General features: G+C 31.4%; 27 protein-coding genes, 2 long non-coding RNA genes and 2 other non-coding genes across 36 annotated transcripts in view; 18 read left to right on the top strand and 13 right to left on the bottom strand.

The window, feature by feature from the left end:
* The window catches only part of LOC114164763 (cyclic nucleotide-gated ion channel 17), a 6973-nt gene extending 3883 nt beyond the window's left edge, over window positions 1–3090 (top strand). For both annotated transcript variants that reach the window (XM_028049522.1, XM_028049521.1), the window contains exons 5-7: window positions 1080–1191; window positions 1474–1710; window positions 2087–3090. In XM_028049522.1, coding sequence (XP_027905323.1) covers window positions 1080–1191; window positions 1474–1710; window positions 2087–2803 — 1066 coding nt within the window. In that variant the 3' untranslated portion in view covers window positions 2804–3090. The remainder of the gene's footprint in view (window positions 1–1079; window positions 1192–1473; window positions 1711–2086) is intronic.
* A 122-nt stretch (window positions 3091–3212) lies between these two features.
* LOC114164764 (preprotein translocase subunit SECY, chloroplastic) lies at window positions 3213–6852 on the bottom strand. 2 transcript variants are annotated; one of them, XM_028049523.1, is made up of 8 exons: window positions 6629–6852; window positions 5978–6135; window positions 5493–5878; window positions 5022–5321; window positions 4853–4942; window positions 4587–4710; window positions 3947–4110; window positions 3213–3698 (listed from the first exon to the last, which is right to left on the bottom strand). In XM_028049523.1, the coding sequence occupies exons 1-8, from the start codon at window positions 6793–6795 to the stop codon at window positions 3474–3476; spliced, it is 1614 nt and encodes a 537-aa protein (XP_027905324.1). In that variant the 5' UTR covers window positions 6796–6852; the 3' UTR covers window positions 3213–3473. The 2 variants fall into 2 exon arrangements, with proteins under 2 accessions (XP_027905324.1, XP_027905325.1); XM_028049524.1 differs by having other exon boundaries at window positions 5978–6132.
* Window positions 6853–24696: 17844 nt separating this feature from the next.
* On the top strand, window positions 24697–29263 carry LOC114163224 (reticulon-like protein B21). Its single transcript, XM_028047402.1, has 9 exons — window positions 24697–26196; window positions 26274–26333; window positions 26424–26526; window positions 26640–26714; window positions 26813–26957; window positions 27080–27149; window positions 27429–27494; window positions 28354–28476; window positions 28819–29263. The coding sequence occupies exons 1-9, from the start codon at window positions 25026–25028 to the stop codon at window positions 28995–28997; spliced, it is 1992 nt and encodes a 663-aa protein (XP_027903203.1). The 5' UTR covers window positions 24697–25025; the 3' UTR covers window positions 28998–29263.
* A 15661-nt stretch (window positions 29264–44924) lies between these two features.
* On the top strand, window positions 44925–46994 carry LOC114163026 (CBL-interacting serine/threonine-protein kinase 6-like). The gene has a single exon (XM_028047070.1). The coding sequence runs from the start codon at window positions 45282–45284 to the stop codon at window positions 46599–46601; it is 1320 nt and encodes a 439-aa protein (XP_027902871.1). The 5' UTR covers window positions 44925–45281; the 3' UTR covers window positions 46602–46994.
* An 8591-nt stretch (window positions 46995–55585) lies between these two features.
* On the bottom strand, window positions 55586–59273 carry LOC114163890 (transcription factor bHLH66-like). Its single transcript, XM_028048262.1, has 7 exons — window positions 58581–59273; window positions 58402–58503; window positions 58145–58303; window positions 57695–57760; window positions 57084–57149; window positions 56818–56886; window positions 55586–56360 (listed from the first exon to the last, which is right to left on the bottom strand). The coding sequence occupies exons 1-7, from the start codon at window positions 59115–59117 to the stop codon at window positions 55920–55922; spliced, it is 1440 nt and encodes a 479-aa protein (XP_027904063.1). The 5' UTR covers window positions 59118–59273; the 3' UTR covers window positions 55586–55919.
* Window positions 59274–78852: 19579 nt separating this feature from the next.
* Window positions 78853–78926, bottom strand: TRNAT-AGU. Its single transcript has one exon. It is a non-coding gene; the product is annotated as a tRNA-Thr (tRNA).
* Window positions 78927–80743: 1817 nt separating this feature from the next.
* On the bottom strand, window positions 80744–92621 carry LOC114164120 (nuclear pore complex protein NUP1). Its single transcript, XM_028048648.1, has 8 exons — window positions 92298–92621; window positions 89582–89637; window positions 88753–88919; window positions 87785–87983; window positions 86341–86643; window positions 86176–86253; window positions 81658–82269; window positions 80744–81409 (listed from the first exon to the last, which is right to left on the bottom strand). Exons 1-8 carry the CDS (start codon window positions 92557–92559, stop codon window positions 80966–80968), a joined length of 2121 nt encoding a protein of 706 aa, XP_027904449.1. The 5' UTR covers window positions 92560–92621; the 3' UTR covers window positions 80744–80965.
* A 2963-nt stretch (window positions 92622–95584) lies between these two features.
* Window positions 95585–98482, bottom strand: LOC114164602 (EIN3-binding F-box protein 1-like). The gene is made up of 2 exons (XM_028049328.1): window positions 98007–98482; window positions 95585–97876 (listed from the first exon to the last, which is right to left on the bottom strand). Exons 1-2 carry the CDS (start codon window positions 98029–98031, stop codon window positions 95946–95948), a joined length of 1956 nt encoding a protein of 651 aa, XP_027905129.1. The 5' UTR covers window positions 98032–98482; the 3' UTR covers window positions 95585–95945.
* Window positions 98483–106911: 8429 nt separating this feature from the next.
* LOC114162823 lies at window positions 106912–109920 on the top strand. The gene has a single exon (XM_028046801.1). It carries the CDS (start codon window positions 106912–106914, stop codon window positions 109918–109920), a length of 3009 nt encoding a protein of 1002 aa, XP_027902602.1.
* A 25-nt stretch (window positions 109921–109945) lies between these two features.
* Window positions 109946–111739, top strand: LOC114162820. The gene has a single exon (XM_028046799.1). It carries the CDS (start codon window positions 109946–109948, stop codon window positions 111737–111739), a length of 1794 nt encoding a protein of 597 aa, XP_027902600.1.
* A 5310-nt stretch (window positions 111740–117049) lies between these two features.
* On the bottom strand, window positions 117050–118980 carry LOC114195997 (tetraspanin-7-like). Its single transcript, XM_028086467.1, has 2 exons — window positions 118172–118980; window positions 117050–117543 (listed from the first exon to the last, which is right to left on the bottom strand). Exons 1-2 carry the CDS (start codon window positions 118676–118678, stop codon window positions 117250–117252), a joined length of 801 nt encoding a protein of 266 aa, XP_027942268.1. The 5' UTR covers window positions 118679–118980; the 3' UTR covers window positions 117050–117249.
* Window positions 118981–122546: 3566 nt separating this feature from the next.
* LOC114163332 (eukaryotic translation initiation factor-like) lies at window positions 122547–127888 on the top strand. The gene is made up of 9 exons (XM_028047578.1): window positions 122547–122853; window positions 123773–123844; window positions 124011–124109; window positions 124395–124583; window positions 125426–125523; window positions 125636–125723; window positions 125807–126142; window positions 126232–126477; window positions 126565–127888. Exons 1-9 carry the CDS (start codon window positions 122698–122700, stop codon window positions 127597–127599), a joined length of 2319 nt encoding a protein of 772 aa, XP_027903379.1. The 5' UTR covers window positions 122547–122697; the 3' UTR covers window positions 127600–127888.
* On the top strand, window positions 123047–123150 carry LOC114164936. The gene has a single exon (XR_003599670.1). It is a non-coding gene; the product is annotated as a small nucleolar RNA snoR103 (small nucleolar RNA).
* A 5687-nt stretch (window positions 127889–133575) lies between the features above and the next one.
* LOC114164472 (NAD(P)H-dependent 6'-deoxychalcone synthase-like) lies at window positions 133576–135261 on the top strand. The gene is made up of 4 exons (XM_028049160.1): window positions 133576–133938; window positions 134243–134486; window positions 134662–134838; window positions 134918–135261. Exons 1-4 carry the CDS (start codon window positions 133619–133621, stop codon window positions 135107–135109), a joined length of 933 nt encoding a protein of 310 aa, XP_027904961.1. The 5' UTR covers window positions 133576–133618; the 3' UTR covers window positions 135110–135261.
* A 6409-nt stretch (window positions 135262–141670) lies between these two features.
* Window positions 141671–145596, top strand: LOC114162156 (NAD(P)H-dependent 6'-deoxychalcone synthase-like). Its single transcript, XM_028045948.1, has 4 exons — window positions 141671–142018; window positions 142891–143134; window positions 143309–143485; window positions 145245–145596. Exons 1-4 carry the CDS (start codon window positions 141699–141701, stop codon window positions 145467–145469), a joined length of 966 nt encoding a protein of 321 aa, XP_027901749.1. The 5' UTR covers window positions 141671–141698; the 3' UTR covers window positions 145470–145596.
* Window positions 145597–150691: 5095 nt separating this feature from the next.
* Window positions 150692–152170, top strand: LOC114163850 (NAD(P)H-dependent 6'-deoxychalcone synthase-like). Its single transcript, XM_028048209.1, has 4 exons — window positions 150692–151079; window positions 151152–151395; window positions 151473–151652; window positions 151758–152170. Exons 1-4 carry the CDS (start codon window positions 150760–150762, stop codon window positions 151959–151961), a joined length of 948 nt encoding a protein of 315 aa, XP_027904010.1. The 5' UTR covers window positions 150692–150759; the 3' UTR covers window positions 151962–152170.
* Window positions 152171–154550: 2380 nt separating this feature from the next.
* Window positions 154551–155305, top strand: LOC114163851 (60S ribosomal protein L39). The gene is made up of 3 exons (XM_028048210.1): window positions 154551–154703; window positions 154784–154887; window positions 154970–155305. Exons 1-3 carry the CDS (start codon window positions 154701–154703, stop codon window positions 155016–155018), a joined length of 156 nt encoding a protein of 51 aa, XP_027904011.1. The 5' UTR covers window positions 154551–154700; the 3' UTR covers window positions 155019–155305.
* Window positions 155306–158618: 3313 nt separating this feature from the next.
* Window positions 158619–164341, top strand: LOC114163849 (ATPase 8, plasma membrane-type-like). 2 transcript variants are annotated; one of them, XR_003599431.1, is made up of 14 exons: window positions 158619–158869; window positions 158954–159172; window positions 159321–159458; window positions 159525–159839; window positions 159946–160272; window positions 160420–160539; window positions 160633–160755; window positions 160840–160944; window positions 161135–161447; window positions 161617–162131; window positions 162205–162378; window positions 162479–162669; window positions 163695–163866; window positions 164148–164341. XR_003599431.1 is itself a non-coding variant. In XM_028048208.1 (12 exons), the coding sequence occupies exons 1-12, from the start codon at window positions 158822–158824 to the stop codon at window positions 162662–162664; spliced, it is 2583 nt and encodes an 860-aa protein (XP_027904009.1). In that variant the 5' UTR covers window positions 158619–158821; the 3' UTR covers window positions 162665–162807. The 2 variants fall into 2 exon arrangements, 1 of the variants encoding a protein (XP_027904009.1); XM_028048208.1 differs by lacking the exons at window positions 163695–163866; window positions 164148–164341 and having other exon boundaries at window positions 162479–162807.
* Window positions 164342–164553: 212 nt separating this feature from the next.
* LOC114162101 (putative thiamine biosynthesis oxidoreductase ThiO) lies at window positions 164554–168781 on the bottom strand. The gene is made up of 9 exons (XM_028045876.1): window positions 168587–168781; window positions 168421–168478; window positions 167729–167837; window positions 167463–167601; window positions 167227–167278; window positions 166989–167135; window positions 166772–166883; window positions 165166–165292; window positions 164554–165073 (listed from the first exon to the last, which is right to left on the bottom strand). Exons 1-9 carry the CDS (start codon window positions 168730–168732, stop codon window positions 164602–164604), a joined length of 1362 nt encoding a protein of 453 aa, XP_027901677.1. The 5' UTR covers window positions 168733–168781; the 3' UTR covers window positions 164554–164601.
* Window positions 168782–177563: 8782 nt separating this feature from the next.
* Window positions 177564–179199, top strand: LOC114195854. Its single transcript, XR_003606588.1, has 3 exons — window positions 177564–177726; window positions 177843–177915; window positions 178986–179199. It is a non-coding gene; the product is annotated as an uncharacterized LOC114195854 (long non-coding RNA).
* A 4380-nt stretch (window positions 179200–183579) lies between these two features.
* Window positions 183580–187407, top strand: LOC114164782 (auxin efflux carrier component 2-like). Its single transcript, XM_028049544.1, has 6 exons — window positions 183580–184387; window positions 185829–186078; window positions 186164–186249; window positions 186506–186663; window positions 187151–187227; window positions 187338–187407. The coding sequence occupies exons 1-6, from the start codon at window positions 183580–183582 to the stop codon at window positions 187405–187407; spliced, it is 1449 nt and encodes a 482-aa protein (XP_027905345.1).
* A 6235-nt stretch (window positions 187408–193642) lies between these two features.
* On the top strand, window positions 193643–205939 carry LOC114162854 (protein ENHANCED DISEASE RESISTANCE 2-like). Its single transcript, XM_028046835.1, has 22 exons — window positions 193643–193997; window positions 194932–195006; window positions 195182–195235; window positions 196324–196389; window positions 197064–197122; window positions 197581–197657; window positions 198037–198153; window positions 198773–198807; window positions 199037–199137; window positions 199218–199313; window positions 201792–201856; window positions 202028–202099; window positions 202289–202462; window positions 202592–202779; window positions 202865–202931; window positions 203425–203600; window positions 203716–203817; window positions 204016–204063; window positions 204462–204605; window positions 204690–204785; window positions 205235–205336; window positions 205673–205939. The coding sequence occupies exons 1-22, from the start codon at window positions 193806–193808 to the stop codon at window positions 205763–205765; spliced, it is 2199 nt and encodes a 732-aa protein (XP_027902636.1). The 5' UTR covers window positions 193643–193805; the 3' UTR covers window positions 205766–205939.
* A 7091-nt stretch (window positions 205940–213030) lies between these two features.
* Window positions 213031–216451, top strand: LOC114163824 (leucine-rich repeat receptor-like protein kinase TDR). Its single transcript, XM_028048177.1, has 2 exons — window positions 213031–215768; window positions 215893–216451. Exons 1-2 carry the CDS (start codon window positions 213209–213211, stop codon window positions 216216–216218), a joined length of 2886 nt encoding a protein of 961 aa, XP_027903978.1. The 5' UTR covers window positions 213031–213208; the 3' UTR covers window positions 216219–216451.
* A 795-nt stretch (window positions 216452–217246) lies between these two features.
* Window positions 217247–218095, bottom strand: LOC114162815. The gene has a single exon (XM_028046793.1). It carries the CDS (start codon window positions 218093–218095, stop codon window positions 217247–217249), a length of 849 nt encoding a protein of 282 aa, XP_027902594.1.
* A 293-nt stretch (window positions 218096–218388) lies between these two features.
* Window positions 218389–219228, bottom strand: LOC114195839. The gene has a single exon (XM_028086259.1). The coding sequence runs from the start codon at window positions 219211–219213 to the stop codon at window positions 218791–218793; it is 423 nt and encodes a 140-aa protein (XP_027942060.1). The 5' UTR covers window positions 219214–219228; the 3' UTR covers window positions 218389–218790.
* Window positions 219229–221492: 2264 nt separating this feature from the next.
* LOC114196103 (sugar transport protein 7) lies at window positions 221493–225342 on the bottom strand. Its single transcript, XM_028086629.1, has 4 exons — window positions 225068–225342; window positions 223135–223454; window positions 222170–222796; window positions 221493–221968 (listed from the first exon to the last, which is right to left on the bottom strand). The coding sequence occupies exons 1-4, from the start codon at window positions 225210–225212 to the stop codon at window positions 221558–221560; spliced, it is 1503 nt and encodes a 500-aa protein (XP_027942430.1). The 5' UTR covers window positions 225213–225342; the 3' UTR covers window positions 221493–221557.
* A 7653-nt stretch (window positions 225343–232995) lies between these two features.
* LOC114163940 (adenylate kinase 5, chloroplastic) lies at window positions 232996–244702 on the bottom strand. The gene is made up of 19 exons (XM_028048335.1): window positions 244428–244702; window positions 244238–244339; window positions 243758–243886; window positions 243553–243687; window positions 242892–243038; window positions 242049–242123; window positions 241852–241948; window positions 240976–241022; window positions 240729–240857; window positions 238620–238655; window positions 238473–238553; window positions 238206–238344; window positions 237344–237423; window positions 237121–237186; window positions 235818–235847; window positions 235627–235736; window positions 233361–233498; window positions 233228–233257; window positions 232996–233123 (listed from the first exon to the last, which is right to left on the bottom strand). The coding sequence occupies exons 1-19, from the start codon at window positions 244605–244607 to the stop codon at window positions 233099–233101; spliced, it is 1776 nt and encodes a 591-aa protein (XP_027904136.1). The 5' UTR covers window positions 244608–244702; the 3' UTR covers window positions 232996–233098.
* Window positions 244703–245296: 594 nt separating this feature from the next.
* LOC114163093 (transmembrane 9 superfamily member 11) lies at window positions 245297–248121 on the bottom strand. The gene is made up of 2 exons (XM_028047170.1): window positions 247859–248121; window positions 245297–247655 (listed from the first exon to the last, which is right to left on the bottom strand). The coding sequence occupies exon 2, from the start codon at window positions 247620–247622 to the stop codon at window positions 245640–245642; it is 1983 nt and encodes a 660-aa protein (XP_027902971.1). The 5' UTR covers window positions 247623–247655; window positions 247859–248121; the 3' UTR covers window positions 245297–245639.
* A 20094-nt stretch (window positions 248122–268215) lies between these two features.
* LOC114162632 lies at window positions 268216–273655 on the bottom strand. 2 transcript variants are annotated; one of them, XR_003599264.1, is made up of 3 exons: window positions 273534–273655; window positions 271623–271882; window positions 268216–268635 (listed from the first exon to the last, which is right to left on the bottom strand). It is a non-coding gene; the product is annotated as an uncharacterized LOC114162632 (long non-coding RNA). The 2 variants fall into 2 exon arrangements; XR_003599265.1 differs by lacking the exon at window positions 268216–268635 and adding an exon at window positions 268647–268760.
* LOC114162631 (probable LRR receptor-like serine/threonine-protein kinase At3g47570) lies at window positions 270152–273789 on the top strand. 2 transcript variants are annotated; one of them, XM_028046587.1, is made up of 3 exons: window positions 270152–272846; window positions 272957–273317; window positions 273433–273789. In XM_028046587.1, exons 1-3 carry the CDS (start codon window positions 270152–270154, stop codon window positions 273482–273484), a joined length of 3108 nt encoding a protein of 1035 aa, XP_027902388.1. In that variant the 3' UTR covers window positions 273485–273789. The 2 variants fall into 2 exon arrangements, with proteins under 2 accessions (XP_027902388.1, XP_027902387.1); XM_028046586.1 differs by having other exon boundaries at window positions 272957–273525.
* Window positions 273790–282069: 8280 nt separating this feature from the next.
* LOC114162771 lies at window positions 282070–282768 on the top strand. Its single transcript, XM_028046746.1, has one exon. It carries the CDS (start codon window positions 282177–282179, stop codon window positions 282504–282506), a length of 330 nt encoding a protein of 109 aa, XP_027902547.1. The 5' UTR covers window positions 282070–282176; the 3' UTR covers window positions 282507–282768.
* The last annotated feature ends 5590 nt before the right edge of the window (window positions 282769–288358 follow it).

Here is a 288358-nt window from a genome sequence, read left to right as displayed (position 1 = left end):
TTGAGTGCATGTTGACCAAAAAAAAAATCCAAATATGCACTTGAAACTTTTAATCAGCATCATTCTTACTAAACTCATTAGTCTCTCCCACCAACCTGTCTAAACAATCATATATTCCACGCTTCACAGAATAGAGAACTCCAGCAAGAATGGAAAGTACAACAACAGAAGTGAGTGGAATAGCAAGAGAAGTGATCAGAACAGGCAGTGAGTGTGAGTGGAACAGAGAGCAGCCAAAACAGCATTGTGAAGGTGATGCCAGCAATCCTGAAGGAAATACTGATGACGGTGGTTGTGACTCACGAGTGTTGGGATGCTATTGACAATGAAGGTTAGCGTTAGTGCTTCAATGGTTGTCGGTGATGGCAGTGATGTATGCTCAACAGCAGCAATGTCAAGAGGCGCATGCACCGTTGACTCATGGGTCTCCTTCATTTCTGATTTGTGATGGGAACCCTAGCGGAGCATAAAGGTCATGAGTGTTGAGCTTTGTTTTTGGGTCTGGTCAGGTCAATTTTTAGACAACAATGGGCTGTCAAACCCTAGCTTCACAAGATGGGAAGGATTCACGCAGTGCAAATCCCTCAACTTGACAAGTATCATCTCAATGTGGCAGTGATTCGTACCTCACCTGATTCAGCATCCACGTCAGCTCGTGAAGTTTTCCGTACTTGCAGGATTGACACTATTAATAGTTAATATTATGGGACTTAGTTTTTTCTCAATACTAATGATTGAGGCCTGACTCATCCTTACAAATCTGGCATATAAAGTGATAGAAGCCTAAGCTTTATAAGCTCTTATAAGACGCTATCTCTTTACAAGCCTAAACTGTCTTGATAAGATCATGTAAGATCTTATCAGATCCATCTAGGTCTAACAATTAAGTTGGTAATGCGATGAGAAATGCACTTATACGTAATGGATAAGCATAAAATAACTATAAGATGTGCTAAACTTGAGTAGAGTCTGAAATTGTATGTAGCACTGGCAGGGAGTTTGTTATGTCTTAATTTTAATATTGTAGAGATAAATGATAGTTTTTTGGTGCTCATTTTCTTATTCTTTTTTTGTTGCAGTTCTTATGGGCAAAACCTAGAAACTAGCACGTTTATTGGGGAAACATCATTCGCCATTGTCATTGCCATCTTAGGCCTTGTACTATTTTCCCATTTGATTGGGAACATGCAGGTATTTGCATATAATTTGTTTTCAGTGTACAAATAATTAAAATCTAAATTATCAAGAATTTAAACAAACGTCACTTGTTACCTATTTCAGGTATAGAGTGGAGAATTAAATTTTCTAGAATTTTTTGAACATGATTTTTTATCAAAGGGATATATGTGCTACACAAGGCCAAATGAGCTGTTAGACTTGATCAGAATAATCTACTATACTAATATAATACAGTGTTTAGTTTTGTTTTTTTTGTTTAATTTGATTCTGCATTGAGGTTTTTTCTTTGGCTAGACATATTTGCAATCTATCACTATAAGGCTTGAGGAGTGGAGGCTTAAGCGAAGAGACACAGAAGAGTGGATGAAGCATCGCCAACTCCCTGAAGATTTGAGAAGTCGTGTTAGACGATTTGTTCAATATAAATGGCTTGCTACTCGTGGAGTTGATGAGGAAACCATTCTACGTGCATTACCTGCTGATCTTCGCCGTGATATTCAAAGGCACCTTTGCTTAGACCTTGTTAGAAGAGTACGATTTCTGCTGACTGTTTCAGTTCTCTACAAATCTTTCTGTGCTCATGTCCACAATTTGAAACTTAATATAGACCATACTTCCAGTTCTATCACAACATCGTATTTTTGGATTTCCTTTAGTAGGAGCTGTAATGCCTAAATTTTCACAAAATGCTTTACTGTATTGAAGATTTACGCATTGGGTACATCTTTACTGTATCTTCTTGTGTCTGAGTTTGACATTAGCAAGTGGGGCTTCTTTTTGTAGGATAAAATAGAAGTTGGATTGGGAGATTGATTCTCATTGATGCCAATGAACGTAGAATGTTAATAAGCATAAACATTTATACGCTATTATACGTATTTAAACAAATTCCTTTCTTCGTTTTCAGGTTCCCTTCTTCTCACAGATGGATGATCAGCTTCTGGATGCAATATGTGAGCGGCTGGTATCGTCTCTGAGCACTCAAGGCACTTACATTGTTCGTGAGGGTGACCCCGTGACTGAAATGCTTTTTATCATTAGAGGTAGATTGGATAGTTGTACTACCAATGGTGGCCGTACTGGTTTCTTCAACTCAATCATATTGAGACCTGGAGATTTTTGTGGCGAGGAGCTACTTTCTTGGGCTTTACTACCAAAATCAACTATTAATTTACCTTCGTCAACCAGGACAGTTAAAGCCATAAGTGAGGTCGAGGCTTTTGCTCTTCGAGCTGAAGACCTCAAGTTTGTTGCCAATCAATTTAGGCGCCTTCACAGTAAGAAGCTGCAGCACACTTTTCGATTTTATTCCCACCATTGGAGGACTTGGGCAGCCTGCTTTATACAGGCTGCTTGGCGGCGATATAAGAAAAGGATATCTATGAAAGACCTCGGTTTGAGGGAATCCATTCCTTCAGATGAGACAGTAGCTAGTGAGAGAGAACAGGAGGACTATTCTGCCAGTTCAAATTCAACTCAGGCGAAATTGAACCTTGGGGCAACAATTCTTGCTTCGAGATTTGCTGCTAATACACGAAGAGGAGCCTTGAAGATTAAGGATGACATGCCCAAGTTACCAAAGCCCGAAGAACCCGACTTTTCCGCTGAAGCCGATGATGATTAGTTACACTTAGTCAAATGACATTTGTTTTCAGATTCAGTTGCAACCTACATATTTCAGTGTGGATAATGAATCAGTAGGTTACAAATCCGGCATATCCCTCTGCATAAAGACCCTTGCTGCTAGTTGATGATGTATTTTAGTGAGAAAGATACAAAGGGGGGGGCGGTGGGTGTAAGTTTATACTCAGCGAATGGCTGTAATGTAATGTATATTACTCAGTTCTGTGTAATCTGACATGTAATTTTCATCTGAGTAAGCTGATTAATATTGTGCAAGTATGCATCAAACTCTGTTTGATGTTCCTAATAGTTAAAAGGGTGAAAAAAAGGGGCACAGTTAAATCGTTCTCTTGCATTTTGAATGATACTCGTTGCCCTTAATTTGTCGACCTGATTGCGTGGTAATGGAATGCCAATAATAACGTTAATAAAATTGCAACAAATGATGACCGGTTGCTACATGTTACACAGAACCACCAAACCGGATTAATTTTTCGAGCAATCATTCTAACTATAAATAAAGCAAATGGCTGCTCTACAGCGTTATTTACAGGCCGATATAAAATGTAAAGTTACACACTGTTGTACGACGGGTGGCTTTTAGCAGCATTTCCTCTGGGGAGAATCATGTGGCAGAATTTTTTTAGTTTTGTAAATAATCCTTTTAGCTGTCAATATTTATCAAAATCATAGAACTCTATGTTCTTGTACTTTTGAGATATAATCTCAGCTTGAACTTTTCTTGCCGTGTCTGTTGCACAACCAACAAGAATAAGAACAGAAGTTCCTGCAAATCCCCGAAATGCAGTCAAGTGAGTGATCTGTTCTACAACTGCTGGACCAGCAGCCAAGATAGCCAAAAATGTTGAACCCAGAACTGATATTCTACTAAGAACCTGCACCAAGGAGAAAGCCAATGGTCACTTGATTTGAGTTCAATGTAGAATGTTCATTGAATTTTCAAAACCTAAAACCTGTTTCACTCGTTTACAAAAAGATATCACAATCCTGACAGTTTTGAACTTTCATCAAATCAGCCAGCATACTAGCGTTTATTGGTATATAATATATTTTTAAGAGAACAAAGACAGGTTATAATCAAAAGGAAATCGTATAATGCAAAACTAGAAAAGGAAGAAATTACTGTTTTGATAAATGTAGCTGTACTTCTGCCTGGTCTGACAAGTGGAATTGAAGCACCTTGTCGTTTCAGTTGTTCACTCACATCATCAGGGTCCAATTGTAGGAAAGTGTAATAATAGTTGAAGAAGGCTATCAAAAGTATGTTGAACGGAAGATAGAAGGAACCTACAAATATCCAGTTAAGTAAAAAACATCAATTTATAAAGAAACAACTTTTAACGACAATAAAGCATAAATGAAATTCATTTCAACAGTGTATGGCAACAACAATGCCAGTGTTTGCATTATATATTGTCAAATACACAAGATCAACACGGAATGTCAGCGGAAGGCATTTCATGAACCATTACTAATATTATATAGTGTAGTGACAAGAGAACAGTGATTGAGAGAGTCTATAGAGGGGAAACACAGCTGTAAGTGAATATCTTATAAATAGGAGCAAAAGGGGTGGTGGTACTTAGACAATTAAGAACTGACTCAGAAGTTGCTACGAGAGGAGAGGTCTCTCCAATACCTCATTTATTTCATGGTTGCACCGACCAATAGACACTTTACAATAAAGACTCATTGCCTTATTTTTTCTTCAAAATCATTCCATCATATCAGTTGAAACCTATCATGAAGAAACAACCAGTTACCTCCTGGATTTAGTGCCACCGCAGCCTTCTTTAAAGCAGTTAAACCAGTGAAGCGTGCTAAAGTACCAGGAAGAGCTAATGACGACGTAGAGAAGATGATAGGCATTACTCCAGAGCTATTTACCTGACAGTAGAAGATTTACATACTCAAATTTGATGTTGGATGAAACAAATTCCATGAATAGTTAAAATACATGAAATGAATGGATGGAAGAGACAACTTTAACAAAAGATAAAACTAGAAATTGGTGAAATGGAGAGAGAACCTTAAAGGGTAGGTAAGCAGACTTTTCAAGTCCAGTACTTTTGCTGGCGTATCTAGAAGCATAGTTAATAGGGATTTTTCTCTCTGCTTCCTGAAAGCCATTGTTTGAGATCAACTTCTCTTCACTGATTCAAATAGATCTCTATTATATCTATGAGAATGGTATTTACCTGAACATAAACGATACCAACCACCAAAAACACGAAAGACACGATAATGGTAGCAAGTCCAACATAGTTAGCATCATTAAATGCTTGTGCAATTGTCCTACCAAAAGAAGCTGGCAAGTAGGATATAATGTTTGTGAATATCAAAAGAGAAGTACCATTCCCAAGTTTTAGGTCTGTAATTCGTTCCCCAATATATGTTGTAAACACAGAGCCAAGAGTCAATAAGATTACAGAAGAAATAACCCACTCCACAGAAAAGTCATTGACATAGGGACGTAGGTAAAGAACTTGGCCGATTGCCTGTAGTGAAAAAGAGAAACAAACACAAAAATTCAGAGAAAACTCAATTAGCAATAAGCACTTCCAACATACACTTACATTCCTTTTTCATTTTGCAAAAAAGTTAGTGCACAACATAAGTAACTTTTTTGCAAAAGAAATTGCCCAAACAAAACTTCACAAATTGCTGACCTGCACAATGGCAAATCCGACTGAAGCATATCGAGTGTACTGCAGAATTTTCTTTCTTCCAGCCTCACCTTCTCTCTTTTGAAGATCTTGCAATTTAGGATATATTTGTGCAAGAAGCTGGAAAACAATCTGTGCATTGATGAAGGGAACAATACCAAGGGAGCATACCCCAAGTCTACCAATACCACCACCAGAAAACGAGTCCAAAGTGCTTAGCAAACTGTTCTGATCTAAATTTCCAACAAAAGCATCCCTATTAACTCCACCTAGGGGTATGTAAACTCCGAGCCGTGACAAGGCAAGAAGCCCTAAAAGTTTGAGAAACTTCCCTGGAAGTGGACCTTTAAAAAAGTCACCAAAGTCTATTGAACTATCCTCTATTGCAGCTGCAATGCCAAAATAAATAATCAATTGAACAATCCTCTATTGCTCAGAGATAAAAAACACATAATTCAGGTTCAATAAGATACAGAGAAAAATGTCACCTGCCACCCCTTGTGAGTTGTTAGGTTTTCCCTTTTCTGTACTTGAAGTACTCTCAAACGGTTGTGTAAACAAGCACAACAGATTTTCCCAGGTAGAATTCAAAGCAGAAGGTAAATCTGAGTTGATACCCAAGGGATCAAAATGTGCTTCATCACTGCTGCAGAGTTTGAAACAAAATAATTACAACCAACAACAAGGCGGAAGAAAGGCAAATGATTGTAGATTTCTCTAAAACTGAGTAGAACTAGAAGACACAATTGAATTGACCAATGATCACATTCACAATCACTACAGTCTTTGGTCCAAGAAACATCAAATGCCTAATTCATTGAGTGGAGCGGAAAGTTCACACGTGCTAGTAACATCCCCCACCACTGGCTTTCTCTACTCCAAAAGTTACAATAACGAAGAAGCATGTTGATAGAGGTATAAACAACTAGTGTACTTCTGAACCAAAAACAGATAATGACGCAATTCTATCAAAAAGGAAACAAATTAAGGAGCCCTATTGTTAAAGTTTGTGTTTTGAAGAGTTCCCATTGTAGAAGAAATAATTGGAATGAAAATTTGGTGAAGGGATTCAAACCCATTATCAGTGTTTGAGCATAAAAACAAATAAGAATGAAAAGTGGGTAGAAGCAGTTGTGTACCTTGTTGAGAGATGAGGAGTTTTCCATGAATGAGTGGGTGTTCTTTGGACAGAGAAACTGGCTTGGCAAATGGATGTTTTCAATGGTTTAAAAGGTTTTGGTTTGAAACGATTAAGCCAGAAATTGAGGGGAGAAGAACATGAAGCTTCCCTAACAGTTATCAACATTATTATCCACAAACTCTCTTCACTTCGCCAACGCTACAAAACTAACCGAATCTCGTAACAAAAATAAATATCAACACCCCTATTAAAAAATTAAATAAAAATAAATAATCAATTTCCTTCCATCAATTTATTCCTACAAACAATGAAAGATCTTATTTAATCCCTAAATATTTAAAATAAAAAAGTCTTTTAATGTCTTATTCTTAAATTTGGTAGGATTATTTTGCTGTAAAAATAATTCTAAAAATTCATTTGACACTAAATCAATAATTGTTTTATTATTAAGCTATAGTATTTAGGGATGAATTTTGTACTTTTTACAGATTTAGGAATTAAATTAAACATTTTGTTTTTGTTAGGGATTAAATTAACAATTTTCAGACATTCAAGAACTAAATTGATTATTTACCTTAAAAAACCAAAATTATACTTTTGTTTCAGTAAGCAATCGTTTTAATGGATTGTGATGGGAACCCGCCCGTATTTCTCATCATGGGAAATATAAGTTTGTCCATTTGATATACTTTTTCTGTATCTTTTTTAAATTTTATTTCTTGTTACTATAGAAAAATTATAAAATATAATAGTTTATTTAATTTAATAGAATATTTATAATATTTTCTATTTTAACCTTTTTATCTCTATATATATCACAATAAATACCTACAGGTAAACTAAGTGAAGATTAAGAAAATAATAATAATAGTAATATAAATGAAAAAATAAGTAAAGTAAGTGAAGATTAAGCAAATAATAATATAAATGAAAAAAGGTGTCATCTTAAAAATTTAAAAATGATAATAAAAAAGAATCAATTTTTCGTTAAAAATACAAAAGAGAAAATTGAATTATGTTTTAATTTTTTTTTAAAACATTGTTACAGTTTCATGTAATACGTGTTTATAGATACAGTTTATATTTGAGAAATGATAATTTTCGTAAATGAGAAATACCTTTATATTTGACAGATACACTGTCAAAAACTCTGTTCAAAATTTGCTTTTCTCAAAACTTTTTTCTCTTAAGTCAAACGAAGATTAATAATATGTAAGTTTGAGAAGATAAATGATGAGTCAATCCATACTATTAACTATCTTGGTTAGCTAATAAAAGTGTATTATTGTTAGTTTGGAAAATAAGCTCTTGGTATCTAATTTTTTTATTAAGATTTATTTGTATTACATTTTCTTAAAGAGCCTACTTAAAAAATAATCATGTGAATAATACATTATAGATAAATAATGTTAAATACATTTTTTTTTTAAAAATAGTATAAATATTGTTAAAATGCATGAACATTTTATTTTGTATAACCCTTTTCTTATATTGGTGGTAATTTTAATTCTACCTACTAATTATTTTTTGTACATTTTTTTTTTCGGCGCAATGGTTCCTGATACACCAATGAAATAAAAGAGAATCAACCGCGTGTAACAACTATTAATTTGTACCTATATATTTATATTTAATGTTAGGTACAATATTACTTTTACTTTATTTTTAAGGGAAAAATTTGTGTTTGAATTTATAGTATAACGTTTGAACATAGAACCATTAGTTTGGTTTTATATTTTTATTTTTAATGTTGCGTATAAGTGTACTTTTACATCATTATGGATTTGAAGTTATATTTAGGATATTTAATAGATGTTTGAATTGCATCTTTAACTATATTATGTCCTTTTTAGCTACTCATACTAAATTTTATTCATCAATGTTGTGTTTTATAATTCATGCATAAAGGGAAAAATTCACATTCGTATATATTGAATTAAATTGAGAAATTATTTTATCAAAAACAAGTTTTCTCTTTCATTATTATAAATTATGAAATTACATCATAATAAAAAACCTTTAACAGAAGCATAGCAATAATCAATAACAACATATTATAGCCTCATACATCTCTACATTAAATACTTTAAAAACTTGTAGTAAAATACTTTAAAACAACCTTTACCAATAACATAGGTACTACATATCTTCAAAGAATACCGGTACTTGCGGTTTTTGAATTTATTTTTGTAATTATCAGAGGGGTGCAAAAATTTTAAAAATTTTAGCAAGGATAAATCGTGCCAAAATGATACGATTTAACAATAAAATAGTTGTGCCAATTTAAGACAATTTTAATTAAAATGATCTGAAGTAGTGTCAGTAACGAAAAACTTCTTTATTATTAAGAAGTCATGCCAAATCGAAATGACTTTAATTATTTGTCTAAGTAAAGTTGTGCTAATATAGGAAGACTTTAGTATTAAATTTTTAATGAAGAAGTCGTGTCATATTAGAGAGACTTATTATATTGGTAATGAAGAAGTCGTATCATATTCGAACGACTTTAGTTGGGCAGAATAAAAATTAAATATTTTTTAGTGATATTAATTAGTTAAATAATAATGCATATAAGTAGTTAAAAAGTTCATGATGATTTTTTTCATTATAATAGGATGTGAAAGTTATTTATGAGAGTCTGTGCCACAAGGAGGTATTTTTCGTTGTCGTCTAGGTCTTATTTGAGGTCTTATTCCAACTTGTTCAAAATGAAAACTATCGGTCTACTTATACTGATCCAAATTTAACTGACCCTCACATGCGACATAACAAACCAGGGAGACGAACTACAACTCGTATTCACAACGAAATGAACCAATCACTGCAAAATAAACCAAAGAAATGTTCCTTTTGCAGAAGTATTGGTCATAACAGAACCAACTGCCCAAATAGACATTGAAATTTTATTTTATGAAACTCTCGTAACTTCAATTTAACGACTTCGTTATTCACTTTTATTTTAATATATATCATCCAAAAAGTTATTTGATTTCATATATTTGTTATTAAAAACACTTTTTCTTTTCCTTACATTTTTATATCTATTTTATTCTTCTATAATTTATTATATACAATAAAATTTTAACTTCTTTATTCAATTTAATATTATCATAACCAAATAATTTCTTTTACAATAATATGATTTGTTAGTGTATGGCCGGGTACATCCCGACCCAGCAAGGAGAAAATGGCCGGGATCATCCCGGCCCAAGTGTGAACAACCTCACACTCTGGCCCAACTGCGGGGGCTTGGATTCAGCGCAACGCTGGCAGCCCAATAAGCGTAATGGTCGGGTACTTCCCAACCCTCTTGACCGAGTACATCCCGGCCCAAGGGGTGGCAGGCGAAACATGTGGTTATGACGCAGAGGTACAGAGGGGCAGCGCGCAATCAAACTCCAAAAAGGAAGGAGTTGATATTTGAGAAGTACAAACGGGCAAAGCCCAAAAAGGAAGGAGTTGATATTTGAGAAGTACAAACGGCCAAACTCCCAAAAAGGAAGGAGTTGATATTTTAGAAGTATAGACGGTCAAACCCCCAAAAAGGAAGGAGTTGATCTTTAACAAAGACACAGACGAACAATCTCAGCCAATAAGGAAAGAACCGATGCGTGCAACCTCAGTCAGAAAGGGAAAGAATCGATCCTTGAATACAAACGGCCCGCAAATAATAATAACAGGTCCATTAAGAAATTAGTATAAATTAAGGCCTAGTGAACAGGTAAAGGTACGCTTTTCTCACTAAACAATTACACCCCATATCAATCACTCTCTGACTTGAGCGTCGGAGTGCCTGCAGGTACCCCCACCCCGGAGTGCAGACGGTAGGGAGACTCAGGAGGAGTCCAGTGAGGAACAGGAGGAGGTTCGACACAGAGGGTTCTTGAGATCGTCTGGTTCCGCACTGAAATAGTATCGATCAGGTACATGATTGAACTAAAGTCTTGCCATTATGGAAAGACTTTGCTACGAATTCACACTGAAGTCGTACCATTATGGCAAGACTTCTCTTACAGCCCACACTGAAGTTGTGTCATTATGGCAAGACTTCTCTTACATCTCAATACACTGAAGTTGTGCCATTATGGCAAAACTTTCTTTGTAAATGAAGTTGTCTATTTTGGCAAGACTTTGCTCCTCCGAATTCGTATCATTCAAGCACGACTTTGATTATTTTCGTAATTAACTTAAGTGAAGTCGTCTCGATCTATGACGACTTCTACCAAATATATTAAAGTCCCTTTAATTTGGCATGACTTCAGTTTCACTTAACTGAAATCATTCCATCTTCGCACAACTTTTTCAGGATAAAGTCGTCCCATTTTTACACGATTTACCTCTATTTGGAAAGTGCACAAGTTTAGAAAATAAGTTTTCAAATTGCACTATTCGGGAAAAAAACAATAATTGCTTGTGGCGAATCTAATTGCAAAATTTTCGAAACCTCTAACATAGTGAAAGTTAAAAATCACCATTGAATTAAACAAACCCTCCTTTACTTGACTAACTTTATGTAGTTATAGGATTTTATTTTAATAAGAGAACAAATTTAAAAGAAAAATCTTATAATAGAATAAAAATATATAGATTGAAAGAAGAGGATTTTTTTTTAAAAGAATATATAGTCAAATAAGAATTAATGGTGTTTGTAACAAAATAGTAGACTATTTAAAGGATTTGAACTTCACAAATAATAAAAATAAAGATATATGAGAATGAGGTGATAACAAGTTGTGGATGATTAATTTTACTGTCAGTTTTTCATGTGACTTTCTTTTCCAACAAGTTCAATCACTAATTAGTTAATGAAATTTATCTAACATGATATTTCTCATAGAAAAAAAAAACTATATTTCTTAAGAGTGCATCCAATTTCTCCACAAGCAACATTAAACGAACAACATTAAGGATAAGGATTTATAGGTAACTTGATAGTTCTTAGATCCATTTTCCACGTGTATAGGTTGTATCACAATTTTTATGAAGATCTTAATTTATAAAAGAGTTTACGAATCACAATTAAAATTATAAATCATGAATTGGATAGATCGACCAAACAAACATTAAGAATACAGTAAAAAATAATTATTTGAACAACCAAATAATGTTGAAAAGAAAATGATAAATTACATAATTTGTGTGGCTACGTCAACATCTAAAAAGATGTTTAGCCACATGTGGTTTTACATCGACTCAAAAACAAAAGAAAAGAAAACGCAAAGTACAAAAATATTCTCATGTGTGTCTTTCCTATTATCATTAGGATATTATCTTTATGGTATAAAGTTGTGTTTCGGGGGACTGAACACCTATTTAAAACACTTGAAATCTCATTTTCTTTTGTTGTCACGGTTTCTTCTTTGGTCCTCATGTTCAGTGTTCTTTTTCTTTTTCCCGTTCGGTTATCCAGACGATCGGGGTACCTATCAATTAGGCTCCGATACTTAAGTCAGTTCAAGTTTGTTCGGGATGAACAATTAATGCTGTAATAAATGCCAAGTAAAAGTTCTCACCAACTTACCTTGGGCTCCTATTTATAGTTTTTTATATAGGCCCATGATTAAGATTTTCTTAGTCAAGGCTCAATTGCTTTTTAAACTTGATTACCGACCTATTTTACTTTAACTTGATTAAGATCTTATCCTTTAGGATCCGCTCGACTGATGTTGTCGAGCGTTCGTGCTCCGACCGGCTATGTCCTTGCACCCAAATAGTCGGATGAGAATGACAAGTCATGGTCGGTATCGTCGACGTTAACATTAAGAAGAGTCTTAGTGTGATTTTCAATTACTTATTGCTAGAGTCGTCCGACCATTGTGGGCGGCGGCCTTCGACCGCTTATCTTGGGGTTGTTCGGTTGTTGAGTCCTTAAAATTACTCCAGAAAAATTGTCACATCAACGAGTCACGACTTAGGCTGATCGCTTGTAACGGGCGGCCTTGGACCGTTTGTCCTTGGGCCACCCGGTTAGGGACATGGATCGGCCCTACAATACAAGTTGTATGTTGTCTAACCCTATATTTATAATATTTTGAGTTGAGATTTCTCTTTACAAATCACTTTCATAGTATCACCTTAGGTCAAACAAAAATAGTAACAATGATGGCAATGTACAAGTTACACTAACTTTTTAGAATCTTTAAGAGTCTAAGCCACATGTCTTTCACTTAAGCAAGAATATTACTAACATGTTATGGTGATATATATATATATATATATATATATATATATATATATATATATATATATATATATATATATATATATATATATATATATATATATATATATGCATCGAAGTTGACACCTCACACAACGTTTATTAAGTATCATTCTAATAACTTTGGTTTGTATCATAGATTTGAGTTGAAAAAGTAATCAACCTTAATCATATTAGTTAGACAACATGTCACTTCACAACGAAACAACTTGAAGAAGTTTCCTTCATAGCACCGATGTATTTGCATGGAGTGTGACTAACATAGTAGGAATTGATCTCAACTTCATATGTCACAAATTGGTTATCTAGTGTTGTAGTGTACATCAAATGTTTTGTGGTATAGATTAGGTGGATTAATTCTTAATCAAATCATGATATTTGAGTTGTTATGCTTTTAAATAGAAAAAGTTATATTTTAATTATTAGTTATAACTTTTAATTTAACGGAAAACGAATTAAAATTATAAGTTCAGTTTTTAGTGGAATAATTATTAAAGAAAAAAATTGTGTTTCTTTGATTTTTATTTCTCTTTTCAACAAAAGCATCTTAATTGTTTTAATTATCATAAATATTTTGTAATAAATTTTAAAGAGGTACATAGATATTACCGTAAAAATTATCGTACTTAGATAATAAATATAACAACATATAACATACAATCATTATAAACTAGAAATTAAATATCACTATTCAATTTTCAAATAGAAGTATTACATATGTAATTTAAAATTGTAAAAGTAATTATTGGATGAAGTCCACTATCTTAAATTATGGTACATTAAAATGAATTTATTGTTTAATTTATTTTTACAAAATAAGTTAAAGGAAGACTTGTCCCAACTTTTATATATATATATATATATATATATATATATATATATATATATATATATATATATATATATATATATATATATATTTTGAAGTGGTAAAGAGCAAGATAAAGATATTAACTTTTAGTGGTTTTGTAAAGTTTCTAATCATTCCCACTCTCTACAACATAAGAATGGACTTGTATGAATATAAAATCGAATACATATTTTTGGAGAATGGTTGTTTCACTTCAACCATGTATAGAAACAAAAAATATCAAAATATATACAAATATTTTACTACATTTTAATTCTTGGTACATTTCATGTTTTAAAATTTTAAATTTATTTCTTATTGTCATAAACCTAGTTGCAACCTTCAAGGACCGGAAAAGAACAACGAACATGTGTAGATCTCAAGTAATTGTCAACAAATAATTTAAATTGAAAATATACAAAACAACATATGCACAATAATTACATGATGAGAAAACCAACTAAAATAGAAGTACACAAAATCGAGGTGACTTTGTACATAAATATTGTACTATGATTCGTGAAAGATTTGTCCTTTTTTTTCTCTTTCTTTTTTTTTCTTTTCTTCTTTTTCCTTTGAGTCTGAACTTGCAAGCTTTCTATGGTGATGGAAAGAGTCGAGATCTTCCAATAGCTTCTTTTCTATGAGAGGAGAGTGTTGGTGGCTAACATGTTTTTTTGTTTCTATGTTCAAAGCTCTCTCATCAGCTGAAGTAGGGGGCCATTGGAACATTAGAAAGAATGTGATGAGGTAGACATAAACCATGTATCTTGTTGCTGTCATACGTGAGAATCTTATCTTCTAAGAAAAGCATAAACGATATGGTGATTGAGGAAGGCCCCTATGCATGTAATTTGTTAGAGATTTATACCACACATGTTAGATTTCTCGTATGATTCTCCTTTGACTTTGCATTGACAACAACAACCATGATATTTTTGTATTATATCATGTCCTCTAATTGAATAGTATAAGGATTTTTGTTAGTTTCTTCATGTTTATTGTTTTATTATTATTACAGGTTACGAGAAATCAAATATGACAATTTTCCTAAGGTAACAAAATAATTACTAATTATTGGTTGCTCTAATATATACACACCTTCACTTTTATAATATGTTTTCACTGTAATTCTTGATTACCATATATCTTTCTCCTTCAATTAAAGTAATACAAAATAAACATTTCATGTTTCACAATTACATTCACTGATAGGAAAAAAATATGGAGAATTGATGGATCTTTCGAAGAGATTCATAGAGGAGGCACAATACCAATGAGATACTCAGCTAACTCCCATCTTATTTATTCTTCTTTTATTTATAAGTAAACCCCACCCCTATATGCCAAGGGTAGACATATGAATGTAGACTTTGACCGATCTTAGTCTGTGTTTGGGCATTCATATAAGGAATTGACAACATCTTCAACCTAAAATCTTGAGACAATGAGTTTATGGTCTTTTTCTTTATAAGATATTTGACTTTCTCGACTTAGATTTACACTTGAATTTCCATAAAAAATACATTGTATTACATTGTCAATATTTTTGTTGATATAATTAAATATGTTAAAATACCTTTTTGGTCCCAATTTTTATCAAGTTTTGTCAAATAAGTCCTTGGTTTTGTGTTCAAATAGGTCCCAATTTTCATCAATTTTGTTCAACTGGGTCCTTTTTTGCTAACACCGTTTAAATCATTAACAGCCATGAACAGTGACTGTCACGTGTCACTTTGTGGTTTTTTTGGATTATTTTTATTATTTTTTTATTTTTTAAATGTTCATGTGTTAACCCAATAGAGTGTCACGTGTCAAAGTCATTGTTCTATATTCAATCTGGTCCCTGTATTTGTTATTTCTTTTCAATTTAGTCTCAATTTTGTCCCTCTCCAAATTGAAACCAAATTTAATTTTTATATTAACATTCACATTTTTTATTAAATATTTTTATATAATATATTAAATATTTTTTATTACTTCATATGTCACAAATTGGTTATTTAGTGTTTTAGGGTGCACCAAACCTGTTGTGACAGATCACGTGAATTAATTTTTAATTAAATTGTGACATTTGAGTTGTTATACTATTAATTTGAAAGAATTGTGTTTCGATTATGAGTTATAACTTTTAACTTAATAAGAAGCAAATCAAAATCACAAATTTAGTTTTTAGTGAAACAATTACCAAATATTGTTTTTCTTGATTTTTATTTCTCTTTCCAACAAAAATATCTCAATTGTTTTAATTATCATAAATATTTTATAATAAATTTAGAATAGAAGTATATAGAATGTTACCTTAAAAAATATCATTAGTTAGATAATATATATAACAATATATTATATAGAATCACTATAAATTAAAAACTAAATATCAATATTTAATTTCCAAGTAGAAATATTACATATGTAATTTAAAATTGTAAAAATAATTACGGGATGAAGTTCACTATCTTAAAGCATGGTTCGTTAAAATTAGTTTAAAGTTTTTTTTTTTACAAAATAAGTTAAAAAAATTGTCCCAACTTATTAATTAAGTAAAAAATTAAGTACAATGTAAAAATTACTAAATATATGCTTTATATATATATATATATTAATATTAATATTAGATTGAAGTGGTAAAAAAGAAGATAAAGATATTATCTTTTAGTAATTTTGTATGTTTCTAATCATTCTTACTCTCTACGACATAAAAATGGATTCATACAAATAAGAATTTGAATACATTTTGTTGGAGAATGGTTGTTTCACTTTAACCATGTACACAAATAGAAATATCAAAAAAAAAAAATTCATATATGTAATACATTATAAATTTTGGTACATTACATGTTTTGAAATTTAGACTTTATTACTATAAACCTAGTTGCAACCTTTAAGGATTGGAAGAGAACAACGAACATATATGGATCTCATCCCATGTAATTATCAACAAACAATTTAACTTGAGAAATATACAAAACAACATGCATACCGATTACATGAGAAGAAAACCAAGTAAAATGGATGTACAAAAAATTGAGGTGGCTTTGGATACAGATATTGTACTCTGCTTCGCTGAAGATTCGTCATCGTCATCGTCATCGTCATCATCATCATCGTCCTTGCCCTTTTTCTTCTTCTTCTTTTTCTTCTTGTCTTTCTTCTTCTTCTCGTCTTTATCTGAACCTGCAAGCTGTCTATGGTGGTGGGAAAAGTCAAGATCTTCCAACAGCTCCCTTTCTATGACTGGAACATCTTGGTGGCTAACATGTTTTTTTGTTTCTGTATCCAATGCGCACTCCTCAGCAACAGTAAGGTGCCATTGTAACATTACAAAGAATGTGATGAGGCAGACATAAACCATGTATCTTGTGTCTGCCATACCTGATAATCTTATCTTCTTAGAAAAGCATAAACAATATGTTGATTGAGGAAGGTCCATTGTACATGTAAATTGTTAGAAATTTATATCACATATGTTCAATTTCTCGTATGATTCTCCTTTGACTTCGTACTCAACAACAACAACCATGCTATTTTTGCATTATAACATGTCCTCTAATTAAATAGTATAAGGTTTGTTATTATGGTTTCTTTATGTTTATTGTTTTACTATTTTTACAACTATTGAGGAACCAAATATGGCAGTTTTTCATAGGTATCAAAATAATTACTAATTATTGGTTGCTTTAATATATACTTCTCCACTTTTATAATGTGCGTTCAGTGTAATTCTTGAGTATATCTCTCCTTTAGTTAAAGTAATACAAAATAAGAATTTCACAAAAACATTCACCAATTGAAAAAAAAAGTGTAGAAAATATAATGGATCTTTCAAGAAGATTTATAGAAGAGATACAATATCAATGAAACATGATCTCGATTCATATATATAATTGACAACATTTCTAACCAAACTCAAAACAATGAATTTATAAATCTTGTTCACTATCACTTAATATAAAACTTAAACACACACTTTAATTCTCGTTAAATATTTACATGTATTGAAACATTTTATTATAACGATGTATAATAATAAAATATTATTAAACCGTTAAAAATAGTAACAAATAAAATAATAAATTTGAATAGGTTTTGATTGAGTACTCCAAATTTTAAAGATGTCACATTTCATCAATTTAGATTTTACCTTGATAAATTTGGTCACATATTTTTAATATTTTTTTAATGTACTTTTAAACATTTTATCTTAATACAACTTCGTTGGTAGTCATCATCCAGATTACGACAAAATCGAGCATGATTAAAATTTTATTTCCTTAAATAAGCTTCAATACTTATAAGTTTTGTATTCCCTTTTGAATAATATTAAAGTTAATGAATCAATATTTGTATCAAATGAAAAGGGATTGAATAAAAGTAAAAAGCCCTAGACAAATTGTTATTGATCAAGAAATAATTGACAAAGAAGTAGTAATTAATGATGGTTGATTGTTTGAAAGAGAAAAATTGATTACGGTGATAGAAGATAAAGGTTGGTGAATTATGATTTGAAGGAAATGATGAAGAATATTTTATGGAGGTATTGGACAAAATTGACTAAATTCAAAGAAGATTCTATTTGGGAACTTATAGAAAAGAAGAAATTAACTTAAAAGACCTTAATTAATGGTAGAAGAAAAAATTTAGAAAACAATTACAAAACACAATGAAGATTTAGATAGTTATTAAAAATCATAAATCTCCTCTTAAAAACACATATTATCCTCCACTACTAAAAACAGTAACCGTAAATAAGTATAAAAAATATTTTTTTAGGTTAATTTTAAGGGTGAAAAACATTTATTACATTGTTAACTCAGTAACATCTCTATATATGACTAATGGAAGGGTAATTACTGTGTGTGTATTCTCACCTCTTGAATCTCTTTGTTCTTCTTTACTAATATTTTGTTTCTTATTCTTAGGATATTCTTATTTTCTTGTTGCTAGAGTCTAAATTTAAATTTATTTCCTGTTTTTTATGTTTGAATCATTTTATAAGCCAACTATTCTCTGCAAATGTGTACTTTAAATATTCCTTTTGATTATTTTTTCCTTCTCAAAGTTGATTTAATATTGTCAAATGGTAATTTTTCAAAAATATAATTGAAAATCCATAAAGGTGATACAATTTAAATACTGTATTTGTTATTAAAAAAATATATAAAATACTTATAAAAGTTAAGTTTAATACTTTAAATAATGCATTACATGGTAAAATTATTTATTTTAATAAAAACATTATTTCTCATTGTTGTCATTACGTGTAACAACATAAAAATAAATAAAACACTAATAAATTAAATAAAAAATAAAAAATAAAGATAAGATTCATGATAAATCAATAAGAAGAGAAATAATTCTAACATTATTATAACAAAATTCTATAAAAAAAATGCGTACAACTACCATACACAATTCATCAATAATAATAAATATTTATTGATAATTCAATTTACTCATGAGTTATCAATAGTAAATTTTTTTTTATAAAGTAGTTGTCAATAAATTTACCTACGGTTTGCAAAATTTGTCAATAATTATCGATGATTACAAATTCATCTGTAAATATATGTTGATAATATATGTCAATAATTATTGACAAATTATGATCGTCAGTCAAATCCGTCAATGAAAATCATGATTGAATTTTCTTCTTCCTCCTCATTCTCTTGTTTTTTTTTGTCCTTCTTCCTCCTCTCGTCCTCATTTCATCCTTGTAGCGCCTCCACCGCCAGTGTCATCACCACTCTATTAACCACTATGACCTTCGGCTCACCCTTCTTCTCTTCTTTCTCCTTTTTCTCTTCTCCTTCCTCTAACCTTCGTCCTTCACCTCCTTTAATTTTGGCAAGCACCATCGTCGCACCTCTATGTCACCATTACATTTCTACATGGTCACCAATTCACCATGGTTAGTGACTTCATTGTTGCCGCTAGCTCCAACCTTATCTTCCTTGTCGTCCTCTTTTTTCTCTATCTCTTTGTTTTTTTTCTTCTCATTCATCACCCCTTAATATATAAAGATTTTCATCACACTAGGCAAAAAATATGATGCCCAATTTATCGACGAAAAAATGCATCAGAAATCAAAATTAAGATTTACCGACAAAATTTATCGATAGATCTAATCGACAAATTTTATTGACAGATTCATTACCGATAAAAATTTTCGTTGATAATTTAAATTCTAAAATTGGATGATAACATCTGTTTGTAAATTTAGATTTACCAACAAATTTATTTTCATTGAAAATTTCAAAATTTCTTATATTGTGAGAAAAAAAGAAAATAAAAAGCATAATACAAAATATCTAAAGGATTTACAATGTATTTTTAATGAAATGTGTAGTAAATTACTAGGTTACTAGTTTTTGTGTAGTTCTTCAAACTTGAATGTAAGGAACTTTTTTTAGATATAAATTGAGAGTTAGTAATTCTTATTTAAGGTCTATAATAAAAAATTTTAATTATTTTGTATAACAAGCGTTATAAAAAAGTATTTATTTATGAAAAGAATGTATGAGAACCATCAAATTTATCATAAGATGTGACAAATTTTGTAGCAAAATTATATTTGTAATAATTTAATTACAATGGTTATTATAGGTTGAATTTTAAGTATATGTTAGTGATGGAAACTTGCAATCACAATTAACTTTTTGTCACTATATTCTATAACGAATAAATTGCCATGAAAATAAATAATAATATCCAGTGACATATTTTGTGATTGATGAAATTTTTTTCACATAATTACCATCACAGTAAAAATTCCCTTTAATCATTCTAATTTTTGTTTAGTGAGTGAACACACAGTGGGATATAAAGAATTTTATGTTGGTGCTTAATATGAGATTATTATCACTTTAAGTGACTATATGCATAAGTAATAATACTTTACTTCAAGAGATGATGCTTAAGTTACTTTAATGTTGATGTGTGGTCTAGTGAACATAAATTTACTAGTATGATCACTCAAAACTATCATGCACAATTAAGTCAACACATTTAAACATCTATAGATAGTTTTGCAATTGGCTAAATCAAGCATAAAAAAAAAAAAAAACAACTTTATTTTGGTATGAATTAAATTAGTGTATTCAATTGCTACGTTTAGTACAGTTGGTTTTCCTATATAGACTATAGAACTAATTTATTTTATACTAAATATCAAATTATTTTTTTTCTATGAAATTTAAATATAATTATTTTAATTGATAATTTGAACACTATAATTTCGATTTTATTAATTCTATTAGAAATTCAATAATTATGCTTCATCAATACTATTTGGGGATTTAGGGATTGAAAGACCATAAAATGCAAGTTAAAATATGGAATCAGAAATCAAAACCAAAACCATAAAGTTAAAAGAAATCGATTAAAATGCAAGTTAAAATATTGAATCAGAAATCAAAACCAAAAACATAAGTTAAAAAAACCTGTTCCCAAGTTCAAAAAATACAGTTCTCTAATCACATTCTTCTAAGAAATTGAAAAATTAACCGATTCAATTAATTAAATAAATTGATTATACTAATTAAATTAAAGTATCATTTAATAAGACCAATATCTAATCTTATTTGTAATCACAAACAACAAAATCAAAATTAGATTAGAGAATAACTAACTCAAAATGATGAATGTTGAGTAGAAGATTCGCTTCAACTTATTCTATCTTAATTTTGTACATTTATTCTCAAATAAAATTTAACAAATTGACTTTTGTCTCTCAATTTAGAGTATATCTAAACTATGGAAATGGTCTGAAAATTGAAACAAAGTGGACTAAGTGTGGACAATAATTAAGTCCAACTATAAAAGTTTAAGCAAACACAAAATTTAATTTGTATGGCTTCGTTTACAAAGCTTTAAAATATTATAAAAGTAGTAAACAATTCCAAAATAAAAAAACCTTATTTTCATTTAGAAGTCCTGAAAATATAAAATGTAATGAAGTTGAAATCAGTAAAAAAATAGTATATAAAAAAAATATTTATGGCTAAAACAGTAAGCAAATAATAGACCAGTGAAAAATATAAAATTAAAACAAATATACATAGTGAACTCAACTATCCAAAGAAAATTTGTTAAAAACTAAAAGTATGACATAAAAAGTTCATTCATTCTACAATTTTCACTTAAGAAAAATGAATTGTTTTAACAAAACAAAGAATACCGAAAACCAAAACTCTACAAACTATATTTGTTTGCATGATCAAGTAACTCACCGGAAAAACCTAAACAATACAAAAGTTTTGAAGGTGCTTAATTAAAGAAACAATACAAAACATTTACACTTCAAATCAACACTCACACTCATTAAGATTATGTGTAAACTTGTCTTTGATAAAATTAACCAGGAGACATTTTATGAGTGAATCATGAAAAGAAATATTAACTTCAAATGTTATTAATTTAGGACTATATAAAATCAGTAAAACACAACTTTGTACATGTAACCTTGAACAAATAAACATACACTAGGAGGACACACAAGACTACTACACCACCCGTAGTGTTTTATTTTATTTTTTTAGTCTTTGTGCAAGTGTTAAGCCATAAGTTGCTAAGTACCATGTTGTTAATTGTTCGTGTAATTTTCTGACTCATAACTTTTTTTTCTTCTCCAACATAATTTGGTTATTAAGTTAATTATTTTTTGTTCATGCTGTTTTTTCTAGCTAAGCAAATGACAATTTCATAATTTTAATTATAGTAGGTAAATCATTTTATAAATTAATATTCAAGTAAAAACTCTAGTACAATAGGAACTATTAGTTATTTTTTTGACTTTGATATATATTAATGTTTGTTACTTAAGAAATTTTACTGAAAAATTAAGATATTTCTTAAATAATCTAAGTATTTTTTTCAAATAATCATGGGTTGTTGACTAGATAACTGAAATTATAACTGAATTTAGAAAAAGTAAATTTCACAAGAAAATCAATCTCATCTCTTTAATATATCTTTATCTTTAGCTCTATTGTTATTCTAACTCATTTTGATAATTATTTAATCTCTTCTTTCAAAAGCCACGTCTCTATTTTAATCTTTATTCTAATTTGTATTATGAAATGTTTTTATATTTTATTTTCTTTCTAATTAAATAATTACATAATAAACATACCTATCCATTTATTATTTACTACAATTGAGTATGTCTCCAAAAAGTTATCCAATCAATTATATTAAGAAATTTTGTTATTAAATTTTTAATCGTTCACATTTGTTCATATATTATTTTTATACATATTTTTAATTTTTCCACATATTTAAATTTATTTAACTATTTAATTTTTCATTTTAATTTATGAATATTTGAATTTATTTTTGTTGGAATTATCTTTTTGGAAGATTTCTTTTATACAGTTCCACCACCGATTTTAGCACATGGAATGACAAAATATTTGCCATCAACATCTTCATCAACTATGAAAGGATCTTATCAATACTTAAAACTCAGTCTTAAGGTTATTTAATTCAATCAGAACACCCATCATATTAAAAACATTAATTACAAATTAAGTTAATTATATGCATATGATTAATTTAATACGAATGAACACGCACCATTAACATTAATGGACAATAAAGAAAAGCATAAAGATAAACAAATGTTGAGGAAGGAATAATGTGACAAAGTGTTACATGTTGCCAACATCATCCTCAACAGATCAAAGGGGATAAAATGCAATACCACCAAAATACAGTAACTACTGGTGTCGGTGAGTGTTGGTCGTATGCAACTTTAATTTGTCGTCACGTTCCGTGTAAAATGGATTCTTTTGCATGATTTTGCCTCACATGACAGACCCGTCTCAGCAGAAAAAGAAGAAAGGGAAAAAAATTGTTGTGTGGGGTAACTCTAAAACCTTTTGTTCTGTGCTTTGCTCGTTGGATTCTACCACTTACCCTTTCACCAAACATTCCCACATGCAGTAACTAATTTTCTCACACGCAAGAACATAACATTTTCACCTCCTTCCTTTGTATTGTGGTATGTGATTCTTAATGCGACAATTGAATAACGCCAAAACTTTTGAAGCCTTAGTTTCTGAGGGGACCATGATCAGTGTATCACAATAAATTGTCATTCAAAAGTAACTGATCTTTATCTACTGTTGACTTGTTAGCAAAATTAAATCTATTCCACATTTCAAAGTAGCACAATTTAATTTTTCTTTAATCCAAGTTGAAACACATGTTTACGTTATGTTTCTTAGTATTCTATGTTGTAGTAATGATCCATGTCAGTATAAAAATTAGACAGCAGTAATTTTGAAAAACATCATTAGCAGCAATAGATGCTTTTAATTGGGCAAAAGCAATAGCAGAAAACTCAAATGGATGAAACCAGTTAGTTTCTGTCAAATTGTTTTGCCATGGTCTTCTGGGATTCTCATTGTCTAAAGTTTCTGCTATAGCAGTTATATAGAAATCCATCTGCACACAAATGATCAATTGATATAATTAAATAGTATTGGTTAAATGTAACACCCACTTAGCAAAAACAAGACCTATCATACCAGTGGACCCAATTAATTGAACAAAAAAATTAATTTTTCTAATCAGTCTCTTAATTGGTAAAGAAAAGTATAATATGTTCTTAAATATCACAAATGTTGATACATTATTTTAGTGCATCTTGTCTTAAGTTTCAATTTCAAGCAATTGGATACAAGAGCAGCATTTGCTTAGGTATTCATATTTTGTGAAGCACGACAACATTAAAGAGGATAACTGACCGGGTGTGTTTGTCTGGTATTCTGCCAAGGTACTTGTAGCTACCATGACAAATCGCATTTCCTTGTGCCTCCACCATTACACGTAAGCAGGCTATGGACAAAACCGCTAAGAAAATACACTCAATTCCATAAGTACACTGCAGAATTCACACGCACTTTGGACTCTCTGAGAAGAAGGACAAGATACATATTACATGCAGCAAATTTAGGTGTACAGTTTCATGTGATGTGAGAGTGAGACTATTAATGACTTTTAGAGTGCCTCGGTAAGAGTGACGAGAGATCAGAGGGAATCAATCAAATCGATGCTAGAAAAAGAAGGGTTCTTCTCTTCCTCAGCACCCTAATCATTCAACCCCACCAAATTTACCTTTGCTTTTTCTTACCCTGGTATGGCACAGTTATCATACAGAAAGAGATAAAATAAAAAGGAAAAAAGAAAAGTGACCAACTACTCTCTCTACTTTTGATCTCTCCCTCACTCACTCACTCTCAATTGTTTTGCAAAAGGATCCCAATGTTGCACCCCACCAACCGCCATTGCTTGAGCTAGAAGCCTCTTATCCACTAACCACCTATGACCCATTGGAGTACTGATAGCCAGGTAGAAAAAGGAGATAAATTGATGGAAGTTGGCAAAAGGAGGGTAGGGGCTAGAGGGAGTGTGGTTGCAGGGTCAGTGTGGGAGAGCAGAATGAAGAGTGATGAAGTGAGAGGTGGGATCAAGGTGTTTAACGCAGAGGAAAATCCTGAAGAAAATGGTGGCGGTGCCAGATTGAAAAGAAGCCCAATTGGGTGTGGAAAGAGGAAAACTTGGAAATCTGAGAGCTCTGAGGGGTCAGATAATAAGATCCCAATTCAGGTGGCAAGAGGGAAGACAGAGACCCTGAAGAGTTCCGAGGAGCTGAACATTTCTTCCTCTGATGGAATAAAGAAGAGTCCAACACAGACCAGAAAGATTGCTTCTTTTGCGAATAAACTTGAGAGAAGTCCAGTTTATCCCAAAAAGAAGAGATCTGAGACACAGAAGAGTAGTGAATCAGACGAGGGGCATGAGAGGAGTCCGGCACAATTGAGGAAGAGCAAGTCAGATCCAATAAAGAAGAGTGCTTCTCCTGGTGTCAGCTCAATTCAATTGAGGAACACGAAATCCGAATTGGATTTAGTTGCTGATGAACCAACCGATGAAAAGATTGAGGTTGAGAATGAGAAGAATGACGCTGACGATAATAGTTGCATGGATTTGGATGATGTGTGCCAAGAGAAGGTCATATCTAACAGCTCAGCGAATGCGGTTCAATGTTCAACAGAATTGTCGGTTCAGGTTGGTGATGATTCAGATGAAGTTGCAGTTGATGAAGCAGATGAAGGAGATGAAGAAGGGGAAGAAATTGAGATTGAGATGGAGGAGAGAATTGATGTGAAGGAAATTAGTATTGCAGAAACTATGGTTGTCAGAGAGCCAGAAAGTGATGAGGTTGCTGGGAAAGAACAGGACAAAAAGGTTATTGTGAATGAACCGGAAAAGAAGGTGGTTCTGAATGAATCAGAACCAAAGAAGATTATGAAGGAACCAGAACCTAAGAAGATTCTAAATGAACCAGAACCTAAGAGGATTGTGAGTGCCCACATGCGATTTCATCACAAAAATGAAAGAAAGCCAGTTTCTGTTCCTCATAGTCTGAAGCAATCTCCTACAATCAGAAGGAATTCCACAATTCACCGGAATTTCGCCCAAGCTAATTCAAGTAAGGAATTTTCAGTTTGTTCTTTCAATTTGTTCCAGTTGGCTTTGTGTTTATTATAATTTATTGTGATGGTCCAGTTCCAAAGGCGGAAGAACACCGCAGCTTTCCACAAACCCAAAGCAAATTGCAGAGTATAGGTGAGGATTCATCGAAACTGTGAAATTTACTGTCAAAATTTTATTCACATAATGGTATTGATTCTTTGTCCATATAATTCTCCTCTTCAGTGGATTTAATCATGTGGAGAGACGTTTCAAGATCAGCATTTGTTTTTGGATTTGGGACATTCATCATAGTCTCATCTTCTTATGCAAAGGATATCAATCTGAGGTTAGAAATCAGTTATACAGAGTTTTTTTTTCTTTTTTGTATACTATCAGTATATAATTTGCTGTTTCAGAACAGAACCATGATATGAAGCTTTTCTTTCTTTGTTTCTGCAGTCTTATTTCAGTGACTTCCTATATAAGTCTTGTTTATCTGGCTGTCATCTTCCTATATAGATCCCTAATATTCAGGTGATAACCCAAGCACCATGGTGAAAAATATATTACAATGACAATTTTCAAGAACATTCATAATCTTTTCTGATTCTCTTTTGGATCAAACTTAACAGGGGTTTCATAGAAGTTGAGGACACAAATTATGTATTGGGAGAAGAAGATGCAATTTGGATGCTGAAATTGATCCTTCCTTACTTAAACGAGTTTCTGTCAAAAATCAAAGGCCTGTTTTCTGGAGATCCAGGCACCACCATAAAGGTAAATTAATAGATTCCTTTGCTCACTGGTATTATGATTATCTTCTTATCAACATTACAAATTACAGTAACCCAGAAGATTAAACACCAAATTTTAATTTGCCATTTGTGAATGAATTGCAGTTGGCTGTTTTGCTCTTTGTTTTAGCGAGATGTGGCAGCTACATAACCATTTGGAAGATGATCAAATTGGGTTAGTTTTCAAGGGTTCATGCAAAAGCCTATTCCTTAACAGAACTCTCTCAACACTAAAAAAGGCTAAATTTTTCACATGCTGGTTCCGTTATTATTCTGAAATCAACCATTACGAGCAATTTACATTTCTCACTCTTTGCATAACTATGGAAGTGAAAAATGCATCTTTCTTCTCCACCCCCTTCATCCTCATTATTATTATTATTACTATTAGTTATTGAAAGTGCCCTTTCACCAAATCGATTACTGACATTTGTTTTGCCGTCATTTGCCTCAGGCTTCTTCGGAGTTTTTACTGTACCAAAGATCTGCACTTCTTATTCTGCACAGTTAACTGCATATGGTAATTTCCTGAAATTGATGTTGCTTTTTCTAACATTATTTAATGCCTGAATTATGACCCTACAACTTTTAGCTGCTGTAAACAACATAGTACAGTTAGTGTAATTAGGAACTGCTAGTGCTAGATGCTAAACTGAGTTAACGATGTTTGAATTGTCTCTCTACTCTTTAGTGTAATCTAACCCGATCATGGACATATATGAAGTAAATGACAAAAGAGGTTGGAATTTTCAGTGGGTTCTTGGCTAACTATGATTTTATTTTGTTTCATTATACAATGGGTGGGGTTTTAACTGCATCATAATGTGGATCTGATGGGGGCAGAAACAAACAAACACAAATAATAGTTTAATGCAGTGCAATTATACCATCTAAACGATATAAATAAAGTTAGAAACTTTAAATCTAATTCTGCTTCAAGATAATAAATTTTATGACTTTAAAGATTTGGTACTTGATGTGATGATGGAGGCATAATTTTATGCATCACATGGATGAAGCATCTCTGACTTTATTTTATTTTATTTTGTGTCTGACAATTTGATTTGAAAAGAAGAGAACGCAGTCACAGTGTGGGATATTAACATAATGGTGTTAGTGAGTGGTCCCAATCCCAAAGATGAAACCTAAAACTATAGTCTCTCTTCACGTGTTACTGTGTCCAAGAACCTTATTCTTTTGTTATTTTAATAAATGGTCCTGTTTTTCTTTTAAGGAAAATAATCTTTTTACCTCCAAATGAGAACAGTAATGTGGTAATTAAAAGAAATGAATTTTGTAATTGTAAGGGGAAAAAAAAAGGATGAAAGACGAAATAGTGAGTATGAATATATGGTCACAGTTTTTTTAATGACATGAAGGAAATTTTTGGATTCGGCGATTCCGAGATGCTTGGGATTCATGCACACACAAAAAAGCAGTGGCTCTTGGCATCTTTGGGCTTGTCTGGAATTTATCGTCAGTTGTTGCTCGCATTTGGGCAGGTACTTATGTTTCCTCACACTGCATCTTTTACTTTTTAAAATATGAATTTAGAGTTTAGGTTTGAATTTCAATTCTTTTGTTTGATTTGCAATGTCCTTATTTTTTTTCCTAAAATAAACCTATTTAAAAAAATCCAAATAATGTTGAAAGTACCACATCAATTAGTGATGACACAATCTCAGAATATATAAATAAAGTGTAAATCTTATCTCAAAATTTAAAATTGATTTTGTAAGATTGAATTAGACTTAAAATTCATTTCTTACGATAATATAAATGATTAGTATTTTTTACCGGAGAGTCGAACCGATAACCAACGGATGAAATTGTGTTATTTGCAGTGTTCGTGTTATTTGTGGCCTTTAGATATTATCAACAGCATTATTTGGTGAGAGATGAGTTTGGGGAAGATGAAACAGGATGTGATGAAACATGGGAAGAACCTGTTGGAGCGAGACACAAACAAGGACATGCAACCAACAACCTTAGTGACACCAATAAACTAAAGAAAGTGTTCTGAAAGGTTAAACAGGCTTGTTCAGTTGTTAACACAGTCCCATCTTCCCTTTAAAACTTTTTTATTTTCTTTTATATATGTTTTCGTTTAAAAGTTTCACGTAGAAGTTTCCTTATATATAAAAATATGATGTAAATTTTTGTTATGTTAATATAAAGCTTAATTTAGTAAACAAACCCATCAGGGTTCAATAGGGAAAGGGAACAATAGCTTGGACGTTAATGTTCTGTAATTAGCATTCACTTATAATAATTTATCTTCCTTATGGTTCAAATTCTTAAATTCACTTTTCATATGTAAAAAAGCCTGAGAGCATTTTAGAAAGTCTTGTGAGAGTGATTGAAATTCTTAGAGTCTTATATTAATTCTTAGGAATCGAATGGTAATTAAATATCGTGAAGGTGTTAATGGAGTCTTCACAAGTGACTAAAATAAGTGTTACACGAAGGAAAATAAGTTGTTATGGGCGCTCTGGGCCATGTTCTGCCATGGGCTTTTATTTTCGTTTTGTTAAGCTAGCACGTATATATAGGCTTTCACTTCCTTCACCTCCACAAATTTTTAAAATAACCATTTTACAATGTCACTTTCAGAAATATATATATATATATATATATATATATATATATATATATATATATATATATATATATATATATATATATATATATATATATATATATTTGAACGCAAAAATAAAATAAGTAAAAACCATTATATCTTTTACGTTTTTTTCTCTCCCTCTTTCCTTTCTTTTTTTCTCTGCGATGAAACTTAATAAGTAAAAACATTTTTTTCATTGTAAATGTAATTATATTAAGTTAATAAGATGTATAATTTAGATAAAGGGGATAATATGTATTAATCTTTTCACAGTTTCAATAAATGCACTCATTGACATATTTGACGAAGACCTTATAAGTTGTGATGTACACATCACTAACCTAAGCCTTTTCATGGTTTTGTTTATTTTTGAAAATAGTTTTATTGATGCTAAATAAGCAATTAATTGTCGATTGCTGAAAATACCTACATGTCTGGTGCGTGTGACAAAAGAATTATGAAGTAAGCATCCATCGGTTTCGACCTCGTGGTAGGTCACGTGGCATGAAAATGATGTAATTAATAGTGTGATGTTTTGATTCCTTAAAAAACGAAAACACTTAGTGCTTTGAATACAGAACAAAAATATGTCATTGTTGTAGTTTCAGAATCTTCTCGACTCCCTTATTGTAGCAATTGTAAAGGGCGAATAAAATTCACAGAATTATGACAATTCTACGAGGACCCTCATACTATTCCTTTTTCTTTTTTTTTAATATTTAATAAATATATAATTTGGTGTCGATCGTAACTAACCTGTGTTTTTAGTGAAAATAAATATAAAGATATAAATTTATTCCAATCTTAACATAAATAGTAATTGTAAGTTATATTTTATCAATCATCTTCAAATTTTCCGTTTACATAAATGAATATGCGCTAATTATAAAAAAAAAGTTATGAAAAGTAATATTTTTGTATAACAATCATAATTTGAAAAAAAAAAACATTTTTATGTTGATTTTCCTGATATTTTTAATATGTAAAAATAAAAATTATACATTTTTTAAGTGATTTTAGCAATTGATTTTCAAATAATTGCTCAAATGCTCGTAAAAGATTCAAAGGATTAACTTTCAAAATTTAAAGAGTTTGAAAAATAATTAGTTCTATTTGGAACTTCAAATTGGATCAAATAAGAAAAATGAAGATATTATGAACAAAAGTAAACTATGAAAAACATGAATTTGATTTTAAGTCCAAGATAAGGGTAAACGAAATCCTAATAAAAACAAATTTGTAAATAAATCATACAAAACTTGAATAAATTGAAAGTATTGTAAATCACAAACATTTCATTAGTCGTCCTTATTGAGGTTACAAAAATCTCAGTGTGCTAATTAAGTTATAACACAGAGAGAATAAGAATTTCAAATCTATTGAGGTTGTTCTATGTTATTTCTATAACACTAATTATATACTAATTTATATGTAATGTCTACACTATGTTGACAACTGTACACATATTCTTCTCTTCGAGCAAATAAACACGTTCAAAAAATGGTTATTTTTTAATGCATTTAGCCATGTTATTTATAATTTTTATCTGGATGTATTTCAGACTATATATGTTTGTCTTGTTATAATGGATTTTTTTATGGTATTTATGGTCTTGTTTAACTGTTGTGTTTTTTCTTCGTGAACAATTGATGAGCCAAATTATAAATCATCAACAAAATTGATGATAATATGTTTTATTACTTAAGTTTCCATAAAAATTTATATTATTTATAACAAGTATTAGTCTTAAATTTTTTGATTTTGTACCAAATATATTTCTAACAACAAACGATCATGTTAAGCTTTTTTATCATGTTAAGCTTTTTGTATTCTTTCTAACAACAAACGATCATTTAAACATAAGTAGCTTTGACAATTATTTTTTTTCATTTGTATATGATGTCAAGTTCTTTGTATTCTTTTTAACAACAAACAATTGTTTAAACATAAGTAGTTTTGGCAAATACCACAATACCTTGGTGGGGACTCTCTGTTTCATCCTTCTAATACTTCCACTAGGTCTGTTTCTAAACCGTGATAATTCACATATTTGATACATCGTCAATGAAACAAACTTATATTTGTATGTATCTTTTTATACTCCAAATCAGACTTTAAAAAATCATATATATGGGTTTTTCTCAAAAAAAAAAATCAGAAACCCTTCAAATCTTGGAAACCTACTTTGACATTATCTTCCCTTCCTTCTTCCAATACTCAGAAACCCTTCGAATTCGTCGCACTATATCCAACAAGTACTTGCATAGAAGTTGTACAATGGTTTGTTGGCGTGGTGGAGATCTATGTGGGTGTGTGTTAAATTCAGATAAGTCGTCATCCATCCATAGTTAACCACATTTGAAATTACTCGAATCTGACTAACCTAAACCACTAAATGGTCAGATATGAATTTGAAATGATAAATTTAGACTGTGTTGGATTAGTCGTGTTGGCCCAAATTCGGCATAACACAATTGTTGTTCAACCTTATCACTAGTGCAGAATTGCATTTTTACATCGCCTTATAGGCCTCGGTTATTGTGGAACTGAAACCTATAAGGACGCGGTGACATTTTTGAAAATTTTTGAACTTTTTTGCCTCGAGTCCCAATCCAACTGAATCCTATAAGGGCTTTTATGCTTCGGTTATCACTCAACCGAGGCCTATAACGCTTCAGAGTTCCCAAAATTTTCAAAATTGCCATTGACAACAGAAGCTTTGGCCTCAGGTGGAATAGGACTGAGGCCTATTCCACTTTATCCCTCGGTTATTAATTGAACCGAGACCATATCCTTTATTTAGGGTTCCAAATTCGCGAACCCAACACTGTTCATCTTCGTCCCAAACTCGAAATTGTTGTTCCTCTCTGCGCGAACTCCACCACACTCGGTTGCACCATTGCCCCACCCTCCACCACAGCCACCACTATGCTCCGACGAAGGTTGTCACTACTCCATGCCACTTTGGTGCGTCGTTGTGGCTATATGTCAACGGTGCAGGAAGGTGGGTTCGTTCCAGCGAGTTCGTGTTCGTGGAGGAGAAGAATGAGGTCCTACGCAATTCAGGGGTTGTTGTCACAATGGTCTGATGCGATTGCCCCGATGAAGGTTTGAAGGTGTTGTTGTGGAGGAACTCTGGTTCGTTTCAGCGCCTCACTCGTGCTTTGGGTTTCATGTTGGTGGTAAATGACTCGCGTTCTTCTGTTCGTGGTGCAGAGGTAGTTCAGGCGCGATCTCAATCGCTTATGCGTTGAAGATGAAGGCAATGTAGTGATCTCTCGCGATTAGGGTTTTGAACGGTGGTGAGGTTCGTTGCGGTGAGTCTCTAAAAATTTAGAGACTCTATGGTCTCGGTTTCCAGGATAACGGAAACATAAACGTGGATCTATGGCTTCGGGTCACACCCGAGGCCAAAAGCCTTCACCTTTTGGCCTCGTCCTAATATGCTACGATTCGGGAACCGGTACAGAACATAAAAAATAATCGTTGCCAAACGTCCTTCCTGCACTAGTGTATATACCTTTATGATACACTCACTAGTATAAAAAGGGGATATTAAATCGGTTCTGGAGCGTGTATTAAATCGGTCCCAGAACTGATCTAATATAAGACGATGTAATATGTCTCTCATATATTAGATCGATTATGGTCCCAACCGATCTAATAAGTTTAGTTATATATATAAAAAAAAGTATCCATGAGGCTCTAACCTGCCATTTGACCCTTCAGATTCAGAATCAGAAACGCATCCACCATTAGATGGAAGCAGAACAACATCATATTCTCTATCCACCTCTATTTCTTCCCTATTGTCCCATTTTTGCTTCACCTTTCTTGATGAGGACCCCGTATTCATCTGAACCATAGGAAACCTGCAAACATTTTATACACTCCAAAATGAGAGATTCACAACAGCAACCAAACTATTCAAATCAAGAACAAAAAATAGCAAACCTCAAAATAGCCACACAAACAAAATCCCAACGTGGCCACCATCAAGGTAACTGAACCCATTTTTTACCCCCAAAACAATAAATTCACAGGTTGAAACAATGAAAGCATGAACTTTTGCCAAAGAGAGTGGACCATTGAACGACGGCTACAACGTCAACAGTGTTGCGTGGACGACAACAAAAACCCCTCGATGGCGAACGACACGACAGCTTCGACAGCGTGACAGCTTCCACAGCGCGACAACGTCGTTCTTGCTTCAACTGGGTGGTTCGTGGTGCAACAATGGTGGTTCGCGGCGTCGAGGTTGTGGTTCGTGGCGTCGAGATCTACATAGCAAAACAGAGATGATGAACAGTGGTGGATACACAATGAGATGCGAAAAGAAAAAAAATGTAGAGTAAAACAGAGAAGATGAACAGTGATAGATGCAAAGTGAAACGCGAAAAGAAAGAAAATAAAAAGTTTTGTAGATTTGAGGAACAAAAATATTAGATCGGTTGTCAACATAACCGATTTAATATGGAAAGCTGATAACTTTTTTTAGGGTCATATTAGATCGGTTCCTCACAACCGATCTAATATAATTCACATTATTTTCAAAATTGCCACCGCGTCTTTTGTTACGTTGGTTCCTCTATAACCGATCTAATATCTCCTTTTTGTACTAGTGACTTGAACCGATAAAAATTTCAATCCAGTCGGAGAAAAGTACTCACCTTAACAAAAAAAAAACAAACACAACAATTAATTCAAACGGGCAAAACAACACTAACACCTCCATATATACAAATTAAGAGGACTGTTGTAAAAAGAAAAAGAAAATGGCACCAAAATCGCAAGAAAGAATAAGACTAAAAGTAATAATTTAAATAAGTTTTAAGTTGAATCATTAGTCCAATATAAACAAATTCCACTTATTTGAAAAATATACTCCTTATTCATGTAAAATAGTTATTCCTTAGGCTTAAATACCTTTTTGGTCCTCATTTTCGTAGTGTTTGTTGCGGATGGTCCTCATTTTCACAAAATGTTTAAAATGGTTCTCATTTTTACCGAATGTTTAGAATGGTCCTCATTTTTACAATTCGTATTTTATTTGGTCCTTTTCTGTAACGATGTTTAAATCATTAACGAAACATTGTACAGGTGGCACAGTTTGTATTAGGGTGTGTTACGTGTACTGTACAGGTGGCTAATTAACGTTAATTTTTCAATTTAGGGGAAATTTTGCAATTAGGAAAAATTCTTTATCTTCGTCTTTCTTGAGTTCAGATTTGCAGAGGAAGCAGCTAATACTTGCCATTTCATCATTGGATTGCAGTTGCACTCTTCATTTCAATTTTCTAGTTAATCATCATCAACGAGGTAAGTGGGTTCAGGGTTTTCTGGGTTATGTTTGCTCGTGGGTTAGGGTTTTCGTAATTCTATTTTTGGGTTTGTTTGTCTTTCGATTGTTGTGATGTTCTGCATGGTTTCTAAATTACTTCCATGATTTTGTGTAGTTTGTGTCTGTAGGTGGGGTTCAGTGGAGTATTATTTTAGTTGGTTTGTTTGTCGGTTGTCGATGTTGGTGTAATGGTTCCCATTATTTTATTTGTAATTGATTGTAGCAGTGGTCCCTCATTGCGTTAAAGTAGGCTTAATAATATCAACATAATCAAACTAATTCATTTCTTCATTTAACAATAGTACAAAACATATTGGACTTTAAAAGATTACACACAATAACAGTACGAATAATACAATAACAACTCAAGTGAACCCTATTACTAATTGCAGCCTCTTCTCAGCAACCTTCAATGACTTCTCCAAATCATTAATCTGCCTCATTTATGTCATGATGATGACATCCTTTTCATCAACACCACCATTTGAAAAAGTTGTAGCCCACATTATTGGAACCACCACTCTGTAAATCAATAAACCAAAAATTAAAACCAATTTATTATTATCACAAAAATAAAAATAGATTGTACCCAAAATTTTCTACCAATATTCTTTGGAGTTCTTGTCATCCTCAAAGCAGTCATCTCTCTGCAACTACAAATCGGGGTTAATTCTTTGGAGTGCACGAAGTGATACAACACGGTTGCCTCCAACGATTACAACCAGAGGTAAAGGAAGAAGATTGGGACTGTAACATACCTATATAATGGGATTGCAGGAAGAAGAAGATTGCATCAATACCAATTGGGAATGGAGGAACAAGATTGTCAAAACTCACTAACTGCCCAAACATTCCCTACCAAAACCCTAGCTCACTTATTTATCCCCAAATATCTAATTAAGCCACTTGTACAGTACAAGTAATACACCCTAATACAAATTGTGCCACATGTACAATGCTTCGTTAATGATTTAAACGGCGTTACAAGAAAAGGATCAAATAAAACACGAATTGCGAAAATGAGGACCATTTTAAACATTCTGTAAAAATGAGGACCATTCGCAACAAACACTACGAAAATGAGGACCAAAAAGGTATTTAAGCCTTATTCCTTACTTGCATTCTCAAGTAAACATATCCATAAAATACAACTATTTGATAAAATTACAAGTAATAAAGAAGGATTTATGCATTATTGATTTGAAAATTATGGAAAGAGTGTTGTAACCTGTAAACATCTTTAATTAAAAGTTACAAGATAGTTGTAAGAATTAAATTAAAATATTTACTTAACTTCGAAGCTTAAAAGAAAGACACTAAAATTAGTATCTCCATACTAATTTTAACAGGATAAATGCTGAAGATGTGAACAACGTATTTTAAAATTACTTGAATGTAAGTGTGGCGTGTTTTTGAGCGTTGGATTTGAAAGAAAACGGGTTTATAACAAAATAAGTAGACGCGGGTTTATACGTTGTAGAGGTTATTATGACTTACGAGTGATATTAGCATTTATAAATGGTGAACAGAAAGAGTTGAATTTGAGTGGCTGAAATTCGATAACTTATCTAAAAGACTGAGATAAGGTATAGTTTGTGGTGTGGACATGTATTTTTCATTTCGATAATGTTTCTCTACGTAACGTGCAATCAAACGCAATGATGAGAATGTTTGGAAGTGTAACGGCTATAATACAGACACGTGGCACACGTGACCACCTAGCCGTTGTGTTCAAGACAACTCATCGTTTTTAATGAATCAATGAATTTGGAAAATTTTGTTCTGCACCCTTCAGGAAGCTACACATTTATGAAGTTAGGTCATGCCTCAAGTTTCTCTCATCCTTAATAATTAATGCTTTTTCTTCTTATGTTTTTAAAAAGTTATTTTAATATTTGTATTTATTAAAAATGTCGGTTAATTTTAAAAACTATTCGAGATTAGTTTTCTTGTACTTGAAATTATGATTTAGTAACGGCAAAAAATTATGAGGGATAAAATTCATATTTTATATGATTTGAGGACTGAAATCAAGTTTCACAACAGAATATAAAGACTTCAAAAATATTTTTTCTTCTATTTTAAAAATATAGATTTACTGTACGAGAACAAATTTTCCCAATAAAATTTGATAAGAAGAAGACGAAGAAAATGGAAACATGGCCTCCCTAAAACATTCTGAGAGTGAGACATTATTATGCGTAATTAATTCGTCTTATTTTGTTTATTCGTATTTTTATTTTGTTTAACTCATTGTAACTATTTACTTTAACAGATTGCTACACCAGAAATTGTCTCAAGCAGAATAGAGAAGTTTGAGCTATAAAAATTGAGATACATTCGGTAGTTTTATATATTTCAAAATGGACATGTGAAGAATTCAAATATAAAATTAAAAGTTTAATATTTAAGGAAACTCCTCGTCTTGTTTTTTAATAAGAAGTAGTGTAAGATTTTTTATACATTGATCATGACATGGACTCATGACATGATTCTCAATCTTTAATTTAATATTGATCTTTTATATATATATATATATATATATATATATATATATATATATATATATATATATATATATATATATATATTAAGAAAACTAAGGAGATTTATATCATTTATAGTTATGCCGCATTAAAAGTAATCAAAGGATATTAAAATAGTTTGGCAATTATGTATTCAAAAGGTTACGTGATCTTTGATGTGTGGTAATTAAAGAGTAATTTTATCTTTTATCTTGTAATGTAAATAGAAATACACAATTTTATTTCACCCCAAGAGACAAAGAAAAAGTTAAAGGATTTTCTGAAGAGAGAGTGCATATTCAATTGAAAGGCTAAACTACTATGTTTTCATATTATTATGAATTTAGGTATGCATCTACTATTAATTATGATGATTAACATGGTAAATTCAAGGTTATATTGATAGGTTTTCCTTAGAGGATTAAGTTTAAGTTTTGTTCAAATAATTGGTGTCATAGTCATTGTCATGCTTGCTCATTTGTATACTTTTTTTTTTTTACTTATCGTATGTTATAATAATGAATATAGGCTTAAATATATTTTTTATTTTTATCTTTAAATTAAAATTAGAATTAGTTTTCATTCGAAACTTTGATGCAATTTAATCTTTCAATTTTAAAAATGCGTGAATTTATTTTTTTTAATTAAATTTTGTTAAGTTTATTTAATATTTCAAACATGTTTTATGATAATTTCTTAGTTAATATTAAAGTGAAAATATGTCAAACGATATATATAAACAACTCAAATCTTATCATGAAAATATTATCATAAAATGCATTTAAAACATAAAATAGAATTAACAAAATTTATTGTTATATAAATCCTTATCGTTAGTATTTTAACACCATGACGAGATATCATTGAATAATTAAAATTTTATTTGTGTTTTATTTGGAAGTTATGCTGGTGTATTTTGCATTTGTCGTTCTCAATTTAGTTATGAATGACCCTGATTACTCTCAATATCCAAGAAATTGAATGAACTTTTTATCTTTTCACCATTATAAAGTTATGGACCAACATAAAAAATCTTAGTATTACACTCCCTTGTCTATTACACTTGTACTAGGTTTTTGTTGTCTTTTACAATCTTCTTGTGAAAACTCTTTTTAAATGTTTTTAAACTATCAAACAATTATTCTTATGTCATTTCATCACCACTATCTTACAAAATATTTATGAAAATATTTTAAATTTAATTCAACTCCCCCTTTAATCTGAAATGTTTCTTTTCCTAAGTCAGTCTTATATTTATTATTAAGACAATGATATTTAACCCACTTTTTCTGATCCACTTTTAATCTATCACTTCAATCACCATTAGATTATCAGATCACATCATTAAAAAAAAAATGATCTAATGGTGATTGAAGTAATGAATTAAAAGTGAATAAAAAAGTGGATTAAAATATCATTTTCTTTATTATTAACAAATTACTTAGTAAATACTTAAATAGATTTTGTCTTTACATATATATGGTTGGGGTGAGGTGAGGAAAGAAAGACCTACACTAGAAGGAACCGGTTTTCATGTCTCAATCATCATACATTAATATATGTTTTTTCTTGTCAAAAGTATCCATGTCTTAATCACTTAAAATTCAATAAATTAAATCAATGATTAAGTATGCGCGCATGCTAATTAACCAAAATATATTCAAGAAATCAAGAGAAAACATACAATCATTTTTTATATTTTCCAATATTGTTTAACTTTTAATAAATTCATGTTTCACTTTCACCGTGAGATTAAAATAAAGAATCATACACAGTCATCATAAGTAAGTTTAAAATATGTGATGATGTTAGAATAATAAAAGTTTGAATAGAATTCAAGTGGGTAAATATCAGGTTAACTAAACTACTTATATTGATATATTAATTAATTAATTAATTAATTAAATTTGCTTTTTATAATAGTGAGGAGATGATATATGTACATACAAGTCACTAATATTGAAGTATTCTCATGAAAAAATGTTTGACTATGCATGTGGTTTTGATGCTCGAATTGTAGGTTAGTTGAGAGAAAGGAAGAAGAAAAAACAAAAATGGAAACATTTGGTAGAAGAAATTTCTAACAATTATACATGGTCAATTTTGAATATTTAAAAGCTAATAATGTCACTTGATAGACTATCCCTTGTGACAAAATAAAAATGAAATGAAATGTGTATAAAAACTATAATTTTAATTTTAATTTTTTATTAAAATTGTATATTTTTTTTCATAATTTATAATTTTAGTAATATAAAAATATTAAGTCGAGATAAGGGAAAATTTGGGAAATTTTGTTTCAGAAAAATTCAAATTATCATGTATAATGATTGTTGTTATTGTGATATATAAGAAAAATGAAAAGAAAAATTGAGTACTACCATTGAGTAAATTGTACGTATCTCCATAACTCAGGAATCCCCACACATGCCATGTGAGGGGGTAAGGATTGCAAAATCATTATTATCTTTAAAATTTGTTGATAAAAATTATTATGAATATTTAAAGTACATGGACTCAATTTTGTTTATCACGTAATAAATTGACTGGAATATAGTGTGAGTTCATAAAAGTAAATAATTTTTTTTAACATTTATGATATCAATAATGAGCAGTTTTAATTTAAATGTTTTTTAATGATCAAATAGTCAAAGTTAGGTATTTGAAAGAATGTTATTTACCATTTTTTAATTTTATTTTAATAGATGCAGTATATATTTCTTGGATTTATGTTTTAAAAAACTAATTTTATAGTTAAATTTATCGTATTAGATTTATGTTTCAAATACATTTAAATTTATATTTAGGCTTATATTTTAATTTTTGCTTTTATAAAAAAAAGGAAATGTTTTAAAATGTAAGAAAAATGTCTTTCAAAAAAAATTAAAAGATCTAAGTAAATAAAAAATGTTCTCGAAAGATTAAAGGGTAGAAATATAAATACAGAAAATGGAAAACGACAAATAAAGAAAAAAAGTAACAAATAAATAACATCAAACATACATAATAAGATAAATGTTTTACACAATTATCAAAAGATAAATTAAGAATATGAAAAAAAAATAGCATATCGTCATATTAAAAGTAAAATAGTTGCTTAAAAATAATTATTGTTGAAAAATCATTCCATTAACTTTGTTTAACTAAAAAATACACTAAAAACAATTACCAAAAACATAATGATAATATAAATTATTAAATTATTATTATTTTTCTTAATAAAGAATAAAATTATCTATTTGAAAAAAAACGAAAAAACAGTTACTAAAAGTTATATATTTTCTAGATAATGGTATAACTAAAAGGAACTGATTTATTAATGAGGTGAGGGGGTATTTACTGTTCAGGAGTCATACTAGACAAAAGCCAACTAGCCTTGCACAATTTTCAATGGCTTCTTCTTTATATTCTTTCTGACAAGATCAAGATCACCATGTGTAGTATAAAATAAAAGCAGAGGGAAAATAATATAATAATACGTATGATGATTGTACAGAAAAAATATATATCATGATTCTTATTATTTATGTAATTACATTTTTAACTATGTAATTTTTATTATTAATAAGAAAAGCAATTCAACTTTTAGATTTTTAACTATACTCAATTTAACATTTAGTATTTCTTAAACAATATAAAACTTGTATAAGAAGTTGATAATTTTAAAAAGAAAAAAAAAGGTAATATTGTGTAAAACTGAAAATAAATAAGAAGATATTTATTAAGTGAAAAGAATTTATAGTTGTGTATGATGAAGTAAGCCACTTGGAGGTGAAGGCCAAAGTTGATTTTCCACTTGCACATGTGACATGTTCAGTAATCAATCAGATTCTCAGCTCTCACTTTTGTCCACTCACTGCATTCAAACTAAGGAGGTTAAAGCAAAACCATGGGTCGAGGAAATTTGGTTTTTGTGTTAAATAGAGTTTTTTTCAATGAATTTTAAAATTAATCTATTTTAAAATTTTAAATTAATTTAATTATTTATTTTTTGAAATACATAAATTTAATTTTTTTAATTAAATTTCGTTAAATTTATTTAATATTTCAAACGCGTTTTATAATAGTATTTAACTTAATATTAAAGTAAAAATGTGTCAAACAGTATAAACAACTTAAATAAAATTCTGAAATACATACGAACTATCAAATAAACCTAACAAAATTTAATTAAAATGACTTAATCTATGTATTTTAAAAGATGAAATACTAAATTTATCTAAAATTTTAAAATTGACTAATTCCAAAATTATCTAAAAGTTAAGAAACCGAAAATATATTTAAATTTTTTTTTAGTTCAGTTCTTCATATTTGACAAACTCCTGATAAGTTAAAATATTGCAATAGTAGCAAAAAGATTTAATTTTAACAGTAATGAATAATAAATTTTAGTAAAAAGATTTCTTTTTATGATTATGATATATTATATTAGTATAAAAGGTTATTAAGTTTGAATTATGATTATGTTTAAATTTATGTTTGCATTATTTTATGATTGATTTGAACAACATGATAGGTATATTTGTCCATGAGGATAAGCTTCCACTATGAAAGTACCAATGATTTCGTTGTAATTGGGAAGGAAAGGGATTTAAAAGAGAAAAAAAAAAAACAGTAATTTCCAAGTTCACAAGTTGGGTTTGATAATCATCATAAGACAAAAGGAAAGTTGATAAGGTTTTGCTTTAGTCCCTAACTAATGCGAAATGAGGTACGCGGCTACTGGTACTAATTCTCAATTTCGAATATTAAGTATATAATGTTTCCCTTTCCTTCTCTAGCTGTTTAAGAATAAATTTTTGGTTCAAAAGTATAAGTGGGGATGAGCAATATAAGATTTCCGATTTTCTTTATTTATTTAGAGTGGAAACAAAATGGAATTCTTTAGTTTGACCAGATTATGTTTCTTTTTGTTAATATTTAAGATATTTCATTAGGTTTATTTTATAAAGACGATCTTCATAACTACGTAATAGTTATACAATTTTAAAAATACTAATAAAATTACTTTTTTTTTATCATTTTGATAATTCTTTCTGGGTTTAAGTAGTATTTTTTTTCTATAATATTTATGGGATTTATTTAATGTGATATTTTTTTTTTCAATTCAGCTTTTATTTTATATAAAAAGATTCAATGGGATCTTTTTGTTAAATTGGTGTTAGTATGATTTAAAAGATTATGGATTATCATACGTCATTATTTTGTTATTTTTTCATGTTTTTTTTTCTCAATCTTTGTTTTCAGATTTTTTTTTTCTTTTACATTTATTTTGTTTTTTTTTCAAATGCACCAAAGCTTCATCTCTCGATTTTCTTCATCTTCCATTAACGCAACTCCACCTCTTACAACTGCCACTCTCATAAAGCTACATTGACTTTTGCCCTTCATGCCTTTGTGCTCAATCCCAACTCCTCATCCTCTTCCATTGTGACATATAAGTCTCCAAGCTCTTTCTCCATCGCAATTGTTGTCCTTAAGATAATTTTATGCTAGTTAAAAAGGCTATTTATGCTGGCTCTAAACCTTACATAGATATGGTGGTAAAGAAAGTTTTTCCTTTCTATGTCATTATAGACTCAACCAACATACAAAGTGTATCTTTTTCTTCTTCCTTTTTCATTTGTTAAGATTTCTTGTATTGTAAAAATATGATTTTTACTATTGGGACAATTTTTTCTTTGTAAAACTTGTCTCTCCTCTCGTCATTGCCTTCTCGCCTTCGTCCATGCAAGGATTTCTCCTATTGAACCAAGTGAGGAGGAGTTATCATTGCCACTATCAATGTTTCTCTCATCGACGAACACATGAGTTCTTTCTCTCAAATTTGAGATCTTAGATCCAACTACCGCACCACATCTCCATCGAGCTCCACCATCGGCTCTGCCCACAATTGCTACCACACTTACAACTAGAGACACCACCAATAATAATCACAAGTTTTTTTTTATCAATTAACACTACAAAATTAAGAATAGATTTGTACCATCTCGATCATCCAGGATTTGATATTCGAAGATGGATATTAAACATCTAAAAAGTTGATCTAAGTTTAAAGATCAAAAATTAAATCTAAATTCGTCCTATATTTAGTTTAAATTTTACTAACAAAAAGAAAAATTAAATAAGTAACGATTATCTTTGTATCTTCATTTGCTATTGTTATCTTGGTAATATTTATCTTTTGTGATTATTATTGTAATTGTATATTCTTTTTTTTTGAATAAAAATAATTTGTAAACCGATTTATCTATAAATAAAATAGTATCTCCACCACTCACAAAAATATTGTGACGTATGTATATTTTATTTTGAGTCAAAAGAGTTATTTACATATTTTGTTGTACTATTTTTTACCGGAAGAAGATTATATAAGATTTCTAGTACTTCTTGTCTCAACGAAATCAAACACGAAGATGTTACAAATTTTACAACAAACTTTTTTTTTTTTATAAATACGAAAGTAACTCAAAAGTAAAGAACCCTTGTAATCTTTGACTTAAAGTCTCTATACTTTAAATCATAACATATTATAGTACAAATTGTTATCCTATATCAAAATACCATGATGATTAAGAACTATCATCAAATTATTTTATTTCTTAAATGACATTTATTTATGGATATTCTAGAATCATTGATGAAATATTACTTTAAGTGTTCTGAATAATCATGTTCGTACTAGTGTATAATTCATCTCCTGGAAGTTAATAATTATCACGTAAAGACTTCACTCTTTTAAGAACCGATATAGAAACCCTTTCTTTTGAACACTTATTTTTCTTAATATGTTAATCTTATTTACAATAGAAAATGAAATTTGTATGGGTTTATATCACACTATTATATTTACAGTGGAAAACACTGAAATTCAAATAATTATTTTTCCGAACGCGTACACTTGTCGCATAGTCTTAGCACAATCTTAATCAACCAACCAATGAAATTTTTGAGCAAAATATATAGGTTAAATGAATTGGCAATTCAATCCACAACCGTCAATTTATTTGATTCCAGGAATCTTGAGTAGGAAGTGTTTCATTAACAAGCTCAATGAGTAGTAGTATTAGTATGTTGATTGATTATTCATAATAATAATAATAATAAATAAATAAATAAATAAATAAAGAAATAAAGAAACAATATGGGTACATTCGTAGGTGTTATCGCTGTCATGCGGGGACCAATGTTACTTCTTTGCTTTTGTTGCTACAAACCATAAGATTCTTAATTTCTTACCCTTATTCGCTCTCCCTCTCAACCCTCTCATCTGTCACTCATTCAAGAACTAACAACCAAACCACACACCTACAACAACCCTTTTTACAATTTCAACACTCACACACGCCACGTGCCACCATCCCCACCCAAGATACCTTCCACGATCATGCCACGTGTTCAAACAGGCCCAAATCCGTAATTGCACCGATACAAAAAGGCCCTATAAATAACAGGTTCAAGCGCAGAGAATGAAGGAAATAAGAGAGTAGGAGGTAGGGAGAGAGTGATCGAATAATTGAGAAAAATCAAGCGAGTGGTTGTTTTTGGTCCCGGCAGGACCAGGGAATGAATAGAGATGAGAAGTTTTCGGCTGAAGAGAACTGAACTAAGTGGCCAAGCCAAACGCAGAATCGGCGGCAGAAATTGCCACCGGAAGCACGTGGAAGACGGGTGAACTACCCCACAATTTCTCTTCAATTTCCCTTCCCCAACCCAAATCTGTAAAAAAATATCACTTCTATATTGTAATTCGCAGCACTGCTGGTAGTAGTAAAAGAAGTAGAAGTAAAAGGAATAGTAGTGTTTTTGTATATTTTGATGATCATGGCCGAGAAAACCAACGGCGGCGAGGCTAATAACCCCATGCTGCTCCACGGGAAGTACGAGCTGGGGCGGCTACTGGGGCACGGTACGTTCGCCAAGGTGTACCACGCGCGGAACCTCAAGAGCGGAAAGAGCGTGGCGATGAAGGTGGTGGGGAAGGAGAAATTAATAAAGGTGGGGATGATGGAGCAGATCAAAAGGGAGATCTCGGCCATGAACATGGTCAAGCACCCCAGCATCGTGCAGCTCCACGAGGTCATGGCCAGCAAGTCCAAGATCTACATCGCCATGGAGCTCGTGCGCGGCGGCGAGCTCTTTAACAAGATCGCCCGCGGCCGTCTCAGGGAGGAGACCGCGCGCCTCTACTTCCAGCAGCTCGTCTCCGCCGTCGACTTCTGCCATAGCCGTGGCGTCTACCACCGCGACCTCAAGCCGGAGAACCTCCTCCTCGACGAGGACGGCAACCTCAAAGTCACCGACTTTGGCCTCAGCACCTTCTCCGAGCACCTCCGCCAGGACGGCCTGCTTCACACAACGTGCGGCACCCCGGCCTACGTGGCGCCGGAGGTCATCGGGAAAAAGGGCTACGACGGCGCCAAGGCTGATATCTGGTCTTGCGGTGTAATCCTCTATGTACTCCTCGCAGGGTTTTTACCCTTCCAGGATGACAACCTTGTCGCCTTGTATAAGAAAATCTACCGCGGTGACTTCAAGTGCCCGCCGTGGTTTTCATCCGAGGCACGCCGCCTCATTACGAAGCTCCTCGACCCGAACCCGAATAACCGAATAACGATTTCGAAGATCATGGAGTCGTCCTGGTTTAAAAAACCGGTTCCGAAGAACGTGATGGGAGCGAAGAGAGAAGAGTTGGATTTGGAGGAGAAGATTAAGCAGCAGGAAGAATGCAAGTCCACGACGATGAATGCTTTTCATATAATTTCGCTTTCGGAGGGGTTCGATTTGTCGCCCTTGTTCGAGGAGAAGAAGAGGGAGGAGAAGGAGATTCGGTTTGCGACCACACGCCCCGCGAGTAGCGTGATTTCGCGGCTGGAGGAGGTGGCGAAGGCGGTGAAGTTCGACGTTAAGAAAAGCGAGACCAAAGTGAGGTTGCAGGGTCAAGAGCGGGGTCGGAAAGGGAAGCTTGCAATTGCTGCGGATTTATACGCCGTGACGCCGTCGTTTTTGGTGGTGGAGGTGAAGAAGGACAACGGTGATACCTTAGAGTACAACCAGTTCTGCAGCAACCAACTTCGTCCTGCGCTTAAAGACATCGTGTGGAGGACTTCTCCTTCTGAGAATCCTACACCTGCTTGAACCGACACTTCTCCCATTGTTGTTAGAGACATTGAATTTGGTTCCGTTCTGCTGTGTTTGTTTGTTTGTTCATTATTGTTTGAAGTGACGATTGAGAGTTACTACTGAATTATTTGCTGGCTTCTTGTTCCAAATCTGTGTTTGGGTATGAGTCCAATGCATGTGTGGCATTAACCTGAGTGGGCAATTGCGGAAAAACAAGATAATGAACAGGAATCGACATGAAGGTGTCGAAGTACATGTGCTGTGGATGATGTTGTTCTTATGTTGCCGTCATTGTCAATGTTTGCAAATTGATTGGTGTGTGTTGTGTGGTCATGCTCGTGGCAGCCTTATTACTCTTTTTTTTCTAAAATTTTAACTTTTCAATAAATGAGTCCACTTCTACTTTAATTGGTCTTAATTTTAACATACATATAAATCTATATATCGTATTTAAATTAAAATTTCAATAATATACATCAATATTTTTAATAATAAATTTATTAATATTTTATACTACTACCTAATACCTAATATGATAGGAACTCATTTTCAATTTGATCTAGTTTCAGTTTTCAGGAACAATAATCTAACCAAATAAGAAGAAAATGATTTTTCTAATGAAATTTTCATTTTTTTTCGTAATAAAAAAATATAATAGAAAAGAAGTGTGAAATGAAAACTAAAATAAACTTGAAAATGTAAAAGGCCTGGGTATAATTTTTGAACATCATTTCTATAAATTTTGTAAAAATGTTAAAAATAAAATAGGTTAATTATTGCCTCTATCAACAGTGATATGGGCAGAGTTCTAATAAATTAACACTTTCAATAGTGAATAGAGATGCAAACCATAGTTTGTAAGATCACTAAATATCTCTTTTTAAGGATGTCTACAACTTTAACCCTTTATACCATTAAACTTGATACTTTTACTTGATGATGTAAATGATTTTATTCACAAGAAACAAGTATCTAAGGTTGAGTTTTATGTTTAAACAGGATGATGATTTTTATGTTCCAGGATGTTTTGTTTGAGGGGTGGATATTGAAGAACCAACAAAAAAAGAAGTCTTGAGGAAACTTTATCACCCACACCATTTGAACAAACTTTTTACAAACAATTTTCATAGAGTATACAATAGAAAAGACGAGGACAAGACCATTATGATATTCACCTTGATAAAATGATTTTTTTTTATCAATATGGCATAGCTTTTGAAAATATAAAAATCATGATTTTTTTGCTAGTGTTCTTACCTGACTTGGATTTTTGTATATGCAAGACATGTGACAAGATCTTTGAAGTATCTTTGTAAAGTAGGTTAGTCGGAGAAGATCTACATGCAAAAGACTTTCCAATGCTTAAGTAAGAGATTTAGGAGATCTCTTAAAATATGAGAATGTTTATCGTGAGTTATACTTCCTGGTTGAACTCTTTATAATGACAAATAACCATCTCATGAATGAGAGGCCACAAAGGCTGTATGACTTGAATGTTCATTATGGACAATAAGTGTCAAGTTTTAAGGATGCATTAAAGTCTCTTCTTAAACCGGGTATGCACAACTAGATTTAATATGACAGGACTTTTTTATTTTTTGTAAAATCAAAGTGATGTCATGTTAATATAACTTTAAGTTAAATCTAAAAAAATTATTTCAAACTGACATGACTTCTTTCTTATGAAGTCGTGTCAACATAGCACAACTTGTCCAATTTCTAAATCTTTTAAAAATATGCACTATTTTCATAATTTCAAAATCAAATTACTCCAAATTGATACCAAAACATGATGAAGTTGATGAAAACTTAATAAAAATCATAATAGCTTACAAAAGCACACATTATAGGTAGATTTGATTGAAAATAAAAAGAGTGGATAAATTGGACCACTTGCCTATTTATATAGTTCTCTTGTGATATTTTATATTTTTATATTTAAATGTTGGAGTCTTAAGTTGTTTGTGATGTTTTTAAAAGTATTGGGTCTATGGTCATATGTAATTTATGCAATTGTCAACAATTAATCTAATCTTTTTCTTTCACATTTTATTTTATTATCTACAATTTTATTTTATTTTGTGCTAAGGGGATAAAAAGATGTTTTTCTTTTTTATGTAGATTATTAATATTATCAAAGCTAAAAAAGAATAAAATAGATTATTGATCAAGCTGATTCAAATCTTGAATAATGAAATTGTGAATGCGTTACTGTTTGTACTTGACATACTTGAAATTTTGAGAATCGTGAATACAGTAAGAATTTATTTTACATTAAGAAACATGGTAGTTTTTAGTCTTGATAATTTTTTGAAAATGTTTTGAAAATATTTCAAGAATATATTAATTGATTATTGCTTAATATAATTAATTATTTTAAGTAACATCATCACTTATCTTTAGTAATATTTAATTATGCTAACGTGATTTGGAAAACACAATTGTGTAAATAATTTATTAAACCATATTTTAGCTTGTGCAATTAATTGATTGTCAGAAATAACTAATTAAATATTGTTGTATTTCTAAGAGCAGCATAAAACAAAATAATAGATTAACTCCAAACATAATCAATTAAATTCTTTCTGAAATGTTTTCTACAAATCGTTTTCGATGTTCTTTTGGATAGTTATCAATTGCTTTCAATAATACTAATTTCATATTTAAAAGAAACGTTTCAATATATATTTTTCAAAGAAATCAATTTGAGGGCAAGTGTTATGAAATTTCTTTTATGCTCTTTGATTCACATATTTGGATATTCATCATATATAAGTCACATTTTTTTTCTTTATGTTCAATCATCTCTATTCAATGTAAGATTTAGATTTAAACTTAAAAGATTTCGATATTAGATTCTTTATCAATATAGCTTAGGTAATCTATCATTGTTTGAAGTATACACTAGTTTATGATGAACTATTGAATTAAAAAATAATTACATATTATGATTTAAAGGATTTTTTTTGAGTTTAAAGTTTGATTTTGAGGAAAAAGAGTTAATAAAGTGTCGTAGTACACGAAAGTGATTAAGATAAAATATTTATAAAATACACAAAAAAAAGAAAAAGAGAGAGAGACGTGAACACTTTTAGCACATGTGGCTATTGTTTTTTGGTTTTTGATTATAATATTAATGATGAATAGTTAAATATAATGTTAAAATAAATAAAAAAATTATTAATAATAATTAAAATTGTCTCATTTTTTAGTGATTTATTTCTAGGTAATCATTCCACTAATTTCTTGCTTCTTTCTTTCTCTGTCAAAGGGCATAAATTGTTAAAAAGATACACAAAATATTATTTTGATACTCATTTTTTTCTCGCAATCTTGCCCTCTGTTTTTCCTCTCTCCGAGTCAAATATATTTACATAAAAATCAATAAAGTAGAGTATGAGATGTTCGTGGCAAGTAACGTTCATATTTGTTGCCGTGCTTGTTTGAATTACGAATCAATGTTAATCTGTATCATAACAAAACAACAAAAGGGCTGCATTTTAGTAAATAAAAAAAAGTATTATTATTTAAAGATGATTTTAATAATTATCAAATTAACAGACCAATATATATTTTAATATTTTAATGTTCTTTTTTTACTTAATATTTTTTTTTTACGAAGGTATATTATTTTGAAGTAAATAAAATGAATTGGTGTGATTTATGTGGTTGAGGTAGTGCATTAAATTATTGTTAGTATAGATACATTGTGGGAGCCAAGTTTGATTGGTATTATTATCCATAGCAGCCTAATTTGACTAGGGAGCCCAATAAATTTCTTAATATAAAATTTTTTAAATAAATTTTGGCATGTTTGTTTAAGGGAAAGTAAACAATTTGAAAATATTTTACTTATAAATAATTCACTTAATTTTTTTGTATTTGATTTAAGACTCTTAGCTTTTACCTTAAAGATAGACATAATCCAAAATTTCTTAAGATAAAATTATTTAAATGAACTTTGGCATGTTAACATCACTATGAAGTGATGGTCTTTCAATCATATTCACACCTCAATTTATCCCATGTAGTCATGTAAAAAAAAAAGATATAAAAGAGTGAAGAAAAAGAGTCATAAAGTTTGTCCCATGTGTTCTTTATCTTTCATATGAGAAAAAGCTACCACTATAGAAGAACAACTTGAGACAATATAAGCATATGTTACGAATTCTCCACGGCACAATGGTTTAATCCGTGAAAGCCGTAAATACTAATATTCAATAACATTTTAACCAATAAGGAAACATTATTTACCCATCTCTCTTTATGTATCGTATAAGATTTTCTATATATATGATACACATTTTAGTATTATCTAGTATGTAATAATAATACTAGTAATAATATTAATAGCAATATTATATAATAATAATAATAATATATAATAAAAATAACAAAGTATTAATAATAATAATAATAATAGAAAGATTGCGACCGGGTAAGCTCAATTCTTTTTCTGCAACTCCATATTTGTTATCTGTACCACCTCCATATATTTGGTCTATTAACTTTTTTTTTTTATTTTTTTAATTAATTGAAAAAGGTGCAGGTTAGGTCGACATAAAGATTTTATTTTATAAAAAAAATTAAATAATATGTGACATGTCATTAGTCATGTAAAATATACTATAACATGATTGAGAATATAGGAACCATACTAAATTTTTTTTTTAAGAGTACAAGGATCAAACCAAGTTTTGATTATGGACTATTTTTAATTTTACGTAATATGTAAGGAATTAAAACATATCTTTTTTAATATAAGTAAGATAATAAACTATTTTTTTAAAGAATAATAAAATTTATGATAAATAAAATATTTGATGACATTGTAATTAGAGGTACGATCTTGTGAATTCAAATTAAATATTAACATCCTTGTGTTATTTTGTTTATCATGACAAAATTCATTTATTTCGATTAGTTCTTACGAAACTAATTCAATTATTTCTAATGTAAAATAAAATAGAAAATATTGACCAAAAAGAGTGTTTATATATTGTTTTGATATGATATTATTTTACATAATATTTATTCTCACTTTTCTATTCTATTTGTGCATGAAAAACAAATTTAAAGATATCAATTTACATAAGGACGTTGGTAGTTTGACACTAATACTACCATTTGACACTCATATAAATTAATATTTTATTCAAATAATAATATTTTATTAAGAAAAGTTGGTGTCAAATGGTAGTTATTTGGGAATGATGGTGTCAAAGTAATTTTTTCCTTTACATAAATGTAGACATCAAATTATCCAAACTCATTATGTATTATCCTTCTTAAGAGCATCCATTTCCTCAACATTGTGCTTCTTCAATAATGATAGCTCTCATCGAAGCTTTAGCAGCAAGGTCATCTCATTTGTGTTGTTACTAGATGGTTTTATCACCGATTGCTTGTCATGGTTTGCTATATTTCTAGTGGAAACCATGCGATCTAAGCAAAACTTTGCTCCCACAATTAGCGTCAAAAGTTCTTACATAGCTAAGATGTACAAGTCAAATCCACGTGTCTACTAATCAATTCCAAAATCCCCTTCCTCTTGCAGGGTCGGGATCTTCTAGGTTCGCAGGGCTGAAATCTTCAAGGTCTAAAGGACCGAAATACCCACAAAGACATTTTGACACTCAAGTCAACTATATGTAAGAATTAATAAATATGGAGTAATTACACGTCTATATCTCCTAAACAGTGTCCCTTTTGTTCTACTTTAATGGCCCTTGCTTGAGTGAGCTTAAATTGAATAATAGGTTAGACTTAATTTAGATGCGTTTAGGATATTCTAATATTTTGTACATCTTAAATCATTTATAAACTAACTTTATCTCGTTCTAATGTGCTAATCAAGCTTATGTAGATTTTCCTACATGATGTTATTTTGTGTTGATGACATCATCTATGTCATATGCTTTAGACAAATTTTGATTCATTCCATCACTGTACCTCTCATCTCGAAGGAAAAAAAATTGGCAGTAGTAAGTTACCCCGTTCTGAATGCCAAAAGGGGCCATTTAAAGAAGAGGGAAAACATGCAGAAAAATATGCATGGAAAATAATAAACAAGAATCAAACAATAAGATGTTAATTATGACAGCAACCTTAGTGAATATTTAACTCTTTCGAAGAAGCAGCTACTGATTTGGAAGGTTTTCATACCAATCTTTTTCTCTTTTTAATATGATTAGTTATTAAAACAACTCTAGAGTTGTGTCCAAAGTCAATCCATTTCACTGGACCATTTGAACAACTTTCTGTTTCCTATCAGTTTTTTTCTTCATTGAATGCACTTTACATATATTATATATCTTATATGTGATCTTCAAATCAATTTGATTGGACACTTTTCACTCTAAGTTTTAAAATGTTTTGAATTGAATCCACAATGCCCCCACCACCAATGAAGGTTCATTACAAGGAACAAACCTGCAGAATGTTTTGGTGAGATGTGTAACTCTCACAATGATGTTGTTGTTGCAGGCAAAGTAATTGAAGAAAGGGATCTACCAAGTAGGTTCTGTAGAAAAATTGTTTGCATGTTCTTTTGCATGTTTGGCAAGGAAACCTCAATTAACACAATTCCTTTGAAAGCACAGTAAAATATAGTACTAGATAATCTTAGAAAAAACATTGTTTAAACAATGTGATGTGGCCAAATAGAACATTATTCAGTTGCATTAACTTCTATTCTCATCATACAGATGGACGTTTACATGATTTATTCATTTAAGCATTTCTTGTTCTTGTAAAGCAATTTCATAAATATCTCTGCATGAATAGTTTAGTAGAAGATATGCCATTTTTTTGTTAATATAGACAGTGTTGGGTTTTTTCACCAGAAAATATCGGAAAGATTCAGTACCAATCAACCATAAACATTTCATATAAAAGAGCCAAAAACACCACTTATAACCCAAAATATTAAGCAAATACTTGCATTAAGGCATTACTTTGTATGTTCTTCTTTGTTATATATTGTTTTTCATGCTTATTCCTTCTCAAAGTAAGACCACATTCATACTTAGAATACTAATCGATAAAGAACAATGAATGTGAATTAATAATAACTGTGTATTTGAGATGAGAAATTAGAGGTGAGATTAGAGCAGTGGGGAGAGAGTGAAATGAGCAAGAGGGTCCAAATCATCACAACCTGGCTGAGAGATGAAGTGTGAGAGTTAGCAATGAAAAGGTATAAGTGTGAAACTACTGGTGCATATGGCATAGACACTCACACTTGCTACCTATGCCAGCATGCAGAACTTCATTAAAAATAGGATATCTGTGTCATCTAGGATTCCTATCCCAGCAGAAGAAGCATAGTTTGCCTAAACCAGAAGCCTTTCTCCATATTCCCTTCCCAACAATCATCTCCAAAATTCACATACCTTACATGAATCAACAATCATCTCCGAAACTCATATTAAAAATTGATCTTAAAAGATTATGTTTGACTTACAGTATAATTCTTGAAATATTTCAGATCATTAAAAGTACATCCTAACAAGATTTAATATTTGTTCTACTTATCATGTCATCTTGTTAGGTTTATATAGAAGGTGTTTCACTAAGGAGAACAAACACTAATGAAACTTGAGTCCAACCACATAAAGCATTGACATCACTCTCAATCCAAAACTTATAAGACAATGAATTTATGGGTCTTTATTTTTATACATTGCTCTACTTTCTCATTTCTAATCAATGTAGGACTTAGACTCATACTTGGATTCCTAACACATCTATTATTTGACCATCTATTAATATATATTTTCATGTTCGAGATTCGAGATGGATAGACTTCGACAGTAAAGAAATGTGCTGGAGAGATCTCGCAGCTACTAAAAGTATTACAAATTTACTGTGTATAAGTTTATAAGTGTCCATGGAGGAAATATTAGGACAGTTTTTGCCGGGGACATAAGAGGGAGAATTAGCACTTGCTGTTTTTGGCCGGCTTAATCATGGTATAATTGTCACTGTTATGGCCTTCTTTCAAATGATGGAGTTATTTAGCAATAAAATCCTACGTTAACATTGGTCATATATAACTGGAAAGTTAAGATACTCATAAGTTTTCTAGTTTCAACCAATAACAAACACAGTGATTGAATTTGTTACCTTGGTACTTTATCTTCGTACCGATGTAAAATGCAACTTTTCTAAACACCACTTATCTAATTGTACACATGCAATATCTATTTTCTTTTGTGGAGAATTTCAGATATTCAATTTTAATATGCTACTTATAAATTGTGAGTATACACTTTGTGTAGTAAGAATTAATATGCATCAACTGTTAACTGGTTTGATGTGTTAGTTTGATTATATTTAATCCCTTTGTAAAAGAAGGAAGTGTTTTTAATACTGATGATGAAGACGTAAGAAATCAATATTCGGCTAAAAAATATCAATAAATGAGACACAATGATAATTAGAAAGTTCTTCATTTTAAGGACAATGGTGTGTTCTATATGTACTACACCAAACAATAATTTTTATAGCAATTATTTAATTATTTAGCGGTAAACTATCATCTAATAAACATATGTGATAAAAGTTGCTAGTATAAAATGTTTCAGTAAAATGTTGACGCCTAACTTTTATTTAGTTTTAACTTATTTTAGTTGTTCGTTTTATGCATATGAAAAGTGAAACATTTTTTATACTGTAGCTTATTATGTTCTATTTGTGTGTGTGTGTTTTTTTTTCTTTGTGGATATTTGTAAAAGAAATATTGTATACACATGAAAAATATTTGGTTTTGTTGTGTTTTAATGTTTCTTCCCTACTTCGCATATCCTCCATTTGTGAGATAGAATCTTTTTAAGACTAACTATTACAAATATTTTGAGGTGACGAAATGAGCATTAAGTTCATTCACTTTTATGTTACGTGATTAGACAAATCTCATCTGAAACCTAGAAGCGTGACAAAATATACTCCTAATGAAATGCAATAGCATAATAAAAGTTATAATTAATTGGAACGCATTAAAAGAATGAAAAGGGAGAGCAACTTGTTATTTAAACGGAAATGCAAAAAGGAAAAAGAGAAAGAAGTACACTAAAAATTTGAAAAACAATGAACAAAAGAAAGCCAAAGCGACAGATAATAATAATAAAGAAAAAGAAGACGGAGGTTGAAAGTTAGCCTCAGCCAAACAAAGTCTAGGTAAATACGGCGTCGTCGAGTCGACCCCTCCGTATCCCTGACGCCTTATTTTCGTAGACTTTAACGGCTCTTTGTAGAAAAACACACGTCACTTTCTGTCCTTTGCCACTTTATGTTCTTTTTTTCTCTCTATTTCACACCCAAACGCCGTCATCACGGCTTCGAGACGGAGGCAGCGTCCTTCACGGCGCCCTCGTTGCCCACCACGGCCGACTGCACCGTCAGCACGGACATGCTCGGAGAGGACGGGCCTTCGCCGTTCGACGCCACGGCGGGGTTGGCGTGTGTGCCGGGGGCGCCGTTCGTCGGAATCTGGGTGCTGCCGGAGGCGGCGTTCATCAAGGGGTTCCTGGTGTGACACGTGGCGGTGGAGATCGCAGTGGCAAGAGAAATTGGCATGAGGCAGAGGCCCTTGCCTTGGAGATACTGCATGGCGGAACCCATGTCCTCCTCCATCAGTTTCGCCACCTGGTGCTCCGTCATGGTCAGGCTGTCGTTCGAGGTTGACGCCGCCGTTTGGTTGTTGTTGCCGTTGGAATTCGGCGCGAGAGCACCGCCGCCGTTGCCGTTCGCTTGGATGCAGTCACCGCCACCCTGCAAACACAAACCGTCACGTGACCATGGGGTTTTAACGGAAGTAAAAAAAAAAAAAAAAAAGCGCGTGTGCGTGTGTGTGAAAGAGAGAGACATAGGGGAATCTGAGAAAGTGGATACGCGTGCTGCTTTTGGATTGTCGTTTTGTGGTGATTGAGAATTTGAGTATTGAAATAAGCCAAAGCCAAGTGAAAATGTTGGGTGGGTTGGTGGGGCTGTGGGAAAGACTCTCCTCTCTCCGACATTTTCATTCATGGTGCGCAGTGTGTTCCACATTTTCTTCATCACTTTTTTTTTTGTTAATTTTTTCTTCTTATAGAAACCCTCTCATGTTTTCCTTCAATTTTATCCTCTCAAAGTTTGGTCGATTATGGTAGTACGGACACCTAATAGTTGTTAAATTTTGTAATTAATTTGGAAATTGTGTAAGAAATGATGATATTTGTAGAGTAATAACCTCAGAAGACATATCAGCAACAAGGGGTGCGACAGCAGCTGCACCGCCCAATCTGCTCATGCTCAGAACCTGTAACCCAAACAATGACACGATTTATTTATTTATTCACGACAGAGGAGAGTGGAATTTAATAATCACAACACCATACTTAAAACCTGTAATTAAATAATGAAGTCCATGATTAAAATATGCGGATACTTGATGCTGATGAAGAATAAAATCAAATTAAGAAATATTAGCACAAGAGTAAAACCCGGGAAGAGCACCTTGACTTGGAGCTGCAGGAACTTCACGTAATCGATGATCTCATCTAGCATCGATGCCTTGTCTGTCTGTCATTCCACAAACCAAACAAGGATTGACCCGTTTATTTTTACCATATAATAATCACAATAATAACACTAACAATTCTGCATAATCATAATTAAACCAAACATTGTTTTTTCATATCTTATGTTATGTTATGCCTATACTACCCCTCTGTACGTATGACTCAGAAGTCAGAATCGCAACCCTTCTTGGTTGGTACCTAGCGTGAGCAGTGATGAGTGAGCGATGTGGGGCCTAACCCCTCTGCTATCCAGCTTAGTATGTTAAGTACGCACGGAATCGCATGATGAGCAGGCAAGACAAACGCTCACAGCACCTCCGGAGTGCGACGTTACCATCTATTCTTTTCTTTCCAGTTTCCATGTTACATTAACTTCGATATACACGACACCAACGTCAAAACAACTCGTATATTCATTCTATGGAGATGACCCATTTGTCCCATTTACACACCAAAACTACTGTGCCTTCCGTTTCAATTTCTTTTAATTAACTCAAATTAGATCCATAAATATTATAATAAACAAAACTGAGGATGAGCATTTACCTTGTTTGCATTGGGAACCAGTTCCTGTAGGGCTTTCATTCTCTCTGCGATTCTCTCCCTTCGTAACTGCCACAAACAACATATCCCACCAACTCAGTAACCAAAACGCTGATGTTCTTACTTAACTGCCCGGGAACAAGCAGAAAAAAAAAAAAAGACCTCTCTGTTTCTTTATTTTCCTTACTTAATTCATAATTTATAAACCCTAACCATGGAGCAGTTTATTATTGTTACAAGCATGACATGTTCGATGTCTAAGAATTAAAGAAAGCCTAACTACCGAGTTTATTATTCAATCTGTCACTTATCACTACCAGTTCTACTGAACAATAATGGATTAGGATATTATTCTCTACCTAAAGCGACGACCTCAAACTATTGGGCTCCATTACCTAAACATCATATTTAATGAAGCCAAGAATTAAAGCCAGAGAGAAAAACAGCGGGTACCCTTTCAGCGATGCTGTGTGGGTCCGTGGCTTGACCTCTCCTTGCACGAACCCTCTGCCTCGGCTGAGCCGCCGCGCCACTCGCCGGAGCTTGGTTCGTTGCGCCGCCCCCAGTACCCGGCGCACCGAAATTTTGCCCTTGCATCGGATTAGAACCTCCCTGTAATTCAAACAAAAAAGAAATTACCGTCGACGATTCACAGCAAAACTAAACAACAGTGATTATTTTTGTTTAAAATTAAAATGACAAGCGCAAACCTGAGGATGTTGAAAATGCTGAGGCTGGTTGGAGGCTTGACCAGCGCCATGCAGAGATCCGGCAAAGCCGTTGTAGAGAGCCTGGACCGAAGTCTCACCGCCCTACGGAAAAAAAAATAAAATTAGGGATAAATGTAGTGTAGAAGAAGGAAAGGGGGAGTGAGGGAATAGAGGTGTACGGGATTGGGGGATTTAAAGGAGGAGGCGTCGACGACGACGTCGTTTTGAGGTAAGGAAAGCGGCATGTGAAGGAGCGGGGAGTCTCTGGACATGAGGAGTTGGTGCTGGAGCATGAGAGCTGCGGCGGCGTTTTTGGTGGAGGAGGCGCTGATCTGGTGGTTGCGGAACTTGGAGGCCAAGGCGGAGGGTTCGTCGTAGGGGAAAGCGACATTATTATTGTTAGTGTTATTGTTGTTGTCGTTGTCGGAGGGAGTGGTCTGGTCGGAGAGGGTATTGGGGTCCCAGAAGGGCTTGTTTGGGTTGAGGTCGGGCCAGGAGCAGGAGGAGAACATTTGGTCGAGGAAGTCATCGTGAGAGGTTGGGTCGAAGTGAGGGAGTTGCAGTGGTTGTTGGTGGTGGTTGATGTGTGAATTTTGGATCTGGTTGGTGGCGGTGGTGGTGGTGGTGGCGGTGGTGTGGAGGTCCTGGAGCGAGATTTGGGAAGAAGAGTTGAAGAGGGAGTTTAACCCTTGCATTTCTCTGCTACAGGGCTGCATAGTTAGCAGAGAGTGATGATGAATGAAGGGTTCAGAGAGGGAGTGGGAATGGAGAAGAAAACATTGTGTTTGCGAGGTTTTCGGTTTCGGCCTTCACAATCGGAAGCCAGTTATGGTTCTGCGTAGTGTGTATCCAACTTTCTCTTTACTTTCCACTCCATTTTTTTTTTTAAATAGGAGAAGATGAGCCGTCTCCTAAAAAATTAATTGATTAATTAATTAACTAATTAAAGTAAATTAAGGGTTTTATTTCTTAATGCCGGGGTAATTTGGATTTTATTCTCTATATTCTTTTTGTTTATCCTAATTATTAGTAAGTAACCTCGAGTCTGCCCTGGTTTATTCCAGTATCTCAAAAGTTCTAAATCTCTTCAAAGTTGAGGATAGTAGTTAGTTTTTTTTTTTTTTTTTTTTTTTATCACCAAAAATAATATACGGTACAAACGTCTTAATTCATTTGGAAAAAAAAAATTGACACTATTTGACAATTAGTATAAAGATAAAATATTTTTAATAAAAATTAATTTTTATATTTTCAGAAATAAGAAAAAATAAATAATTATAAAAAATATTATTAAATGATAGTAAAAAATAATGATGTCAAAATATCATTATTAATCCTTTTATAATATGATGGAATAAAAATAATGATTACAATCTATACACTATCAACTTCAGCCAGAAAAATTATAATAAAAGATTCTACTTCAAAGTCAAGATTCCTCTTCGAAGCTACTAAATACAGCTAGCAATTATACAACCGAATAGTTACTAGAGAGTTTATAAACACCTCGCTTTCCATTAATCTATTAATAAAATGTTTTTAAGTACAAAAATGTAAAGCGAACCATCCACAGAGTCTGACCCTAGTGTGTTATGTTAATATACTTCAAGTTTTGACATTGTGATTATATTTGGGAATATCAAAGAAAATTTTTGGTAATTTTTTTTTTCTTAACGGGAGCCTTGCTGTCGTATTGAAAAAGTTTACATCACTTGATAATCAAAATCAATTATATCAACATTTAATAAACATACTAGTTCGGTGAAAATAATTTCCATTACTTTTGTACCAACTATATTAACATATTATTTAAATATCTCTTAAGTTTAAGTTAAATTTGTAAAATTTAATTTATATAGTTTTCATTTTCTAATCAGTATAAGAAACTACTCTATCATACAGGAGGAACGTTTAGAAATTATGATTCTCACAATTATGTTATTAGAAGAGTTTAAGAACTTACCTGGATCCATTGCAAAGTTCTCTTGATCAATGTTTTCCCTTCTCTTACTTCTCTTTAATGGCTTCTTGATGATATAGAATTACTAAGTACGAAGTCTTCTCCTGTCAAAGTCACATTTCCTTACGTTCTCTTGAAACGTAAAACTCTACCACTTTTTTTAGGAGCAACTGTCATTTTATTCTTTTAGTATTTTAAAACTTTAATAAAATACTATAATACCCCTATGAAGTGAGAAGTGAGGGAATTAATTTAATAAGTCTAAAATAATCCCCATAACTTTAATAACTTATATTCTAATAATCATCACATTAGAATCTTTACATTAAAGTTATTCTTTAAATTACATGAACCAAATGTTAAATTAATATATAATTTAACATTCTCCCACTTGGTTCATGTGATGACTTGAAGATCCAATATTAAACTTTAAGTGCGCACCATTCATTGGAATTATCAAGTCAACTTTCTTTAATAATTGAATTCGATGATGGATCATGGCGGTTGCAAGCTATTCAACAACATGGTTCCTTCCATGTATCACAAATCATCTAACTCAATTTCACTTTAATTATACTATAACATGTATCTTTATTTTCCTTTTCAAAGATACATCCTGTCATTCCATAAACTAAACAATAATGTATACTTTTAATTGTGAATGACAAATAAATGAACAGAAACATAACTATAATTGAATTCACAAGTGTTAAACAAAGAGAGCATTATTGTAATAATGTATATATACCAGATTACATTCATAACAAGGACTTGTTCATAACACCCATCCTTTCAACATGACCAATAAATGTTTTGGGTGGTAAGCCTTTAGTTAATGGATCCGCTATCATTAAATCTGTACCAATATGCTCAATTAACACTCTACGTTTCTGCACTTCTTCTTTGACCGATAAGTACTTCAAATCCATATGTTTTGCACCTTTCGAGTACTTATCATTCTTAGAGAAGAAAACAGCTGCAAAATTGTCACAATAAATCCTTAATGGTCTAGCAATACTGTCAACAATGCCAAGCCTTGAGACAAAATTCCGCAACCACAAAGCATGAACAGTAGCCTCAAAGCATGCTACAAATTCAGCCTCCATGGTGGAAGTAGCAATAACTGATTGCTTTGCACTTTTCCAAGAAATTGCTCCTCCAGCCAATAGATAAACATATCCAAATGTGGATTTTCTTGAATCCACACATCCTGCATAGTCTGGATCCGAGTAACCAATCACTTCAAGATTATCTGACTTCTTGTAGGTGAGCATACAGTTCTTGGTGCCTTGTAAGTACCTAAGAACTTTCTTTGCAGCCTTCCAGTGGTCCATACCGGGATTACTTTGATATCGACCCAACATACCAACAGCAAAACTGATATCCGGCCGAGTACAAGTTTGAGCATACATCAAACTCCCAACCACTGATGCGTAAGGAATTGACTCCATGGCCTTTCGTTCCAAATCATTCTTAGGACATTGCATTTGACTAAATTTATCCCCTTTCTGAATTGGAACTATTCCAGCAGAGCATTTATCCATTCTGAATCTCTCTAATACCTTGTTAATATATGATTTTTGAGACAATCCCAACAATCCTTGTGATTTATCACGAAATATTTCTATTCCTATCACATAGGATGCCTCACCCATATCTTTCATTTCAAAGTTATTAGAGAGAAACTTCTTTACATCATGTAACATGGCAACATTATTAGTAGCAAGCAGAATATCATCAACATATAGGACTAAAATTACAAACATGCTCCCACTAACCTTCATGTAGATACACCGATCAACAGTGTTTTCTACAAAACCATATGATGTGATGGTATCATTAAACTTGAGATACCATTGTCTAGAAGCTTGTTTTAGTCCATATATTGACTTCTTTAATTTACACACCATATTTTCCTTTCCTGCGGAGACAAAACCTTCAGGTTGATTCATATATATTTCTTCCTCTAAGTCACCATTTAGAAAGGCGGTCTTTACATCCATCTGGTGAAGCTCTAAATCATAATGAGCCACCAAAGCCAAAATAATTCTCAAAGAGTCCTTTTTAGAAACAGGAGAGAAGGTCTCTTTGTAATCAATGCCATCCTTTTGAGTAAAACCTTTGGCAACAAGTCTGGCCTTATATCTTTCAATATTGCCTTTTGAGTCACGTTTGGTCTTAAAGACCCATTTACAACCCACTTGTTTATAACTTTCAGGCAATTCTACTAGATCCCAAACTTGATTGTCATCCATTGACTTTAACTCTTCTTTCATTGCATTGAACCACTTTTCAGAATTATCATTTTCCATGGCTTGTTTAACTGAGATTGGATCCTCATCAATGCTTAAGTCACATTCATGTTCAATAGAGTAAACCACATAGTCATCTGAAATAGCTGGTCTCTTTTGCCTTACAAACCTTCTTAATATTTCTTCTTGTGGTTCCTCTACCATTTCCTCATTAATGACTTGTACATTGTCACTTGGTTCATTATCTATATGTTCATTTTGTGGTATTGGAACATCAACTTGTTGTCTCTGCATGTTGTGTGACTGTGATACAACAAGAGGGATAACAACTTGAGAAGAGACATGTGTAGAAACATTACTGTTAGTCTCTTGAATGTCCACTATACGTGATTTATCACTCCCACTGAACTGGCCATTCTCAATGAACCTAGCATTACCAGACTCAACTATTCTTGTACTATGGTTAGGACAATAGAACCTATATCCTTTTGACTTTTCAGGATAGCCGATGAAGTAACCACTAATGGTTCTTGCATCAAGCTTCTTTTCATGTGGATTATATATCCTTACTTCTGCCGGACATCCCCAAACATGAAGATGTCTTAAACTAGGTTTCCTTCCAGTCCATAGTTCAAAAGGAGTCTTAGGAACTGCTTTACTAGGAACCCTGTTAAGAAGATAGACAACAGTCTTTAATGAATACATCCACAAAGATTTAGGAACATTGTTATGACTCAACATACTCCTAACCATATCCATGAGAGTACGATTTCGCCTTTCTGCTACACCATTTTGTTGTGGTGTACCGGGCATTGTGTATTGTGCACAAATACCCTGACTTTCAAGAAACTTTGCAAATGGACCTGGGCATTGTCCACTTTCAGTGGATTTTCCATAAAATTCACCACCTCTATCAGATCTCACAACCTTTACTTTTCTATCTAATTGCCTTTCTACCTCATCAATAAACACCTTTAGGATGTCCACTGATTGAGACTTTTCATGCAAAAGATATAAATAACAATAACGTGAAAAATCATCTATAAAGGTGATAAAATACTTTTCACCACTCCAAGATGGAATGTCAAATGGACCACAAATATCTATGTGTATTAATTCAAGAAGTTCATTACTTCTTGTGGCAGAATTCTTTGATATGTGTTTAGTTTGTTTACCTTTAATACAATCAACACATACATCCCAGTCACCAAAATCCAATTGAGGTAAGATTTCATTTTTCACCAACCTCATAATCCTTTCTTTGGATATATGACCCAATCTTTGATGCCATAAGAAAGCAGAATTTTCATTCTGTACATTGCACTGACTACTAGAAACATGTTCAACATTAAACAGGGAATTAGTAAAATTAAAATTAAGATTCAAACGATATAATCCATCACATAAAGTACCAGAACCATAATAGTACGTATGTCTATACAAATGAAAAACACCATTTTCAATCTTAAAATTAAAACCTAAACAATCCAACTTTGCAACAGAAATCAAGTTTCTAGCACAACCAGGAACATAGAGACACTTTTCAAGATCTAGACAATAACCAGTGTCTAGAATCAATCTGTAAGTCCCTATTCCTTCTATTCGTGCCTTCATTCTGTTTCCCATGTATAAATACTTTTCAGTTCCTTTTATGGGCTGGATTGAAAGAAATCCCTGCATAATATTAGAAACATGAGTGGTAGCTCCAGAATCTAACCACCAAGTATTATTAGGCACTTCAACAATATTTGTTTCAAAATTTACAGAAACATAAAATGTACCTTTCTTTTCAAACCAGGATTTCCTTTTCGGACAATCTTTCTTGAAGTGACCCATCTTCTTGCAAAAGAAGCATTTAAGGTCCTTCTTGATTCTACCCTCATTAACTTTCATTGGGGCTTTGTCCTTCTTGTTCTTCTTTCCTAGATTAGCTTTGCTGGAGGTAGAACCATCATGAGTCATGAGATGAATTGAATGATCCTTCAGTTTCTTAAGTCTTCCTTCCTCTTGAACTAACATGGCCTTTATTTCTTGAAAGTTCCATTTATCTTTAATAGTGTTATAATTCACTTGGAACTGGCCAAATTCAGGAGGAAGAGAGTTCATAATAAACTGTACCAGAAAGTATTCATTCACCTCCATTCCCATTGACTTCAACTTTGCAGCTATGTTTGCCATCCCTGTTACATGATCATGAATGGGCTGTGACCAATCAAACTTTTTTGTTGTCAACTCACTCATGAGAGTTCCCACAATGGACTTATCAGTAATGTCTGACTGTGAATACTCCTTGATCATCCTTATAAATTCCTTTGCATTTTCGGTCTTGGGCATAGATGGCTTCACATTCTCTGCCATGGTCATGCACATCAAGTTTAAAGACAGCCGATTAGACCTTTGCCAAGCCTCATAAAGAGTCTTTTCATCTGCTGTACTGGTCTCATTAATGGCTGGGGGCATCTCATCCATAACTATGGCCAAATCTAAATCGAACACACCCAATTGAAACTGGATTTGTTCGTACCAATCAGCATAGTTCAAGCCATTGAACTTGATCACACCACTGCCCAGACCACACATATTCATGGAAGCTGTAGAAAAAGAAATATATATAAACTCACACACATTAATGCTTTGATAAATTTAATGGATTCAGACAAATAACTACACTAGTCATGCATTTAAGTTCACCTTTGGGTGACGCTTAAACTGATAAATACCATACGAGTCATTCATTTAAGTTCACCTTTGGGTGATGCTTAAACTGACATATATCATACAATTAAGATTATAAAAATAAAAAATAAAAATAAAATAGATGTACTTTAATATACAATCAATCATACTCAAGTCTACATGTATGCTATCTTTGGATATGCAAACATATTTACTAAGTATATGAAATGTATGTCTCACTTTAATATCATTATAAGCAATGGTTCACCTTTGGGTAATCCATATATGCCTTATAACAATGACTTTCAATAAATCCATAAACCAATTAATATATCCATAATTTGGTATCCTTCATTTCATGAGTGATTCCATAATTCAACTTTACTTTAGAATTAATTAAAACGTAAAATTTGATCACTTTGGTGATTACAAATTTACCATACAATTAATTCCTAAATTAAATATCATGTCACAATTACATAACAGTCAACACTTTTAATCATAATTCAAAACTTTAATTTGTAATTCAACTTCCAAATAAATTTCTATTAAAATTGCAACTTACCAATTAATATAGCTTTCACTTCATCCAAAGCAATAACTAGTAATATTCCATTCCATAACAGTGACGCATACTTAAAAATTTTGCAATAAGAAACCAATGTGTATGCTAGTAACAGTGAAAGCATTTCAATTTCACATTTGCATTTCAACAACCAAACATAAATTCGCGGCTTCCAATATTTCATGGCATCCTTATATACTATTAAATAATGCATATTGCAATCTAAATGGTGCAATGAAAAACCAATTAAACAAAAAACCCTAAATTCCATAATTTCAAATTAGGGTTTTATGATTTGGGAAATACTTTTACGGAGAATCATAAATTCCTAAACCAGGCTCTGATACCAATGTAAAATTTAATCTATATAGTTTCCATTTTCTAATCAGTATAACAAACTACTCTATCATACAGGAGGAACGTTTAGAAATTATGATTCTCACAATTATGTTATTAGAAGAGTTTAAGAACTTACCTGGATCCATTGCAAAGTTCTCTTGATCAATGTTTTCCCTTCTCTTACTTCTCTTTAATGGCTTCTTGATGATATAGAATTACCAAGTACGAAGTCTTCTCCTGTCAAAGTCACCTTTCCTTACGTTCTCTTGAAACGTAAAACTCTACTGCTTTTTTTAGGAGCAACTGTCATTTTATTCTTTTAGTATTTTAAAACTTTAATAAAATACTATAATACCCCTATGAAGTGAGAAGTGAGGGAATTAATTTAATAAGTCTAAAATAATCCCCATAACTTTAATAACTTATATTCTAATAATCATCACATTAGAATCTTTACATTAAAGTTATTCTTTAAATTACATAAACCAAATATTAAATTAATATATAATTTAACAAAATTTAGAATTAGTCCATCTTCCAAATGTTTGACCAAGTTAGTCTTTCATTCTATAAATACGTGGATTTAGTTCTTATAATCAAATTTTGTTAAGTTTATCTAGAGTTTTAAGCGTATTTCATAATAATATTTAAATTATTTATACCCTTTAACACATTTTCGCTTCATTGTTAACTTAAATATTATTATAAAACGCATTTGAAATGTTAAATAAATTTAATAAAATTTAGTTAGAAAGACTAAATTCACACATTTTTAAAGATGAAAGTATAAATTGGTCAAAAATTTTAAAGAATGACTAATTCCAAATTTCACTGAAACTTGAGTGATAAAAAACATATTTAACCCTTATATATATATATATATATATATATATATATATATATATATATATATATATATATATATATATATATATATATATAATCAATGTTTAAAAATTATTATCCAATTGACATAAAGAAATTCAAGTAATTCATATTATTTCGTCTTTTTATAATTGAAGTTTTAACTTTTAACGATCACAAGTTTGTGTCAAAACTATTTTAAGTGAAAGAGATTATAAAGTCTAACTTAAAGATTTTTATTTTTTATTTTTCAAACAAAATTGATCTCAGAGTATTTGATTGAGTAAAAATATGAAAGATAGGTACCAAAACACATTAGAGGTTGGTTATCGTCTAAAATTTGACATATTATTGCACTCAAAGGAAAAAAATTGTTTAAAATAGCAAAAGTATCTAAACATTATAAATTTTGTGTTTTGAAAAAATTGACAAATATAATTCCCAAATATTGAACTAGTTTTTGAAAAAATATATTCTACTTGATAAAAAAAAATCAAAAATATTCAGGTTACTTTCTTTTGAGATTTTTAAAACAAATATATCAAGGTGAAAGCCTCTAACGTTAACGCTTCATTACATTTTTCATTGATTCTAGAGTAAAAATGAAAATATTTACAAGTTTAATTTTTAAAACAACTATTAAGGTAAATAAGGGTGAAATTATAAAGTGAAATCTAAAATACCTTCAGTCTTGACATTTGACATTTAGATTTTAATTGTAATGAATAAATACAAGTTTAATGTGTTTAATATATACTTTAATGTGCAAAAAAAAATTATAGAGTGATGTCTCATCTTTATTATTTATTTTTAAGAAAGCTTATCGGTTTTTGTACAAAATGCAAGAACAGAGCAAAAAAATTTCAAGCCACTATCAAATATTGAGTGACTCTTTTGAAGAAATAATTATGTTATCTCTGTTGACCCGATGAAAATAACATAACATGTCTTGAAAAGTTTCACATCGCTTAGGACAATCAAGAAAGTGGATGTTAGTGACTATATAATGGATTCTAAGTCGATCGATGACATTGCTTGTCTCAAGTCAAAGACATTTCAAGCTTATATTTGACTCTTCTTATTTGTTAATCGATGTACTCGAGACGAAATGATATGTATGTTATCTATGTGTTTATTTAATTTATATAAAACATATAAAATTGGACGTAGTTTAAGTTATCAAATAAACTAGTATAAAAATATTGAGTAATTTTTTTTCTTATTATATTTCATGTTATAATGAATGCACTAACTTAAGATGGAGAAAATTTCGAACTCATTTTGTGAAAAACTTGTCAGTTCGTGTGACTAACAAAACTTAATGTTTGATTGCACATATTTATATAATAGTTGAAAAAAATTTCAAAAGTTTTTAAAACACAAATCAATATTTCTTTCTTGTTTTTTTCATGTTTCTCATATATAATTTATAGAAAAGTCTTATCTCTAAGAGAAATATGTCTGTATCATTCAAAATGTGATAGTGTGATACAATTGAGGAAAATCAAGCACGTGAAGAAATTGAATTTTGCACACAAGTGACTTCATTAACCTACATGAACATGTCAATCACTTGGTATGAATACTTTACAATTTTATTTATATGCATTTCTAACTTATTAATTATGTACTAACTTTTTAATTTTTATTTTTTTTCTTGTATAGAAAGAGGATTTTTGTCATAGTACATATACAAGTTATCTCTCTCCTCTTATAATATCATATAAGTTATAAAACTATTATTTTTATTATCTATTTATATATATATATATATATATATAATATTAATGTATCTTTTTAGTAGAGATGTTAAAATGTGTTTTAATCTATAAGTCACTTAACTCACGGATTAAAAAATTCAATTTTGTTAAGAGTGGATTGAACTGAGTTCAGCTCACTTAACTCATAGATTAAACGAGGTTGAGTCGGATTGAAGGTGTGTTGACCCACTTAATTCACCAATATTTTTTTCACACTTTTTTTTTAATTTATTATAATTATTTAGTACTTCTAATTGTATAGCTTTACAATTTATCTTTTCAAATGTTAGAATGTTGCTCAATAATATTTGAATATAGTTTGAATGTTTAATTAATTTGTTTGTCATGTTATATACGTTGATATTTTAATATTTAATTCTTATATTTATTATAATATTTTAAAAATTATGTGAACACTTTTAATTTAACTATTATAAAAAGTAAATTAAGTTCATCCACTCTTATTGTAATACAATAAATATATAAAACAAGTTGCAAAAACAAAAAAAAATATTTATAAATAAGCAAACCCACAAACTCATCGGACCGTGTTACAAAATTTCTAACTTACAAAAAAAGTGAGTCGGATTAAGTTGATCATTGTTTAGTTCAACTCATAGTGTACAACATGTATAAACCGGATTAACTCACTTTTAAACCCCTATTTTTTAATATCCATGAATTAATTTTCATCTGCAAAATGTCACTAGGTAATATGTACTAAAAGTGTTCAATCTCCAGCAAAAACATTATCGAACCCCAACAAGTTCATTCAAAACAATATTGCAACTAGATTTATTTCCACATCTCTTAATTCAAATGTTGAGAAAATTGTGTTTCCAACTAAAGTACAGCTTGAATTTAAAAATTAATTCGTATCACCACCGTCATTCATTGGTTAGCCATATAACAGTGTCATTAAAACAAATCACGATGTATATGTATAAAAATAAAAAACCCATAAAAGGAAATGACACAAAAAAAACATGTCGAAGATTTGAGTTGGTTTTCATACCATGATCGATCATGGTATTACAATGTCCCAAATGGTAACATATGATACGATTACATTTTTTAGTGAGTTTTTTTTTTAAATAAATGTGTTTGATATTTTGTTGTGTGAAACTGGGACAAGATTAGAATAGAGATGATACGAAAAGCATTCACCCAATTGATTTACCTATATATCGTATCTGATGCAAATTGGATCTTAGTTGTTCACCATGCCAAGTTCTTTGAATCAAAATATTTAGATCACATTTCACATAACATGGAATCCTACAAAAAAGTCGTGTTAAAATTTTAAAAGAATTTGGTTTATTCTGTATCAGAAACTTGGGTTATAAAATGAATAATATATTATCTTCTCCATCACTGCATCTCATAATTATTCTTGTCCGCCAGAAACTACCAAGAACCCTTAAACTATTCACGTTATCGCTGATTCCGTTCGAGTTTGACGGAGTTACGTCTGCAATGGCTTTCAAAATTTTAATTCATGGAGTCTTAATATTTATATTTAGGTATTTAATTTTATATATATATATATATATATATATATATATATATATATAGCATTGAGTTGAATTGTGAGTATATGAATAACCAAGTAGGTGTATGCATTGAATTCTCTTTTTGTGGGCAGAATTTGCAGGTTCCTTTCTGAATGTGTAATTAATACTTCATAATTCAAACAATCAGCACCCCAAAAGCATTAATATCTTTCGGAAGTTATAATTTTTTTTTTTCCTGTTCTGATGTTAGATTAAAGATAGATAATATTGTTAATTTGTGTATTAAAAAAATAATGATAATAATAATAAAGATGTCATTATTTATCAGGACTCATATCAAATAGGGTCACTATGATTCTTACCTGTCCTATTTTGGTTAACTGTCAAGTCAGCTCGCATAAAATTTAAATACTCTATTTTGCATAATTATGATTTGTGGACCTATATAAATCGACTGATGAAAATTAAGAAAATAAAAGAAATTAATAAAGTGTTTCATAAACTTTTTAATAACATTTATTGTAATTATAATAATCACAAGAAAAAATTTAAAGATTAATCATTTATTATTTATTATAAGTGGTATATTACAAGAAATAATATTAAAGTAAATTACAAAATAAAATCTAGATATATACTTGTAAATATATAATATTCATAAAATAATTATATATAATCAGTATTATATAACAATAAAATGTTAAATAATATGGATTGTAAGATTAAATGGGCCAACTCCACTTTAATCTATGTATATTATGGAACAAATTTATATAAATTCATAAATTTAAGGCTGAATTACTATTTTGATTTCAGTATTTGTAGTGTTTATTTTTTTTAATTTAGTTTTTATTTTATTTAAAAAGATTTAATGTGATCTCTTCTCTTAAGCTAGTGGTGTTGATACCATTTAAAAAGTGATCACATTTAAGTGTATGTTTTTTTTATTGTTTTCTTCTCCTTTCACCAACCATCACCTTTCACCATTCTTTTCCCTTTCTTCCATCACCATTTTTTTTCCTTTCACTCTCTTAAAGTTTATTTATCCTTCCACACTTTAATTCTTCACACATGATCTATTGGAGGTTGCAAATCTCAACAAAATTTCACACAAGAGGCTTAGAGGAAAATTGTAGTGAACTTGACTATTGTTCCTTTAGAAGAAGACAACATCAAATTTTGGTGGACCTTCAAAAGGATATAACATGAAGGAAAGTAAAATTAATGTATCCGATGATGAGACTTAAGAAGAAGTAGGTTGGCTTTCAACTCTTATGCTAAAGGCTAAAGATGTTAAGTGAGAATATCACAACAACCCATTTTATAGTGCTGACCTTCAGAGTGGACAATGGGTGGGGTGTGCAATAAATAAGGGCCAAATTTTCTATTGAGGCCAAGATGTCTCAAGTAAACACTTGGGTCCATTTCTTTAGTCTATCCTCTAAGTCATTAGTCCTTTTCACTGCACCTGTTGAGATGTCCTCTTCCGATGAAACCATAGATACCTCAATGATAAGGGAGCCTACAAAGACACTTTGACACTCAAGTTAGTTATTGCAATAAATAGGGTGGTTGCAATAAATGAGATATGTCACTCACCTCGTGAACATTTTTATTTATGCTTCGTGAATGGGTCCATATTATTGAGCCTAGGTTATGCAAGATTAGGTTGTCTTAGAGTTTTGCTTAGCGTGCCTATTTATCCTTAATTATTCTGTGATTCGTCCTTTTACTTAGGTAGATCCGTATTGCAACAGTGGCATACATGTATGTCCTTTTAGATAAGGTTGGCCATGTAGATAATGCTTGTCATGGGCAAGAAGGGCATGGTGGAGATTTCTTCTATATGTATTCAGTTTTACTTACACATTTGCATGTTGCACCTCCTTTCGACAAGTTTATCATGAGGGATCTATGTACCTTGAACGTGGTTCCAACACAGCTTCATCCTAATGCTTGGGCAACTCTACAAACATTTAGGATTTTATACAAGGTCTAAGGTTTGATTTCCACCTCATCGTATGTAACATCCCTAAGGAATATTACTAATCTTTAATAAATAGATTTCAAAATAAAATAAATATCGCATTTAATATAAAACCATTTCCCACAAACGCGGAAAATTTAAAACTTTAAATATACAAGTCATAAAACCAGGAGTCCATAATTATAAAACTGAAGAAAATATTCAAATGGCTCCAAAAGGGTTACAAAGCTATCTCAAAATCAAAATAACATTTATATAATAAATTCCCATGCTATCCCTCGCTCCGAGACTATGCATCTCCTGGCCCACCTGTCACATCATCTGCTCCTGGATAACGAGTTATCCGATCATCGCCACACACACACAGAAACGGTGAGTTATGCACAATATATAAATCAGATACATGAATTAAATATGTCACCCATCCCAAAATAACATAAATAATATTTCATGCTTTTCAAATAACACATTTGCATGTTGTACCTCCTTTCGACAAGTTTATCATGAGGGATCTATGTACCTTGAACGTGGTTCCAACACAGCTTCATCCTAATGCTTGGGCATCACTATAAGCATTTAGGATTTTATACAAGGTCTAAGGTTTGATTTCCACCTCATCGTATGCAACATCCCTAAGGAATATTACTAATCTTTAATAAATAAATTTCGAAATAAAATAAATATCGCATTTAATATAAAACCATTTCCCACAAACGCGGGAAATTTAAAACTTTAAAATTTAAAACTTTAAATATACAAGTCATAAAACCAGGAGTCCATAATTATAAAACTGAAGAAAATATTCAAATGGCTCCCAAAAGGGTTACAAAGCTATCTCAAAATCAAAATAACATTTATATACAAAATTCCCATGCTATCCCTCGCTCCGAGACTATGCATCTCCTGGCCCACCTGTCACATCATCTGCTCCTGGATAACGAGTTATCCGATCATCGCCACACACACACAGAAACGGTGAGTTATGCACAATATATAAATCAGATACATGAATTAAATATGTCACCCATCCCAAAATAACATAAATAATATTTCATGCTTTTCAAATAACCCAACCATGACCTCATAGTCCTTCATGAGTTACATACATGAACTAGGTCTTGGGACTTCACTATGCTCCCACGAAACTAACTCATTCGTGGTCCAACCCTATGAGCCTATCCTGCTCATAGTCCTGCCCTACAGACTCCTCATTTGTAGTAAACATCCAAGTCTTCTCAACTTGGACCCTGGCACGCACGCAATCACCATACTATGGACTTCTCGCCCAATAGTAGCCGACGGGAACATAACAATTCCTTGCCCATCGTGCGTCTGACACATGTAATCACCATACTAAGGACTCCTCGCCCATTAGTAACCGACGGGAACTCAACCAGTTCCATGCCCATCATGTGTCCAACCACCAAGCACATCCCAGACCCCTATTGGACTTAATCCTTCAAGCCCAAACACCACGCCACATGCATATACATCCTATACTTAGGATAAAATAGCCAAATCACACACACAAGCACACACAAACATGGAATTTTGCATAAACTCGCTTAAGCTAGGGACTCTCACCCAAGCTAAGCCATCAGCCTCGCTTAGGCTAATTTACCTCGCCTGAGCGATCTTAAAACAACAACCTCATCACGTTATCTCACTTAGGCGAGATCCTCTCGTCTAGGCGAGATCATCTCTCGCCCAAACACCCAATTCAGTCTCGTCTGAGCTACAATGCAAGCAACACATCCAACTTGATCGCGACATCTCGCTTAGGCGAGACCGTCTCGCCTGAGCGAGACCCTAGTTCACTCAAACCCACCAAACTCCTCGCCTGGACGAGGTTTCGCGCTCAAAACAATCCAGGTTTCCTCGCGACCTCGCTTAGGCGAGTGTCTCTCGCTTGAGCGAGAGACTAAGTCGCTCAACCCCACCCAAGGTCGCCTGAGCGAGCAGCGCAAACCAAACCAGCCGTGAGGTTCTGCAACTCTTGCTTAGACAAGATAGACTCGCTTGGGCGAGACTTGCAGAGTTCCCTCACTGTCACACCCGCAATTTACCCAAAACAGTGTCAAACCAAACCCAAAAGTATACCAAATAACATTCAATCATTGCCAACATAACACAATGGCTATCAAACATCAAACATACTATTTCATTCATTCATATCCCAACTCAAGAGTGAATCACTTTCTACCCTATTCCCTACCCAAAACCCTTATTCAGTCATATTCCATTACCACAAGAACTTATTTCACATTATCAATTTCCACCTTTCCCAATCACAGGTCTATAATATGCAATTCATACCATATAAAATCAATAGGAGAATAAACAAACCTAGAATCACCGTCATAATTTGTATACAAAATAGACAAATCCCCTAACCTGAATGTTTGATTGAAATTGGGAAGAAAAATGGGATTCCTTGGTTTGCCAATGATTTGCCACAGACTCTCTCTCAATTCAGCCCCTTACACACCCAAAACCTCACCTCACAACCTCAATTTCGTGCTTCTCTCTATAGGTGAACTAACCAAACTGCAGAAACCTTATTCCCCCTTAAATTCTTCCTTTTATAAGTGCCTTAAGGTGGTTTAATGCAAAAAAAAATGAGATTGGCTTTAGTGTGGGCTTAATGGCTATTCAAGTCCCTTAGTTGGATGATTTTTCAGCACCTAATGGTTACCCATCTGCTAGGTTTTCTTTGCCTCTTCACATTCAAACCACAACTAATAGTTAGCAAAAAAAAGCTTACTCTATGCCCATCAAGGTTTGAACCCATGACCTTCCACTCATAAGAACAAAGCATAACCACTATGCCAAATCACATTTTGTGATAATCATTATAATATTATGATTATACTATCACTCACCATTCACAATTACATTACCAAAACAAAATAATAATAAACCATACAACACATAATTGGCATACATAGGACTCAAACCCAAGTCCTCTCACATAATCAAAGTACTTTCAACCACTTGAGCTAGTACTTTTCCACATCACATCAAACAATAATTAATGTCATAAAGGCTCTTTCTCCTCGCATTTATTTATTAATTAATTAATATCACGGGTCTTACATCGTACCTAACCTAAGGATCTAGTTAGTTGGATGTCCTTGTTTGGTAAGCCAAAGACGTGTCTCCTTACTCCCTAAACTTATTCTTTCAAAAGTTTTGAAAACACATTCTCTAGAGTGGTGATAAACCTTTATGGTCGTTCCTACTTCTTTGATGGAGATAGACCCACGTCTCCCCTTTTTTGGAATCATCATCCTTTTCATTATGATGATTGGCCGAGGACAATGATGATTGCAGAAGATTGCAGGATTCTAAGTTTCCTAGACACTCTTCCTCAACACCTTCACATGCGTTAGATGGTGGTCATATTGGACTCCTATCATTTGGATGTTGTTATGTTTGGTATGTGCTGGACCTATTTTCTCTGTAGGTGTTGTGTTAACTTAGCTCCTTTTTTGTGTGTTTTATGCAGGGTTGATGGCCTCTCATTAGGATACTTGTGCTGGTCAGAAGAGTCACTTTTCAATAATTGTGTGATCAATTGAATGCTCGTAAAAAGGGAGTTGGAGTCTCTAACCCTTCGATTGATAACTTGGCCATGGTGACTGTGCAAACTGGGATGGGGAGTCCTCAACCTCCTTCTACTGCTGAGAAGAAAATAAACAAAATAGGTCTTAGGGTATGGGCACATCTTAATGTGTTTGTCCTAAGCATCCTTGATTAGACAAAGATAAAGCTTATAATGAGTTGATGGGAACCAAGACAAAAAAATTTATGGCATTAGATCACTATTTCTCACATTGAAGCTAAGATCTTTGGCTCATCTCCACTTCCCTCATTGATGAAAGCGTTTGCGGAGCTTCAGTCACGAGCCTTAGTAATTGGCAGGCAGATTGGCCATAAGCTTGTAAAGACAAAATATATTGAAACATTGGAGGCCAAGATCAAGTCTTTGAAACATCAAAAGTATAATAAGTGTAGCATATTCAAAATGTATTAAATGTCTGACCTACACATCATATTTATAGGCGCTTGGACGAGCTTTTACCCTAATGTTGGCCAAATGGTGGCCCAATCATTTTTTAATCTTGTTTAGTATGTTAATCCCAGAATTAATTGTAGTCATTGTTTTCTTTACATCCGATTAGTTGGGCCGATCAACGATCTGAATATTAGACTGATTGGTCTAAGTTAACTTTTTCCTTATTTCATGGGTGATATTACAAATATGGATACATATTTTTTTTAATAAATCCATATACAATTTTTTTTTACTATCAAATTTAAAATGAAAAATTATTAGATTCCCAAAGTAAAAATGTTTGAATACCTAAATGTATTTAATTCTCGATATTCATTTAAGAAGTGGACTTTAAACTAATTCAACCTTATCAAAATTAAGTTGTTAAATAAGGTTTGCATCCACTTATATATTGTAAATTAACATTATTTTTAGTTAATGTAGGACTTTCAACACATCCACTCCTCAAAACATATATATATTTCGAGTGTAAGACTAGATATTAAAAGGTAATTTGATAATGATCCAAAAACGAGTGAAATGATAGACTCAATAAATAATATATTAATTTTACTAGTATAAGTTTTAACCATAACTTTAATACTATATTAAGATGTGAATTTTAAATTTAATTCAATATTACACAACCGACTTATAATAAAATCTACACTCATATAGTGTACAAAGTGACGTGATACACCGTCATTCCCTTAATCCATTATGAATTGAGTAGGAAATGGTAACGTGTAGGTATGTCTTTAAGTCCAAAAGTCAGCAACGACAGCATTAGCAGCAAAATGTTACCAACACCCATGTTCCCATGTTTGTTAACGTAGCAAACCCAAAAAACAACATTACGTCACTTCTTGTTCATGAAGTAGTTATAACCTATACTTGCGTCATACCAATTTCTCTACCTAGCTATTCTTCAAAACACGAATATACAAGTTATGCGCGTTTCGACAAAACTTCTAAACAAACATTAAAATTAATATTTTTCTTTTGCATAAGAGTTATTATCATTTTCATCAAAGTCTTATTTTTAATTTGTGTATAAACTTTTTTTCAATTGTAAGAACACTGATTTTACTTTTATCTTAAAATATTCATAGAACAATTTCCTTAAACGTATTTATGGTGTTAAGACTCAGATTCTTTCTTATTTTATGATTGGTGTTTATCTAATTGGTACCCTATTCATGAAATACTAATATATATTTAGTAAAGAAATTTTGATTAAGACCTTTTAAATTACGTTTAATAATATTAAAGGAATATTTCTGATAATAAATGTAGAGTAAATATTAATGAGAATAATATTACATTAACTTAAAAAAGAATGTCAATAGAAAACAAAACAAATGACGTGAAATGCTTTAACTTAGATTCTTCGTACTCCTTTTACTTTTTGTCTGGATATGTGATCCATCCACTTGTTTCAAAATGCAACGGAAAAAATCACATTATTGTTGGATAAAGGTACTTTATACTGTTTTTCTAATATTGATTACTTACGTGAAAGCTAAAGTAGTTGGAGAGATTATCATGTTTGGAAAACATAATTATATTTTAACTAACAAGCAAAGTTTAAGATTAGTTCTCCTTTTGGGTGCTCAAGTTATCTTTCACTTTCTCTACCTCAATGATTTAGATATGAAAAATAGATTATTAAAATTGTTTAAAGTGAGAAATGGATTCTTAATAGTTAGCAGTTTTTCACACTTTCATCCCATAATTGTATTTTTTTTTTCAACATTAAATAAATATTTCTAAAATGGTGTAAATATTTGATTTAAACATATAATTACTGTGTTAAATGAAAGAAGCAAAGAGAAAGAAATACGTTGCAAGACAAATCATTCCATACGTCGGTTTTTTTTTTTTAATTGCAAATTTTATAGAAGTATTATTCCTTTTTGAAGTGCATATAATGTTCTATTTATAAAGTTTTTACACAACATTAACATTTAAAAAATAAAACTTCTATAACTTTTATTCTGTGTTGAAATCTCTTAACTCTATTCAATGTGCCACATTTTTTTTAATTTAATCAATAATTATAATTGCTTCTTCATTTCTTTCATCCAATAACGGCTTTACTAATTTCTTCAAACTTTTATCGACCCAAGGCTTTGTGGAGTAGTAGATCTTTCTCAAGTTCACCTCTCTGAAGTTTGTCTCGAGATCTTTCATATCTGCTTGATTTTCATATTTTGTACTTCACATTTTGTTCAAGTCTTAAGACGAATTTATCTCATAATTTAATAGTATGATTAAGAAATAAAAATATTAACTTTTATAATTCAAGTTAAAAAAAATTAATTTTAGTTTATTAAATTAAAAGTAGAGTATCCAGTCCATGAATGGGCTAAACGAAACGTGAGGGTTATCAAATAGTGGCAATTACGTAATTGACATATCCTGCATAACATAAATGCCAAATGAAAACAAGAAAAGAAACTTAAAAAATGCAAAATTGCTTTCATTGAGAGTCGAACTCAAGACCTCCCGCTTACTAAACGGGTGCTCTAACCAACTGAGCTATGAAAGCTTTTGTTAAATTTATAAATTTTACGATATTATTTTATATTTCTCTGAAGAAGTGTGTATACAACATGGTGAGAAAAGTGGTGGTGACATTGGGTCTTTCGTACATGAATTGTTAATGACATAAGAATTGAAAACTGTGATGGGAGGCAATAGAAGTAAAGCATGAGTCCATATAAAATTTTCACCAACACTCATGGTTTTGGAAGGTTCAAACAAGCATATACGTATAAATTTTAATTTGTGTTTGGACGAAAAATTTCAAACAATTACAAGAAATTAAAATATATAATAATTGAATTACTCGTAATTTATTTATTTATTTTTTTAAATAATTAGTTTGGATAAAATAATTTAATTTCTATTTTATGGCGAACTCAACTCTATCTTTGAATCTAACTTAACTTAATTTGATCTACAATTTAGTAAAACTTATCTTGATTTTGGTTTAAGTCGACCTTTGACCCGGCTTGACCTTTGACTTGGTCTAACTCGACATTCGGCTCGGTATGATCCGACTCAACATTCAGCTTGACCCGGCTCAACTCGACCTTCGTCCTGATCCAACCTAACTTGACATTTGAACCGACCCAACTTGACTCGACCTTCGTACTGGTTCGTCCTTCAGCCCGACTTAGTCTAGTTTGACCTTTGGCCCGAGCCGGACCGACTTGACCTTTAGCTTGGGCCAACCTAGCTCAACCTTCCACCCGAGTCGATCGAGCTCAACCTTCGACCTGAAATAGCTTGGTTCGACCTTCTAGCTGACCTAACTCGATTTTTTGGACCTGTAAACTTTTTCTTGTCCTAACCATTGAGTAATTCCACAACTTGAAAATTTTCAATTTTCCTCTTTTTTTGAGTGAATTGTAAATTGTATTATTTTGGTTATTTGAAATACCTTATTAAAACTCTTCAATTCCAATTTCATTTTAATTTCCTCATCCAAAATATAACTTTCCTTTAAAGAATTTTAAATTCTTCAAATAAATAAATTACTATGTTAAATTGTCTCATCCTTTGAAGAAAAAACATATTTTCATATTAAAAGAATCGTTTGTTTGTTTTCCTTTTAACAAATTTCACATATTCTATGTTTTTTCAAACATAAGTGGTAAACATTTACTAAGCCTTTAGAAATCAATTTACTTAACTGATGCATGGTGTATGCAGTCTTTCTATACCACAACCAAGAATCTTCATCATTTGTTATTAAGCATGTTATGGTAAAGACTTCGTTACTAAAAAAATTGATTATATGTGATTATGAGTTTTGTTAATTGCTCGTCTATTCAATTGTATTGTGGATATGGAATTAGTAGTAAGGATCAGAATCACCTTTACGACTATCTCCTAGAGATGGGCATGACGAGACCACAAAGGCATCTCAATCTAGTTAAATTACATTACATCAAATTTGTAGTATTGGAAGCTAGAATAGTAAAACTATTTTTGTTTCTTTAAGTTTTCATATTTTCGGAAGGTACATCCTACTTAAATAACTATTGAGATACATATAGATTAGCAATTGTGAATCCAAAAATAATTAATCATGTTTATTACTACTACTATTAAATATATCCGTAATAGCAAAAATAATTTATGACATTCCCATCCAAATGATGTGCGTGTGTGTGTAAAATTATATTTTGTATTAAATATTTTTGGGCGTTGCATCACCACTTCTAACCCAAGATTCGGGAACGCCATTTATGGCTTTAGTTTCCTAGTGAAAACTCAAGACTGTTGATAACAATTGCGTGCAGGTCCAGATTTGTATGACCTGTGAAAACAAGCCTCTAAAATTATAGGGATATCAGATAGCCAAAATGTCCTAGCATTCCATTAAGTTGACAGTGAAATAAGGACGGAAAAAAAGTACACAAGACTGAGGAAACGACTGCATAAACCACACAATTTCCGTTTCAAAACGGCTTTCATTTTACTCATTTTCCCATCAAGAACAAAAGAAGCAAAAGTACTCTACAGTCAGAATTAAAGCAAAAAGAATAGAAATATATTTTGGAAGCTTTGCCGTTATATTTAGCAGCGGACAGCGTTGTTTTCAAAGCTGAATGATAAATTTGTCTTCTTTGTTGAGCCAAAGTTAAACTTGAGGTCTCCAGTTTCATTCTGAACAGCAGTATTGCTTGTGGAAGGGAAGCAAAAAACTATGGCCGGACACTTTTTCAAACCAAAACTATAAGACAGTTCAGTGGATCCTTCTTTTAATTGGTGCTGATCCCCAGCAGAAAACAAAGGCATGATGGATGGAGTTGGTGGCTCAGAGAATACAGAAGAGGAAGTTGAAACAGGAAAGGTAAATCCAGAGCCATTATCGGATGCTATTGTCCATCTTGATTCGGGCTTCTCAATAGCAATAGGAGGCAAAACTGGTTTAATGGTGGCAGGGTTAGTGGGAGCCTGCTTTTCTTGATTTACACCATAAGGATGGCCTCCCCTTGGGAGAGTCATTTTTGTAGCATCCTGCAAAGTTAGCACATCAGTACACTTGGTTCTCATTATTAGCAACCAATAACTAATGTACCCTCACATCACTCCACTAACAAATCATATGCATCATTTTCTCGCATTTCGAACCCACCTCAGCATTGGACCCTCCTACCCCCTCTCACATTTTTCAATAAGATTATCAACACAAATTTGGATAGTTAGACAGAAAAATCTCTTACAGCCAATATATAATTAGAGAAAAAAAAAGTTGTAGTGCTTACATCATTTCCAAGTCCGGAGTTGCTGCTATTATAAGCATTCACATCAGGCACCAAAGTTTCTTCTTTTCTAACTTCGATAGATTTATCAGTACTATCCTTCAGTTGCGTACGCGCGTGGTAATTTCCCTGGCCTTCAATCAATAAAGTAGATTTCTTTCCTTCAAGCCCATCAGATTTTTGAGGGCTAAAATCATTTAATTTATGCAAACCATTATCTTCATTTGAAAAGATAGTACGGAACTCAGTAGAAGATTCAGAGTTCCTCCATTTTGGTGCCTGCTTCAGCTCAGCAATTTTCTCTTTAGGTGTGGGAATGTTTCTATCAATATGGTCTAATATTTTCTTAGCCATTAAACTGGAATGCATGTGTACTGTTGGAACACCCACTGGAAAGCCCAGTGGCTTAGGAGTGGAGCCTGTCCCAATAGTTTCTATGCTCTTTGCAACAGGAGTGAAACTATCAACACCAAAACTTTCTCTCTGTGAAGGGCCATTCAGAGATGAATAAACTGGTTTTCTTGAAGAAGATTGTGCACCAACCCTATGCCTAGTCCGACGAATAGGTCCAACAGATCCATATCCACTTTCTGATGCTCCAGCTTTAGATTTATCCTGTGTTTAACATAATTAAATTACGAGCCAAACGAAAGAAAAAAAATCCTAGTTTAAAAAAAAATCTAAAGAAGAAATTTCAGAGATATAATTCAAATGACAGAAAATTAAAAAATAAAATAAGCTCAACCATAGATTAAGAATTTAGTGTCAAACAACTTCTACAAAACAGGGTAAAATAGAATGCAAAAGAATAATGCATTACTTCTATGGCCATTCTAAATTAGAACATAAAAGTTACAAAAGCAAAGATTTGGAAATTTGGCTAGTATAATAAAAAAAATTATTGTTACAAATAGATAGTAAAATGTGAAAAAAGAAATAAATAAATTTTTGTAAAATTGTTAAAGATATCATTTGATTAGTTAGAAATTCAACATCGACTATAAACATGACTTATGTGACTCGTGCTACCATTGCCATTGCAATGAACATAGTAATTCAATTCTAAAACTATTGTCAAGACAACAAGGATGAAATTGTACGGATCCTAAAGTATGTTAAAACTGTTCTTGGCAAAGGCCTTGTATATGAAGATAATGGAGATACTCATATTGTTTCAGTATTATGATGTTCATTGGGCAGGTCAACAAGCGATAAAGGCTCCACTTCAAGGTACTTTGTTCTAGTTGGAGGTAACTTAATAGCATGGAAAAGTAAAAAGCAAAATACAAGGCACCCGCATTAGTCATGTTAGACTATGATCCGTTGTTACAGATTTCAAGGAAATCAACCGTTACATAATCTCGTAAATTAGGATGATTGATTCCTAATTATTAGGTATCTTTATTGTAATTGATTTTATTCAATAGTATAAATACATATTGTGTGGTCTGCATTATACATTCAGAAGATATACAATTTTATATGGTATCATAGCCAAGTCCCTTATAGGCCCTCAGATTGAGTACATTTGTAGCAAGCTTGGTGCATATGACATATATGCTCCAACTTGAGGGGAAGTGCTAGAATAAAATCCCCAATTACAGATTTCTAGAAAATCAACCGTTACATAATCTCGTAAATTAGGATAATTGATTCTAATTATTAGGTGTCTTTATTGTAATTGATTATATTGAATAGTATAAATACATATTGTGTGGTCTGCATTATACACACAATACATTAAGAACATATACAATTCTATAAGTCATTTGGGAGCTCATATGGCTAAAAAGACTCCTCTAAGAGCCTAAATTTAAAAAATAAAATCCCAAATGCAACCCATATGGGACAACCAAAAAGCACTACACATTGCCTCCCATCTTGTCTTTCAAAATAGGATGAAACATATTGAGGTAAATTGCCTCCCCTTTGCTTTGTCACCGAGCTTCTTTTTCCTCCGATTCCCACTATGATTAAGACCGTATTCCTCCAGCAACCATCGCACTTCTCTCGTCGTTCCGATGCGCCACTGCATGCGCCCTCATGCACATTCTCTTCTCAGCACGTCTGTCTCACGTGCCTATCTTTGATTGCATTTTGCTCACTGTTCAGGTACTTTTCACATGGCTTCTGAAGGCTCACACTCAAGTCATGGTGGATATCGTGGTAAAAGCCCTCGTTGCAATTTTGTCAATGGTATGGCCATACTAAGGCAAAATGTCGTACAAAGGCAACTAATATTGCCCAGGTCAATTCTCCAAAACCATCGATGAGGTTTCAATTTCAGTTGATGCCTATAATGAGTTTCTCCAATACAAGGCAGCCATGCAACCTACACAACATGTTGCCATCGTTGCTCAGTTCGGTAATTCTATAGCTATATTTCTAAGTTCTCCTCCCTTGGACCTTGGATTCTTGACTCCAGTGCCTCTGATCATATGTTTGGTAACAAGTCCTTTTTCTCCCAACTGACTTATTTGGATTCTTTACCCTCCGTTACCATGGCAAACGGATCTCAAATAAAAGTTCATGCCATTGGTCAAACACGCCCTTCTTCTAATCTTACCCTCTCTATGCTTTATCATTAATTATGATTGTTTGCCTCCATCCTATTTCTCCTTTGTTTCTTTTTTGGATCTTGTGTCTATTCCTAAGACTATAGGTGAAGCATGATCCTGCCTGGTGTTAGGCAATGGTAGAGGAGATGGCAACCATACATTCCAATGGCACGTGGGACCTTGTTCCTTTACCTCCTGGAAAGCAAATTGTTGGCTATCGTTGGGTGTATATAGTGAAAATTGGACCGATGGTCATATTGATCGATTAAAATCTTGCTTGGTCGCCAAAGGATATGCACAAATTTTTGGTCTAGATTATGGGGTTACCTTTTACCTTGTGGCCAAAATAACTTGTGTTCTAGTATTCATCATTGGCCTTTTCATCGGCCAAATATTAAAAATGCATTCTTAAATGGTGAATTGTAGGAAGAAGTTTATATGGATCAATCCCTTGGTTTTCTTGCTCCCAACGATTCTCAACTTGTTTGTAAGCTTCAATGTCTCTCTATTGTTTAAAGCAATCTCCTCGGGGTTGGTCATTTCAGTTCTGTCTTAATTTAGTTTGGCATAACCAGGTGTGAGGCTGATCATTTTGTCTTCTACTTCCATTCCTCTTTTGGCAAGTGCATTTACTTGGTTTATGTTGATGACATTGTCATAACGGGTGATGATGAGACTAGAATTCGATAACTCAAAGAGCACCTTTCACAACAATTTCATACTAAAGATTTGGGCCCTCTAAAATATTTCTTAGGCATTGATGTTGTTCAATCAGCTTCTGGAATTTTCATTAATCAATGTAAGTATGCCTTGGACATTCTTACTGAAACTACTATGCTTGACTATCGTCCTTGAGATACTCTTATGGATCCCAATATCAAGCTTCTTTCGGGTCAGGGGGAGCCATTGAAAGACCCAGAAAGATATTGTCATCTGGTAGGCAGACTCAACCATCTCACCATGACCAGACCTGACATCACTTTCGCCGTTAGTGTTGTAAGCCAATTTCTAAATGCTCCTTATGATAGCCATTAGGATGTTGTGACACGTATTCTTCGATACATAAAAAGGCTCCAGGACAAGGATTATTGTATGAAGACAAAGACAGTCTAAAGAACACTTGTTACTTTGATGCGGATTGGGCAAGATCACCATCAGATAGGAAATCTACTTTTGGGTACTATGTTCTTATCGGAGGAAACCTTATCTCATGCAGAAGCAAGAAGCAAAATATAGTTGTCAGATCTAGTAAAGAAGCAAAATAGCGTGCTATGGTAGCAACCACTTGTGAGCTTACGTGGCTTAGGTAACTATTACTAGAACTAAAAATAGGGAACATCCATGAAACAAAGCTTATTTGTGACAATCAAGCTGCACTTCACATTGCATCAAACCCGGTCTTCCTTGAAAGAACCAAACACATTGAAATTGATTGTCACTTTATTGGAAAAAAGGTCCTATTTGGAGAAATCACTACTAATTTTGTCAACTCTAACAATCAATTGGTTGACGTATTCACCAAATCCCTTAGAGGTCCTCGGATTGAGTACATTTGTAACAAGCTTAGTGCATATGACATATATGCTCCAGCTTGAGGGGAAGTGTTAGAATATAATCAAATGTTACAGATTTCTAGGGAATCAACCGTTACATAACCTCGAAAATTAGTATGATTGATTCCTAATTATTAGGTGTCTTTATTTTATTGATTATATTCAATAGTATTGTGTGGTCTGCATTAGCCACACAATACATTCTGAACATATACAATTCTACAATATCTTAAAGTACTGAACAAGAACAGGTACATGGATACAGCAGAACATAAAAAAATATCACAGGACACAGAAGCATCAAGAGAGTGATTTACACTTTCAGTGATTTACAGACTGTAAAGAGAGTTGACATACTACAAATTACAAGTGATATGCAATCATGAAAGGATCACTATAGTGAAAGGTACCTGTAGATACATAGCAGTCTTTGATTGAAAGATGGGAGTTGATGAAATGTGGTTGTTTTCTCCTTGCATGTGAATGAACTAGTGAAAAAAACAGAGAAAAAAATATATTACAACTAGGGATTCAACTAGAAGAAATGAAATATAAGAAAACAAAAAACAAAGTACCTTTGATTTGGACTTTGTCAAAAGAGTTCTAGAATAAGGAGTACGGGGGAAATTATGAAGTCCATATCTTCTCTGACTTTGTGGTGTTATGTAAGCATCCTGCACCACAGCACCTGGCCAACATGTTGAGGATTTCTTTGATGATGCTGGATCATACGGTTTTATTGCACCTTCAACACCATGCAACACCTTGTTTTCAACAACATGAATCGTGTTCTTGGAACTGGGACCTGCCTCTGATACACGAGAATTCATATAAGCTCTAGCAATCTCTATTGGCGAAGCACCAATTTCATCCTGAACCTGGAGAATTGTTAATTTGACTATCTTAGAAAAGTAAAATTATGCCTGACCCAAAAAGGCATGCTATAAAATCCAAATACATTCTAAGATGATTCAATATTTAGGTAACAGTAAAACTCCATATTCACTTTTGAAACAGAAATTTAAAGAACTATGCATGCAAATGTTTAGGAAAAAATTTCAATTTGTCTCAAACAAATTCCATAGCGGAACTGGATCAGAATTAGAGAAATGAAATACAAGTTTTGTTATTGATATTTCCTCCATCCCTAGAGCAGTTACAGAAAGATACAACACTGATGGAGATGAAGACTATATGGAAAGAGTAACCCTCATAAATAAGCATTCATACATTAGCTGAATAGGTTGTAAGTGTAATGTTGCAAGGTGTTTGCATAGATTGACTGAGAATTTGAATAATGATGGCAAAAAAGGAACATCATTAATGTCGTCTAGCCTCAAGAATTTCAGAAAATCAAATGACCAAAAAATGAAAATCTTTATTTGGAAGACCAAAAGAAACTGTGTCCTTAATTTGGAAAACTAAAAACATAAGTTTGATTTTTCAAAAAACTATGTCACTCAATTAAATCTACATAGCAAATGCTGAGTAGACCACAATTTGCGACATCATCAACATCACTAACGTCATCTAATCCCAAAGACTAAAATTAGCATTTTGCAATATCCAAGGGCTAAAATTTGAAACTTTTTAACTGCATAACAAAAAAATTGGAGTCTCCAATTTAGAGGACTAAAAACATATTTAAGGCTTTAACATATTAACAGGTAACTTACACGTAGGAATAGATACCATGATACCAGCTAACAAGAGGGTAATAAAATACGCATTACCCATGAAATCTATTTTGTATTCATTCCAAATTTTATTCATGGATATCTGCATGCACAAACCTTTTTTGTCATCCTTAATAGGACCCAATAGGATCATTCATGGGATTCTTTATCTTATTTGATTAGGACTATATCACTTTGTGGTTAATGTTGATTTCAATATATAGAACCTTGTCTGGATTTTCAAGACACAATTCATTGCTAAACAGATTTCAAGTATAAGAAAAAGAGATTGATCATAATCTAGAAGAAAAAGTGAATGATTTAAACAAGTTGCACTACTCACTTTTGACACAACAAGAGGTGTTGAGGTTTGCCATATAGCTCCAGCTGACACTTCATGCCTTTGCTCATTTGAAACATTTGGAGGCCCGAGCTCAGCATCTTTGCTAGAAGTCAAACTTGTATTTTCCTTACCTTGTTCAACATTAGAAAGGTCCATTACCCTTGAATTTATCACTGCCACTAAACGATCAAATTCATCTCTACATGAGGAGATTAACGATTGTTAGGCATGTTACATCCATAGTCCATGGAATACAGAAAAAAAAAAACTTTCTTCACAAAGGGTAAGCTTGGAAGGGAAAGGATGCAAGGGTAAATTTCCCTTTTTTTAATTAAATATTCTTTTGTTTAGAAAAAAACTAGGATAGAATGAAAGATTACCATGTAACCTTCTAATTAATGTTTATTACTATTTATAAGCATTTTACAATATTCTACAGTCTCTGCTCAATTAAAAAGTGCAAATTAAACCTCCACTTCTACTAGTAACCAAGAAGTGAAAAAGAAAAACAAAGAATTTTTTGTCTAATTATATTACCTTTAAGCAAAATAATATATATATATATTTATGAGAGAATTTTAGTAACAATTTTAATCCTAACTCATCGGCCCAAAATGCTTAATAATCCCTAGCTTCACCAAATAGGAGACATGTTTGCTAATAACATACCGATGCATCATAACAGTATCCAAATGTGGCATGTTTTGGTTCTCTCTGACTTTCCCATATCAAATGTAAAGAGAAATATAAATTAATTAATTAACTAAAAAATGGTAACGATGAAAGTTTTTTACTTCAACAGCCAAACAAAAACACTTATTACTGTTGAAGAATGATGAAAATAAAGGTACAGGATATTGGGACAAATAATTTGAAGTGCAACATGAATAACTTTCACAGTAGAAATAAGGAGCGAGTAATTCAAGCAATGAAAAAGAAATTTAATTTTTAAAATTAAACTAATGTACCTAGAGAATTTCTTCCCTTTGACCAACTGCTCAATATCAGAAAACCCATCTTTATCAGATTTCTCTACTTTTTCATGTTGTCTGGAAACAGTCAAATCTAAATTGCTTTTCAGTTTACCACTGTTGTCATCAGAACTGACCATTTCAGATGATTTGGATGCCAAAAGCTTCAAAAGAATAACCATAATCAACAATAAAAATATGGAGGTGATAAAAAGAAATAAAATGCAGTAACACCCTACTCCACTAGATTATACAGAACAAGAAAAGGGTTGGAGAATGCAGCTAAGCAATATGCAGAAAATAAATTTGCGCAAGGCAAATGACTACTACAAGATGGATATTTAAGATACAAAACCAACATTATGAGCAGTGGCACTCAGTTCAGAAATAGTTGAGACGAACAAAATTGTTTAATCATTTTAATTGAAAAGAGATTCATATAAACAAATCTAAGGTCTATGATGTAGAGAAAAAGAAAAATGATTACCTACATACAAGGACATATAAAAAAGAGTATTTAAAATGAACACAGATTATAAATGGTAAAGATGAGTTTTTGAATTACAATTTGGTTTCAGTTCCTTTTGCTTGTTTACAGAAACCAAAGGTTATATAGTATTTTAGAACTTTTCATGTAATAACTTCAACTTCTTTAGCTTTATATAGTATTAGGATTTAAAAAATATCTAAGCAACAAAGTATATAGTTTTGATTGGTAATTTTTTCTGGCTGAACTTCATAAAATTTCTAGACAGACCGGGTAAATCTCCTAAAAATTAGAAGCATATTTTTCCTAGTTTCAGAGAAGCGTGTAAACGTTTCTTACATGTATATCACTTCTGTGTGAACCATCTCCATGACTGTCACCAGTTTTCCATATACCTATTGACAGTGAAAAAAGTTTATCAGAAAGTTAAGTGAATCCCATATTCTAGATTAATCAGAAAATTATATATGAAACAGATAAGAAGAATAGGCAGAAGAATTAATTCCCATTAAAAGGACTCATTGTGTCGACAAGCTGAAAGCACAAGGAGAAGCAAATAAATATTCAACACTTATCAAGTATAAGATGATTTACAGTGACCAAGTATAAGATAGAACCTAAATATAGACATAAACCTAATGAAGGATAATATGCTTGGGAAATTGAAAATTTAGAAGGTTCACGGGAACTAGAGAATAATTTCTTTCAAGATATTATTACTCAATTGTCAAATTTCAAATACGAAGTTATGAAAAGGAGAAAAGAGAAAAGTATAGTATAGAATACATGAGAGGAAAAATTTGTGACCATTAGTCAATCTTCTCTGATTTTACAATCAGAGGAGAAAGCCTTTACAGCTATACAGGGAACTACAAAAAATACTAAAACAAAATTAACTGTAGTACAAAATGGTGGTAATTTTCTGCATATCTAAAACTCTTGTAAAATAACTAACTAAAAAAGGAACACAGAATCCACAATCTTAAGATTAAAAAACGCAAGTCTTATCATGCTCCTAACTACTCACAATCTTGAATCATCCAAAGGCCATCTGGAAAGAAATATGCAACCTATGTCCTCTTTGACACCCTTAATCCATTAAGTTCTTTTCCAAGCATTTTAAATGCTCAAATAAAGCCCTTCCTGTTGCTAAAATACAAACACCAGATTTTACTTTGTCATTAACATGTCCAAAAGATGAATGAGATAATAGATACCCACTCACCAATCTCCAGAACTTTAAACATTTACTAAACATTAAGTAACTGAGATTAGCAAAAACAACAATGTACCTCTAATAATAAATATTGAGCTCCAATAAATGTCACTCCAATAAAAAAAAAATGTTTGGACGAAATGAGAAAGTACACTTTAAGTAGCTTAGTAGCTTCGCAGATATCGACACTTACACAGTAATTGGTTAAAGGGAAATCGAAGGCAGGACAGTTGGATAGTTTAATTTTTAGGAGGAAAGCAGAAATTAGAAAAATTCCTCCTAGTCTAATTTCTGCTCTCCTCCAATATTGAAACAATTCAAGTATAATGACTAAAATATAACCATCAATGCTTTGGAATTTAAAGTTATAAGTATAAAAAAGTATATCAATTGTTAAAACCCCTACCACCTCCCTCCTATGAACAGAACCAAACAGTCCCATGTATAGTAAGAAGAGTGCATTCCGTTTGCTGCATTGAGGCCACTATAGGGCACTTGCCAGTGTTTTAATTCTTTCACCCACCTCTCTACACAATAATAAAATTAAAGCAACAACACTTGCAATATATAAATATATATATATATATATATATATATACACACACACACACACACACACACACACACATACACACACACACACATTTTCTTAAAATGTTGTATTGTGAATAAAGCAACTCGCAACTCACAACTCAACAATCCTTTTGGTGAAAACAATAGAGATAAACATTAAACATTCAATTCTCTTATTAATTCAACCATCTTACACTTTACTTTAAGCATGGTTATTAGATGAGAACTATAGCTTTGCAATGTCAGAGTTCATAGGAGAGACACCAACCACTCCTCCAAGGGCAGTTGACGGCTTTGATGCAGCACACACTGCAGCCAAAATCAGAGTAACTACAGCAAGAAAATGCTTGAAGTTAAGTTTGTACCTAAAACCAGTATGATCAGTCAGGAGGTTTTTAAGGGGCAAACTTGTAGAGCTCCCAGCCTATAAATCTAACGCATTTAGTGTTCATTCTTGCTCGCTTCTCGTCCCTCTCTGTTTTCCTTGCCCTAGCACCTGCAACTCGGTGTGTTCTGTTCTTGTCTTGTTACAGCTGCTCACAGACGACTTTCCAGTGAGGTTTCACATATCCACAAGTTGGTTCTTCATTCTCTGGTGCTAATCCACCAGTTTCCAGTGAGTTTCCCAACCAATCTTCAGTGAGTTAAAAGACCCGTCTCTCTTTCTTCTCTCTGTTTGTTTTTCATAATGAATATGCTTTTAATAATAGGAATTTTTCTTTATTTTTTAGCATTCCCCTACAACTATTTTGGGGCGACTGCTCCTTGAGTTTATTAACTAGTATAGCTTTTTAAGTGATTTAAGTGTGTTTCGTACCCTTTTTGCCACTAAAATTAAAACAAGACCGATATAGTTTTAAGGGTTGAACAATGGAGAGATAGAACTACAATACGACTAACAAATTAACAATTCTAAATTCAAACTCTATCATTCGACATCAAACAACGTCTATCTGTCGAGGTAAAGAATAGCAGAATTTGCAGCTTCTAGTAACCGTAACATATATACGCAACAACTCTGGAGCAAACCAAACCTACCATTTAAATCGACTATAATCACTACGAACGTCCATGCTTACACTTCGTTCTTTGATTAATTTTAAACTATTGGCAAAGAAACATAACCATATTCAAATAGTTACGCCTGTTGCCACATGCTAATACAGAAACAGAAACAAATCAATCAAGAATGTAAAACAAATAACAAAACAGAACAAAAGATCAAAGGAAAGAAATACAGAAAAAAAAAAAAAAAAGGAATGTAACCTTGATCTTCAGCCGCAGAGGTTGGGCAAAGGACAGGAGAAGGACAAGGCGCGGAGGAAAATATGGAAGGGAGAAGACGAGTGGCTCCGCCGGCGAGTAGGCGCAAGGCAGGATCGACGAGCTTCGAAATCCAACGTTGGCGCGTGGCCTCCGGCGGACGTGCGTAAGGGCTAGGAAGCGACTTTCTCGTTGCTGGTTTTCGGAGCTTGCCTCCGACGCCTCTCTCCTCAGGCGCCGACGCCGTTATTTGTTCAGAGGCCATGAGAGTGGCTGAATCGGCAACTGTGTAAAAGTTAAATGCGAAAAGCAAAGGTAAAGGCAAATACTGTAGCCGATACGTATGTATACGAAAGTCTTGCACATGTGTCTTTTGTTTTCCACCTCAATTCCAAATCGACGATCTTTTTAATATATATATATATATATATATATATATATATATATATATATATATATATATATATAACATGATACAAAGAGATTTTTTCTTTTTATTTACATTTCAAATTTTTAATTTTATTTTTTAAAATATAATTTTTTATTAAATTTTTGAAAATTCATTATATTTTAATCAATTTTTTTATAAAATCTTCTATCTTTCTGTTTCTTTTTTTTTTCTATTTATTAATTATTATTTTTTCATCTTTTCTAATATATTTCATTTTATTTTTAATAAATATAATTTTATTTTATATATTAACTTAATAACATTACAATATCATTATTTACTAATATAATATCATGTATATATAAAAAGTGTGCGTACACACAGACATGATAGTGCTTGTATCTACGCTAGTAATACTTAAACCTTTACTAAATGTATTTATCTATAAATAAATAATTTGATTTAAATTTAAATCAATGGAGTTTAAATATATTTATCTATAAATATTCTATTCTCAAATTATTACTTAATATAAATGGATTATATTAAACAAAATTTAAACCTATTATTTATAATATATTATTTTGGTATCAAATGGTCATTTAATATAATATCAATTAATAAAAAAACTTAATTATACTTTAGATTTTGGATAGATTTGTAAACTTTGCACAATAAACTCCAATCCAATGTTAATCTTTGCTTTTCTGAACTACTATTTCATCCACAGACTCTACACTGTTTTTGAGCAGTGGTTTGGAGCACTTGCTATTTTGTTGATGTTTTTCTTTTTATATCTACTTTTACTCTTTAGTTTGATAATGCATTTCATTTTATATGTGTTGCCCTTTACATCCCAATCTTTGCATTTTCACTTTCCCAATTTTAGTGAAAGTAGTACCTATTTTATTCTCTATTACACATTTCTCTTTTTGGTTAAATTATGTTTTTACGTTGCAATTATGATTTCATTAAGTTGATTACATAGTACTTGTTTTTATTTCTTAACGGTTGTATTTTCAATTTCCATTGCACCTTCCTTTCACTGTTACACACTTCATCACCCAATTCTGGTTTAGTTGCATTTTTGTTTTCTAGTTTCACAATTTGTATTTCATGGTGATAAGTATTTTTTTAATTATTCTAGCCGTTGTTAATGCTTTTTATTCTTATTTCTGAAAATTCCGTATATTTCAACAAATCAATGGGCTCATTATACTAAATTTTCTTGGACTTATGTGAGTTGATCTTTATACTATATTATATACTATATTAGTAAAGTTAGTAAAGAGATAATGCACTTTATGAAGATTTTGTAAAGAGTAAAGAATATTTTTCCACTTCCTCGTTATTAGGGTTTTTTAGAAGATATTTTTGAATTTTGTTAGATAGTCCTTACCCTTTTTTAGATAGCCCTCCCCATCTCTGTAATTTTATTATGGTTTATGTATGTTAAATTTATGATTCTCTTGTGATATCTCTTTCAAATTAAGTTTTACTCAAATTAGTATGAACCCTAATTATGATTTTAGGAATTTTTTTATCAAATTGGCATGGACCTTAATCATATTTTTACCCAAATTAGTACAACCTTAAATTATGAAATTTAAAGGTTGTTGTGTTTTCTGCTGAGACAGTAAAATTTATGGATATATCTTGGGTTGCATTACAAATTATGCTACACATAATGAATTAGTTAGATAACCTTAATTTGGAATAGAAATTATATTATAATACCTCTGTTGCGTGAATTCAATGATTTAGAAATATTAGAAATTGAAAAGTGCATACGTGAATCACTATATAAAAATAGTTTAAGTAGAGAAAATGAAGAAGTTTTTATTTAACTAGAAAATTAATTTATATATAAAAAAAAATATTTGGCACCCCTAAAATTTTTATTCATATTTTGTCACTGTTCCTATCTTGAAAATCGATAAAATCGAATTCTGAAAGCCGGTAACACCGGTTTCTGAAAGTCGGTAACACCGGGTTCTAAAAGCTAGTAACACCGGGTCCTGAAAGTCAATAACTACAAACCAAAAGGGTAGCAGTGGAATTATAAAAAAAGTTGGGAGTGTAGGAAGAAAAATTGGGGTGCATGAAGAAAACCCTGTATACTTTCCATAAAATAGGTATTCTCAATTTTGTCTTTAGTGCAATTGCAAAACTAACTATTAGTCTTAATATCAAAGTATAATTTTGTCTAAGCTTTACTCGCATGAACTTAGTTAAATGTTGAGTTAAATATGTTTTTTGTCCCTCAAGTTTTAATGAATTTTGGAATCAGTTCCTCTTTGAAACTTGATACCAATTTAGTCTTTCATCTTTAGAAATAATGTGTGAATTTAGTCCTTATTACCAATTTTTATTAAATTTATCTTACGTTTCAAGCGCATTTCACGATAGTATTTGAATTGTTTACACCGTTTGACATACTTTTGCTTCAATGTTAACTTAAATATTATCATAAAATGCATTTACAATGTCAAATAAACTTAACAAAATTTGGTAAGAAGAATTAAATCCACACATTTTTAAAGATGAAAGACTAAATTTGTATCAAGTTTCGAAGATGGACTAATTCTAAAATTCACTAAAACTTGAGGGACCAAAAATATATTTAACCCTTAAATGTTTAGTAAACTATAATTGACGATTAAGGTGTGATTAAAACTCAAACAAAAATGTACAAAGTCAATTTTTTGTTATTGTATTGATAGTGAAAAATGAATATATATATATATATATATATATATATATATATATATATATGGTTTGAACAATATATTTAACTCTAAAATTATGCAAAGTACGAAAAAGTATATTATGATAACTGGGCACTACTTGACAACTAGTGAAAAGTAATTTTTTCAATAACATAATATATAATCATGGATTATAAGTGGAAAGCAAGTATAATTTTTTTCAATTAAAAAATTGTAATGATAAAGTGGGTTTAAATGTGAATATATCTAATCTAAAACATCTTAGTACAAAACAACCAGAAAGACAAAAATAGAGTTTAACATATACAATGTACACTATCTATTTCCAGTGGCAGCCATCAACCAACTAGGTCATAGTGAACGCATTCTCAGGGAACCATAGCATAAAGGAAGTGGCCTCTAGTAGCAAGACCAAAAGGGTTGTAACAAGCATTTCTGCACGGAAAATGCTTGAAAAAAGGGCTGAAAAGAAAGGGTCTACCAAAGTTCCCTGGAAAACAACTATGACAAATGAATTGGTTCAGATCATGATTAAGCCAGAATGTCACATCTCCACAAGTTCTCCAGTAGCAGCTCAACCGTGTTGCAGCCAATTGAACTGCAATTCTGAAGATTCAACCCAACCAGGGTCTGCCCTAAATTTGTTAGGGAAGGTCCACTCTTGCATGTTACACCAGAACAGTTTGACAAAGAAAGCACTTGCAGAGTAAGGCGATTGGCATTAGAAAGAACAGCTATTCCAGCATCAGTGATTGCACACTTTGACATGTCTAGATCCTTAAGCAGAACGCAGTTATCTGCAATTGCAACCAAGCTTGCATCGGTAATCTTTCTGCATCCATCAAGATTTAGCAATTCAAGTGTTCCACCGTGTAGCCTGGCCAATTCTGCAACTATGTTGTCTGACAAATTGCCGCAGCCAGCAAGGTTCACCTTGACCAACCCAGACTCAGAATTATGCAGAAGAGGAAGAAGGCCAGCATCAGTAACACCATAAAGTCCAGTCAGATCAACGCGCTGAAGTTTGGGACACAATTTCCCAACCATAGTGAGGCTAGCATTTCCAACACCTGGGCAATTACGAATGGATAAATGTTGGAGAGACTCACAGGGAGAAAACATTGATACTTCCACATCTATGTCTTTAATTCCCTTACACTTAACAAGGGTGAGATACTTCAATGTTGTTTTGATGTTTGAAAGAGCACCAATAATCCCAAACTGGGTGATGCTGTTACACTCCTCCAACTGCAGGCTCTCAAGAGACCTTGCAGCTTTGGTAAATGCTACCAAGCCATTATCAGACACTAAACAACACCTGCGCAGAAACATCTGCTTCAGGTTGATGCAACCTCTACCTATGGCTTCGATGCTTGCATCTGTTACCCCTCGACATGAAGAAACTGTAAGTGACATAAGCTTCTGCAGACCTTGAGCAACACCCATGACCCAAAACCCCCTTTCACTGACATTTTGAAGACTCGAGAGCACTAAATTCACAATTGCCTTTCCGTAATGGCCAATGACAGCCAGAGAGAAATCTGTGATGTTTAAATCCTGAAGTTTCACCCTTGAAAGGTTATTGGCTGATGATAATAGACTTGATACTCCATGATCCCCAACAAGAGGACAATCCTTGATAGAGATGCACTTTAACTTGGGGCAAGACCTTGCTATAGCTTGCAACCCCTCGTTTCCAATCTCAGGACACGATTCGATATTTAAGGTTGTCAAATTGGGGCAGCCCTTAGCTATTGCAATTAGACTTTTGTTGCTAATGGAGGAAGCCTGGCAGATGTCAAGCTTCTCCAACATATGGCACCCTTTTGCTATCTCGGAAAGACCCTCATCCCCGACAGAAGAAACATTCCACAGAGACAATGATCTAAGAGAAGGGCAACCATGAGCAACTGCTGAGATACCTACATCTGTGACACCGCGAGCAGAATTGCTTCCTCTGATACACAGTTTTCCCAGTCCTCCACGGGCACTAGTTCCGACTGCAATTGCTGCAAGTCTCACATCAGTTGCCTTTTTCCCTTCCAAACACCGCGACAAGAACCCATCATCTTCGATAACCAGATCCTCATCCACCGAGGCCATTTCAACATCACAGGAAGCAGATCCCTCAGTGAAATTCTCAGACTTGTAAATTTCAGCTCTGCAGATACTGCTCATAAGCATGAGCCACCGCTTAGATACACAGGAACAAGAGCTCCTCTCTTTGCCACTAGAGAGCCGTCTGAAAATCTCAAAAAGACATTCATTTGGAAGAACTTCAATGGTAGGCTTTTGATCTTTCCTGAGGCGTGGAGTTTCAAAAACATCCGGGGCATTGATGCGAGCTCGTTTCTTAGGGCTGCAGTAGTACCCATCCACACTTGAACCCAAAGTACACACGCGACCCAAATCAATGAGATTTTTTTGATAAAAGGAAGCTCCAGAATAGAGTTCATCATCACCTGTAAAACACATTCCATCAAAAACAGTACTTCCAAGAGCCAAATAAACATTACATGTAAGAAAATTAAGCCTTGCAAAACAGTACCAAAACGATCAAAGAGTACACATATTGCAACTTGCAAGACTTACCACTATAATTGACAAGGGTGGGCATGCTGAGTAGGGAAGGCAAATCCACAGGCACAAGAACAGGAATGGGAGCAGTTGAAAATCCGCAGACCCAGAAAGAAGAAGAGCAGCAGCAACAAGAACAGTGGCCAAGAAAAGGATCAAGAGCATTTGAGAGCAGCAGCAACCCCACAGCGCAGGGCAAAAACGATGAAATGTGAAGAAGGAAGAATCTTTGGGAGAATCCAATGCAGGGAATGGTGTTTGTGTTGTGAGGGGGATGTGTGCAATGTAATATATACGTGTTGTGAAGAAATGATTTTGAAAGGGAGAAAGAAGAAAGATAGGTGTGGTGGAGATTGTAGAAAAGAAAAGAAGGTGCAAAGAAGTTTAAAATTGGTACAAATTGGTGTAGTGCAATGAATCATTCCCTGAAACCGGACATTCTCCGTACATCCACATACACCCTCTCATTCTAATACCAGTCCAAACCAACCCAACCAACCACCTAAGCATGTGCCTTACCTATTCAAACACAATACTAGGCACGTGTTTTCCAGCCACTTTCTTCTCTATCTTCTTTCATCGTATCAGCTGTTTTTTTTTTAATTGTTTTTAGATTTTTTTTGTTCTTTTACTTACAAATTAGATGCAAATGTACTATTAAAACTATTGTTCGATTAGCATTAAAATCTTATTTTTCCAGACACATAATTTAAAAGGCTGCTAGCAAAATTTAATATAGATTATTAGAATGAAATTCTGATTCTAATGAAAAATAAATGAATGCCCTTATGAAACTTTGTTTAAGTTTTTAAAAACATCGCATTTTAGAATATATTTCTACGCGTTCTCTATAGAAACAATATCTTTTTTGTTTAGATAAAATTCTTTTCAATATAACTTTTTTCTTCCAGAGTAAATTTTAAATGATAAAAAATATGAACATGATTTTAACGGTTTATAGGAATTTTGTTTATTTAAAATTATATTTTCATTTGTCATATCAACTTATACAATTTTTTTCATTTTTCCTTGATGATTCATATGTATTCTGTACACAAATATTTATACAAATAATGAAATTTTTAAATAATATATTAACATATTTTATCGCACATAAAATAAGAAGAAAAAATAAAATTGTAATTTAATCAAATTACGGACTTGGATTGTTAACATTACTTATTTTTTTTTTTGTAAATTATACAATGCTTTTGCTCAATCGTTAATTTTTTTTTTCTCAAATTTCAACATCACAAATTTTCATACTCTCTAGTTAAGGTTTTCTTTACAGTCCTTGGTATAATATTGCTTTGGATTTTGCAGTTATAATATTCTTAAATAATTTTTTAAGGGATCTTGATGATTTTTAAATATTTGAAAAATAAAAGAAAAAGTATATTAAAATATAGTATTCATTATATTAAAAATAAACTATAGATTTTATACCTTCCAAAAACTATACATATAATAAAATATTTTTTAAAATATTGAAAATGTACTAAAAATATTTATTAGTTCTTTATTCTCGAGTTTAATTATCTATTGTATTTAATAAAAACATTTCAAATTTTGTATACGTTGTGTTAAGGGAGTTAATAAGGCTAATGTGACATTTTTCGTAACATGGATAGATTATATCGTTTCGTAATATAATTTGACAAGAAATGTAGAAAATATTCTTAAGAAGAATCGATGTTTTCCTTTAATAGTATTATATATAGAGAGAGTGAACATAAATATACTTTTTCTTTATCACTTTTTATCTTAAAACCCGTTTTTCTAAAAATGTTTCCACATGATAATAATTTCCATCCAAAATTTATTAGTTTTAATTTTTTTCTGAAAGAGTTTATTTAAAAGATAATAATATTTTAATTTATCCTTTTTACTTACTTTTAATTTATTATTTTAATCTTATTAAATTATTTTTTTTTATTTTTTTAATAATATAATATGATAATCTAATATTAATTGAAATGATAAATTAAAAGTAGATAAAAAAGTTTGGTTAAAATATTATTATCTTTATCTATAACAATATAAAAAGGATTCTCTTTTTTGTGTCCACATTTCAAAATATCCATTTTACCCTTTAAATATAATAATTTATTAAATTTTTAAAAATTGACCGTTATTTTTACAAAATTTTTATAAAATTGGATGTTTTTGTTTCTTCTCTTCGTCTTTATTTATTAATGATTATTCTTTCATCTGTTATCATATATTTCATTTCATCTTTAATAAATATAATTTTAATTTATATATTAATTTAATAATATTATAATATTATCATCTATTAATATAATAATATATATATATTTAAAAAATGCATACGCGAGATGCGAGATAACGTTGTGTTTACACTTGTTCGCTTGTTTAAAATAAAAACAATAAAAAGTTGATTTGATTTTATCTTGTACGTTCTGTTTATTTCCACGCGGACATGCGTTTATATAAAGGGAATAGCTGAAAAATACAATTACTGATTTGCGAGAGGAAGAGAATATTAATCTTCGGTGAAATGAGAAGATTACAGAGAAGACATATGTCGGTCAAAATAAATTTACCATTTTAAGCTCAATTTTTTTCATGTGGACATTATTTTCATGATCAATGATAAATTTGTAATCAATCAAATTTTTTAATCATAATATTTTTCATCCATTAAATCTATCTCATCATTTATTAACTTTCACAGATTTTTATCTTATTTTCTTTCGTTTCTTATCAAAATTTTTGTAATCCAAACAACCATATTTCTACCTCTAAAATCTCCTTAAATGTATTTCGAAAATAAAAAACAATTAACTGTTTATTCAATACTTTGGAGACAAATTTTTATAAATACATAATATGTGTATAATGCATTGTTTAAATAATTTATTATTGGTCAGAATTTATTTGAGATGATTTGTAAAAATGATGTATATTTTATTTGAATGATTTGCGTTGATTTTTCAGAAATGTTTTAAAAGAGAAAGTAAAGTGTGAAATGAAGAGAAACGAATGAATAGGTATGACTTTTGTTTTTGGTAAATTAATAATTTATTACCATATTCAACTTTTTTTTTAAATAGTTCTATTTATTGAGTTTCTCTTTAATTTTTATATAATTATTATTAATAAATAATATTGTTTAAGAAAGAAAAGCAAAACCTGATATACATAGTTTTCTGTCGACTCCATTGATACCATGACAAAAGATATGTAAATTTTCGAAATAACCTTGTTTTGATAATCATACAAGTAGGTCAAAGATAATATCAAATAAAATAAAATACAAAATCATAATGATGTAACCTTGTTAAACAAAAATCCAAGTTTAAGTAAACAAAATTACAAGAAACCATAGAGAAGATGAATATCATAAAACTTTGAGATGCAAAACAAATGTTTTCACAACTGGGATACTTCAAAAAGAGTTACAAATGACAATATAATATTATAAACAATTTTTTTAAAGCATGGGATCTAAAGACTCTTATTTTGATTCTCAACTTGTTTTTGCATGTAATGAAATTATATTATGTTTAAATGTAGAGTAAGTTTATGTTTGAGTTAGATTTCTTTAGAATAAAATATTGCATATAAAGTAAATTATTTATGATCATTTTGATTTAGTAATAGATTTTGGTTTTCAGACAAAGGTTGTGATTGGTTGAGAATTTATTTGGATGTTTGAACTTTGAGTGTTATTGGATTTGATAAATTATCGTTTAAAATTGGTTTGAATAGAGTTTTGAATATAATATTATAATAAACTTGTATAGCATTTCTTACATCAGTGTCATGTTAGATTCTTACGCACTTACTAGTCTCATGCAATATTGAAACTAATTTTTCGCTTAATTCTCTTACCAATCTTATTGCAATATTGAAACTATTTTTGGCTTGTTGCTATATTTCTTACAACTTGTTTTGGACAAATTTTTGTAGAGTTCAACAGTAATCAGAGTTTAGGCAGTTCCCTTCATCTTGCTAAACCAATATCCATGTAGTTAACTCCACTATTGAAGAATTTTGATGAATTTCAGTTGTTTTCTACACTAGTTGTTTCCTACACTATGTTCCAAGAACACTCTCTCTTAATATTTTCTAGAAATGATCAAATACATGTTTTGAGAATTTTAATCGATTCTATTATTATCCTAATATATTAGCTCTCTAATTTATTAAAATATTAATCTAATTGATTAGTTTTTCAGTTTTTCATATTTCTTTCAAATTTTTTTGCTATATTGATTCATAATAGATTATGTACAGGTTAAGATGATTTTGCATGTGTTCTACTTTGGTCTAATTCTAAACACATCTTTCATAGCAGTTGGACATCATCAAAAGCAGCAACTTGATCTTCTTTAACATAGAAACAAAAAATGTTTTTTTGTTCTTGGTTTCAAGAGCAACGAGCATATCATGCTTCCATTGTTGAAAATTGTTGTTCCAAAAGGAATGGAGTAATGAGAATTAGGACGGGACTTTCTCTAAGATAGAAAAAAGGTGGATGGTTAGAAATCAAGAAGGAACAACCATGAGAGAAATATAGAAGGGGATTTCAATCTAATACCATATTTATGTATGACAAAATACCTAAGAGAGAAAAACTTCATTATCATTGAAGTGAATGAACTCGTACAAAAGGAAAGCCAAAACAGGATTTATACACAAACATAAATAGATACAACAAAAAGGCTGAAACAGTTAGAAGAGAAAGCAGAAGAATATATAAGTAATATCTCTATCAAAGAATATAACTGACATTTATTTTAAATTTCCAGTGCAAATGTAAGAATTACAAAAAAAATATTTAATCCTAATTATAATTAGCATGTATATGATGAGCATGGAGTCGGAATGAATTTAATATGTCTCATGACTGTGCTGGCTAAGTGCGAGACAAATCGGTTGAGTTGAGTTGACTAAGGAGAAAATAAAGCAAAGAACAGTGATAAATGTTTTCAAAGTGTGGTCCCATGAAAAGTTTGAAATTTGAAATGGTACTTATCTTCTGGGTTGCTTTCAAATGTGCAATGAATTTGATTTTGAGATTTAGGGTTCATTGCATGGCGAGAAATGAAGGAGACCTAAGAAAGCTGAATTAAAAGCGTGTGTTGATTCTTCAATAAAGGAAAATGGAAAACGAAAGCAGTAGTGAGGCTAGAATCAATGCATCTGTTTTTGTTTTTGCCCTTTTTAGGTTAGGGAATATTATACCTTTGGCTTTTCCTTTCCTTACACGAAAACACTGTCTTTTGCGGAGTTCATTAAAACCCTGCGTAATAAATAGCCGACTAGGGCAATTCTAAATAATACAAAAAGAAAAAAGTTTTGATTCCACTGTAACCACCACGTTAGGTTCATTTTTCTTTTAATAATAGTTTGACCAATGTTATATTCATTTCACAATATATTATAAAAATAAATATAAAAAGTGAATTTCCATATTTGTAAAGGAAGAAAAAAAGTAAATGACAGTTAAAGGTACTATTAGATGAATGGAACTTTTTTTTTTACATGTTAAAACATCATTACTTTTTTTTTTCTTGATTCTTATATCATATGGAAGTGTTTTCAAACCGTTAGTCCGCTGTAATTTATTTTATCTTTTTTTTTAAAATCGATGAACCAAATATGAGTTGGATAGAACATTAAAAAAAATGATTTATTAACAACTAATTTTAATGATTAAAAGTTATTAATATATGTAATGACAAATTTAAATATCAATTTACAAAATAAAAAGTTATTGGTTACTAAAATAGTTATTATTATGTCTATAAATTGATTTTTAAATTTAGCTCTCAAGATTTTAACTACCAAAGGAATTAGTCACTAAACATTAGTTATCTAGGTTTCTGTTATCAAAGGAATTGTTGATTTTTAAATTAGTCTCTAATTAATTAGTGACCAATTATAATTTTTTATTTATAATAGTGACTATTTTTGTAAATTGGTATAAATATTGATCATGACTAACAATTTGTGATCACTAAAATTGATTCATTGAAGCATTTTCTTATAACGGACAATTAGGTAGTCTACTTTTGTAAATTGAAAAATAAAATAAAAATAGTTTAAAAATATTAATTTTATTATTATAGTACTTAGAGAATGTGAATATGAAATGCTGGTGTAATTTAAATTGTTTAATACTTATAAATTAAGTTGTAATTAGTATTTGTAATGTAATAATTTTCTTTGTAAATATAATAATGATTTAATTTATTTAATTAGAAATATTTATTAAATAATCAAAATTCTGAAAAATATTTATGTAACTAAACGTACTTCTAAATTATGTATATTAAAATACGAAAATTAAAAAATAATAAAGTAATTTGAAAGAAATGACACGTTCACATAAGTCAAAACTTCCGGTTCATTGCTGTGGGTCAACTCATTTACTCACAACGGGCCATCTTCGTTAGATTCGTGTGTCAGCCTAGCCCACTTAGTTAGGGCTATCTGGTTTCAATTTTGGCGTACCACTGATAAATCAGATCAAAACTTGTTATTTAATTTTTCTAGTTATGTATTAGTTATCTTTATTACATTATATATTTTTATTTGATTTATCAATGTTTTAATTTATATTTTTGTTTATTTCGTTTTTAGTTTTGTATTTTTCTTTTTATTCATTTACATATTTATTATTTATTTTACTTTCAGATTTCATGCTTTTATTATTAATTAATAACATATTGTTGTTTTTTATTTTCCATTCATTTATACTTTTTATTTTATTTATTCTCCAGTGATAACAAAAATTATATATAATTGTTTATTTAGAATTCTTGCTTCAACTTTTATTTTATTTACTCTTTATTTTGTATTATTTCAAATATCCTGTTTTTATAATTTAAAGAAATATATATAATAAAAAGGAAATTATTATTTTTTAATTCAATAAAGTTAGATACATGAAAAATATGTGTCCTATTTTTTTTATATATTTTGGATTGTGTATAAATTATTTGTTAAGACAAATAAGAGTTATCTTAATAGTCGATGCTACATAATCTTTGAATATGTCAAATTCTATATTGGTTTAAAAGTAGTTTTATGCTTTCTTGCAATAAATTGAAATCATGTTAACGCATAAGTATAAATGTTTGAAATGTCAGAGTTTGGTACATTACAAGAAGAAAGACAAGCATCAGGTTGGAGTCTAAGAAAATACTTATTAAATGAATGAATATCTGAGTAGTTTAGAGTAATGTCCTATACTATGATTCATAAATCAAATTAAAGACTATCTAATACAACACTAAATTTAGTTTAGGTAGTGAATATATATATATATATATATATATATATATATATATATATATATATATATATATATATATATTTATTTATTTATTTGTGTGGATGATAAATGATCGATATTGTAAAAAATGAGCATGATTTTACCAATATTTTTGATAAAAAAAATTACTCAACTAGGTAATCATTTCTCGAGTAATTTGTAAGTATTATGACAAATTGTATAAGGTTAATGGTACGTAAGGAAACATTAACTTGATTAAACATTTGGATGGTTGTTATGAGAATCTTAATAGGGATGTTGATAAGAAACAAATGAATTAGATATGTTCATAACTTGTTAGTTTAGATAAATTGTGTTGTATTTTATTTTTTCATATCTTGAAGTTGTTTTGAAAAACTTGTCATGAAATATACTAAGTTAATTTTTGTACACGTTGTAATTTTTTTTTTTAAATTGGATTGGTACTTAAAAATTACAACTTTAAAAAAAAAAAAAAACTTCTTCAGAAGTTTGCCTCAACTACTGAATTGAGTTGGATTGAGTTTACCATTTACTTAACCCAACTTTTTTAGTGAGTTAAACAATGTGTTTTCACAAATCCTATTTAATCCAACCTGCAATCACCCTTGTACTATCATATCAATGTAAAAGCATGGGTTCACATTTCAAAGGTTAAATAAAGGTTGAATCGTGTACAGTATGCCCAATCGGTCAATCGGCCATTCCTGACCCCCAGGGGACCATCGATCTCACGGGTAAGCGAACAACCGTGTAGCACCATTAAAGGACCATCGGTCCATCGGTAGAACAGCAACGATGGACCCTCTGACCTCTAGAGACCATCGGTTCATCGGTAGAGCAGTAGCGATGGACCCTCCAGCCTTGAGCGCCTATCGGTCCATCGGTAGAACAACAACGATGGACCCTCTGACCTCTAGAGACCATCGGTTCATCGGTAGAGCAGTAGCGATGGACCCTCCAACCTTGAGCGCCTATCGGTCCATCGGTAAATTAACAGCAGCGGACCTTCTTGTCTCAAGGGTCCATCGGTCCATCGGTACAACAGCGACGATAGACCCTCTGACCTTTAGAGTCCATCGGTTCACCGGTAAAACAACAGCGACGGACCTCATAAAAACACCTGACGGGCGATCGGTAAAACACATTACTAGCTTGTCGAGAACATCGTCATTTAACCCAGTCAAGCGACCATCGGTCGTACGGTCATATAACTTAAGCCAACGATTATGGGTTAAACGAGTCATTAATCGTCATTAAGGGATCATTGGGCCGTGATTAAGAAACCCTAATTACAGGCCCATGCCAAAAGCTATAAATAGGACCCAAAGGTAAGTTGGTAAGGAGATTAATTGCGCATTTATTACGACGGGTAATCTGACACACCGATCGGTCCCTTCTAACTTAAGCATCGGAGTATTTTAGACAGGTACCCCGATCGCCATCCCAACCGATCGAGCTAAGGAGTGGACTTTGCTGAAGTCGTTGGAGAGGAGGAAGATATCGCGAAGTGGAGTTCTTTTAGTGGGCTCTTGGTCCCTACCCCGAAACATTTTGGCGCCCACCGTGGGGCCGAGCAGTCTCCTTTGAGAATATACCCATATGGTGACCACAAGGAACCGAAACAGCAACATGGACGGAGGGAGGTTAGCAGATGATCAAGCGAATACTAGGGAGATGATACGATTGATGCAGCAGAGAATGGACGAGATGCAGAGGAACTATGAAGCGCATATGCAGATTTTACGTGAAGAGAATGCCATTTTAAGGCAGAAGGAGGACGGAATCCCTTCGACCCCGACCGTACCCGACCCGAACAGGCTAAGTCGAGTACAACAGCATCGAGATGCTGAGCGGGTGGAGAGCCGACTTCCACCTACGGGACATGAACAATCACAGCCAGCTCGGGTTGATAGGACGCAGGCCTCAAGAGGAAACCCGTCACACACGGTGGCGGAGAGTTCAGGAGCGAACAACGGGGGTCGCCCGTCACGACAGCCGATCCCCGCGTCGGGGTCCTCCCCCTTCACCTCGTACATCTTAGAAATGCCGCTACCGGAGAAATGGAAAATGCCGACGTTTGACAAGTACGACGGCACGACCGATCCAGATAACCACATGCGGGTCTTCATGCACCAGATGATGTTTCATGCTGTCAGCGATCCCATCTGGTGCCGAGTCTTCTCAACCTCACTCACCGGGGAGGCGCTGGAGTGGTTCTCTGAGCTACCGACCGGTTGTATCGACTCATTTGCTACTCTGAAGGCGAGGTTCAGCACACAGTTCGCGCCCCTGAAACCGGCCATTTTGACGGTCCACAATCTGGTGAACATCCGACAGGAGGATGGGGAATCACTGAGGAGTTACCTTGATCGGTATAACCGAATGTCGGTCAAGATAAAAGGTCTCAGTGACGAGATCGCGCGGCATCACTTCTCTTACGGACTCCAGCCAGGAGTTTTTGCGGACAAGATAAGCCGTAAGAAGCCGCAGACGATGGAAGAAATGAGGGAACGCGCAGCCAAATTCATACAAATGGAAGACATGCAGGAGTTCAGGGTGAAGAAAAGGGAGAAAGAGGATGCTGCACTCCCAAAGCCGATAGCTCCCAGATCGAGCAAACCGGTAGCCCGACCTACCGAGAGGAAGCCACCGAAGTTCACAACCTACACCCCCTTGGCTGTTCCCCGAGCTAGGATCCTGCAGGAGGCCTTCAGCGCCGATTTGCTCCCAGCGATTAGGAAGAAGCCTCCGCCGCCCGATGCAGACGGGAGCAAGCATTGCCAGTACCATCGGACTATCGGGCATACTACCGAAGAATGCCACACGCTCCGCGACAAGATAGAAGAGCTCATTCGACAGGGACACTTGAAGAAATACATTCGGCAAGATCGTCCCCAACGGAGTCCGGTGAGGAACCAGAGCCCGAGGAGGAGAGTCCCCCCAGCCCGATCGGAGAAGAAAAGGGAACCCGAGCGCGAGAAGCGTAGGAGAGGACCGTCTCGGTCACAACGGAGTCCGAGAAGGAGTCGCAGTCGTAGCCAGGAAAGACCCCTGAGGGGTTATATCAACACCATCTCCGGGGGGTTCGCCGGAGGAGGGTCAAGCTCCGCAGCCCGAAAGAGGCACGTTCGGGCGCTGAAGTCGATCCATCTGGTCGAGAAGAAGATCCGATCGATGCCTCCCATCACATTCACAAACGACGACTTCAAGGCGCCCGATCCTGATCATGACGACCCGATGGTCATCTCGATAGAAGTGGCCGAATATGGGATCGGGAAGGTGTTGGTCGACCAGGGAAGCTCTGTCAACATCCTATACTGGAAAACTTTCCAAAGGATGAACCTTTCCGAGGACCTGATCGTGCCGTACAACGAGCAGATAGTAGGTTTCTCGGGCGAACGGGTGGACACGAGGGGATACGTAGATCTTCGCACGAGGATCGGCTCGAGGAAGGATGGCCGAGAGGTAAGAGTTAGATTCCTTCTTGTTGAAGCTAACACTTCATACAATGTGTTGCTAGGGAGACCCTGTTTGAACGCCTTTGGAGCGATTGTGTCTACCCTGCACCTGGCCATGAAGTTCCCATCGGACAAGGGGACGATATGCACGGTGCATGCAGATCAACAGGTCGCCAGGCAGTGCTATGCTGCAGGATTGAGGATCAGGCCTCACAGCCGACCGTGTAAACAACACCGATCGGAGGTAGCGATGACGGACCTAGATCCCCGAACGAACACAGAGGATAGGCTGCAACCAGAAGGAGAGACCAAGGAGATCTTCATCGGGAGCCAACCTGGACAACTCACGAAGATTGGGGGAGCCCTGAGCGCGGAAGAGGAAGAGATCATCGACGCCGTGATCCTGGAAAACAAAGATCTATTCGCGTGGTCGAGCGCCGACATGCCAGGCGTCCACCCGGACGTGATGTCCCACAAGCTAGCCATTTTCCGAGAAGCCCGGCCGGTCGCTCAGAAGAAAAGAAAGATGGGAGAAGAAAGACGGCAGGCGGTCGAGGAGGAGGTGAGAAAACTAGAAGGAGCTGGTTTTATCAGGGAAATCAAGTACACGACATGGCTGGCTAACGTGGTCATGGTAAAAAAGTCGAGCGGGAAGTGGAGGATGTGTACTGACTTCACTGATCTGAACAAAGCTTGTCCAAAGGACGCATATCCCCTGCCCAGCATCGATCGACTGGTAGACGGGGCCTCGGGGCACAACTTCCTGAGCTTTCTGGACGCATACTCAAGGTATAACCAAATCCCTATGTATGGCCCGGACAGGTCTAAAACGACGTTCATCACAGATCGAGCAAACTTCTGCTACGAAGTCATGCCGTTCGGTCTGAAGAACGCAGGGGCTACCTATCAGAGGTTGATGGACCGGGTCTTCCGCGGGCAGATCGGTCGGTCCATGGAAGTCTATGTGGACGACATGGTCGTGAAATCGCAGACTGCCGAAGACCATGTACACGACCTCGGCGAGGTCTTCCGCCAGGTACGCAAGTATAACATGCGTCTCAACCCAGAGAAGTGTGTCTTTGGTGCCGGCGGGGAAATTTCTAGGTTTCATGCTGACCGCCCGAGGCATAGAGGCGAATCCAGACAAGTGCACTGCTATCGTGGAGATGAGGAGCCCTAAAAGCCTGAAGGAGGTTCAGCGGTTAATGGGGCGGCTGACTTCTCTGGCACGTTTTCTGCCCAGGCTGACGGAGAAGGTTAGGCCGATCCTGAAGATCATGAAGAGGCAGACCGTAGAGAAGTGGGATGACCAGTGCGAGGCGGCATTTCAACAAATAAAGGAGATGATCACCAGTCCACCAATCATGAGCCGACCGGTAGAAGGGTTGCCCCTACAGTTATACCTGTCAGTATCTAACGACACGATCAGCGCGGCATTGATACAAGAAGCCCCGGAGCAGCGGCCTGTTTATTTCATCAGCCGAGTTCTACAGAACGCAGAAACGAGGTATCAGTTGATAGAGAAGATAGCCTTGGCGTTATTAACGGCCTCACGTCGGCTGCGCCAGTACTTCCAGAGTCACCAGGTGGTCGTCCGAACCGATCACCCTATAGCCAAGATACTCCGGAAGCCCGACTTGGTCGGTCGAATGATCGCATGGTCAGTTGAGTTATCCGAGTTCGGTCTCAAGTACGAACCTAGAGGATCTATCAAAGGGCAGCATTTGGCCGACTTTGCAGCCGAACTCCATGGACCGATCTCTTCGTCCGAGCAAACATGGATTCTGTTCGTCGACGGGTCGTCGGACAAACGAAGTGCCGGAGCGGGAATCGTCATTGAAGGACCGAACGGCTTCACAGTGGAGCACTCCTTGCAGTTCCAGTTTAAAGCCTCAAACAACCAGGCGGAGTATGAAGCGCTGATCGCCGGGTTAAGGCTAGCGAAAGACCTGGGCGCAACAAAGTTGAGATGTAACACTGACTCTAAGCTTGTGGTCGGACAAGTGCAAGGAGAATATCAAGTTAAGGATGACTTATTACTCCAGTACTATCACAAGACTGTTGAAGCCATGAAGGAATTCGAGGAGGTGACCGTCCATCACATACCCCGAGCGGAGAACGCCCGAGCCGACAGGCTATCGAAGTTAGCGGAAGGAAAAGAGAAGGGCCAATTAAAGACAATTATCAGGCAAACCCTGATGAGACCTTCAGCAGGAGAATGCGCCGTAGCAGGTCGATCGGTTGATTGGACCAGCGAGGTGCGAGAACTCTTAAAGAAGTGCGAGGCTGGAGAAGAGGTCAGGCCGACGGAGAGGAGACGAGCGCTCCGATTTGTGATCATCGGAGAAGATCTATACAAGAGAGGCTTCACAACGCCACTCTTGAAGTGCCTATCAGCAGACGAAGCGGAATACGTCATGAACGAGGTCCACAATGGCATCTGCGGGATGCATACCGGTCGGAGAACGATGAAAGCAAGGATACTCCGAGCGGGATATTTTTGGCCGACCATGGAAGAAGATTGCGAAGCCATGATACGCAAGTGCGCAGGATGTCAAGCCCACGGAAATGATATGAAGAGGGCTTCGACCGAGCTACACAGTTTGACAGCCCCGTGGCCGTTCGCTCAATGGGGCATGGACATCGTCGGACCTTTCCCAATCGGTCGAGCGCAGAAGAAATTCATACTCGTAGCAGTCGACTACTTCACTAAATGGGTCGAAGCGGAGGCTTTGGCTAATATCACTGCTCGGCAGGTTCACTCCTTCGTCTGGCACAACATTATATGTCGCTTCGGCCTTCCCCACACGATCATCACTGACAACGGTCGTCAGTTCATTGACAAAAAGCTGAAGGACTTCTATAAGCAGGTAGGGATAAGACATGTTACCAGCTCGGTCGAGCATCCCCAAACCAATGGTCAAGCTGAAGCCATGAACAAAGTTATAGTGGCTGAGTTAAGAAAAAAGATTGGGAGAGGCCAAGGGAGCATGGGTTGACGAGCTGCCACAAGTCCTTTGGGCCTACCGATGCACGCCACACGGGACGACCGGGGAATCTCCTTTCAACCTGACATATGGTACAGACGCCATGCTGTCGGTCGAGGTTGGGGAACCGACCCTTCGGCGGGAAATGCAAGACTTGGAGGTGAATTGTGGACGAATGCGCGAGGAGCTAGATTGGACAACCGAACGAAGAGAACGGGCGGCCGTGCGAGCTGAAGCGTGCAAGAGAATGGTGGCAAGAAGGTATAATGCGAAGGTCAAATCAAGAAGTTTCGTCAAGGGAGATTTAGTTTGGAGAAAAACCAACGACGCACGAAAGAAGTAAACACAGGGAAAGCTGACACCAAATTGGGAGGGCCCGTTCCGCGTGACCGAGAGCCTCCAGAACGGAGCCTATCGGCTGGAGCACTTGAGCGGCAAAGAAATACCCAACACATGGAACGCGTCACACATCAAAATGTATTACAGTTAATCATGAATAAAATGAGCGTTTCATACTTCATCTAACAATCTGACCGATGGGGCTCCCCACGGGACCCGAGCAAAGCCTGACCGATCGAGACGGGGACTTCCAAGAGGAAGACCCGCTCTGTCAGCACCGATCCCAGCGATCTAATCACCCTACGGGTAAACGAGTGACACGAGCTGTCCTAACCGATCGAGGGTACCGCACCAACGATCTAAAAAACTAAAATTGAGCGTACAAACGACAACCATACAGAACAGATAATCATGCTAATTTTACAAGAGATCCATCGGTCGTCCAGTCAGCCCAAATCTAAGTGCAACCCAAATTAACAGGATAAACAATTAAGACGGCCGATCGCCAACGCTAGTAAACAATAGAAGTACGGCCGGTCGCCAGCGTGAAGCAATAAACGAATGAAAGCAGGTGGGTCATTGACCTCGTCCAGTCGGTCGAAGACCCTCGTAACCCTCCCATCAACCACCCCCATATGAACATCGAACCGATCGGGAGAGCAGTTGTAGTAAAAGACAGCAAGGTCGACGGCATTCTGGAAGCCCGCTTCATATTGAGCAAATACTTGCTCATCGGCCACTCCTAGTTCGGCCTCCAAGTCCTTCGCCTTCTTCTGCCAGTCGGCAGCTGAACCAGCGGCGGCCATGTGCTCCAGAGTAAGATCATCGAAGCGTCGCTGAAGCTTGCGCAGGTCATCAGCGGCTTCACCTGCTTTCGCCTGCTCCACCTTCGCTCGATCGTCTGCAGCCTTCAATAGGCCGGCGCACTTGGCGTGCTCGGCTTTAATACCGTTGAGCCGATCAAACTGGGTCTTCAGGTCAGCCGCCGACGCTTTCACTTCGTTGAGCTCAGCCTTGGCCGCTGCAAGCTCCTTCTCCAAATCCTCTATTCTGCTCCGCTCGGGGCGAGGAAACTTGGTGTACAGAGCAGCTAGCCTGAGAGTGAGCTCCCCGACGGTCCGAAGGGCATCCTCTTCAGACACGTCCTTCAGCGCCTCGGTCATTCGAGGTCCCAACTGAAGAAAAACCTCGTCATCAAGGCGCACGCCGCCGCCGAGGAAAGCGTCGGCCAGGGATCCAGACGCCTCCCCTTTCTTTTGTTTTTTGAGAGGCCTGTCGGACGGGGAGTCATCTTTCTTAGACTTTTTGCCTTTGTCCCCAGCAGCAGTGGCGCCAGCACCTGAACCGGGCCGCTTCACAATCAGGCGAGGCCGCGAGACGGCGCCCGAAGTCCCGGCAGGGGCGGTGGAAGGAGGAGCACGATCGGCCTGAGGGGCTGCAGGGACGGTCGTTATCGGCACCACCTCCTCAGCAGTATCTTCCCCTCTCCGTCGAGCCTTAGCACGAGCCACGAACTCGGCGTTAGCAGCGGTCGTCCGAGCCATTATATCTGTAAAACAGCAAAGCAAATAAGTTAAACTGCGACCAAGATCGACGATCGATAATATCAGAACAACTAACCATAAACCGCCTTCGATAAGTCCGGGGAGCGGATGCATTGGATCAGCGGCCGCGGGTGGATCTTGTCGGGCAGGGTCTTGAGGACGGCCAGGTCAGCCCGCTCGGCCGGTGTCAACTGTTCTTCAGCCCAAGCATCCGTGGGAGGTAGGAACGCCGTCCAATAAAGCGGAAACTTAGGACGATCCTGCTCGTCAAAGATATATCTCCTTCCCTTGCGGGGAATCGCGACCTTAAAAAATCCGGTCTTGAAACCCTTATAGGAGGCAAGATAGAGGGTGAATAAGCTCTTGTTCGCCCCGAGGAACGAAACCCAACCCTTAGACGCCGTCGGCCGCGTCTTATAGAAATGAAGGAACAAAGGCATGGTGGGCGTCAGGCCGGCCGCCCGGCAAAGGACGTCGAACGCCTGCATAGACGCCCATGCGTTCGGGTGAATTTGCGTCGGTGCACACTGGATCTGGCGGAGGACTGCCATCTGCCAATCGGCAAACGGCACGTTCAAACCTAGATCATGGAAAAGGCAGGCGTACACGTAGAAGAAGTCTAGCTTCGCCTCTCTCTTCCCGTGACACACTCTCTCGTTACCGGCGCATATCTTGACCCGAAGGTGTCCATCCTCTACCTCCTCGCTGAATATTCTGGTCCGCTCGACCAGATCCCCCAGGTCGTTCCCCCAGCGAAACCTTGTCACGAGCGTACGCGGCTCATAGGGGGCCCAATCATATCCCGATATTTCCGGCAGATTGACTTCGTCCCCTTCGTCGCCAACGTCAATCCCGATGATGTCCCCACTTTCATCAGAAGCAGCGACCTGCTCCGCTGCCTCTGCGACCGGTGGATCGGCCTCAGAATTGCCACTTAGGAGAATTAGGGAACTCGCGCCGCTCGACACTCCCCCGAGCGAAGTTCCCGACTCAGACGACTCAAACAGGGCAGAAACCGACCCAGCGCCCCCAGAATACCTGACCGCTCCACCCGACAGACCATCTGAATCCGATGCGTTTGAAGACATTTTTACCTGCAGATAAAGAAAAACGATCGGAAGCTCGGCTAGAAAGAGAAAGGAAAGCGTGAAAATAACGACAGCCACACAAACCTTTTTATAAGGGGGACCATGTGACACGTGGCAGCCCCAGGACCCTACGATCACATTCGGATCGACGGTCCCAACTTCGCGACGCTTCAGATCATAACTGCCAGGCACGTTCCACGAGGCAATGTAACCGTTGAGAAACGCCAGCGGTCAATCGGCACCACGGTCTGAGAAACCTCTTCGCTTCATCCCTATCGCTCGAGGCTGGTGGGGCTTGTGTACAGTATGCCCAATCGGTCAATCGGCCATTCCTGACCCCCAGGGGACCATCGATCTCACGGGTAAGCGAACAACTGTGTAGCACCATTAAAGGACCATCGGTCCATCGGTAGAACAGCAACGATGGACCCTCTGACCTCTAGAGACCATCGGTTCATCGGTAGAGCAGTAGCGATGGACCCTCCAGCCTTGAGCGCCTATCGGTCCATCGGTAGAACAGCAACGATGGACCCTCTGACCTCTAGAGACCATCGGTTCATCGGTAGAGCAGTAGTGATGGACCCTCCAACCTTGAGCGCCTATCGGTCCATCGGTAAATTAACAGCAGCGGACCTTCTTGTCTCAAGGGTCCATCGGTCCATCGGTACAACAGCGACGATAGACCCTCTGACCTTTAGAGTCCATCGGTTCACCGGTAAAACAACAGCGACGGACCTCATAAAAACACCTGACGGGCGATCAGTAAAACACATTACTAGCTTGTCGAGAACATCGTCATTTAACCCAGTCAAGCGACCATCGGTCGTACGGTCATATAACTTAAGCCAACGATTATGGGTTAAACGAGTCATTAATCGTCATTAAGGGATCATTGGGCCGTGATTAAGAAACCCTAATTACAGGCCCATGCCAAAAGCTATAAATAGGACCCAAAGGTAAGTTGGTAAGGAGATTAATTGCGCATTTATTACGACGGGTAATCTGACACACCGATCGGTCCCTTCTAACTTAAGCATCGGAGTATTTTAGACAGGTACCCCGATCGCCATCCCAACCGATCGAACTAAGGAGTGGACTTTGCTGAAGTCGTTGGAGAGGAGGAAGATATCGCGAAGTGGAGTTCTTTTAGTGGGCTCTTGGTCCCTACCCCGAAACAAATCGGTTTTAATCAAATACTGCTGTTCTATTTTTTTAATATAATACAATATACGAAGCACGGTTTATAAAAAAAAATATAGATAAATTTTCAAAATTAAAATTTGAACTTCGCTTAAAAGTATTACAAGTCGTAACATATATAAAAAAAGAAGTAAGTCATATACGAAAGAAAAAAAAATCTAACACATGATATTGGAGTTCAACAATAACAAACAAAATATTAGTAACTACAGGTATCTTAACAAAATCAATCACCACAAAAAAAAAGAAAAAATAGAAGAGCATGTTTGTTGAGCTAACCCGTTGAACCTTTTAATCCGTTAGTTTTCTCCGGTCTTGGACATTTTGACTTGGTCTCGGTACAATGAAATCCAAATTTTTAAAAGTTTAGATTACACATTGGCTTAATTTCTAGTTAAACTGGTTAGAATGGATTAATCCGGTCCAGTTGTAACAAAACTATGATAGATGTTATATTCTTTTCTAGCACGCACCCCCACTTTGCATTGTTTGGAAAGAAAAACCACATGGGGTAACTTTTATTTTAAGAAAAAAAAATTGTATCTTGTGAAACATGTATGCCATATAATGCCTATTCTAGGAAGGTGAATATGAAAGAACATAACGATGCAAAATTTGATAATATGAAACATGAATGTAATGTTTGATGATGTTCAACTTTCTCTTTTTGTGTCGTGATGTAATATTTCCTGTAAGGTAAGAGTGTATAGTATAGCTTTTCATTTTTTCTATATCATTACAAAAAGTATAAACGTGAAAGTAGACAGAAAATATCCATTCCAATCATCTGAAAACCAGAAAGAGAAAGTAAAGTAGCATCTCATTTCACTGTTTGAAAAGTTCAACTTTTTTACGATTCCATATTCTAGCACAGAAAGAGGTAGCTGAGTGGCGACAGGAATAATGGTGACAGAGGCAAGCATTGACGCACTCACCCTAAGAGCATTTTGTTTCTTTTCAATTCCACGTTGTGAAAAAGGCTAAGATGTCACACCCGTGAACCGAGTCAAAACAATGTATATCTATAATCTTAACATGCCCCCACATTTTGATGAGTAATGATAAACCAGGAAAAGGAGATAAAACGAGTGGCACACCCATTGCACTCATTCTCGACACGTTCTCAAAACAAATATCCTTATCCGCACACCTTACCAAGAAATCATGAATCATCTTATTCAACAGGAAAAGGAACTTTAACTCCACTTCAATAACAACACAGTAGACAAAATGTTTTAGATAGTAAACAAACCATGGCTGAGAGCTTAGATGAAGAAACTAACTAGACAAAAAAACATACCTAATCACAGAATCCAGAAAAATGAAATGCTTCTAATGTACATGGCTGCATCTAGTGCTTCCAATTATCTCTCAAGTTATTCCGGAATGCACAGCAACCAACAGAGTAGACAATGATGAGAAACACGAGGAATATGACATTCACTGTTGTGACCTTCTTCCAGTCAGTCTTAAGGCTCTGCAGGAACCCAGCCTTGCAAGTTTGGCAATTGAAACACAGAACATTGGGATCATTGTCCCAAGCATTACAGTCAGGGTTGGAATAATTTGCACTTTCAACCTTGTTCCAGACAGATGGACCCTGGTACTCAAAGTTGCAGCTGTCTGATGGCTTGCAACACCCGGACTGAACCACAAACAACATGTGCAAAACCATGAGACCTAAAGTTTTTGAAGTCATGCCAAGAACATATGTAGAAACAAAAAAAGTGAAATTTCTGATGGAAAAAAGACTGAAAGAGAAAGATCAGGTGAAAGAAGGGTAGAGGTACCCTAAACATCGTTCAGAAAAAGTTCAAAAGCTTTTATGAAGAAAACTAAATAAATCATAAATGGAAAAAAAGGAAAACCTTATCTAAATGCTGCAAGGAACTGAAGATTACTGCTTGCAACACAAGTGCAGCTGAAGAGAAATAAAAAGCAACCTACCTTTTACTCCAACAGCACAAGCCTCCATGCAGCCTTTAAAATTTGGTGAAAAGAACTCCAAAGAGGATTACAAAAGAAGAATAGAAGAAAGACAACACAAAATATACCAACTCTTTCAAAAGAAACTCACTTATAAAATTACACAAACACCTCATGCTCACAAGATAGAGCAGACGAAGAAACACTTTCTCCAGAAGTGGAAATAAACAAATTCAAGAGGCTTTATAACAAATTAAAAGGACATTATTTGAGTTGGCTTTGCATCGAAGAAGTCGAAGAAATAGAGAAATTCGAAAAAGAAAAAAACGAAATGCGGAATAGAATACCTGAAGCGAAGACAAGTTCTCAGCGTAGAACTGTTGCAGAGTGTCGTTGGCGAATTGGGTTTGAAATTGGGAGCAGAGTTTTGAAGATCGGAGACAGCTCCGAATTCGTTTCCATGTGTGAGCGTTGTTGACTCTGTTCTGAAACCAGTTGGAGTAGTCACCGAGCCTGTACTCCTTGTAGCCTCGGTTGGAAAGGACTTGACCGGCACCCTTGTTGGTGACAACGAAGGCGAAGACGGTGAAGCAAAGAACAAGGAGTATGAGCAGGAACATGACGAAGAGGTAGAGCCATAGGAGACACGAGACACGACAACATGCGCCGACAAGTCCTGCCAGAGACACCACCAAAAGGAAAACGCCCAACACAATTAAGGTTCTTTCCAGCCACCATTCGCACTCCGTGTTCGCTTGCTTGCTTAGCCACACGCCCGTCACTAGAATGGGAATCGAGAGAAGGAAAGCCAGCAAATTCAGCACCCCAACCAGATTGTTGCTCACCCTAAACATCTTCCGCGATTGATCTGTACCCAGAAAAATACTCTTACTTTTCTGAACTCACTTCAACAATTAGTGTTCACAGTACTTCCATTCAAACCTTCGTTTTGTTACTTTATTATTATTTGTTTTTTGTTCCCGTTTTACAACATCTTTCTACTGGCATATTCAATTGTGCGCACTTTAAAAACGTGCTCACGTTTCCAGAATCTGCTTCCATTATTGTAATTGTGCCTTGCCACTGAGTTTTAACATGTTTGATTGGTTATGTTCTTGCTAAATTCTCTTGATAAATTATTGTGTTTTAGCCAGAGCATACATATTCCCCTTTTGATGAGATTGGAATCTATCATTATAATCAAACTTATAGTGCTCTAAGTTAATTCTGATTATCACAAAACAATTAATCCTAAGTACAGAAATTCTAATGTAAAGAAATATAATTCATAAAGATTTACATCCAATGGTGTACGATAAATCAAGAAAATTAAAATATGAGTGATTATACAACTTTGGTAAAAAGTAGGTGAATTCTTACTCAAGTCAACTTGGATCTTTTTAAGTCGAAAAGACACAAATCTCTAAGACACTTAAGATCTCAAGTATTTTATAAATGTACCCTGTCCCTCTTTACTCTTATCTCTTTCTTCTTCACTTTGCTCAAAATGCGAGAAAGATAGATAAAAAAAGAGTAGAGTGGTTCTCCTCTCATTCTCCACACAATTTTCATAATCTTTTCAAGCTCTTAACGACTCGAGAAAATGAGGTTTTTTCTTTTGTTTTGTACTTGTTGCTTTTTCAGTTAAATGATTTTTTCTTCCCTTTTCTCTTCTTTCCCATTCTTTATGATATTCTTGTCATAATCAATGTTATTAGATTGAATAAAAATGTGTTACTTTCCTCTTAAGTTTTAACTTTATAAGTCAAGATTGGTATTTTAATTTTATTAACAGAGATATTATATATTTGATTTTTTGTATTATTATCAAATATTCTTATATTATGATAATATATTAGATTCTATTTTTTTCTTTATATATGAGATATTGTATTATATATATTACACAAATTTTTAATAAATCAATATAAAAATTATATTTTAATTGTTTTTTATCAAATATTTTTTGTGTATACTTTTTCTTTCGTATGACTTATACTATTTAACAAAGATTTGTGAATAACTTATACATATCTAACAAAGATTTGTTAGATTATAAAATTTGGTGTACTAAGTGATGCCTTAAAACAAACCCACATATAAGTGATGCCTTAAAACAAACCCACATACACCTTAATACCTTTGCAACAATGAAGTCTTGGACTTGGAAAATGAGACCTAAAATATTTAAAGGGACTCAAAAATATGAATAAACATAAAGATAAAGAAATGTGAAATGACAAATGTGTTGTCAGATATTGATTTCACTACTTTTTTTCTTCACGTAATTTACTCTTCCTCAATCCAACAAGTTCAATTATATAGTTAATTTAACTTTTTACAAAATTGATTTCATCCCAGTTTCTCGATAAAAAGTAACTGAGATATGATTTATTTATTATTTTCTTAAGTATTAATTTCTAAAATGTTTAATGATAAGCTCATTTACTTTATATTATTGCTCACTACGTTAATCTCATTAAGATGTTTAAGTAGTGACTATTCTTCATATAAAATTTGATCTATCTTGCGTTTTAATTAGTGGAAGACACTTAGGTGGCCAGAAGATTCACGTAATACTTAGGTAACAAAACCCTCTATTTACATATATTTAAGGACTTTTTTGTATTTCAGACTTCCATTAATTAGAAAATTATAAAATAAGTTCCGCTGATATTTTTTTTTTTTATAAAATTGGGTCAAGTCATTACGGAGGAGGACGACTTTTGTTTAATTGAAAAGTGAAGTCGTCCTATAACATGACTTCACTTTTATTTTTTTTTTCGAACTTTTCAGTTTTAATTATTATTTTTTTTTTAAATTTTCACTTTTCATTATTTTCTTTTTTAAATATTTTAGATTTTTTTACTTTTTTTAATTTAACGATTTTGATTATTTTTTTATTTTTCAGTTTTGATTTTTTTTTAATTTTCGTAATTTGTCTTTTTTTTTAATTTATCAGTTATCATTTTTTTGAATTTATAATTATTTTTTTTACAAATTTTGTTAGTTATAAAATTACAAAAAAAATTGAGAATGAAAAAGTGAAGTCGTTATATATGAGGATGACTTCATTTTTTCTAATAGAACAAACCGTCCTTACAGAGGATGACATCACCCTTTTACCAAAAAAAAAATAAAGAAATCGATCTTGAGAATGACGACTTCACCTTCAATATCGTCCTTTTTCCTAACGATTTGACCCATTTTTGCAAAAACAAAATAACAAACTCATTTACACAAATTTGAGTTCTAATAAACCCCAAAATACAAAAAAAAAAAAAACTATATTTAAGCTTAAAAGTAGGTCTTCAAGTTTGTTCAAAGCCCCAACACTAAAAATACTCATTTGTAAACACAAACAACTTTAAAATTTCGAATGACTTTCATAAATTTGAGAGTAAAAAGTTATTTATATACATTACTATAGTCTACTTAAACACTTAGTCTGTCTTCCTAATCTTCATTCGGTCTCCTTTCCCCCATTCGGTAGTTCGCTCGATCAGAATACCTGTGTCAATAAAGTTCTGATGTTTAAGTCAGTATGCTCCAATGCTTAAGCGAGTAGGTGTTCGGTCGGTCTAAGTAGTTAATGCTGTAATAAATGTGAGATGGAAGTCATTAATTACCAACTTATCGAAGTTAATTTGTTTTTTAAATTTGATTACTGACTTGTTTATCTTAATTTAAGGGGCATTTACTAAGCTGTCTTTGTCGACCGATGATGGACACCCCTTACTTCTTGTGTGTGTCTCCTCAACGTTGTCGATAGACTCATAACTTTAAGGACTGACAAGTCACTCAATGTTGACGCATAAATAATATGATCAACAAGTTGAACTCTAAGAACATATCTATCGTTGGGTCTGACTTGGATGAGAATGATAAGTCATAACCGATTACATATTTTATAATTGTTTTCGAATGTTATTTGTTTTTATAGGAAACAATTGTAAACGAGTTTAGTAAGAAGAAATTACTAACAATTGAAAAACATTTATCACACGGAAGAAATTACTAACAATTCGCTCCATTTATTTCAAATTATAAGATACTAAATTAGAATGTAATTGCTGGAGTTATAGATGGTAAACCATTTGATATTTGTTGAGATTATAGACAGGGATCTTTGAATTCTTTTATTGGAATTGTATCTATTTTATACTTATATATAAATGGATTTTCCTTCTTGATGTGGATATATGCCTTTTAATTTTTTTTTAAATTTTTTTTTCAAATTAAAATAATTATTTTTAATTTTATGGTTTTTTTAAGTTTAACTATTTTTAATTTAACTGTTTTGTTAAATTTTACTATTTTTTAATAATAAAAATACTTATAAAATAAATAAAAATGATTTATATTTAGTTTTATAACATATACTATTATATATAAGATGATTCAGTTTACAATTTTTCCAGTTCTACTCTTCATGTGATATATTTTTTTAAATTTAACTGTTTTTCGATTTTTTTTATAAATTTAATCATTTGTTTTAAAGTTAAATAAATATTATTTATAAAATAAATAATAATAATTAAATGATGAAAAATATTTATATATACTTTTATAATTATAATTTCACTATTTTTGTTATGATAGGACATGACTGGTTATTTATAATTTTAGTTACATATTTTGATTTCATGGAATTTTTTTTAACGTCTGTATTTAAAAAAATTGTTTTTTAAACCTACCATGGAGTAATTAAACCTGTAGCGGGCACTGTAGTGTGGTTTAAGGGTTTTATTTGTTTCTCGTCGCCCGTACTGTTTCTCTTTCTCTTCTGGTTGGCGCTGCGCAGAAGAAGAGAGAGAGAAGAAACAAAACACCACCGATCAAAACTCTCTTATCTGTAGCACTGAGTAGTGATATGCATCAGGGTGATCAAATTGTTCTAAGCTTGAGGCCTGGCGGTGGTCGTGGCGGCGGAAGCAGGCTTTTTCCTCTCTCCACCTCATCCTCCTCCCCTTTCCCTCCCTCCGCCGATCTCCCTCTCTCGCGCCCCCATGAGTCCTTCTCTCTCAAGGTCAGACCTTTCTCTTCTCTCCACTCACTTTTCCCATTTCTCAAGAACCTTTTGTTCGGATCTCGTTACACATACCCAACTGTCGTTGTTGTTGTTACTTCTAATATCATTTTATATGTAGGGTTATAGAATCGAAGTTTAGGGTATTAAGGGAGAAGGTGAAGTTGGAATGTCCTGATTCTTGGTGGGAGCACTCAGTTATGGGTTCTTGCTGTAAATATGGACAGAAAGTAACGTGTGGGTTTTAGGTGGGCTTTCTTGAGTTTTGGATTGCCCATAAAGGACCCACACACATTCCTGCTCGTTTGTCTTTGGAACTAGGGTTTGGTTTTACGGCTGTTGTTTAGTGAATCTCAACACTAATGGGGTTCCATCTAACAGGCAATGCCGTAGCAGTAAGGAAGTTTGAGAATTTTTATTCTGGTTCCCTAATTTCAAGCAGAGAAACAGTTTGCAAGAGCTGCCTCTGACTACGCGACTTATTAACAAAATCGACTGTCTCAGCATAATGTTGCTAGGCATGTTGGTTCATTGCCTTTTCGTCAAGGAAGTTTTGAGATTATTTTAATGTTTGACACGCATCTTATGCCTGAGAGATGCTATTCCACACAACGTAGTAATTGAGGTGTTGTGTTGTCAGTATATTTGCTTCTAATGAATGAATGGTTGGAAAGGGAAACGATTTTGTCTTACCAAATGTTAGTTCATCATTGAGTTTCGTTTATGCTGGTTCATGTATGACCATTTTCTTCACCATAGATTTTGTAAAGGACTCGAATGGAAAATAATTGCGATGGTTTTATGTCTATTTCATTTTTCTTGCCCTTGAGGTATTTGTTGGTTGTAAGGACATGGTTTCAGTTTCAGTTTGGGCCTTGCATATAGATCTGTATCTTACTGGTTTTCGTTATATATATAGACTGGAGATTCACGTTTTGAGGTTCGTGAGCGCGTGCAATATACCAGAGATCAGCTTTTACAGCTTCACAAGGTAAATGTTTTGGTCCATTAAGCATCTAAACTAATCCTTTTGATTTCGTGACTCAGTATTATTTTTCTGAAGGTCATAGTTCAGTATTATTTTGTGACTCATGTAAGCATCTAAACTAATACTTATGTTTTAACTGTTATCTATCTGTTGAAATTTTTATTCATAGGCTGTTGAAGTCCTTGATGATATTCTGAAAATTAAGCAAGATATAGTAGCTGAACTTTTTGGTGAAAATCAAAGTTGGGGCGGCCGAGCTGAAAGCAATGTAACTATCTTCTCTGCCTTAATTATATTGATAGTTGTGCTTAGAACCATAAGTCATCTTCCATCCTATTTGGTAAATTGATCAATAAAGATTTGGGTTGATTATTTTTAGTGGAAAACATACTTGTTTGTATCATTTGATGACAAGACTTCTGTAATTAGAATGTCATACTGATACTTGTACTACTGATACATTTGTTCTTTTGACTGTTGCAATTAATTATCATCTTTTTATGAATCTATCTGTATTCATTTTTTGCAATTTATGTTATGTAATATTGTGCAGCTTCCTCATCAACTACCAAACCGGCATTCTGAGTTAGACAATCGTGATTGGCGAGGTCGTTCTGGACAACTTCCTGCTAGTCAAGATGAGAAGTCTTGGGAAAACCTCAGAGATAACAGTAGTCAGATTAATCGCCAATACCATCTTAATTCCCAGTTTGCAAGGACACAGATATCTTCTACCCAAGGGGTAAGCATTGGAAGAAATAAATCAGTTCAATGGAGAATGCTACACAACTGCCTTACCTATTTTTTTTCCCTCACAGTAAAAGAAATAAATATGAGATGAGATTTTTTTCTAAAGGAGAGATTTCTATACTTACATTTATTTTTACTTGATATATATTTTATCATAAAATATTTTTTACGTTTTCCCTGATGAGCCTGTGCCCAATATTTGCATGATTATATTTTTGTTTTGTAGTTTTTATATATGCGAACCTGTAATGCTATGCATCTTGATCGAATTGGACATGTGTTGCAATCATCACCACTAAGCAGCTAACTTACATGATAGGCTGTTGTCTTAGTAAATAAATTTTCTGGCTTTTCTTTTCTTAATTTGTTGGTTACAATGTAGCTTTATTTGCTTTTATCCGTGCGTAAGTGCCACTTTAATTTTGTCGTTGTAGTGTGTTTCTTTTAGTTGGCTGCAGACCATGCAAGTCAGTTGAAGAAGCATGTGATAGTATGGATCGAAGTGAACATTAGTTGGGTTGTTTTGTAAAAATTACAACTATCAGAAGATATTGCGCTGAACTGCAATTAAAGAATTAGCATTAGTTTTATTTTGTAGTAAATGTTTTTTGTATGTTATTATTTTGAAGTCTCACCTGTTCCCCTTAGACTAGTAATTCATGATGAGTGAGTTGTGCTGCGGGACTTATCAGAGTTTCTTGGTTAATAGATTAAGAGTATTTGTCACATGCTCTTACTAGGAGTTTTGCTTAATATCATTGTTGTTTTACTGTTTACCTATTAGATTGACATGATGACTATGTATTATTTCTCATCTATTGTCTATTTATTCAGGGAGGACCTACTCCTACACTTGCTAAGGCTGAGGTTCCTTGGTCAGCCAGAAGGGGAAGTCTATCTGAAAAGGATCGTGTCTTAAAGACTGTGAAAGGGTAATAATTTTTGGATTAGTAAATTACAGTTAGATGCGAGTCCCATCTATTTATACTCATTTTTAATTGGATGGTTCCTGATATTTTTATGCTGTTGTCTTATTTTATGCAGAATACTGAATAAGTTAACTCCTGAGAAATTTGATGTCCTGAAGGGTCAGTTAATTGATTCTGGCATTACCTCTGCTGACATCTTGAAGGTTGTCACTAATAAATTGCTCTTGTCAAACTTTTCTGTTCACATTCTTGTTCTAAATTTACTCACTTTGCTTTGTGAGTGCAGGATGTCATTTCACTTATTTTTGACAAGGCTGTTCTTGAACCAACATTTTGCCCAATGTATGCTCAGCTGTGTTATGATCTGAATGAAAAACTGCCTCCATTCCCATCTGGGGAACCTGATGGGAAGGAAATCACCTTTAAGCGAGTATTATTGAATAATTGCCAGGAGGCATTTGAAGGTGTAGACCTAAAAAGGATGGCTGCCCCTGAGCAGGAGACGGACCATATGGACAAGGAAAGACTGCTCAAGCTTCGGACGCTTGGAAATATCCGTTTAATTGGTGAGCTATTGAAGCAGAAGATGGTCCCTGAAAGGATTGTCCATCACATTGTTCAGGTTTGTAGGACTTCAGATGTCTACTGTCATATAAAATGCCTGTCAGTTTAGTAATATTCACTTATTAGTATGCTTTTTACTTTGAGTAGGAGCTTTTAGGACCCCAAGACAGCATGTCTTGTCCCGTCGAGGAAAATGTTGAAGCCATATGTCAGTTTTTCAACACTATTGGCAAGCAGCTTGATGAGAGTCCTAAATCGCGGCGTATAAATGATATTTACTTTAATCGATTGAAAGAATTGAGCTCAAATCTTCAACTTATACCCCGGATTAGGTTCATGATTCGGGATGTTCTAGAGTTACGCTCCAATAAATGGGTGCCTAGACGGGAAGAGGTAACTTTTTATAGATTGTTATATTCTGTGACACAAGATCCTTAAGTTGAGTGCTTTGTTATTAAGTTTTAATGCTGACATGTGTAGATCAAAGCCAAAACCATTACTGAAATTCATTCAGAGGCAGAAAAGAATCTTGGTTTGCGACCAGGTGCCACTGCAAGTATGAGAAATAACCGTGGCGGTGTTCAAGGAAATTTCGGCCCTGGGGGCTTCCCTATTGCCCGACCCGGTACAGGGGGTTTGATGCCTGGAATGCCAGGGGCCAGGAAGATGCCTGGGATGCCTGGATTTGATAATAACAACTGGGAGATGCCTAAGACTAGATCTATGCCAAGAGGAGACTTCTCAGGTGTTCAAGCTGCTGGATCCAGCAGCCCTTTACTTTCCAAGACCACAGTCCTTAATTCAAAATTGCTACCTCAAGGGAGTAGTGGGACTATAAGTGGAAGAAATAGTGCCCTAGTACATGGAGCTGCTACAGTTTCTGCTCCACCGGCAAACATCAGTTTGGCCCATGAGACAACACCTCAGCTCTCTTCACATGATAGAACAGTTGCTCCTGTTCCTGTGTCCTCTGAGAAGCCACAAGCACCTGCCGGTGGATTGAATACCAATGATCTTCGCCGCAGAACTATCTCTCTTCTAGAAGAATATTTCAGTGTTCGAATTTTGGAAGAGGCATTACAGTGTGTGGAGGAACTGAAATCTCCTTCTTATCACCCTGAGGTTGTTAAGGAAGCCATTAATCTTGCACTTGATAAAAGTCCACCATGTGTTGAACCTGTAGCCAATCTCATGGAGTATCTATACATTAAGAAGATTCTTACTGCTATAGATATTGAGGCCGGCTTTTTGTTATTCGGTTCTCTGCTGGATGATATTGGCATAGATTTACCTAAAGCACCTAGTAATTTTGGTGTGATAATTGGGAAACTAATTTTGATTGGGGGATTAGATTTTAAGGTGGTGAGAGAGATTCTGAAGAAGGTGGAAGATGACATGTTCCAGAGAGCAATATTTGACAGTGCGGTAGGGACCATTAAATCTGCTGCATCCGGACAATCAGTGTTGGATTTACAAACATCTGATATTGAGGCCTGTCAGAGTCTGCTCAAGTGAGTCAAAATGATTCTGTAACTGGACGAACCTGTCTTCCTTTGCTACTTAAATTACCCTACATCCTCACTTTTTGAGTAAAACAATTTTGTATTTATGTTATGAAGTGGATTTGTCAGGCATTTTTCTTGAGCTGTAAAATTTTATTTTTGATTGAGACTTTTCATATGTTTAATGAGGGAAAAGTCAAACCATAAAGCTACGGATATTATTTTCCGGTTAGCTAATCAGGTGCCGAGTTTCTCTGGAAAAGTGTTCCATTAGGGGTTAAATTTTATTTTATTTTATTTCAGTTGTTTCGATTTACTTAATTTTGTTGACATAGTGATTTATGTTGCTAGATAGTTCAGCTTAATCTTGCACTCTATCTTTCTCATGCTGCTGCTTGTTACTCTTGTCTGGAATGATGAGTGGCCCTCTAAAACTTGGACTATAATTACAGTTTGTGATTTTTGATTTACTTGTGGTTTGAGTGATTTTAATATGTTTACGCGAAGGTGAAGATATATGGATTCCGATTCTTAATTCTTTATATTTTCTCAATAATTTTTTTTTGAATTATGTGTTTTTTAGTCCACATTAATGTAATTTAACATTAGGATGTGAAAATTTGTCAATTTCTTAATTTAAACTCATGACCTTATATAAGTACGGGCAAATATAGTAATTAGATCACTTGAATTGTGTTGACAGTGGAGAGTTATAAACACAGATTATTAAGTATCAAAAAATTAAAGTTAATATTATTAAAGGTTAAATATGTTTTTGGTCCCTTAATTTTTAGTGGATTTTGAAATTAGTTTATTTCAAAGCTTTATTTTGAATCTATTTAGTCTTTCATTTTTTGAAATACATAGATTTAGTTCTTTTAATTAAATTTTGTTAAATTTACGTTTGAAATGTCAAATAAACTTAACAAAATGTGATTAAAAGGACTATATATGTATTTCGAAAGATAAATGACTAAATTGGTCCAAAGTTTTAAAATGAACTAATTTCAAAATTCACTAAAAGTTAAAAAATAAAAAATACATTCAACCTTATTATTAAATTAAAAAATTATATTCATTTATTTCTTAAAATTTGAAGATAAAAATATATTAAAATTTTAAATAAAGTTAAATTTCAATTTTTAATCCAAATTTAAAGACTAAAATTTACCTTGTATATAGCTAGCAAAGTAGCAAGTTGATTGATATTTCGGTAGTTATCGAAACAAAGAAGATTCTTTTGGTTTTTCTTTCTATGTTTGTCATGTTATTTATGTTCTTGATATCGTGAAATTCAATATTCTTTTGAGAAGATGTACACGAATCCCTCAGAAGTAAAATATTTTTTAATTCGTTTTTTTTTTCTTTATCAAAAGTCTCAAAGAATTCCATGATAATTATAATAAACATTATTTCTATCACTTTTCACTTCCATCAGGAAACAATTACATTCTTAACAAATTCTTTTAACATTTTGTTTACATCTATAAAAGATTCCACGTATGATAATAATTTTAAAACTATCATTCTAATTATAAATACTATATGTCACTTCTAACAATTATTAAAATCATCCGGAATTTACTTTACAAACTTAAATATTCTTTTTCAGTAAATTACTTTAATTTTAACAAAAACGAAGTTTGACAAATATAGTTTAGAGTTCAAAGAGTAGATTTGCAATAAAATGTATAATTTTTAAAAACCAAAATTCAAATTTAATGAGCATAATATATATATATATATATATATATATATATATATATATATATATATATATATATATATATATATATATATATATATATATATATAACCTTGTAACAAGTTCATTTTAAAATCAAATTCATAAAGTATGATATTGCATTAGGTTTGGTAAGATGTTTTCTAGATAATCAGGAAATAATTTTTAATGTAGTTTCTAACGTTGGCCATAAGAGTAAAATTTCTAACGTTGGCCATAAGTTAATTAATATTCCTCCAATAATAGTATAAGTAAGAGATGTTTGTTATTGTTGTGCCAATTCATCTTGTATACTCCATAAAAAAACAAATAATGAAGGTTATGACTTCAAACGATGTTATATCCTCCATTTGTAATGATAATTAGATGTTATATCTTTTATTCGTTCACAAATGGAACCACGTTGAATTTATTTAGAAAACATAAGAACTCAATAGAGTCGATAACAAAAGTAGGAAAAAATAAATCTTCTAAGAAACCAAATTACAAAATAACTCTAAACACGTACATAAATTTTTGAAAGCTATCAAATTATGTTTAATCTTTAGAGATGCGAAAAGTATATTCAAATGCTGGAGGGATCTATATAAATTTTTTCTAGGATGTATTTAGTATTTTAGAAACTTTGCACATTAACTTTATGTAAATACTACATTAATCACATTAATTCTTAAATATGTTTAAGGTTCTTAAAATATGGTGGATTTTCACTTTAACTACTTGATAAATTTCTTTTACAAGCAACTTATAAATTAAATATTTTGGTTTAAGAACACACTTTTATGTACGGAGAGATGACAAATTTCATTTTAACTCACGAGCCAACTTAATTCACTATGAGTTTGAACTTGGTTGAGTTTGAAAAAATTTAGAGTTTTTAATGTCGGTCAAAAACCCGGAGGTTATATGAGTTCGAACCAGGTTGAAGGTGAGTTGATTTGCATCCCACTAACAACAATCCTTTATTAGCTTTTTTATTATCTTCACAAGTTTTTTAATAATTATTTACTATTTTTAATTTGTGTAGATTTACTATTTAATCTTTTTAAATACTATAATGTTGTTCAGTAATGTTTGAATATTTTGGATGTTTAATTTATTTATTTGCTAATTGACACTTTAATTTTTAATTACTATATTTATAGTAATATTTGGTAAAATAAGTGAACACTTTTGATTGTATTGCTTTGAAATAAGGAGTGAAATCAATCTACTTTCATTGTACTATAATAAATATATAAAATAATAAATTGAAAGAATAAAATATCTTCAAGTGGGTCAAGAAAAGGTAGTATGAGTTGGAGTTTCCAACCTGCCAACTCATTATGGCCCGACCCGTCTAGCCTGTCCTGACAATCTTTTTTTTTTTGTTTAAAAATTAAAAATAATTAAAAATAATAAATTTCTATATTATGTGAACATATTTATATATAAAAAAATTACAAACAAAAATTTTAAAAAGTTAAAAGAAAATTAAAAAAAAAACTAAAATAAAAAAAAGGTGACGGGTCAGTGCCAAGGTGAGACAAGTAGCAATGTCCAACCCGTTTTTTAATGACAGACCAATTTTACCCAATCCATTTATGAACCAAAGGTGGGACGGACCAAAACAGATCAAATTAACTCGTTTTGTCACTCCTAATCTAAATTACAAAATTATTTGCTCACAAAAAAGTGAGTTAGATGACTCCTTTTTAGGAACCAACCCAACCCGTAGGAATTGGAGTGAGTCACTTTGACACTCCAATGTAAAATTAGTTGATTTTATTGTTCACATTCTAGATGAATAAATATGTCAGATCAGGAGTGTTAAAAAATCAGCAAAATAGGCATTAAGTGATTTTTGTTACTTATAATAATACACGTAATCATATAATGAGAAAGATAGATTATGATAAATAAAAAGAATTTAAAAATATTTCAAGGAAGAATTCAAAGAAACTATAATATTTGAGAAAAAATATAAATAAATATTTTTTTAAAGACTTAAACCAAAAATTTATAATTGATTTTATAAATTCGTTGATACTTCTATAGTATTGCATGCAAACTAATATAGTCTTAAACTTATACATTAAATAATCCAAATAAAATTATTTATTTTTTCAAGCATTATTATTAATGACATTAAATTTAAACATTAAATACAATAAGTAGTAGCATTAATTATATATTACGTTAGTATCACTAAATACGTCCATATGTTTTATGATGTATAGTAATTTTGATAATAAATATATTATTAATTATTAATAAATGTATTTATAATTTATAAATATGATTTGATGAATCATGATGATACATCTTAATAACTTGAAATAATAATTAGGTTTAATTAGTCGTATGGTACCAATTCTAATTATTTGGATGTATCAGTGTGGTACCAGATTTTAAAAAGATGTCAATTAATTTCCAATTTTTTAAAATATGCCTCAATTAGGTCGCTTTAAAAAAATGATTAATTCCGTTAATGATATTGATATTTAAAATGACTTACACAATAAAGTATTGATATTTATATTAGAATTTAATGGTAAAAGTTATGAATAAAGTTAAAATAGGGGGCCATGCCCCCCTCCCCGAAAGAAATTGATTTTTTTTATATTATTGGTATTTTGAATTTCTGTATATATTATATATATAAATATTAAAAGATATATTACAAATTAATGATGATTAAATCAAATATTTTATTATAGATATTAAGAAATATATGATGATTAAATCAAATATTTTATTTCTTTTATAAACATAATAATTAATATTAATAAATAATAAAATATAAAATTAAACATAATAAAAAATAAAAAGATTTATCAATATATTTTTAATTATTTTTTTTCTATTATGGCTTGAGTTTTTTATAAATTGTTTTCATCTCTCATTTTCACATGTTTTCTTTTGTTTTTGAAGAGAACAAAAAAATCTACTTTTTTCTACTCTTATTTCTCCTCTGTTCTCTCCCATTCTCGAGGAAGAAAGGAAGAAGGTAATTCTTTCGTTTCAATTGATAGTGAATTGTTAGTTTAATAATTTATTTAATGAATCTCTTTTATATTAATTTTTTATTTTATGAACATAGAAGAAAAAGTATTGTACTCCGTGTTATTTTTTTATTACCGAATTTTAATTGTGGTTCATTATATGTTTGAGTTTCTGACATATTGTTCTCATCGCTCATTCTCACCTATTTTCTTTTATTTCTGAAGAGAAAAAGATCTATTATTTTTGCTCTCATCTCTTAGCTATTATCTTCTATCTCCGAAGAAATAAAGAAGAAGGTAATTATCTCTTGTCTCATTTGATAGTGAAATATTAGTTTAATAATTTATTTAATGAGCCTTTTGTATATTAATTTTTTGTTTTATGAACATAGAAAAAGTATTATACTTTGTGTTTTTTCATAATTGAATTTTAAGTGTGATTTTATTATCATCGAATTTTCTTTGACAATAATTAAATGTATTAGTGACAATAATTAAATGTATAAATTTTGGATGTATTATTTTGGCTTCCCCAACAATGTTGGTCAAGATCCGCCACCAGACTTAATTGAGTCACTTTTTCAAAAGTTGACTCTCGATTGACACTTTTTTTAAAAGCGAACACCAAAATGACATATCTGAATGAGAGTGAATACCATCTGACTAATTAAACCATAATAATTATTAAGACAAAGAGTTTAAAAGATAGACTTTGATACCATAATGTTCTTACTTATATATTAAAAGTTAATCTTATCTTTAGTCGATATATGACCTACAATAACCCGTCACACTTAGACATGAATATGTGTACGTGAGACTAAATATTTATTAGTTTACGGTCTAATAATGAGTGACATGGTAAGTTTAATAAATCTTGTTAAAATAAATTTTAGAATTATAATGATAAATGAACTTAAAACTAACTCATACTCAAAATCGATTTGGAAAAAATTGTTTCCTAAATTGACATATTTCTTAATATCAGGGAGTCTTAAAAAGTTGAGGGTTATCTTTTCTAAGATATAAATATTTTTTTGTTAAAAAATGTTTTGTTTAGAAAGTAAAAATAAATTATCTTTTACACAATATTAATGATCCAAAAAATATTATTGTTTAGAAAATTTAATAGATTCAATTAAAAATAAACAAATTTTAAAACAATCTATTCTTTAATTAAATTTTATTTATTTTTCATTAAGCATTTATGCAGCTATAAAAACAGACGTATAGTTTCCTTGTCCTCCACTGGATATGCAACTCATCTAACACATTTTGACGAATTGCAGTGTGACAGAAAGAACATGTCTTCATCAAACATCCCTCATTTGGTGCTTCAATCTTCTTCCAACCATCAGAAAATGCCTGTGATTGGATTTGGCACTGCTTCAACATCTTCCACCATTGACACCAAAGAGGCAGTGTTAGAAGCTATCAAATCAGGTTACAGACACTTTGATACTGCTGCAATATATGGCTCTGAGCAACCCCTTGGAGAAGCCATAGCTGAAGCACTTCAACTTGGCCTCATAGCTTCCAGAGATGAACTCTTCATCACTTCCAAACTCTGGTGCACTGATAACTTTCCTCATCTTGTTCTTCCTGCCCTCCAAAAAACGCTTCAGTAAGTGCACAATTCGTCGATTACATGTGTACATGCATTTGCATAACCCCTGGATGAAAACCACTCTACACACTCACTTTTAAGTATGTTCTACAATTCTGTGTATATTATGATATAAGTCGCGAACCTAAGTTTATAAGTTTTAGGAATTTAAATGAGTCTAAGTTTCACATTAAATAAAAATAAGAAAGTAGATAATGATCCACAAATTTATTATCTTAAGATTTTAGGTTAAAAATAGTGTCAATATCTTATATGTTTGGACTCAAATCTCGTTGATTTCTAATTAATTTTTACGGATCAGGTGTATGAAGTTGGAATATGTAGATCTTTATTTGATTCACTGGCCCATTTCTGTGAATCCTGGAATATGGGGATTTCCTTTTCCTGAAGAGGCCCTATCATCATTTGACTCAAAGGGCGTGTGGCAAGCAATGGAGGAGTGTCAAAAGCAAGGCCTTACAAAATTGATTGGAGTTAGCAATTTCAGTTGTCATAAACTTGAAAATCTGCTCTCTTTTGCTACTATTCCTCCTTCTGTCAATCAAGTAAGCGCATAAATTTATAATCATGTTTTCACAATCATACCTTGATTATAAATATATAAATTTATATGAAATTTAAAATTTAAATAAAGTAATTTTTATTATACCATTTTCTGTCTTTTAATCTTTTAATTTATATAAAAATGAATTGAATTTTGGGTTTAATATGATGAAACAGATTGAGTTGAATCCTACTTGGCAACAAAAGAAGTTGAGAGAATTCTGCGAAAAGAAGGGTATAGTTGTAACTGCGTATAGTCCTTTGGGATCAGGAAGCTTTTGGGGTTCCAATGGAGTCATGGACAATGAATTCCTCAATCAAATTGCAGAAGCTCATGACAAATCTGTTGCTCAGGTAACAATTTTTACTTCAAAAGTATGAATATATATCTATGTTTGTGTTGAGACTAACCTAGTTATTTGTGGTTTATTAGGTATCTCTTAGATGGTTGTATGAGTTAGGGGTAACTGCTGTGGTTAAGAGCTACAACAATGAGAGAATGAAGCAAAATTTGGAAATATTTGATTGGTCATTGACCAAAGATGACTATGAAAAAATTGATGAAATCAAGCAGAGTAGAATATTCAGCATTGGACCAGAAGATATTTGGGATGAAGAAAATTAACAATACTATGAATGTTATTCAAAACACCTCATTTACTTTGCTATGAACTTTCCTTTCATCTTAAGTTTTAGGTTTAATAAAATATGATTTTCATGCATCCCAAGAAAATCATATCTTTTATCATTTGCAACATGAATGAAATAAAAATTATTAGTTGGATTGTCTTATTTTGTTTTACAATTTATAAATGACAAGAAGTAGTTTAAAAGTCTAATTGGATGATAATAATATTAACTTTTTTAATTTCTCATCACCTCTATAATAAGTTAAACTAATTTATGTTTGCTATCTTTATATTTTATTTACACTATAATAAGGCTATATATTAAATTGAATCACTATATATGATTGAGAATCTAAATGTGAATTTAAGTCTTACATTGAATAAGAATGAGAGAATTGAACCTCACACAAGGATAATGGGTCAGGTAAGTGAGTCATATATTGCCTTAAGATTTTGGATTAAAAGTGGTGTCAATCATTTATACGTAGATTGGACTCACACTCATTAGTGTTATATCTTTCCGATAATCCTCTTTCGAAAGACTCAACATAATAAATATATATATATATATATATATATATATATATAATATTAATATTAATATTAATTAATTAGGAATTATAGAAATTTTAGTCATTTTTTAATAGAATAAATGTTTCATTCAATTGATTAAAAGATCTGTCCATAAAAAAAGCGTGATGAGTGTAGTTGCCAATAATATCACATGTTCGAGAGAAGGAGGTGACGACGAAGCAAGTAGAAAATAATAACAAGCAACCAGAAGAAATGATGATGGATTTTCACGTTCAATACTTGATAATTTTCTTTTTCAAATTAGGTAACTAATAAAGTAAATATTTTGAATTAAGTCCATCATTCTGTGTACCATTAGTTGGTTTTATTATTCACGTTTTAGATGGCTTAAAATGTGTCACACTAGAGTGTTAAAAAAATCAGTAATATGCATTAAGTCATTTTTTTACTTATAATATTACACATAACCATATAATGAAAAAGATAAATTGTTATGATAAAAAAATTTAAAATCAAAAAATAAATTTTAAAATATTTTAAGGAGCGATTGGAAGAGACTATAATATTATACAGAGAGTATAATTAAGTATTTTTTAAGGAATTAAACAAAAAAATTATAATCGATTAAATGCGGGGTTTGGACAAATAATTTATGGGTATTTAAAAAAAACTAAATTCATTCTTTAAGTCATTAATATAGGCTTAAATAAAATATATAATAATAATTACAAGTCACATCTAATAAATATTAGTATTTCATGCACATTAATATTGGCTTAAATTTATACATTAAATATTTTAAATAAAACTATTAGAAAAATGTTAACAGATGTCCTTCGATGTATAATTAATGATCTTTTATTCCAATACATTTATGTTAAAATATGAAATAATTAACTCATTAACTAAATGAAGTCAGAAAAAAATTAAATAAAGTCTTAAATTCATATTTTATTTTATTTTTTTAACATTTAGATGTTTAATATTTTATTACTTGTTAATTGATGTTCTTACCGATCCGAGCATACTATGTGAAGACTTCAATTCCAAGTTTTCCTAACTCCAACAACACACTCTAAATCGGGGTTATTAGGTATTCGTCCTTCTCAAATCGAACGAAGTTGTGCCTGTAAACACTCTAACGTTCAAGTTCAAGTTTGTCTAGTACATCAAATGACAACAAATACAATTATCTTGATGTAGTAGAATGAGGTCTTCCTTTTACTTGGATGAGCCTCTTCCATTTAACTAAATTACCTTGATTAGTTTTTGTTTTCTCTAGTAATTTAAGTTTTTTTCTTATGATTAATTATATTTTAATTTTTAACAACTATGGGAATAAAAGAGAAACAATAAAAAAAAAAAAGAAACATACAAAACGTTCAAATTATTTTATTATTTTTTAATTTTTTTTGTTCATCAAATAAAACAATTATAATCATACTACACTTATGGGATTTGTCCTCTAAATACAATAAAATTGCATTAACGATTATTGAGATAAAACTTTTTTTTGTAAAATTCAATGTTTATTAATTTAATTTTTTTCAAATACTATTATTTATGACATTAAATTTAAATATTAAATACAATAAATAGTAATATTAATTATATATCACGTTTAACGTATCATTAAATACATACATATGTTAGGATATGCTTAGTAATTTTGATAATAAATATTTTATTAATTATTAACGAATATATTTAACCTCAAATGATAATTATTAACAATAAGAGGTTAAAAGATAGAGGCATCAAACTTCTTAGTAGAAACACCTGCTTTACTTTGCTATGAACTTCCCTTTCATCATAAGTTTTAGGTTTAATAAAATATGATTTTACTACAAGAAAATCATACGTTCAATCATTTGCTACATGAATCTAATAAAAGTTATTAGTTACACTATCTTGATTGTTTCACAATTTTAAAAATGACATGAATTATCTTTAAAAGTCTAATTGGGTATGAGTAATACTAATTTTTTTCAACTTGGAATTCTTATCACCTCTTTATAATAAGTTAAACTAATTTATATTTGTTATCTTTATATTTTATTTACGCTCTGATAAGGATATTAAACTGGACCACTATATGACAAGTCAATTTCATGTAGATAGCTAATATAATATAATCAAAGTAATATTAATTAATCTAATTAATTAATACTATTTTTTAATATTTTTATTTATTTTATATTTTCTTTTTACACGAGAGTGTTTAACATTATTAATTTAAGTGTTTAATAACATAAATATTTCATTTATTAGGTAATATAAAAAACTTATATTCTTTATTTATAATTATTAATTTTTGTTTCATTTTAAAAATTATTTTGTTTTGCTAAAACAAATTTTATTATTTCTCAACTGTTCGACTAAGTTAATGTTTGATTTTTTTAGATTCCTAAGATTTTTTTCATCTTATCATAACTTTAATTATACATTTATTTTTTTTTTGTACGATTTTATTTAATGGTCTATAAAATTATTTTCATTTGATAATTGTTTTTTCATATTTTTATTTGTTGTATATTTTTATCATGTAAAATACTGTTTTAATATTTTTTATATAATTATTTTATTTTCTAACTCGAATGTGAGGTTTTATCACTATAGTTGTCTAAATAAATATTATATAATATAATTATTTAATGTAATTGCTATGCTTTTTTTAATCGCTATCCAACATATGTTGAAGTTTAAAAAATTAAATATTTATGTTAAATTTCAATTATTCTTAGTTTAATATTTGTTTTTTGTGTGATTTTGATCAAGTGATTTATTATAATTTTTATTAGTGTACAAAAAAAATTTCATTAACTTAAAAATTTGAATTAACATACATTTAAAATATTTTTAAATTTAGATATTCGTTTTCCTTCTATAATTTAAAAAAAAAATTAAATTTTATCAACTAGATAACATTAATGTTTGCAAATTTAATAAATGTTTTGGTTCTCATGAAATTTTATTTGATATTATAATTTGAAAAGTATACAATTATAATTTCTTTATAAATATTTGATATTAAAGAAAATAGAATACCCTCCTTTTAATATTAAATATTTTATTATTTTATAAAAATAATTAATTAATATTGAAACGGTAAGAAAGTGAGTACGGGGACAAGTATATTCCTGTTACTTGGTGAGGATGGGAAATGAAACAAGAACTTAATACCCAGTTTGTTTGAGTACGGGAAATGATGATGATTTTTTTTTCTTTGAGGATGGGTATAAAACAGTGAAACCCATCCCCTCCGCACCCAGTTGTCATCCCTAGACATAATACATGAAAATAATAATCATAATAGCATGTATACCTTATATATGCATGAACTCTTATTGATAAATTTGAAATCCCAATTTTCTTTATTTTATTGATTATTAGTTTAATTTAACAATTTTTTGTCCTAATTATTATATTAAAATATGTTATATTACATTTTAAATTAGGAATCACAATGAATGACTGTCCACCCTAATTTGACTTATTTGTCATCTTTGATCTACTCCTCATTTTGCCAACAAAAACTTGTCCATCATAAAAAAATGTGGACTAATTTTTTTAATGCACCCCAAATTACATTTGACCCAATAGCATGTAGGCCGAACCACGTAAAGAATTATTTATTTTGTAATTTTCTTATCTATTTATAGGATGTAAAATACTAAAGTGTGAAATTTTAATAATCTGTATTTTTATTTAATTAAATTGAATAAATAATAAATTTTATAAGTCCATTTCTTAAAATAAATAGTATTCGGAGAAACGAAACCTCAAACAAAAATAAAAAAATAGAAATTGTAATGACGGTAAAAATTAGATTACCTTATTAAAAATAATCTCATTGGACTCAATGGCAGATGTTTATGAAAATTAAAATTAAATAAATTTTTATTTCTTTTATAAATGTCAATGTTAATGAATAATAAAACATAAAATTAAATATAACAAAATATAAAATTATTAATATTTTTTTTATTTTCTCTTTACTTATATCTTGAATTACTTAATTTGTGTTCACTTCCCATTCTGTCATTTGCTCTCTTTTGTTTTTTGAAGAAAAAAAAAATTGAACCCAAACTTCTTTTTTCTCTTACTTATCATATGTTTTTCATTCTTAAAAAAATGTAACTCTTTGATGTCCGTCTTGATATTGAAATATTATTTTTATAGTATAATATTTTGTTTATAGTATTTTTTTATGAACACACGAGAAAAATTAATTGTTATGTTCTTTGTCATGATCTAATTTTAATTATGATAGTTTATTTTTTAATTCTTGAGGATGATTGGTTATAAAGCTTTTGACATTGACAATGCTTAGAAGCTTTTGACATCGTAGATATATACATTGTTGTGAAAAAAATTTATCCTTTGGACTTTAGTGAACAAGAGAAGATTAGTTTAAAATTTCAACTTCGGTATCTTATTATTGATATTTCTAATCATGCATAATTGAAGAATTTATCAATGATGCTTGAATTATATAAATCTTTGGCAAGAAGAGGGAAGTCAAGAATATTTACTTGATTGGTTATTTAATTTGTCTTAGTTTAACTTGTTTTTATCAGTTGGAAATCAAAGTGTCAGTCTAAGTCTCACATTGAGTAAAATTGAGAAAGTTGAGCAGCATATAAAGATGAAGACGAAATATTGTCACACTTAAAAGAAACTCACACAACATGTTATGTTTTGTTATTAGATTTTAAGGATTTAAGTTTATATATATCAATCCATCTTATCCATCGTTGACACTTGTCCCACACTTTTTATTGCCGACCTGCTGATGACCTATTGACCTATTCTGAATAGTCATTTCTACTAAATTATGTTTTTATTCTTTTTTAATTACAATAAAATTCTTGTATTTAGTTGTTAATACATTAATTATCAGATTGTATTATATAAGTTTAATAAATAAGTACTGCAAATTTTAAATTTTAGAATCCAAACCTCCACTACATTTGGCCGACAAATTTATCCCCAACTCACCCAAACAATCCTGTTTGCATTTCCACCACTAATGATAAGAAGGATTTTTGAGTTCTATCAACATTTTTTGTAAGTACTGCAAATTTTAAATTTTAGAACCCAACCCTCCACTACATTTGGCAGACAAATTTGTCCCCTACTCACCCAAACAATCCTGTTTCCATTTTCCACCACTAATCGATAAGAAGGATTTTTTAGTTCTATCAACATTTTTGTGACTTCCTTTGGAAAGTGAAGAGAAGTATAATATAGTAAACTTGATAGGACTACTTCCACTTCACATCACAAACTTAATTTCCTAGATTGCGAGTCTTTTTCATAGGTTTCCATTGCCTACTACTTTAACATCAAATTCACACTCGCAGTTTCGCAGAAAATGAATGGTGTAGAAAATTAGAGGACGTGATTATCATATTATCTCATCAACATTAAAATTGAACAGTTTGAAAGTTTACTTTTAAACAAGGAAAAAAAAATCAAAGCTTATTAGGGTAATTTCCTTTTACTGCTATAACTTATATATATTTACATGGTTAAATGGATTTTCGGTACTTCTAAAGTTATCCTATTGAAATTGACACCTCCAGAGAATATTCCGTGTTTCTTTATCTCTAATATTTAATAAACATATTCATTTTATTCTCACAGTAATTTTGACAATATATACTATAACATGGATGTTGGTATGTGACATTATTAGGATTAACATATTATTAAAACCATTAGTTTATATCTGTCATAATCTTTGTTTTGAAGAAAGAAAATATCATTAGTTATTTTATACTGATAACTAGTAACGTAAATTGCACGACACTATTTGGAAGGGTTAAATTTTGTAGCTTATACGTATAATCCTTTCTATAAATAACCAAATATTACTCATCCCACAATTTAAGATAATGATTTAATTGAGAATCAACTTATTAAAACTCTGACATGTGCAATGACATAAGTAGTTTTCAATTATTGAAATTAAGTATGTCTATAAAAGGAGCTCCAAGGTTCCTCATCTAAACACATTTTGACGAATTACATTGTGGCAAAAAGAAAATGTCTTCATCAAACATCCCTTATGTGGTGCTCCAATCTTCTTCCACCCATCACAAAATGCCTCTGATTGGATTTGGCACTGCTTCAATATCTTCCACCATTGACACCAAAAAGGCAGTGTTAGAAGCTATCAAATCAGGTTACAGACACTTTGATACTGCTACAATATACGGCTCTGAGCAACCTCTTGGAGAAGCCATAGCTGAAGCACTTCAACTTGGCCTCATAGCTTCCAGAGATGAACTCTTCATCACTTCCAAACTCTGGTGCACCGATAACTTTCCTCATCTTGTTCTTCCTGCCATCCACAAAACGCTCAAGTAAGTGCAGAATTTGTCGATTACATGTACATGCATTTGCATTAAACTCCATCAGAATCTTGTAAATTTCAAAGTCTATCTTAACGAAACTTGTTATTTGTTGGATATATCGTTCCATTTATCAGATCATCTAATAATATATAATCACACATTCTAGATGTCTAAACATAAATTGATGTGTTGGAGATCTCATTAACTAACTTGTAAGACAAAACAATTTTATATTATATAAGTAGATACAAACTTTACTTTAAGTTTGTTAAAGCATACATGAAATCTAAGAGACAACCCAAGGCCTACATTCAGCAATACTTAACAAAAAAGCAATTTTTCTGACAAAAACTGTAAATCCTTATACAACTTTTTCTAACAAAATTATAAACCTTCATACAATTTTTTCAAGACAAAACTACAAATATTTTTTGTGCAATTTTTTGTGGACTAAGACTATAAACCCCTTTTTGTGCAGCTTTTCTGCAAAAGTCGTAAACCTTTGTCATGATACATAACTACCTAAGTTCTCTATGCACTCAAGAGACATATTGAATATTGAATTATGGTGACAACTCCAAAAACAATTCTTTATTTTTATAATGTTTTCTACCACTATCTTCTTCATATTATTGATGTGGAATTTTAGTGAATACTCACTTAAAAATCAATACTTAATTATAAGCTGATTTTATAAAATGGAGTTAGTTTCACCAATTTATGGAAAATTACTTTTTTATCTTACTTTTTTTAAAAGATTACTTCTTATAATTTTGAAATTAAAAAAAAATATTATGAGAGGGTTTGAAAAATGTATTATTTACATAATCTCTATCACATACTGAAGCAACTTTGTTGTGCGGAGCCCAAAACTAATGCAGGTGTCTGAAGTTGGAATATCTGGATCTTTATTTGATTCACTGGCCCATTTCTGTGAATCCTGGAACTTCGGAATTTCCTTTTCCTGAAGAGACCCTAACATCATTTGACTTAAAAGGCGTGTGGCAAGCAATGGAGGAGTGTCAAAAGCAAGGCCTTACAAAATTCATCGGAGTTAGCAATTTCAGTTGTCATAAACTTGAAAACCTGCTCTCTTTTGCAACTATTCCTCCTTCTGTCAATCAAGTAAGCGCATAAATTTATAATCATGTTTTCACAATCATACCTTGATTATAAATATATAAGTTTATATGGAATTTAAAATTTAAATAAAGTGATTTTTATTTACCATTTTCTGTCTTTTAATCTTTTAATTTATATAAAAATGAATTGAATTTTGGGTTTAATACGATGAAACAGATTGAATTGAATCCTACTTGGCAACAAAAGAAGTTGAGAGAATTCTGCGAAAAGAAGGGTATAGTTGTAACTGCGTATAGTCCTTTGGGATCAGGAAGCTTTTGGGGTTCCAATGGAGTCATGGGCAATGAATTGCTCAATCAAATTGGAGAAGCTCATGGCAAATCTGTTGCTCAGGTAACAATTTTTACTTCAAATTCCTTTCTCAACCTCTCAGATGTCAAATTTCAATGGCGAAACATACAAGTATATAGTTCATATTTTGATGTGTTGGAAAAATCCGTGAGAAAATCACTTTATTAATAAAATAAATACAAGAAAATATATAGACAATTCTTTCGTGTTCTCTAACCCCAAGTACATCTACACCCTCCAAAATAATAATTTAACTAAAACCTCACAAAACTCTTATTGAAAGAATATAAAAAATAAGAATAAAAATAGTCAAATACAAGTTTGAAGTGTCCTAAGAATTTCCATGCCATCTACAACAATTTTCCCCTCAGCTATTGTCCAACTAGGAATCTCACTCTTGGATTGTGACTTAGCCTACTTAGTCTCCGTCACGGGACAATTGTACAACCCCCAACAATGTCTCCCTTAACAATTGTCTACCAGGAGTCGAACTCGTGACCTTGGCTCTCATACTCATAAATAACTTATGTAAAATAAAATGTCTTTTTTGTAGTATCGAGACTAAAACCTATCAATGATAATTATTGTAGAGGTGTAACACACTACTCTTTAAGGATTTACTTAATGAGTATGGTAATAAAATCTTTTAGTGATATTAATGAAATAAAATACATAGATAACGCTGTAACTTTGTTAACATGATAAAGATCATAGTATATCTTTTACACCTATGTGAACAATAACATGTTTTGGCTAGAACTAATTTAAGTCTCTTCTAAAACTTTAACTAGAACATTCAATATATCTTACCTCGATCTTGTATAATTTTTAGTATATTTATAAGAAATTTATATATTAGTCGGATATCCTCATCTTGTCTCTTATTGTTTATGTTTCAATCATAATATTATTATTTTTCAATAAAGCACTCTAATTGATTTTCTTTTTCAGATATCAATTTATCTCGCTTATATTAAAGTCATCATAAATATATTTCTTTTATAAATAACAATTGAATATTATGTATAATATCTCATTCCTTAATACATATTACAATCAGTTCCTTATATAATTCGATAATATACTAAACAATACAAAATTCTTCTATCTTAAACTTTGTTTATTAATGTGGTTAATATATAGAGTACGTACAAATTATATAAAGTTGTTGGGAAAAATCCTCCAAGAATTACTTTATTAATGGAAAAATAAAATAAACACACAAAAAAAAAATACATAAACAACTCTTCCATATCTTTGATATTTTTTAAAGTAATAATTTAATCCAAACCTCACAACACTCTTATTATAAGAGTATAAGAAATAAGAAGAGTCAAATACAAATTTCGGGACAACACTTTATTATAAGAGTATAAGAAATAAGATGAGTCAAATACAAATTTTAGGGCAAAGAACATAATAAACTTAGATTCCATTATATAATCACTAACATTCACACCTGGTTATCCTAGGCGATGTGAGACTTTTCAAAACATGTTATTTTCATCGACCCAACATGATGAAACATAAAAACAAAATAATATGATGTAGTTAAGCATTTTGCTTTCAATATTTATCCTTGTAGGGAAGAGATTATATAAATGTCATATAAATCCAACTTGTATAAGAGATTCACACTACTTTCAATAAAAATCTTAAAACAATGATTTTTTGATATGGTATATTCAACTTTATTTCTTTATACAATTTAAACCCAAAAGAACGAAAATATATCACATTGACAAGTTTGTATATATTTGTGTTTGTGCCAACCCTAACCTAGTTCTTTGTGATGTATTAGGTATCTCTTAGATGGTTGTATGAACTAGGGGTAACTATTGTGGTTAAGAGCTACAGCAAGGAGAGAATGAAGCAAAATTTGGAAATATTTGATTGGTCATTGACAAAAGATGACTATGAAAAAATTGATGAAATCAAGCAGAGTAAGATATTCAAGATGGGTCCAGAAGAAATTTGGAATGAAGAAAATTATCGCAATGATATGAATGTTGATCAAGACACATGATTTACTTTGCTATGAACTTTCCTTTCATCTTAAGTTTTAGGTTTAATAAAATATGATTTTCATATATTCCAAGAAAATTATTAGTTTTACAATTTATAAATGACAAGAAGTAGCTTTAAAAGTTTAATTGGGTGAGACTAATATTAACTTTTTTAATTTCTCATTACCTCTTTATAATAAATAAACTAATTTATGTTTGTTATCTTTATATTTTATTTACGCTAATTTAAATGTAGATATCTAATGTGAATATTACAATATAATTAATATTAATTAGTTAGGAATTATAGAAATTTTAGTCATCCTTTACATGCATTCATATTAATATATTTAAATTATAATTTTTTAATATCAATTATACATTATTTAAATAATTTAGTATATCTTATATATAACAACAATAAAATAACGATAGTTTTTTTTTTTTCGCAATGCAACATGAATATACCATAATGATCACCATTTTTTTTTCTTACACTCATAGGTATACATATCAAATGGGTATTATTGAAATTATATGGAATATGATCATAATTAAAATTATTTTTAACTAGTTCAAACTTTATTTTTAATAGAATAAATTCAAAACGTTGTACAAACATAACACAAAAAAAGAATACAGAAATACTAGTATACGAAAGCATGAGCTATAAAATAAAAATAGTATACGAAAGCATGTGCTATAAAATAAAAATAAATACTAAAGTACTCTTAGGAACAATTGTTAAACTCATCCAAAATTTACTTTACAAACTTAAATAATATTTTTCAAAAAGTAACTTTAATTTTCACTCAGAAAGTTTGACAAATATAACTTTAGAATTGAAAGAGTAAATTTGCTATAAAGTTTATAATTTTCAAGAATCAAAATTGAACTCCATTTTGAATAGAAGTTTGGGGTAACACTCACTAGGAATCGAGGTGTCCGTTGAGAAACTTTAAGAGGTTATTTTTGATGTCAGCGAGATCACATCACGAGGTGATAGACGAACCATATTTCACTACGTCACTTTACACAACGATATAAAAAATTATGATCAAAATTATAAAAATTATGATTTAAAGATTAGACCACAGTTTTTTAAGCGTGATATAAGTGAGTGTAGTTATAAGTAATAAATATCGATTTTTAGTACGATAATACTTTTAAAATCATTGTTTAAAACCCTCACAATAGACAACAATTTTTCAAGTTGATTTTAGATCTAACCAATATTTTTAGACCACATTTTTACTGGTTTTGTCTAGATAGTTTAAAGCAACAGTTCTATAATCATGGATTTTCATGATATTTATACAACATTTATAAAAATATTGTTTATTATATGTTTAGACCACATTTATTTAGCCGTTGTCTAATTTAGTATGATCTAAACTACAAAATGTTGTAGTGTTTAGTTTGTTTTACACTTTTAAGCATCAGCACAAAGTTAAAGTTGAAAACTAGAGAAATTGGATTAAAATCATTCAATTCTAGGCAAATTGTGATTGATGCAGCTGAGTCGCAGAATTGAGGCTCAAGCCATAAAGCAAACCCATTATAAAGAGAAACCTCAAACACTAAACTTGAGGCTAAGCCATGAAGGCTCATTTCCAAAGAAGTTATATCAGAAGCTTAAGCATGAGAGCATGAGGCTTAGGCCATAAAAAAAAACTCTCATGAGGAGGAAATCTCAAGCACCCACCTTTAGAAGGATATAGAATGTAACTTTTATAGCTCGATCCCAAAATGTGGGGCTTAAGCCTTGACAAAGGCAATATGGAAGGATCTGAAATAAAATCTTTGTGGCTCGAGCGCCAAAACTAGTGTTGATTACAAACAAATGTCCTTCTTATGTACCACAAATTTGATTATAAGTTACACAAATCAACCATTATTATATGCACTAGGTGGTTAGTTTGAAGAGAAAAATAGGTCAAATCAGATAGACAAATGAGTGGGGCATAATAAACAAATAAGTGGGGAGATGCGTATTACTTTTCGTACAATTTTTAAAATTTTATTAATCAATCTTTTTTTTATGCTCCAAAGGGATGTCATTCTTATGTACCACAAATTTGATTACAAATTACAAAAATAACTCTTATTGTTTGCACTAGGTGGCTGGCTTGAAGAAAAATATAGGCCAAACCAGAAAGACAAATAAGTGTGGCTAATAAACAAATAGGTGGGAAGATGCGTATTACTTTTCGTATAATTTTTTAAATTTTATTAATCGATCTCTTTTTATTCTCCATAGGGATGTCATTCTGATGTACCACAAATTTGATTACAAGTCACAAAATTCAACCCTTATTGCATGCACTAGGTGGCTGGCTTGAAGAAAAAAATAGGTCAAACCAGATAGGCAAATGAGTGGGGCACATTGAACAAATATATGGAAAGTAGTTTGTTACTTTGCATACAATTTTTTAAATTTTACTAATCAATCTTTTTTTTATCATCTGAAGAGATGTACTTCTTATGTACCACAAATTTGATTACAAGTCACAAAAATCAACCTTTAAGTTTTGTACTAGGTGGCTGGCTATAAGAGAAAAATAGGTAAAACAAATTAGGCAAATAAGTGGGACACATTGAAAAAATTATGTGGATAGGATAGCTGCTAACGCACGACACCTTTCGAACCTTTTCTCATTAGATCGGATAACCTGCACTAATAGGTCAAGCCACATTTCATATAAAAATTCAGGTTCTTAAGAATGTCGTACGAGTCATTCATCCAGTCCCAAGGGGTCTTCCCGACTCAAGCTACTGGGAAATAGGACCACAAGTCCTACTCACTAAGTGTAAACGACTCTCTTCGACTTTTTGTCCCTTTCAATAGGAAGGGTCACAACCTAAGTCAGGTCGGGCCTTGCTCAATAATCAATATCAAAACAACCATAAGTGATTGGCTCACGACTACGTAGAATGAGATTCTCGCTTCCTCTGGTTATTCATCTAAATCATATAACAAGAAGTTGGGGTAGTCGGCGTACAACTTTTTAAATTTTACTAATCAATATGTTTTTATATCATTCAAAGGGATGTACTCCTTATATACCATAAATTTGATTGCAAGTCACAAAAATAAGTGGGGCATAATAAATAAACCAAATCACATAGAAAAATAAGTGGGGCATAATAAACAGATAAATGAGAAGATGCGTATTATTTTTCGTAAAATTTTTTAAATTTTACTAATCCATCTTTTTTTTATCATCCAAATATATGTACTTCTTATGTATTACAAATTTAATTACAGGTCACAAAAATAAACCTTTTAAGGTTTGTACTAGGTGCTACATTCTAACCTAATGCGTGCAATCCACTTAAAAGAAAAAGTATTGGCTTTGCTTACTCAACAGAAAACAATGGTGGTTGAGTGGAACCAGGGGCTTCCATGGTGGTTTGGAATCTAATCTGTATTGCAGTTCATACCGAAGGGTGGTAAATGGCCACTGGGTCACGCTACTACGTGAGGCCACCGAAGGGTCGATGTTATGAATAACTTTATCGAGTATTTCTGAAAAATGAGAATGAAATATATATATATATATTAGTTAATGAATTTTATATATTTTCTTCTGTTTCTAACACCAGATAGTGAAAAGTATGTCATGTTTTAGTTCATATTTTAGCATCATGCCATATGTAATAGCAAAGTCACATAACAGCGTCAATGACACCACTATCTTATATTTAATTTCATTTCAACATTCGTTATTTTTATTTAATGTAGTCATTTCTTTTAAATTGAAAATTTTTATCCCTTTTTAAAATGAGAATAAATTTAATTTTTATAAAAATATTATCTGATTTTATTTTAATTATTTAACTAATTTTTAACCTAAAAATCATATAAAGTATTAAATAGTTTGTGACTTTTAACCTCTTCAAATTTTAAATTAATGGTGTTAGTCTCTGCTTTTAATATTTTTATTTTAATTTTAAATCAACTCTAATTCATAATTAGAAATATTTTAATAAGAATTATATAACACTTATGTACAAATTAAATTTGGTCTTAATTTGAAAAGAGACAAAATTTTTCCATTAAAGATTGAGACTGAATTGAACCAAAATAAAAAATATAGGTTAATTATTTATTATATAAGTTTAATAAATAAATACTACAAATTTTAAATTTTAGAACCCAACCCTACCACTACATTTGGCTGGCAAATTTGTTCCCAACTCACCCTAACATCCTGTTTGCATTGCCACCACTAACCGATAAGAAGGATTTTTTAGTTCTATCAACACTTTTGTGTCTTCCTTTGGAAAGCGACAAGAAATATAATAGTAAGCTTGATAGGACTACTTCCACTCCATCACAAAATTAATTTCCAAGATGCGATTCTTTTTCATAAGTTTCCATTACCTAATACTTTAACATGAAATTGACACTCGCAGAAAATTAATGAGTTTTTCCATAGATATATATGGTGTAGAAAACTAGAGGCTGTGCTTATCATATTATCTCATCAACATTAAAAAGAAAATTCAAAGCTTATTGGGTTAATTTCATTTTACTGCTATAAATTCTATTTACATGCGATTAAATGAATTTTTAGTACTTCTAAAGTTATCCTATTGAAATTGACACCTCCAAAATATTCCGTGTTTTTTTTTATCTCTAATTCTAATCAATATATTCATTTTATTGTCACAATAATCTTAATAATATACACTTATATGTGACATATTTATCATTTCTTGCTACATATCTGTCATAATCTTTGTTCTGAAGAAAGAAAACCACTTTGAAATGCTTTTAAAGTCATTGCTGACTATAATAAAATATCTTTAGCCATTTTATACTGATAACTACGTAACGTAAATTACACGACACTATTTGGAAGGGTTAAATTTTGTAGCCTATACGTATAATCCTTATATACATAATCTTATACCCCCTTTCTATACCAACATGTAAAATAACCAAATATTACTCATCCCACAATTTAAGAAAAATGATAAGTTAACTCTCAAGTTTTGACAACTTATTTTACTCCCGGAGTCATCCTACGTGGCTATTATAAATTAATATAAATTAATTTTTGATTTAAATATTTTATGTCGACGTTGGCAAGATGAAAAGGGGAAAGGGTTTGAAATGTAATTTAGGTGATTTAATTGAGAATCAAGTAATTTAAACTCTGACAAGTGCAATGACATAATTACTCTCCAATTATTGAAATTAAGTCCGTGACTATAAAAGGAGATGCAAGGTTCCTTGTCCTCCATAGGATATACAATTCATCTAACCACACTTTCACGAATTGCACTGTGTCACAGAAAAACATGTCTTCATCAAACATCCCTCATGTGGTGCTCCAATCTTCTTCGAACCATCAGAAAATGCCTGTGATTGGATTTGGCACTGCTTCAACATCTTCCACCATTGACACCAAAGAGGCAGTGTTAGAAGCTATCAAACTAGGTTACAGACACTTCGATACTGCTTCAATATATGGCTCTGAACAACCCCTCGGAGAAGCCATAGCTGAAGCACTTCAACTTGGCCTCATAGTCTCCAGAGATGAACTCTTCATCACTTCCAAACTCTGGTGCGCTGATAATTTTCCTCATCTTGTTCTTCCTGCTATCCACAAAACTCTTCAGTAAGTGCAAAATTCGTCAATTCATAAATTACCTTTGGTTAGAATAGTAATATATTATACAAACTAATGCAGGTCTCTGAAGTTGGAATATGTGGATCTTTATTTGATTCACTGGCCTATTTCTGTGAATCCTGGAACTTGGGAAATTCTTTATCCTGAAGAAGCCCTGACATCATTTGACTTAAAGGGTGTGTGGAAAGCAATGGAGGAATGTCAAAAGCAAGGCCTTACAAAATTCATTGGAGTCAGCAATTTCAGTTGTCATAAACTCGAAAACCTGCTCTCTTTTGCTACTATTCCTCCTTCTGTCAATCAAGTAAGCTATAAGTTCTATCAGAGATACGTTTCTAGTTTTCAAAATGATAACCCCTTTTGGTTACTTTCATCAAACAGGTTGAGATGAATCTTACTTGGCAACAAAAAAAGCTGCGAGAATATTGTCAAGCCAAAGGAATAATCATAACTGCATACTCTCCTCTAGGGGCACCAGGGGCCTTGTGGGGTTCCAATTATGTTGTGGATAATGAATTGCTCAAGGAAATTGCAGAAGCTCATGGCAAATCTTTTGCTCAGGTAAAGATTTCATACTTCAGCTTCATTTTTCTGCAAAGTGAAACGTAGATATTAGTACTATGCTTATCGTGAACAAATGTTTAACGTGGTCCTCTATGATGATAGGTATCTCTTAGATGGTTGTATGAGGTAGGAGTCACTGTTGCAGTTAAGAGCTATAATAAGGAAAGAATGAAGCAAAATATTGAAATATTTGATTGGGCGCTGTCAAAAGATGACTATGAAAAGATTGCACAGATCGAACAGCATCAACTGTGCAAGAATGGACCAACAAAATTCATTGCTGACCTTTTTGATGGAGAAAATTAATGTGATACTATATATGAATGTTACTAATTTACAATACTTAAGTCTCTTTCGCTGCAAAAGTTTACTCTGGATATCATAAATTTTAGGTTTGATTACATTTCGATAAAGAGAAGGCCTGATAAAAGATGAAGTTTATGGTAACGAATCTTTCTGTACGAGTACCTCTTTGAGTAAAAGTGGTAATCAATGAGAATCATTTTCTTCCTTCAGTCTTGTTCTTTGTTCATAGCTCTTAGTTCGAAATATTGTATCAAAGATTTCACCCGGCCAGTTCTATTGTTCAAATTCTTACTATGTAACTTAGAGGTATAAACATTGGTGATGTTTAAAATTATAAATTTAACCAGTAAAAAAACATCTCAAGCAAAGCTTTTGCTACAACCCTAAATAATTTAAATAATAGTTATATTTATATGGGTTAAATATGTTTTTGTATCTTAGGCGAAAATTGTAATTAGTCTTTTTTAAAATTTTTATCAAATTTAGTCCCTAAATTTTTAAAAATATATGAATTTAATCTTTTGATCTAAATTTTGGTAAGTTTAATTGATGTTTCAAACACGTGGTATGATAATATTAGAGTTATTTACATCATTTGACACCTTTTTACTTTAATATTAACTCGAAAAATGTGTTTCAAACGTTAAATAAACTTAACAATATTTGGTAGAAAAAATATCATCTTTTTATATTCTTCCTTTCATTTAGTTTTATTTTTTGTGTTGAAAATTGTAACAAAAAGTTATCATTATTTATAACATTTTTATAATTAAAAATATCACAAAATATGTCATATTTTATTATGAAAAAAATTTATTTCATCAAATTTTACGAAATTCCAAATTTTTTTATTAATTAATTTTAAATAACTTTATAATCAACAATTAAATGGCATATTTTATTTAAAATTATTTTAGAAAATTTTATTAGTAGTAACAATAGTTATATCATATTATAAAAATTGATAGTCTGATTTAATAATATAGTTAGTTTAAAATAGATAATGTAATAACTAATTAATATATATATATATATATATATATATATATATATATATATATATATATTTGGAAGTGTACCAGGTGATATTAAGTTTGTTTTTAATATTTTTAATTGCATAATTATATTTTTCACATATTTATTATGGTGATTGTACATTTAATTACATTTCTAAATATTATGAATTGTACTCATGTTATCTTTAATACAACAAGAATAAATAGAGGTTTAATGGTTTAGGAACTTTTCTTGTTATAAATGTACTCTAAACAAATAAGCTGCATTTTTAAATTATTACAAGTGTTGTCTAAAGATGCAACTTTGAAGAATATATCACATTCGTAAAAGTGTTACTTAAAATTGTTTAAAGACAATGGCATCTGTTAAAACCATTAAATAATCATTTCCTAAAGAGTAGGTGATAACTAAATTGTTATTGCTTTGTAGCTTTCGAGTTTTGTTTCAACACCTTAATTAGAGGTGACAATATAGACTACTGGTCTTATCCACTAAGATTGGGTTTGCACTTGGCTTACAAAATGTGAGTTAAATTGGTCTGTTTCACATTTTTAACATGAACTGAAAAGTCTGATTCGTCCTGCATAAGTGTGGGCTAACCCATTTTCTTTTTGTTTAAAAAAATTCTTATCATAAAGTTTTCAATGTTTAACAAATTGGAAAACTTTAACAACTTCACAAAATTAAGCAAAGACTTTGGAGAGTTGAATGATAATTGATTTTTCAACATTTTCATCATATTCATATTCGTATTTTGATGTACACGATGTATTCTCCAAATTTTAGCACATTCAAAAATACATAATATTTATTTTTTCTAGTCATACAAGAATTTGGAACGTTCATACAGAAGTTTAGAAGAAAAGTAACTGATCTACACAAATATAAATTTATTTTTTTTATACAGACCAATAAGCTTAATATCATAACTCGCCTTTCATTTTTTTTACGGACATGTGAGATGTGTTCAATTCTTTTACATAATTTTTCACACCATAAAGAAAATCACATTATTCATCCACGATTTTTCTTGTGATTGACTTTTGCAATGACGTCGTTGAAGGCACCTGAATCTTTTCTCAATCTTCTTTACGGTTCTAAGATAAAGAGGTGGTTGAAATTTTTTCTTGTCATGTAGCGTGATTGGGGATTTATTTATATCGACTATTAAAGGAAAAGAAAAGTTATAAATTATACAATTATAACTTTGTAAAATAAAAAAATTAATAAAACAAATAAATTTATAAATTTAATAAAATTATAAAATCATCATAAAATAATAAAATCATAAATTAGTAAAATTATAACAAAAAAATATAAAATAACATATAACAACAATAAATAATAAATATTCTCAATTAAAATATAAAAATTTAAAATATTTAATAGACCTTCATAACTATTTTAGTAAGAACTAATTGAAAATAACAAAATTTATGAAGAGCATAAAACTTAATCTCAATAAAATATAAAAATAACTAATAGGGGAAGGGAGGTGTATATGGAAAATAAAAAATTACATGAAGCAACTGCCTTCTCAATCCTTTATTAAGTTCCCGATGTCAATAATGGGTTTATTTTAGCCCAATTAGTGGGCTTCGAGCAACAAAATCACAGAACCCGGTCCAATTTGTGTTTTAGTTGCTTCAAGAACCAGGGTTTGGCTCAGAAGCTGTGGAACCTGGTTTTACTGCGCAGCGTGGTCGACAATCGGCAGAGAAAATGGTGAGAAAGAATCTCAGTCTTTTCTGTTTATGCTAATTGCAACAATCCTTCATGCTGACATGTGCCGGAATTTTTTGTAGCCTTCCCACAAAACTTTCAGGATCAAGAAGAAGCTAGCGAAGAAGATGAGGCAGAACAGACCCATCCCTTACTGGATCCGCATGAGGACCGATAACACCATCAGGTTTCAACAACCTCAATCATTAACTTGTTCTAGAAGTTTTGTGACTTTCTCTCACCAAGTTTTTGTGATTGTGTCTGGCCAGGTACAATGCTAAGCGCAGGCACTGGCGCCGCACTAAACTTGGATTTTAAGGTCGATGTAAACCTGCGACTCGAGATTCCTAGTTTTGTTTTCTAGAATGTTGCAGGGGATGTGGGAATGATGTAGCTTTGGTCATGTGGTCACACAGAGGGGTCATTGTAGAGTGTTTCCACAACCCTAGTTTTTGTGTTCTTTTTGGTATTTCTTGCTGTTAATTTGAAACTTTAGTTTTCTGTTTTTTGATTTCGATGTTTTCTGTATCTTTTTCTTTCATATTTCGAAATTTAATTTTCTGGAATTCTTGAATGGTGATTGATGGAATTTATACTTTGGAGATATTTCCAGTTAAACAAAGAAAGAAAGATATGCAGTAGTTTATTTAAACAGTTAGACATGTTTCGGGTAATGTTTTACGTTTTTTTTTCATCTACAGTTGTTGAAGATTCTTATTGTATATGCTCTCCATATTCGGTTGTCATGAGAATGGAAAGATTCATTTCCATTGGAAAAAGTTGAATTGAAAATTTTCTTAGGGTTTGTTTTGGCTCAGGGTATGGATTTGAGAGTTGAAAAGAATGAAAATAAAGAGGAAGAGAGTGAAAATTAAGTTTCTTTTAATTGAGATGAAGGGAGGGGGAAGTTTTTATCAGGTGTGATTGAACAAGGGTGGGTTATACATTTATATAATAAAAGTTTAATAATAATCAAATTTAGTAGAATATAAAAATTCAAACATTTAATTAAAATTAAATAATTAATTGTTATAATTTTTAATTATAAAAAGGTTACGTTTTAAAAGAATAATGTATAAAATAAAATGTTTTAGGTGTTATTAAAATTTAAGTTAATTAATTTTATTTATTATTTTAATATTTCTTTTAATTATTTATTCACAAAATAAATTTAATACTGAAAATTAAAGTTCTAATTAAAGTCTTAAACCCTACTACATGAGTGGGTATCGCTACGAAGAAAGTAATAATTTATTGTTTGAGCTAAATTAATTATGTGACGCAGAAATAATAATTAATTGCTTGAGTATGCTTAATATCAATTTACAAATTCTATCTAAGCTACCATATAACATTATTAGTAAGATCCTTCAAGTTCTTTAATAAGAATATTGATCATGTTTTGCTTAAAGAAAACTATTAAAAAATGTTAATTGATTAGTGTATCTCTTTCGGCCATGAAGATACAGAAATATATAGGATCGAAGTTTGAGTATTTTACTCAATTATTTTTTTTAATGGACTAAAATAACGTCCTAAAAGAATTATTCAAAGTTTTAATAGATTAAAATTTCATAAAATAGAAGAATTTAAAGGACGAACGAAACATTAAATAGTTTTTTAATTGATTAAAAGCTCTATTTAAATGATTAAAATATGAAGATCAAAGCATAAACTTGATATTAAGTGATTTTAATAGATTCATATATGAAGATCATAATTACTTAAAGTTATTTTTTTTATTTATTACTTTGATACTTCAACTAATTAAAATGTTTCTTGGAGTCCTACCAATCTAACTAAGAATATTTTATTTGATTAAAAACACATTTTAGTGAATTAGAATGATATTTACTATTAAGAATAACTCTTTGTTATTCGAGAAAGCTTACTAAAAACATTACTACATCAAATTAAACTATATAAAATTTACAATCATCATTTTATCCATTCTAAATTAAATAAAAACACTTTACATCTTCAAGATTCAAAGTAATTCTTCAAGTGTCTTCAATAGATCTTTAAATGTATTTGATCAAGCATATAAATAGTTGAATTTATCAAACAATGTGATTATAGACTCAACGAAAAAAATACTAATTTTTTTTACTCTTTTTTATTCTTTCCTCAAAAAGGAATATACTTGTAACTTCATAAGTACATTAAATTCCCATAAACTCATGGATATTTAATAATACTTTGAAACATCAAATAAGTAAACTTCCACCATGAAGAAACATTTAGACACAACTAACTTCATGCATCAATGTCTAATTTTTTTTTTTTTGAAAGCATTGTTTAGATTTAGTTATTCTACTCTCAAAATCTATAGCATATTTAGTATTCTACTCTCAAATTTAAATTGTGTTCACAACAATAAACATTAAAAGGCTCACCATCACAAATCAACAAATTTTACAAAAATAAACTTACCTTTTAAAATCTTTTGCAACAATGCTAGAAGCATTATTTAAACGGATATAGCTTTTTGTTTTTCTTAACTCCCCAATCACACAAAATGCATTTATCTTCTTAGATTACTTAAATCCAATAGAGGTATGGAAAAAAGTTAATAATCTTGATAGTTAACTTCTGATTTGAATTAGTGTAATGTGTTGTCAAACTTATATAATTCTAGATAGTGTAAGATGTCCATAATAATAAGTTATTCAAATATTACTAGTAATGATATTCAACTCTTCCTTGACCTTATTCTTTTTTATCATAAATATTCTCAATATGGTACTCATAATAATATTCCTATAAATTAAAGTCATATTGGAATGTAAATAATTTATTCAAATCTTGATACACAACAAATTTGAATGGTAAATCATGGATAATTAAATTAGCACACAACTAACATAACACCATTTAATTTATTTTTTTATTTCAACTTTCCCTTGCATTTTCAAAATCATTTGACCAACATGTTTATATTTATTTGTTATTATATCTTTTAATATGAAACTTTATAGGGAGAGTCCCGTATTAAGAATTATAAACTTAAATCATGTTTGGTTGCCGAGTTGGTCTACAATTGTAATTAAAAGTTCTAAAATTAACCAGGAAGTTAATGATATATTTAATTAAAATTTATACTTGACGTAATAAGTAAGAATTTGTAAAAAAATTTATTTAAACGAATGTTGTTATTATTATTTGATATTTATAATATTAATTTAATCTGAATTAGCATGTTTATCCTTTTATATGAAATTATAATACGATTCCTAATTTTCATTAAGTTGTTTGCATTGAATTTTACATTTTATTCCAAAATGAAAACACATGAGAGAGTATACAGTAATAATTTTCCTTATTTGTATGATTGAGTTTCAGTAGTTGGGAGAAAGCTCATTCTAACATCTTTCAGGAAGCAAACATGACTTTCTAAGCGTTTATGGTTACATTAGCTCAAGTAAAACTTGATGTAACCAGAGACTATGGCTTTAGAGAGTCGTAATACATTTTCTATAAAATAATATATATATATATATATATATATATATATATATATATATATATTTTCGTGATTCCAACAAAATTTGTGATCTTTACAACAAATAAGGCAATAGTGATTGGGGAATAAAAAATGAATGAAACAAAGATTTTAGTTAACGGTGAGATGAAAGCCATGTCGAAATTACACGTATTAGAAATGTGGCGTTTCTTCCAAAATTATGGGTGAACATGAGATGGTTAGTGATGTCGAAATTTTGAAGAGCCTAAGAATATCGAGAATACTGGTGAGCCACAAGAAGCAAGGAACTGATGAGAAACAAAGTCGGAGTAACACGTGCATGCAAGTGGTGAAGGATTGTAGCATTACACGGAGAATCACAAGTACCTGTGTGTTGTGTCTGGGACATTACCGTATAAAAGGAAAGGGAAACCATGGCAACGGTTGCTGTCTCACCTTGGGGTAGCTTACATATATATTTAAAGCATCTCTCTTTTGTTCTGTCTGGCTTCTTCGTTCACAGTTTCTTTCTACCTGCCTATGGCTAGCTAGATAGGGGACTGAGAGCGGCTAAAGAAGACAGATAAAAAATTAAAAAAAAAAATTAAATAAGAAAGAAAGAAGCCAATTTTGTTTAAAAGGCTTTCTTTCTTTCATCATGGCCTCTGATATCTCGTTTGAGGATCTCAAGAAGAATGTTGATCTTGTGAGTATAAGAATACCTAGCATGATAACAGACACATCACACTTTGTTTGTATTAAATGTTCTTCCTTTTCGTTGTCACTGTAGGAAAAGATCCCGGTTGAAGAGGTCTTTGTGCAGCTGAAATGTACCAGACAGGGTCTAACATCTGCAGAAGGAGAGAAGAGGCTCCAGATTTTTGGCTACAATAAATTAGAAGAGAAAAAGGAGTGCAAGGTCCTAAAGTTTTTGGGTTTCATGTGGAATCCTCTATCATGGGTTATGGAGTGTGCAGCTATCATGGCCATTGTATTGGCCAATGGAGGGGTAATTACAATTCTCTGGAGTTTATTCTCTTCTGTAGTCAATTTTGGAAAATGAAAACAATCGTCATTATGTCACACCCTTGTCAGAAAACTATGCATTCATGTGTCTGTGCTTTGTATTCTCCAACAAAAACTGTTAAATGTGACAGGGCAAGCCACCGGATTGGCAAGATTTCACTGGTATTGTAGTTTTACTTATCGTGAACTCAACCATCAGTTTCATCGAGGAAAACAATGCAGGCAATGCTGCAGCTGCTTTGATGGCTGGTCTTGCACCCAAAACCAAGGTAACAGCACATTTGTTTGTAAGGTTGAATTAGATTCAGAAGCAAGCATTCATCATTGTTGTGTAGGTGTTGAGGAATGGAAAATGGGGAGAAGAAGATGCATCAATTTTGGTACCTGGAGATGTGATTAGCATCAAGTTGGGAGATATTGTCCCTGCTGATGCCCGTCTCTTGGAGGGAGATCCTCTCAAAATTGACCAGGCTGCTCTCACTGGTGAATCCTTGCCAGTCACAAGGAACCCTGGTGATGGAGTCTTCTCTGGTTCCACCTGCAAACAAGGTGAAATTGAAGCTGTTGTCATTGCCACCGGTATCAACACCTTCTTTGGCAAGGCTGCTCATCTTGTAGACAGCACCAACAATGTCGGTCACTTTCAACAGGTATCATATCATATCTTTAAGCTTAAGATCTAAAGAACGAGTTCATCTTTGAGCATGATCCAAATTTGGACTAATATTTAGGATTTGATGTAATTGCTTGAATTAGGTGTTGACATCTATTGGTAACTTTTGTATCTGCTCAATTGCTGTGGGCATGGTGATAGAGATCATTGTGATGTACCCCATCCAGCATAGGTCTTACAGAGATGGAATTGATAACTTATTGGTGCTTCTCATTGGTGGTATCCCAATTGCCATGCCTACTGTCTTGTCAGTTACCATGGCAATTGGGTCTCACCGTTTGTCCGAACAAGGAGCCATCACCAAGAGAATGACAGCCATTGAAGAAATGGCAGGGATGGATGTTCTCTGCAGTGACAAAACTGGAACTCTCACCCTCAATAAGCTTACTGTGGACAAGAACTTGATTGAGGTTAGTCACTAGATAATACCGATCATTGCCAAGTTTCATACTCAAATTTTCTGAGATGCATGCTTTTCTTTTCTTATTCCTGCGCTCAATGGTTGAAGACCAGAGGTATCTTGTGCTTATATAACAACAATATTGCTTGCAATATAGGTGTTCCCCAAGGGCATGGACAAGGACACCCTTGTCCTACATGCAGCCAGAGCTTCCAGAACTGAAAACCAGGATGCCATTGATTCATCGATTGTGGGAATGTTAAGTGACCCTAAGGAGGTATTATGATTCACACTCTTTTTTATGTTAACATGAAATGAAAGCAAACTAAGTGGCTTAACATTGTAATTGGGTTCTGTTTTGACATCTCAGGCAAGAGCAGGAATCACCGAGGTGCATTTCTTGCCTTTTAATCCTGTGGACAAGCGCACTGCTATTACCTTCATTGACGGCAATGGTGACTGGCACAGAAGCAGCAAAGGTGCTCCTGAGCAAGTAAGACTCTGCATATGTGAATTGCAGTCCAATATTTGTTCTTAAAATTACAATGTTATCTGATTACTCATTTATGTGTATCAGATCATTGAACTTTGTGGCCTCAAAGGAGAGACCCTGAAAAGGGCACACAAGGTTATTGATGAATATGCTGATCGGGGTCTGCGTTCCTTGGGTGTTGCTCGCCAGGTGAGTGAAGGTGTAAACATGAAAAGATAAAGATTATTATACAGTTTCCATCAATCTTCACAAAACAGTAACTGAATCTGATTAGCCTTTTTTATGTGAGGATAGAATCTCGGTTATTAGTTCATAAAATTTGGTTTAGAGTTTAGGATTTATTCTTATAACAAATGAAGTGCACTATAATTGTTGGCAGAGTATTCCAGAGAAGACGAAGGAGAGTGCTGGAGATGCATGGGAGTTTTTGGGTCTCCTACCTCTCTTTGATCCTCCAAGGCATGATAGTGCTGAGACCATTCGTCGGGCTATTGAACTTGGAGTGAATGTTAAAATGATCACCGGAGACCAACTTGCAATTGGCAAAGAAACCGCTCGCAGACTTGGAATGGGCACCAACATGTACCCTTCATCTTCCCTCCTTGGTGGTGATTCCACGGATGGATCCCTTTCTACAATCACAGTTGATGATCTCATTGAGAAGGCTGACGGATTTGCCGGAGTCTTCCCTGGTAAGGACTTAACATTGTACCGAGCTTCTAAATTATCGTTATGCAGCAGCCATTTTTCTCAAACAGTTGGAAGGCAAATACAATCATAGATGATTATTGGTAGACTTCATAAAACAATGATTTTGCAACCAGAATTTAAAGAATTTAATCTTTGCATTGATATGTGCAGAGCACAAGTACGAGATTGTAAAGAGGTTGCAGGACAGAAAGCACATTTGTGGCATGACCGGAGATGGTGTGAACGATGCACCAGCACTGAAGAAAGCAGATATCGGCATTGCGGTGGATGATGCAACTGACGCAGCAAGGAGTGCCTCTGATATTGTTCTGACCGAACCTGGACTCAGTGTGATTGTGTGTGCTGTGTTGACAAGCAGGGCCATTTTCCAGAGGATGAAGAACTACACAATCTACGCTGTTTCCATCACAATCCGCGTTGTGTTTGGGTTCTTGCTTGTTGCTTTAATATGGAAGTTCGACTTCGCTCCCTTCATGGTTCTCATCATAGCCATCTTGAACGACGGAACCATCATGACCATATCAAAAGACAGGGTCAAACCATCTCCTTTGCCTGATTCATGGAAACTCAACGAAATCTTTGCCACCGGAATCGTTCTTGGAGCATACATGGCCATCATGACCGCAGTCTTCTTCTACCTTGTTCATGACACTCATTTCTTCACCGTAAGTAACACTTCCACTTCCATCTCCATAATTATAACCATATATCATATCAGTGTGTTTTCTGTTCTTTCAGGATGTCTTTAAAGTGAGTCCAATTGCAGAAAGTGAGGAGCAGCTTAACTCTGCTCTCTACCTTCAAGTGAGCATCATTAGTCAGGCACTCATCTTTGTGACCAGATCAAGGGGCTGGTCATATCTCGAGTGTCCTGGCGTGATGCTCATTGTTGCATTCATTTGTGCCCAACTGGTTAGTTTCTTTCTGCAAAACTTTTTTTTTTTTTGTGTGTTTGAGTTTTGAACGATGAAATGGAAGTGGTTTTAACAAGGAAAGAGTTGAACTGAATTAGGTGGCCTCTGCGATTGCTGTGTATGCACATTGGGACTTTGCGAAAATCCATGGAATTGGGTGGGAATGGGCTGGAGTAATCTGGATCTACAGTATCATCACCTACATTCCTCTTGACATCCTCAAATTTCTCATCCGCATGGGGCTAGGCAGTGCTTGCGACACCACGCTCCCAGACAAGCCTTAGCACAAGTATTGCATCATTACCTCATTCTCTATTTTTTTGTTTTTTCATTTATGACATTTTTTCGGAGAAAAACCTGTAATGCATCAGGTTCTCCACTTCAATGGTGACATGTCAACCTCATTTTTTTTATCCAGAACAACATCTTAATAAACATTATTTTATATTTCGGAAAACCCAACCCATCTCTGTCTGTTCTTTTGCTTCATTCACTTCATAACTCTCTTATATCATCTATTTTTACCTTTCTTTTTCTTCTTATTTTTATATTCACCTTCTATCGCATGCTACTTACCACCTTTATCTCTTTCTCTGTCTTTTTCTTTCATCTTCTTCTCCTTGCCAAAATTCATACCATATCCTCTTGTTTCCCTCTTTACCAAAATGTATAATTTTCCTGTTTAGTTTAAAGTTGATTAAAAGAAATGTCACTATTTAGTTTGAAAACTTTATATTCTTTTTTTATTTTGGTGATTTGTTAACAATATTTTTTTAAAACACTTTTATTTTTATTTTTGTAATTTTGGTTTAATAGTTTTATTTGTCTATAATTTTTTTTAATTTTGTTTCATTATTTTAAATGTTATTGATTTAGTATAATTTTATTTTTAACAATAGCTAATGTAATCGTTCAATAAATTTATGAATGATATTTGCCATTCGTGATTCATACTATGTATTATTCTATTAAGAAATCAACTTTGATCGAAAATATATTATTCGTTATTCATATGACATGCTATAATTGTTAATATCAATTTATAAAAAAAAGACTATACTAACTAACTTCTAAGGAAAATAACAGCAGATTAAAAATATTTAAAATAGTGAAATTAAATTAAAAAAATCATCCTAATAATAAAAACAAAAAACACTATCAGACCTATAATTTTTAAACAAAATGTAGAGATCTAATTTTTATTTTTATCTTCCAATTTTCTATTCCTCGCATTCTCTCTTACACGTTCAGTTTTATTTTTATTTTTTCCTATTGTCATTCTCTAAAAACTAGTTTTTGAAAATTGTTGTATAGAGTAAACTTTCTTCTCTTTTTGCTCAACCATCAATCAATGTGTATCATAAACAAGAAGAATTACGGTATTGGCGAAAAGGGAAGCCCAATGGGCCGTGGCCCAACTAGCAATGCACGGTCTTCAAGTCCCTGGAATTGCTTACCAGTCACAAATACCTTCCGAGGCAGCAAGGTCAACTTTCATAAACTTAACTTTAATAGAATGATGCATTAACACCCAAAAGAAATACCTCTTTGAAACCCAAAATATCAATATTTTAGTTATATTTTTATTTTTAATTTAAAACATTAATATATAGTATTATATTATTAAAATGGGTTGTCAAATTTTTTGTCTGAAAAGAGGGTCAAAGTTTGAATTTTTTTTTCTACTGTTAGTTAACATTTGGTGGTGATGCTTCGGCTGTTGGTTACAACAGTGTAATGTTGATTTGATGTTATAAAATTTTGCAGATTGAGAGAGCTAGACACCCCAAGGAAGAAATGGGATCGGTTGTGAAGTTGAAAGGTTTTGACATTGATAGCATCCAACAATACTACACAGCGTAAAAATAATTCTATGGATGAAAAATCAGCCGATTCATGTTTTGTCGAAAAGATAAGCAAACTTAGGCCATTAGTGAAGGTGTAATCATATAGTTTAAAGAAAAGAGGAATGAATGAATATGCTTTCACTCGTCTCTAACTTACTTTCGCCTTCTTTTTCTCCCATAACCGATCTTCCTGTTAAAAAACTGATGGTAACACAATAAAATAAATCTCCTGAAGTGTGAATATTCACTGTCTTAAAAATTTATCCATAATATATACGCAAATCCTCCGAAATATAACATGAACTCTTGTGAATCACATACTAATATAACAAGATTCAAATCTCTGCAAAATTTCTCCTTTAAATTGAACATTGTTAGAGCAGAAGGCTACATTTTGGTTCAATGGATTTCCAAGATCTCAACTCAGATGGAATTACTTCCTCATTAAAGGAAAGCACAGCTTGTGCCATCAAATTACCTAGCCAAGCATGGTATAGCAATCCTCTTGAACCTAGCCCTCCAAATAACCAATACTTACAAGTGTGATTTCTGCCTATTATATCATTAATACAACCCAAAAGTGGAAGTGATCCAAGGGTGGTGAGTGGAGGCATTGCCCTCAGACCAGCTCTTGCTCCAGTGAAAACCCAATCCTTTATTCCAGGATAAATGGTAGATGCCTTTGGCAAAAGCTCTTGAAGTGCTTTTGAAGCTTCATCGCTCGAAACATTTGGTGATGAACTTACCGATTTCCATTCCCAAGTTGAGCCCAAATTCAGACTATGAGGCCCCTGAACGGCAATCCATGCATCTGATAAAATTGAGGGGGCCCTCTCGGGATAACCTCTGAAAGAAAATGCCAGAAAATTCTCAAATAAAAGGGATATGACATTGAAATAATCTCAAAACCATTGCAACATAGAACTTTAAAACCTTACTTCATATCATCATGCAATTCCAGTTGTGCAATTACACCCCTACATGTCCTCAAAGGAAGCCTCCCAGAAAGCTCAGGGAGCATGTTCACCTTGGCGCCAAGGCATACGATGACTGCATCATATTCCCCTAAGACATAAAAGATATTATAGCATAGTTTTGAACCATCAAAAGCTCTGCCAAAAGTATGGTCATTATTATTGGATAATTTAGTTTTTATGCGATTGCCATATTTTAAATATGGCCGGTGAAAAGGAAGAGTCTCTACATTCCATTAGCTGATCTTGTAGAACAATTTCAAAAGTTTCTTGCTATTCAGTCATACGTTATGTCTCTCTTATCCTTAAAAGGTCTTTTTTGTCTTCCTCTTATTCGTCACGTATTTGTCCTTCCTAATAGATCATTGATTTCGGTGCCTCATTTTGAACCTATGACTTTTGTGTTCTTAAATTTTGTCTCACCTATATTTGTTATGAATGCGGATGACTCTCAATATCATTAGTAGGTATTGGATTTGTCTCCACATCTACTTTATCCTTTTCAGATGTTTACTATGCTCCTAATCTGACTTTGAATTGTCTTTATTGGTCAACTATGTGACTTTGGTTACACAGGTTTGTTTTCTTCCACTAATGATTATGTGCAGGATCCTTAATCCGGAAGGTTTATTGAGACAGGCCATAGACAGTGGGAGACTTTATATGTTGGACTTTATATTTATGTATGTATGTGTGTATGTATATGTGTTTATATGTATAAATTTAGATGAGTTTAGTCTCTATGCTATTGTGATATTTTTATATTTATATCTTTGTTGTGCCTTGTATCCTCAGACTCTCCACTATGACTAATATCATAGACTCTATTCCACTTCTTTTCCATGTATTTTCATCCTTTTTTTTATTGATATCAGTCGTGACTTACAAGATAAAGCTATCACAAAATAAGCAAACAAAAGTGTTTCAAAGCCACTGGTAAGAACATCATTGAAATTGACCCCATTTTAAACGGATAAACATCATAGCAATAAATCAGTCCATGCCTTTTGGATGCAACACCAGTACGACTAAATGAAATTATAAAACAATCACAAGTGAAAGGACAAGGGTAAGTTTAGATGCCACAATCTCCTGGCTGAGGAATGATGGCTTACCAAATTAAAAAAAATAAATAAATAAATAAAATAAAATCCAATAACTTTAAATTACCTAAACTTTCATGACTTTTATCGTGCTATAGGCACTTGAGATTCAGCATTTACAAAGATTTAAGACAAAATTATCCTTTAAGCCTCTTTTCTTATGTATTGACTAGTTTACACATTATAGTCAAAGCTAATGAGGTCCCTAACTACCAATTCATATAGTTTTTGACTTAGTTGAAGTAAAGATATTTGGAATGTCCTGAATCCAATATCATTTAGAACGACTCATTATTTATTGAACTACATCTTCTTGTACAAAATGCTAAATATAAATGTACCATTCACGTAGTTTAAAAAAGCAAAAAGGAGACAGACAGGAATTGCAAAACTGTCAAGTTAACAAGCAAAGAGCAGCACAATGAATGAAACTACAACAGTCCATAAGAATAGCAAAGCATTATTACCTTCAAACTCAGAAAGCCTATCAACAGATCTTTTGTGCAAACTAAGCTGTTTCTGTGAAGAATCAAGAGTTGATGATTCTTTCACCAAAATTTCACATCCTCGGAAAAGTGCCTGATAGAATTATCAAAATGGATGAAAATAAACTTGTAGAACGGAAAAAAAAAATGCAAGACATACACATTAAATAACGAAAAGTTTTGCACTAGTGATCCAAACCTGAAGATAGTGGCGAGAATTGATATTTAGAGCTTCAGGCATATAGAAAGCTGTGTTGAATGGTAAATGTACACCAGGTAAAAGGCTTTGAGCCTCTACATTGTTAAGTGTTTGTACTCTGCAGCTAGGAAGACAAGTCTTGACGTTCTAATCACATAAAGGTTACATCATTCATATCTGAAACCTAAATCTAATAACCAATATTTCTGAAATTTATTGAATCAGAGAGAGAGGTTACATCATTCAATTTGATCATGTTCTTCATAACTGTTGCCGGTCTTAAGATGCCCCTGAAGTCAGCTGATCATCAGCAGTGTAAATCAACTTAAGATTCGAATGGAGAGAGCAAAATGTATAAAAACAACAGAGCAGAATGAAATATTCAAAAGAAGAATACAGTCCTTTGAAAGAATTGGGGAAGTGGTGTGGTACAATATTCAGTTGCTGAAAGGAAAAAAAAAAAAACTAAAGAACCTTTTATGAGCTACAAAAGCTTCCATATCTTCAGCAGATTCTCCAGTTCTGTAATCTTTGGAGACACTAGCTTCTTCAGCAACTCTCAAAAGCTCCATGCTCTCTTTCCAACACTGTGCACCCTCCCAGAGAAGCTTAACTACATTACCATTCATCCATCAGAAGATTCCACAGACACCACATCATAACACAGCAGAACCATGGAAAACAACAATCCACTGTATCCACACTCCACAGTAAGACAGTTCGAGAATAAAATGAGAAACCTTTTGGGGAATAAGGGTGAAGAAGACCTCCGGAAATTCCAGAAGCACCACCCCCAATGCCCACTTCATCGTATATATCAACTCTCAGATTCAAATCTTTAGGACTTTGCTGCAAATTATATTTCAACAAAAAAAAATGAAATAAAAATCAGCCACTGACGGACAATTATGACTCCATGAGCTCCTCTCCCATAAGAAAATAGGAAAGAAAAATAAAATAAGTTCCACAAAACTATTTATCTTTTAGAAAAACTAATATCAGAAAGAAACTTAAAATTTCTTTTTTTCATTTTCACCACATAAGTGATTATCAAAATTTTATTTAAACAAGTCCCAAGTTATGTTAATGCGTCTACAATGCAAGTGTCTTATAAGAAAATTATATGGTGTCTTAATTTATTCTAAACGAGTCTCATTATCATCATGTTATACCATTTTTAACCAATTCACACTATATTTAATAGTTTTATTCTAATGGTAAGAACCCGCATTTTTATATTTTTATTTCACTTTAATTTTTTTACAACTGAGAAGTTATTGAAAAATTGAAAATGGTACTCTAAAGATGGATGTTAGTATTGAAATATTACATAGTCAAGAAATAGAATATGTATAAGATAAAGTTCTTAATTTCAAGACCTCAATCACATAAGCTTATCAAGTTTTAAATTTAAGCAGTCTGTAGTGGCTACCTTCAACAGATGCCAAACAACAGAGAGGCCAGCGAATCCTGCACCGAGCACTGCACACCTGCGGAAATTCTAATTACAAGTCAATATTTTAACCCAATATGTTCACAAAGGGAAATGGATGTGTGTGGTTATTGATGAAAGAGATAACTGAAGCAAGAAAATGTACCTGAAAGTGTGGTGAGTTAGAGAACTATGACACCGAACGGAAGAAGGAGAAGGAGGAACAAAACGGATAACGCTGAGTGTTGGAGATGTCGAACGGAACGGGGAAAACCTGCCACTAGGGTTCGGCCACACGTTGAGGTTCTTCATGTTGTCTCCGCAATTCGAATGCAAGGCCAAACTGCATATATCTTAAGCATCTTTCTTAAAAGGTTTGGTTTAATTATGTCTTTGGTTCCATTTTCGAGTCAAAATCTCGTATCCATATTTTTAAAAGTCTCAAACTTGTCCTTTTTTTTGTTGAAACGTCTCACGTTTGCCCTTGCCGTTAAGTCAACGTTGACGCCGTTAGAAGGAGTGTCACGTGTCAGTTCCTCAACTTTTTGAATTTTTTTATTATTTTTTTAAAAAATTTTTTTTATTTTTAATTTTTTTTTTGAATTTTTTTGAAAAAATTAAAAAAAATTGCCATATGTCAAGCTGTCATCGTGCCACGTGGCAGTGACAGTGACACGTGTCAGTATTACGCCACGTGTCATTTTGTTAGTCTCAATTTGGTCCCTTTATTTTAATTTGTCTCAATTTAGTCCCAATTTTTGTAAAAATTAGCAATTTTGTCCCCCTTCAAATTGAAACAAAATTTAATTTTATATAAATGTTATACAAATATTTTTATTAAATTTGATATTTGTATTCAAATTAATATTTTTATTATATATTTTTAACATAGCTAAGTTTAGTTAAAATTATGTTTCACATTCAACTTTACTTAAAATTGTTTTAAAATTTTAAATTTATATGTGTTTTATTGTAACATGAACTAGGTAATTTATGAATTTTTTTCTATTAACATTATTTTCTATTAACAACTTTTAAACCATTTTAAATAAAGTTCAATGTAAAATATTAATTAAATGAACTTAATTTGGTTAAAAATATTTACTTGAAATATCAATTTTGATGGAAATATTTGTGTACATTTATACATAAATTAAATTTGATTTCAATTTGGAGAGGGACAAAATTGCAAATTTTTACAAAAATTGGGACTAAATTGAGACAAATTAAAATAAAGGGACCAAATTGAGACTAAGAAAATGACACGTGGAGTAATACTGACACGTGTCACTGTCACTGCCACGTGGCACGATGACAGCTTGACACGTGGCAATTTTTTTTTAATTTTTTAAAAAAATTCAAAAAAAATTAAAAATAAAAAAAAATTCAAAAAAAAATAATAAAAAAATTCAAAAAGTCGAGGAACTGACACGTGGCACTCCTTCTAACGGCGTCAACGTTGACTTAACGGCAAGGGCAAACGTGAGACGTTTCAACAAAAAAGGGGACCATTTTGAGACTTTTAAAAATATGGGTACCATTTTGAGATTTTGACTCGAAAATGGGTACCAAAGACATAATTAAACCTTCTTAAAATTATCTTAAAAAGTAGTTTAAAAGTGTTAAAAAACTAGCTCGTAATTAAATAGTCTGGTATAAAAGAGTTTGGTAAAATTAACTATTATGAAATAATTATAAATTTGTATATTTTAATTTGTAGACTTTTTTTTCATAAACTCAAAAGTGTAAGTAAAATTTATGTTAAAAAATATTTTTATTTTAATTTAAGTTTAATAAAACTTTTATTTTTCATTTATTCTTTTTTTATTCAATGATGTTCTTATATTTATTTTTTATTTAATACTTTTGTTCCTGTGATTGGAATATAAAATTGAAAAACAAAGTGAGTGATGTATTCACATGTATCAATATATCAATTCATCATATTTTAAAAGATATTAAGATTGATCTAATACATTGAATATTTAATATATATATATATATATATATATATATATATATATATATCCGTTAAGTGAAAAACAAATAAATAAATTATTAAATTATTATTATAAATATTAGACAAACAGATAATTTAAAATAGTTAAGAATAAAATATGTTATATACTTTTTTATATTTAGTTTTTTCTTATTCTAGTTAGAGATACGGTGTTCAGGGTCAAATATATTCATGTTTGTAACCTTAAGTTATCATTGGCGAAGTTAAATTCAAAATCTCTCTCATCTTCACTTTAAACATCCTTGTACCAACTTTCTAACTCCTAAATATTAGTGGAAAAATTGAATTAAACTTCTCTTATTCTCTTTTCTAACTTTTACTATTAAGTCAACCTTATAGTTCTTAATTAGTGATTCTTTTATTTTTATATTTAGGTTATGTTGAAATAGAAGAATAATTATTTTATAAACTTCATGAATCAACACTAAATATAATTAAATAGAACTTAATTTATTGAATTTGATGAAGAATTTTTTTTTACAACAACCAACTATTGAATCTCATCGAGATCAATAGGTGGTGTAACGTTGTCGAGGATCATTTCAAATTATGATCGAACTTCTCTTAAGTCTAACTTATTAAAGATTTGACAATAAAGTATACAATAACAAATAACAGAAGGACACACCAATACATATCAATTGGGTCAACTAAACAATATTATGGGCTTCACAGGAGGTCATCCATGGATCAATTTAACCGTTATCAAGCTTGGAAGGTTTTAAGACAAACCAAGCAAAATAAGTTAAGATTTGGGTCGAACAAGATAAAAGGTATGAATTTTGAGGACCAATTAACAATTTTATAGTATTAACTACGCCGTCTATGAGTCAAGTTGACAATTACCAACATAAGACATGTTTGAAGGCAGATTAAAAAGGAGAAGCCAAAATTTGGGATCGAGATTCTTTATAATCTTTTGATTATTATCTTTGAAATTTTTTTGTTATTATATTTCTAATCTTTTGGTTAATATTTTTGTAATATTTTGATTTTGAATTTTATAATTAAAATAGTCTCCAATTTTAGAAAATGAAAATAATTTGTAATTAATTTACATATAAATAAAATATTAACACAAATGAACATAATTGATTTTGAACTAAAAGTAATCATAAACTTTAAGTCAACAAACGTTAAGACTCCCAACTTCTACCGGAACATGTGGAATATCGATAAAAGAGAATTTAACTATGAAAAAGTTAATCTTTGACAATGGAAATATTTGTATAACAAGTTTATCTTTCATGAAGGTGGGGGATTGTTCTATTTTGTGGGGCTTCGAACGTTGGGTTTTTAAGAACTTTTGTGCCTCTTCCATATTGTCCGATCTTTCTGATGCTCCATAAACTTTCTTCGGTTGAGTTTATTAACAACAAATGAAAGAAAAGATAAGTTAAATAATTTGGTATAACTATGCTTCTATTATGTGATAAAAGTATACATGATTGTTCAAGAAATCTTAATATAAGGAATGGGTGTTAAAATTGTAACATGGAGAATATAGTTAGAAAAAAAGTAAATGTTTTGAATGATGCGCAAAATTGACAATAAAATTAGGATTAAGTATGTTTTTAGTCCTTGAACTTTGATTAAAAATTGAAATTTGTTTCTATTTGAAACTTCGATACATTTTAATCCTTAAACTTAAACAATGAATAAATATATACTATGAAATTTGTTTACATGTTCGACATCTAAAAAAAATTATATACTACGAATTGATCTTATCTTTAGTTGATGTGAGATTTCCAACACACTCTCTCATGTCACAAGAAATGGGTGGATGGTCCATGCTAAAAATAAGCTTTAAGTCTAACTCAACTCCATAAAACTAGCTTATAAAGTAAGATTTGCACCTCACTTATGTACTATGAAATGGTTTTATTTCTAATCAGCGTGGGACTTCCAACAGAAAGTGTAAGACTAAAAATACAATTAGCTCATAAAATTATTTGGTTAATGATACTGGATTGGATTTTGGTTGAATTTTTATACAACCGGTGATTTAATTCTTTTATATCAAACCTAAATTTTAATTATTTTAAATGAAGGTAATTTTTTCACCACGATGTAATGTAATGACTCAAATTTTTGGGTCAACTCCATTGAAGACCCGCCGCCAATTGTCCTTTGCATATATATAAGTCCTCTTTGGGCCTTCTTTCACTTATAGATTTCTAGACCTCTTTATAATATATGTTTCACTTATCCTTATAGAAAATAAAATGTTATGGCTACTATTTCATTTAAATAAAAGTTATGGCATTTCTTAACAAAAAGTGTTGTATCGGATGTTAAAATAAAAAAAAATCGAAATAAAATGCAAAAGATAAAGATATATATATTTGAGCTTGATCATAGTTTTTTTTTTCTTCGCTTGTTATCGTTGTATAATAGTTCCTTAGGTCTTGCCTTGTTATAATTTCAGTTAACTTCTCCTTAAAACGTATATATTGTTTAATTGAATTTTATTAAATTTAATTAGTACTACGTAATATTCATTTACTTTTAATGAATGCGGTGATTTCAAACCTTTTATTATGATGACAAATTATATCTCATCAATGGGAACTACTTCCATTCTATTGGTTAAACAATATGCATGAACTGCACTCAACATTTCACTTCCATTTTTGAAATAAAAAAGATAAGATTATAAGAAGAACCGGTTTATCAATAAATAAATGAAAAAAAAAATGTTTTCGAATTATTTAACTTTTATGTTCCAACAGATTTAGGGTAGTGTATAATTACACCGATAATTTGTTAGAGTGTGTTTTAGTAAATTTAAAACTTAATTTGTGTTATTTTTTTAAGGAATTTGCACTACTACAAAAACTCATATTTTTTGTCAATTTTTTTTTAAATTTTTTTTATAGGAAATACCTACAAATTTTGTTGGAAAAAAAATTTGCAAGAAATTACTATGTATTTTCTTGCAAAACATTTTGTATAAAACACTTTTAGCAACAAATTTTGTAGGAAATACTTGCAAATTTTATAATTTTGTAGAAAATGATTACTCACAAAGGAATTACCTGCCAATTTAAAATTCTTAGAAAAATGGCAGAAAAAAATCTTTTTTTGCAATTTTTTTTAACAAATTTGTAAGAAAATTTTCATGTAATATGAGAATTTCTAGTAGTGTTGGAGGTAAAATTTAGATAGTTTCTTTCAAAAAATTTGAAGGTTAAAAAAATTAATAAGTAAATAAAATCAAAAAATTGTCCTTATTATTAATGTTATTATTATATTATCAATTATTATTATGATTATTATTATTATTAATTATTATTATTATTATTATTATTATTATTATTTACTCCACACCTCACACTTTATCAGCACCTAATCGAGTCCAAATTAAACCATTAAAAAGACCAGCCACCACCACCAAAAGAACATTCATGTCTTGCAAACAAATTTTAAGAGAAAATTATAGGGTAGTTCACTAAAAACATCCTATATAAATCAAGAGCAATAATTATTCTTTTTAGGTTTAATATAAAAATGACTACCTGCTGCATTCAGCAATAATTATTCTTTCAACTTTTCATTGTAGATTCCTTTACTGCCACATTCAGCAAATCAAGAACACGAAATTACTCACAAATCCATCCCTATGAATAGTAAAGAAGTGAAAATAAACACACCATTAATAACGATCCTTTAAAGAGATGAGGATAATGAAGGGGAAGAAAATAAGATGTAATTTTCACAATCTCCACATCTCATACTCCTAAAGAAACACACTTTATTCACCTATTTTCATGTAGAGAAAATCTAAATTAGTTATGGGTTATAGATTTTTATTGTGTAATTTGAAAATATATTTTGAATTATATCATTTTTACATTTTTTTTAATTTTGCAATTTAAAAATCTGTAATGTATCTTTAGATTACAAAATGTACACTACAGATTATATAATTTAAAATACATTTTCAGAATTAATAATTTATTTAGAATAACTCAAAATTTATTTTCAATCTTGATAATTAAAAATGTAAAATAGACATTTTAAACTTTTTCAACACCGACACAAAAATTGGCTTATAATGTCATCCATTTATCATCTATTCAAAAGAAGTCTAACATAAAAAATGATCGATGACATTTTCGTAAATAAATTGACAAATTTTGCATCGATCCAGAGAAGTCCCGACGTTACTTAAATTCGGCCCATAAAAGCCTCGACTTTATTTTGCAAAGGACATCGAGTTAGAGAAGCCCTAACGTCACTTAACTTCGGTCCAGGGGAGCTCTGACGTCAAAATGCATTTTAAGTCGTCCCCGCAAACTAGAAAGTGTCCATTGTTCATTCCCATGAGCTTCTCCTTCATCCTCACCGGTGACGACGACCTTCGCAAGTGAGTTTGACTTCGTTTTCCACCATTAAACTTGTTGGGTTTTCGTTTGTACATTGATTTAAGCATTTTGAACCGATTGATTTTCGTTTTCGTCTTCATTTCATGTAAATGCAACGTTTTCATACCCATTCCACCAAGTTTTCGTTTACCGGTGCCGACGACCGTATAAGGCCACCCTCCTCCAACTGCATCCTTATTTTTGCTACAAGGTTAGTTTTTCATTTCATTCTGTTTGCACTTTGGCTCTTGTTCATGTATGAGTGTATTGTTTTTTTTTTTTTTTTTTGGCATTTTTCTTTTTGTTTGAAATTTCATGATATTTGAAAATTTTGAAAAATTTGAAATGAAATTTATATTTATTATTAGATGTTGCATGTTGAAATAATTCTATTTTTATTTGATTGTTTAATATTATTGTTGCATTGTTATTTTATATATGAAGATTATTATAATTTTAGTGCATAACACTGACCGAATCTTAGTTCTCGTTTGAGATTTAGTATAAATGATTAAATTTTTAATCATTTGTATTAAATATTGAATTGTTTGATCGGACAGTTTGAAAAAAATATTTTTTATAATTGACTATAACGTGTATATCGAGTTTTATGCATAAATTTGATAAAATTTCGATTGAGGCAATTTTATGTCGTTCTCTAGATGCATACTTGATTGTGATCATGTGTGATCACTTTTATTTCGTGTACTTCAGAGACCAATGTGAAATGTGGTCAAAATTTTGTCAAATTTATGATGTTTGACTTCTTTGTATACGTGTTAGCAAATTATGAAAAATATTTTTTCCAAAAGGGTAGGGTCTTACTTTGTGAGAGTAAAAAGTTTGAGATTGATGGAGTTTTTGCATTATGCTCAAGAACACGCAATCTTTGTTAACGAGACATATTTTTGTTTTTGTGTTCGTTGTCTTAATTAAATACGTCACGACCAACATTAGGAATTTATTTATTTTTTCAACTTTGTTGGACAACACTTTGATGATGCAACTTTTAGTTTGGTTTTAATTGTAATAGTTTAGACAACTTTAGTGTTATTAGATATAACTGTACATCCACAACTGTGCTAGATATATGTATGATCTGTTTCTAGAATTTTTCTGGTTTTTAGGTGTGGAAAAATTGTAAATATAACTAAAAATTAAAACAAAAAATCTCTGATTTTGATGTTTGGTATTGCACTGCTAGACGTCAAAAGACGTCGCACGAAATTGGACGTCTTGTCCCTCATCCTTCAACATTGAGGGACTCTAGACCTCTATCCCATTAATGTTAAGTGATGTCATGCATTTTTTCAAAAGTTAATTTTGACGTCACTCAATACAACGTCCAACTTTGGATACACATCAAAGGTTTAAAGTATATGACATCAATTTTTTTTTTTGTTAGTCACGCTATATGAAATTTCTCAAGGAAATCATGTGGATAGAAGAAGAAATAACTTTTAAGAGTCATTTTCCCAAGCAATAGTATGAAATGTATAAGTAATGTTTGTGAGATGGTTAATATGTGATGAATTCTAAATTATTTCGAATAAAAATCATTTTAGTAACGACAAATGTGATGTTCTAGAATTAATTTTTCATAAAAGTGTGAAAAACTTTAAATTATCGTTTTAAAACCATGTTAATTCGTTTGTTTTGGCCATATTTTTTTAACCTTGTATATAAAAGAAAGCCTCCATTCATATAATATGTTACTATCTATCAAAAGATTTACACAAGTAAGAGTATTTTAAAATAATATATATATATATATATATATATATAAACATTTATAATATTTTCTAACTTTTTTCAGGTTTAATATAAAAATGACTAACTAGACTTAAAAAAATAGTAATCAACAATAAGGTGATCTTATGTAGTTACTTTCAAAATATTAAAATAAATCAATTATATGCTTATAAAAAAAATTAAATATTTATGTTAACAACTTTAATATTAAAACAAAAATTATATATAAAATGTTTAAAGGTCACAAAATTAACATTGAAACATTAATTAATAACGTTGAATAATAAAAATTTAACCCCAAAAACCTACGTAGTAAATTATTGGTCTTGAGATCATTTTATTATGATACTTTATATTACGATACTGTGACAATTTTTTTTTGACGAAAGTTAGTTTTTTAACACTAAACTTTTTTACATTAAACATTTCTTTGATCTATTAAGATGATGCTGTCACATGTATAATTGTCAAAAATTTGTTAACAAAAATTTGTCAAAAAATAATTTTCTTCTTTTATATTTATGAAATACCATACGTCTTCTATACGGCACATAAAGAAGGAAACCTATGGCTGCAATTAAACATGAAAAACATATTTATGTATACAAGATAAATTTTACAACATTGGAATTAAAAGTGGTATATGAAAATTGACCCTAAAATTTCTAAATATGGTTAGTGTTACTCTCTCCCTAATTTAAGTTAATTTGAGATCAAATGCCAACATCTCACAAGTTCTTTTAATTCCTTTCACTCTTACTTATCACTAATTTCTGCACTAATAATGCAAAAGTATCATGTCTTGTTACCAATTTTTTCTCTAGGAATTTTAAGATAAAAAAGATAAAACTTTGAATCATAAATAAATTTCCTTTATACACAAAATTAATTTATATTAAATCATGTCTGATAAAGTATAAAATTTATACTATTTTTGTAAACCCCATTTTGTTAAGCTTATATGTGTTTGGGCCTAGCCTTTTCGTAGGCCCAAGGCCAGGTCATGAAGGGGACCCCCAATACCCTGTCCAGCCCCTCTCACTCTCACTTTGTCTCTTTTTCCAGAAACCATTCTCTCTTCCCTCTCTCTACTGAAGTAGGAGCTTTGCTAGGGCACAGGAAACCTTCCTTTTTCGAGCTAGTTAAAATTCATTTTACCTCCAAGTAAGTCGAACTTTGAAGCTCCTTAGTCCATTCTTCATGTTTTTATCGTTTGGGTACGTTAGTTTGGTTAGGGTTTAACCTCCTACCTCTGTTTTGTCCTGGTTTTCATGTTTCAGCTCACTGCTCTAGCTCTTGGAGTTGTGGTGCTCTTTAGTTGCGGACTTGTTGTGTTTGCTAGCGTCTAAAAAGGTAAGGGAAGCTAGGTTTTTTTTTTTTCGCGTTTTTTAAATATGTGGTTCGTTTCGTTTCTGTTTTATGCTTAAATGATTGGAAAACGTTAGTTTTGGTATATTTCTGAGTTAGGGGTTCAAATATTCATGAAACTGTGATGTTTGACGTCTTTTTTCGTATTCTGATGCGTCGCACAGTCGCTGGGTGAGTTCCTTGGCTCTCTGGGCGACTGTGTATTTTTCTGATATGCGCAGTTTTAGAAAAATTGACTTTCCCGACTCATTAACCGTTGGATTGAGCTCAAATTTTGACATGTGGTTCATAACATGCTATTTTATGTTTTGACCGGTTGGATCGTCGATTAGATGTCTGTAGCTTGAGAAATGTGTCACGCATTACTGCAGTGATTTTGGTTTTGTGGTAATAAATTTTCTTAGGAATTTTGGTGTAAGAATTATGGTTGTGTGTTGTGCTTGATTGTATGAGATTAAATGAAGTCTTGTTATGTTGAGTATGAAATGGAAAACATGACTTGTTTGGTTAGTGGTGGATTGGCATGAGACTTGAGATGGCATGTGAAAATTGTTGGTAAAAGAGTTTCAAGGGAAACTCTTGGTGATGGTGGTTAGTGTATACCTTGATATAGGAGATGCTTAGATAAAGGAGGATATCGTGAACTCTAATAATTGTTCACGCTCACATAGAGCAGAATAGTTAATGTGGTGAGAGTGGCAGGAGGTCTTAGTCTTAGGACATATTGGGTCCAAGACAATAGAGGATTAACCTTGTGTGTGGTTGGGTGATAACCCCTTGCATCTAGACTCTGCAGAGTTTAGAAACCAACACAGGTGCATACTTCCTTTAGAATCCTATATCAAGAGTATGATCCGGATATCGAGTCGTAGTAACTTGCATTTGATTGTTCTCACATGATCTGAGTGTTTTCTATTTAATTGTTAATAACTTGTTTTGCCTTGTACATGCTCTATAATTTGTTAAAGATATTTTACATTAGCTTACCTTTTTATCTTCGTGTTGTGCTTGTCTTGTTTTCTCTTTTGCGATGATCACCTTGTTGGTGGGAGCAGATGGAAAAAACGTTGAAGGTGGACCTGATGGTAATAGTGGTGCGGTGTAGTGGGCCCTGTTACCTTTGGCTCTTGGGAGCAGTTTTATGGCCTTAGTGCCTTTTGTTATTCCTTGCTCTATAAGTTTTGATTTTTGTATAACTGTTGAACCCCGGCGGATTATGTTTTGTTAGAGGCATGTATGATAGATATGCCTCAATTTCTTTTAAGTACTCCTCGGATGACTGTAATGAAAAATCTTTATGTGTACTGTTCATCTGATGACTCTCTTATTCCTATAATTATGCGATGCTTTATTTAGTAGTTTATACTATTTAAATGAGATGTCACAATTTTATTTTTTGTTTTTTAATAAATTTGCAAATGATGATAAATAATTATTGAATTTTTAACTGTCACTATAACTATGATGTTAAAATTCATATCGATGTCTAATATAAAAATAAAAATTGTCAAAGTATATGAAAGTATTTATTTGGAAATTGAAAATAAAAATTTGCACAACATATATGAAAGAACTTTATAACTATAAACAAACATTACGTTATGAATGAACTATTTTTATTTACCTTAATCTTGTGTTTGGATGGAGCATTTCAACAATGCTCATAAGTTTGTATTTGAATTGCTTGCAATTAAATTCTCTTCATTTTCTAAATAACTTGTTTGGATCAAGAAATTAAAATACCTTACATTTCAATTTCTTATTTGGAAAAAATAATTGAATTTCTTATGATTAGGTCGGGCCAGTTGGGCCTGACTAGGTCATCGGGTTGGTTAGGCTTATCGGGTCAACGGGTCGGTCAAGTCATTGGGCCTGCCCGACACGTCTAGGTCATCAGGCACGCATGACACCTCTAGGTCAAATGGTCCGCCAAACTCGTGTGGGTCATCGGACCCACTGACTCGTCGTATTGGTTATCAGGTCAGTTCGTCCCGTCTCTGTGTTCGAGTCCACTCGACTCGTCTAGGTCGTTAGTCCCATTTGGGTCATCGGACCTGTCGACCCGTTTATGTCATCGGGCCAACTTGGTCCGTTTGGGTCGTTGGGCCAGCTCGACAACGACCCGTATGTGTCATCAGGTCACCTAGTCCGTCTAGATCATTGGGCCCGCCCAACCCGTCTTGGTTGTTGGGCCTGCTCGACCCGTTTGTGTCGTCAAGTCGGTCCAATCTGTCTGGATCGTATGGCCAGCCCAGCCTGTCATGGTTGTGAGGTTGAGTGAGAAGAATTTCAAATTCCACCTTCTTTGAAGGTATTTGAATTTCTTCTAATTTAACTAATTGAAATATTTCAAAAAAAATGCATGCATTTTAAATGTTTTTTAATTTTTCTATCCAAACAAAGCATTTCATGACAAAGAATTTCAAATTCTCCAAATAAATGAATCATCCTCTTAAATTGTTTCATCCAAACACACCATAATTGTTTTACTAACAATTCTTACAATTGATGGTAAAATTGTCGAAGTAGTTCGGTGTGAAGGTATCTGATGACATAAAACTAATTGGTGGAAATGTATGTATGGTAGGTTTTTCTTCTTAACAGTGCTTTGAATGAAATGAGTTAGGCAACATAAATTGTAATAAGGTAAGAAATTGTTCAATAAATGCATATATTTCTACTAAGTTCTTCCCAAACAATTGTAGTTAGTATCATTAATACATTGTGCAGCGGTCTCCAGTTATGGTTAATAAGATTAAAATAAATTATGATATTATTAATTTTAGAACAAAAACACGGTTAGATTAGAGATCAAATAAAATGTTAAACAAAAATATACATCGAATATAAATGACAATGGAAAGTAGAAGACAAAACTTAAAATTTAGGTATATAAAAAATAAAAGTCAACTAATTTAAACTTCTGAAACAATATTTTTAAATTTTGACACACCAGTAAACTGATAAAATACCATTTCAAGATTTAATGGCTGATAATACTATTATAATTATTAATATAAAATATTACAAGAAAAAATCTCTACGTAAAAGTAATGTAATTTTTCATACTATTATTCGATAAAAAAAACATTTCCTTGTTTAATAAATTTATATACACTTTAATAAAACTACTTAGAAGTAAGAGTGACAAAACAAAATAATTAGTTTTCTTTGTTATACCACCAGTCCACCAAATACATACACTAAATATTCGTTTAAGTTTGCATTTTGATTTTGAGAGTTTAATATGCATTTAACTGAAATGCGAATTTATAAAATTTTAAGAGTCATATTATAATATGAAATATTAAGATCATATAATTAAATATTAAGACCATATAATTAGAGTATGGAATATTATGAGTGTTGAGAATTTTTAGTGATTTTGATAATATGAGAAATATAAGATATATGATAAATATAAGAGATACGTTATTGGAAGAACTTGTTATTTTATTTTATTCATTTACTTTCTCTCTCTCTCTCTCTCTCTCTCTCTCTCTCTATATATATATATATATATATATATATATAATTTTATTTTATTCATATACTTTTTCTCTAACTTGTTATTTTATTTTATTCATTTTTTCTCTCTCTCTCTATATATATATTATTTTATTTTATTCATATTTTTTCTCTCTCTCTCTCTATATATATATATATATATATATATATATATATTTATATATTTATATATACACATTAGTATATATAGATAATAATGTGATTTTTTCAAAAAATAAAGTCACAAAATTATTGATCCGAGGATTTTCCTTTTCAAAGCGGATTTAGGTGGGATGCGAACTTAAATGAGCAAAAACTTAAGCAAATATTTACGATACACAAAACATAATAGTTAGTATTTTTTTTTAAATTAAAATTACTATTTTATCAATTTTATATGTCTTTTAAATTTAATCGTTTTTTTGTCTATTCGTCAATTTTTTAAATTTAACTATTTTATTATTATTTTTATTATAAAAAAATACGTACATGTGTTTTCACTATCTTATAATAAAAACATTATTTACAAACAAATTAAAAATTACCTAAAATCATTTAAATTTAGTTTTATAATTATAAATAGGTTTAATCACACATAATGTCCCGTTTTCGTTACAAAATCTCAATTGGGTCCTCAACTTCTAAATTATCTAAATTGGATCCTTGAAAATTTGGTCTAATTTCGTCATTTCCGTTAGGGCATCATTGACGACGTTAACTTTGTGTCATGTGTCAACTCATTGTTTTTTTTTATTTTTTAATTTTATTTTTAATTTTATTTTTAATTTTTTTCTTAAAAAAATAGTTGACACGTGTCAAAATAGGGGTTTTTCACATGTCAGCTTGTAATTTTTTTTTTAAATTTAAAAAAACTGCAACGTGTCAAATTATAATTTTGCCATGTGTCAATTGTTAATGTGAAAAATTTCGATTTAGTCCTTGTATTTGTTATTTTGTCTCACTTTAATCCTAATTTATTTTTAAATCGGAGTAATTTCATCTCTTCCAAATTGAGACAAAGTTTAACTTTTATATAAATATTATAATTATTTTTTTATTATAATAGATATTTTTTATTAAAACAAAATTTTAAATAAAGTTCAATGCAAAATTTAAATTCAAAATATTTATATAAAAGTTAAATTTAATCTCAATTTGGAAAAGTTCAAATTAACCCAGTTTAAAAATAAATTAGGACTAAATTGAGACAAAATAACAAATATATGGATCAAATCGAAATTCTTCACATAAACAATTGACATTTGGCAGGATTATATTTTGATGCGTAACACTTTTTTTCTTTAAATTAAAAAAAAAAACTACAAACTCAGACGTGACAAAATTCTATTTTAACATGTGTAAGTTGTTCTTTTTAAGAAAAAAAAGTAAAAAATAATTGAAAATTAAAAAAAATTAAAAAATTAAAAAAAATCACAAGTTGAAATGTGACATGTAAAAATAAGACTCAATTAAGATAATTTAGAAGTTAAGATACAATTAAAATTTGTAAATAACAAATTTTATTAAACCTTATAAATAACAACAGTTTTATTACTTTTTATTATCATAAAAAAAAAATGAACATGTCTATAAAGCGTTGGAGGAGATTTGGGGAGAAACCTCACTGGTTACTTACAGAGGAAACATGGTGGCGTCGACGTCAACTACGCTTCAGCTAGTAAGGATTCTGGATATGCGGTGCCATCGTCGTTTTGGATGGAGAAAGACCAGTGGTGATTGGGTTGAAGGGAGCGATGATGGAGGAAAAGAAAAATATATATATAAAAAACAAAAAGAAAATGTATGTATAGGATCTTTTAATCCACTCGGTATCAATATAATTCACCTAAAAAATACTTTATGTATTTTATAAGTAAAGTATGTATGAATGAATTTGATATGAATTTTTTTATACAAACCACAAGTTGAAAAAAATAATAATGAAGCGCTGCTTTTGATCACTTCTGGGAAGCAATATGCTATTTAATGGTAATAAATATTGCAGTCACATTGAAATTTCGTGTCACTGTCACCAAATACCATTTCTTCCTCCTTCACGCAATATGTTAGCTCCTGATAAATACCATCATTCTGCAATTTCTTTTCACTGTCATTCTTCATCTCTTCTTAACTACTGCAACGATGATAAACGGCCAAGATATATACAACACTTTGTCAGCTATTGTGCCGCTATGCGTGCCCATAATTCTAGCCTATGGCTCCGTCCAGTGGTGGAAGATCATCACGCCGGAACAGAGCTCCGGCATAAACCGCTTCGTCGCATTTTTCGCCGTTCCTTTCCTTAACTTCTATTTCCTAGCTACCAACAACCCTTACACCATGAACTTCAGATTCATAGCCGCAGACACGCTTCAGAAATTGGTGATTCTGGGTGCTCTTTCTCTATGGTCTCTCTTCACCAAATTTGGCAGCATCGACTGGACCATCACCCTCTTCTCACTCTCTACGCTGCCCAACACGGTGGTCGTGGGTGCGCCGCTTCTGACGGCCATGTACGGAGACTCGTCGGCCAGCCTCATGAGTCACATTTTCATCATGCAGGGTGTGGTCTGGTTCACTCTCATGCTGTTCTTGTACGAATACAGAGGTGCCAGAAGCCTTATTTTTTCGATGCAGTTCCCTCAGAACGCTGGCTCCGTCGTCTCCTTCACCGTTGACTCCGATGTTCTCTCGCTCGGCGACAACGAGGCGCTGCAAACTGAAGCGGAAATGGGAGAAAACGGAGAGGTTCATGTGGTGGTGAAGAGCCCTTCCTTCTACACGTGTTGTAAGTGTTCAACGTCAAATGGTGGCCGTGGAACACAGGTTTTGTCCATGCAAAGATCTTTGAGTTTTAACACCACACGTGATCTTCGAGACCAGGGTTTTGGAAGAGGAATGTCCAAGATCAACGACGAGAAAACGTGGAACCACACTATTCCTAACCAAGGTTTATTTTCTTCTCTGTGTGTTATAGCTTGATATTAAAAAAATAAAATTATACAATAGTTTTTATAAATTAATTAATACTTGATTTATGAAAACAAGTTCATTTATTTCTTTTTTCTTAAAATATTTATTGATGTTTATTAGTAATTAATTCGACATAACTTTTTTCTATAAAAAAAATGCTTTTGTCTTTTACATATTAACATTTGGAAAATTTTTGACATTTGACAAATTTTCTATAAATAGAATTAAAATAGATTAGTTTTTTATTTTTTTTAATTAAAATAAAGTAATAGAATAATACCTTTTTTATCTGAATTTGGTAGTTTGTCAATGTTAAGAAAAATTTGTTAAATAATCTTATTATTAACATCTTTATGTGTCCGTCCAAATCAACCAACTATTTTGTTTCTGTGTGATTCGTAAAGTGGCATATCAAATAATTTTTATGATATACATTTGAACATATATTTTTTTAATATTTATCTTTTTTTTTATCATACAAAATATTATTCTTACAATTTTGCATATATATTTTTATTTTCTAATTTATTATCCCAAGTTAAATTTTACCGAAACAATTGTGTATATAATAATTTAATGTTAAATTTTTTTCATCATCATCTAACATAAATTGAAAATTAAAATATGAAAGAATTATATTTAAGTACGATTTGTTAATTTAATATTTTTTTTCTAGATAAATAGTTTAAGTAATATATTATAATTTGTATTAGTGTATAAAAAATATATTTTATTATAGTATAAATAAAAGAAATAAAAGAAATAAAAAAACATTTAAAATATTTTTTAGTCTGTCAACTTTATTTCATTAGTGTTTGTAAAATTAATAAGGTGCGATGCTCATGAAATTTGTGTAATTTTGTAATATTTTATTTAATTTTTTATTTTTATCTAATTGTTATTTGATATTTTAAGTTAAAACTTACAACATTATAATTTATTTCTAAATATCTAATATTTAAAAAATGATGGGATAATTTTTTGTTATGTTTTTAATTTTTTTATAAAATTATCCGAGGGAGATGAAAAAGAAATATATACCTTATATATGAATGAATGAATATTTACTTAAAAGATGATGGGATAATAAAACTCCTCTCCTCAATTGTCATCTTTAATTACTTTTAATTTCAAAAAATGATTTTTCATCTCTTTTTCCATTTCATACGACTTCTTAAAAAAGAAAAATGAGTTGCGAACAAATTACTTTTCTATTACTTTTAATCCTCAATTATATTAACAAAAAATGATCATTATGTTACTCGCATCAATTATACTTTTGTAATGAAGACAAATGATAAATAGTAAATCTAGAATTTTAAAATATCAATGACAAAAGTCCAAAAGAATTTGGAGTAAAGATGTAGTAATTTTTTTTATTACTTTCTATCTTGTTAACTATCTCATTTTATATACAGTGAAAGATGAGTCAATTGTGATGATGAGTCATATTAAACCAATCGAAAACAAAAAGGTTGAACACACTTTAAGCGAGGATCCGAAAGTGGTGAAAATTGAAGAAGGAGGTGCATACAATAAAAAGCAGCAAATGCTACGCACTAGTGTCATGACAAGGCTCATTCTCACCATGGTTTGGAGGAATCTAATCAGAAACCCTAATTCCTACTCTTGTGTTAGTGGACTCCTATGGTCTCTCATATCATTTAGGTATTTTCAACAAATTTATTATTATTATTATTATTATTAAATAATATTTTTTTGTTTATGTAAATGTTGTTGTGTTCATTTCCAGGTGGAATATAAAGATTCCTTTGATAATAGATGGTTCCATTTTAATATTGTCCAAAACTGGGACAGGAATGGCCATGTTCAGTATAGGTATAGTCTTCAACATTGTTATATTCATTTATTATCTCTCTGTATGCATAGCTTTTATTATCTTATAATCAGGTTAGAGTAAAGAAATTATCAGTAACATATTAAAAAAAATATTTTATGTATCCCTACGTAAAAATTATATTTATAAATTCTTAACAAATATCTTAAGATTAGTTGTTAACATTTGCGATTTTCTGTGACTAATGGTACATAATTAAATATATATATATATATATATATATATATATATATATAGGTTTATACATGGCATTACAACCCAAACTGGTGGCTTGTGGAAACACTTGGGCAACAGTATCTATGGTGGCCCGATTCGTTGTTGGCCCAGCAGTAATCGCTGTAACAGCCATAGCCATTGGTATCCGAGGACTTCTTTTACGTATTACCATTATTCAAGTAAGTGAAATCCAATAATAACTTTATATTTTAAAAATAATTATCTCTTTTACCAACTCATCCAACTTTATCATTTATATTAAGAACTTATATTAAAAAGTGAATTATAATTTCATCGTAAAATGTCGATTTATGTATATACTTTAAGGTGAGACATATTATCTTAAAAGTAAAACTAAATATTAATAAATAATTTGATAACGAGTAAAAAATTAAATCCAACAATTTTTTTAGTATAGATTGTAACTTATAACTATAATATTCCGGTAATAAATGAATTTTGAGTCTAATTAAATTTATTAATATTGGTTTGTCAAATAATTTTTTTCTTTTATATATTATCAATTAATGTTATCAGTAATTAGTAATTGATGTGAGACTTTTAACCATTCAATTATCAAATTATTAAAGAGAAAATGACAAACTCTATTTTTCCAGATTTCAATTTTCCATATAATTATTTATTTCATCATTTTCAATTTTGCAGGCTGCTCTTTCCCCATCTATTATCACCTTTGTGTTTTCCCGAGAGTACAATCTCCACACAGACATTACAAGCACTGCGTAAGTGCGTTTATATATGTTTTAAATTTATAATTGGTTAGAAAACTATTTTTCTGTCTTGTGAATACAACAAATTAACATATTCTTATGAGAATTCTCAAAATTCGCAGGGTTATATTTGGAACGATGATTTCGTTGCCGATTTCAATATTATATTTCGTCATACTTGGAATCAATTAACTCGTTGTTTGGACGAGAAAATAAAAGTAGGTATGTTTATGGTAAAAGTTTGTCAAAACTTTGTTCGTACAAATCAATTTTACTTATAACGTATTGAAAATAAAATACCGAAAAATCTCACATTATATTAAAGTTTAAGTTATAATGGTGGTTCATAAATATATATAATGGTGGTTATACTGAAAAATCATCGAATACACACACATGTATATATATATATATATATATATATATATATATATATATATATATATATATTATCATGTATTAAAAACAAGAGTGAATTGTTTTACAATAGGAAAAGTCATGTTTAATAAAATTTAGTAATTAATTAATTAATATAAATTGTTAAAGTAAAGTAACTAATTTATTATTATCTTAAAATATACTTATTATTATTTCTATAAACTTATTTTATTTTGATTTTAATGTAAAATAAGCATCTTTATTGTTATTATAAGGGGCTAATTGTGACTGAACGTTTTGCTCAAACCTGAAATTGATATTTTTTTTTCTGTATTTTTCTCAACTATATAATAATTTTATATATGCATTTAATTTTGTGCTGTTTTGATAATTTTTTTTGCTTAATTTATGTATTATGTAACTTGTAAGTTCTAATATATATTTCTTTTTCAATTTCTTGGTACAGGTTTAGATTCACCGTCAAAAGCAAAATGTTCTTCCTCTACAATAATAGACACAAATCACAACATAATGTACAATCTTATTTTCCTGTTTAGTCAATTTTATGATTTTTTTTTATTAAATAACAGTTCTTAGTATTTTACGTTTTAACTTGTATTTTCAACAGTTCACAATGATTTGAGCTATGTTGTTTTCTGTTTAATTTTTTATATTTGAATGAAACTGGCAACTAGCAATCATTAAAACATTTTATTTTTTACAAAACATTTCGAATTATAGAAAACTAAAGTTAAAATTATCATTCATAATTTTTTCTCTTATCACAATTTTTAACTATTAAAAAAATAATATTTTACATCGATTATTTATGATTATTTACATTTGTTTTTAAATCGATGTGGATACCACATATATATTAAGTTTGATAGTTTTTACATCAATTTAATATTGATAAATATTACATTACTTATAATAAAAGTTGATATAATATGTGTATATGCAAATCAACTAGGAACAATAGATGTAATATGTATATATTATTTAATTGTTTCTAAGAATATGTGTAACATGTAAGGTTTAATTACTCGGATGATATCTACTTTGATATGGATATCCGCTTTTAAAAAAGTGTCAAGTGCATGTTAATTTTTGAAAAAAATGCTTCAATTAGGTCCCTTTCAGATGGGATTGACTAACGCCGTTAGTCAACGTACCACATGTTAACCTGTGATTTTTTTGATTTTTTTTTTGATTTTTTAGTTTTTTAAAAAATTTTTGAAAAAAAATAAAAATAAAATGTTACGTGTCAAGTCCCTATGTGTGACACGTGGCACTGTCAGTATCACTATCATATGTCATTGTGTTGATTTCGAGTTAGTCCCTTTTTGTTTCAATTTAGTGCCTACTTATGTCTATCTTATTCAATTTTATCCAAATTTTTTTAATAAGTAAAATATTTTTATAATCCATTTTTTATAAGATTAAAACTAATTAAGTATAAATATTTTTACAAAATTAAGTACTAATATTTATATTGTTTCTCTCAATTTTTTAGACCAAATTTATCATTTGTATAAATGTTTTACTAATATTTTTTAGGTATAATTACTGATTTGGTACCCAAACTTTTTCGTTAAGTTCAATTTGGTACCCAAGCTTTTGGTTTGTTCAATTTAGTACCCCAATTTTCTAAAGAGATTCAATTTGGTCCTCTCCGTTAAGTTGGAGTTAACACCGTGTCCTTACAGGACACCTGTCAAGTCATTAAATTTTTAATTTTTTTAATTTTTTTTTCAAAAAAAATTAAAACTGTCACGTGTCAATTTATCATCGTGCCATGTGGCAGTTTACAATCATGACACGTGACAGTGGTAATAGTTGTTTTCAATTTAGTACCCCAATTTAATTTTTTGGTTCAATTTAGTACCCCAATTTTTTAAAATGATCCAATTTCGTCCTTTCTAATTTGAAATCAAATTAGTAACTAAGTTTAATTATAACTTATATATACATGTTAAAATAATTGTTTTGAATTTATACATCAAATCATTATACCTAAATATTCAAATTATTTTATTTCTTACAAGTGTAAAAAATTACAAAGGTTAAAATGTAAAAAATAAAATAATTTAAGTATTTAGGTTAAATGATTTGATGTATATATTAGAAAAAATTATTGTAACATGTATATATAGGTTGTAATTAAGCTTATTTACTAATTTGGTCTCAAATGGGAGATGACGAAATTGGATCGTTTTAAAAAATTGGGTATTAAATTGAACAAAAAATTTAAATTGGGATACTAAATTGAAAACAACTATTACATTGCCACGTGTCATGATTGTAGGCTACCGCGTGGCACGATGATAAAGTGACACGTGACAGTTTTTTAATTTTTTATAAAAAAAATAATTCTTTTTGAAAAAAAAATATTTTTTTAAAAAAAAATTAAAAAATTTGATGGCTTGACACGTGTCCTGTACGGACACGGTGTTAACTCCAACTTAACGGAAATGACCAAATTGAATCTCTTTAGAAAATTGGGGTACTAAATTGAACAAACCAAAAGTTTATGTACCAAATTGAACTTAACAAAAATGTTGGGGTATCAAATCAGTAATTATACCTATTTTTTATTAAAAATGACTTTTTAACACATTACTTTATTAATTACTTTTTTATTAAGTACTCGTGTTTTGTTAATTATTTTTTTTCCAAAATAGAACAATATTATCTCTTACTAATTTTAAACCAAAATTTCTATTTATCTGAATGTTATACTAATTTTTTTTACTAAAAATGACTTAATAAAATGACTTTTACCACTAAATTTTAATATAAATATCAAATACTTAATTTTTGTAAAAATTTTATACTTAATTACTTTTAATTTTATAAAAAATGTATTTTAATTATTAAAAAAAATTATGTCAAGATTGAATCAGATACACATAAGTAGATACTAAATTGAAACAAAAAGACATATGTGGGGACTAAATCGAAATCAACACAATGACATCTGATAGTGACATTGACACGTGGCATTACAATGTCACATAGCACTGGCAATGCCATGTGTCACATACAGGGACCTGACACATGACATTTTTATTTTATTTTCGAAAAATTAAAAAAAATTAAAAAAAATTAAAAAAATTAAAATAAACCACATACTGACACGTGGCACGTTGACTAACGACGTTAGTCAACTCCATATGAAAGAGACCTAATTGAAGCACTTTTTCAAAAATTAAGATACAATTGACATTTTTTTAAAAGCGGGTACCAGATTGACACACTTATACTAAAATAGGTACTATCCGAGTGATTAAAGCAACGTGTCAATATTTTTTATATAGAAGAATGTGATTATGTGTATGTCAATGTGCAATTTCAAGTATATAACAACCATTTATACCAAATTGGGAAAAATTAAAATTCACTTTTGGTCTAGTTTAATAAATACTAAAATTATTTTTAAACAGCGGTGTTTACGTAAGTACATTAAATTTGTCATAGAGCTATGTAAATTAACCATAATTAATAAGAAAAATTAAACTAATTCGATAAAAAAATATCTTCTCAAAATAATACAACATTTCAAATATAGATAGTATTTTCCAATATGTATACAAAATTAAAATATATAAATATCTAAATATAAGTATATGCTACAACAATGATTTTATTGTAAACAATACGATGACGGTTCGTGAACACACTATGGACTATAACGATATAAAATATAGATGACTTAAGGAACTGACATTCGCATGTGTGGTGGTGGTGGTGGTGCTACAATGTCTTTGGATGTGAAATGTGGTGTCGCCACTGTAGACATGCATCACAACTGAAGAGAGGAGAACTCGTGAAAATTCACTTGGTTCTTGCGACATAGTAGTGGCTTGGCAGAAGAGAGAAGTTTCAGACAGAACGAAAATGAAGGTGCCTATAAAGTTAAAAGGATTAAATATATGTTTGGTCCTTTAAATTTTAGTGAATTTTGGAATTAGTTTTTTATTGAAACTTTTGACTAATTTAGTCTTTCATCTTTAGAAATACGTAAATTTAGTCCTTTTAATCAAATTTTGTTAAACTTATTTGAAGTTTCAAACGCATTTTATGATAATATTTGACTTAGCATTAAAGTGAGAATAGTTCGAACGATATAAACAATTCAAATACTATCATAAAATATGTTTGGAACATCAGATAAATTTAACAAAATCTGGTTAAAAAGACTAAATCTATATATTTCGAAAAATGAAGGATTAAATTGGTCAAAAGTTTCGAAAAATGACTAATTCTAAATTTCACTGAAATTTGAGGAACCAAAAACATATTTAACCCAAATTAAAACACAAAAAGTGAAGGTTTTTGAAAAGACAAAAAATCTGTGGATGAATTTTGAAAGGATATTACATTTATTGTTATAAAAAGAAAAAAATTGTTGGTAAACTATTTGGCAATTATTTAACCATTTGTATAAGAATAAAATAATATTGACAAAAATTAATTTTTATATTTTTAAAAAAATAGAAAATAAATAATATTAAAAGATAATGTCAAATAATAATAAAAAGAATAGTGATTTCAAGGTGTCTTGTAAAACAACTTATCTAAAAGTCAATTAAAAAGCAATTACATCGGTTTGCATAGTAAGCTGATGTAATAATACGTTCTATCTGCACATTTGACATGGGTTAATCGCATGATCAGTGTAACATCTACCCACATTTAGGAACAACGAATATAATATAGTCGATTTTGCACATTTTACATTTTTAGGTCTCGTCCATTATTTTTTCTTTTCTAATATATATATATATATATATATATATATATATATATATATATATATATATATATATATTTACATAAAAATGTTTGATTCTAAAATTAAAATGTCCAATCGCGTAAATTCTTTCTTAAATAAGTAGTATTTTTTTTATTCTCTATTATCTTTGATTTTCATCTAATTTGAAAAATATTTGTTTTGTTAAAATAAATTTCATTGTCCTTTTACGGTTTACCTAATTTAATATTTGAAAGAAATTATTAAATTTTTATTTGGTCTTAAATTTTTTTATCACTATTCAATATAAATTAATATTGAAATTCAAAAGATAAAATATATACACGTCTAAATTCAAATTATTGTTAATTTAATATTTTTTCTCTATACGATTTTGTTTAAGTGAAATATTATATTATTTATTATTATATAAAAAATATATTTAACTAAAATTTAAAAAAATATTTAAAATATTTTTAAACTTCAATTTTTAATTATTTATAATGTTTTAAAAACTATTTTTAAACTTTGTAAACATTATTATAGTTTGTTAAAATAATAAATATTTGTATTGTAATGAAAATTTATTTATAATTATGTATAATATTTTATATAATTATTTCACTTTTTTTTATACTGTTTAGTTCTTTAATTTGAAATTTATGTAATTGTAATTTTTTTAAAAATCTTTGACAGTAAAAAAACTACAATTTTTATAATATTATATTTTTTAGTAGTGATTTTTATTCTTTTTATTAAAATTAATAATTAATATTAAAACCTTAAAAAAATAATTATTATACTCGTTATACTGTACGATAGAAATAAAGATGAGACAAAGTCTTATACTTATTAATATAAGAATGAGAATTTGATGAATTTTTACTTAAAAACATAAGATGAGATAGTAAAACTCGTTTTTACTCGATTATCATATTGATTTTAAGAATAATATTTTATCAATCTTTCAATTTCATATTACTACATAAAAAGGAAAAGTGAGTTGTGAACAAATTATTTCTTTATTAGTTCCCTATTCCATTAAAATAGAGAAAAACAATTTTCTTTTTCGTTGTTTTGTTTTTTTTTTTCATAATATTGGTAGATAATTTGATAGAGGGTGACAAGGGTAGTTCCGAAATTTCGCGCTCTGTGGTTGATGAAAAGGGTCTAAATTTGGTTGAGAAGGGAAAAGAAAACACAAAAATAGCGAGAAGAAAAAATAAAAATAAAAATAAAAAGTTGATGAAAAAGAAAGAAAGAGAAGAGAAAAGAAGTGGGACCCAGGTGATAGATCTACGTGTGCAAACAGGGAACGTATATTAGAGAAGGCTGGACAAGAACCAAGCGTTTGGGAGAAAAAAATAAGGCGAAGAGGGTGCATTTGGTTCCATTGCAATGTGATCTCGTTCAATTGACTCTCGCGTAACGCAGCGCAACAACGAAGAAGAAGAAGATGGAGGCGGCGTCGTCGAGCGGAGAAGGCTCTGAGCGCGGCGAAGACAAAGGAATATTCCAATACTTTGGTTGGGTTTATCACATTGGCGTCAATTCCGTTGGCCGCGAGTACTGCCACCTCCGATTCCTCTTGGTCAGAGGCAAGTGCGTTGCCATGTACAAGCGTGACCCTCACCAGAACCCTGACATTGTATCTCTCTTCTCCTTCCCTCTTTCTTTTTCTCCTTTTCCCCCATTTCATTTCACTTCATTTCCCAATTATCATTTTTATCTCATCTTAATTTCCACCATTTCTTAATCCCAACCCATATAACAATATCATCACTTTCTATGTGTAGTTTAATAAAAAAGGATTTTGAACGCTCAATCAATGTCAGGTTAATAGTTTGTTTACCTGCACTAATTGAAAACAGGGTTACGATAAATATGTATATTAGTGCATTTAATTTGATTTATATATTTTAGGCTCAAATTCTCATACATATATATGTGTTTATATGCATTTGTGTGGAGCTTACTAATTTTAAATATAAGCAATGCCAATATAAGTTTTGATTTGGAAAATACTTTTTTACTAGTTAAAATGTACTGACTTGATCAATTTTAGTGGGATTTTAATCTTGTTTGATGATTTTCTACATATATAACTATTTCTGTTTTTTTAAAAACATTTAATAATATAAAGAGTGTGTTAGAAAATGTATTCATTCTATTTCTCTTCAGTTTGTTGAATAATTGTTGTGAAAATGTGGAGTTTGGTATGTGAAATATGATAGTTGTGTTATCTAGAAATGTTTTCTGAACAGATATTTATCATACCGAAAGTCTCTACTCTATCGAGTGATTGATTAACCTTATTGAAGTTGTCAGCTTGCTAATTAACTAGTTTGTCTCTTTGGAGAACAATTCATGTAGACGAAATTTTGTGGATGATACAAGTGACATCTTTCAGTTCCTAAGTGTAAATTTTCAGTCGCAATGTTTGAATACTTTTAGGGTTTCCCTTATTTAATGTGAGTTGTAATCACTAGTGAGCATACTGTTTTTCTTTTGTTCAGTAATATTTCATTTGTAGCTTTTGTATTGCTTAGGTATACCACATTAAAACTTTATCCTTTGTGCAGAAACCCATCCGACAGGGAGTCATAGGTGCCACGCTAGTGGTGGAGGATCTAGGATGTCGGAAGGTCAACAATGGGGTAAAAAGCTAATGTTTTAATTTCTTGTATTTACCAAATTTGCTGATTTTGCATTTAGTAGATGGTATATACTCTTCTAGTACAAGATGAAAGTTACAACTAGCTTTTTATATGCGTGTCATCTCCTTGTACAGTTGATGGCACCTAACTAAATATGTTTTATTTCCTTCTCCAGGATCTTTATGTAGTACGATTCTACAGTCGACAAGAGGAGGGTAGAAAAGGAGAAGTAAGTTATAATTATTCTGAGCTGTTTTTTTTAAATGATTGTTGATAGAAAGCTGTGTCATATACATGTTTTTAGTTGGTGTAACACTTCATAAAGAATTTATGGTATCTTCTTAATGTTTGTTCCTACTCGCAGTACTAAGTTTAAAAAGAAAATTTTATACGTAACAAGGTGGAATGATGTACATGCTAGTGTTATGTTACTGTTGTAGTGTAGTCTAACATTTGTAACTAACTAACCGAACTCAATTATGCTGAGTTTTCAACTAGTCATTTATAGCCTAGTCAACAAAGCTTGCAAAGCAAGTTATTACATCTGTATAAATATCAACACATGTACTTCATGTAAGATATGCAATATTACTTTCAGTTTATACAAGTTCCCTTCTCTTTTCTCAATCTCAGTATTTGCTTAGTTTTTGATGTGAAATGCTCTTGGCTCATAAATTAACATTTTTTAAGAGTAAATTAACTAATGGATTTTGTTTAGTTGATTAAGAATCTAACTAAAGCCTCTTGTTGTTATTCTTTCTTTTGGAAGTTAATTTGTGTTTTCAATAATTTGGGATTTCTTGTTTGAAAATAATTTATTATTGATTTTATATTTGTGCATCCCATACAAAACTTTTTTTTTTCTAACATCAATAAATATATTATATACTTTATGCTTTTGTATTGCTTCATTATAGTGGTGATTTTTAGAAGTAATACTTTCTATAAAAAAAAAAATTACTTTTAGTTTCTTTTCTCTCATTGGTTTATGTTGTTTATAAGATAGTATTTTTAAATGATAGAGAGTACATAATTACAAAAGTTATGCTCATCTAGTATTTTCCTTATTTGTTACCATCCGTAATAAGGTGGCACCAAAATGCTTCAAACTAGATTTCTACAATAAAAAATTGTTTAAGTTTTTGATTAGTTTCAGTGATAGTCTCTTAATCTAACAAATACCCGAGTGTCTGTACTAAATAACTTATTTGTTTGAAATTGAATGAACCCTTTTCTATCATGGGTGCTCTGTGTTTCTTTTTTTCTTTTTTTTTTATTCAGTATAGAAGTGAGTTTTTTACATAAATTTTTGTCAAGATTGCTTGTGCCACAGCTGAGGAAGCCCAGAGATGGATGGAAGCGTTTCTTCATGCCAGGCAACAGGTATGTGAAAATAACAGTAAGTTTTCCTGTAGTGAATGTAAATTATTTGTTTAGTATATTACTAGTGTTAAATTGTTACACAACTAGGCCTGCTTTTTATAGAAAGTTTGCTTATGGGGCAAGTGATTTGGATCAAAGCTTATGATATGAAATTTATGGACCTTGCAGCGTAACAATGTGAAATATGAACTTTTTTTTCGATATAATAATACTAAGAAACAATGAGTATTTTATTGAAATAAAAGAAAGAGACACGAACTTGGGTATTATAGGGTGTCTAAGTTCTACATGGAGTAGCATGAGATGCTCAATGAATAACTTAACTGCTTGATTCTTCGTCCTTAATAGTTAGCATTTGAGTGCTTAAACATAAAGGGAAAGTAGGAAAAAAAAAATTTATCCACATTAATACAAATATACTCTAAATATGCTAGGATATTTAATTCTATTTGCAACACTTTTCTTATTTATATGCAAACATTTCTCTTCCTAATTATACTTGAACAACTATGGGTTATCTAATAGAAATTTTGAACAACTTAGGCTTTCATTATATATAAAGAATATAGGAATATTTGTTTTGCCTAGCTAGAAGAATTGGGATGTCGCAAAACTATCCCTATATTTAGCATGATATGGTTATTTGAATTTTTTTAACATAACCTCTTTTGCAGGCAGAGCATGATCTATTAACAGAAAGTGATAGCAGAGATAAACTAATGCACGAAATGGAGTATGTGTATGTTTTTTTTTCACTTCGCTCGGAACTCACTGTAGCAAATTTATGATAGATTAGCATTGGTTGAACAATCTCTATAATTTGTGAAGCAAGTACTCTGACTTTAACACTGACACTAGACACAGTAACACCTATAATCTCTATAATAGATATTACAACACAAATATATGTGTTATGCAGAATTATACATGAACATCATTACTAAATATCTAAATTAACAATCAAAACCTTTTTATATTTGAACATTATCTTAAAACAACTAGTGAAGGTCAACAATTTACAATATCGAGTCTAAAAAACAATAAAAAATTGACATGGAATATTTGAGCACATTCTTTCCTTAAGTTGAAAACGATCTAAATCCATATATCTATTACCAAAAAAATTGATCCATCCATTTGTTGGATAACTTACCGTAAACTAACATATCACTTCTCTTATTCGTATCTAAGGATCGATCTACAAGGAAATCGACATAAAATGAAACGATATGCCTCTGGGTTGAAGAAGCTTAAAAAAATTGGCCAAGGTAAAATTATTCAAAATGTTTAATCTATAAATTCATTAGGGGGCTTTTTGGTCTTAACATGCTAATAGATTTTTAACTTAGACAAATCATTATACTATGCAATCATATGTTATAGATTGGGTTACCTAATCTATTGTTTTTGTATTTTGGTAGTTTGATGGTTTGTTTCCTATTATGAAAGTAGAGATAAGCTTACATTATTGATATGAACAAAAAATGTGCAGGGAGATAATTGTGAAAATGTGAATCTGAATTATCATTTTTACCTTTTTCAGGAATCTCATTTGTTTCTGAATTATATGTTTGTTGAGCTAGTTATATATATATATATATCTCTTTGTATATTAATTAATATTACTTTTGCTCTTTCATTTTAAAGGCCCAGAGACACTCTTACGTCTATCGTCAAAGTTTTTTGGTAATTCAGATGGCTTTGAAGGGGAAACTGGAGATGTATTTGATATACATCAATGGAAATGTGTTCGTACTATGTCTGGTACGTTTCTTCTACCATACACAATTTTGCAGTCAATGCACATCAATATTTGTTCCTTCAGTACCTTTTTCCTAATTCTTATTAAACTTAACAAATGCTCATTTCTATCATATATATGTAAAGGTTGTATTTGCTTTTTGATATAAGAAGATACTTATTGTAGAGAAAAGGAAACTAGAGAAGTAGAAATAGTTGAGGATAAAATCCTTAAAGAAAAAAACCTCCTATCAGTAACAAATCCTAAATAAACCTTCTCATCATTATACATTTCCATATTTAACTTTCCATTTTTCTTGAACAATAATCCTCTTCTTAGACTTGTCTACAAATGTTCTCTTGGATCATGCATGAACTGATTGACCCATTTATGTATTTTGTTTTGAATGGAACAAGTAGAATAAAATAGATATCTCTCTATTTGAAATTTATCTTTTCTCTAAGAAGTGCTCTACAGGGCATTTCCTTTGGGTTTCATCTGCCTTTCAGATTATTAAACATAAATAATGTTCTTGCTCATATATGTTTTTTACTTGCAATTCCTGCTTTCATTGGTCATAATTGAAAAACTTATAGTTGGATCTATCCTTATCATTCTAGATGTTTTTCTTTGTGGTTTCAGGCATTAGAATCTTTGAGGATGTTTCCGATCACAAGGTATGTATATATATGCATATAAGATTTTTGGACTTAAGGGTAAATTGATTCTCACCGTATATCTTCAAAGCTAAATTAGCTTTGAATTCATGTATGTTGCTCTAAAAGAAAAAGTTATAAAAGCACAATACCTATATTACGTAAAAATTGAATGCATGCTTATTTTTGTGCCAAATATATTTCTTCTGTCTTTGAAATTTCTTTGACATTCTTTTTATATGTTGTGTAGAGTGGTAAGGGCGCTCTGGTTAAGTCTGTTGGTGTTATTGATGCGCCTGCAGACAGTGTGTTTGAAGTGTTTTTAAACACTGAGCGACAGAAAAGATATGAGTAAGTTACATATAAAAAATGTTTAGAGTCTTGATAACATATTGGGTAACTTATTCTTTCCTATAATTACTCTTTTTCAGGTGGGATATGTTGATGGGTGACTTGGAGTTGGTAGAGACTTATGATGGACATTATGATGTTGTTTATGGAACATATGATCCTAAGTATCTAACTCGGTAATCAATGGATCTTAACATTTTCAGAACTTTGAAGGATCATTTGTTGGTCAAGATAAGAATGTATAGGATAAGCCAATAGACAAAAAATAGAAAAGGATATGATCATATTAAGTTCTTATTTCATCCAATAATTAGTGCATACTTAGTAACTCAGTAAATAATAACATAACAACAACAATAGTGTCATCCCATTATACGATGTTAGCTAGGTGAATCACATAATTGAATTGGCGACACAATAATGTTTCACCATGTACAATTTACTAGATGTAGAACATTTAACACATGAAGAAAAATGCTTAAGTTAGTTCAATTACATGTACATGATGTCATTTGGACTTGATTAGTATTTATTATGTTATATTATCGTGCCTCACTTTTGTAAAAACAAATACAATGGTGTGTGTTATACACACAACACAATTACCTAACCTGCTTTGGTGTCTATAGTTTTGGGTTTGACTATGTTCAACCTAATTCCTTTTCCACAGTTACAACGCCTCATTCAACCTTAGTTTCACATGTGCATAAGCCTCACTTATCCATCATCACATGTTGCCGGTGTGGCTAAAGTCTTAAAAATATTTCGTAACCATGATTTCAATTGCAATGCATTGTGAGAACTATCACAATTTCAATCATATTTATTCATGTCACTCAAGCTTAATCCATTAAAACAAAATTGAAAAAGCTTCGGATTCATCGTTGACCACTAGATAAAAAAAATTATAGTTAATAGTCAAAAAGTAACTCTTTTTACATAGGATTGTAGTAATTCAAGCATAATAATTCAATTATAATTCGGTTCATCATAATTCAATTTTATTACATGAAGTAATTGATTTATTTGAGGGAAGTTTGACTAGTTGCATATGGTGTTATTTTGTTTTTTTGTTTGAATTTAATCTTTGAATGCATTTGTGGTAAATTTTTGACTAGTCAAAAGGTCCTTCCTAAGAAAAAAAAACCTTAAAAGTTGACTCATCTTTTTCTACCTTGTCAAAGGGTGGAAATTGAGATTGCTAAGTCCTTTACAATGGTGTTCTATTGTGGAAGAGAAGGTTGTGAAAATCATGAAGGACATGGAGGTAAAAATAGTCACTATAAAATGGGTTTGATACCTTCGCGATGATGCACCATAAGATAGCACATTAAGTAATAAACATCATTTACAGAGTAGCTAATTCGAGACCCAGTGATTTATGCATTTTGAAAAGCACCAGCCACAGACCTTTTTTGAGTGGCATCAAGGGAATCTCAGCCATCTTTGGATAATTTGTAGCCACCAATCATGGGAGAAGAGATAGGTTTGGCTACATCAATACTAGGCTAAGATGGAAGATTTCAAATGTATATGCTTTGAGTGAGATAAGTCTAATTGATTTTTAACTTCAATACCCAAAATCTAATCAAGATCACGAAGATCTTCAAAAGAAAATGCTAGGTGAAGTTTTGAAATAAGAGACTAAATTGACGGAGAATGGTTTCAATTGACAATGATATAATTACATACACAACAATACTACAAACCACAACATCGCAGTGAGTAGATAAACAAATATGGATCAGACCTAATGGGGGTGTTTCTTCCTGTCAAATTTCTCCATGCATCCCTTAAAACCAGATTTTGCCTTCCGGAACACAGTGGACCAATTCCGAAATTTTTTTAAAAGATACTCATCCCACCTTTTTTCTAGATAAAAATTTCCAGAAGCTGTGATGGGATACTGGAAGAAACACCCCATTTTAATGTTGTATACAAGAAAGCCCTAATGAGTAAAAGCGGTAACGGTACAATGTAAGCACCAGAAATGGCTATTACTTCCTGCACCATATCCCTACATCTTATCATTCCGGAATTCCTTTTCCGGAGCACATTAAAACAAATCCGGAGTTTTTATGGGATGCACCAAGAAATTTGATAAGTGAAGGAAGTCCTGGCCACTGGAATAGGAGCATATTCTGTGATATGAGATTGAAAACAAAAGAGCATAAATTTAGAAATAATAAACAAGGTTGGGTAAACTAACATGATAGTCTTATCATGTCCTAAAGTACTATCAACTTTTTTTTATTCCGTCCTTGATCACAATGTTTTTTCTTCTTCCACAAACGCTAAATAATATTTTAAATTTACAAAATAAATGTATAATAATTATTAATAATAGTTTTTACGTAAGAAAGACATGTGAATTTTGGTAAAGTACTTCCATGTATTCAATTTTCTGAATTCTTAACGGAGTTGAAGGAAAAGAAACTAATAAAATTAAACTTATTATATTAAGAATGTTCTTTTTTTACTTATTATACTAAAAAAGAAATGTTCCAATATTTATTGTATTAAAACGCATATTTTATCTAAGATTTACATGCTCTATCAATGTGACTAACTAATTAAACTTTAAACATGTTCCATTGTATTTGCATTTGTGAATTCGTAGCAAATTTTAAATTCCTCTGCTGTGCCTTCTCCAGGTGGCATTCAAAGCGGGATTTTATCTTCTCCAGGCAATGGTTTCGGGCACAAGATGGAACATACAGTGAGAATATTTTTATTTCACTTTAATTTTTCTGTTGAAAATTTCTCTCCTGAATAACTCCCTAAAGCTTAAGTTTCTCTACTAGAAGCATAACATCCATTTTACTTTGTTTTTTATGCTCACATCTTATCAAAACTTTAGTGCTCACAAATTTATGTTTTGTTGATGCAGCTATCTTGCAATTTCCATCTATTCATAAAAAAAAGCCTCCAAGATCAGGATATCGACGTACAAAAATTAATCGTAAGATGGTTTATTACCATAATTTTCTTTTTTCAAATTTTTTCAAAAACAAGAAATTCAATAATAAAAGGAAGTTAATTTCTAAGTTTAATGGCCATGAAGTTATGTTGGAGGCAATGCAGAGAAAGAAAAAAAAAATCCTGGAGAGAATTCAATGAAGGTTTTGAATGTATTTTGTTGTGGGCGCAGCATCTACCTGGGAAATCAGAAATTTAAACACACCAATGGGATCTGACAGACCAAGATGTTTAGTGTCCCACACTTTAGAAATAAACTCAGCATCCTGGTATCGGTGGAAGAACAGCCAACAGTGCACAAAATTTGAGAAGAGCGTCCCGTATGCGTTGTTGTGCCAAGTCGCAGGTCAAGTAAATTCAACTTTTTCTTTTCATCTTCTGTAGTTTCAACCAAATGTAGAAACAGATAAGAAATTAAGAAAGTTACTTGCTTGCATCATGTTGTATTGAATGGTGTGATGTTAAATAATGACAGGTCTAAAGGAATATATTGGAGCCAATCCAATAATGCTCCATCATGGTGTTCGTTCACATAGCTCCCATCCCTCTCTGACCAGTTCTGACTTTGCAGACCAAGAAATACAAGATGAGTTTTATGATGCAATCGCTGCCGAGTCAATATCGTCAGATGATGATACTGATGACGATAAAGGGTCTGATCAGGTTTCCTTCTTCAATCTGCGTATCAATTACAAGAAAAGTTTCAGACTGTTATGTTATATAATTTAATCCTTACCCAATTTCTCAGGATCACAAAGTCAAGTTAAAGAATGTTTCTTGGGCCATGTCAAACATGGCTTTGAAGATAGGTGCAGGTTAGCATTGTATCTTGTTATTTGCGGGGGATAAAGGGCTTAAAGTCACCTTAGCCACTCGATTTAAATATCGGTTAAATATCATTTTGCTCCATTATCTTTACCTTCAAGTCAAAATTAAAATTAGTATTTTTTTTTTTTAAATTTTGACTCAATTTAGTTCCTAACTTTAAGATATGTGTACTTAATTCTTTTAACTTAATTTTGTTAAATTTATGTGTATTTCACGATAACATTTGAGTTGTTTACACCGTCACATCTTCACTTCCCGTGTTAGCTGAGAAACACAACGTCAAATAAACTTATAAACTTAGCAAAATTTAGTTAAAAAAATAAAATCCATACAATTCTAAAGATGAAAGACTAAATTAGTTCAAAGTTTCAAGATAGACTAATTCCAATTTTCACTACAATTTAAGCGACAGAAAACATATTTAATCTTTTCTTTTACCATTCAAAATTTTAGTTTAAAATGTTGTGATTCTGGTTGCAGCTCCAAATGCAAGCAAAGAATTAGATCTCGATGCAAGTTCTATCACAATTGATGTGAGTGGTATGAACGGCTCGTTGCGCAGAGGTGAGAATGACAAGGATACAGACTGTTGGACTTGTCCTAGTGGTGAAGGGTTTATGATTAGAGGAAAGAACTATCTCAAAGATAATTCTAAGGTGAGTTATTAGGCTTTTAGGCTATGGAACAAGTAACATGCTGGGAAAGAGCTTTGTATACTATTATATCCTTGTGTTCTGGCTGAACATCGCAGATATGAAATTTTTCATGCAGGTAACTGGAGGAGATCCTCTACTGAAGCTCATAGCAGTAGATTGGTTAAAAGTTGACAAAGCTGCAGACAGAATTGCACTGCATCATAGAAATTTGGTTCAGGTAAAGTTTATATTATAAGATTTTCACTTTAAAATTCTTGTTGATTCTTAGGAATTAAGGTTGGAGAAAATATGATCAATTTGGATTAGACATGTTGATTTACGGAGATGATTTTCTCCAAAACCATGAATCAACTCATTCTTAATTGTTTTATATAAAAGTCGATATACTGCATAATCCTTAGTTTCTAAATTGCAGACAGAAGCTGGGAAAAGTCTTCCATTTATCCTTGTATTCAATCTACAGGTAAGGATATTATTGATATTCTCTATCTTACATCAAAAGTGAAGTTTAATAAACATGCAAAGCCAATTGGTTGGTCAACCTTTGTATGTAGCACATTCTGTCTTTAAGAGAATTCATATAGTAAAAAACAAGTACGAGAAACTGTACTGAAAAAGAAAATGCAGGGAAAATGATAAGAAACACCAGTATAGCAATCAAGAAGCAGAAAACTGTACTATTATTTTGGTCATCATTATCATTATTTGCATGCTTGCTGATAACTAACATATTACTAACAACTAACATTTATTGATAAAAGAATTGATAAATTTCTGTTGGACCATGACCGGAAATTTATTCTATGCTCATAGTGATGGATCTTTATCAAGGTAGATTTTTATTTTGGCCATCAATCTCAGGTTCCAGCTAAACCAAACTACAGCTTGGTTTTATATTATGCATCTGACAGACCTGTAAATAAAGATTCTCTATTGGCTAAGTTTTTGGATGGAGATGACGCGTTTCGTGACACAAGATTCAAACTGATTCCAAGCATAGTTGAGGTTTGTGATTCTCAATGATGTTTGATATGTTCTTATTTTATGCTTGATGGCATCAGCCACCCAATGGTTTTCGATTGAATACAGGGATATTGGATGGTCAAGCGAGCTGTCGGAACAAAAGCTTGCCTGCTGGGGAAAGCTGTCACTTGTAAATACTTTAAACAAGATAATTTTTTTGAGGTAAAGCTGAAGTAGCAAGTAAGAAGTTAAAAGTCTAGTTTCTGTTGGTTCTCAAATATGATGCAACATATTTTGAAGTTTTTGTCCTTTATCATTGGGAATGCAAGTGAGTCTAAGTTTTATATTGGATAAAAATAAAAAAGTTGAATACTATAAAAATAAAGATCTATAAATCTATTATCTTAAAGTTTTGGGTTGAAGATGGTATCGATACCTGACCTAAATTGGACTCAGGTTTTATTGGTGGTGTGTTTCTCCAATGAATTTTTCCCTCGATAGACCCAGAGTTTATATTACAAGTTTAGTGTTTAACAACCTTCGTAGTACTTTTGTAAATTTCAACCCAATTCTGTACTGTTGAAATTGTGTGCAATAATTTGTAACTTCTCTGGCATTGTCATAATCTGTTTGGTAGATTATGCTTTGATAGTGTTTTCCGTGTTATGCAGATAGATGTAGATATTGGATCATCTTCTGTAGCTAGAAGTGTCATTGGCCTTGTTCTGGGATATGTCACAAGCCTGGTCGTTGACCTTGCAATTTTGATAGAGGTTTGTTCCTTTTGATCATAATATTATGGACAAACTATCAATTTTTTCCATGCTCCTTTCAATTAGACTCATGATGTTATAAAAAATGTACAATTATGTGATTTACGTCGGAAATAATCCAAGTGTAAGTCTATGTCCTAGATACTATAAGAATAAAGATCCACAAACCAATTATTTCAAAGTTTGATTAAAAGTGATGTCAATCTTTCATGTAAGTTAGACTTTTAATGTCTCCATAATGAACATCTCTAAGAAAAACAACCCATCAATTTGTTTGGTCTATGATTCATCTACCTTGTAACATAATTCTTATACTTAGTGATGTGGTGTTCGCAGGCAAAAGAAGAATCAGAGCTGCCAGAGTACTTACTTGGAACTGTCCGATTAAACCGCTTGAAACCTGAATCTGCTATGCCTTTGGGGGCTTGAGGTGTTGAGCTAAAAGTATTAAATGTTCTAAGCATGTCTCTTTTACTTGGTTCAAATGTTTATAGTTACACTCGAGACTCAAATGAAAAATGAGTGTGATGAATTTTCTGTACCAGCATACATATTTTGGTTTTTCCTTTTCTTTTCTCCCGGGTGTCTCCCTGTTATCCAAGCTTGCTCCCCTTCATAATTTATTGCCCCGTTGTTTCCATTCTGCTTCTTCTTTACTATTTTCTAATTTTTTGGTTCACCTGTTATCAGATTTACCACTCTTTTTCAATGAGATTCACTCCAAGGTTCAAACACTTAACATTAGTCCAGTCTTCCTTATTAAGAAAAACAAAATTTTAAGAAAAGCAAGACACGTTTGGTAAGGTTGGTCATTAAAGCAAATATCTCCAATGCGTTTGATTATAAAAGGTTGTTTAAACCTGAGCAACGTTGTTTAAGAAAAAAAAATATGCTTTTAATAAGTGAAATTAAATGAAATAATGTTTAAGTAATAATATGTAATTAATTGTAAAATTTAGAAATTAGTTTAACAGTACTTTTAGCAACCTTTGCGTTTAAGTGAAATTTTGTATAAAATGCTTAAATCTATGATATAATTGTAACTATTCTCTACAAGGTATAAGCTTTTTCTTAGCAGAGTTCTTTTAAGAGTTTCTTAAAAAGGAATTAGACAACGTTCATAATGTTTAAAACTTGTTACTGTTTATTGTTGTTTTTTTTTCTACAGAAAGTGGCATTATCAGGACTTTATGAGAAATTGAACATCCTAAAAGTGACCTAATTGAGGTTAACGTTGCTAATAATTGATGATCCTAAAGCCACCTAATTGCAGTTAACGTTGTTACAGTAGATGCTTTGTATTGGCTTGTTGTATAAGATTATTATTCATCATCACTTTATTATGAAGAAAAAAAAAAGGCTAAAAATCTCGCAATTATCTAAACTTTTTCTGAAAACTTACGAGATTTGATAAACGAAAGGGGCACCAAATCAGATGCAACACTTTTGACCCTAGTGGGAATCTAGTCCAACTGAATCCTACTTTTCTTCTTTCTTAAAAGGTGTGTAATTGTGCAACCCTAGGCCACACGATCACTTACTATTATGCCTCTCTTTTACACAGTTTCTCTTATGGGAATTTCATCAAATTCTCTTCTTTTCTTCTCTCATGTGTGTTATTATTCTTACACTTTTTCTTTTATTCAAATCACCAAGTCATGGCATGTTCACTTTTCATCCAATCAGGGGAAAATATTAAGGGGAATTTAACAGGAAATGAAAAGTAATTCTATTTTTGCTCATAGAAAGGTAGGTAAGACTTGAAGTTTAGGTAGAAAGTAGACTAGTAGAACAATTCTCCATCTGCTACATCCCTTGAAATGTTGTTGTAGGATTTTAATCATAAAAGCTCATCCTTTGAAAATCTTTTCAAAATATATGTACTTATCATAAATCTATTTGTATAGTTTTTTTTAGTATAATTTAATGGTGTTGAGTATTTATTAAAAAAAAAAATCTGTGCTCCCGGTACATGTACTATGTTATTGAGATCTAAATGTAATGTGCTATTAGATCAATTAATATAAGAGTATTCAGAAAATTTTCAAATAGGAGATTTTTAAAATTAAGTCCTTTGAAGGTTTTTGACTGATATGATAAGTGTCAATATTCTCTAAAAGAACAATTCAATCTTTCATTATTACATTTTAATATATATATGTATATATAGAAAGTGACATGTGAAATTTTTTTCAAGATGAGATAGTTAGTTAATGATTTCTTTGTTAAACGATCTAAGCCTCCTCCTTATTATTCTTGTTTATTTTATTTTTTCTTATATCTATATTATGCGAATGAACAGAAACAAAATCATAAGTAAAATGATAACTTAAAGAAAAAGCATAAATCTACGATGAAAATGACATTTCAAGATCTAGAAGACAATGTAGTCTATCTAGTTATAGTTTCAACCAAATGGATGCTAAGTAGAGATAAATATTAAATTAAGAAAGTAAGAAAGCTAAACAATGGTTAAATAAGGCTTTTAAGGACAATATTTAAACTATCATTATATTAGACGTTATTAAAAGATTCAAGAATTCATGATGATTCTGAACCGTTGTTAAAATTTTTGGAAATGAAGACAATTATAGATACTACCTGTCGTTAGAAATTGAAGGTTTAAGGTGCGGAGGTTGCTTTATTTTTTCATGGATTATTTGCAAAGAATGTATTGAGTTTCATGTGGACCACTCGTAGAGGTTTAATGCTGCAAAAGGTCACTGGTAAAGGTACAATTGTGCGATGTGGTGAGAGGGAGTTACGAGAAGTGTGTGGGGCGAAGCCTCATAGGTTGCAGAGTGTGCGATATGGTGCAACAAAGCTTCGCATGGTGCGGAGGTACACGTTCGCGTGGCGCGGGACGTGAACTATTTACGACAAAAGTGGGGTGACGGTGACACAGTAGAACACGTAGTAATGGTGACATGACTAAAACGTGTAGTAGTGGGGAATGTGAATCCAAACAACAACATAATTGGAGGCAATAGCGGCGATGACACGAGCAACAACATTTGAATGAGCGACAACAATAATGTGAACACTGAGGAGGGTGGATAACGCTACAAACGAGAGAGAAGTTAAAATTAAGAGAGAGAAATAACGCATTTAGCTGCAAGAAGAAAAAATGGAATATGAAAAGTTGCGCAAACTTTTTAACGAAAATTGAAGTAGGGAATCGTTGTTGTTTCTCCACCGTACCATTGTTAACGACGATAAAATAACTGTTGTCATTTCTCTGCCACTTTTAATGACGGTTGTAAACAAACTGATGTTAAAAAGTTCGTTAGAATTACTATACACCACCGAGTTTCATTTGATGACATTGTTTCTCGTCGTCATTATTTGGCATCATGAAAACTCCTTTTTGCACTAGTGACTTATGAATGCTTGCATCAAGTCTTCATTGGTGACTTAAGATTTGATAGTACAATATATGTCATGAAATACAAAATAAATATTATCTTTAGCAAATTTACTTTTTGTAGTAGAAGGAAATATGAAGAAATTTATTTAAGATGTGGTGGTTGTGTTGACGCTTCACTTGAAACTGCCATATTATATTTTGTGACGACACGAATTGTGACAATTTTTGAAACTGTCATAAATGTAAATTGTGGTAGTTAAAACTACCACATTTTATGAAAATAACTACTATAATTTACATTGACTTTTATTGTAGAAACGATTACAACCATAATTATTATGGGCCACAATAGGTAAAATTGGCATTGTCACATAACCAATGTAAGGATTATTTGAATCACCCTAACCAAGATGTTTTGGTGAGAAAGTTGAGACAATTTAGTTAAATAAATTGAAAATGTGTATTGTAAAATTCTAGAAATTGCTTCAAATTCTTATTTATTCATGAAATTTCTACTTACATACATAAAGAATAATCGTTCGACTTCTTCCTTGTAAGATGATCCAAGTTTTGTTCATCATTAATCACAATATTAACAAGACTATATTATTCATGATAATGACATTAAAAGTTTAATGATAAATGTTAGGTTGATCAACAAAACATAAAACTAGTGCATTCATAAAAATATTAATATGTGAAAAGAATACCGATTCATCTATTTATCTTCAAAAACAATATATCAATACTCCATGGATAAGTGTCATCCTTTCTCATGGATTTGTTTTAATGACTATTTTATTTGTTACCATCATAAGAGAATGCTTTACTCTTAAAGTTTGTCTAAAATATGATGAGAAAAAGTTGAGAATTTGAGAAAGGAAGAATAATGATTTGATATTAGTAAGGATATAATAAGAAAAGACATTTATATACTTACTAATATCAAATTAATAAGAAAAATAAACTATAAAATACTTTAATTTTGTTACTCTTAAGAAAATACTTGAAACTTATAAATAGAAGATAACATCAGATTATACATTTGAAAAAACTTTTTTAAATAAAAGTTTAACATAAATACATTCCTAAAAGTGAATGTCCCCCTTTGTTAGTTAAGGTAGAATAACTCTTTGATAAAATATGTATGAACTTTATGATAGAGTTTCTTATACATCTAAAATTGAGAATATATATATATATATATATATATATATATATATATATATATATATATATATATTCCTTCATAAATAGATATGTAGTGGGTTATGTAATAATAATTTTTAGTAAAAGAATTGGTTGATTTTATTTAATAAAATATATGTTTCAATAAACATAATGTTCAATAAAATTAAAAATGAAATTTATACTCAAAGGTTCCTGTCCTTGTAGACTACATATATGGTGCATTAAGGTGCAAAAATGTTTTTAAATCTAGTATTAGAAATAGAATAGATTAAGGAATTTAATTACAAGATTTAATTAGGCATAATCTAAAATTTAGGTGCACAAAGTAGTAGATGTAACTCAATCAACTTAATTTGCTTTTGGTCAAGAACTTTTCAAATTTATAAGACTTTTAAATATATTAAATTTAAATTAATATTATTTTAAAATTTTTTGATTTTAAATATTTTTTTATAAGTCAATTTAAATGTATTGAATTTTAATTTTTTAATTTTCATAAGACACATTAATTACCATTAAGTAACGTTAGTTGAAAACTTTTTTATTCAACATTTACAAATATTAAAAATAAATTATTAAAAAATAGTAATTTTCTTGTCAATTATAAAAAAATGTAATCAGACATTTGAAGAAAAATCATGACCAATAAGAATAGAAAAAACAATCATGCCAGATATTAACAAAAATATTATCTAGTTCACCTCAAGAAAGTTACATCTTGATATACAGAAAAATCCTGGTTAATATCAAATATGAAATAACAGCAGTTTAAAAAAATAATTATAACAATTTAAATAAATTATGTATCAACAAAGAAAGATTAATCAACTAGTCATTTCAATAATATTTCATTCTTAGTCATGTTGACCATTCTCACACCAAATTCAAATTGTGGAGAATGTGAAAAAAATATACATAGGTACGAAGAATCCAAATTCTTGCTTTTTAAATGAAATATAAAAGTTTATATATTTTTAAAATAATTCAATTAATTTCATAAATTCTTAAATTTTAATTTCTTTTAAAATCTTTTATCCAAATAACACAATTTAAAGTAAAGTATTTCAAATTCTCCTTACAAATAAATTATTTTGTTAGAATTTTCCACCGCATTTTAGCATCATTATTCATTATAAAAAAATATTTTTTTTATATGTTAACAATGTCTTTATCAGATGCCTATTCAAATTATTCTGAATGCGAAATAAATTAGATGAAATTACAATCATGTCCTCCATTGTAGGTATCTCCTGTTTCTACTATGAATATCTAAGAATTAGCATTCAGAAAATGATTAGAGTACAATAGCATGCAAATGTATTATTCATTATATATTTCTGTGAGTCACGAGAACTACGTGAGAGTAGATACTGATGGGTCCTGACTCTCGTGAAAAGGCACCAATGAAGTATGTTTGCATCCGTTGGCACTGTCATTTTTTCAGAAAAATTTTCATGCACAATTCAATAATTTTAGGTTGTCTATATATGCTGTTCTTTTTGTAGTAAATGACAAAAACCATTGAAAGAAAATATAAAGCGCTCTTCAGGCAAAGATTCGGTGAGAAAATATAATACCAATAACAAACAAGTCTAAATTCCACAAGATATTGACATATCACTAAATTGTAAATGATAGATAATTACAGGAGAGATACAACACTAATGAGATCTAAGTTTAACCATATAAGTTATTGACACCAATTTCTATTCAAAACCTTAAAACAATGGATTTATGAGTTTTTATTTTTATATGATGTTCAACTTTTTTATTTTTACTCAATATAGGACTTAAACTCACACTTAAATTTCTGTCAATATTTATTGACTATTGACTCTTAAATTTAATGATAACGTAATCTTAATTAAAGGTTTGACCCTGGTGCTCCAGAATATGAAAAATAGATTTTAGAATAGGTCTCAATATTCCGATGTATCATTCTTTAGCTTCAACTACAAGATTTCTCAATGAAAAAAAAATTTCAACTAAAAGATAATCTTCGACACAAACCATGGTTTTGTGTCGTAATCTAAGGAATAAAGGATACTCGTTTATATCACAAACCTGCTACAGTCATGTCATTGAGAAAGTTCTTCACCAAGCAACATTTCAGCAGTGACTATTTTCTGGATAATTTCTCAAAATATTAAACTTTTTAACTTATTCTAATGTATTTAAACAAAATAATTTATTTTTTTATTTCATTAAGAAAATTATCTAAATATACCTTTTATTTTTATTTCTTATTTCTATTGCCATAAAATGATAATACAACTAATTATTAAGGTTTTTATTAACCGTACTTTTCCAGAGCATTTGTTGACACCACAACACACTCTCGTGGGATGTGTGTTTGTTTTCAATTCATCATTTCATCGGTGCATGTTTGTTATTATTTTGTTAAAATTTATTTTAGCAAAAACAATTTGCTATAAATAAAATCTGCTATTACTTAAATTTAAACTATACTATACATATTTTATTAAGAGGTGTATAACAATCTCTAAAATTAATTTTATTTATAAACAAAAGTTATATAACCAACAAGAAAAAAAAAATAGAACAATCATGTTGAATTGCCCGGAACACAGAATTTTATTCTTTATCCTGTTGAAGGTTGTAGATTGTGAAAAAAAAAAAGAGGATGTTTATAATTGAAGTGATTATTTACATGACACTATGGTCCAAGTTAATGACGAAAACCATAATCATATCTAAACTAAACTTTAACTAAACTTTTTACACCCATGCATCATACCTGGTAGTAATAATTTAGCAAGATTAAAAAAAATGGAACCATTGATTAAGCATGTACTACAGAATATGACAATTTTCTTTTCACATCTTGGTGATGCAAGATATGGCCATGCTACTACTGAATTAAGAAATTTGGGTTTGTTTGGAGCAGAAAAAGAGCATGCAAGTCCATGTCCCACACCGAACAGAGTAAAGATAAAAGCATTTGAATTAGCCATGACGTCTCTTACCTATGGGATTCCCCAAAATGAAAAAGTCAGAAAAAGATAATTTCAGATTTGAAGGCTTTATTCCCTAATGGCAAACACCATCCGCATAAATAAACACATAAGGGTCCCTTTGGCTCCTCCAAAGTAACCCAATAATAATTTTTCTTGAACCAACTAATCAATTTTCCTCTCTCATTTCTACAGTGTCGTTTCCTTTCTCTATTCCCCATGCATTCCTAATGCAACAAAACAAAACAAAAAATATGCACACTCTTATTTTATTTTATTCTGACACCATTGCTTTTGCCTTTGCTTAGGGTACATACAGTTGTCCCTCTCCCTTGTGCTATGCAAGTTCCAATGGAGATTTTCAAGTGCTTCTACATCAATCTTCTTGCTACCTTCATGGTATCAGCAGTTCTAGCAATCGACCCTTACTCAGAAGCACTCCTCAGCCTAAAAAATGAACTTGTAGATCATGATAACAGCTTGAGCAACTGGGTGGTACCCTCACCAGGAAAATTAACTGGGAAATACTATGTGTGTTCTTGGTCAGGGGTCAAGTGTGACAATGACTCAACCACTGTAACTTCTATAGACCTTTCCATGAAGAAACTCGGAGGTGTATTCTCAGGGAAGCAATTCAGCATCTTCACAAACCTCACTAATCTCAACCTCAGCTACAATTTCTTCTCAGGGAACCTTCCGCCGGAGATTTTCAACCTCACAAGCCTCACAAGCTTGGATATCAGCAGAAACAACTTCTCTGGTTCCTTCCCTGGTGGAATTACCAGGCTCCAAAATTTGGTTGTGCTTGATGCCTTTAGCAACAGTTTTTCAGGGTCATTGCCTGCTGAATTTTCAGAGCTGGCAAACCTTAAAGTTCTCAATCTTGCCGGGAGCTACTTCAGAAACTCAATTCCTTCTGAATATGGTTCTTTCAAAAGCCTTCAGTTTCTTCATCTTGCTGGAAATTCTCTTTCAGGAAGTATACCTCCAGAACTGGGTAACCTCAAAACAGTGACCCATATGGAGATTGGGTACAACCTATACCAGAGTTTCATTCCACCTGAACTAGGTAACATGAGTCAGCTTCAGTATCTTGACATAGCAGGAGCAAATCTATCAGGTCATATACCAAAGCAACTCTCCAACCTCACCAGTTTGCAATCACTTTTCCTGTTCAGAAACCAGCTCACAGGAACAGTGCCGAGTGAGCTCAGTAACATTGAATCCCTCGCAGATTTAGATCTCTCTGATAACTTCCTCTCAGGCTCCATTCCCGAAAGCTTCTCAGCGCTAAAGAACCTAAGATTACTCAGTCTCATGTACAATGACATGAGTGGCATTGTTCCTGAAGGAATTGCTCAACTCCAATCCTTGGAAACTCTTCTCATCTGGAACAATCGCTTCTCTGGGTCACTTCCTCAGAGCTTAGGGAGAAAGTCCAAACTCAAGTGGGTGGATGCTTCCACAAACAGTTTAGTTGGAAGCATACCACCTGATATCTGTGTGAGTGGAGTACTATTTAAGCTAATTCTGTTTTCAAACAAATTCACAGGTCATCTCTCATCAATCTCCAATTGTTCTTCACTCGTTCGCCTTCGCCTAGAAGATAATTCTTTTTCAGGAGAAATCGCTTTGAAATTCACCCATCTTCCTCATATCTTATACGTCGATCTCTCCAGGAACAACTTTGTTGGTGGCATTCCCTCGGATATTTCTCAAGCCACTCAACTGGAGTATTTTAATGTCTCTTATAATCTCCAATTAGGAGGTACCATCCCTGCAAAAACGTGGTCTTTGCCCCAACTTCAAAACTTTTCAGCATCTTCTTGTGGTATTTCTGGTGATCTTCCACTATTTGAGTCCTGCAAATCGATTTCAGTTATTGATCTAGATAACAATAACTTATCTGGGGTCATCCCAAACAGTGCTTCCAAATGTCGAGCTCTTGAGAAAATCAACCTATCCCACAATAGCTTAACAGGTCATATACCTGATGAGCTTGCAAGTGTTCCTGTTCTTGTTGTGGTGGACCTATCAAACAACAACTTCAATGGCCTCATACCTGCCCAGTTTGGTAGTTCTTCAAGTTTGCAACTTCTGAATGTGTCTTTTAACAATATCTCCGGTTCAATACCCACGGGAAAGACATTCAAATTGATGGGAAAAAGTGCATTTATCGGAAATTCAGAGCTATGTGGAGCACCCCTGAGATCATGTTCTGATTCAGATGGAATATTGGGCAGAAAAGGCACATGGAAGATTACACATATTGTGCTACTCTCTGTAGGGTTGCTAATAGTTCTTCTGGGACTAACTTTTGGAGTACTTTATTTGAGAAGGGGGATAAAAAGTCAATGGAAGATGGTATCATTCGTGGGTCTCCCTCAATTCACAGCAAATGATGTCTTGACGAGCCTCACTGCAACAAAACCAACAGAAGTTACATCACCATCACTAGCAGTTACAAAGGTTGTTCTTCCGACAGGAATAACAGTTTTGGTGAAGAAGATGGAATGGGAAACTAGGAGCATCAAGGTTGTGTCAGAATTCATAACGAGACTGGGAAATTCAAGGCACAAGAATTTAATCAGACTATTGGGGTTTTGCCACAACCAGCATTTAGTCTATCTTTTGTATGATTACTTGCCCAATGGGAATTTGGCTGAGAAAATGGAAATCAAATGGGATTGGGCAGCAAAATTCAGAACAGTTGTTGGAATTGCAAGGGGTCTCTGCTTTCTTCACCATGAATGTTACCCAGCAATACCCCACGGAGACTTGAAGCCCAGCAACGTTGTATTTGACGAAAACATGGAACCCCATTTGGCAGAATTTGGGTTCAAACAGGTTTTGAGGTTGAGCAAAGACTCATCACCCACCATAACCAAGTGGGAAGCAGGTATGATAAACAAGACTGTTGTTGTTTATAACATTTTCTTAAACTGTAGTACAATACAACTTAGGATAATTAGTTGTGATTGCAAGAAAATTAAACTAAGTTATGTTCCTTCCCTTGGTGACAGAATACGATGCTGCCACAAAAGAAGAACTGCGAATGGATATCTACAATTTTGGGGAGATGATTCTGGAAATTTTAAGCGGCGGAAGGTTGAGAAATGCAGGAACCAGTATACAGAGCAAACCATGGGAGGATCTCTTGAGAGAAATTTATAATGAGAATGAAGCAAACTCCGGAAGTTCATTGCAAGAGATTAAACTGGTTCTTGAGGTTGCTTTGTTTTGCACCAGAAGCAGGTCATCTGAACAGCCATCAATGGAAGATGTTGTGAAGCATCTGTCAGGGCTAAAGCATATAGATGATGGCAGAAGTTGGAAAGAAGGGCAATAAAATTTCATGTTCAAAACCATTCGAAAAACATAGTAATTGCTTTTAGATAACAAGTTTGCACGTATGTAATTAAAGGAGTTTGCAGCTTGTATAATACATATTTTCATTGTTTCAGTGTGCTACACATTTCTGTCCCACTCTCACCCATTCTGCTTCATTAAACATTTTTTATTTGACATGGAATTCATAATGTTGAGTGTCATCATCTTCTATCGCCATGTTATTTTATTAAATCTCTTACTTCTTATCTATTGTCATTATATTTTGCTACTAGTCACTACTATATTGTTTAAACAAAATATCTTCGTGCTTCGGTTAATGAATAATATTTGCCGAATAACTTTGGTAATCAAATAGGTGAAGTTGCATGTTATTGTCGATTGTGGTGGTACTTTGTATATAGGAAATGGTAACTTTGCAAAGTTAATAATTTTGTATATAGTAGAATATATTAATTTTTAGTAAAGTTTACAATTGTTTATGTATTAAATTATTATGATTTTATTTGGAATTCTCTCGTTAAAAATTGATTTTAATATACAGAATTTTTAAAAATACTTTCTATGACCGGTTGAAGTTAAATTAGAGAATTACTTCTTATGACAGGTGTAACATTATGTATCATAATAGAAAATAAAATAATTTTATACCGTTAAGTTTCTAAAAAAGAATTTGACCGTTATAAAAAGTTAAGTTTGTAATCTGTAATTCATGATAACAAATTATAGTTTAATTCCAAATTTATTCTTACATTGATTTAATGAATACATAATTTCACCAATAAACATTTGAACGGTGAAGCATCTCTTCGTTCGTACATGATGCAAAAATACTACCCTTTATTTGATAGAAAAAAAGGTGAAACCACATTACACCATGCAATAGAGACGTCTGAATGCCACGCGAATATACTTGTTAACATTTTTAGGATTACAAGTAATTTAATAAGGAATATAAAAACAGATTAATACCAATAAATGGTGTTTTAATTATGACGCTAAATAAAATCAAATTTGAATTTCTTACATCTAAACTCTAAACCTTGAGAATGTGACATTAAGAACTTCAATAACTCCCTCAAAGCTACCAAACCTGGAACTCACCACATCAACCTCCACTCCAAGCCTCTGGGCCCCAGCGGCAGTAACAGGCCCATGGGCTGCAACAACCAATCTTGGGCACCTCCGCCTCAAGTCCGCAAAGCCCAGCCCAAACTCCTTCAAGCTCTGGAGCAGGCCCTCAACCTCAGCAGTACTGGTGAACACCAGCGCATCCAATCCTCCCTCCTCGCTCGCCGTCACAATGCCCTCCGCGCACCGGGGACCGGCCCACCTCGTCTCGTAAGCCTCCACTCGAACAGGGACCCACCGGCCGCGCCGAAGCTCTTCGAGGAAACCCGGCACCACCGGCGGTTCATTCACGCCGATGACCCGTGGGACCGGACACAACACCCTCCGGCTGCGTCCGTCCCCGAGGGCCGCCGCCAGGGCGGTGGGCGTGGCGGTGGGCGGCACCAGGACGCAGAGTCGGTTGGAGTTGGTGCAGAATGCGGAGAGGAATTGGGCGTCGATGAGGTCGGCGTCTTTGCCAAGAGCGGCGAGGGTGAAGGTGGGGCCCTCTGGAGGGAGCGGAGGATGAGAGAGAGAGGTGGCAGCTTGGAGGAGGGCTTGGATTGCGGTTCGGGAAGTGAAGGCGATGGCAGAGACGGTGCGGAGGGAGTGAGGGGATAGGAAGGGGGCGAGGGTGGAGGGAAGGGGTTGGATCAGGAGCGTGGGGCACCACAGGGGAGTGTAGCCGCTCAGGCTCAGTAGGTTGGAGAGTCTCGCCGCGTAGTTCGGCGGCGTTGTGAATGCTACCGTCGGGTTCTGGAGGCTCATCACGCTTGTTTGCATATTCAGATGTTACCTGCGACTGGCGTTTGATTCAGACAATGATTGATTTATTGGCGACACACCTTTGAGTCAGATATGATGAACTTGTGATGGAATGGAACACATGAAAGGCTTTTCTTGTTACATCTATACTTGACACCTCACCAGGTGCTCCTAAGACTAACTTATTTCACTTATTGTCTATTTTATTACCAGTTTTTATTTTCATTAAAGTAACTATTAAACAACCCAAAGAAATCACCAATTTGCATCCAATCAACATTGCAAGTTCAATTCAATCATGAAGTCACCAATACCAGAATTTTTATTCTATCAAGTTTCAGAACTAGACAAATCCAAGACACAAAACACAACACAACACTAAAACACACGCGGACACCTTACTAGATTAATGTGGTATACTTCAATAACACTTAAGGGAATTTACAATAGGATAACCTATTTTCTTGTCTCCAACGGTGACCTAATAAAGCCTCGCGGACCGGAAGTATTCCCCTTTCGCCTTCGATGTTATCTTCATTCGCTTGCACCCAAGGATCATCATGCTCTTGAAAAAGATAAATCAGATCATTCGCTGGTCGAGACCATGCAATCAGATCAAACGATCAAACCATCCAAGTGAGGTCTCACGTGCACTCAATCGACGCCGAAATCTAACAATACGATCAATCAATCCATCATCACCGTCTCAGAGCGAGGAACCCCGGAACCGGAACAGAACTCGGATCCGGACCCAACCGGTTCGTGGATCCCAAATCCAGATCAAAACCATCATCGCTGGAACGAGTGTTCACGGGGCTCAGCTTCTCGCCTCTCTTGAGGATCTTGACTTGGCCCATGACGAGGTTTGTATCGTGGGCCTTCACCACCATCCCGGAGTGATCACCGACGTAGAGCCTCCGGCGGCGAGTCTCGTACGGCATGGGGTTGGGATTAGGGTTTTCTTGTGATCTAATGGAAGATGAATTAAGGGACAAAGCATCGCGGCCTCGAAGACAATCGTGGGAGCGCAGAAGAAGAGAAGTTCCCATATTTGCAAAATCAAGAAACCAAACCGTTTCTTCAAGAAAAGAAAAAACTGAGTCTAATGGTGCTAATGTCATGTATATATACCAAATCACTAGGGTTGATTTACCGGCCTTATTCCAGTTTCAATAACTCTATCAATGGAATAAAAACATTTCCAGAATAAGTTAACTTTTCTATATATTTTTTTAATTCACTCCAACTCAATTTATTGTTTCAGCAATAAATTAGATAATTAAAATAAACTAAAATACATGTGTATTTTTAATAATTTAATTATCAAAATATGCATAATTATGGAAGAATAATATTTAAAATAGTAAAATAATATAATTATATATATATATATATATATATATATATATAATTCTGTAGGAATAGTGATTAAAAAATTGAATTTAACCAATAATTTTCTTTCTATATTTTTTTTAATTAATTTTTATTTTTAAAAGATTTATCACGTGATATATGATATTTCTAAATTATATCGGCGTTGACTCTTTAAAAAAATGGGAGGGTTGTTTTGAAAAAATTAATTGATAATTATTTTAAAAAGAAATATATTTAGTACTTTTGAAATAAAGAGAAAACATTTCAATTAAATAAATAATTTATTATTTTTGTTTCTTAACTAGTTATAAAATTGGATCTAAATATATGTTTGTGTTTATTTGTGTGTTTATTAAGAGAGATTAGAGGTTGAGAAAAGAAATATTAAATATTTTTAAGTTTATAAATTAAGTTTTAAATATAATTAATGTGAAAAATGATTTATAGGTTTAGAAAACCAAATGTATAAATATAAATAATTAACTTTGTAAAAGTACGAAAGATAAGTATGTGCAAAAATATAGAATCAACTTTCTAAACATATATAAAAGTGGTATAAAAAATATATAGAGTAAACCCCTTAAATATACAAATGTGTAGAAATTGGTGTTTTGTACATGTCATATGTTATTTTGTAATATTTTTATTATTTTTTTATTTTTTAAAGTTTGTTGAACAAGTTTTAAGGCATTCTTATATCACGTGGTAATGTCGATGCCACGTGTCAATTTTAGTATTACATGGCAGTATTTTGTATTTAATTTAATTTTTGTGTTTAAAATTTTGATTCAATTGAATCTCAATTTTTGTTTAGATGAAACAATGTTATTCCTCCAAGATGTGAGCAAATTAATAATTAATCCTATTACAATGTATATATTATATATATATATATATATATACACTAAAATATTTTTTTAGAATTTATATATCAAATAACTCAACCTAAATATTGAAACTATTTTTTTTATATTTTTTATTTTAATAAAAAAATTCTTATTTAAAATATATAAATTTTTTAAATATTAAAAATGTAAATGTAAATCTACACTTGTAATATTAAAATTTTAATATTTGAAATACAGTTTTTTAAACGAAAGAAAATAATTTTTTTTAGATTATTTCAAAGTACAATTCTTTAGTTAGAGGAATGTACAATTTTTTAAATTATTTCAAATACAATTTTTAAACAAAGGGAAATAAAGTTTTTTAAATTATTTCAAATATTAAAAAATAAAATTGCAAGTGTCACTCTACATGTTTTAGTATTTTAAGAACTTTATATCTTTAAAATAGGTATTTATTAAAATGTAAATTAAAAAATAAAATTAATTTGAACATTTAAGTGAATGATTTTATATATAAATTCTTTTGTTATGTATATATAAATTGTAATTAATCTTAATTACTAATATAGTTTTATTATTAAAATGGACAACATTGTTTCATCTTAAAAAATAATTAGAATTTACTTTAAGTCAAAATTACAAATATAGAAACTCAATTCAATATAAGACACAGTCACATAGTACGTGATACGTGACATTGACACATAAGAGTAAATATGTGACATTAACATTACCACGTTGCATAATCATTATTTGACATGTTTGCAAGAAAAACTAAAAAAATAAAAAATACTACATGTGACATGTAAAAAATAATGATATTTTTTATGAAAATGACATAATTAAATTGTTTAAAAAAGAAGACTTAATTAAAGGAAAAAGAAAAACAAGGAAACCATCGAAACGAAAATTAGGAATTTTAGCCTATATATTATATAAATACCTTATTTATCTTTTTATTTTTTTTAACTTCATCTTATTTTAAATAGAGTGGAAATGGTTAAGAGTTACCCATATTACGATCTACTCTAACATCCTGATTAAAGGGTAGTGTAAAACTATTTCAGATTTGTGTGCAGGACCTTTAAACTTTTTGTATCAGAGATTCTTCTGTGGTGTAATAATATCTACTTAATTGTTTATCCACTATTTTCATTTTGAACAGACAAGAGACCTCCTTAGTAAATCATAATTTTTATTGATAAACATTCTAACATGAATCCTGTTCAACGTTTAACATGAATCAGTCGACGCATATCCTTTTCCAAAACCAGTGCTTCCTCCACATAAAAGACATCTCTTCAATGGGAATCCCCTTGGTTTCAGGTAGGAACAGATAAACAAAAATGGTCATGATGGTAATCCACCCAGCAAAGAAGAGGAAGATCCCAAACTTGAATGAGCAGAGAAGAGCAAGAAAGGCCTGTGCAATTATGAAAGTGAACAGAAGATTTACTGCAACTGTGATCCCTTGCCCTGCTGACCTGATTTCCAATGGAAATATCTCACTAGGCACTGTCCACCCAAGTGGACCCCATGACCACCCAAAAGCAACAACAAACAGACAAATCACCACAACCACCAAAATTGAAAACCCTTTTGACAGTTCTTGGTCTGCTCCAAACTTCACCCCTAAAATAATGGCCACTATAACCTGCTCATAACAAGAGTGGAAGTAAGATACTAAACATTTCATGATAAACAACCACTTTGTAGTTCTAAAGTGTAATTGGATAGCATTTGCATGATAAATATCACTTTACACACTTTTTACACTTTTGTCTTAAAATCTGAAATATTTGTAACATGGATATACTAAACATGATTAGAATTTTTACGAGACAGTTTTTCTAACCTGGCATGTGATCATTTGTGCTCCGCCACTGACAAGAAGAACTCTCCTGCCCAATTTATCCACTGTTGCTATGGAAATGAATGTTGAACCAGCAAGAACTCCACCGGTCAAGGCTGAAGAGATGAGTGAAGCATCTCCTCCAAATCCCATGCTTTGAAACAACACCGGAGCATAGAAGAGAATGGAGTTTATGCCAGTGAGAATCTGAAAGGTGGGCATGAATATTGCCATCACCAACTCTGGTCTGTACCTTCTTTCAAGGATGTTACGAAATGGATGCTTTATTGAGTTTGCCAACTCGCTTGCATCAACCATGTCTTGGAACTCAGCATCAACCTCGTTGGTTCCTCTGATTCTTTCTAGCAGCTTCCTTCCTTTCTCCATCAATCCTCGTTCGATTAAGCTGTTTGGAGTGTCGGAAAGAAATATCCCTCCCACTGTCATCAAAAGAGCTGGTACTGCGGCCAAGCCCAGAGACAGCCTCCAACCCCAAGGCTTGATCTTTTGTGTTCCATAATTCACCATGTTAGCTGTGAAAATCCCCAGAGTGGTTGCAACTTGAAACAACATGTTCAGACCACCTCGAAGGTGTGTTGGTGCCATCTCTGACAAATAAAGCGGAATAGCCTTCAAAACAATAACCACGAAGACAAGTTTTCAACTTTCAAATTATAACTGGATCATCTTCTCTACACAGATTCTTTCATAGACTCTTTCAATCACATTACTAACTTTTACCATGTGAATTTTATGAACACATTCCAACATTTAACTTAATGTTCTTAACACTCACACCTTTCAAAGCATTGGATACTTGTTGGGGGTAATCAAAAGCTTGGCTTTTTAAACCAGGGAAAAAAGTTGGTTTCTCCTTTCGCATAAAGATCCTAACTTATTTCACCTAAGAAAACAAAAGTCTGTTCCTGAATAAGGATTGGTCATAGATTTAAGAAATACGGTACTACCTGATTTCCAAATCCAATGCCAAAACCAAGCATGACCCGGCCTAATATCAGCATTATGAGGTTCACAGCTGAAGCATTGAGGGCTGATCCAATCAGAAAACTGATACCACCACCTATGATACTTGCTCGACGACCATACTTTCTTGTCACAGGAGATGCCATCAAGGATGCAATTAAACCAGCAATGTACAGAGAAGAGGTAAATGCAGCAAGACCCTGATTGTCGTACTTGCAGTAGTTATTTTCATGTGCATGCAATTTCTGTCTGTACACTGCAGGGAAGAACTCTTTAAGGAAGTCATCCATGGATGTAACACCACCTATTAACCATAAAACATGCATCAGAAAATTTCTCAACTTCAAAGGTTCTGAGGCAAAAGAAACTGAGAGAGATGGGTAACAGTAATAAACTACAATATATGTTCTGCATTACCTTAACTTAATGCTCTTATTTATGAGCAATCACGCAGTTTACTAGTATTACTACTACATGCTCAATTACACTAATGATTAGACTAAAACATAAAGTTAAGGATACAGATCAAGAAAGATCCTCTAAGATAATCTAGGTACTGTTTATTATTATCTAACAACACGGTAGCAATTTTAAGTTCCCCCATTTTCTGTTCCTCACAACATGAGTTCTCAAGCACAAGAATAATCCAATCTGTGTTCTTGAGCATATTTTAAAATATGGGTTTCATAAGGTAAGTCTTACACTGTAGAAATAAAAAAAGTTAAAAGACATATAAAGAAAATGACCCATAAAAACGATGCTTAAGGTTTTGGATTAGTTTGTTTTGGTGATCATTTCATTTGATAAAAATATTTTCTTTTTACTTTTCATTTCAATAGTAAAAGAATACATATTTTATGGTTTGTTTTTTCTTTTTCCACTGTTTCTTAATTAAACTTTTGAAAATAGCAGACAAAGTAAAGAACAAAGTGACACTTTTTATAATCTAAAAGTGATGACAGAATATAAGAAAGAAAACTTTTCCCCAAACAAAATGGAGTTGTTCACATTTTGTAAATATAAACGTTAACGAGGTTGGAAATGATTCCAAGGCACTAAGGCATCCACACAACCTATACATGAAGAAAGTAGTTTATCGAGATCCAGTGTTTGGTACAGTGCATTCAAGACAGTTCAGATTTTCATCTTTTTTTTGGGGACTTTGGTATTGCAATTTTGCAAATGACATGTTCAACCATGACTAATCCAAGTTGATTAGAGGGAATTTACTTAAGTCGGATTCAAAACCTTAAAAAAATAGCCCTTTGTCCATGAAGTGTAAATAATTAACTTCATTAGCACATATGAGGATAACTATCTCTGTTAACAAGCGTAAGAGATGTAATGAGAATGATATGTTCAAAGAAAGTTTAAAATTAAGTGGGTTTTTTTTTTCTTTTCAATGATGGACATAATAAGAATCTGAATTTGGAACTGAGGAGCCACAACTACTCTGTTAAAACAGTAGATAGAACTTTATTCACAGAACATGTTATCTCAACAAGAATTGGCCAATAAGAAGGGAATTTGGGTATAACTTAATGTCTTTATCACTAGAGCTAAGGAATCTGTATTTGAGGTTTTGGAAAGACAGAAAACCACATGCAGTACCAGGAACCTTTTCTGATTGGGAATCAAATCTTCTGGAAACACAGAAAGAGGGTCAAGATTGAACACAGAACACACCAAAATTTTCACACCATGAATTTTATAGAGCAGAATCTCTTGTCAGACATGCAATTCACAATTCACAGTTCAACACCTATGTTGTAAGAGTTTTCTTCAGAACAAGTTGTAACAGCACTATTAGGCATAAACAATAACCAAAACTCATCTGAATTTCATTCAGAGTAGGGATTGTGAAAGAACCTGAACACAGAAAATAAGAAAGCATGAAAGTATGGATTATGGAAGAACCTGAAATCCCAATATCATAGCCAAAGAGAGAACCCCCAGTGGCAGCAACAATGCAAGCGACGATGACATAAGGGGTGACTCTTCCCTTATACTGTTCTGCTCTCTCCTTGGTCACAGCACCAGTTGTGAAAGACCCACCTGCCATCTCCTCAATTCTCCTTTCTCAAACCACAACAACCTCAAAGGACTGATTCCTTTGTCATTCTCGTACAGCTAAGAATTTATACAAGTCCTACCAACCCATTTGTTCAACCAAGTAGAAAACCATTCTGTTAGACATGTGATTGAAACTACATTAAATTTGTTGGAGAGATATAAATTTCATAATACATAAATAACATTATCTTATTATGGAATTAAATTATTTAATATGAATTAATTTTAAAATTTACTTCTTAATATGAATTATTTGTTAAACCATTCTTTATCTGTAATGACTCGATCAATCATAATGGATGAAGTTCTTATTTTCATTTAGTATCTCAACCCAAACATTGAGAAGTGTGATTCTCCTTATTACATTTCTACCGGTATATGAATAATGATGTAACTAACATTGGGTTTGGTCCCGAGATTTTTCCAAATGTGTTATAGTTATTTGGTAAATATTAATGGAATAGTTACGTTTGTATAAATGGAAGACTTGGTCTTTGCTTTCCCGACCTGCCTTTCTTATTTGTCAACCATTTTAAATCATTTAAAATAAGGAGAACTTTAACTACTGTCATAATGTTTAATTTTATCATTTTTTTTATATTAAAAACTGAAATAATTAATTTTATTAATTAAAATAATATAAATTTATGTATAAAATTTTGTAAAGATAAAAATGTTTTTTAAAATTTCTAAACAATATTTATTTGACAAAATAACTATTTTGGAATTTTTAAAATCTCTATTCAAATACAACAAAAAATATATATTTCTTACACTTGAAGAGTTTTTCGATGAAAGTTCGAAATAGTTGAAAGATACAATCTTTCATTTTTTAGAAAAATAAATATTTAAAATTTATAATTTTGTCATTTCTTAATAATATATTTTGTCATTACTTTAAATAATTTTTTTACGTTTGGTTATATTTTAATTCTTAACAATATTAAAATATAGTTATTTTATTATTTAATTATTTTTTACAATTTTATAAATGTGATTAAATAAATTATTAATTAGAATTATATATTATTTATGAGTATTTTTATCTTTTAAATAAAGAAAATTAGATTAATAATGATTAGGTCAAGATTTATTTAATATTACAGTTAATTATAATTTTCGTAAAATTCAACACATGTTATCCTTAAACGGTATCCTTAACAGAATCCTTAAAATAATAATAATAAACTTAATTAGTGATTAATTCCTTGATTGCCTGGTTTGATCAAGGTCTTTTTATCCTTTGAAAACTTAGATACTATATTACAAAATAGTTATTGAAACTGTAAATTGATTATGGTTTTTAATGAAATATTAACTTTTAAAATTAATCTTTAAATTAATTAATGTTTAATTCAGTTAATAGATTTGAAAAAAGAATAAGACTCCTTTAAATAAATTGTCTTAAAAACTCATTTATTATTTACGTGTTTAAAGTGTAACGTTGTATTTATTTTATGAATACACTCCCTCAATTTAAAGTATATTCTTACTTTTAAACCAAACATTTCTTTATTTGAAATAATTATTTGGTCTTCGATAAATTAATTTATTTATGGAAATAGATTATATATTTTAATAAAAGTATTTAAAAAATGTATTTGTAATGTATAAAAGAATCTTATTATAAGAAAAGGACGATTTTATGATAGTGTGTAACATTGTTTGAGTGATCTGAAAGTGTGTAAACATTTTATAAGTTTATACTAATTTGTATTGTGGGTTGAATGTGCACGTAACCATTGTTTTCTGAAACTCGATTTCAGTATCTTTGATTTCTCTTTGTGGGGTTGTTGTTGCAGTTTCATAACACTTTAATAATATCACACTTTGGTGCAATATTTCAGAGTTGGGTTTTTTCCACATATGTGTGTCACTGTGATACTGATAGAATCATATTCCGGAATATCTTGTTGAAAAAAATTAAAGAAAGAAAATAATGGGACTGAAGTATAATAATGATAATGCTTTCATTTGCTATTAAAACCACGTTGACTTTTTACCATAGAAATCTTATTCGAAAAAATAAAATAAAAAATAAGTGAAATCTAAGAAATAATGATGAAGCACTATTTTTTTTATGAAATGAGTTAAATCATTCATTATCAGTTCTATTCCATTTTTGTTAGTTGTCAAAACAGATAATCCAGCTCGACTCGACTCGATCTACTACGAATTGATAATTTAGTGAATCAATCAAAGTCAGCTCACTTTTTAGTGAAAAAAAAAAATCGAACTCACGGCTTGACAGGTTAAACAGGTTGGCTCACAAATTCACTTAATTAAAAAAATACAATTTTTTTTTATATTTTTTTCAGTTAAAACTAAATTATAATTCTAATTAAAATCTAAATAAACTTTAATACAATCTAAATACAAACTAAAATAAATAAAAAATACAAATTATTTATGTTTTGGCTAAAAAAAACAACCTAACATGACTCAAATGTAAAACTCAACTTAATAAAAAACACTTGTGTGACCCTTTTATCTGCGAGTTTGTGAGCCTTGACTCACCATGGGTTCAACTCGGGTGAACCAGGTTCTAGATCGTGTCAAAATCAACCCGTATTAAAATTGGTAAAAGAATTTCAACCCAACCCAGTTCAAACCCGTGATGAGCCAAGTTGACTCGCGAATTTTAATCCATTTTCACAGCTTTACCGATTATCCTATATTAAAAATAATATTATTAATAAAAAAGTAATTGTTGTTTAATTATAATTATGTGCCATATGATTCAAATGTTGTCATCAACCCAGAACAGTATCATGACAATATCATGTTGGCACAAACATATAGGCCATAACAGTCGGGCACATTTTAATTGTACTATATTCACAAAAGAAGTTAATACAACTGATAAAAAGATTAATGAATAAGATGAATTAGTAAAATCTTAAATTATCTAAGAAGGGTGTTAATTTAAGCCTAGAGTCAAATAAATTAATATTTTATTTAGATAATAATATTTTATTAAGAAAAACCGGTGTCTAAGCAGGAGTTATTTGTGAAGAGTAATGTCAAACTAACTTTTTCCTTATAATATTTCCCTACACACATAATAAATTAACATTTAAAGTGAAGTAGGGAGAGAATTATACAAACGTTCAAGTTTTATCCAACTTGTTGCGTATTTGATTTCTTATAGTCAAAATGTCTTCATTTCCTGCTCAACTAATAAATAAGTGTATTTTAAGTCAAAACCAATGCAAATAATTGAGAAATTTCTACCCTTTGCACTTAATTCATGGCAATTCTTTTTGCAAACAAGACATTACCAAGTCATTCCATTAACACAAAAAAGTCTTTTAACGTCCGATATTTTTGATTTTTGACGTCTGTTCAAACACCGACGTCGTACAGGGTGACGTCAAAATAATGTCAGAAAAAAGAACAACGTCACTTAACATCGGGGCAATAGGGGTCCGATGTTATCCAACGTCGGGACTAAAAGCAGCAGACATCAATTTTCGCACTAAATGGAGCCAAAAAACATAGCAATTTGACTTCTGTTGGGCTTTGATAGACGTTAAATAACGTCAGTCATGGTAAGCTCAGACGTTAAATAACATCTGTCAGAGCACCACCAGACGTCAAAATGCTCTTTTTTTTTTAAAATTTGGTTGTTTTTACAACATTCCCACATTTGAAAATCAACAAATTTTCAGAACAGTTTCATAATAATTTCAGCACAATTATGGAGTTACAATTATATCTAATAACACTTAAGTTTCAACATATATTCTAAACTAATATACACAATTCCCATGAATCTTCTTGCTTGTTACACTAAACATTACAAATAAAATAAACACATATCAAAGTCATAAGTTGACATACAGAAATTAATAACTTTAAACTAAATGAGTTCTAAGCTTTGGATATAATACTTTAAGTTGCTGGCCTCTAGGCTTACCCACAATTCTAATGAAATTTTGGAAACATAAAACATATGGTAGTTTTTATAACTAAGTAGATACATAGGTTAGGATTGAAAAAAAGCACTACTTACTCTTGTAACATGTTTTTCGAAGCAGGTGGAATCTTCCTATGGCATAAATAAAACCATACAACTGTGCATTGTCTTGGAATGATGACACATAGTTGCCAATAATACCTACCATCAATCACAAGTACTTAGCATAAATAATTAATAATACTTCATAAAATATTACTAGCAAAAATACCTACGCATCAATGTATGGCACAAAGTAGATCTCTCTATTTGACTCAACCATCCATGTTTGCAAATAAAGTTTGATGTGGTCATGTGAGTTTTTCGAAGGTTGAATGGTTTGAGGTTCAATGAATCCATAGACGGAAGATCACCCTTGGTCCACAATGAATCCATAATAAATCTACATACATAAAATAAAAATTAATGCAACAATAATATTAAAAAATCAAATACAATTAGTCCAATTTTACAAATAACAATAAATATAATTTTATTTCGTAATTTTATAAATATTATTATAAAAATTTGATTAAAAAAAAAATAGGCCAAAAAAAAATAGTCTAAGATAAAAATTATAATTGCAAATAAAAAAAATACAATCAATTATATACATACAATGAAAACGAGATAACAAGCAAAATAATCTCAAAACGATGCAAATGGGGATGAAAACACATAATATTCAGTTGAAAACGCCTAAAATCAATCCACAATCAAATCCCAACCAGTTTGGTGGTGAAAAATGTTCGAAACTCACCTAGAGGAGGTCGGAATAATGGTCACCATCGGGAAGGATTGCGAAACACTGCAGGATGAAAACAAAAAATATTTTGTTCAAAACGCCTAAAATCAATCCATAATCAAATCCCAACAACTTTGGTGGTGAAAAACATTCGAAAATTACCTGGAGGAGCTCGGAATGGTGGCTGTTGGTGGAGAAGCCTCGCAAAAAATTGGTGGCACGATGAAACAGTTAGGGTTTCTACGTTTCACGCAGAGAAAACCCAAAAATTGACGTCGAGACTGCATGGTCAGACGTTAATTAACGTTAGTGCAGAGGGGGTCAGACGTTAAATTAAGTTGGGGCAGAGTGGGTCAAACGTTAAATTAAGTCGGAGGCAGAGAGCTTAGACGTTAATTTTTACATAACACTGGGGTATTGTGGGCCAGACGTTAAATTATGTCTGTGTTGAAATGGGCAGACGTTAAAAAAGTCAAATAATTTACAAAAATATCACCGGCCATTTTTAATGTGAGACTTTTTCTGGACAGACGTTATAGGGCTTTTTTGTGTTAGTAACAAAGTAGCAACATAACCCAAAAACTCGAAAAATAATTTACTAGTTGAAAAAGGATAAAATATGCTAAGACTAAATATTATAATGGGACATTCCTACCACAAGGTCGCACTACAATTTCATCTCTAAATAAATTGGAAAAATGTTGACTAATAGTCTCATTGAGAGAAAGAGAATAAATAATTTAACCTCTTACTTTAGGACTTATAATAGCTAAAAGTTTTGCCACTTTAATGAAGGAATAATTAATTTCTAATTTAGTTTAATTTACTTGATTGGCAAATTATTGATTTTGTATACTTCCATAGTTGAATATGTTTTCTGAATCCTACATGTGTTTTTAACCTACTTTTCCGACAAATTCATAAGTTAACCCTTCATTACTCGAAAACTAGTGGATGATCAATGATGCATCTTTATTTGGTGCAAGCAACAATTTCCAGCAGTGCAACTCTGTTATCGATGAATATGAGATTAAATTATTTATCCGATTTAGACTATCTATTTTACCTTTCAAATGAAGAAAAAAAGAAAAAAAGAAGTTGGTCATGCCAAGAGTTGAAAAAGGAGAACAAGAGAAAATGCTAAATCTTTTACCATTTTTTACCGGTAGAATTGAGCTTTAAGTCTAACTCAATCCCACAAAATCGGTTTGTAAGGTGAGGACTGCACTTCCAACACACTCCCTCTTCCAACACACTCTCACATCGAGGTATATTCATCTTGTGCGTGAGACAAGAAATTAGTGTGTGATCCATTAGCGGCCCAATATCGGGTGGAACAGAATGTCCAAGAAAGTTCGTTAGGATAAACTCTATCTTGACTCTGATACTATGTTAGAAGTGAGCTTTAAGCCTAATTCAATCCCACAAAACCGACTTGTAAGGTGAGGACTGTACCCACTTATATAATGTGAATTGACCTTATATAATGTGAACAAACTTATATAAGATATCAAAAATACTATTTTTAATTTAAAATTTTTAAATAATAGATTTAGGAATCGTTTTATTTATATATTGTTTCTATTACTTTTTTTTGTTGTTGTGAGATTTTTATAACTTACTTTGGATTCCTAACATAATGACTTGGTGTCATTGTTGATTTTTGTGTTATTTCATTGATAGCAAACTGATAATTTTTCCTTCCCTTTCTTTATTAAATCAGTGAGACTAAATAAAGGCTTGGATTTCGGACATGTTTTTGCACTATTTTGCCATACTATTTGTATTACAAATTAACCAATCAATTAATATATAATATTTTTTTTCTTCTGTTGTTAATGTTGGATATTTCAAATTGATATGGTTCAAATTTTGAAACAATAATGTACTAAAATTATGCTATTAATGCCTTTTAAAATTCTTCTATTATTATTTATTAATATAAAAATATGTACTCATAATATTAATAGGGACAAATAAGAAAAATAAATGTATTATTTTTTACAAATTATAAACTATCTTATAAAAGGTTTATTAGTTTCTCTTATAATGTGTGTTGTATTGAAAACCAAAGTAAAAAAACTCAAAAATTTATATAATTAATGAATTCGAAATTATCAAAGGAAGATCCAAAACATAGGTCATGCATGGAACGTAGGTTTGAGGATGGAACAAACATGGGAAAAAAGAAGACAGAAGAAAAACTCTAATAATGATAATAATGATACTAGTATTTAAAGTATAATGATCAATGTATAATAATGATAATAGTATTTAAATATTTAAAACTATATAACAATAAAATATTTGCTGTGATTTCTGATTGAGGACTTAATGAAGTTTGGAAATGTGGCGTACTGGTAGGGCCCAATGACAATGGAGTATGATTTCTTCTAAAGCCACAAATAAAAACTTTAAGCCATGATTTGAAAGGATGATTAAAACACTGTCTTCACTTTAAATGAAAACTTTTCTTGCCAATGTGATAGAAACCAGAAACGACTCGGTAATATCCTCCTAGGCTGAGCAGAATATGTGGATTATCTTTACTTTCTTTCCCTTCAAATCGTTAGTAGTTGAAACACGTAAATAGCTGTCATTATTATAAAGAAAGAAAAAAAAACATGAATTTTAAGAGAAGAACAACAGAAACTGGAAGAGGTTACATGTCTTCAAGAAACAAATCATTTATTTTTATAGGATATGCAATCTCTGCCATGGATTAACAATACTTGCCTAGTAGAGGGAATTCATCACCTAGAATATTCAGAATGCACAACCTAGCCACCCAGCTGAAAAACAACTTGTATTAAATGGTGTATTTGACAATTCAGAAATTAAAATATTCGTCCATATACCTCACCCTTCACGTAACCACAAGAATAATTATTGATTCATAGCAACAAAAAGTCAATACAATCGATATCCCTTGAACCCCATAATAATAATATTATATGTATATATGTATTTAGGTATGTATATATGTAGATTTTATAAACAAAAGGGTAAAATCCTAGATACTTTATAATTGCTGTATTTTCAATCTTCTCCATCCTCTCTTGCTTTTAATTTTTTATACAAACTGACTTTGATACATTCCTACAATCAAACATCTGTTGTTATCGTTCTCCAAATAAAAAACTTAGGCCTTTCCTGTTGCTTTCCAATCTGCTCAGAGTATGCCACTCAAGAAGCCCCTGTAAGAAATAGATGCACCAATAAACAAAAATTGGTTCATATAACTTACCATAAGAGGGGATAAGTACGAAATAATAGTGGACTGAGGATAAAAGTTCCTAACCATATCCCTGAGGTTTTCCTAGATTCATTACTGCAAAATTATCAGACAAAATGTTCAATTCAATTTTTGACAAGCATAAATGCTACATAATGCGTTTGTAGCTTTCAGCTAAAAAAAATTAGACAAGAATTACCTTGGTTTTCCTTGGAAAGCGTCGTTAATTTCATCTGTACTAGGCCTGTGTGTAAACGTAGACAAAATAACATACTTCTCCTTTCCAGGTGACTCGTCTACCCTCTTGTACAGCTCATATTGGTTTGGGTAAGTCATTCTACATCACACGAAGTTAATTTACAGTACCATATTGTGTACTTCCAGAAGATAGAAAATGTGTTTGTATTTCTAGCATATCAAAGAATTAAATATCAATTTTGGTTATAATTAGGGAAGGTGTTTCTTAACATTCAAATCATGGTAACGAAGCTTTACACTTTCAACATTGTTGTTGGATTGGAACTATGACAAAAATAATAAAAAAGGGAGGAAAGGTAAACAAAATACGTCTAAATATTGAGCTGCAAGCAAGGAATCAGTTATTCTATTGATAAAAAACGTTCAAATTCATAAATGTCAAAAATCATAGACTAATAAAGTAAGAGATATAACTATTGTTGGAAATCTCACATAAATGAGATGTAATCGTCACCTTACAAATTGATTTTCTGATGTTGAGTTAGATATAAACTCACTTATTAAGATAGTATTGAAGTCATCCAAAACCTGTCCAAAGTAATGTTTTCTAGGACTATTATGCCACTATAATCGAGATCCTATTAGACCACTAATCAATATCTAATCTCATACTTAATATGTTTATTCTATGGCATGAGCAAATGTGTTGGACATCCCGTGTCGATCATGAATAAGGCTAGATTATAACATATAAGTGGCCTCATACTATTAGTCTTCTTCCTTTTGGTTAAATAATCACTACAAAAAAATCTTTAAATAGAAATCAATTTTCTTCTAGTGAATCTAAGCTCCTTCACCATGGTGATTTTTGTTGAGGCAAATTACAACTTCATGTCCTATTTGGTTTCACTTGCTGCATTTTATTCCTAGTCTCCTCTAACATCTGAATGGTGGATGACCTTTTTTGCCACAATTTTTATAAGGAGGAAAGCCTATTTCGTTTTTTTTCCTTGCCTTAAATGTTGTTGTTTGTTCTGCTGCTTAATGCCTGATTTTGCTTGAAAAAATTCTTTTAATTCTTCTAAACAGCATGATCTTTGGCTTGCAGAGTACCTTCAACAACGTGATAATGTCTCATCAGCCTTCATTGTTGTTGGGCTTGTAGAGAATGTAGCACTTTTGCAGTAATCTTAGGCATATCATTTGTATTCTCCAATGAGAATATAGATGTTTCGTACCTCTTCAACATTGGTACCCAATAACTTTATCTAGTTAGCAATATCAAATAATTTGTTTGAATATTCCATTATTGTCTAAAACTTTTTCATTATTTGCAACTCAAATTCTCTCATTGAATTAAGCACCCATGTGGTTCCTACTCTTTCATCTCCGATATATTCCTTCTTCAAATAATCCCAAATTTCATTTGTTATTTTGAAAGCCGTAATTCTTGTGAATATAAAACTCTTTCATCCTTTTCAAACTCAAATTCTCTCATTGAATTAAGCACCCACGTGCTCCGTACTATTTCATCTCCGATATATTCCTCCTTCAAATAATCCCAAATTTCATTTGTTATTTTGAAAGCCATAATTCTTGTGAATATTCTTAAAAACACTAGCAAAAAGTCATGACTTTGTTTTTACCTTCATTTTTTTTTTCTATTCATGAAAATTTTGATTTGGGCCATGGCATGATTATTGACAGTAGGAGTATTTCATAATCCTCTTCCACAGTTTCCTAAAAATCAAATGCCTCCACATAAGAATCAATTTTCACTGCCCAAAGGTCATAGTTTTTCCCACTCTATTCTAGAGGTCCGATAGAAGAGGGCTCTATACTCGTTGGAATTATGGAAGAAAAAAATAAAATAAGAGGAAACATAATATGTCGGTATATATATATTGAGCTAAAAAACATATATATATTTAACAACATTGTCCATTCCATCATCAAGACACCCCATTTATAGAAGGAAGAAAATGTTTTCTAACAGCACCAGCCAGAATAAACATCAATCAATTCGATTGGCTTTTATGAACATATGAAAGCATGGTCTTTAACTTTCCTACAGTTCCTAAAACGCCTTTCTGCTGATCATACAATCTCATTGGATGTTTTGATAGGCTATTCAAGAAGCGCATGGTCGCTCAATTATTTTAATTATCTTTTTCTTAGTACACATTCCTTCTTTTCTTCTTTAAGTCAAAAAATGACACATTAGATTTATAGAAAAAATTAATGATGCAAATATGTTACTGTCTAACCTGATAGCTCCCATTATGGGATACTGCGTTCCTGCATAATACAGAAGTCGAAAGAAGTAGCAACTTTCAAAAGAAGCAGCATACTTGAGCCTCTGGTCCCTCCCCATCGTCTAGTGATTAAGAAGGCAAAGTTATAAACATACTTTTACAAGAATAATTTGTTATCTTCAACTAGGTGGTTTAGTACTCACTTGCATTATACCACTAGAACCAGGCAAATCCTGAATTCATAGAAATTTGTCAATTTAATAAATGAACAAAATAAAATGTAAAAATATCATTTAAAGCGGGGTCACAGTATAAACATAAAATTAACCGAGGACCATTCAACCAAAGATATTTTATGAAAAGTTGAAAACTATACAATCTGAATATATTATATACTTGTAATGTTAGTCTAATTGCTGGTTTCATCACCATAAAACGTTAATAGTGTAGAGAAGACTTGCAGAAAATTAGCAAGATGTAATTTACTCAAATTTGGTAAACTAGATGTTTTAATTTAAAACAAAGACCCAAATGTGCACCAAGTGATGCTACACATTGTTCTAAAAAAGAAGTCAGCTATTCAAACATGAATCTTAACATAGCAAATCCAAGATAGCCCACGAGCCTAACATAGCAACCATATTAACATAATATAATGGGTTACTAAAGCAGATGAAAGGAATTATAGATTAAAACTCAAGCTTCGACTTTGTCAGCTTGCTCTCTCCCACAACCAAATGTCACTTATCAAAAATAACTCCAACAACCGAACTTCCTCTGAATGTTTCTTCACTTTGGGTCCATTTTGATAGGAATTGACAGTTTTGGACAGTTATGGCAATTATTTGTAGAGAATAACTACTTCAGAAATTAGTTTGGACCAGAAACTCCAGCAGTGGTGGTAGGGAAAACTGCAGCAGTGGTGGTTGTTTACATGGAAACAAAAACAGAGCTCCCAAAATCGGAACCTCTGACACCAACTTGGAGTAAGTAGGAAAATAAAAAATTATTTTAATGATAATAATGACAGCATTACATTCTCAGTGCCTTTATTTATAATAATCCAGCTCTCTAAAATAAGGAAATGTACATATGTTGAAATGAATAGGAAGATTCTAAAAATATTTCCTGCTAATCAACATGGAAATAGTCAGGATATTTGTATCCTAATAATTTGCTATATACAACATTACACACACTTAATAGGAGGTCTAACAGCCTCTAATCAAGACATGCCAATTGTGCCTTTCAGTCGTTTACACATCTAATCAATAATGCAAAACGACGGAAATCATTCAAAATCATTTATCAGCATGCAATTGTACTAGACTAGACTAGTTGACAATAAGTTTTCTGTGCATAAACTGATTATATAAACACAGTACGGTGTCAGATTCTGGTTATCTTCATTTAGCTAAGTCAAGACTATCTGAAAAACAAGGTGTAAATCATTCAATTATTTCATTAAATAAATTTGAGCTATAATAAAGGAGCTAGGAACTTAACTTTAAGCCTAGCATTGACTAGAATAACTGGTCTGTGTTCAGCTGCATTGGTCATGGCTCTTAGATCCTGTATTCACAACCTCAAACATATTAAAGAGAAAAAAGAAAGAAAAGCAAGGAGAAGTTGAAGAAAGCGTGTATATCCATCAAGAAAAAAGGGAAAAAAGGCTCAACAAATAAAATTTCTAAAATATATCCATAAAACTCCCACTGTATTCACTTACATCAATAATACAATTCCCAACAGCATTTTGAGGAGCCACCAAGATATACAAGTCATCTTGCTCTTCAACCTCAGCAGCACCTGAGATTGGACTTTCATGCATTAATTAGATGCCAAATATATCAGAACAGGAAAGAAAAGAATTTTTTTTCAAAAAGGCAGAGTTAGATATTCTCAATATGAAGTTATGAAGAAAATATCACATTCCATCAGGATGGCGCATATGAATGTTTTACTTTTTTTCCATTTACAGGGCATACATATATGATGGCCTGCAGTTAATTCTGTGTGACGTAAGCATTTAATGTAGGAATTGCAAAAAGAAGCTGAACGCGACTTGAAATAGAATTAGAGAAATGGATGACAAATCAAATAAATACAGAGAAGAAAAGTTAGATATTAAGACTTAAGCTAGAATCTGGAATACGAAAATCTAAGGAGGCATTGGGTATACAGGGAATTTTCAGTGTCCTGTGAGTCAAATTCGGAAAGCTTGTTTCCATATTTAGATTAATTTTTTAATCTATAACATTCCTAGGAAACAATGTTTTGTTTTCATTTTTTTCTTGGTATCTTTTCTGCAAAATTGTTTCGATGTGATAAATAGTTAAAGTTTCTAGTAAAATATCAGGTTACTTTTTATACCAGAAAACTTAAATATTCTTCGGAATATTTATTACCAACCAAACATATTTTAGTTACTTCTAGAAGTCATAATTCTCAGGATTCAATGATTCCCAAACACGGAAAAAACTTCCCTATTACCAAATGCCTCCAAAGGTGTGCAATATGTAAATACATAAGGGGCATTGGATCAAAAGCTGCAACAGCTAAACTATAAATATTACATCTAATTGATGTACCTATAGAACCAATATTGATGAAGGTTCCCTTTGCTCCATAATCACCCCAGTCCATGAACTCTAAGATCTTACGACTTCCAGCAAGCTGCAACGGCATTCCAGCAAGAGCACCCTCTCCCATTGACCCTTGTACACAAACCTGCATGATGAAGAAGATAATTTAATTAAAAAGAATTACATCTAGCAATTATAGACAATAGCATCATTTTATTCTTCTCTAGATGATGAAAATATTCTATGTTGAAGAAAAAGGAGTATGAAAGATACCTTAACCCGTTTTCCATCATCTGCAAAAGAGAGGGCAAGAGCTCGAACAAGTTCCATCAAGGTACCTATTCGATAAACATCCTGTAAACCACAATATGTAGTCAAATGATACATTTAGAAAAAATAAAAGAATAAACATCTGCATACCATTTCTGGGTTCAGCTCAGGAATGTTGATGTCAACCTATTTGATTTGGAATCACAAACAAAAGCATATATTAGCCTGCAATGCAAGGGAATTAAAAGTAATGCCATTCAACATATAAGGTAAAAGCTTAATAATTTTACTTCCGATCTTCCCACTCTTCATTACTCTTTATCATTGAATATTATGCATGTAGTAAGAATGTCGATTTGTTTTATTAAAAGTAGGGAGTGCTATTGCATCGCTATGTTATAAGGCATCCTAACTAAGTTGTCACCCCAAATAACAACAATCATTTGCAGCACCACAAATATCATAAAAAACAAAAAACAAAAAATGAGGGGTTCTTTACTTGATTATCTTTGTATCCAGAAGTGGTAGTTAAAATCCGAGTGTGCTTACTCTCAACGAGAGATTAAGATAGGATAACCTGAACTGCTTGGTGTACTCATTATAGCAAGAAGTGACGTTCAGAATACTTATCTTTGTAATCTGATTGATTGTAGCAGATACCTTTAAGAGTGACTTAAAGAAAAACTGGGCGTAGCTCATGGTTGTGTTGAACCAGAATAATGACTTTGTTCTCCATTCAGTTATATTTGTATGTATAGATGATCAGTCATTAGACCTTCTAGTGATTTGTGAAAAAGTTTTAGGCTCTATTCAACCTCCCTTCTAGAGCTAGTGTGCTACTTTAGTTTTTTCTTCCTTTGAGCTTGAAAAAATAAAAAATATACAGCAGAAGCTGAAGTTATTGCTGCTACCACTGCTATCAAAAAAGTAGTGGTAGAGGAAGATTTTAATTGAGCTGAAACTAGAGCAAAAGGACAGCACAGAGAGTTTTGTTGACAACCAAACTGAAATAGCCATATACCATAATCCCGTCTTTCCTGGAAAAACTAACCATTTCAACACTAACTTTTTTTCTTAAGACACATAGTTGTCACTCTTATTAACTGTAAAATCAAGTTGCAAACATTTTCACCAACCCACTAACTTCCAGCAAGTTCAAGTTCTTAAGACAGAATATTGGAGCATGAAATCACTAAAGCAAGGAGGAGTGTTAAATATTTGCTTTATGCATTGCATGTGACTTTATATTTCTTTTTCAATCTGATAAGCAAATAAATTCATAATGGGCTGACACTTTTATTTGAAGAGCGAGTCAATCAATTACTACTTTTATTTGAAGAGAAAATCTGTTAGTTATTGATAATTATATCTCTTGTCAGACTGTTTTTGCTCTTTCAATTATTATGGATATAAGCATTGTTGATAAATAAAATATCAAATTCCTTGCCTTCAACTCAGAGCATTCTAACGTTTTCCCTTCTTACCTTTTTCGTTTTTCCCACCATATTTCCAGCATTGTATAACAATGGCAATTAATATACGAGGCCTCCAACACTGAGGAGACAATCCTAGAATACACGAACCTGTACATGGGAATGGTGATTTTGTCCCAAAGGATTGAAATTAGATGACTAAAGAAACACTCTGAAGATCCCTCTATTCAATTACCAAGTACTTGCAGCCAGAATAGTTTTTAAATCTGCATCATTAGAGAAAGAGAATTGAAAATAGCCATGGCTAAGGGGAACAATGGACCAAGATCCATTAATTTTCCAAATTCCTTCTAACTTAGGCTGAAATCCATGAACCTCTTGGGTCTTTCTCCCTTTGATAGGATAATAAGCCATCAAGTTCTTTTGGCAACTAGCTAACCCATCCCAGTATTCTTCCTCTGGAACAGTAATAGAATTTTCATCACCCTTCATACACTGTTTAGGGAGTTGTGTGAGTTGTGAGACATCGAAATAGGATGCTTGTAAGGAATTTACATGTGAAGGTTTATCCTGCTTGCTTGAAGCTTGATTGTTAGTTGTTGTCACCAAAGGCGTATTATGGTCACACAGGAAATTCCCTGGCACCATCGGATCCATAGGATCCCAACATTAACTTTATTTTATTTTTTAAAATTTAAATATAGAACATTTTTCATAGGAAAAATATGTAAGAATAGCAATGCTTAAAGATATTGCACAAATATAGAATCACTCAAATATGTTAAAGCATTAACCAGTTTGCAGACTTGTGATAGTAGTCTCATACCTTCAATCTAGTTTTACCATCATTGATAGCCCTCTCAGTAGCTTGTAGCACATCATCATAGAAATATTTCCTGATTTCTCGAGAATGGGGAATATTGTTTAGTCTAGTAGGAATCCCTCTCCACTTATCCTGTAATAAGCTAAGGCAAAATATGAAACAATATACCGAGGAGATTTTATAGTGCATAAAGGAGGAAAGTATTCAAAAGGAAACAGGCAAATGCATATTACAAAGTACAACTGTCTACCTGGCTCAAAGATGTCCGTCCTTTCTTAGTATCAAGGATTGATTTTTCTGAGTTAAAATAAGTTAGTAAATAACGTTAAAAAATACGAATTGATCTTGCTTATTGCATGGGAAAAACCCCATGTCAAGATGTCCAAATATTATCAACATCTCTTCGGGAAAGTAATGTGTGATCCCACATATCTTAACAAAACTGAATAACAGAAAGGAAAACCCTCTATTCCCTCAAAAACCACCACTCAAAGCATCATATTTCACTCAAAATAATCACAAAATTCCCCTTCTACAAACGTCTTATGTCATAAAATTCATTAAGAATTTCCCTCAAATTTATACGCAGTTTCCTGATTTTGAACCATTTGCATAATTTCGTATTTCAAGTTTCTCTTACACCCATAATTATTTACCAGAAAACAAAGGATGTGGATGGTTTCGGTAATGTAATCTTATAAGAGTTAGACTGAACAATTAAAAAATTTGCAAATTAAATTCGAACATTGAATTATCAGAGGACCAAAATCGTGCATTGACTATTGTTGGAAGGAACAAAAATGCAAGCCTAAAGTTTATAATATCATGCCAAGGTTCACAATCTGGAATACACTCCCATATAGGTTGATGAATTACATGACTTCAAAATATAAAGGCCCATTCTGTTTAGTAAAATAAAATAAAATATTTTTTTCTCATTTTTTATATTTACAGTTATACCACTCTGCTTTCACAGTTTTTAATCGAATTTTTTAAAACAAAAAAAAAAATGGAAACAATATGGTTCTTTTCAAATTACTTGTTAAAAGCAAAAATATATATATATTTTTTTCTAAACTTACAATTCCCTTACAAATATATAATACGTGCTTTTGAAGCTTCGTACCTGCAGATTTCACTACTTTTACTTTATCATGTTGCAATTGAGATAGCAAAGATTCAATTTCTTTGAAAACCGCTTCTTTTGGATTGCTGCCATCAATCTGTGCATGAAAAATTAGTTAAATGTGAGCGATGTTCCACCCACTGGTTCACGTCAAGACAAAAGATAGACATACGAGAATGCTAATAGTGTCCTATGACCTTATGAATTATTTTTGAGTAAGAGGAAGATACGGCTTCTGCATTTTGCTTGTATATGTTTAGGCGAGATTTGACCTGAAAAGCAATAGGTAAGAGTATACACAAGGATGTTAGATCCACGTAATTTTTAACAGAGAAAATGCAATATTTTTTCTTTGTAATCTTAAATAACAATACAACAGAAGCTCACTAAATTATTTTTTTCCTATAACTGGATACATTTTCTGCTTCCAAACTAACACTGAAATAAATTAAAAATGCAATGTCACCCTGTTATAGAATTTAAGTATTTTAATAAATTACTTGCAGTGATCCTTTAGAACTCCTCCCTTTACTAACACATGATAATTCACCTGTTCATACTTTGGACTCTGAATACTGTTACTACTTCCTAGGAAAAAAAATTAATGGCTATGGTTAACCCACACCTTGCTTTTGAACATATGGAGAGGAAGAAACAAAAATCTGAAAGAGTTATACTTAAATTTTGATAATGCAGCACGCATTGAGCAGTTTATGCACATGATTGACACCATTACAATGCAATTATGCTGACTGATAAACTTCTTTGTCGATTCAGTTGAAGATAGTCTTCAAAGTACACTATGATTATATGACAGCTAAGATCTTTAACTTCTCATAAATATTGTGATAAAACTTGCCATTTAACAAAATAAAAATCTCATCAGTAGCGTCAAGTATTTAGGAGATCATTTCATGCAGAGACCATCTTTTCCAGCTGCCAAGGAGTATAAATAACAACATTTTCAAATGATGCAGCTTATGTGTGAAGTACCCACAAAGAGAGCAAAAAAAAAACAAATAAAAGGAGTACTATCATACCTTCTCCTCGGTGTCATCAGGTCGAGTTACCAGCCTTGCTTTAATCTCTTCAGTCTCCGGTGGAAAAAAAGTTAAATGGTATATCTTCCCTGTCACTGGGTCAAGCCTTCTACCAACACATCTGTCGATCAGAGTTTCATCAGGAACCTGAGTATTAGAAATTTAATAACTTAGCGAGGAAGATGAATGTATAGATTTCTGATTCTGGGTAATTAAATAACATGTAACATGTCAATAACACCAAATGACCAAGTCCTATGCCTATTATAAACAAGATTATTCACATACTTATCACATTTTTCACTTTCCCTCTTATTTTTCTTCATTCATTCTAACTCCACCCTCAAGCACCAAAAGATGAGCTGTATGTCTCATTTTTCTTTACAAACAGATCACATTTGCACCAACAATGAAAAACTTAAAATAATAAATAAAATCCTATTAACCTTAAACAAGATTTTAAATTTTTATTGCAATCATATGAAATTTCTTTGCTACACTTTATGCTGTGGAAAATTGTGATCAATTGTGGTTTGCAAGACCCCAAAAACCTTGAAATTGGCAACCATTTTTTTTAAACTATCTTAAAAACAACTGGAAATTGTGCAGATAAAGTTTTTGGGAAGGGAGAAAAACAAAACAAAACAAAAATTTGACATACATCCAATACTATGTACACATCAGGTCGTATCTGCATTTTCTCCAGACTCTGGGCCTGACCCAAACTTCGAGGGTACCCATCAAGAAGCCACCCTTTTTGCTTAGCATCTTCGAGAGACAATCGTGTTGCCACCATCTATAAAAGAATATACATTAACCAAGCATTTTATTTTGATGGCAAAAGAGTAGGTCTGATAATATTATACTGCTGTCACAATTTCATCAGGAACCAGTTGACCCGCGTTCATGAACTCCTTTGCTTTATTTCCAATTTCAGTTCCAGCTGCCACTTCTGCTCTTAGCAAATCCCCTGTTGATATGTGCACCAATCCAAACTGCACAACACCAAACAAACAAACAAACAATTTATTCATTTATTTATTACAGCATCAATTACATAATTTATTTATTTACTAATTTCACTCATTTTTTAACTAATTTTCTACCAAATATTTCGAAAGAAAAACAAATTACAAGTTAAAATTAGTTTAAAAGTTATTTCTTATAAATTTTTTAATTATAAAAAAACATTATAAATTAATTTTAACAGTGAAAATCATTTTAATACTTTCTATAACAAACAAACCTTTGATCCTCTTGCTTTTCTTGGTTAAATTACTTCCAGAAAAATAAACAGGCCTTTATAATAGAAAGGGAATGGCACGTGACACGTGGTAGCAACGAACCTTTCGGACAATTAATTCACATTGCGTGCCTTTACCGGAAGCGGGTGCACCTGATATCATCACCTTCAGAGGCTCGCCGATGGAACAATTCACTTTGAGCGTCTTGTTAAAGATAATGACACATGTAAGGTACTTGCGTGGTGTAAGGAAGCGAAGAATAAATTAGTAAATGATGATAAATAAATGTAACCTTGGTGGTTAACCGCGATAGTGTGTGGCAGCGGAGGTTGCTTAATCGGAGAGGTTGTGTGCAGAAGGAGAAGTGGCAGTGGTGTAGACATGAATGGTGAAGGGAAGTGAATGGAAGAGAATGAGAGGTTGTGAGAGTGGTGGTGCGGTGGAAGGAGCAGCTGGGTGCGGTGTTTATCATCGTAGCTTTCGTTTTTCGTTTGGGATCGGTCGAATCAGTTGAGTGGTTCAGAACACTCACATGCACCCTCTAACAAATGCCACTACTCTTTGTGTGTGTGGTTGTGCTACTAATAAAAGTTTGTAAATTGAGTTGATTTGATGGAGTTTAATTTTCACTATTTAGAAAATAATGAAATTTAATTTTATAAAGTATATTGTGTTTTCCTTTTCATGTTATAATTTTTATCATTCTTCGTTTATTTAAATGTTAACTTCCCTAACATTTTTATTAAGTTTTATTATAATTTCATTTTTATTTATCATAAAAATGCAAAATTGATATTATTTTCAAATAAAAAATTAATATAAATTATTAATTTTATCAAAAATTTAACTTTTAAGTAAAATTTTAATATTACAATAATTAACATTCATTTAATCATATATCATAATCAAATTAAAGAATAATTTTTACCAATCCAATTTTTATTTACAGGATGAAAATGTCATTTTAATATTAAAAAACTTGTTATAGAAAAACCTTTAAAATTCATTGTTTCATTTATTAATCCAGTTTGCTTAAGTTACAGCTGTTTGTGTTGTTGTGCGTGGTACTGAGTGGGACAAAATGCAGCACGACTGAACCACGAAAAATAGCTATAAATTATGTCCAACACTGCATAGAGATCTTATTCTTACGAATCCTAGTTAGGTGTAAACGCAATTTGCTGCAATTTTATTGAAAGTGGAATTTGTTGCAGGCAACTTCCATAAAGATATGAATTACATTCCCAAACATCAACTACCAACAGTAAAATTACATGCTTCAGAACGCCAAGAAACTTATCAATTGCTAACTACATCATGCAATGAATATTTTTTTTATATCTGGCAAAGAGTAAAGCAAAACAGAATAAAATAGCTGCACTAAGTTTACTATCTTCCCTAACAAAATGAACTGAAATAAAGTAACATGACATTGAACAATTCAAAGGGTCCTCTTGATAAAAAACTGTTCTCTGTAGTGGTAATCTGTGAGCGAGTTAAGTCTTCAATCCAACTTGACTGAAGAGAACAAGTAATGCACGAACCAGAATGAAGAGAGGAACCCAATTGTACCTGTAGAGAGCATGATTGCTAGAACCATGAACAGTGAGTATCCCAAGTACAGAGTTGCAGACACAGGACCACTCAAACTCTTGAGATCAAACACAAGATAGTTAATGGAGTACAGAAAGATGTACAAGGCAACAGAACCGGATGCAAAGAAAGATTTCCACCACCATTTCCAGTCCTCCACACACAGGTGCATGTAAGTAAGAACTAAAGAGACCTCAGCACAAACCAGCACAAGAAGGATCAGAACAACGAAGAGGAAGCCGAAGACATAGTAAACTCGACCCATCCAAATGCTAGACATGATAAAAAAGAGCTCAATGAACAAGGTGCCAAATGGAAGGGTGCCAGCACCAAGAACTAACAGCCATGATGGGTACTTTTGCTGGGGAATTTCACGAGGAATTTGGTTGGTTCGGACTGGATACTCAATGTGGGGTGCCTTGGCTCCAAAGTACCCACCAACAAGGGTAAGGGGTACAGATATGCAGAACCAAAGCAAGATCAGTATCACAAAGAGTGAAAATGGAATGGCTCCAGTGCTGTGGCTTCCCCACAAAAGGAAGTTCAAGGTTGTGAGGATCAAGAAGGAAATTCCTGGGAAGAAACACGCGGCCTTCCATGCGATCGAAACCCAGCCCTTCTGATCTCCAAAGGCAATTGTCCTCCACAACCGAACTGAGACATAGCCAGCAGCAATACTAAGTATCATGTAGAAAAACAGCATACCTGTGATCAGTGTTCCGCGAGATGCTGGTGACATGAATCCTAGTGCAGCAAACAAAATTGTCACAACAGACATACCAAGAATCTGAACCCCATCCCCAACCATCACACACAACAAAGCAGGATTCGATGGAGCACGGAAAACATCTCCCACCACAAGCTTCCAACCAGACAACTCTTCATTCATCTGTGCTTGAGCCTCCTTGTCCAGCTCCTCATAACGGGTCAGATCTCTCCTAACAGTTCTCAGGAAGATCACAAGAACAATACCAGCAAGAAAAGTGATCACCATAAGCGAATTAAGGATAGAGAACCAATGCACTTTAGCTCCCTCCATCTTTAAGTAAGCATCCCATCTAGATGGCCACTTGATATCACTCTCCTCAAAGGTCACCTCGTAACTGAAAACAAGAGGCTGACCCTCTTTGATAGGCATTGCCACAGTGGCCGGATCGCATCGAATAGGCGAGGGATACTTGTCATACATCTTCAAGTTTTTAGCCATATCAGCATTATGCATGATACTGCAAGGAATTACCTCGAACCCCACAACCATGTATCCAGGCTTCTCAGAAGATTCCTCCTTGCCGACAGGGATCATTTCTGCGCCTTCGCCGGTCCCCATTACTCGAGCCACATTGGTCTCCTCATACTTGTGAATAAGAACATTGAACTTGAGATGGTTAAACACATAATAAGCATCCTCGATCTTAACACCAACAGGGTACCCCGTCCATCTCATAAAGTACCCTTCTTTCTGTGTGAACCTAATAGCAGGTAAATTATCAAGAATCAAGTTAACCTGATACATCTGGTCAATCCTCTCCTTCAAGATCTTGAACTGATCCCCGGACAATGATTCCACCCGGCACAAGAAAATCTCAGATTCATTTGTGTGCATCTTAAACCTGTAGGGAGAGTTCTCTATTCTGTCCCCCATGAGGAGTTCCCCAAGATTCTCAGCACTGTCCTTGATACCTCCCTCAGGCTTGCAAAAGGGCAAACTGTAATAACTAAAGGGCATCTCTGTGTCAATGGAAGTAAGCGAATTCACTTTCACCCACAACTCATCCGTGACACCATACTTGTGGGGATAACTACCAGGAAGGTAGAACCCATAATTGGGTTGAATTTGAAATGTCAAGCACAAGATCAAGGTCATCCACAACCCAAATCGCGCAAAATATTCCATCTGAGCAAGATTCACAGCGGATTCGTGCCAGATCTGACAGACCCAGATACAGCAATGAGCGAAAAAAATGCAGATAATACAAACTGCAACAGAAAATATAATGGAATTGCAAGACTAAATACAAAAGTGCAATACAACTACACAACATAAAAGATCATGGGAATGTGGATTTGATAATCAAAGAAACAAACACAAACAAAAACAAATATCACAAATTAAAGTTTTATATCACTGACCTCATGCACAGAAAATGTGGCGTGTGTATTAAAAGTCTGAGCGCATGAAAGAAATGAAGATTTTCTTCACGCGCTGCAGAGGAAAGGCGAAGAATCGGAATGGATGAAATGCAAAACCAAGGAATGTATGCACGTTTAAATATCCATGGTTGGTTTTGTTTCACTTTCCTTAGAGAGCTGGTCACTGCGCTGATGAAGAATCAGTAAATGACACTAATACCCCTACCTTACTTATTAACAATGGACAAACTCCAAAATCCCGTTTGTCACCACTCACCACCGTTTCAGTAACCCAGTACCCACCGACACCGACACTTCTTATTTCGATTCATTTACTTTTTCAATATTTCCACTTCAGCAACTTTTTGTCTCGATCAAACTTAGTAATATTTAACGAAGAGGAGATAACATTTATGAAAAGGACAATTATACTTTAACCCACTTTTTTTAATCCATTTTTAATCTACCACTTCAATTACTATTAGATCATTATATCACATTACTAAAAAAAATAAAAAAAGTTGATCTAATGGTGATTAAAGCAATGGGTTAAAAGTGGGTCAAAAAAAGTGGGTTAAAATATCATTTTCCTTATGAAAATTGAAAAATCAAGAATATTTATTTAAATTTAATTTAACTAATATTCTAAGATGATTTGGATCTTCAGCTTAAAAATAAAGAATGTGTGTTCTTAATAAATTAATAGTCAACACTTTAAGCTTGTATGAGAAGTTTAATTTCATCACTTTAAAATAAAGAATGATGACTAAGTTATAGATTTCAACGAGTTGTATTTTTTAATTAAGTAGTTGATGTTGTGGTTATTTCTATCATTTTTTTAGTTTATTAAATATATACCAAAGTATTAGGCAATAAAATTTGTAAAACAGTAATAATTGAGTAATTAAATATATAATTAAATCTTATTAATACAACAATAATAACAAGTTATTAGACTATTATTATTATTATTATTATTATTATGATTTTTAGAATAGGTATAATGAAGTTAACAAATTTATTATTATTATTATATATATAATAATAATAATAAATAGTTTGTAACTAAATGCTGCTTTACACAGCATTGAACTTAATAAACAATGCTCGCGTGTCATTCCTTTAGCAGTATTACAAGTAGAGTTTTTTTGGTAATTTTATTTTCAGATAAAAAGGAATATTATTAAGTTTCGAATAGTAAGTAATTTTGTTAAGATAATTATAGGAATTAGAAATGTGAACTTTATTTTTTCCAACTAAATGTTAAAATTAGAATGTGAAGCTTTTTTTTTCTAGTGCAGCTAATTGTACTTTTTGATGCCGTGATTGCTAATATAATTTCTATATAAATTTTTCATTATATATATATATAGAGAGAGAGGGTATTATTTTTTCTTTAGTTAAATCATTCAATTTTTTGTTTAAACCTTTGTTAACTTTTATATTTTAAAATTTTGAATTTTAATTTTCCTAATTCTTTTATTCAAGTTTTAGTTAATTTAAATAAAATAAAAAAGAATTTATTTTGTCAAAAAAAAAACATTACATGATTATTTTGTTTTTACACAAACTATTGAAAAAACCACCCAAAAACACCCTCACCGAAAGAATATATGCTAAAAAAAATCATAAAATCCTAAAAAAAATAATTTGTCGTTTATAAATATAAAAAGAGATATCATTTATTGAATATGTAGAAAAGATAATTTATCTAAAACTTAAAAAAATTACGAATTTGGATTTTTTAATATAAAGAAAAATGTATTTATTTTAATGTAAGTGCAATTTTACGTTTTGCACTTTGAATTGACGTAAGGAGTTGGTAATAGAGCTGTAACTTGAGCATGCAGGCACAATAGCACTAACTATGGGTGGGAGAAGACCAGAACATGGAAACAATATTTGAGTCTGCTTCGTACTTAAGTTTTTTTAGAGAAACGTGACTTGTGGTTATATAAGGTATACGTAAATAATAATATTATATTATGGTACATTGCTCCTGCACCTGTAAAGGCAAATCATTCCCTTAGATCTAACTCCTCTGTTTGACCAAGTCATTTTATATATAGTACTATATTTTAAAATAAAAATAATTGTATTTTTCTAAAATTAATAGGACATCATAATCTTAAGAAAATTATGACATGTTATATACGCATTAGTAATTAACCTCTTGCATGATGACACATATATTTTGATTTATAAAACCAATATTAAATTTTAAATTAACATTAGTGATTTGGGGCTTTTTAAATAGTCTTATATAACTCAGATCTTATGCAAATGAGATATATAAAAATACGGTAACATTTTTCTAATTTAAGTGAATTTTTATGTCTCGATTAATAATACAACCGAGATAGAATAGCTTTTATGTCTCAATTACAATCACAACCGAGGCAAATATTTTTCAAAATTATTACACTCCCCACTGATTTGAAATTTTGAAATTGACCACATATTTTTATGTCTCAAGTTCAATTTAACGATGCATAAAAAGCTTTTTGGCATTTTGTTTTTGTTGCCTTTCACCCAAAACTGTTAAGTTGCAATATTTTTCCAAAATGACATTATTTTTTTATTATTTCATGAGGGAATATGCGTGTGTCCTATAATAACCGAGGTAGAATATCTTTTTATGTATCGGGCTTCCTAACAACCAAGGTAATATTGTTCCTAGGGTTAAAAAATCATAATTTTACAAGCAAATATGTAACGGTTCAACTTTTAACTGAGGCAGACAATGTTTAATGTCTCAGTTTTGAATTAACCAAGGCAATAAAGTTTCTTAGGATTAAAAAAGTCAAATCAGATCATTATTGAGCGTCTTCTTTAGCCCGTTCGTTTTGAAGAACCGGCGTATGGTTCTTTGTTATAGCCCGCTAGCCACTTGTTTCAGCCCTCCACCACCTATGCTCCATCGAACACGCTGTTTGCTGTGTCGTCGTTCAATCACGCCCCTTTCTGTACGGTTCATTTTTATGTTTTGGTTTGTTTTTGTTTCGCCTCCCTTTTTTTGTGTTTTTTTTTGTATGTTCTTGAGTTTTCAATCTTGAATTTGAGATTATGATGATTTATGATAGAAATTTTTGTATTTTTATAGAAATTGACTTTGTAAATTTGTTATACCTTGTAAAAATGTAATTGTTGATGATGGAAAATTTTCTTTTAAAGATGGATTGATGATGATGAACTATGCAATATACTTTGCTTGCTTTTTGAAATTATGCAAAATTATGGTATATGCAAAATTATCAATTTTGCTTGCTTTTACAAATTTCATAAGTTAGTTTGGACCCTAGGATAGAGTACACATCGATTTTGTCAAAGTTTACTTTAAACTTTTTGTTTAGATGATTACATTCCTTATACCTCTGTGTTTAGGTATTGTTGCCTCTGGTTGTGGGATTGTGGGTACACTTGTATTCTCCTCCATCACTGCTCATGTTTCAAGCTTCCAGGTTCTTAATTTTACTTTGAGTTTATAATATTTTAGTATAATCTTTATTTTTTGTATGTTAGATAAATTGATTTAATATATGTAAAAATAAATGTATGTTGTTGTATGTTTATTTAAGTATATACGCTATAAATTGATTTATTTTGTTCGATTTAAGATTGTTGTTGCATGGAGTTAGTCTTAGGTTCCCATTTGAGATTGAATATGAACATTATTTACTGTCTCCAAGTTTGTTTTTTTTTTGAAAGAAGATGTATTTTTTTAAAAAAAAGAAAACAATACTGATAATTTAAATGTATTCAATCTTGAATTGTTCGGTTGGACAATTTAAGAAGATTAATCACTTTTTAATAGTTTATTAGTGTATATCTATTTTAATATACATATCTCAATATTCATGAATATTTGTCAACTGCGTTTTGTGTTGATCTTTGGGTGTATATTTGATTGTAGTTGATAATCACTCTCATTTTGTGTAACCTGAAGAATAATGCGAAATGCTAACAAAATTTCCTGAAATATTAGATATGTGTTTTAAAATTAATATGTTCCAATAAACTAAAAGAAATGAATCTTATTTAATGGGATAAGGTCACACCTTAAATACAAAACTAAGGTAATCATTCATTTAAAGATTACTGAAATTGTTCGCAGAACTTCAGTATATGTCATATGGATTGAGACTAGATTAATTCACCACGCATCAATGTTGAGTATGAGAAAGGAGTACAAAAATTTATACAATTTACTCAATGTAATGAGGGTAGAAGAGATAACGAAGTGAAATTTATATGTCCTTATGTCAATTGCTTGAATGCGAGAAAGTTAAACGTAACTGAAATTAGGGAACACCTTATCTAAGATGGTTTCCTCCGAAATTATACAATATGAACATGGCACAACAAATGAATACACTTTCCAACTGCTGAAGATCGACTTGAAGAAGATAAATTAGAGGACATGATCCGTGATTTTGGCATTGAAGCTTTTGTCCAAACTCGTGTGTATGAGACAATGTCTACTTATGCAGAGATTTCGTTGTACGTCAGTTCAACTAAGTTCACGAGATTATCAATGGTGTTAAGACTCGTGAATTTGAAGACGACTAATGGATAGAGCGACACGAGTTTCACATAATTGCTTGCTAATGTTATTGAATGGACTGCTTCTTTGAAACTAAAAGGATATCATGATTTTAAAAGATTTGGACTAATAAATAAATTAATATTATAAAATTTAAATACCATAATATATATATATATATATATAATATAGATTTTTTTATAAAGTTTCATCTCTTTTCTATATTTTCTTGTTTATCTTTCTATAATTTTCTTTTATAAAATCAGTTTAAGTTATTCCTTTCATACATTATATTTTTAAGGGTTAAATATGTTTTTGGTCCCTCAAGTTTCAGTGAATTTTGAAATTAGTCCCTCTTTGAAATTTTATACCAATTTAGTCATTTATCTTTAGAAATACGTGGATTTAGTCCTTCTTACTAAATTTTGTTAAGTTTATTTTGCATTTTAAACGTATTTTATGATAATATTTTAGTTAACATTGAAGCGAAAATGTGTTAAACGATGTAAATAATTCAAATACTATCATAAAAAACGCTTGAAACATCAGATAAACTTAACAAAATTTGGTTAAAAGAACTAAATTCATGCATTTTTAAAGATAAATGACTAAATTGGTCAAAAGTTTTGAAGATGAACTAATTTCAAATTTCACTAAAACTTGAGGGACCAAAAACATATTTAACCCTAATTTTAAAATATGATCGTACCTTGCAATAATGAAATAACCATAAATCATTTCTATCTGATGAATATATTTAAATAGAAGATTTAATTAGTAATTTATTTCTTTAATTTATTGGTTTGATTGTCCTTTTATTATCTTTGGTTTAATTTAATTCTTCAAAATTTTTAAAATTAGTTTGATCTTTAAATTATTTAAAAATGTTTAATTTTTAAAAAAATTTCATTTTAGTTTTTTTATTTAAAATTTTGATCCAATTTAATCTTCCTAATTTTTAAGAATGATCCAATTTGTGCTCAATTTGAATACTTAGGTGAAGTGATTTAATGTATAAATTATAAAAAAAATATTTTAACATGTGTATATAAATTGTAATTAAGCTTAATTATTAATTTGGTCTCAAATTGAAGAAGACATAATTAGATCGTTTTAAAAGATAGGAAAACTAAATTGAATCAAAAATTTAAATAGAAGGATTAAGTTGAAAACTTTTAAAAAATTTAAAATTTTTAAATCGTTGTAGGACCAAATTAAACATTTTTAAAAAAGACTAAATTGAATCAAAAAATAAATAATAAAAGAATTAAAATGAATCAAACCAATAGAATAAGTTATTGTCCACTTCAAAGATTCTTTATTCTCCTATTTTTCATATGAATTTGTCACAATCTTAGTAGAGTTAGTTAAGAAAAGACATCTTCTCAATTTGTTAAGTTCATGTTAAAATTTTGTTATATTTGAATATTTTTCTCTAATTAAATTCCTAGTTTTTGATTAGTGTTATTGCTTGAATTTGAATTTTTTATAGAATAAGGAAATGTAAGGAAAACTATTTTATTTTCTATAAAATTATTTAGAGAACTAAATCACAAATTAAATATATTTTGATTTTTTTAAGACTAAAAGTAACTAATAGTTTAGGTGTGATGAGAAAAAAACATCAGAAAGAATATTAACACCTTTAGAATTACCTTACTAATATATAATAAGATAAAAGATAATAAATACAAAAATATAACATAAAAATTTCAAGATCAAAGAAAAAATCATATTGTCTCATGACAATAAAATATTAATACTATATGAAAAATTTTACAATACATAAACTATTATTTCATTCCTTCTGACTCCAAACAATTACTTAAATGAATTGACTTGATTGAAACTTTTGTTAAGTAGTAAGGGTGTGAAGACCCCTCTAAATTGAACCATTCTAAATTAAAAAAAAGAAAAAGAAAACTTTTGCATGTTATTAAACATGCTTCTTGTGACATACTAATCATATTTTTTTCTTGTATTACTATCGAAAGTTTGTGCAAGAACTTTTTTAAGTTAATGTAGGAAAAGTTTGATATGAACATCATCGGTAACTCAGAGTTTAATCAAACAATTAAAAACAAACAAAATATAGTTATCCACCAGAAATACATTCAAGAAAATTTCGAGGAGTTTAACATGTATGCAGGCTCATAAAATATATGTGTGCATTTTACTTTCTACCTTTAAAATATTTCATATAAAATTATTTTGTACATCTAACTATAAAGGTATTTTTTTAGTAGTGGTTTTTCCCGATTAAGAAAATGGCTAAAAATATATTTATTTTATATTTGAATATATATATATATATATATATATATATATATATATATTAAAATTAAGTAATAAATTTCTTAAAGAAAATTTGGATAAATAAAAAAAATTATAATTTTAGTCTATAGAAAAAAACTCCTTTTAGTTCTTCAAATTAAAAAAATCATTTCATAATCTTTATATTTAATAAAATGTGATTTTAATATTTAAATTTGACCGAGTTTATGGATTAATATAGTGTTTTTAATTTCGTGAAACTAAAATAATTTTTCTGAAATTTTAAAAACAAAAACCAGAATAGAATGATCATAAAATTAGAACGATCATAAGAATAATTACATTATTAAAAAAATTAATATATCCACATTTAGATTTCCAATATTACAGTTGGTTAATTGTCAAATATAGAAAATTACCTCTAGAAAACGGATTTATTCCAAAAATTAAGATTTGAAATTCACAATCATATATTTAGTTATATTTTCCAACCCACCTATAAATTTTGTTTCTATTTCTTTAGTTGTTGAAATATTACATTCACGTATCAAAAGAAAGTTTAATTAATTTTTGAAAAACTTGAATATTTGTAATTGAGTTTTTTTATTATGTGAGGAAAGACCCACAGCAGCTTAAAGAAGAATGAAAATGCTTTTATAGGATTTTGAAAAAAAATAAAAAATCAAGGTTCTGAAAAATACATACAAATTATACTTACACATTGCAGACAAATTATACTTACACATTGCATCCTCATGCTGCATATGTAAATTCTAATTTAGTTATGGATTTTGTACCTAGAGTAACTATCAAGTTTGGTGTAGTGTTATATTTACAAAATTATAATTTTGTACATATTCTGGACGTGTGAAGATTTCTTGCATTAACAATGGTTTGTTTCACAAAAAATGTCCCCATTTTAAGGTATATTCATAATTACATGTTTACACTTAATAATTATTGTCACTTAATAATTATTATCATGGTCAATATTCAATTTTGTCCAAATAATTATAATCTTTTTAAAATTTATTAAAAAAATATTTAAATAACAATAAATAATAATTACAATTATAATAATATAGAAAAACAAAAAAAAATTATAAATCAAAAAATTTTAAATTAAAAAATTTAAAAAAATTTAAAAAAAATTTAAATAATAATAATAATAAGAATAAAATCAAATAAAAAATATAACAAATAAGAAAAAAAAGAAAAGATAAAATATATATATATATATATATATATATATATAAGAAAATGTATTAAAATTGTCAAATAAAACAAAAACCCAAATTAAAAAATAATAAAATCATAAACCACCCTAAATTACATAAATTAATCAACTTGGAAGAGCGAAGAGATGGTAATATATAATATAACATAATTAATAAAAGTCTTTTTGTAGTGATCACCCATTTTAGTTGTTAAATGACCAAAAATCAGTCGTAAATCGTTAGCAACCGAAATAGAGAGTAAACAGAATTAGTGGCGAAAATCCTAGTCGCAAACCACAACGACCGAAATTATAGTTGCTAATTGTTCACTAAAAGGATAGGTCGCGTTTAACTTTTGGAGACCAATTTCGTCACAAAAAAATTTGTAACTAATTCGGTGGCTAGTATTAAAAATTTAGCGACCATTTTTTTTGTCGTTACTAACGATAAAAAAAGAATCTATGATTTTAAACTAGTTTGGTCACTAATTAGGTCACAAATGTGATAAAATAACGATCTTTTTTTTCGATCACTAATAATGAATGTTGTTTTTCAATACTGATTTTGTTTTTCAAATTTAGAATTTTTTTAGTTAAAATTTTTATTATTATTATAACTTTATTTGTCATAAGATGGCAAATCTTTTCACTTCGATATGATCAATATGATTAATAGTCAACTTCATTAGAAACTGTTTCAGATTGCTTCATTACAAAAAATCACTTCCACGAACAACTATTTTTCCAGAAAAATAATACATACCACCTGCACAAACAATCAAAAAATGAAAAATAGAATCCACCACAATAATAACATCGCAAATCCAGAAAAATTAAAAAAAATACAGACAAAAAATAGAATCATCCACAATAACATTCACCTACAAATCGCATATCCAGAAAAATACAAAAAAAATACAAAAAAAAAACCCTCGCTTAAAACCGAGAAGATGCCGTAGAAAACAAAAACAGAGCAGCGATGTGACGTGGTGGATGTTCACAAAGATGAAACTGATGAACAAACCCTCGCTCAAGGGTGAGGCGAAACGGCACCGGCATGACTAGTCGACAATGCTTCCGGTCACATCGAGAAGGTGTTAGTAACGAAGGCGTGAACATCATTGGAGAAGACAAGATCCATAAAGATGAAGAAACCCTCGTGTTGTGAAAGAAAAAAGGTATTTGCAATGGTGGCAACGTTGGAAAGAAGTAGCAAGGAAGAAAAAGGAAGAAGTGGCACCAGAAGATTAGGGTTGTTTTAAGAAGGTAAGAAGTGTCAAAGTAGAAGATGACACCTTTAGGAAGTGAAAGAGTGAACTAGGGTTTATGAGAAAGTAGAGACAATTAGGGTTGATTTAACATATTCATTAACATTGTAATGGCCCAGCCAAATTAGCCCAATATCACACCGTAAGACCCACTAAGTTTAAATAATTAAATATTAATTATTTAATAAACGCGGGAGAGGAAGTCTTTATGGCATTAAATGCTAACCTTCATGACGTGAAAAAATATTAGCTCAAATGGTTGAGAGTACTTGATTGTGTGAGAGGACTTGAGTTTAAGTCTTATGCATGCCATTTGTGTGCTATTAAATTTAGTATTTTCTTTTGATACGTTTGAGAGGGTTCACCCACCCCGGTTACAACATTCCTTTCTATTGCACCTAAAATCTCTATTTTTGCTAATATTTCACGTGTTTCTATTTATGGTTCCTATGGAGCTACATTGCAACAAATCTTCTGTTTCTGCAGCATTGCTTCTATGATTTTAGGAGCACTGGCTGCCATGGCCCAAACGAAAGTCAAAAGACCTCTAGCAGCCAAGAATGCTAAATGAGCCTTTTAAATTAAAAAAATTAAAATTAAATAATAATAATAAAATCAAACAAAAAATATAACAAATAAGAAAAAAAAAGAAAAGTTAAAAAAAATATATAAAAATAAAATGTATTAAAATTGTCAAATAAAACAAAAACCCCAAATTAAAACAAATAATAAAATCATAAACAACCATAAAACCTTGAATTACATAAAAAATATATACTAACCACATAAATCACAATACAAGAATTACACCTTTAGTCAACTTGGAAGAGATTATCGAAGCAACCTAGTTTTAAAAAAAAATGAGATTCAAATATTGGGGTAAGATACGATTGAGATTAGGTACGAGTGATGAAGGAATTTCCTAAAGTGAAACATGGTGTGGGGTAAGTATTGTAGTAAATGAGATGGTAATATATAATATGACATAATTAATAAAAGTCTTTTTGAACACTACAAAAAAATGTGTTTTAGTGACCACCCATTTTGGTCGCTAAATCACCAAAAATCGCTTGCAAATCGTTTAGCGACCGAAATAGAGAGTAAACAGAACTAGTAACGAAAATCCTAGTCGCAAACTACTTAATGATCGAATATATATTTGGTCGCTAAATAGCCACCGAAATTATAGTTGCTAATTGTTCGCTAAAATGATTGGTCGTTTTAACTTTTGGAGACCAATTTAGTCACCAAAAATTTCGTAACTAATTTGGTGGCTAGTATTAAAAATTTAGTCGTTACTAACGACAAAAAAAGAATCTATGATTTTAAACTAGTTTGGTCGCTAATTCAGTTACAAATATAATAAAATAACGATCATTTTTTTCGATCACTAATAATGAACTGTGTTTTTTCATTACTGATTTTGCTTCTCAAATTTAGAATTTTTTTAGTTAAAATTTTTATTATTATTAGAACTTTATTTTTCATAAGATGGCAAATCTTTTCAATTATATATGATCCATATGATTAATAGTCAACTTCACCAGAAACAGTTTCAGATTGCTTCATTACAAAAAAATCACTTCCACGAACAACTATTCTTCCAGAAAAATAATACATACCACCTGCACAAACAATCACAAAATGAAAAATAGAATCCACCACAATAACAACATCACAGATCAAGAAAAATTTTAAAAAATACAGACAAAAAATAGAATCATCCACAATAACATTCACCTACAAATCGCATATCCAGAAAAATAAAAAAAATACAAAATAAGCCTTCGCTCAAAACTGAGAAGAAGCCGCAAAAAACAAAAACAGAGCAGCGATGTGACGTGGTGGATGTTCATAAAGACGAAACTGATGAAAAAACCCTCGCTCAAGGGTGAGGCGAAACGGCGCTGGCGTGACTAGTCGACAATGCTTCCGGTCACATCGAGAAGGTGTTAGTAACGAAGGCGTGAACATCATTGGAGAAGACAAGATCCATAAAGATGAAGAAACCCTCGTGTTGTGAAAGAAAAAAGGTATTTGCAGTGGTGGCAACGTTGGAGGGCTTCTCGTAGTGATGGCGAGGACTAGGTTGGAGGGCTTCCCATGGTGGCGAGACTGCGTATGAGAAGGAAAGAGGTAGCAAGGAAGAAGTGGCACCAAAATATTAGGGTTTTTTTAAGAAGGTAAGAAGTGGCAGAGTAAAAGACGACACCTTTAGGAAGTGAAACAGTGAACTAGGGTTTATGAGAAAGGAGAGACAATTAGGGTTGATTTAACATGTTCACTAACATTGTAATGGGCCAGCCAAATTAGCCCAATATGACACTACTCTGATTATTAAAATTTAATTATTATTAATATTAATATTTTAACTTTGTAAATATTAAATTTAGAATAATTTGCGACTAAATTATTTCAATGGCTAATATCGGTGGCTAAATCGCATTTTTCTAGTTGTGGAAAAACATCAATTCATATTTCATTTGTCAAAACTATCCTTTCAAGTTTAGATGCACGTATGATTCATATGACTTTTGTATGTTAGTGTTTGGTTGAAATTGGATTGCTTATAAAATTGTTAATAGATAGACAAACTGATAGTTTAAAGATGATAGGCTACTTCTATTTAAGTTTTGTTGGTTGCATTAATACCATAAAATCAACATCTGGTTATACTTTTATACTAACCAGTGGAGCTATATTTTTAAACAACAAAAAGTAGACATTGACTGCTACTTCCTGTATGGACGCTGATTTGTTTCTTATCTTGAGGCAACCTCACATGGTGTATAGTTGAAGAGTTTGAGTTTTATATTTTGGTGCAGAGTTATGGATTCAATTGTTAAGCCATTAAAGTTATAGTCTGATAACTCTTTTGTGTTATTTATAACTAAGAATAACAAAAGTGAAAGTCATATTAAGCACATTGACATTATACATCTAGCCATAAGAAAACGTGTTAAGTGATCATTGAGCACGTTAGCATTGAGTTGATGATTGTCGATTGTTTGACTAAAGGCATGTCATTAAAGAACTTCAAGGATTATTTAGTGCAAATGGGACTTTGTTCCATGTTGTGACAATCATTATTTTTACTTTGATAAAACTCTTATTCAGCTTTTCTCATTTTATTGTGTACATATTTATTTATTTTGAGAAATTTTGTTTGACCCAAAATAAACACGAGTTATTCATTATAGTTAAGAGTATTTGATGAGAGACTAGATATATTATGATACATGGGAGATAATACTTACTTTTGGAGGACATGTCACTATGATTGTATTTAGTTTCTTGTATTGATTAATAATGAGATAAATAGATCAAGTGAAAGAATGTTTTAAATCTCCTAAATATGTGATGTGTAGCATAATATGATATATTTACATGGTCAACTATTTTCATAGGTGTGATGTGTAGCATAATATGATATATTTACATGGTCAACTATTTTCATAGGTGTGATTCATTTGTCAATCAATATTATAATTGTTGCATAAATTTTGATACTGTAACTCATATTATTGACAACAATTTATTATGACAACTATTCTGTGATTAACACAAAACTCTATTCACATGTGCTTTATGCTTTGAGTCATCAAATATGCTCTTTACCATATACTATACTATCAAAATTTAATTTAAAAAGGAGGGTTTGAAACGAAAAAAAAAAAAAACACATTATATTTTCGTAACAGTGACAATGATCAAATGCCTTATTCTTTTCTTTATCCACATTAGTTTTATATTTAATCTGTCTACGTCCAATTTTAATATCTTATGGTTCTTAAGGAGGGATATTATTTTAATTGCTTTTAGACTTTTACTCTATTGTAAGAACTAAAATAATTTAAAAATAGTATTTTTTATATGAAGTAACATGTTTTGTAACATGAGTATTGACATCTCTTAGACATTCTGGTAAAGACAGTAAATACATATGAAGGAATGGATTGATTTAAAAAACAAAGGTTTTCACTTTAAGATTAAATTTTCTTATGTGTTAACATGGGCAAATTATATTGGTAACAAGGGAGAATTAAATTATTAAGTTAGGTAGATCTTTTTTATAAAGTACAATATTTAGTAACATTTAATTTGAAATAAATAATTAAATATAATAAAAAAAAATTCTTAAGATATTTTTTGTGTTTTTTTTTTCATCATGTTTTGAATTTTTCACTTATTGTACTTATTATTTATTCTCACATTTTTTTTTCTGAAGAAAAAAAAGAAAGGTAGACACTATTATTCATTCTCATTATCACATATTTTCTTCAATTCCTAAAAAAAACAATTATCTCTTATCTCACCTAATAGCAAAATATTAGTTTAATAATTAAATTTTTTTTATCTCATGATCTTTTTGTATATTCTTTTTTTTATGAATATAACAGAAAAAATTATGTACCGTGTGTTTTTTTATAACCAATTTTTTAATTGTGTTTTGATTCATATATATTTTTATTTTAGTAATTATGTCTCAATTTTTTTATCAAATTTTGATAAATTACTTTTGAGTCTTAAACTTTGTTTTTCTAAAACAAAAATCGGTATTTTAATAAATAATAAAAAAATATATTTATTTTTCAAAAGTGATAAAAAATAAGCTATTCATGGAGATGAAAACAACATTAGCATAGAAAAGACCTTTTACATATGACATTTTAGACTTTATGTATGATGTGAGTTCCTTTTCACAGAGTCAAACAAACACTTATTTTTCAATCTATCTAGGGTGTTTTCACATTTAAGTGTTGATGAAGAAGATTAATTTGACATAAATGTTACTAATTTCGTGAAACAATTTCACGCAAATACTTAATGAAATTGATATATTTCGTATTTAGACTTCAATGAGAATCACATGCATAACAAATTTGTATTTTTGTTTCTTTTGGTGTTTTGATACGGATGAGAATGGGAGCGTATTAATAAAAAGGAGAAGTGTAATATAAAAATGGTATGTGTAGTGAAAGGAGAAGTTGCAATAAAATAAAAAGAACACTAAAGTAGATTGTAAAATGTAAATTATCAAGAAGTAAAGGAACTTGTAACATAAATTAATAAAAGACCTAAATTGCAACAATCAATATTAGATTAGCCATTTGTTCTGTTCACGACATTTCTTATAATGTATGTATTATTCCACATTTTGTCACCCTTGTAAAATGTAAAATAAATCTATTTATATTTCCTAACTCTCATTGGACAGTTACAAGATTTGAATTCAAAAATTGAACTTTACATATTAAATCTACTAAAACTACCCTTAGCAGTTTTGGTATCCACATGGCTTGAATAGTTTATATCCACCAAGTTCCCGAAGCGATTGTTGTTTTGTCCTTCTCCTCCATTTGTTTCTTTGTTTCGATCCATAACTACTCTACTATTTTCTTTCTCTCTCGATCGACATTCGAACAAGGTAAATAACATGCTCTGATTGCCTAATCGGGGGTAAATAATCATCTTCTAATGAGTTAATGGCCTTCAAAGTAATTATAGGTCAGCCTAATAAGTTACTTGTTTGTCTTATGATATTTTTCACTTACACCATCCCTATAAAAAATCATGTACTATGACCATTTGTTTCTCATAAGGCTTTAGTTTCGATCAATCGAGCGACATAAGTTTTGCTCTTTCAATCAATTGTATGAAACCTACTCCACTAGTCTTTTGCTCATAGTACCTCTCAAATATTTTGAATAATTTATTTCTACTTTTTGATGCCTCAACAATATTATACTAGAGAAAACACATGTCCTATGCATATGTGTATTCACTTTTTATTGATAATAAAAAACAATGAAATTATTGTTATTGTTATTATTATTATAATTATAAAATTAAATATAAATAATTTTGATAACTTTAATGTAAATTGTTTTTATTTACTTTATATATAATTTTATAATTAAAAAATAGTTAAACTTAAAAGAATGGTAAACTTGAAATAAAAAGGTTAGATTCAAAGAAATGATAAAATTGATAAAATAATTATTTTAATCAAAAAAACTTTTATTTAAAGGATAGATTTGAAAAATAAATGTGGATAAAAAAAAGGATCTCAGCACTATAATATTTTTTCATGTATCTATTTTCTATATTATTTTTTAAATGTTATTAGAATATAAAAACAATATTGTATAATTTATTTTCTAAATGACAATTAATGTGCGGCAAGAAATTCCGAACAACTCAGAAGTAATTGCGAAAGAGAAATATTGTTGACCAGCATTGCCAACTTTTCTATGATGGATTGCAGTCAAGTTTTCCTATGTGATAATTTTATTAAGATGTAATTTATAAATATTGTAACTATTTTATATCACCGATTTTAATTAGTTATATTCTTAAAAAATAAGCTACTAGAAATATTTGATAATTAACGCAAAGATTAGAATATAAAAAGTTACTTATTTATTATCTGCTATAAAATTGAGGAAAAAAAGATGTTAGAAAATTTCAATATTATTTATATTTATTTTGTTATGGATATTCTAAATATTTATTTTTTGTTGTCCTTTGGTATTGTCCATTTTGTCCTGTGTATCTAAATACATTTTGTTGGCACAGTGACAAACAATCTTGGTTATATTGTTATTTGCATTTTTGTCTTTCGGTTTATTTTGTTTTCGGTCTGATCTATTAAGCAAACAATCTCCTGCAAGAATGGACCAACTTTGAAAATTATAGATTTGATTTTAAAGATGGATTTGAGGAGTCTGGTAGATTGATTTGAGTATACTTGTAAGAAAAGTTTGTGTTGTTTTTTTTTTTAAAAAAAATTTAGAAATGAAAGTTTATAGATTTGAAAGTAAAGTGTGTGAATGATTTGATATATGTGTTAATAAAAAAATGTTTTATTAGATTAAAATGTAATATTATTAATAAGGATCACAATGTGAGACTGTTCAAACGGGGTTGATCGTAGATCTATAATAAAAAGTGCAGAGCTAGTAGAGACATTTAAGTCCCATTTTCTCTGTTCTAGAGATGGCAAATAAATCCGTGCCCGTGGGTATCACCCGAACCCGTCCCCGTTTTAACGGGGAATCCCCGCTTTGACTGGGTATGGGTATGGGTATGGGTAATACCCGAAATTTTCAACTGGGGATGGGGATGGGGATATATATATACCCGCCCAAATACCCGTCCCCGCTCAAATTACTAAACTATTTATAATTTATTAAATAATCTAAAAAATATATATAAATAAATAATATATTTACACATAAAATATAATATAATATAATATAGTATATATACATATAAATAAAATATACTTTTATATATATATATATATATATATATATATATATTTACACATATACATGTAATATAATATAATATAATATACATATAATATATATACATAATAATATAATATAATATATATAATATATACGTATAAAACAAATTAATCATTTAACTAGTGAGATCTTTTATAAACAAATTTATAAAAATTTAAAAGAAATATATATATATATATATATATATATATATATATATATAAATAAGCATAAAATATCTACGCATATACATATAATATATATACATAATAATATAATATATATTATTATATTTATATTATTATATAATATAATATATACTTAAAATATATATATATATATATATATATATATATATATATATATATATATATATCCACACATATAATATATATACATAGTAATAATAATATAATATATAATATAATATAATATATATAAATAATTATATATATATATATATATATATATATATATATATATATATATAAACATAAGATATCCACACATATAATATATATATACATAGTAATATAATATATAATATAATATAATATAATATAATATATATATATATATATATATATATATATATATATATAACATATTTCTCATTCTCTTTGTTTTTTGTTATACACTTTGTTTACTCTCTCAATTTGATATCCTATCATGGTGGAAAACAAATGGGTTAAAGTTTCCAACCCTTCAAGCAATTGCAAGGGATGTTTTAGCTATTCCAATAACAACTGTAGCTTTTGAATCTGCTTTTAGTACTGGTGGTCAGATATTAACTTCTCACCGTAGTCGACTTCATCATATTACTACAGAGGCTTTGATGTGTACAAGAAGTTGGATATGGAACTCAAACCATCTAGGTAAGTTACTCAAATTTATTAATATTTTTTGTTAGTATTTTTTGTGAATTCTACATTTGGTGTTTGTAGGTGTTAAAAAATTAAAAGGAAAAGATGTTCTCATGAGTGAAAATGAATCTGATGAAGAATGTACATTATATTCTAGTAATTAAAATTTTCAATTTCAATTATTATATCATATCTAATTTTTCATTTTTTTTCTATGTGTAGGTGGATCGAATGCAAATGAAACCACTGATCATTTGTAAAATTAATAAATATTTTGGTTATTATAAAATTTTAGTAATGTGTAATTTTTTAGCTTTTATATAATTATTTGAATTTTATTTAGTTGTTATTTGATACTTTAATTTGAGATTTATACTATTATAATATTTTTCTTAATATTTGACATCATGAAAATCAAAAAGAGTATGTTATTTTAATATTGAATATTTGGATAGTATCATGATTCCGTTGGTGTGATTTTTAAATTTTTTTTATAAAAAATATTTAATTGATATATGGAACAATAAAAAAATGGGTATGGGTATGGGTATAAGAAAATACCCGTTACCCGGTGGGGATGGGGATGGGTCAAAAGTTGTATACCCGTTGAGTTTGGGGATGGAGATGAAAATAAATTTTTATTATGGGGATGAGGATGGGATCATGATACCGTACCCGCCCCGATCCGCCCCGTTGCCATCCCTACTCTGTTCTTCTCGCAACTTAAGTCCCATTTTCTTTGTTCTCCTCGCATCTTCGGTGTATTGCAGAAACATTTAAGGATTTTCCTCCATCATGCCTACCACTTACTGACACTCTTCTCTCAATTGATCCAAATTAACGTTTGACTGCCACTCCTGCGTTGGATAGTGAAGTAAGATAATAATTTAATTTAGTAAATGTTGTAAAATGTCCTAATTTCTAATGCTTTTATTCTTTTTATTAATTTGGTGGAATTAAATATATTTTTGGTATTTTAACTTTTAGTAAAAATTAGAATTAGTTTTTCTTGAAAATTTTGATCTAATTTAATTTTTCATATTTAGAAATGTGTGAATTTAGTCCTTTAAATCAAATTTTTTAAGTTTATTTTACGAATCAAACGTGTTTCTCAACTGAGATCGAAACTGTACCAAATGAGATAAACAAACAAAAATACTAGAATGCGTTTTAAATTAACATCTGAATAATGGCTTAGCAGTGTAAGATACTGTGAATTATTGAATTCACAATTTCCTATCAATATGAATTTGCTTCCTTATTAATAAGCTTTGACTTCTGTCTTATCCTGGTTAATGTGTTGCTTTGAACCATTCAACCGCCTGGTTGGCTCTAGTTTCTTGTGTCCATCTGAAGTGCCTGTGTATTGATTTACCAAACCAGGGGTATAAAATCCTTATCTAACTCAAACTTACTTTAGTAGCATGGATCCCTTTTGCTTTGATTATACCATAAAACTAGCAACTTAAAAGTTTTATTTCTATAACATACTTTTATGCTTTTCGAAACAGTCACCCCACAAACCAAAACCAACGTGAGATGGACCAACATTTTTAGCCTACATTTTAATACGAAACATTTTGTAGGCCACGTGTTGGACAGGTTCAAACTAGTCGAATCGACTTACATTGTCATCTTTATTAAATGCACAAACACATATTAAAGTTGTGAAAAACAATTTTATACATCATTTGGAACCTACTCCTCCAATCCTTAGGAATCAATTCCAAACCAATTCCAAACCACCGTTGGAATCGATTCCCAAAGTCATGGAATCGGTTCCAACACATCCCAAAACTAGTCATGGACTCCTCCTCTCACAGAAAAACCCTTCCCATTTCCCTCTCGCACGAACGAAAACCCTTCCCATTCCCCTCTCTGGCAAACCCATGAACTTGTAGAGAACAAAACCCGTAGTAGACCACAAACAACACATGAGTAGGGTAATTTCATAGAAGCACCCACCATCTACAATAATCACCCCCAAATCCCTTCCCCTCAACGAAGATAACATCTTATCCCAATCCTGCAAATCGTTGCTCATAGTCATGCTCAAAACATGCAAATTACTTGCATTTCATCTCATGTAACAATAAATTTGCACATGTGAACACAACACAAATTTTCATTGTGGAAGGTAAAAAGGAGAGAACGATTTTTTTTTTTTCATATTATTAACATTTTTGTTGTTCGAAAAGGCTTGATCTTTGTGCTTAATTTTCTTACTTCTTAAATCTTCACAAAGTGTTTTTTTTTTGGTAAAATATTGATTTTGTTTATTTCAACATTAGAAGTAAGTGTTTTGTTATTTGATTGATAGAATAATTTCACATTCATTGATGGTAGTTTTTTTTACAAATTATTAACTTTTTTATATAGATACTCATACTATGTTTGAGTTTGAGATTAACCTAACTTGAGTAAATTTACATACGAAATAAGATTTGTAAGTAATATTACATACAAAATTATCCGCAGATGATGAAATTCATACAAAATTATATACGGATTATCTCATATGTAACGCGGGATAAATTACATAGAAAATAGAAAATAATCAATATGTAAGTTACGTAATCGTAAGTAATGTTACATTAATACATACATGTAAATTACATACAAAATAATCATAGGTAAGTTAAATGCAAAAAAAAAAAATTATAGGTGATGTTGTGTGAGTTACATGCATAATAATATGTAAATAATACTGGGAGAATTAGTTACGGATTATTTCGTATGTAAATATGTGAGTAATGTATTTTCCAAATTAAAAAGAATTATTTTATTTTATTTCCATTTTTCTTTTGTTCTTTATCATTTACAATGAAATTTAAATTGAATAACATAAAATTTTACCAACACAAATTGATACTAAAATTTGATATCAATACTTCACTTAATCCAAATTCAAGTTATAAACAATACAAAATCCATATCAAAAGTAACAACATTTAATCTAGAAAAAAAAAATACAAGTGTTGACAACTCATAATCTAAAATGAAGCTTTAAGCTTTAAGAACATGTTGACCTTCCTCAAGTTGGTGTTGTTGCTCTTGCTATTGTTGGTGTTGAAATGTAGTTTGTGCATGAGGTGGAAGAAAATGGAGGACAAAATTATTGTAATTGCCGTTGTTGTTGTTGTAATTTTTGACTTAACCATTCATTATCCTCTCTATAATTCAAAACTTGTTGTTTTAATTGCACAATCTCTTATGAATCATGAGAGTGAATTGAAGTTCCATGATATGTGAGCTTCTCCCTATGTTTAGTCCGAATGACCTCTCCAATTTCATAGATCCGACCATTTTTCTTTCCACCTACAACACGAAGCCAACTTAAAGTCCTTATTCTCTCTTCCTTTGTAGGGTCTATGAGAGATGATTCATATTGACAAGATACAAACCTCCAATCTAGCTTTACAATATCTACTTTCAAATCTCTCCTATTATTCAAAAATATAAATTATATCATATACATATATATATATATATATATATATATATATATATATATATAACACAACATAATAAAAGAAATAACATAAAAAAATTTATAAAATTAAGTGTGAAAACTAAACAAAGAAGTAAGACCAGATAAAATTATCTATGGAAACTAAACAATATAGTAAGACAAGATAATAGCAACATCATGTACTTAACGATCACGTCACATTTAATAAATATATCTAAAAGCAAGTATTTAATTAAAAAGTTTTAATTTTGTGAAAACTCAATAAACTACAAAAATTAAATAAAAACTCAAAGATTCTCAATCTTATCATAACCTTAAAATTTAATTAAATAAAAATAATATTGTATAATTTATTATTCAAATGACAATTAATGTGCGGCAAGAAATTCCTAATACTACTGAGAAATAATTGCGAAAGAGAATATCGAAAGAGAAATATTGTTGACCAGCATTGCCAACTTTTCTCGGAAGAACTTGTAATCTAAGTCTTCCTACGTGATAATTTTATTAAGATGTAATAATATTTTATGATGATAATAATTTATAATTTTTTATATTAATAATTTTAATATATATAATTTTAATAAAATTCATATATTTAATTTATTTTTAAGAATTATTGTACATTTTTAAATATACTTACATATATCACATTTTAATATTTTAAAAATAAATGTATCAATATATGGATATATGTCATATTCGATACATTTATTGTATTTATACATAATAGATAGTAACGAAAACTTATAATTTTTAAATATAATAACTAAAAAAATATATACCTAAATATATAAAAGTATTTAACATCTCTTACTACTACTAATAATATATATATATATATATATATAAACTTTTTTTGAATTTTTTTAAAATAAAACCTTTTTCTTCGTAGGTAATCATACTACACATAGATATAATTTATTTATTTTATTCTCAGCTCATCATCGTGGAAATTGTCCTAATACAATACCATATAATTTGTTTTCCTATAACACATAAATATCATAAAATACAATAACATAATATAACATAAGTTAAAATATTAAAAATTTCCATACATTTATATTTTAAATCATAGATATATTTCAATCTCATATAATGTAATCCATATACTATAATCGATAGATTTTTCATTTCATTCATTCATTAAACATATGATCAAGTCCATATACCATAATAAACTAGGTCCCATGTTGAAGACTAACTGCGTTCTTTTTGATAGTTTTGCCAATTGGTTATTGACATGATCAAACAACTTGCGCTTCTTCATTGATCACATTCAATCATAAACTCTATTAAGCTATCAATGAAATGAGTAGATTCACACAACCATCTAGCAACCTCTGATTCCTGACCAAAATGAAGCATTTTTCTCTCATCATTCATGCATTCTGTTATATATTTGTCCACTTGATTTCTCTCTTTGCATTGAAGCTATTGCTTAGCACAAACATGTTTGTCTCTGCATCAGGCAACCATACTGATCATTTGGCACTACTCAAATTCAAAGAATCCATATCAAGTGATCCTTATGAAGTTCTGCTATCATGGAATAGTTCTACTCACTTCTGTAATTGGCATGGAATCACATGCAATTCCATGCACAAAAGAGTTACAAAGTTAGACTTGGCAGGGTACAAGTTGAAGGGATCCATATCTCCTCACCTAGGAAATCTCTCTTACATGACAATCTTCTACCTTGACAACAACAATCTGTACGGAGACATCCCACAAGAACTGGGAAAATTGTCACAAATGGAGGAACTCTCTGTGGGAAACAACTCATTGGTAGGAGAAATTCCTACAAACTTGACATATTGCACTAATCTCAAAGTCCTATACTTATTTGGGAACAATCTGATTGGAAGAATACCAACAGAAATTAGCTACCTTCACAGGCTTCAAAATTTGAATGTTGGGAGCAATAAGTTAACAGGACGAATCCCATCGTTTCTTGGGAATCTTTCTGCTCTACATCGTCTCTCAGTGGGTATTAACAACTTAGAGGGAGAAGTTCCACATGAATTGTGTCACCTAAAAGACCTGGTACAGATATTTGTACCAGTCAACAATTTGATTGGTACATTTCCTTCTTGCTTATACAACATCTCATCTCTGACTGTGATCTCAGCTACAGCAAATCAGTTTACTGGATCTCTTCCATCCAACATGTTCCACACTCTCCCCAATCTCCAACAATTTTACATCGCTCTAAATCAAGTCTCAGGTACAATCCCACCTTCCATTTCAAATGCATCTACCCTTTCACTACTTGAGATAGCTGCAAATCAATTCACAGGACAAGTTCCAGATTTGGAAAAACTACAAGATCTTTTTTATCTAGGTTTGTCTCAAAACAATCTAGGTGACAATTCAACTAATGATTTGAAGTTTCTTAAATCATTGACAAATTGTAGTAGTTTGCAAATGTTGGATATATCTTACAATAATTTTGGAGGTCAATTGCCAAATTCTTTAGCCAATTTCTCCACCCAACTCAATCAGCTGTATCTTACAAGTAATAAGATATCAGGAGATATTCCTACAACAATGGGAAATCTGATTGGCTTGACTCAATTGATGATGGGATATAATCGCTTCAGTGGGAGTATTCCATCAACTTTTGGAAAGTTTCAAAACATGCAAAAGTTAGTGTTAAGAGCAAACCAGTTGTCAGGACATATAGGAGACTTTGTTGGCAACCTTAGTCAATTGTATTTTTTGGATATGACAAGAAATATGTTGGAAGGAAATATACCTTCGAGTATACGAAATTGTCAAAAGTTACAATATCTGTGTCTTTCACAAAACAATTTGACAGGAAGCATACCTTTAGAGATCTTTAATCTCTCCTCTTTGTCAATCTTGTTGAAATTGTCACAAAACTCATTGAGTGGCAATATACCAAAAGAAGTGGGAAAGCTGAAAAATGTTAATCATCTAGATGTGTCTGAGAATCTTTTGTCTGGTCACATTCCTGAAACTATTGGAGAATGCATAACATTAGAGTACCTCTATTTGCAAGGAAATTCTTTACAGGGAAGCATACCATCTTCTTTAGCATCACTCAAAGGCCTTCAACGTTTAGATCTGTCACGAAACAATTTATCAGGATCAATCCCTACTGGTTTGCAGAACATTTCTTTCTTAGAATATTTCAATGTATCCTTCAACATGTTGGATGGTGAAGTTCCAACTGAAGGTGTGTTTCAGAATGCAAGCGGCTTTGTGGTGAATGGAAATAATAACCTCTGTGGAGGTATTTCCAAACTGCATCTACCACCATGCCCTTTCAAAGGTAAGAAACTTCAAAAACACCACAAGTCTAGGTTGATAACAGTGACAGTTAGTGTGGTTGTTTTTCTTCTCATATTGTCAATTATTCTAACTATCTACTGGATGAGAAAAAACAAAAACAAACCATCTCTGGAATCAACAACGATTGACCAACTAGCTAAAGTTTCATACCAAAGCCTACACAACGGAACTGATGGGTTCTCAGCAACAAATTTGATTGGCTCTGGAAATTTTAGCTCTGTCTATAAAGGAACTCTTGAGTTTGAAGACAAAGTTGTTGCTATAAAGGTCCTAAATCTTCAAAAAAAAGGATCCCACAAGACTTTCATAGCTGAATGCAACGCACTCAAAAGTATTAAACATCGAAATCTGGCTAAGATTTTAACATGTTGTTCAAGTACAGATTACAAAGGTCAAGAGTTTAAAGCTTTAATTTTTGAGTACATGAAAAATGGAAGCTTAGAACAATGGCTACATCCGAGGACACAAGGTCTGGAACAACATCAAAGATTATTAAACCTCGGTCAAAGATTAAATATCATCACTGATGTTGCTTCTGCAATACATTATCTTCATCATGAATGTGAGCAATCGATTATTCATTGTGATTTAAAGCCAAGCAATGTTCTTCTGGATGATGACATGGTTGCTCATGTGTCTGATTTTGGCATAGCAAGAATTCTCACAACTATTAATGGTACTGATAAGCAAACGAGTACAATTGAGTTCAAAGGGACAATTGGTTATGCTCCCCCTGGTATGTTCTAAACTCTTGGATCAGTGTTTTGTTAAATCTCTCTATTTTCTTATGAAAACTTGTTTCAGTTCCTAGTTATGAAGTATTGACATTTTTTCTGTATATTCTAGAGTATGGAATGGGTTCTGAGGTGTCTATGAATGGTGACATGTACAGTTTTGGGATCCTTTTATTGGAAATGTTTACTGGAAGAAGACCCACGGAAGAAATGTTTACAAATGGTCAAACTTTGCATAAATTTGTGGAAAATTCATTGTTTGAAAATCTCTTACAAATTTTGGACCCATCACTTATACCGAAGCATGAAGGAGAAACAACAGAAGAAGAGAACAGTCAAAATCTTAGTGCAGATGATGAAAACTACTTAGTTTCAGTCTTTAAGATTGGACTTGCTTGCTCAATGGAATCACCTAAAGAAAGAATGGATATTATGGATGTCACAAAAGAACTAAGCAAAATCAGAAAAGCATGGTATGATTCTCTTTGTATTAATAGGGAAAATGTCATTGTGTCTTATTCTTCCAAAAATTAATAGTAGTTCCATTTATAACAATATTGTTGTTTCCCTCTTTAATGGTGGTGGCAGGAGCAAAGGCATGGAGTATGAGAGCAGAATCCATGATCAGCGACAACAATAAGAAGACAGAGTGGTTCAAAAAAGAAAATGAAGAAGAAACAAGCATCTACCTTCTGGTGCCCGTCCTCATCAAATTCTTTTTGATAGAAGAAACAAAAACACTACAATGGCCATAATATTGCATTTCTACTCCAGCGGAAAGAGAAACAAACTTAGTACCTGTGACGGTAGGGTTTCAAATGATGTATTTTTGCTGGTAGTGTTACATGAATTATTGGAAAGATGGTTAATCGGTGTTTCATTGGTTAAGAATAATCGAGATTTCTGATATTAATAATTATTAGTGTAATGTTATTTTATGGAAAATGCCGGTCTTCTTAAAGTATAACGAATGATATTTGATTTTATCATTTTTATATTAAAAATTAAAATAATTAATTTTATGAATTAAAATGGGATCTTGTCAATCAATGTTCTAATAAAGATACCAATATTAAATCTTACAAAAAATGTAATATATAGTTTAATAAAATATTAAATAAATCTGACTTAATAATTATTAATGTAATTTTATTTTATTTAAAGGACAAAAATTTCATAAATATTCTACAAATGTGTTTAGTATTTTATTTAATGCTCATCAATAAAATTTAAAAAATAATTAAATAATAAAATAACAATATTTTAATATTATTAAAAATAAATATAAGAAAATTTTTATTATCAGAAAAAAATAGTGTCTAAAAATTTTAAAATTTTTGTTTTGTATCATATACTTATTGTCTAAGAAGAATTTAAAGGGTATTTTTATCTTTATCAAATTTATTATATGCATTTATATTATTTTAATTAATGTACTTAATAATTTCAACTTTTAATTTTAAAATATGGAACCAATGCTTAATAACAATTCTCAGTGCCTTCGCGATCCAACACCCTGGTATTGGTTAACATCCTCCATTAAAACAATATAAAACATAACATATTTTATAAAGACAAAAGTGTTATTTAGAATTTCTAAACAATATCTCTAACTAGGGATGTCAAACAAATATGTATATGTGGGTATTCGCAGATAAAACTTGCAACGGATAGAAAATGAATATTGTAAATGGATATCTGTGGGTAACGGGTACGAGTATTTTTTTGTATCCACATGTTAACGGGGCAGATACGGGTATCATAGTATCCGTACTCGTGAATACTCGTACCTGCTATACTCTAACTTAAATTTTAAAAAAAGCATGATTAAAATATTAAGACATTGATTTTGAATGGGTTATTTTTTATCAATTGGTTTTAAAAAAAATTCATTTCTTTGTAAACTGTCATTGAACACCATATAAATAGGTTACTTGTGTTATGAAATAAAGCGAATAATAAAGAGAATAATAGGTAATAGAAAAGAGAAGAAACAATAGAAAATGAGAGAATTGAGAGCAACTATGTGTATTATTATTATTATTATTATTATTATTATTATTATTATTGATACGAATAGTTCTATTTATAGATACAACATGTACTCCATAAAGGAAACAAATCAACTTAGTTAATACAAATAATATCAAAATCATATGAGTAAATGTATTAAATCAATGGACAATCATTAATTCATAACACTCCCCCTTGAGTGTCCATTGATAAAAGAATTGTGTCTCGTTAAAACCTTACTAGAAAAACCCTTTGGGATACAAAAAAAACCTAGTGAAGAAACAAGAGTACAACATTTTGTATTCTTTAATACAATATTGTTCATCACATATTATATTTATCACCCTCATGTAAACTTACATCATTAAGGTCACAAAGTCCGAACTTATGAATCATTTGCTCAAAAGTTCTTTTTGGCAAAAACTTCATAAATAGACCTGCCATATTTTCACATTAATGAATTTTTGGATATTTATATCATCCTTTCAATTGAACAATACACTATTCTATTCATATATGGTTGTTGATTCCATCTTTGTCAGGGATAGTCACAAGTTTCTTGCACATGTTGAATTATAGACCTTAACCAAACATATTCACAACTTTCCTCGTAATTTTGTATGATTAGACGATTTTGCTACTATGGTTTGTTTCATATACATTCATGAAATCATTGTGGTACCACATGTGAACAAACATCTTGTTTGTGATCAACCATTGTGACATTGTGAGAATATGTAAAATAACATGCATATACATAACCCATTGGTCTGAATCTTAATCATTTGGATGGGATAAGCTCATATTCGTAATACCCTTAAAGTAACGAAGTATATGTTTTACTCCAAACCATTTTCTTCTTGTAGTTGAATAACTATATCATGCTTAACAAATTTACAGCAAATGCAATATAAGATTAAGTATAATTAGCAAGATACATTAGTGTTTCTATGACACTAAGATATGGTGCTTCTGGACCAAGAAGATCTTTATCATTTTCTTGAGGTCTAAGAAGAGTCTTTATCAACATCTAACGACCTCACAACTATTGGAGTACATAATGGACATGACTTGTCCATTTAGATCATTTTAAGCACCTTAATTATATAAGTCTCTTGACGTATAAAAACACATTTATTTAAATACTCAATTTCCAATTTTAAATAAGATTTTGCCCTTCAAAGATCATTCATCTCAAATTATTTCTTTGAGTAATCAATTGCCTTTGTGAGCTCATTAGGAGTTTCAACGATGTTTATGTCATCTACATAAACAATAATTATGGCAAATTCATTTTTGGATCTTTTCATATAAATACAAGATAAATAAGATCATTTCTATATCCCTCTTTTAATAAGTACTCAATAAGACGGTTATGCCACACATGTCCTGATTGCTTTAATCAATAAAAGAGCATGTTCAATTTTATTGAATAACCCTTTTTAAAATTTGTCTTGTTAGGCAAATAAAATCCTTAAGAATTTTCATATAAATATGATTCTCAAAAGAACCGTACGAATAGGTTGTAACATCATCCATTAGATGTAAATGCAAATCTTGTCGTACAACTAGGATAATCGAATATTGCAATGTTATTGCATCCAATACTAGTGAATATGTTTTTTTCACAAATCAATACAAGGTTTTGTGAACAACCTTGAGTAACCAATTGCTTTGTATCTAACAATTTCATCATTCTTAATTTTATTTTTGCGCAAAAATCCATATGTACCCAACGGGTTTCACAACTTTAGGTGGGCGAACTATACGTCCAAAAACCTTTTGTTTAGCAAGCAAATATAATTATGCTTCTTTGCATATTTTCATTTTGTCAATCTTTTCTTTGCCGATAATCTTCAATGATTATTGCTTATTGATCTTCATTGTCATTCATAGCATTCATCGTTATGTTATAAGTAAAAGTTTCGTTAATGTTAATTTCATTTCGGTTCCATATTATATGATTCATGACATAATTTATTGAGATCTCATCATTTTCAACAATTTTAGGTACCTGAGGTTCTTCTGAAACTGAACCATTAATTATGTCAAATGAATCTTTTGGGATTTCAACCTTTTCGATTAAGTCATTTTGCATTTTAGCTCCCTTTCTCATTCAAGATTTTTTATCTTTGTAACCAATAGGCCTACCACACTTCAAACGTGTCTTTGGAACTAATATATGTGAAGTATAAACCATAAGGAAATGCTGATAATTTTTCGAATATACATTTTTTTTTCAACTCAATCGTAGAGATATAAAGATATTTCATATCTTTTTCATTGTTTGTCTCAATATAATATCCATTTAGACAAATATCCTTGAAACTTTTTATTCAACTTCTTGGTAGAAGTATAATAGCTCTTCTAGAGTCTTCAAATATATTTGTAGTACTATAAATAATACTAACATTGATGTCTCGTATTATCAAACAAGAGAAAAATTTATTACTCTTGAGAATTGTATAAGTTGTTGCACTATCAATAAGACACATATCCTTTGGTACTAGTGCAAAAATTCGTTTTTCATATAAACGTAAATATCAATATGAGAGGTTTTTTTTAACACTCTCATGATCAATGAGGTGATCAATGCTTCCATTTGCTTTAGTAAAGAAAATAATAATATCAAGATGAGTAGCATCCATATGGCCATAATCAGAATCACCATCTTCATAAGCAAAGTGTGTTTCTATGTTCTTCTCGTTATTTGTAAAATGCTCTGGTGTACAATAAGTACAACTCAAATGACCTTTACCACCATAATGATAATATATACTTTCATCTTTTTGTCAATATTTTCACATTTTTCTTTTTTCACCTTATTGTGCCACTTCTGGTGACAAAACGTGTCTTTGAAATTTTCTTTATAACCATGTTCATAATCAATATCACGATCACGATCATGAAAATATAAATCAAATGTTGTTGCATTCACTCCTGGGAATGGAGCATAACCAATTTGGACAGGTTTCATGATTTTCTATCAAAAGTTCATTGTTTTGTTCAACCATACAAAGGCATGAAATAAATTCATAATATTTATTGCTGCATTCACTTCTGGGAATGGAGTAGATTAGGCGGATCTCACGATTTTTCATCAAAAGCTTTATTGCTTTGTCCATTCAGCCATACATAGGCATGAAATAAATTCATAATATTTGTGAAATCTTTTTTCACAATATTTTTGTTGCATGAGCAAATTAGTTGCTTAGATGCTTCATTTCTTTATTTAATGGTATCCCAATATCCATTGCATCTAAATGTGTTTCAACATTTAAAAACCAATATAAGGAATTCTACCTTGTAATATCAAGGGTCACAAATCCAAATTTTGCAACGTTTCACGTGTTTAGAACTAGCACATAAAATAATAATATTAATAATAATAATAATCATCAAAATAATAATAATAATAATCACCGTCATAATAAAAATAATAAGACGAAGATGAAATTTGATAAAGTCAAACAATTGTTATCACAAGAGGAAAAATATAAGGTAAAGTTATAAATTAAGAAAGGATTAGAAAAAGTCTGGATTGAGACACGTAGAGCACTATCGTTAGAGAGAAAAAGCTTCTACTAATCCTTAATTGGTTGGAGCATCGTGCTGATAACGTGTTATGAAATAAAGCGAATAACAGAGAGAATAATAGATAATAGAGAAGAGAAGAAACAATAGAGAATGAGAGAATTGGGAGCAATTCATTTGTGTATTATTATTGATAGGAAGAGTCCTATTTATAGATATAACATGTACTCCATAAAGGAAACAAATCAACTTAGTTAATACAAATATTTACATAAAGAGTAATGAATCATGAGTATCAAAATCATATGGGTAAATGTATTAATCAATGGACAATCATTAATTCATAACAACTTAGACTTTGTTTGAAATTTATGAATGTTATATATTGTATTTTATTTGAACTTAAGATTAAAATATGTTGTTAAATATTTATTTATTTTTTCGTAAATGTTCGTAGGTACCCATGGATATTAAAAAAATATGCGGATATCCGCATAACAGATACCTACACGAATATGAGGACGGGTACGAAGTAGATATTTATCTAACGGGTAGGGTACGAGGGAGCTACTACCCGTACCCTATCCGCTTCGTTGACATCCCTATCTCTAACACAAAATAAACCATTTGGAATATCTAAGGCATCTACGAAAATGCAATAAAAAAATATCTCTCTAACACTTAAAGAGTCTCTAGTGAAAGCTTGAAACGTTTGAAATGTACAATCTTTGATTTTTGCAAAAGAGAAAATCTCTTGTGAAATTTATAGTCATTTTCAAATTCTTCTATGATAAAAATATTACACTTTCATGTGAAATTTTTTTCCCTTTTTTCATAATATTTTTTGCCACTCTTTCAAATTAATTTCCTTTTTTTACGTTTAGTTATATTTTAGTTTTTAGCAATATTAAAATATAGTTATTTTATTATTTAATTATTTTTTAAGTTTTTATAGATGTTTATCAAATAAATTATTAATTAGAGTTGTATATTACTTATGGGCATTTTTGTCCTTTAAATAAAGTAAAATTACATCTATGATGATTAGCTCAAAATTCATCTAATATTTCAGTTAACTATGCAATTTTGTAAAATTCAAGACATATTAATTATTCTTAACTATTACTTCATTTATTTGATACAAAAATGCTCATAAAAAAGTACAATATTTCCATCATATAAGAATTTAGAAAAGACTAGAAATTTCAAAGAGATTTTCTTTTTTCTTTTTCAAAAATTAAAGATTGTACCTTTCAAACGTTTCGGGCTTTATTTTTTCAAGCCTTCACATTTCAAGCTTTCATTGAGATCCAGCCTTAAAAAACTAGAGAATATTGGTGCTTGCTTCTTGGTAGAAGCAATTAGAAATTCTAAAGTGTTTGTTTGTGTTTTGAAAATGATTGTAGAAATAAAAGACAGAAATGGGTTTTTTCTCACTTTAGAGGATCTATTATATGAATTTATATTATTTTAATAAGTGGAATTAATTATTCCATATTTCAACATAAATACGATAAAATCAAATATTATTAATTATGCCTAAAGAGTACCTAAATGCACTACTTGACACTCCTTTATTTTAATTGTTTTTACTTTTAAGTCTCTATTGTAAGAATTAAAATAATTTAAAAAATATTTTTTTTAAGTAACATGCTTTGTAATGGTGAGTATTGACTTTCCTAAAAAATTATGAATGTGGTAGAAATGTTAAGTTCATACAAAGGAATCTTAGGATAGATGAGAAAAAACAAATGTTTTTACTTCAAATATACATTATGTGCTTTGAGTCTAGAGTACTTCAAATATACATTCCTTCAAAGGTAATAAGGAAATGTTTTTACACCAAAGCTTTTCCATTGTGTCATTATACACTCACCCATTATGAAACATTTTCTATAACTTCCATTTGCATCACTCCTCTACTGCAAGAGCCTCATTCCTCCATTCCTTTCCCTTCCTCCTCGCCAAACGTGAACCAACTCGTTGCTCCCTTCCCTTCCTAGTCGCCAATTCGAATTGTGTCGTCGCATTGCAACTACAAGCCTCCCTTTCCTTCTCATTTCGAAAGCGGTGAGAGGTTCACTCTCTTGTTTTACAGTTTTTTTTTTGTTTCCTAATCCTTTCTTCCTAATGCAATTATTTTTTGTTCAGGTTCTTCACATTAGACGTATTTTCTCACATGGTGCTTTGAGCATTTGTAAGGCTTGTAATTAGCTTAAATATTGTTATTGAGTTAGTTATAGTGAATTTGTATAACAATTTGATAAAGTAGTTTCTTTGATAGAGTTTTATTTTAATTTATATATGTACATGGCAAAATTTTAATAAAAAGTAAATTGATAGAGAATCATATTCTATTTGTGTTCTGTATCTAGTATTGCCTATGATTCTTTCTGAGTTGGTTAAATTATGGGAAGAAATTGAAACAATAATTAAAAAAAAAGAATAGGCTTCGGCTCAAGAAATAACAAACACATAAAGTAAAGAATAGGCTTTAGTTATGAATCGAAACATAAAACTCTACCTTTTTTTACTTCGTTTGAATATGCTTTGGTTAAAGAATCAAAATAAAATTTCCAAAATAATTGGTGTTAAAGTCCTTTTGTGCACTAATGTGTGATATTTGCTTGATCTCTATGGCGTGGGTGGAATTTTTTTTGCATCATTTGATGTATGCTTAAACTAGAAGTTTATTATAGAATTTCTTTTTGATGTTGTATATGTGTTATGGTTTTATCTCCATGCATTTATTTATATATATTTTTTATAATGTATACAATTTGTCTATATTTATTGAAGTATAATTTTTATCATAGATTTGGTATGTCCTCTATGCTTTGTATTTTTTATTTTCTTTTTCTTTTTTAATAAATTTGCATGTGATGTCAAATGATCAATGGATTTTGGACATGAGCATAATCAAAATCTCAAAGTTCATAATGATATCTAAGATGACCTTATTTGGAAAATTAATTTATCTTTATATTTAATTTTTTTAATCCATTTCTTTTTACATTTTTTCTTCTATTTTTAAATTAAATTTAGTAATTTAAAAAATTAAAATAATTTTATATAATTGAAAACTCATATAATCCGCACCTACATATTTTACATTAAAATAATACCATCTCGTAAAAATAAATAATTTTGTAAGAATCTTAAAATATATAATTGTGACTATATTTAAATGTAAAAGTTACTGATTTTTATTAATAAGAGTGAGATTTTTAAATTATGTACTTTACTAAAAATGATTTTAATATATTAAAAAGTAGAATCGTCTAAAAGATGCTAGTAAATATTAAAAACTATCCCTTGTATAAAAATACTGTTCCTTTAAAATATATTTTATATTACTATAAACATTTATACATTATAAACATAAATATTACATAATTTTTGTATATTTCAAAAGTTATACTTAAAAGAAAATCCAATTAGTTAAAGGGACATAATCAATCAAGATCTTAAAAAGCTGAAGTGGCTAACTACTTTTAGGTTTTGAAAACCCCGTTCAACCCAAAACAGTTACAAAAATCTAACGAGCCACGTCAAAACCAGTTGCGCGTACAACACACGCCTTTTACAGCGCTTGGAACTCCGCACGTGGCGTTTGTCGACAACGAACAAACACCCCCTCCCTTCTCTCTCTCCATTACTACTATTTAACGCTCTCACCCCTCTTTATATAAACACCCACCACTGTTCTTCAAAGCCTCACAAACTGAGGGCTGGTGGGTGCCACGTGTTTGAGCCACCGAAGTCATTCTCGGCATTCCGGCACAATGGCCTCAAGCGCCGCCGCAGACGGGCTCTTTCGGCCGATCTACGAGGGTTGCATCTCCGCCTACGACAACGACATAGAGCGGCGCCCCTATCACCGCAACTGCAGCTGCGCGCTCCACAGCAAGTCGCGCCGCCGCAAACCCTGCTCGAACAAGTCGCCGCGCTGCAACAGCGTTTCGTATCCCATACGGCGGGCCTGGAGCGAAGGGAGCTTGGTCTTGTCCACCTCCGCGCATTCCTCTCCGTCTTCCTCCCCCGGCGCGCCCAGGCCTCAACACGAAGAAGAGAGACATAGTCACAACAAATTAGAGGTTTTATTTGAGATGTAATGTAACCATTAACCACCCTCTTTTTGATCAAAAATAACTCTTCTTTTCTTTTCTTTTCTTTTCTTTTCCCTCTTTAGTTTTGAATAATTTGGGTCCTTTTCTGTTGAGGTCTTGGTAATACTTTTAAGTAAAGTGGCTTTGATTTGTTCTAGGTTGTTGTTGGTTTGTATTGATTTATTTGCCATTTTGGTATGGAATCCCACGATCATGTTCTTGTAAGGAAGCTAATTATTTTTTATCAATATATTAATCTTTTAGTGTATATAAATTGGGTTGTTTGTTCCTCTTTTTTATTACATTTGAGCGATCTGAATGTGGGAACAATGCGTTAATGCTAATGGTGATTGAAGAAGGGATGTTTGAAAAATACAAAAGTTTAGATATTTAAGGGATAAACAGTGGTGAGATGAAGATGTGGTGTGATGAGGGAAGTGGGTTGTTAATGAGGAAGAATAGGTGAGAAGGTGGGAGCTGGAAAGACACGGAGTCACAGCTAATGAATTTGTCTTTCCAGAAATTAAGGATGTGAAGTTAAAGAATCTCCACCTGTTAAGGGACCTGACCCACATGGGACGGTCGGGAAATATTAATGACTATGATGTACCCAACCAGATTACTCCATTGGGTAGTTAGATATTATTTTGGTGGTCAAATATTCACAAAATCTTCGTTAGATTCAATGAATTTTCAATATTTATTATTAGATGAATAAGTTTTTAATAATTATCTATTGGACCTCGTATTCTTCAGCCTCTTTTAAACTGACTTTTTATTTACGACCGAACTAAACGTGATTCAATTTAAAATTAATATTTTTATACAAGTTGAGTGGTGTATTTAGTATGAGTGATTTCAAACTCAAATTGAAACTTATTTTTATACTTGTCTCGTACGCACTCATAATTAATATAATTTTGGGCAAACTTCACTTGCAACTAGCATAATTCTAGGTAAACATTACCCACAAGTAGCATAATTTTAGGCATACGTCTCCCACAACTAGCATAATTCTAGACAAATCTAAAACTCTCAAAGTTATAATGGTTTCCTTCGTTTCATCTCTATCATTCGCCTATGATATTCACTTTCGTTGCATCTTATCACTAATGTAATATAAAAAAAAGTTTAATTACTTAGATAATATCCACTTTGGTAGATGTGTGTTAATATGGTATCCGTTTTTAAAAAAAGAAAAAAGTGTTAATTGTATTTTAACTTTTGAATAAAAAAATGTCAATTGTATCGGCGTGCTACGTGTCACTATGTGGTTTTTTTTATTTTCTTTAAAATCTTTTAGATTTTTTTTTGCAAAAAAAAATAAAAATGCCATGTATCATGTCTGGTGTGACACATGACATTGTCAGTGCCACGTGGCAATGCATGTCAATGTCACTATCAAATGTTGATTTCAATTTAATCCTCATATATGTCTTTTTGATTCAATTTAGTCTCTATTTATATGTATCTGATTTAATTTTGTCCCAATTTTTGTAATCCATTTTTTACAAGATTAAAATTAATTAAGTATAAACAATTTTACAAAATTAAGTACTGATAATTATATTGTTTCTTCCAATTTCAGACCAAATTTATTATTTATATAAATGTTATACTAATATTTTTTATTAAAAATATTTTTTTAACATATTACTTTATTAATTACTTTTTATTAAGTACTCATGTTTTGTTAATTATTTTTTTTTTCAAAATAGAAAAATATTGTCTCTCACAAATTTTTTTTATTTGTATGAATGTTATAATAATATTTTTTTATTAAAAATAAATGACTTTTACCACTAAATTTTAATATAAATATCAATACTTAATTTTTTAAAAAATATTTATACTTAATTAGTTTTAATTTTATAAAAAATGGATTTTAATTATTAAAAACAAATCGGCTCAAGATTAAATCAAAGATACATAAGTAGGGACTAAATTGAATTCAAGACAATCATATTTGATGGTGACCCTGACACGTGGAATTGCATTGTCACTTGGCATTGACAATGCCACGTGTCACACCAGGGATCTGACACGTGACATTTTTTTTGTTTTACAAAAAAAAAAATTAACCACAAACTGACATGTGACACGCCGTTAATCATCTTCATATGAAATGAACCTAATTGAAGCACTTTTTCAAAAGGGATGCAATTGACACCTCTACCAAAGTGGGTACCATATGAATAATTAAACCTAAAAAAAATTTGAACAATTTTAGTGTTACATCCTTTTCTTCATATCAACCCTAGCTCAAGACTTGTGTCTATTAGAAACGAAGTATATATATATATAATTAAACAAAAAAAAACATATATGATGAAGAACAAATATAAGCCACTTGCCTCTATTCAGTTACATTACTTGTGGCTATTGTTAGATCCAAGTTCAATTGACCATATATTTAGTTTTGATTATGTGCTTAAATAATTGAATATAACATAATTTAAAAGTGTAAAATCATATTACTGAAAGGATCTAAGCTAGTTCATCATATGCAAGTTAGGAGTGTCAAAGTGAGCCAACTCAGCTCACACCGGGTTGAGCTAAAAAAGGGTTAGCTCAACCCAACTCACTTTTTGGTGAGGTAGAAATTTTATAACCCAGTCCGACCCACCACAAGTTGATGAGTTAGTGAGTTGACTACCTTACGAATTTTATTTTTTTTTGCAATTTATTTTATATATTTATTGCATTACAATGAGAGATAATTGACTTAATTTATTTTTATAATAGTGGTATCAAAGTATTCACCTAATTCTCGAAATATTATTATAAAGATAATTTGACAACATATATAATTTGACAAACAAATTAATTAAACATTCACACTATTCAAATATTATTGAATAACATTCTAGCATTTAAAAATATGAAATTTTTAACCTATATAATTAGAATAAGTAAATAACTATAACAGAAAAATAAAAAAAAAATAAAAAAAAATGTTGGTGAGTTAAATGAGTCAACTCACTTTTAACTCGACTTGAACTCGTTTAACCAATGGATTAAATGAGTCGGGTTCAGTTCCACCCACTTTTGGAAAAATTGATTTTTTCTCAACCCAGCCCGACTCAAACTTGTGGTGACACTACAAGAAAACTTCTAAATAGTAACCACTTTTTAGTGACTAATAATGATTAGTAACTATAGTATCTAATTTAGATACTAATTTACAAAACTAAAAATAATTGATTACTAAAATAGTCACTATTATGAATAAAAAAAATATAATTAGTCACTAAATTGGTCTTTAAAATTAGTTATCATAGATTTAGCTACAAAAAGAAATTGGTCACTAAAAATTTGCTACCTAGGTTTTGGTTACTAAAATAACTTAGTTTCTAAATTGGTCTCTAATTAATTAGTGACCAACCTAGTGACCAATTATAATTTTTTTATTCATAATAGTGACTATTTTAGTAACCAATAATTTCTAATTTTGTAAATTGGTATCTATATTGGTCACTATAATGACTAACTATTTTTAGTTTCTAAAATTAGTTTCTAATTGAATATTTTCATGTAGTGTCACACAACCCGACTCACCAACCTCTAAATAAAGGGTCACATAAGTGTTTTTTATTATGTTGGGTTTTGCATTTGGGTCGGGTTGTGTTGTTTTCTTTTAGCCAACACATTGGTAATTTATATTTTTATGATTTTTGTTTGTATTTAGAGTTTAACATCATTTTGGTTGTATTAAAGTTTATTTGGATCTTAATCAGAATTATAATTTATTTTTTTTGTGACTGAAGAAAAAAACTTCTATTTTTTCTAATTAAGTGAGTTAGTGAGTCAACCCGTGGTGGGCTGGGTCGGGTTCAAATTTTTTTAGCTCACTAATAAGTGAGTCAAGTTAGGTTAACTTACTAAGTGGTTAACCTGTGATAGGCCAGGCCGGTGGTCCGTTTTGACAACTATATACATAAGATATCATCATTGAAGAAGAAAAAGTTAAAAACGTTGATGCTAACACTAATACAAAAATGCGGCCCAATACCTTAATGTTAGAACCATGTAGTTGTAAACATAGTAAGACGCAACCACTCTCTAGTGAGCGAGATTTATGACCTTTTGATCACATCTTAGACAATCATTTGTCTTAAGGGGCTATTTGTTAACGAATACTCTTACAAGTTAGGCAAGAGTGTCTACGTTCCGAAATAATACTCAGATTATTAGACAAGAGTAGTTAAAAGTTAAAAGAATATTTTGCGGGTTAGCCAAAAGTGACTATGTTCCAAAAGAATACTCAACAAATTAGTCAAGAGTAACTATGTTATGAAATAATACTCGTACGAGTTAGCAAAAGGTATTTACAAGCTGAAATAATACTTTCTTATATCTTATAGTAGTAGTGTGTATAATGGACTAAATATGTCGATTTCAAAAGTTTTGAAACATAATTCAACCATCCTTTATTGTGTTTCTCTCGTTTTTCACACTGTCGACATCCGATTCCGTTTGGATAGATAAATTGTATTTTAAAAAATTCAAAAATAAATAAATAAATAAATAAAAATGATTGAAATAAAGTTTGTAAAAAAGATTTTAAAAAATGGTTAAGTTAATTAAAAATTAAAAATAATAGAAACCCAATTTTCTATTATCATTCTCTATTCTTCTATTCTTACCACCCACTTTCATTTTTTTTTAAAAGCCCAATACTCACTTTACTACTTACACCCTTATCTTCATTTTCTTCACCCTCAAAAACCATCTTTGTATGTCACGTGGCATTCTCTTTCTCTTTCTCCCAAAAGAACTATTCACTCAGACACGCGAGACTCACACTCGTCTGATTTACCTCTCACAATACACGCCTCACTATGAAGAAAAAAACCATATTTGGACTCACTTTTAATCCATCACATCATCCAAAAAAAGTCAGAATATATATATAAATATATATATATATATATATATATATATATATATATATACATATATATATATATATATATATATATATACCTCACTCACGAATTCTCCTTCTTTCGATACTTTTCCGAATTTCATATACAAAACAAAAACGCATTATCACTCACATCCCGGCGAGCTTCCGACGAAACCTGCAACGGCGACGATAGCACCGACTTTGGTCCTTCACCATTACCGTGCGCCACTTGTGACCACTGTGCAATTTTGCGCCGCCAAACTCTCTCTGCACCAAGCTCAAAGACGAGAGTCTCTGCACGTTTCGCATCCTTTCTCTCGTTCACGGCTTACCAAAGAGGGTTGACTGCACCTGAGCCCTAAACAGCCATTGGCGCTGGTGCCTTCAAGGTTCAACCCCGTTTCTCCTCTCTCTGTTTTATCCATTCTTGGATCCATTGCTTGAATGTTGTTTGGGTTTTAATTAATATTATCATGGGCTGTTGACGTGATTACAGTTTAGGTGTTCAAATTTAATTTTTATTTTTTGGGTTTAATTACTCATAAAATATTGTAATTAATTTCATGTGATGGCTTCTGTTTGGTGCTGGATTAATTAATTTCATCACAAGTGGTAACTTCGTAAAATGAAGAATTCGAAGGGTTAACACTCTCTCATTAAAGAAAATATTACAAGGAAAACTTAGAGCAAGAACACTAGAAAAATATATTATAGTATCATGTATTAATTTTCTAGCTTTTTGGAATTTGTAATAGGTCATCATCGAGAGACAAAATCTCCATGTACTTGATAACGTTTTCATAAGGTTGCACTTCCTTATAAAGCTTTGAGTTGTAAATATAGAAAAATTCAAGAACATTTGTCATAGTATTTTCATTTTTTTATTAATGTATTCTTTGCTTCACATTTCAAAATTTATTTTAGTATTAATTGGTGTACCTTAAAAGGT

This window comes from Vigna unguiculata, chromosome 9 (assembly GCF_004118075.2).
Source record: "Vigna unguiculata cultivar IT97K-499-35 chromosome 9, ASM411807v1, whole genome shotgun sequence".
Taxonomy (NCBI): domain Eukaryota; kingdom Viridiplantae; phylum Streptophyta; class Magnoliopsida; order Fabales; family Fabaceae; genus Vigna; species Vigna unguiculata.
The sequence above is the reverse complement of the archived record's forward strand: the minus strand, read 5'-3'. Positions and strand labels throughout refer to the sequence as shown.

What these genes read in the sequence shown, in the direction of transcription:
- LOC114164764 (XM_028049523.1), bottom strand. Translation starts at nt 6,795, where the DNA reads ATGTTGATAACTGTTAGGGAAGCTTCATGTTCTTCTCCCCTCAATTTC. An exon ending in ACTCCTCATCTCTCAACAAG is followed by an intron (nt 6,136 to 6,628) that starts GTACACAACTGC and finishes CAAACTCTGCAG; the next exon opens with CAGTGATGAAGCACATTTTG. An exon ending in TCGGATTTGCCATTGTGCAG is followed by an intron (nt 5,322 to 5,492) that starts GTCAGCAATTTG and finishes TTTTCACTACAG; the next exon opens with GCAATCGGCCAAGTTCTTTA.
- LOC114163224 (XM_028047402.1), top strand. Translation starts at nt 25,026, where the DNA reads ATGACCCATTGGAGTACTGATAGCCAGGTAGAAAAAGGAGATAAATTG. An exon ending in GCAAAGGATATCAATCTGAG is followed by an intron (nt 26,527 to 26,639) that starts GTTAGAAATCAG and finishes TTGTTTCTGCAG; the next exon opens with TCTTATTTCAGTGACTTCCT. An exon ending in TTGGAAGATGATCAAATTGG is followed by an intron (nt 27,150 to 27,428) that starts GTTAGTTTTCAA and finishes CATTTGCCTCAG; the next exon opens with GCTTCTTCGGAGTTTTTACT.
- LOC114163026 (XM_028047070.1), top strand. Translation starts at nt 45,282, where the DNA reads ATGATCATGGCCGAGAAAACCAACGGCGGCGAGGCTAATAACCCCATG.
- LOC114163890 (XM_028048262.1), bottom strand. Translation starts at nt 59,117, where the DNA reads ATGCAGCCCTGTAGCAGAGAAATGCAAGGGTTAAACTCCCTCTTCAAC. An exon ending in CACACAGCATCGCTGAAAGG is followed by an intron (nt 57,761 to 58,144) that starts GTACCCGCTGTT and finishes TGTTTGTGGCAG; the next exon opens with TTACGAAGGGAGAGAATCGC. An exon ending in TCCTGCAGCTCCAAGTCAAG is followed by an intron (nt 56,887 to 57,083) that starts GTGCTCTTCCCG and finishes TTTGGGTTACAG; the next exon opens with GTTCTGAGCATGAGCAGATT.
- LOC114164120 (XM_028048648.1), bottom strand. Translation starts at nt 92,559, where the DNA reads ATGGCCTCTGAACAAATAACGGCGTCGGCGCCTGAGGAGAGAGGCGTC. An exon ending in AAAGGGAAGAAATTCTCTAG is followed by an intron (nt 87,984 to 88,752) that starts GTACATTAGTTT and finishes CTCCTCATGTAG; the next exon opens with AGATGAATTTGATCGTTTAG. An exon ending in TGACAAAGTCCAAATCAAAG is followed by an intron (nt 86,254 to 86,340) that starts GTACTTTGTTTT and finishes TTTTTTCACTAG; the next exon opens with TTCATTCACATGCAAGGAGA.
- LOC114164602 (XM_028049328.1), bottom strand. Translation starts at nt 98,031, where the DNA reads ATGCCCACCCTTGTCAATTATAGTG. An exon ending in CACCCTTGTCAATTATAGTG is followed by an intron (nt 97,877 to 98,006) that starts GTAAGTCTTGCA and finishes TGTGTTTTACAG; the next exon opens with GTGATGATGAACTCTATTCT.
- LOC114162823 (XM_028046801.1), top strand. Translation starts at nt 106,912, where the DNA reads ATGGACGGAGGGAGGTTAGCAGATGATCAAGCGAATACTAGGGAGATG.
- LOC114162820 (XM_028046799.1), top strand. Translation starts at nt 109,946, where the DNA reads ATGGGGCGGCTGACTTCTCTGGCACGTTTTCTGCCCAGGCTGACGGAG.
- LOC114195997 (XM_028086467.1), bottom strand. Translation starts at nt 118,678, where the DNA reads ATGTTTAGGGTGAGCAACAATCTGGTTGGGGTGCTGAATTTGCTGGCT. An exon ending in AGAACTTGTCTTCGCTTCAG is followed by an intron (nt 117,544 to 118,171) that starts GTATTCTATTCC and finishes TTTGTGGTTCAG; the next exon opens with TCCGGGTGTTGCAAGCCATC.
- LOC114163332 (XM_028047578.1), top strand. Translation starts at nt 122,698, where the DNA reads ATGCATCAGGGTGATCAAATTGTTCTAAGCTTGAGGCCTGGCGGTGGT. An exon ending in AGCTTTTACAGCTTCACAAG is followed by an intron (nt 123,845 to 124,010) that starts GTAAATGTTTTG and finishes TTTTATTCATAG; the next exon opens with GCTGTTGAAGTCCTTGATGA. An exon ending in CCTCTGCTGACATCTTGAAG is followed by an intron (nt 125,724 to 125,806) that starts GTTGTCACTAAT and finishes TTGTGAGTGCAG; the next exon opens with GATGTCATTTCACTTATTTT.
- LOC114164472 (XM_028049160.1), top strand. Translation starts at nt 133,619, where the DNA reads ATGTCTTCATCAAACATCCCTCATTTGGTGCTTCAATCTTCTTCCAAC. An exon ending in GCCCTCCAAAAAACGCTTCA is followed by an intron (nt 133,939 to 134,242) that starts GTAAGTGCACAA and finishes TTTACGGATCAG; the next exon opens with GTGTATGAAGTTGGAATATG. An exon ending in ATGACAAATCTGTTGCTCAG is followed by an intron (nt 134,839 to 134,917) that starts GTAACAATTTTT and finishes GTGGTTTATTAG; the next exon opens with GTATCTCTTAGATGGTTGTA.
- LOC114162156 (XM_028045948.1), top strand. Translation starts at nt 141,699, where the DNA reads ATGTCTTCATCAAACATCCCTTATGTGGTGCTCCAATCTTCTTCCACC. An exon ending in GCCATCCACAAAACGCTCAA is followed by an intron (nt 142,019 to 142,890) that starts GTAAGTGCAGAA and finishes AAACTAATGCAG; the next exon opens with GTGTCTGAAGTTGGAATATC. An exon ending in ATGGCAAATCTGTTGCTCAG is followed by an intron (nt 143,486 to 145,244) that starts GTAACAATTTTT and finishes GTGATGTATTAG; the next exon opens with GTATCTCTTAGATGGTTGTA.
- LOC114163850 (XM_028048209.1), top strand. Translation starts at nt 150,760, where the DNA reads ATGTCTTCATCAAACATCCCTCATGTGGTGCTCCAATCTTCTTCGAAC. An exon ending in GCTATCCACAAAACTCTTCA is followed by an intron (nt 151,080 to 151,151) that starts GTAAGTGCAAAA and finishes AAACTAATGCAG; the next exon opens with GTCTCTGAAGTTGGAATATG. An exon ending in TTCCTCCTTCTGTCAATCAA is followed by an intron (nt 151,396 to 151,472) that starts GTAAGCTATAAG and finishes TTCATCAAACAG; the next exon opens with GTTGAGATGAATCTTACTTG.
- LOC114163851 (XM_028048210.1), top strand. An exon ending in AGGACCGATAACACCATCAG is followed by an intron (nt 154,888 to 154,969) that starts GTTTCAACAACC and finishes GTGTCTGGCCAG; the next exon opens with GTACAATGCTAAGCGCAGGC.
- LOC114163849 (XM_028048208.1), top strand. Translation starts at nt 158,822, where the DNA reads ATGGCCTCTGATATCTCGTTTGAGGATCTCAAGAAGAATGTTGATCTT. An exon ending in TTGTATTGGCCAATGGAGGG is followed by an intron (nt 159,173 to 159,320) that starts GTAATTACAATT and finishes TAAATGTGACAG; the next exon opens with GGCAAGCCACCGGATTGGCA. An exon ending in ATTTGCCGGAGTCTTCCCTG is followed by an intron (nt 161,448 to 161,616) that starts GTAAGGACTTAA and finishes TGATATGTGCAG; the next exon opens with AGCACAAGTACGAGATTGTA.
- LOC114162101 (XM_028045876.1), bottom strand. Translation starts at nt 168,732, where the DNA reads ATGAAGAACCTCAACGTGTGGCCGAACCCTAGTGGCAGGTTTTCCCCG. An exon ending in TTGTTTGGCATCTGTTGAAG is followed by an intron (nt 167,838 to 168,420) that starts GTAGCCACTACA and finishes TATAATTTGCAG; the next exon opens with CAAAGTCCTAAAGATTTGAA. An exon ending in GAATTGCATGATGATATGAA is followed by an intron (nt 165,074 to 165,165) that starts GTAAGGTTTTAA and finishes ATTTTCTTTCAG; the next exon opens with AGGTTATCCCGAGAGGGCCC.
- LOC114164782 (XM_028049544.1), top strand. Translation starts at nt 183,580, where the DNA reads ATGATAAACGGCCAAGATATATACAACACTTTGTCAGCTATTGTGCCG. An exon ending in AATGGCCATGTTCAGTATAG is followed by an intron (nt 186,250 to 186,505) that starts GTATAGTCTTCA and finishes ATATATATATAG; the next exon opens with GTTTATACATGGCATTACAA. An exon ending in TACGTATTACCATTATTCAA is followed by an intron (nt 186,664 to 187,150) that starts GTAAGTGAAATC and finishes TCAATTTTGCAG; the next exon opens with GCTGCTCTTTCCCCATCTAT.
- LOC114162854 (XM_028046835.1), top strand. Translation starts at nt 193,806, where the DNA reads ATGGAGGCGGCGTCGTCGAGCGGAGAAGGCTCTGAGCGCGGCGAAGAC. An exon ending in TTCTTCATGCCAGGCAACAG is followed by an intron (nt 196,390 to 197,063) that starts GTATGTGAAAAT and finishes CCTCTTTTGCAG; the next exon opens with GCAGAGCATGATCTATTAAC. An exon ending in GGCACAAGATGGAACATACA is followed by an intron (nt 201,857 to 202,027) that starts GTGAGAATATTT and finishes TTGTTGATGCAG; the next exon opens with CTATCTTGCAATTTCCATCT.
- LOC114163824 (XM_028048177.1), top strand. Translation starts at nt 213,209, where the DNA reads ATGCAAGTTCCAATGGAGATTTTCAAGTGCTTCTACATCAATCTTCTT. An exon ending in CATAACCAAGTGGGAAGCAG is followed by an intron (nt 215,769 to 215,892) that starts GTATGATAAACA and finishes CCTTGGTGACAG; the next exon opens with AATACGATGCTGCCACAAAA.
- LOC114162815 (XM_028046793.1), bottom strand. Translation starts at nt 218,095, where the DNA reads ATGAGCCTCCAGAACCCGACGGTAGCATTCACAACGCCGCCGAACTAC.
- LOC114195839 (XM_028086259.1), bottom strand. Translation starts at nt 219,213, where the DNA reads ATGACATTAGCACCATTAGACTCAGTTTTTTCTTTTCTTGAAGAAACG.
- LOC114196103 (XM_028086629.1), bottom strand. Translation starts at nt 225,212, where the DNA reads ATGGCAGGTGGGTCTTTCACAACTGGTGCTGTGACCAAGGAGAGAGCA. An exon ending in CTATGATATTGGGATTTCAG is followed by an intron (nt 223,455 to 225,067) that starts GTTCTTCCATAA and finishes TATGGTTAATAG; the next exon opens with GTGGTGTTACATCCATGGAT. An exon ending in CACAAATGATCACATGCCAG is followed by an intron (nt 221,969 to 222,169) that starts GTTAGAAAAACT and finishes TGTTATGAGCAG; the next exon opens with GTTATAGTGGCCATTATTTT.
- LOC114163940 (XM_028048335.1), bottom strand. Translation starts at nt 244,607, where the DNA reads ATGATAAACACCGCACCCAGCTGCTCCTTCCACCGCACCACCACTCTC. An exon ending in GACGGACATCTTTGAGCCAG is followed by an intron (nt 240,858 to 240,975) that starts GTAGACAGTTGT and finishes AGCTTATTACAG; the next exon opens with GATAAGTGGAGAGGGATTCC. An exon ending in ATGATGGAAAACGGGTTAAG is followed by an intron (nt 238,345 to 238,472) that starts GTATCTTTCATA and finishes TTCATCATGCAG; the next exon opens with GTTTGTGTACAAGGGTCAAT.
- LOC114163093 (XM_028047170.1), bottom strand. Translation starts at nt 247,622, where the DNA reads ATGGAATATTTTGCGCGATTTGGGTTGTGGATGACCTTGATCTTGTGC.
- LOC114162631 (XM_028046586.1), top strand. Translation starts at nt 270,152, where the DNA reads ATGAAGCATTTTTCTCTCATCATTCATGCATTCTGTTATATATTTGTC. An exon ending in AATTGGTTATGCTCCCCCTG is followed by an intron (nt 272,847 to 272,956) that starts GTATGTTCTAAA and finishes TGTATATTCTAG; the next exon opens with AGTATGGAATGGGTTCTGAG.
- LOC114162771 (XM_028046746.1), top strand. Translation starts at nt 282,177, where the DNA reads ATGGCCTCAAGCGCCGCCGCAGACGGGCTCTTTCGGCCGATCTACGAG.